This window comes from Perissodus microlepis, chromosome 1 (genome assembly GCF_051167445.1).
Source record: "Perissodus microlepis isolate ML-2025 ecotype Zambia chromosome 1, ASM5116744v1, whole genome shotgun sequence".
Lineage (NCBI taxonomy): Eukaryota > Metazoa > Chordata > Actinopteri > Cichliformes > Cichlidae > Perissodus > Perissodus microlepis.
The window spans coordinates 20,113,903-20,355,877 of NC_140461.1; the positions used below are offsets into that span (position 1 = coordinate 20,113,903).

The window sequence follows — 241,975 nt, forward strand, 5'->3', positions numbered from 1 at the left end:
TCTACATAAGAAGACAAGTTTACCTGGAGGTTAATATGAGACAATGGTGACAATGTAAGAGAGAAAGCTGCACTGCTAAGGGAAAAAATTAAATAACAGCGTCCGAGCTTTCTAAAGAAGGACCAGTTAAAAACTAAAATTAAAAAGCAACAAGATGCTGAGACTGAAATTTTGCTCTATGTTGAAATTTGACCTTCAAAGAGACCTTTTATTTAACTCTGACTAAAACACACACATAGAACATTTAAAAGGTACAGAGCTACGGCAGTGATCTTGTCAGTTTGTACTGATAAATGCTGGGGCAGAAGCGGAGAAATGGGGCAGCTATCTAGTCTAACTGTAGGCACCTGGGGACGAGGCGAGTGGCACAGACTGCTTCCAACATGCCAGTCCTCGTTACTATTCACATTCAAGCAGAGCTCAGCAAACCATGGCATTAAATATACATGGAAACCCACTTTCATCAAAAGGACTTCCCCACTAACACGTCCTAATATATGCAATAAGAGAGCCTCGGCACGCTTGAATTTTTGAATGAAAGAACTCCAAAACAGTGCTCCCATGCACATTGCTTTTATCTTCTTTTAGCAGAGCTCTTGTCTTGATTGCCCGCTGATGCACTCTGTAAACCTTCCTTTCACCTTTACGCTGGGCATGTCTGTCAATAAGGGTTCTTTGTTTGGATATTTTCTTAAAATTCATTGTATTTAATGCATATTTCACCCTTGTTGATTTAGCACATAATCGTGTGCCTCAAAATAACTCAATAAAGGGTTTACAAAGTACACAGCAGAGAATTAAATTCCTGTAAATGTGGAGATGTAGCTACATCTAAATGTAACCCACAGAGATGGAGCTGTGGAGCTGCTCTTGTCTGAGAATCAATGAGTCACATTCAGTTTCTCAGAAAAGCGCTGGCCTGGTTTTGATGAAGCCACAGTGATAATATGCCTGTCTTCCCTTTGAGATATAGCATTTGCAAAATTACACTTCTCGTGCTATGGGAATTAAAAACTGACTTTTAACACAAGCAAAAATTGACTTTTAACATGTTTTTTTTTTTCTGGTGTTCCGCATAGGGAGAAAAGTTTTCTTCAATTTAAACTTAGCAGCTCTGATTTTATCTTGTACAAGTATATATCAGAAATTTTTAATAACTAACATGAACCACAGGGCACTGAAGGAAATGTGTTTACAGTTGAGTAAATGAAGTGGATCTCTAGGTGAAAATGTGTCCAGCAAAAACATTTGAGTTCCTGACTCCCCACCGTTTTTCTCCCTGCTTTACTGATTAAATTGATTTTTCTTTCTTTTTTCCCCACACAGTTCAAACTTAAAGTCCGACATAATGCTGCTGAAACCTTTGTTTATGTCGTGGGACATTTCTTGTAGAGATTAATGAATAATGATTTCACTTTTTGTTTAAGAAGAAAATAACAATTTTGTGTATTTTTAAGTAATTTTCTATGTGTTATAAAAGGGAGGACAGAAAAAATAACTGCAAATATGAAGCTGAGCATCATTAACAAAAATTACTAAATTCAACAAATGTTATAATAAAGTCTAGAAAAAAACACTAAGTGAGGCACAAAAGAAGGGGGGTAGCATAAAATAGCATGAGGGACAAAGGCAAGAAGCACAGACGTGGAACACGGGTAATGGCTACAGACGAGCTGACAAAGACCTAAGAAAGCACATGAGCTAATTAAGGCAGGAGGGCAAGGTAACAAGGAACAGGTGAAACTAATCGGGACCGATCAGGCAATCACAAAGGCAGCTCAGGGAAGGAAACCAATTTAAAAACAAACAAAAATTAAAAAAGCTGTAGAGAAAGGGAAAGAAATGTTTCCACATTAGCAGAAAAAAGCGCTGTAACTATAACCCTGTAAACCTTACCCAATCTCAGCATGGTGACAGCTGCTAATGGTTAACCACAAAACCCTAGTAAAACCCTATGTTATAACTTAACGCTGTAACCTGACATTTACCTCACTGGAAATGACCTGCACGTCACATCAACGCAGTTCACAGCAACTGTTCCGGCAGTTCCTTATATGCTGCCATTAATCGACTGTAAGTGAATGGACCACCACCAACTAGTGTTTTCACAGCAAAATTGCAGATCAGTGGTCATGCAGAGACTTGTTTAATACTTCATGTTCATTGTTCTTCTGTAAATTATGGACCCCATTAGTGTTCAGAATGAAGATAAACAAAAGCTTGCTTTGGGATTTGCAAACCTTGTCATTGACAAGTCAATACTATATGAACATGCAATGCACTATACAAAACAGGACTTTGGATTATGGATTATGCAACAGTTGTTAGTAATCTTTCATATACAATCTTTCAGTAAAACAGAACAATTATGTGTACTTCAAACAAATTAAGCTCTGATTATATTTTTCATTTTGACATGTAATGAGCAAAAACTGCTGCTGAATATAAGCTGCATCAGATCCTCTGCAAGTATGTGATAAGTTCCAGGTAATTTACACGTATTTGAAGTGTAATTTATCTTATTTCTTGCATGTCTTTCCTCAATTTAGTTCAGTCTATGATTTTTTTTAACACAACAGTTGATCTTTTGAGGAAAAGAAAAATATCTATTTGCACACTTGTTACTCAGAGTCAGAAGTTGGTTACTGCTTTCATGTCATAGAACTTATTGTAGCATGAAGATTGGACGCAGAGGGGAACGGAGAACTCCAGATCATTTCAAAGGTAACAAAATCCATCCATCCCATTTTACAGGGGTTTGTGGGTCAAATCATTTCTGAGCTTTCTGAGCTGAGAGTTTGAGCCAGAGTGTCACTGGTCAATGACACGAAACACTGAAAATCACAGTGTCAAAATTAATTTGGGTCACTATTGCAGTTAAGTGCTCAGAAAGCTTCAGTGCTTAGAAAACCATGTCAGGCACAGGTTTTTTGCCCCAGTGTTAATTTTATTTCATTTTTTGTGTGTTTATTATTGTTATGCTTTTGTTATTACCCATATCTAAAATATTGTAATACGGAAAAATCATTATCTCTTCCATAGCTTCTTTAAAGTAAACTATCAATAATTATGACTCAGTGCAGATAAACTATGACTCCTGTCTAGTTTTGCTTTTTGTTATTATGCCCTTTACTTATCCAGATTTTAGTCTCTGTAAGGCCTAAAATTCCTTTTTTCCAGAGTGACATAGTCAATATGACAGCATATTTCCAATAGATAAAAGGAAAGACACAAATGTAAACATCACAAACTAAGGTAATATTTACATTTGTGTGTTTAAGGTCAAATCTGAACTTTAACCTCAGACCCAACCACCATATTTTAAGTGGGGTAAGAAACAGATTTAAAAAAAAGTAAAAATGTGTAGAAACAACCAATTCAGTAACAACTGGTACAGTATGAGTGCTGTACTGACTGTGAGTGGTTTTAGCCAATGATTTCTAGGATGCACAGCACTAAACTGTAGAGATATGCAGATTGTATGAACTTGTTCTAACTCAACAAAAAAGCAAATAGGCGCATTTCCCAAAATGCCAAACCATTTCTTAAAATAAAATCTGAGCGCGCCTCCTCTTTTCTCTTTTCCCTCGATATCTCAGTCTCTTTCTACGTCTAACATTCATGTTTTTGCTTCTTATGGGAGCACGCTCTGAGAGACAACCTATCACATCTTGTCATTATTTTCTGCCCTCGACACAGAAGCATGAAACATTGAGGAATATATTCCTGGCACAAGTCAAGATGTGATCAGGGGATTCAGCTGAGTTTAGAATACCATATGGCAAAAGGAAGCAGCTTGTCAGAAGTGAGACTGTCTGAGCACCCCCTAGGATTGAGACAGAAAGTTTTCTCTGTTGTCTCTCCTGTAGGTGAGCTACAGGTAGCTGAGGGGAAGCTGTCAGTACTGCAGGGTGTGTGGGACATCACACACAGAGAGAGAAGCAGAAACAGGGAAAAGCTAAAGCAGGCACTTTTGCGTTAAAAATAAACATAAACCCTGCCAAAGATGAAACGAATCTTCCCCTGCAATGTACAGCAAGCCAGAAATGTAATGGAGAATGTTTAAGCAGAAAAACAGATTCGCCAGAACAATGCACGTGGGCGTGAAATTTGTGTTCACCAAGCAGCCAAAATGTTTCACATGTGGATAAATGTCACTGTTAATTGTTTTCTGTGAGAATGAATCCGTGTTGTAACTGCGTTTCCATGGCTACAACTCCTAAGCTGCATATTCTCAGATATCCCCAGGAACCAGACCATAGGTGAGCGTATTAACTGAAGAGACCTGACAGGATGTAATTGCATTCAGATACAGATGCACCTTTAATCTTTGCCCTTTTAATCTTGCACTGGAATGACCTATGCAAATTAACGAATCTGTTTGTTTTTGTGCATATCTTTGTGCGCTGCATGGAAAGTAAAACAGCATAACGGTGGGTGAAAGATTTGCCGCAGCAGACTTGAAGTTCCCCGCTTGGATAAAACCAAGAGGAAGAATCAGCTGATATTTGACCAGCCAGGAGATTTTTAACTGATGCCAGCAGGGCTTTCACATAACTACACATACAGTAACATTAGCCAAAAGAATTAATGATATTCTCACAATGCGTGTAAAAAATTAAAATAACAATGATATCAATAGTGCTTACAGATATATATTTTTTTCTATTTATGGCAAAAACACTCAAAATATGAGTATAAAAAGGTGAAAAGTAAGTATGTAACCATAACTGTTTAAAAGCAAGCAAAAAAAAAGAGCACTAATGGATGGTGAAAAGGCACCCATTGCATCTAATAAACAACTGATCCTAACCTGTGCCATCAAACTAATGACAACTGAAACAAAAAGCTGAGAGCACAGGTAGGAGTTTGATTTTTAAAGTGGCACAACTTGTATAATTCCATGTATAATCACATAAAATTAGATAGCATTAGATACAATCAGTGAATAATGAACACACTACTCTTTAGTGTACTATAAATCCTTTTTTCAGATGCAGTAGAAAGTGTAGACATTAATAACCTTATTGTAAAAACTGACTCATGAGTGCTGACTGAAAATGAGTTGTGCAGCTTTATTATGTGTGCCTACTTTTTGATGTTTTTAGGATGATACCAGTCAAAAATTAACAGGTAATCCTGGTAGAGTGGCGAACAAACTATGGCTCAAAACTATGAACAGCTTTAGGATTCTTGGACTCGATATTATAAGGATCCACCCTGGTAAAGGAAACTCAGTAAGTACTGTGCTAATGAGGGAAACTAAAGAAAGCTGTGTTCTAGCACCAAGTTACTGCTAACTTGTACAGACAAACAACAGAAAGCATCCAAACTGAAAAGAGCCCCAAATAGTAGTGTGGACAGCTCAGTACCAGAAGGCTCTGCAGCAGGTGATTAAAACTGCCCAGAACATCATTAGCACCCATGCACTTATAATTGATATGTGTGTGCTGTCTGTGCACAGCCCAAAGGATACTAAGAGACAATACTTACTCAACCCAAAGTATCTCCCGCCATACCACCAGACTTCGGAGGAGTTTCTTTCCTCAGGCTCTGAGACTAATGAACTCATTGTCTTCACTTCACCAAGAAGAATTGGTTAAGGTTTTAGGACCTAATGCTTTATTCAGTCATTTACAGTTTTCTTCTTTCTGTATGTTGGCAGCAAAAACGGACTGCAACAAATAAAGCTGAAGTTCTCAGCAACAACTTTCACCTTCCACATAATTTAAACTTGTGAAAACACTGATTAGTGCAGTTCTGAAATCTGTGTGCTCTTTTTCCCCAGTTTAGAACTGTGGGTCATTAATTTCCACATTGTTTTCATGAGTTGAAACTATTTCTTTCTGTGTCTGCCAGTCAGTTGAGCCATTAACGCATATGTTTAAATGGCTCATTGTACTGCTCTTGTTCCACTCAGTATGTGTTAACAAGTGAAAGGATGTAGATATGGTGACATTTTATTCATTACAGTTTAACTGGATGTTGACAGTGATGGATGAGGTTCCATTCAGAAGCCCATGAATCAGATTAAACTGTGAAAATGAGTATTGACTGTGACGTCTGCATTCTGTTTGCTGTTACATTTTAGTAACTTCATACTGGAGCCAAATGTGCCTTCATGGAAAGATTGTGTACATTTTTTGTTTTTCTTTTTTGTCTTCTTTAACATCCATCAGCTGCCCCTCAACAAATTACTGATCATAATCTTATGTTACTGAGTTTAAGGAATTTAAGGAGTCAGATGTCCTAAACAAAACTAAACTGGAAGAACCCACCTCAGCTCCGGATACCACCTGTGTAGCTGAAATGTTAGACTGTGCCTCCAATTCACGGCAGTTCCCCAATAAATACTTCAAAAACTACAAGAATGTTGAAAAAAGATTATTGAACTGATTACTAAGTAATTACTTTAATAATTTAATAATTAACAAATATTTAACTAAATATTAATTAATATGTAATGATAACAGCTGTGTTAAGCAATCAAATATTGCCCGTAGAGAAAGGTAGCAGGTTAGATGAGATGAGCTATAAATGATAATATACATATATATATATATATATATATATATATATATATATATATATATATTGTGGTGGACCACTGGAGGGCTCCACTCACACCCAGTTCTCAGGAAGTGTTGTTGCTGTGTTTTGGAGGGAAAGTGTTCAGTTGTGTGGTGATGAGCAATAAACGAGCAGTGTTAATCGAGAGCTCTCGTGTCGTCTGTGTTTACCTCCACATTGGTGACCCCTGACTCGAACATGCTGCAGTCCGATGGTGGCACCGACTCCGCTCTGGATGCATCAGCAGCCGCCAGCCCTCTGCCTCAGAGCTGCCGGACTTTTGGCTTCACGATCCCCCGTCGTGGTTCGTGCACGTGGAGGCTCAGTTCGCCCTTCATGGCATCTCGGCTGACGACACGAAATATCACCATGTGGTGGCTTCTCTCGACCCGCTAGCCACCCGTCGTGCGTTGACTCTCCTCCGGGACCCACCCACCCAAGGGAAGTACGCCGCCCTTAAGGAGCTGCTTCTTCGGCGCTATGCCCTCTCCGACGCAGAGCGAGCCGAGAAGCTCCTCTCCCTCTCAGGCCTGGGTGGCGGTACGGCTCTCGCACTGATGGAGCACATGCTATCCTTTCTCGGACCGGACGACGGGGGATTCCTCTTCGCCCACATCTTCCTCTGACAGCTGCCGGCGGCCGTGAGAGCCGGCCTCGCCAACTCTCCGCTTCTGGGCACGAAGGATTATCGCTCCCTAGCTGAGGACGCGGATCGTATTCTCCTGGCTACCCGCACTTTCCACGATCACGACCTAGTTCCAGCCTCGCCGGCGGCGCCTTCCACTTCCCCGCTGACCTGCCACGACGTACCCGATCCTTCGCTGATGGCAAAGATCGCGGCACAGCGACACCACGGACGGGACCTCTGTTTCTACCATCAGCGTTTTGGCGCCGGAGCGCACCGCTGCCTGCCGCCTTGCGCTTTTCCGACCCTGGGACATGGACCCTGCCAGCGCGCTGTAGCGGCCGCGACCGCTGGCGACAAAGAAAAACTGCTCTTCATAGAAGACTCGCGCTCTGGGAGACGTTTCCTGGTCGACTCCGGCTCCCAGAAGAGCCTCCTTCCCCCGTCCGGAGCCGACAGTTTGGCAGCGGGCTGCGGACCGCAGCTTATTGCGGCTAATGGCTCTCCCATCGCAACGTTCGGGGAAAGGTCCGTGACTGTTTGTTTTCATGGTCGGGATTTCCAATGGACCTTTGTTGTTGCCGCTAGCTCTGTACCTATTTTGGGCACCGATTTTCTTTGTGCCCACGGACTGCTGGTTGACGTCACTAACAGACGCTTAATCGATGCACTGTCTTTTCTTCAATACCCTGTTTCACTCGCGCCATCGCACCCCTGAATCGGGCTAATTTAGTGACTTCAGGGAATATTTTTCAGCGTTTGCTCATGGAGTTCCCTTCACTGACTGTTCCTAATTTCTCGAAAACTGCAACGAAGCACGGGGTTGAACATTATATTCCGACGGTTGGTCCCCCGGTGTTCGCACGCGCGCGCCGCCTCGACCCCGCGAAACTCTCTGTTGCTCAGGAAGAGTTTGCTGCAATGGAGCGCCTCGGCATAGTGCAGCGCACGAATAGTGCCTGGGCTTCTCCACTACACATGGTGCCCAAGTCTGACGGTCGGTGGCGGCCGTGTGGGGATTTTCGCCGTTTGAATAATGTCACGGAGAACGACCGTTACCCCATTCCCCACATCCAGGATTTTTCCGCCCACCTCGCCGGCACCTCGATTTTTTCTAAAATTGACTTGGTGCGGGGGTATCACCAGGTTCCCGTGCGCACCGAAGACGTCCCCAAAACTGCCGTTATTACCCCTTTCGGCCTGTTTGAATTTTTGCGCATGCCGTTCGGCCTGAAAGGCACCGCCCAGACTTTTCAGCGGTTGATGGACTCTGTTTTGTGCGGGCTGCCTTTCGTCTTTGTGTACCTTGATGATATATTGGTGGCCAGCTGCTCTGAGAGTCAGCACGCATCCCATCTGCATCAGGTTTTCCAGCGCTTGGCGGCACACGGCCTGATCGTCAACCCCTCCAAGTGCCAGTTCGGCTTGCCGGTTCTGGATTTCTTGGGCCACCGCATTTCCGCTGACGGTGTGGTTCCGTTGCCAGACAAGGTCCGGGCCGTTTCGGCTTTTCCGCGTCCTGCGTCCATTAAAGCGCTGCAGGAGTTCTTGGGGATGGTCAATTTCTACAACCGCTTTCTCCCCAGGGCTGCGCACCTGCTGCAGCCTCTCTATGCTGCCTTGAAGGGTAAAACAGCTAAGGACCCGATTGATTGGCTCCCTGAACGCATCCAGGCATTTTCTGGGGCCAAGACCGCGCTGGCAAACGCCGCCCTGCTGGCCCACCCGTTTCCGTCGGCGGAGATTGCGTTGACCTCCGACGCGTCGGACGTGGCAGTGGGCGCAGTGTTAGAACAGCGGGTCTCCGGTGTCTGGCAACCGCTCGCTTTTTTTAGTCGCACACTTAGGGACAGTGAGCACAAATATAGCGTTTTTGACAGGGAGTTGCTGGCCCTACACCTCGCGACACGGCATTTTCGTTTTTTCCTCGAGGGTCGGCGCTTCACCGCGTACGTCGATCATAAACCTTTGACATTGGCGATGTCCAAGGTCTCTGATCCGTGGAGCGGGCGCCAGCAGCGCCAGTTGGCAGCCATTTCCGAGTTCACAACTGACATTCAGCACGTGGCTGGTAAGTCTAACTGCGTGGCTGACTGTCTATCCTGCGTGCTGGTTTCTCCCGTTTATGTTGGCATAGACTTTGAGGCTATGGCCGCTGACCAACAGGCCGACCCGGACGTCCTTGCCCTTCGGTCTGCGCAAACGGGCCTTGTACTGGAGGACAGACCCGTGTGGAACGGCGGGCCTAGCCTGCTTTGCGATGTTTCCACCAGCCGTCCACGCCCTGTAGTTCCCCTTTCGTGGCGTCGTCGCGTTTTCGACTCCGTACACGCCCTCTCTCATCCAGGCATCCGGGCCTCGGTCAAGCTGGTCAGCTCTAGGTTCGTTTGGCCGGGCCTTCGTAAATCGGTGAAAGACTGGGCAGCCGCGTGCATCCCATGCCAACGTGCTAAGATCCATAGGCACACACAGGCGCCCCTCGAATCCTTCCGCGTTCCAGGGAGGCGTTTTGATCATGTGCATGTGGATCTGGTTGGTCCTCTGCCGCAGTTACAAGGTTTCACGCACCTTTTGACTGTAGTGGACCGCACAACCCGCTGGCCTGAGGCAGTGCCTCTGGCGTCCACTACAGCAGCAGCAGTGGCCAGGGCATTTTTGTCAACGTGGGTTTCGCGTTTCGGTCCCCCCGCCGACATCACCTCAGACAGGGGCCCCCAGTTCGTTTCCGAGCTTTGGTCTGCCATGGCTGACGGCCTGGGGGTCAAGGTCCACCGAACCACTGCGTACCACCCGCAGGCCAACGGGATGTGCGAACGTTTCCACCGGTCGCTTAAGGCCGCGTTCCGTGCTTCTCTCACAGATGGCAACTGGGTTGACCGCCTTCCATGGGTTTTACTGGGGTTGCGCTGCGCGGTTAAAGAAGACCTTGGGGTTTCCCCAGCTGAACTTATCCTTGGTCAGCCCCTCCGGGTCCCGGGGAATTCTTGCCTGAGAGCCCACCCCCGTGCTTCGCTCCCTCTGTGCTGTCTCTCCGTCCCCCAAGAGACTCGTTTTCTCTTCCTGGCCCAGTGCACCATTGTGTGCCCGACACCTTTGTTCCGAGGTCGTTGGACTCTTCGCAGTTTGTTTTTGTCAGGCATGACGCTCATAGGCCTCCGCTGCGTCCACTGTATGACGGCCCCTTTAGGGTTATTCAACCAGGCCGGAAGCATTTCCTTTTGGATTTTGGGGGTCGGCAGGAGGCTGTTTCTATTGACAGACTTAAACCAGCACATGTGCTTCTGGATGACCAGGTGGTGCCGGCTCAGGCCCCCCGCCGTGGCCGCCCGCCTTCCACTGGACTGGACAACCCTGCTTCTTCCTCTGGGAGCGCCCCCCACCTGGCGGGGCCCGAGCTATCTTCAGTTTTTCCTGACCGCCCATGCCAGCCTGGCCCTCAGGCTCGTTTCCCCTCCGCCAGCTCTCCACCTCCCCGGTTCAGCCGTTCTGGGCGTTTAATTAAAGCAAGGGTTCTGGACTAGGGGATGACCCTACTGGGTGTTCGGGGGGGGGCATGTGTGGTGGACCACTGGAGGGCTCCACTCACACCCAGTTCTCAGGAAGTGTTGTTGCTGTGTTTTGGAGGGAAAGTGTTCAGTTGTGTGGTGATAAGCAATAAACGAGCAGTGTTAATCAAGAGCTCTCGTGTCGTCTGTGTTTACCTCCACAATATATATATATATATATATATATATATATATATATATATATATGCACGCACACACACACACACACACTTCAGTTAAAATGTTCATATATGTAAAACAGAGTTTTCAAGATGTGTTTATGGAACTAGTGTGAAATTTTGGGAAATGGATTATTTACAATGCAACTGAAAGTTAGACGTGGTGACTTTCCTCCCTCACATTTGGCAACAAATGTAAAGTTGCTGCAAGAAACTGCTCCAGTTACCTTGTTACAGACTGAAAATAGAAAGAGCAAAGTGTGTCCAAAGCAAAGACTCACGCCAGTTCTTAAATCTTGAGTGACCAAACCAAAAAAGTGTTTTTAATACTGTCTAAACTGTAAGTTTGTGCTTTGACACTTATGAATAAATCCAGGCTGTTTCAGGTCTTTATGCTAAGCTAAGATAACTAGATGATGGTTATAGTAGATAATAATAATCTTCTCATCTATCCCTTTCCACATCTGATTTTTGCAACCACTTTTTTAAAGAAGGCCCTTCAAATATTAATCAGAGCAGGAAATCCTCTTCTGAAGACAGAAGTTATGGCGTTTTGCCTCAGTGAAGCCCTGCCTGTCAAATCACACAGGAACAAGGAACATCTGAGACAGCTTGGGTTAATCAAAATTTAATCACAACTCAATAGCTGATTCAGTCTGAGGCTGTCATACATAGAGTGCATTAGGTTAGATCAGACACATATCTATAGTTCATCTTTCTTATACAACAATCTGACTTCAGACTGATTACTGAAAATACCCCTTGACACCCCTGACCTGAAAAATTCTCAGACAGCGCATTCATCTGAAGAAGGGGAAAAGGCTTATACTCATGAAGTCACGTCCTAGACGCTCTAATCACTTCAATCTGATTTTAGACTCTCCCCTCCACTCCCACATCAATGTTGAAAAAGACATCTTGTGAGTACTGGAGCAAAACTCCATTTCTATTCTTGTTCCCTAGCGCACAGATCCCCCGTCCCTCCAAACAGGAAAACACATCATAATGGATATCCAGGTTCTGCTCTTCCACTGGATGAGCTTGTTGAAAGACTTCACTTTGTCTATGTGAACACAAAAAGCCGTGTGGTTTCATGTTATTGACAGCTGAGTTAATGTGTCATCTTTGGAGTCACGTAACTCCTAAACACTATGCTGTTCTGAGATGGTACCGAATGCTGAAAGCTGGTAACACAGAGGAGACACAAGCTTCTCTGCAGCTGCCTCACACAGTGTATCTCTGGTTACTTTGTCCATGGTCTTATCTGTCAGGGATAGAAAACAATTACACAGAGCAAGCGAAGTAGTGCTCTTCAATAGAAACTGGGGTACTTGAGTACTGCCATTCATCTTCTTCAGAGCATTTCAGCTGGAAAAAGTACACTCATTACTCGTTATTTTTCAGGATATTTTATATTTTTTAAAAAAACATTTTGCAAGCCACAATTTTAGTAATAGCTAATTAAAATATGCATATTATACACTGACCTGATACATAAATACTAAACTACAGGTTACAACTCTGAGCTGGCATTTCAAATGCAGTGCACCATGTTGTTCCTAATAACACGCTGAAAACTGCGGCAAATTAAATGGAAAAATCTGTATGATGTGTGTCTGAATATCCAGCAGCACAGCTACAGATAAAGCTAAAGAGCAATACTAATTTGATCTGTAACAGTGGCTCAATTAAGTTAGAAGACATCCTTCTCATCTTTCATTTGCATCCTTTTTGGATTTCATTTTTATGTTTTCATTTGTTTGATGTTCAAAGCTCCAAACAAATGTTCTGACCTAGATGCAAAATTAATCATTTCTAGCAAACAGCATCTGTCAAGCAGATGGAGAGCACTGATCTAATGGTATGTGCTGCAAAAAGAGAGAAGCACATTTCTATGACCACCTGACTCTGAACTTATCCAGGGTACACACACCACACAACAAGCTATAATCCCCTGTATATTGCAGGAGAAAATCCATCAATAGCCTTTTTCTGAATGTCCTTACAGAACTCAATTAAATGAGGTCCGGGAAAACAGATTGCTTGCCATATTGAAACTCTGAAATAGGCTTCTATCTGACAACTTTGCGGTATTTACTTTTTGAACCACTTCTCGGTTCAGTCCATGTAATCATAAAACAGTACCGCATTACCAGTTGTTACAATCTTGTCAAAGCCAATCTCCATTCACAAACTAACAGAGAAACAAATGTTGCATGTTTTTATTAAGAGTAAAAAGAGAAAATATTTTCACTCTTAGATAGATATAGACAGAGGCATGTATAACTCATTTTTAAGAATACACAGCTGGTTCTGAGCTGGGATGCTTCCTAGATGATGCTTAATTGCATTGACTAGAATGAATATTTATTAAAAGCTAGACATTTTAAATTAAATAACAAAGAAAAGTATTTCTTTGTGCCCCCCTCTCCCTGTTAATGCCCTACCTGGCCCCCTGGCAAAGCTTTGCTAGACCCGCCCCTGCACAGTTACCAGCTGTCAGCTACTTAGAAAAGGATCCTGGTGTTATTTGTCTCTCAGAAACAGTTCATAACTTCCCTTCAACTCATTCATGTCACCTAAAAGGTAAACCTGTTTCTCCATCACCTGTTCAGCTCTGATGATTCAGTAAGGACATCTCCTGGTTTCATCTTCATGTTTCCCTCTCACCACATATCCAAACCGATATCATGACCAGCAGCTTTTACAGCTGTGGCTCCAGCAAACATCAGCTGATACTAGAAATTAATATTAAATTAATTCTAACAACAGCTGATCAAGCTTAAACGTGCTGCTGCTGTTGTTTAGCTTGACATTTGCTGCTTTCCTCTTTCTGGCGCAAAGTGGGCGATAAACAAGCAAGACAGACGGGACTTGCGTCAGAAAAGGTGATCATTGATCAGTTTCATGATTGAAGTAGCAACAGGAGAGGGAGGGGGAGAGAATGAGAGAAGAAGAGGCAGCTGTGCAGCTCAAAGATGCAGAATAACTCCAGCTTTGTGTCTTTTTCATCTGTTCCTTTTCAGCTCAATACGAAGCGTGTAATATTTTCTCTGAATACGAGACAATTCCATTTTTTACAGGACGGTTGGCAACTCTACTAACAAACCTTATAAATAAAATAAAGTTCACTATCAGTAACATCATAGCACCCACCCAGCAGTATATAAACTCCGTCATGCTAGCTAGTACACAGTACGAGTTATTGTAACTAACTGTAAAAAGTTAGCACAAATAATAAACTCCACCTAAACTTGGTTTATATCTGACCCAGATAGACTGCAGGTCATAACTTCTCACCTGAAGTTCAGTTCACCTGACACTCGGACCTGCGGCCACCTCGGGTCTCTCCTCCTGCCTCCCCTTTCCCTCATCCACTTGCTGGCCTCTGCGGAAGCTCCGACATAGCCACCACCACCAAACAACTGAGTTATTTTTACACATCGGCCAGCGTCTGGCCAATCCGCCACTTTTCATTGTTTATACTGTTACAAAAAAAACCAAACATACAAAAAAACATTGGCCCATAAAAACGAAAAATCACCATCAGCCCACTGGGCAAATGCCCAATGTCCAGTACAGCTATGGGTTTCCTCCATGGCAATATGCATTAGAAGTGGGGAAAATGGGCAAGCAAGGATTTGCACAAATTTGAAAAAGACCAAATTGTGATGCAAGATAGTTGAGTCAGAGAATCTCCAAAACTGCAGCTCTTGTGGGGTGGTCCATGCTAACTCTGGTCCAAAAAGCACTAACAATTCTGATGAATCTCATCACATGGATGGCAGGTGTGTACACTGCTTACCCGGGGAACACGTGGCACCAGGATGCACTATGGTAAAAGGAAGAAAATGGTGCCAGTAGTGTGTTCCATGTGAATGTTAGCTTGACATGTACCCCCTATCTAAGCTTTGTTATGGACTGTGTACACTCTGTAACCAAAAAAACATTCCCTGATGTCTGTGGCCTCTTTCAGCAGGATAATGAATCTAAGGAAAAATGGTTCAGGAATAGTTTGAAGGGCACAACAAACAGTTCGAGATGTTGGCCTGGCCTCCAAATTCCCCAGAACCCGATCCAATTAGTCATCTGTTTGGATGTGCCAGACAAAAAACGTCCAATCCGCTTCGCAACTTACAGGACTTAATGGATCTGTTACTAACATCTTATTGCCAGATGCCACAGCACACTTTCAAGAGATAACGGGACAACAACCCTTTTCTCTTTCACATTTATTTCCATAATTTTCCTCCAAAGTACCTTGATCCTTTGCTCATACAGAAGATGACGTGTTATCCCTGGCTCTGATAGCTTTAGCTCTAGCCACTTCTTGTTAGCGTCTGTAAAATGTTCATGCTTAAGTGTCTCATTAGATTTATTGCTACAAATGTTTTTGCATCTTTCCCTGCAACATTTGTCTCTTCACTCACTTCCATGCTAACATCGCAGCATGTGGCTGTGAGCATGCGCTACTGTGCACGAATATTGTGTACATGAAATGGACTAGCTTGGCCAGTCATTCGTCTGAGATCAATGGAGTCTAGCTCAATTTGTAAATGTGTAAAAGTAAGATTTTGTCATGCAAAATGTAGATAAAAGTGTATACAAAAATAGAACTGAAACACTCTGTTGTTTAAACAAACCCTCAGACTATTTTCTGAATCTTTCCAACTATTCCTTTCAAGTGGATACAGAGACCTGTTAAATGCTTTCAATTAGAGGTGCAAAATTACAATTCCAAATTTTTTTAACCTACAAGAGCAAAGCAGTGTGACCCTTAAACACTGCTGTGATATTTGTAGTTTCGTGACAAACAACTGGAGCTAGTCTTAGCAGAACGGAGAGTTCCTTTGCCCGATCCAATTTAGCACCAACTATAAATCTTGGATGGGCCAGTCTGATGGTTGCCAGGCAACTGTACATAATTCACAGAAACACCACAATGTTTTGTTGTTGCTCATTGATTTTTGTAAACATTAAACAAACATGATGTAACGTGTTAATTTGTGGGACCTACAGGTGCTCATAGGCAGACGGGTTTAGCTCTAGACAGACAGGTTGTGGCTTTGTACAAAGATATTAGAACTGTATCAGTTTAAGTATATATAAAAACAAAAATGTCAAATTATCCCCATATTTGGTTAAACCATGTTGTATTTCACTGGAATCAGTACACTGCCAGCTTACTCAGCAGGCGACTCGTATGTGACAGCTGATGGGAAAGTAAAAAGTGACAATCCATTAGCCTAAATTTGTAAAACACAGAGGAGAATAAAACAGCACTTTCTTCCTAATCTAAGTTTCTTATAGTTGGTGTTCTAACTCTCTGATCAATACGAGTCCACTCAGTTCTAATACCTCGATTTAATTTGGCCTGATTCAGTCCACCCACTGCTTTCACTCACTGTACGCGCAAAGTGGCTAGTTGTAAATAATCAATAACAACTCAATGAATTGCCAATACAACTCCAACAGAATGAATTTGAATGCTGTCTTGATGCATGTTAATTGATCCAGGTAAGTAAATACAAAAAGGTTGATTCTGTTCATCTAGACGTCGCGTTTTCAGTGGGAGAAACGTTTCGTCACTCATCCAAGCGATTTCTTCAGTACTCATGGTACTCATGGCTATTGATCAATGGGCTTTGATCAGTTGTTGTTGATCAATGGTCGTAACAATGTGCATATTAATGATCAAGGAACTGACCTCACAACCCATTGTTCATTAGATGGGCTAGATTCAGTCATTGTGCAGATGTACTGTTTATAAGATTGGAGAAACCTGCAGTCAGCTGAGACTGAAGGAGTCACTTGGATGAATGACGAAACATTTCTCCCACTGAAAACACTACGTCTAGATGAACAGAATCAACCTTTTGGAATGTGAATGCTGAACATGAAACTGACTGTTCACAGATTTAATTTAACCCATGACTATGCCACACCATTTTGGCTCTTTCATCTCTTTTTATGTGACATCCCCTGGTGAGTAATAGGCGAACAGGACTTCCTTTCCTGTGTTGCTGTTTAGACTCAAATCAGTCTGATGTTTAATGGCCCGCAGTGACGAAATAATAACTTCCCTCTGGTACACCAGAGAGATAGAAGCCAGCAGAATAAACCTGCTGTTCTCCACAGAACCAGCCAAGGTGCACTCTCAGTGGCAGGGGAACAATATGACAATATGAGAACAGCACCACCAAGGCTGGAGACAGAGCAATACCGGAAGAGCGTATGTGTCAGGATCCTGGGTCATTCGACCCAGCGTTCTTAGTTTTTCCTGTGTTCCTATTTCATGTCAAGTTCATTTGTTATTCTTGGAGTTATTTTATCGGTCCTAAGTTGCTTAGTTTATTGAGCTTCCCCTCCTTGTGTTACATTCCATGTTTTCCCAGCCCGTCATGTCTGTGCTCTCCCTCGTGCTCCTCTGTGCTTTTCTCTCTCCCTCTGGTCTGTGTCTCTGTGTATTTCCTGTTTTACTTTGAAGGTCCATGTCTTATGTGAATGTGTCCTGCTTTGCTTCCTTGTCTCGTCAGTTCTGATTTCTCCCAGCTGTGCCCTCCTTCTGTGTCTCATTCCCCTTGTTACTTCCCAGTGTATTTAAACCCTGTGTTTCTCTGAGTCAGTGTCGCATCGTCCGTCTTGCTGTGTGGATCTCCCTGTGTCTCCCTGTGAGTTTTAGTTTGTGATTCTCCAGTTTAGTTTAGTTTGCGTTGTATGCTTTTTCCCTGCCAGCCAATAAAGCTGTGATTTTGAGTTAATCCCTTGAGTCTGAGCGCCTGCATTTTGGGTCCTACTCCTTCCTGCCGCACAGCGCTTCCTGACAGTATGGGAGAAGGATGCAACCCATAACGGCAATGCTCAGTGGCTAGTGGATCTGAGGGCAGACCACAGCAACCTGTAACCATTACAGTGGCAGACATCCAAGGAAGGGTCTCCAGTATGAAGAGTTGGACAGCACCGACAGCACCAGGCCCCAACATGGTTCATGCCTACTGGCTGAAGAAGCTGACTGCACTCCACAAGTTCCTGGCAGCACAAATGAATCAGCTACTAGTTGACGAGAGACACACGGAATGGCTAACCAAAGGCCGGACAGTCCTGATCCTCCAGGACCCCCAGAAGGCACCGGTCCCATCTAACTACAGACCAATAACCTGCCTCAATACCACGTGGAACCTCCTGTCAGGCATCATAGCGGCTAAGATGAACAGGCACCCTCCTGACCATGCATGGAGGGTTTCACCCCAAGTCCAGTACCCTGAGGCTGTACACTATGCAGAAAAAAGGCCGGGGACTGGTGAGTGTCAGCACCACAGTCAAGGATGAATACTGGTATCAATCTCATGAACAGTGAATAGATTTTGTTCCTGATGGAAGAAAATTAAAGAAAGGGCACTGAATTAAAAAAAAAAAAAATTCACACCAGCTTTAAGAAATGGAAGGTATTATTGAGGAGACACAATGGGATCTCCAAGACATGGACAAAAAGCTCCAGGAGCTCCAAGGAAAGCTTGATGAAGCTCTTGAAAAAAAATAAAGAAATCCTCCAAGAGAAGCAAAAACAGGCCATAAAACAAAAAGAGATAGTCAAAAAGAATCAGGAGCTCCAAGGAACGCTTGATGAAGCTCTGGAAAAAATAAATAAATCCTTCAAGAGAAGAAACAACAGGACCTAAAACAGAGAGGGCTGCAGTGCGAACTCCAAGACATGGAGAGAAAATACAGGGGGCTGCAGGTAGGCCTTGATAAAACACTTCACAAAAATCAAGAGTTGCTTCAAAAGAAAAAGCAACAGGACATAAAACAGAAAGAAATGGATTGCAAGCTTGAAGACACGGAGGAAAAGTACAGAGTGCTCCAAATAAGGCTTGATGAAACACTGCAAAAAAAATAAAGAATTTCTTCAAGAGAAAGAGCAACAGGAGATAAAACAGAAAGAAGAAAAACTTCTTCTTCTCCAGGACTTTGAGAGGAAAAATTAAAAAAAAATGCAAGAATTTTATAATACAATGAAGTACAAAGTAGTGAAACTAGTAGCTATAATATAGGCGGCTTACCCCAAAACCGGTGGATGCACGGTGGATGTAATTCAAACGCTTCTCCCCACCACGGCTGAAGTAAAAAAGAGAAACGGCCGGCTACAACGAGCCGCAGAAATATTACTACTAGTTTCACTACTTCTGAGAGAAATCAGAGGTCAAAAGGAAGCCTACCTGTAGCAGTCACACGATCCGATCATCTCGGTAAATTAACCTATAACAATAGGCCAGCATTTACTGCTGTGTTGCGCCAGAAGCTTGGGAGGAATGAACCAACAAAAAAAACGGCTTTCCTTTATACAGACAGACACCACCCTGTAATCAATATGCAGGTGGGTTCCTAATTAGCCCAATCACATGATAGAGAGAGAGAGACACGCGCAACCCATCCGGCCACATCTACCCCCCCCCCCCCCCCCCTTTTGCATTGGTGCCCCGACAATGACTCAAGGAAGCACTAACACCATGGCCTGAATATGGTAAGCTGAGCATTAGCGACTGGTCCGGATTCGGCAGGACATGGCAAGCGATGAATGTTAGAGTGCCCACCAGCTGTGGAGCGTGCTGTTCTCTGCAGTTGTGGCCCACTCACCTCAGACTGTCCAACAGAGCCTGAGGAAGAATCTGGGGGAGCAGAGGTCGGGGGTGCTACAGGAACGTTGGAAATAGGCCTGGGCTCCACCAGTGGAACTGTTGAGGTGTCGGGAAGTGACGCCATGGGTGCCACAGGTTGTGAGGGTACCTCAGGGACGAGGAGCCACAACTCATCGTCACTCAGAGAGGTCCGCTCTAAATCAGCAGGCACAGGTGGGGGTGGAGCCTGTGGACAAGGTGCAGGAGGCCCCGGGCTGACCTGCGCCTTCAACATGTCGCGATGGACATGTCGAACCTTCACCAAGTCTCCCACGGGGGCAATGGTATAAACAGCCCCGTTCCCTTGAGGTGTCCTGAGCACCTGATAGACAACAGAGCTCCACAGGTCCTGGATCTTGTGCCAGCCCCGGGCGTTGTGATCTCGAAGATACACCAGCTGACCGACCTTTTAAGGTGCAGGCTGGACTCTCTGATCATGCCGCTCCTTGCGACGATCAGCGGCCAGCGACAACCGTGCCCAAGCTCTATCAAAAGCCACCATTAACCTGGCTTGATGCTCGGCCACCCAGTCCTGTACCTCTCCAGGCACTGGGTCCTGAACCCGGCCTAGAAGGAAGTCAATAGACAGCCTAGGATCCCTGCCAAACATCAGGAAAAACGGCGACTCTCCAGTGCCCTGATGGGGTGTGCTATTATAGCAAAAGAGCAAGTGTGGTAAGCACACAGCCCAGTCGCGCTTCCAAGATGATGGCAGGGTCCGTAGGAGGTTGTGGCGGGTTCGGTTAAACCGTTCGCACTGCCCATTACCCACTGGATGGTAAGGAGTTGTACGGGACTTGGCTACCCAATACAATTCACATAGCTGTTGCATCACCAAACTCTCAAAATTTCTACCCTGGTCGGAGTGGAGGTGGCTAGAAATGCCAAACTTAAAAAAACACTCTGTTAACAACGCCTGGGCCACAGTAGAGGCCCACTGGTCCCGGGTAGGGACTGCAACCGTGTATTTGCTGAAAACATCAGTCATGACCAAGACGTTTTCAACTCCACTACAGGAAGGTTCCAACACTGTAAAGTCTATGGCCAGGATTTCATTTGGCCTAGACGCGAACAGGTGGCCCATGTATCTATAAGACCCCAACTCTGAGTCTTTTGCGACCTGACAACGTTCACAACGCTGAACCCATTGCTTGATGTCAGAGGACATCCCGGGCCAATAGCAACGCTGTCTGACCAATTCAGTGGTACGCTCAATACCTTGGTGCCCATGGTCCTGGTGCAGCTGCCTCAAGGTCTCAGGTTTCAGAGCCTCTGGAAGAACAAGTTGGAGGGCTTCCTCACCTCCACCCGGACGCAGAATCCGGCGATAGAGGATGCCATCCTTCTCCACCAGACGATCCCACTGACGCAGCAGAACCATGACTGGTTTGGGGACCTGACTCTTTTCCCCTGGAGAGGGCGGGGACTGCCTCCTCCAGTATACCAAGAAACCCTTCAGGAGGGGGTCAGCCTCCTGCAAAGCACGAATATCACCTGAAGAATGAGACGGGAAGGCCCTGCTGGACACGGAGTCCCAGGCAACACGTCCTCGGCCAGGCTGGAGCTTGTCTCATAGTGTCGGGAGAGAGCATCAGCATTCCTATTACTCCGGCCTGACCAATACTTAATCTCAAAATCGAAGGCCACCAGCTGGGAAGCCCACCTCTGCTCTGTGGCACCCAGCTTAGCTGAAGAGAGGTAACTGAGTGGATTGTTATCAGTGTAAACCACACACTTCTGCCCCAGCAGGTACTCCCGGAACTTTTCAGCTATGGCCCACTTCAGTGCAAGAAATTCCAGCTTCATAGAGCTGTAGTTATCCATGTTGCGCTCATGGGGCCGGAGACCCCGACTAGCATAAGCCACTGGCCTAACACCACCTTCTGTGTCTTGGGAGAGAACTGCACCCAAACCACTGTGACTGGCGTCAATCTCCAAGATAAATGGGCGTGTGAAGTCGGCATACACCAGCACAGAGGCAGAGACAAGCTTCGCTTTCAGGGCCTCAAAACTCTCCTCGCACTGATTTGTCCAGATGGCACTCAAGGTCTGTCCCGAGCCCTTCTTTGACTTGGTGCCAGCCAATTTAGCCACCACTTGATGCAGGTGAGCCGCCAATGTGGCGAACCCCTCCACAAAGCGCCGGTAATAGCTGGCAAAACCCAAAAAGGATCGCAACTCTGACACGGAACGAGGACACTGCCACTTGGCTACTGCGTTGACCTTGGCTGGATCAGTGGAGACACCCTCACAACAGATTACATGGCCCAAGTAGTTAACCTTCTGCTGGAAAAAGGCACACTTTTCCAGCTTAGCCTTGAGCCCCTCTTGCTGCAGCCTTGCCAGCACCATCTCTAACCGCTGCAGATGCTGAAAGACCGACGAGGAGTACTCAATGATAACGTCCAGGTACAGCAGTAGCAACTGGCACTGCTGGCCCCTGCATCCTCTGCATTAGGCGTTGGAAGATACCAGGAGCGTTGCACAGCCCGAATGGCATACGATTCCACTCGAACAGGGTTAGGGTCTCATAATCGGAAGGAGGAATACACCTGTACCTCTGCTGGACAGGTACGTCATCAAGCAGAGGTATGTCGTGCGAAATGAGGTTTGTGCAGCCCAAGTCTCCCTCATGAGCAGAGAAAAAAGAGCGGTACTTCTGTAAAAGTAACCGCACCTCATGTTGTTCCGACTCAGCGAGAGCAGACAGGTCAATCACATCCACCATGTCTTGAGCAGAGCTGCTTGTAGTATGGGAGGAAACTGTGACGGGAAAGGAGTGTTCCTCGCTAACACCAGCAGGGAGGCTAACAACAGTAGCTTGGCTTATCACTCCTAAACGGGTCCGTGGGTGGAGAACAGCTTCTGCTGTCCCCACATTAGTGACTGGGATGTAGGCAACGCCCTTATCCACATTGGACCAAACATGGAGAGGCCAGCAAACCAACTGGCAACCCGGACTCAGGAGGCTCAAAAAGCATAGCCTGACCTGACAACTGCTGAGAACAGGTGGTGGCCACCAGCTGCATGACACCACCAGGTATCCGCACGGCCCGCGGGCCCTGTACCTTGACGGTATCGACAGGGTCCTCTGGGGCTTGGGCTGCAGACTGGTGACACTGATGTAAGGCCTCCAAAACTGGTCTCAGTGCCTGTGACACAGAAGGTGAATTAAACAAAGAGCCACTGAAAGCCCCAAACAGCTCTTGATAACAGCAGCGGATTACATTCATTCCTAAGATACCAGGGACGGAGGGCGTGGCACCAGGAGGGTCCTTCACTATAAGGATCCCACAAGAGGGCATTTCCTTGCCACACAGGACTACACTGAGCTCCAAATAGCCAATGTAAGGAATGGCAAGCCCACTGGCAGCCCGAAGCTGTAACCAATGGCATGACTGAAGGCGTTCTTGTCCCCAAGGGGCAAAATGTGCCAAAAAGATGCTCTCTATGATGGTGGAAACCATGGACCCAGTATCCACCAAGCACGGGACAGTCACCCCACTAATCAGAACATCAATCTTTGGATAAGATGATATTAGCCTGCCAATCATATCTTTCTGTGAGCCAGTGAACTCCCCATCTGAACTGTGGCTCTGCAGCTCAGAGGGCTCTAGTTTCCCGACTGAGTAGCAGGGACGTGAGGATCACCTGCCGCATGAGGAGGGCCTGAATCAGAGCTCACTCTCACATGGTGCAAAAGTGCACTCTCTAGCAAAGTGCCCTGGCTGCCGACAGCGGCGATAAATCACCGGGCTACCCCGCGAGGGCTGGAAACCTCTTTGATGGTTCTGTAACAAGACCACCTTCTCCGTGAGCCGGTCTAACTGCTCTTGCTGGTGCTTGAGGAGCTCCTTCAACTCACGCCATTCAGACTCGGGTGCACTGGCCGGAGCAGAACTAGAGCTGGTACGCACCCCACACTGAAAGCCATATGCTGGTGGGTGGGAATAACTACGATCACGGACACCCCCTGAGAACCCTTCTCGTTCCCACCTTTACCGCGCACCTCTAACAGGGTGGCGGTGGGCACACGACGGACATATTGTTTAAGCTCCCGACGGAGAGCACTACTAACAACATGCTCCACAAATTGTCCCTGAGTAGCACTTCTGCAATATGTATGCCATCAGGTGCATTTTGTTTAACCTGCTCCATCAGAGCCAATAAAGCTAGTGAAAACTCCTGCAACGTCTCTCCCTCCCGCTGTCTCCGTGAGAAAAAAGGCCCTCTGCAGGGTGACATAGGACTGCGCATTACCAAACAGTTCCTTCAAAATAGTCAACACCCGAGCAGGGTCCCCTCGCTCTGAATTAGGACGAAACCTAATCTCCTCCCTTGCTTCTCCCTCTAGATGGTCAAAAATGAAGAAAGCTTGATCAGCAACTGACAGATGCTGGGCACGCATGCACGCTTGAACCTCTTCAACCCATTCGGCTATATTAATGCCTGTCATTAGTCAGGCCATTGAATATGGGACATTTACGGTCCCTAGGCACCACCACCAACCATTCTAAAACGGTGGCCTGACTACTCGTACCTGACAAACATCCAGCCGGTATGGAGGAGGTTGAAGCCGCTCCACCAGTACTCAGACCAGCGCTCCCATCCCGGAACAGCCGCTCATTATCTGCTCTCAACTGTACCACCAAGTCCCTAAGTTGCTGCAGCTCCTCTTCCAAATCCTAGACCAGGGGTCGGCAACCTGCAGCTCCGGAGCCACATGCGGCTCTTTAGTCCTTATAGTGCGGCTCCGCGTGGTTTGGGAAAATAAATTAGAAGTATTTAGCTGAAGTGTATTTTATTTATGTTAGTTCTTTTTTTACTTGTAGTTCTAAATTGGAAGATTATTGTGATATTGAAATATAAAACTAAAATTATATTCTATTATTTTTTCATCGCTCAAAATAAGCGTCACACTTGCGGAAGCCGGTATACCCGCCGAAACGCCGTGCATTTATCGAGACTTTCAACCCCAGGTAGGCCAATTATGGATCTTCGGATCCACATTATATCAGCAGCTCCACCGTGAACTATGTTAAAAACAAACACCGCTCACGTCTCACAGATGACAGCTTACAGTCCTGTGTAAAGATGAAAGTGACTTCGTACACCCCCGATTTGCAGATGCTGTGCACAGAGGTTCAGGAGCAGAAGTCCCATTGTAAACATACCACGGCAGCCCCGACGATGTTTCCATGAATATGCTTTTCAGCATCTCTTTATTGACCACTTTTCACACACGGTTGCTGTACGTATACAGCCAGCTGTAGCTTTTCAGCTCACAGCCCGACACATACCATACCAACACAACAGCATAGATGGCACAGACGTTAAGGTGGTGAGGCGTGATTGCGGGTGCCGCTCAGGTGCGTCCTCCTCCCCTGCAGCGGCGCAGCAGACCACGCCCCGCCACACACATTAACCAGGTAAAATACATATTTAGGCAGAATTTCTATTATTCTGTTTTTAGCAACATAGTGCTTTTTTTCCAATTATTTTTTAAAAGCCAGGCCAAGACTCCAAAAGCCCAAAGGTGATATAAGGGTGGCGGCTCACAACAGTTTTTGTTTGCTACATGGATCATTTTAGTTCAGCTGGGTGTCTTCCCTTTGGTTATGTTTTTGTTAAGACTTCAAAATGTGTTAATTACATAAATAAAATGTAATTTTCTCTGTAGCACTTCATGGATTTCATAAGCAACACAACTTAGTTGTTCACACAAAGCATAAAAGTAAAAAACAATATATACAGTGTTATCTTCATTTTAGATGTCAAAAAGTATTTGCGGCTCCCAGTGTTTTCTTTTGCGTGGAAACCGGGTCCAAATGGCTCTTTGGGTGTTAAAGGTTGCTGACCCCTGTCCTAGACCAACCAAAATCAGGTAGCGAAATGCTAAAATCCTGATGCTCTTCCTCCTGAACCTGGATGCTGCTGTCTTGTCTACAATCACACACAAACAAAATCTTCAAACAGGTGGGTTATTTCTCAGCAAATATAGAACAAATCATTAAACCAAACGTCTACCTCAAATGTGCATCCTGTCGACCAACGTAGCTACTAGTATTTGTAAATTTAAGGAGATTAAGGTTATATTTGCCCTTTTGTTTATAGGGTTCGATTGCTGCCGCATCCTCTCAGTGACAAACCGCCTGATTTTAAGTGAAGAGTCGAGACGCCTGCCTAGCTGCTGTCTTGTCTTGTTTTGTCTTGTGTTCCGTTCTGTTGGCTGTCCAGTTTTGTTTCTGCTGCTTTGCCTCGCCTCTGGGGGCTTTGGGTCTTACTTTAAGCCCCTTCTGGACTATTGTTTGCACTCTCGCTTCCGCGGCTGGCTAGGGCGATCCTCAGCTGCATATCGGGCTGGTGCTACAAAACTGGTACTGCCTCCCCTGGTTGCTCCCAGTTTGTGGAGAGCTGCACGAGACTGAGTGAGGCTACGGACAATCATAACCAGCACCAGCTGTGGGCTGGCTCGCAGAGTGCAAAGATTTCCAATCTGTGCTCTGTGGTGTGTGTGTGGGTGTGTTTTATTAAAGATTTTAGTTTTTCTTTTAATTTCTTTTTTTTTAATTATATAGAGAGCATGTTTTATTCTTTTAATGTGTATGTCTTGTGCTTTTATTTCAGCGAACTGAGGATCTACCAGCGGCCGTGGGACCTCAGGTGGCGGGTCATTTTCCACACTTCCTTTGTTGTACAGCACCGGGTGAATAGACTGTAGTGGGGGGGTTGTGTGGTTTTCTTTTTGGTCCACCGCTGCTGGTAAGTCCCAGTTGTCTGTTTTATTTTTATTGTAATTTGAGACACAGTTTTAGACGACACTACATTCAGTGCTCTGTCATAGTTGATGTTTTTATCTTATTTTATATTAATAAATAAAATTGTGTTAATATTTGAGCCGGCCTGAGTGTGAATCCCTGAACCTGTGCAAACGTTGTTGGGTTTTTTTATTACATTTTATTCCCAAACAATTTTATTTCCCGGGGGTGAAATTCCCCTAGGTGGCGTTGTCATTTTATTACTTTTTTTTATAGCCCCGCCAACCACTTGGTCACACAAAGTAAGATCAATGAAATGCTGAGAAAAAACAAAACTTGAGGAACTTTCTAACAACTTGAAGTCCAAAAACACTCTAATGGAGGCGGAAAAGCAACAACAAGAGAAAACACATGAAGACCTGTAGTGTACGCTTCAAGAAATCCAGAGGAGAAGTCAGCAGTTAGAAGAAATGCACAACAACACACAACAGAGAAATAAAGAAATGCACAAGGCAAAGCTAATACAAGAGGCAACATCTAAAGAACTAAAAGAAAAGCTTGAAGAAAAACGAGGAAAAATGGAAGCCATGGAGAAAAGATGCAAGAAAGTTGAGACTCAAAATGCAGAAACAATCGATGAGTTGAAAACCCTCATCCTAGAGAAAAAAAGGGCTCATGGAACAGTGCCTGAAAAAGAAGCAAAAACGCTTACGCTTGTTCCAAAAGAGGGAGACTGCTGCTCCTCGCCTGATGTAATCTCATCTTCCTCCACTTCTGTTCCATCTTAATTCCCCCCCCCCCCCCCCCCCTCCCTCTTTACCTTTTTCTCCTAACACCTCTCCCCTCCCTTCTTCATCCTTTTTCTATTTCACCCTCACCCCCCAACCAGTCTTGACTGCCCCCTCTATTTCTTTTGTTTGGTTTGGTTTGTTTTTTTTAACCTATTTTTCCTTCTACCTTTTCCTTTACTTGTTGGATCCAAATCCCAGAAGGAATTAAATAAAACAAAAAGACAAACAGAAAAACAAAACAAAAATATGTTTCTCTCCCTTCCCAGGTTAGGTTTGGTTTTAAATCCTGATTCGTATCAGCTACCAGTTAACCTATATTAGTTCCTTTCAAAATAATCTAAGCTTCTTTTAGTTGGTGTTCTAATTCTCTGATCAATACGAGTCCACTCAGTTCTAATAGCGCAATTTAATTTGGCCTAATTCAGTCCACCCAATGCTTTCACTCACTATATGTGCAAAGTGGCTGGTTATGAATACCCAATAACACTTCAATGAGTTACCAATACAACTCCAACAGAATGAGTGTGATTGCTAAACATGAAATCGACAATTCACAATCGACTGTTACAAGAAAATCAGTTGAATTCCCAATCCAGTGTGTAATCACTTCATGGCTTAAGTCATCTGCACGCTGCAGTAACAGAAAATACTGTCAAGGCATACTGGGTGGTAGGTGGAGAGCAGACCCAAAATGCAGGAACACTCAGACAAAAGTAAACTCAAAGTACAGCTTTATTAGCTAGAACCAGCAAGCTTAACAAAAACGGAGAGATCCTCCGCCTGTGCGTTGTGCTGGTTGGTTGTAATATCTGAACCTATCCAGCTGGCTTGCTCCAGTGTTGGTGGGGAGCTGTACAGGATTCCTCTTCTTTTGAGGGACCACGATCAATATTTTAACAACCATAACCAGCACAGGCCACTCTTCACTCGCGTGGTGCAAGTTCAGTCTGTGTTTTGTATTTTGTTCTAAGTGTGTGTCCGTGTGTGGTTCTTTATTTTATTAAAATGTATATTGTCTCCTGATTGTGCTCAGCAAGCTCTGTGCTCGTGTCCTTTTAGAGTTTTTCTTTGACTTTTAATGTGTCGTTTAGTTTTTTATTACAGCGAACTGAGGACGCCACCAGTAGCCATGGGACCTTTGGTGGTGGGTCGTTTTCCACACTTCCTTTGTTGTACAGCACCTGGGGTGTAGACATGATTTTTCGTGTGGTTTTCTTTTGGGCCTCAGCTAATGGTAAGTTCAGTTCAATGTACGGTTTTATGTAATCCAGGACACTGTTATAGAATAAGCTGTGCCACAGTCAGCTTTTATTGCTTTATTCTTTGTTTTATTTTTATAAATACAAATAAAGACATATTTGAGCCAATCTGCCTCAGAAGTGCATCCTTGAACCTGTGCGACCTTTTCTGGTTTGTACGAAGACTTTATATTTCCTCGAGGTGAAATTACCCTAGGTGGCATTGTCATTTTATTATTTTTATGTAACTCCTTTTGACCACTTTGAAACCAAAACCAATGTTTTCTCTACAGTTTAATGAAATTTAGTAATTTTTTTGAATTTTGCTGGCAGACAGATGAACCGTGCTGAAGATGTACTGCCTTGGCAAAGTGGCAAAATACCATTACAAATCAAGAATGCAGAATTCAAACTTCAGAAAAATTCATTTTAAATCTTTTTTTTTTGTGCAAAAATAATGGGTGAGTTGACTATTACCCAGAAAGTACAATTGGGTGACTCTCTGGGACCATTTAAAACGGTGCCAAAGATTTAAACAATCCCTTGTTTAATATGCTTCTCATTCTGCCATCCTCAATGAAAACAAATGACCTGAGCAGCATGAGACATGGGGTTAGCAACTCTGATCTTGTTATCCCAAAAGAAGTGATGTGACAGATTTTTAGATGCTTCAGCTGTTTGAAATGCAAATAGAATAAATTAAAAAACACAAGGGGAACACCCATGAATGCCCATAAGCATATGTAAAGTATTCAGGTCTCACAGGCACACACAAACACATGCAAAGACAAAGTACTGCGGCAGCAAGTAGAGTATTTGTTACTGCAGCGATTCCACTGAGAAAGTCCACATTTTAATGTTCTGCGCAATCAACACTGCACCTGAGCACTGCTCTTCTCATTTTGGTTGTACAGTATTTGACAGAGCAAGCAGAGTCATCAAGGTGACGCAGATGAGTATGAGAAGAACTGTGGGATTGACAGCCATGGTATAACAATTTTGCTACCCAAGCAATCTGCACTTTGGTCTCAGACCTTGCTAATAAGGAAGAACTAAGCCACAAATCAAAGCTTTGGATTTTACTGCCCAATCCTTGTCAAGACCAAGGCCTGTACATGCACTTCAAATGAGAAGCCACTCAAAGGGAACCCGCCACACTTTGAGTGACAGGATGAATAATTTGCATTTGCAGGGGAGAATGGCATGCAGCTGTTACACCACCTGAAAACAGGGGGGAAAGAATCACAAGAGTGATTTTCAGTTGCTTCTCTCACGCAGTAGTTTAATGCAATCAAAGATGAACATTAAGTATTTTACATTCCGTACTGCTCAATGTCACACAGTGGAAGAAAGAGCTAATTAATAAACCAAAATAATAATGAAGTTCTTACTATTTGTATTTGAACGTTTCCTTACAAAATGGATGACAATAGACACATTACCGTTAGCTTAACCGCCATTATATATTACGCAACTGAGGCGCATAGCTGCTATGTCTAACTACTCAAAACTATAATAAAATGCTTCTAAAGCTCACAAAACAATGAAGGATTACCTGTAGCAGGGGTGTCCAACTCCAGTCCTTGAGGGCCAGTGTCCTGCAGGTTTTAGATGTCACCCTGGGTCAACACAACTAAATCAAATGATTAGTTCATTACCAGGTCTCTGGAGAACTTCAAGACATCTTGAGGAGGCAATTTAACTATTTAAATCAGCTGTATTGGATCAAGGACACATCTAAAACCTGCAGGACACCGGCCCTTGAGGACTGGAGTTGGACATCCCTGACCTATAGCATCTCTTAACAATGTAAGTAAGTAGTATTCAAAGCTCCTCTTTGGATGTTGTCTGCTTTCAGTTCTCTGATCCCACGCTGCTTCGATAATGTTGAAGTGTGGGCTCTGGGGAGGTCAGTCCATGACCAGTCATGTCCCGTTGTATGTTTTTCTGTCCAGGTATGCTTTTATTGCAGTGGCACTGAGGTTATTGTCATACTGAAAAATAAACTCAGTGCTAATTTGACACTTTTCAGAAAGTACTGCATGGTGGGTAAAAATCTAGTGATACTTTCTATGCTCATGGTTACATCAGTTCTGAGAAGACTGCCACCTATATATATTTGTGGTTTGTGAAAAAAACATAACTTTTTATTTTTTCTTCACTCATTGCAGATAAACATCTTTTTTATATTCTTATTTCTAATTAACTGTATACAATTTAATAGCACACAAAATACATTTTGTCACATGAGTGGTTGATGCTGAACCAGTATTGAGATTGAAGTTTTTGACTTAACGTCATTCTAGTATTATGGAGAAGTAAAATGAAAATTGCCTTAGTGGAAAAAAAAACTGCCAACTCACCATGCACCCTAAAATCTTGAACTCATATAAACTCAAAAGCTTTCTTAGAGACCAAAGCAGTGTTTATGTTGGTTGGCTCTTTGTTTATTTGGTGTTTTATTTATTACAAAATGGGATCCAACACATTGCAATAAATATTTATAAGTAAAGTTTTGCAAGCAGTTAGGACTTTGTTTGGACCAGGTTGTAATAAATATGGAATTCAAGTAAAAGGTTCAGGAGAGATAGATGGACGGCATAAGTCATCACTTTATTTACTTCTTGAGCACATTTTCGATTTGAATTCTTTACTTTTGGTTTCAACAAACTGTAGTTTTGTTGCTGCACGCTTTATTCTTGGCAGTTTGTTGCGAAATAAAAAGACATAATAGAAGACAACACTTTAACACCTAATATTTTTTATTTATTGCATTGCTACCTTACACATCATGGAAATTCCTGTGGAAAGTCCAGTAAAGCCAATGAAAAAGAATGAAACAGCCATGTGACAAGCTCATTAATGAAGTAACTGACATGGCTTATTTAAACTTCAATGAAAATAACAAATAAAAATAAAACTTTAAAAAAAATGTCAAAACATCAGTTTTTGTAAAAAAAAAAAAAAAATGACCAAAATGTTTGTCGGAACAATTTCACTGGAAGCACATCTCTGTGTTTTAAAGAACCTATAATCTCACAGAAAATCACAGCACTATATAAAAGCACATTCACAGTGCAACAAGAGAGCGCTGAGAAGAAATAAAGTCGACAGGAGTGGCTCACAGTTATGTTTAGCAAAGCAAGGATGACAATGAAAAAGAACAAAGGAGGCATTTCTTCACACCATTTTCACCAGGAGAGGTGGGTTTGTGTGTGCTGTCCAAATGTAAAGCGTTGGTCACACACTTTGCACCTCCAACAAAATGTTTGCATTCCATAGCTTCTGTTACATTACTTTCCCTGTGCTGTAAGAAGGGTTTGAATATCCATGAGCCAAAATGTCCCAGTAGATTTACGCCCCTCCTCATGAACAAGCTTCAACACCAACAGAGGGGGGTGAGTCTATTTTAAAACCATGCATATGAATTTCCAAAAAGAAGAACTTAGTTTCTCAGCAGTAAAAGCACATTTTATTGTGCTGTTTATTGTAATTGTAATCTATCCTAATAAGGTTTTTGTATAGATTTGTATACAGCATTAATCAAAGGATAGGTGTGACAATGATACATATTTTTTCTATCAAAAAATGTTACAAATGCACCAAAATCATAAGTCTCTCCATACTTTCTGGCTCGTCTCTGAGTTCCTTTCCTTATACGGAAGACAAAAGCTTGCACATATAGTCTCATTTCTAAATGAGGCTAACAACTTTCAAACAGGAACTAACAGCTGGGCAGTCCACTTTTTAACAAGCAATTTTAAAGCGGGAATAAAAATGTTGCTGATTATTTTCTGGGATACATTTTATGTGCTGGTGAGATTTTCAGGCAGCAAGACGCCGTGTGTGGGTTTGAATCAAAATAAACTACAGCGCCGACATTCATGGTAATGAAGGAACATGTCACCCTGTGCAGAAGTGTGGCTTCGTGGTGTATTTTAATGGCTTGTGTACTGACAAGGAGGTCTGTTGGCACAGAGGGACAAGCTACATCAGGCTTTACCTACCCAGATAACACTTGTTAGTTTGATCGACTTCATTTTTATCTTTTTGTGAGATGTGCTGATTATTTTTTTTCTTTAGTGCTCAAAGTGCAAATTTTCCTAACAGGCATTTGAGATTCACTGCAGTCAGAAAGCTATATGCACATTTTGTCCATTTTTCTTCAGCGTAGGCAGGAAGGTCCATTAGGCCCAAAGAGTTCTGGTTACAGCATTTAAATATTTAGAGTATGTATCGAGTGCCATAAGCAGTGGTCTGTACTGATCACACAACTGTGCAACATTTAGTTTTTATAGCTCAGTATTTGCTGTTGCATTCCTAAATGTTCCTTCCAACTGTTTTGTAACTATTACACCCTCATCCCCTCACCAGCAGAAGTGTTTGCTGCAAAATATAATACAGACAGCAGTCTTTTTCTTTCTCCTTCACTGTGTCAGTGTCTACAGGCACAGAACTCAGACTGCTAGTGCTATGACAAGTCAGCGCAATACCACACCAACGGCATTACACAGAGCCCGGGAACAACTTCACATCCTGTCAAACAGTGTTAGCTCAACTCAAAAGCAAGATTAAGGCAGAGACTTGTTTGCTTGATGGCCATAAAATCTTCCTTTCTCTGTGAGGTTACTGCAAGGCCATTGCATGTTATGTATCACCATCGTTCTTTGTGGATTCATGAACACTTATTATTCTGCCAGAGCTCTTTCATCAAACAAAATCGTCTCATTCTCATGTATAATAATCAAATAGCAGCAGTGTCTTCAGATGCTTGTTAAGAAAGAAGATGTAAATGTTTGTCTGCCATGTGATGGAGTGGGTGGAGGAGGACTCGACACTGAACAAGTCTAATCTTTTATTTAGGCAAGAACAAAGCCCCAAAATGCCAAACAGACCAAATTCGCACAAACACAACAAAATGTAGACGGTAACATGTGGGGAAGATACATTCAACAGGGAGGGCAGACAAGCAATCTGACAAGACCAATGAGAGAGAAGGGGGATGAAAGGGTTTAGACAAGTGAAAACAATCAGGACAGTCACAAGGTGGCAAGTAAGACTGACACAGTGCATGAAGGAAAACCAGACTTCAAAGTAAAACAGGAAGTTATCAAAAGGGTAATGCAATCAAAAGACACACTTAACAAGAAGACAAGGCACACTGACAACAAATGCTTAACCACAGGACAATGAGAGGGGGGAACACTGAAGGAACTAAACACAAATAACAAACTCAGGTAGGAAGTGATAATAATACATGAAGCAATGTAAAAAAAAAAAGTACCCCAAACTACATACAAACTAAGTAAGAACCAGAACAGAGATACTATGATTAAACTACGTGTCATCATGCAGCTGTAAGGCTGGAGCCCATCCCAGTTACCACTAAATGTTAAACAGTACAACAAGAAGTGATGCTAAAGATTATTGGGTGTAATTAAAACGTAAAAGTATATATACTCATACAGCAACAACCCACTGCAGTACACTACCAAACACAGTCATGTGCTTATCCAAGTAAATGAGACTCTAAAAACGGCACTACGGAAACTAAATGTATATTTATGCTAATTATTTTTGCATTGAGTATTTTTTACAAGTTAACCCTGTAATACCAAGTGTATCATATTTGATACACAGGTTTTTGAGACCTGTACATGATCAGTGTATTCCTTTTTTTCTGGAAAAACCTGATGTTTAGAGTTAGACACATGCAGTGCTACTCTGGGCAGTGAATTACACAAAAATGCCAGATATAGTGAAAACGATACAAATTTAAACTGATTTATGAAAATTAATTTCTGTTTTTTTTAATTGTCAGAAGGTCCAATAAAAAGTCAAATTTCAGCTTCAAAAATATATAAAACGTTTTGGCTTTTATTTCATGGTTCAGGCTTTACAGAGGTAACAGTATGACTTATTCTGATGGTCATGATACTCTATATAATTATTTTTATTGTTTTATGCACATCTATTTTCTTTTAATTCAGTTTACTTCCATCATTTCAATAACTCCATGTGACAGAAAGTTTGCTGAAAAATATCTAAAAAAATTTGTGATGCGGCTGTTGAAAGAAATGGTTTTTTTAGAAGTACAACAGCTGACACAGAAAGTTGTTAAAACTCTAACTATCCAAGTCTACCTTAAAAGAGATTCCTGTTGATCGCGTCTTGATAATAAAAAAAAAAACTCTGATATTTCAGGCCCTTCCCATGACACTGAATAAGAGTACCTAAGGGGTCATAATCTTCTGAAGCTGCAGCACAGTTGTTGACAGAATCATCCTCGGTTTTTAATATTAATCATATTCAACAGTCAACATAACAAACCTGGCCTTGATTTTGCTGCCAGGTGGTTAGGTTGCAGTTTTTCCACATATGAAGCTTCTCCATACGCTCGATAGGATCTGATTTAGAAACTTACTATAGAAACAGTTACTTTCAGGTAATTTGTTTCAATAAGAAGAATAACAACAAATACAGAAACAAAGAAAATGTAACTATAAGAGAAACATTTAACAGAATGAGTTGTATGTGTTGTACTAGTATTGTTATATTTAAGGACTAATTTTATAACTACCAGTTTTCGATCCATTCATAGAAATCTGTAGCTCCTCTGATTCAGGCTGCAGGGTTATGGTAGATAAAACAGACTGAGAACCATTGCATCACTATTCGATTTTTAGCAGTTGAAGCTGTAAGGCAGGTTGGGTATTTTTCGGATAGTGTGGCGCGTACCCCACATAGCATTTCCCTTTGTGTTGTTAATATGCTCCGGATGAGCTCTGAGAAATCACTGCAGATGCAGGTAAATTTTAGCCCAAAGTACAATAGCTGTGATCCCTGATGACAGACTGAAACTGCAGACAAGACTTTAGTATTTCCCAGAGCAGATTTGAGTAGCAGGACACAGAGATAAAGAGACAAACAGGCAGCAGCTCAGCTCAGCCGCACGAGTGCCGAGCAGACGATCTCGGGCCTGGTCACGTTACCTCAGCCTGTCTCTCAGTCGCTCAGCCGAGTCCTCACCCTGTCACTCCGCTCTGCTGAGATCTATCTCTGTCTGATTCTATGCGGGAAGACATCTGTCAACATGTGTAATGCACTCCAAGAACAAAACTAAAGCCTGTTCCACGTGGGAGTTAGCTATCAGTGCCAATACATGTCAACCTGCGAGAAGAAAGCGGGCGGGTAGTGGGAATAATCTAGTCATTCAGAGTTAATTCAGAAAAAAAAATCATAAACATAAGTGATCTGAAAAGGAAAAGTAAACCACCATCAGCAGTGTTGATAATCACAACATGCACTGTGTGGATCATGAATATTCAGCAATTTGATGAAAGGGTCATCCAACAAAAGAAGGTAAGTGATTGAGGGATGGTCTGATCTCCTCAGCTGCCTGATATCTCAGCGCTTTTTTAGCAGTTCTATATTTAGTCCCAGGAAAGCAAAATAAATGCCAATACAGCTAATCAATATTTATATGACAAAACATGCAACGCATTCATCTGTTGTGCACTGCCTTCCTACTCTGCAAACAAAGTGGGAAAGAGAAAACCTTGGCTGATAAACAGAAAAGCTGTCTTCTTTCAGGCAGGAGGAGCAGAAAAATTCAAAAGATTTTGAATCACTAAGAGTACAAAAAAAGTCTCATGTTCTTATTTACTTGTTAGGTGAGGTTCAACTCATGAGTCCCCTCCGGGCAGTTCCTTGCTGTCTAAGCAAAACCTTCAGTTTTTTTTATTTATGAATTTATTTAGTGGAGTCAATGGAGGGGTTCAAGGATGCAAGTGTGAAAATGGCACCGCTAACAAGGCAGTTTTTTCCCTTTCTTTTCATTAAGCACTCTGAATTTTCTTTCTTCAAGAGTACGTAACCTTTGCTGCACGACATTGCTTGATGTATTTTTAAATCTATTCATCCTTATTACTATGTCCTTTTTCATGTTCTGAATACCTGACATATTATTTTCCCCAGCTAGTAACAACAGCGGCTCTTCTATAGTTTGGCTTTCTATGGCTTTCTCTGCCCCCACCCCCCTCCCACAAAAAAATGATTTTTTTTTTAAAGCTATGCATGCCACAGTTAGTCGTCTCTTAAGTACATTTTTCAAAAACACTGAACGATAGCTTTGCTTTATATGAGATTTTGTCCTGCACACTAACTCAAAAATAGTAGTCCACATTAAATTTGCGAGAAACAGGTCATGTCACTAAAATATATAGCAGACTCTTAACTAGAACTCCATATGTCTCCATATGCCCTGAACCTCTCAATGAAAGGAGCAGAAAGCTTTCACTGATAGCTAATAAACATCTATTGCTCGCCCTTTTTCGGCCTCAGACTCAGGCATTGAGTTTTAGTGCTCGCTGCCACACTGTGATTTTGATAAATGACTTTATTACTTGTTTGGCTGTTGAAGGAAGACATTTCTCTGCTGCCCAGTACATTAGTTCTTTGCCCTTACAGAACGGCTTCACCCAAGGCAGACAGTATATTATACTGAGTGGTTTCACGCTGGAGAAGAAACACCTCCTCTATTTTTCTAAGCCCAACCACAGTGATGCCTCACTTCTTTATATAGTGCATTGTCACCTACTATTTTGGGAATGAGTACCCAGCCACCTTCTGGCTGCAAGATGGCTTGATGGGTAAGGACACTGTCCAGACAAGGTCACAGGTAGTGTGTTTATGACAGCTGGTATCCATCCTACTCAATATATGCAAGCTCTCTCACACGGACAATCTGGGGAATTAGTTATTCTGTGCATGAAGCTTCTCTGTATCAAAGGTTAGCGATTTGATGGACACGGGGTTTGATGGGCTGTCTATGTACTCTCATTGAGTCTGGCTAGGAATCATTTCTCATCTCTCCCCTTCCTGTCTGCTCTAAACTGCATATTAGAAAGCCAAAATTACCTCCCAGATTAACACAACAAAACTCATGTTCTGTTTACGCCCTCAATATAAAGTCCCTGAAGGATGATTTTTTTTTTCCAAAATTGTTTTGTGTTGCCTTACATTAATTTTGTGTCCCTTTGCAATACTTTGTTCAGTCACTGATCCATAGAAACAATTCTTTTGTTAATCCAGTCCATCCTTCCTACAGAAAGGACACATTATGAGACACATTACACATTTACCGCTCATTCCTCCTCTCAAAAGGCACATTTTCCAACACAGCTGCAGCTGCTCTGCCTGGCTGTGCTGACTGACGTTGTGGCTGTGGACAGGGTTATTGCTTGGAGTTGAACTGATGGTTGAACTGATGCCGCTATGGATGTCTGTGGCACATGTACCGCGACAGCCCTTACTGCTCCTACTATCACTTAGCAAGAGAGCTTTGTTAAGCTACACTGGATTTAAACCCTGTGGTGCTTCTGTTATCTCAGACATGACAGATGTGTTATACCACTACACCACAGGAGTCCACATAGCTTCACTTATATGCTGAGCCAGCTCAATTATCACTGCACGGCCACAGCCTCCACATGTAGTTGATGTTACAACCATTTAAAAGTAACGTGACACAGCCACACTTATGACAACCAGTGTAAGTTATAATTGCAGACTGTCTCAATCAAGCTAGATAAACTAACTCAGTTAACTTTGCTAGTTGACATAAGATAATGCGATAAGAAATACTTATGGTGTGACCAACTAAAGTAGTACTGCAACATGTGTTAAGAAGAAAAGGCTTTTAGCCATATCTCAGGAAAATTAAATCTTTTTTTTTTAATCGAACAACTGTGTCCACATCTTTCAAAATGTTTTCACTTTTAAATTTAATTTCTCCAAGAGGCAGCGTGTTCCTGTAGCTCCTAATGCACCAGTTTAAGAATAGTTACAGTTTTTATGATATTTTAACAATTTTTATCATGCTCGTGAGCTACATGATGCCCAATTTTCCCTGAGGGAATGAATGAAGTATGTATCTATTCATCTATTTATATCCTTTTTTTTTTTGATCCCACAGTTTGGTGAGATTATGGCTAAATTAAGTACTGTGTTTAGATTAAACTGACATGCTAAAAGGTAACATGGCCCACCCTCCTAAGACGAGAACTCTTCCATGGCATGCATTTTTAATTTCTCTTTGATATTCGGGCATATTTGGACCCGATGAATGTAAAAACAAAGTATTACCAGATTTTTTTTTTTACCTAATTTTTGTTTCTAAGAAAAATGAGAGCCACATATGGATATTTGTTTAAAATTTCAATTGAACAGTAGCAGTATAATGTCCTCGTAAGTGGATATCAGGTGCTTGTAGAGTAAAATTGAGTATTTTGGTCTAAATAACCCAAAATGTCATGTCCACATATGTGGACGCAGGGTCCTAGGAGGTTAAAGACGAACTATGGTCCTTACAGTCTCCATGGACCTCTTATTAGAGCGCTTTGGTTTTGTACATAACTATGTATTTGAGTCTTTTCACTAGGCTGTTGTTTTACTTGAAGGGACTATGTCTTTTTAAAAAAGGCAAAAACTGACAGCATAAAAAAACAAATATAATGCAAGGGTACATTGATTTCTCTGATCCTGTACTTCTATAATAGGCTGGTGTTTTGAGATAAATGCTAATTTCATCAAGGCAAAATCGAGACAATGGCAATACTAACATGCTGAACGCAGGCTAATGAGGAGCTGATCAGTGGCAGGGAAGAAAAAAACACTATGGCTATGTTTTTCTGGATTTCTAAGAACTGTTTGTGATGTATGGGGAAAAGCTCTGTCGAAAATTGTGACAAAGAGAGAAGGGTGACAACTGGATTAAACACTATAGAATTAAAAAGACCACCCAACATGTAGAGCAGATAGCTGCCCCTCCCCTAGCCTATGTCTGCCAGAGGTTTCTTCCTGTTAAAAGGATAAAAGGAAGTTTTTCCTTCCCACTTTCACAAAGTGCTTCCTCATGGGGCGATGTTGGATTGTTGTGGTTTTCTCCAGAATACTGTAGGGTATTTACCTTACACTATAATATACCTTGAGGGGACTGTTGTTATTTGGGGAATATAAATAAACCTCAATTTCATTTCATTTATTTTAATTGTCACCTTTATGGTTAAGACATCCTCCAACAGAGGTTCTTCATTTCAGCGAGTTCAGTAGACTCCATGCTTCAGGGAGAAAGGCTGGTTTGTTGTGACTCTTCTGTGTATTTTCATAAATATGTACAAAAAATTAATCAAAACAGGCACATGAAAAATTCAAAGTGTATGAAACAAAATTCATCTCACACAGTAGTAGCACTTCATGTTCTCAGAACAATTAAATGTGGCTTTGAAGAAATTGGTCACTCTACAGTTAATTTGAATGTCATTACTTTTGCAGTTATTTGGACATAAACTAAATTAGTAGACAAATAATTCCTTCAGTAATAAGAATATTGAAGCAGAAATGCTCCGGTAGCCTACTGAAATAGGTCTGTTTCTATTTCGACCCCTGGAGGACCAACCTGGCAATCATGCCTTCCTCCACAATCATGCTACTACTCATAGATGTTTTCACTATATAAAACTGCTCTTGCGTCTCAAAAATGAGATATTGAATATTTTTTCCCTCTCCACTTTTGGCTCATTACAGAGAAAACACTTTAACTTGTCTCTTGGGAACATATTCTTCTCCTGATAATACCTTCAGAGCCCCAGGTAGAGCCCTGCCTGCACATAAGCAGAGCTGGAATCAGAGACTGGGCCTGTCAGTGATGACTCAGACAGTCCCTCAAGCCCAACACAATTTGGCGCACAGGACAGCCACCACTGCTCTACCTCAGCATATTCATGCAGTGTGTGCCCAGAATGTTAAAGTCCTGTATGTTCAACTGCAGTTTTATCTCAGGCCACACACCATATCTGTCATGTACCCCACAAGGAAAATGAAAGAGACATTTAGATAATAAGAAAGCAAGGGAAATCTCTCGTAATATAAGAGACAAGTCCTGGAAAAATCAAAGCAGCAAGAGGCGGCGGTGCAAGCTGGGGAAGTGCTACAAGTTTATGACACCACCTATGTGCTGCTGTACGGGTGCAGGGTTTAAAAGGTCGGTGTGTATGAATAATTCAGCCAAACTATGGTTGTTCCTAATGTGAGTCATGTTCTGTATGCTGAGACTTCAGTCAATTTAATTTGCATTCCAAAGAGGATTATTTTCCCCCTGCTGTCTCGATTCCTTAATGGACGGTTTCTAAACTTGTTGACCCATCTGCCACTGCAGGTATAAAGCTCGCACTCCTGAAGTGTTTGTGTGTCCCTGGAATGGCTTATGACCAAAAGTGCACTTTATCCAAGATTCAGAGGGAAGAACGTGTTAAACATAAAAGGCAAGGAAATGTGAATAAATGCAAATTTACATCTTAAAGCAGCTGGACACATTCACAGACATGTCAGCATATATAGGGGTGTTTTTTTTCTGTCTCCCAGTCAATTTCCAAGCATTATAAACCTATCATATTCTCCATGGCACTACTAGCTACTAGCTACTAAAACCTTTGCAACTACTGCAGTTCCAGCTTAAAATAATCATAACATATATTTTCTTCAAAAAGAAATAGGCTACATGACATCTTTTTTAAGATTATGTGTAAATCATGTTTAATAGTGACAGTAAAAGTAGACAATGCAAGGAGACAAAAAGGGTTATGGCATGTATTTAAGGTCCAGATCTTTGTAGTACATACATGCAGCTCCATATCAGTAGACTTCTCGACATCCGATTATTGCTCATCTGAGGGTTCCTGTGAGTAATACTTAAATATTTATAATGTTTTTGTTCATTCAAAATGTGTGTAGTACTTTACTATAGGAAACTTTTTGGGATATTTCTGATTACATTGAATCTAAGTATGAACATGCATTTACATTAAAAAATACACGAGGAATCAGTCTTCATTTCAACTTGTCAGTGTTTCTTCTAAAGAACAACACATATTCAGGTGTTTGACCTTCAGGAACCTTCTACTGCGAGTCCTAAACAACAGGCTATGATGATGTTAAGATCAAAACCTGAGCTGTTTGGTACATCACAGGCCGATATCAGCATGTTTGTAAGACTTTATGTTCTTTTACGTTTACTGTTAGTCATTTAGTAAAAGGTTTAGAAACTAAGGTAGGTCCTCAACAAGTACCATAAGATGATTTTGATTTGGGGGTTTTCAATCATTTCTCTGTTTGCATTCTGCAGCATTATTGAAACTGAATCATAGAAATAATAAATAAACCTTTTTACATTTTCTATAAAAAAATTAATTCCATTTAAATTCTCACGAGAAATTTTAAGTCGGTCAGTTTGGACTCAGTGCAACTGATGCTTTCTGTTTGAACAATAGAAAGATTTCTAGAAACCTCTGTTGCGCCATCTACTGGCTTCATAATGTATCGAGCATTAAGTGTAAATCAGCTGCAAGTTTTCATGAGTCATATGTTCAGATCTTGCAGTCCTTCATAAATTATTTTCTCATCTTAGGTGGGAAAAATGGAGACACACTGTCATGCATGTTTTTCTGAGGGACAGCTTCAATTATCTTTAATAAGTCTCTCCCTGTGGTTTCAAGTCCCCTGTGATGGTTAAAATGAAATTCATAATGTCCTTCTTGTAATAATGTTCGAGCTTTGAATGAAAACAGTTTCTCTCATTATAAACCATGAGAGAGATTTCTTGTAATTCGCTGTTGAATGTCAGGCCATGTCATCTTATCTGGCAATAGTCACAGTTTAACATGGGCAGCTGCTGCTCGGTATAACCTAACGTCGTAACGTAATATTCTGCACAAGATAAGCAAATGTTGTTTGTTTCCTGAGCGCAAAGCTGCTGTTTTATTCAGAGTGACTGATCTGGATAAAATTTATCATACAGGATTTAAAAGGAGAGCGATGGACACAGTTTGGCTCAGATTAAAGTTAAGTTTCATAACTGCAGTTTTACTGAAGTTTAATGTCTCACTGGAGCACGTTAGAGTGAACCATTCGTTTGTATGTGTTGGATTATTTTTTTAACCGTGAATTTTGAATTAAAACTAACATCAAAAATATTTTTACAAGGAGGAAAGAGAAAGAGCATTTCCACCGAGAGGAGAAGCATGTGAATCAGCATGTTAATCATGAAGATTTAACTGTCAACAGCTTGTTAGGAAAAACTATGAAACACATCCGCAGACTTCTGGATATTATGCTCACGAATAAGTCTAAATGCGGGTGTCCTTTATAACTAAACATGTTAATAGCGCAACAGGTTGTAGAACCACCTTTAGCAGCAAGAGCTTGAATGATTTTCTGTAAGTCTTTATCCGTCTCTCACATCATTGTAGAGGAATTTTGGCCTACTCTACTTCACATTCCTTCAGTTCACTGAGGTTTGCAGGCATTTGTTTCCCTTTAAAGATCCTCTTAAGCTCCCATCACAGCATTTCAATCGAGTCGAAATCGAGGTGAGGTCCAGACGTTGACTGGGTCATTGCAGCACTTTGATCCTTCTCTTTTTTAGCCATTAGATTTTAGATTTGCTTGTGTTTGGGATCATTGTCTTGCTGCATGATCCAGTTTCAGCCAAGCTTTATTTTTTTCACATTTAATTACTTAATTACTTTAGTTCATGGTCAACTAAGTGGCAGGTGCCTATGTCCAGAGGCTGCAAAACAACCCAAAATCATCCCCCCCTCCAACACCGTGCTTGTGCAGATATGTTGTGTTTGGTTTTCAGCAAAGAACATTTTTTTGTATTATAATCAAAAGTCTTCACATTTGTGTCATCTGTTCAAAGGACATCGTTCCAGCAGTCTTGCAGTTTGTTTAGATGCAGCTTTGCAAATTTCAGCTGTGCTGCCAGGTTTAGAGAGCAGAGACTTTCTCCAGGCAACCATTACAAACAAACCATTCTTGTTCAGTCTTTTTCTAATAGTGATAATGATAGTTTCTAATAGACTCTGAGATGTAGCTCTTGGGTTTTCTGCAGTTTCTCTGAACATTGCACCATGACCCTGGGCTGAATTTGTTGCAATGTTCCCTTCTGGGAAGACAGTGGTATTGTGTTAACACACATCTGAACACTCTAGAAAAGCAAACTGCTAAAACTTCTGCTTTAATAGAGGTGGTAACACTTGCTAATCAGTTAATCAAGGTTATTTAATTATCAGCACCCAGCTGCTATTTACCCCGTTGATTCCTATGGAAGCAGCAAGAGTCTACTTAGTTTTCCACAGAACTAGATTCCTGTTCTGGCTCAAGTTATTTTTGACCTGACAGTAGATCTATGAGCATGAGTCAGTTCAATGTACTTTGGGGCAGAGTTTGGGATGTGTTGACACAATGAGGACACATCTGTTTTTGTTCATGTCCATAATTAAAACTGCCGCTCGGTCGAGTTAAAAAGAGGTTTCACTCAAAGGAACTTCGAAGCATGTACAGTCACTGTGAGGTGTCACTCCAGAGGAGCTGATTGATGTTCAAGGTTGAATTTTTTTCATTAATGTGTAAAAAGAAAATATGAATTTGAAATTATTTGATCAAATTAGATTTTAAATTATAAATTAAAAATATATTATAAAAAATATCATATATATTATCAATATTATTTTAAATTAGATTTAGTAAAAAAAAATTGGAGTTTACTGAAATTTGGAGTAATACGCAATATCATCTCCCTACATGATCCACTCAGCAGCTGTTCTGGAGTTCTAACAGAAAAGCAGACCCATCTACTATGTAATTCAAATTTATATTTTTGTTTGTCAACACCAACATTTTCAATAATAAGTAATAATATCTCACCTTATAATTTGAAATAACTGGCTCTGTTAACAGTGAGTTTCCTGCCATCCTAAAGGCATGACACAGTTTAGGAATAAGTAATCCTGCAATTACCCCTCAGTCTCAGAAATGCACACTGCCCCTATGTAGTTATAAATCGGTTAAATGTAGGGGGTGAGCTTCATCAACTTTTATGTCTGTTTTTTTGTTAGTAACTTATTTATATATTTTCTCGTTCTTAATTAGGAATAGTCATACTGCATACTTACAACATAAATGAAGGTGCCCGATAAAATTGGTATTCTACATATTTTTGGTGCAGTGATAACTAACTTCAAGCCAGCTCAGACTGGAACTGGACCAGCCTTTTCTCACTTTATTGGCACACTGGGCTTAATTAACTTTGGAGTGGAGTGTTTACTGTGAGACAACTTGTTTCATTTTGCTTTTGATGAATGATTGATGCCCCTCGGAGGTGAAGAAGCACATGATTACAGGCACAGAAAGAACTTTAAAGGTTCCTTGACTATTATGACAAATGATAAAATAAACATGGTGAAACACACATCTTCACAAGCGATGGGATTAATCAGTGTGTCACTACAAATGCCTGCAACAACAGATCTGATAAATGTCACTCGGTGATTACATTTACATACGGTACAGTTGAATAAACAACCCATTTGCAAACTGGCTGCTAAATAATCCCAAGTTAAGATCAACTTTTTTTCAGCTGCATCTATATCGGGAAATAGTTCAACATTATCATTTCCTACTTTTTATTTTGCCATTTGTAATGTGAGAAACTATGTATCTCCTCGTGTTTTTAATTAGTCAAAGAAAGGAAACATCACTCATTACACAAACTGCTCATAAACACGTTAAACCTTTTGCACTATAATCACCAGGGTTTCTTCCTCACTGTGACCATTTTTTTAAATTCAATAGCCAAACATGTATTTAAAAAAACACAATAGCATTTCAAAATTTTCCTGACAGTCTGGATGTGCAAGTCTAATTGCAAGTCAGCAAAAAAGCACTGGTTCACACTTTCAGCTGGTTAAACATAGATCTAAACTGTCTTTACAGTAAAGCTCCTTAAAGGAAAAACCGGTGAGTTCTAGGAAAACACTTACTTTTCATTATATTTTTTTCTTATCAGAACTGATTCCGTCATCATACCAGGAAAGATTAGAGCTGCCCTTATCGTGTACAATGGGAAGCACAGATTAATCTGAGCACAAAGGGGCGTTACCTGTACAGTCTTGCTCTGTAGTCATTTACTGGTACGTGGAGGAAGTGACTCATCAAGCTAAGCCAGTGAGGCAATATCATACACACAATCCACATAACTTCTTATTAACGTCACACTCCAGACCTTCGCGTCCATTAGCTAACAAAGTTGTCAAGAAATACTGAGCAGACAAAGTGAGAGATCTTTGTTAATACACTGCCAGAAAAAAAAGAGTTTGTATGTAAAAATGCTGTTCTGAAGAGATGAACAGAGAGAGAAGAGGATGTTATTTTGTGCCAGTATGCTTCAGGGGAAGTCTAGTGACTGCTGAAACAATATGATTCTTCTTTTAGAATAGCCACGTTAAATTTAGGGATACATTTGATGATTTTAACTTTGGCATGCTCAGCAAACTGAAAATCACTGGAATTCACTGGAAATCCTCTCAAAAGTATTCATATCTGTGGCAACTTCATACAAATACGTTATATCCAGTACCTGTGGAGATATTGGGCTACTTGCAGCTGCTCTCTTGCCACAGCAGGTAGCTTTGTTATGTTTGATTTGGCAGAGTTTTAAGCTGGATGTCCTTTGTGACACAAACACAAGAATTCTGGCTGGAATTGAACCAGTAATCTTTCACTTGCCAAGTAAATATGTCAACCACAACATCACTGCAGTCACAAACTGTTGAAATATTACTTGTTAGAAATCCCACAACAGAACACCACGAGGAGCATGGGTCAAACCACTAAATATAAATGTTTTAATCGTAACAGAATTAAACATCTCTGGCTAGTTGCACTTGGGTATCAATATGGCTGATTGGAAAGTATCAGAACACGCATTAATGAATGTCTTTGCTCTGTCTTTTTCCCCTCACCCCCGACCAGTCGCAGCAGATGACTGCCCCTCCCTGAGCCTGGTTCTGCCAGAGGTTTCTTGCTGTTAAAAGGGAGTTTTTCCTTCCCACTGTCACCAAAGCACTTGCTCATAGGGGGTCATCTGATTGTTGGGGTTTTCTCTCTTTTCTCTGTATTATTGAGTCTTTATCTTACAACATAAAATGCCTTGAGGCAACTGTTGTTTTGATTTGGTGCTATATATAAAATTGAATTAATCTTTTTCCTGCAACATTTTGAGTAAAAAGACTGAAAACCCAGCAACTTCTGAATCAATTCCCTGTGGCTGACTGTGTGTTTGGAAAAGAGAGCCCTAGATTTAAGTTTCACTAATGGAGTTAGTGTAGTTCCATGAGTAAAGTTACAATACATCTAGCCTTCATTGACATCTCTTTCCTTATACATGCCAATCTCCACCTATTCAGAATAACAAAAAAATATATAGAGTGGATACAAGCAAAACATCATCTTATAAATATGGCTGGGAAATGTGAGATGTTCAATGAAAACATATGTAATTAAGCAGTCAAAAGAGTGAAGTGGAAAATCTAACATGTCAAATGTATGAACCAGTACAATATAAAAAAGGTTAGTTTTGATAATATAATATTAATATTTGTATCCACTTTAAACCACTGAATGAATTAAAATATAAAATCAAAAGGCAAAATAGAAATACAAATCAATGTCATATTAAGGTCAGTTAACTCAATTTTATTACAGTCTGAAATGTCACCACATTATTTCATAATTTTAAACGAAGATTGAAAAGATTGGAAAAGGGCAGATGAAATTATATGTAAATAAAAACCTAGCAGATAAACCAGAGCCAAATGTATTTGATAGCAAAGGTTTATTTACTTACTGTACCTCATGATGGTTACTTAATGAGACAAAAAGTTCGACCGCTTGCGTAATTCTTTTAGTTTGTGCTCGGTTTGAAGCTTTTCTACTCTGTGACAGAAAGTAGTCCCTAACACGAGAAAAAGTGAGTGATGTGGCCTGACGTGATTCTTAAATACTGGTCAGATTTTGTCCTTGTATGTCTCCCCACGTTGAAAAGAGAAACAAACCTGCCTAGCGGGTGGGGTGAAACTGAATTGCGAAACGCAACATGTGACCGTCGGCAGGGCGTGGGTGATGACGTCAGAGCCATCCCATTCAAATAGCAGAGTTCATATGACGTACCTATACAGCCGTCGCTCTTTCCTTCGTCGTAGCAAGTAGCTAACAGAGCCAAGCCGTCGTGTTCTTGAGGGCGACATTGCATAACCCGTATAGGTTAAAAACGAATTTTGAGCTCTCGTTTCTTTCTTGACTTTATTTTTTTTATCTCTTGGTTGACAAGAAAACAATTAAGCTGACGTTCCTTTTGTAAAGGTAAGATCTTGCGGTTGTTTTTTTTGTTTGGCCTGGCTAAGGTTAGCCGGTCTACTAGAAAGTTCGCTTTAGTTGGTGATGGTGGATAAGAATTTGGGGCAGCGGCAAAATATCAAGTTAGATATGTCTTCTTTGGCGTTGATTCGCCTGGTTAACATCGAATAAGTTGTGAGGCATGGGGTTTATGGCCAGACTAAAGGCTTTGAGTTGTTTACAGCCTGTTAGCTCATAGCTTACCGGCGGCCTACAGAACAAAACCAAAATGTCGGTGCGTGGACATCCGGTTTCTAAACAAAGGCCCCATCAATCCCACTGTTAGGATTTTCCATCTTGACTAGGGTGAAGAATTTTCTAATTATTAAAAAATGTATAAGTTCGTGACAGTTTGGTTGACATATTAAACATGAATTTTGGTTAAACAAAAGACTTTTTACCAGCGTGCTGGGGGTTTTTGGTAGCGGTGGAATCTCAAATATTCGTGGGAAATGCTAGAAAACGGATAACTAAACGTGTACTTAGAAATATTTATATTTTTTTTTTATCCGCTGTCGGTGGAGTTAAAATGATAGATTTGTCCTTTCACACAGCGTTTCCTGTGACGATGCCAATTGTTATTAGGATTAAGTTTATTCTAGCTGATTTATACATGTCTATGCAATATTCTAGTTTCAAAAGGTAATTTGAATAAATATAGATAATGGAAAACCGGGCGTCGACTTCTCAGTAGCTTGTTGTGCTAGGAAATGTTCCAATTACGCAACGCAACGCTAGCATGCGCTGCTTCCACATTACTGGTAAGGGGACACGTGTTAGCGTTGATGTACCTTCGCAAGTTCCCTGAAACTTACTAAACGGAAACCAAAAGCGAAAGAGTACGTTGGGTATTATTGTCTTGTGTTTGCAATGTGTCTTCATAACGGTCAGATGTGCTACTGTGGCCTTGTTTGTGTATGACACACGTTAGGTCTTGGCTAATATGCTGCTGTGTCTTGACTTCCAGGTAGCTCTTTGCCCCCCTCACTCCCAGGACTCAATTCTTTTCAGATATTCTTTGTCAAGCCGCCAAAGTGGAGAGTGTCGTTGCACCAGGAGGTCCTTCTCGTTTCAGGTATTCAACATTACTCCACCATGTCTGGCTCAATTTACACCCAAGCACCTCTCACATAGTTCCCAAAATGTTAAGTTAAAAAACATTTTTCCTCTTTTTGTATCACAGTGTAGGGGGAGGAGGTGGGGGTGCACCTCAGCACTATCCCAAAACTGTCGGCAACAGGTGATTGTTGTTGTTTTTTTTAACTTTATTATATATGTAACACATTAGTCATCACATCATCCACATACAGATGTTTACAAGAATCACAATTAGTGTTTCACCTGTTATACTCAAAACTGAAGTTTCATAAATGGACGTGTCAGTCATCAGTCTGACATCTTACCCTTGACAAATACTCCCCAATTGTTATATTGTCTTTTTTCAAAAGTGACCCGAAACTAATATTTTAAAAAAAGGGGGGGGGAAGAACACACAGAGTTGACAACTTCTAAACAAATGCTAAATTGGAATGTGCACTGATAGTGAAAATGAATTGAGAACACAAATTATCAAACTGCCAACTGCTGTAACCTACTAGTGATCAACTTCAAAAACGCATAAACCTGAGTAAAGTATGACTGTCTGGTTAGACTTCATGCTTTAGGTCTTTTCATGTGTAACGACATGAGTAAAATGTATTATATGTAGCAGAATCGAGCCCTTGTAATCTAACTACAAAACTGGGTGTTCCAGGATGGTTGTTCAGCGGTGGTTTATCAGTACTATGCTGAACTTTGCAGTCTTTTGTCTGCACTTTGTAGCTGTGTACTATCACATGGTGAAATTGTCAAAAATATGAGATAACTGGATGTGTGGGCGCTTCTTTTGCTTTTTTTGTAGATAAGACAATCTGAATAAACATGATTTGTTTGCAGTTACTTAAGCAAGAAACAATCATAGCAGGTGGTGGTGGTGGTGGTGACTGTGGCTCAGTTGAACCCAGCCTGATTCAGTGTGTTGTTTGCCTCCTGAAGTGTGGGGGGTGGGGAGCAGAACTGGCAGGGAGAAGACCAGTTGAGGCTGGTTTAAACTACTTGTAGAAATGGATCATTGTTTACAAGAAACTCCAGTAGCTTCCCTCTAATGTTACTAAAACAGTTGAACAGAATGTAACTTTCACTGCCGTATTCATGTTGAAACAAATTGCAGTTGGTTTAGTGAAGCTGAAAAGAAAATGGCTAAAAATGTAAGGATATGACTCAGTACCCTGGTAGGACAGTAGCTTCCTTTTGTTTAGGTTAAAGAATCTAAATAAAGTCTTAATCTTGGAATTTCAAAGCCTTCTGTCACAGCAGTTTTACAAGTTGGTTCAGTGTTGCCAGTGTGAACGTTATGACACTGGCAACACTGAACCAGCAGCATGTGAATTGAAGCGGTCTGACTTGTACCATAACTTGTTCTATAATAAGTCACGCAAACTTCAAGTAGGAGCACAATATTTGTCATTCCTGGCTAAAAGTGAGACTCTTAACTATGTTGTCTGTGTAACCAAATCCGGGCTAAATATCAGCAAGACAAGACCATTTCCCTGATAACCTTTGCTGTCTTTGTTGATTATAGCGAGTTCCTGGGGAAAACCCCAGGTTCTAGCGTTCAGAGATGGGTACCTTCTCGAAGCACTAGACGAGATGCCAGCTCCTCCAACGAGAAAGGGCAAAATGATGCAATCTTCAGAAAAGTGAGAGGGTATGTTTCCCTTTAAACGGATTTGTACTTATTTTACATAAACTGTAATTTGTATTGTTTAAATGTCATTTTAATATGGATGTTGAAGGCTGCTGTTTGTGCTGTATTATCATTTAAGATTTTTAATACAAACGTTTCTTTCGCCTTCAGCATACTTAATAAGCTGACTCCTGAGAAGTTTGACAAACTATGCCTGGAGCTCCTCAATGTGGGTGTAGATTCAAAAGTTGTCTTAAAAGGAATCATCTTGTTGGTGAGTATTTTCCTAACTGCTGTTCTCCTATTCATAGAATATTTAAAAATGGGATCTTAATGCGTTCTTGTGTTTCTCAAGATTGTTGACAAAGCCCTCGAAGAGCCCAAGTATAGCCAGTTGTACGCTCAACTATGTCTACGCTTGGCAGAGGATGCACCAAACTTTGAAGCCCCAACAACAGAAAGTCAGGCAACACAAAAGCAGAATAGTGTAAGTTTTAAGCATTCAAATGTACCCTGTACTCCTGTTGAGTATCTTCTGTCTGGATTTTGAATGACTTCTGTCTTGCAGACCTTCCGGAGGCTTCTGATTTCTAAGCTTCAAGATGAGTTTGAGAATCGTGCCAGGAATGTTGACCGTGAGTAACTTGCATTTGTAACTGTGGACTGTTACAAAATGGGAATTTGGTCAAGGGTTTTTTTGAGAGCTGTTATTTAAACTTTTTCTTTTTTTTCTTCTTCAATCCACTGTAGACTTCGACAAACATGACAGCCCACTCACCTCTGAGGAGGAGGAACAGCGTGCAATTGCAAAGATCAAGATGCTGGGCAACATCAAATTCATCGGTGAACTGGGCAAACTCAACCTCATCCATGAATCTATTCTCCACAAGTGCATTAAAACAGTAAGTTCTAATAAAGCGCAAGTACATGGGATGGTTTTATCAAAAATCCAGTTTTCATTCCGTGGTGTAAGAAATTAACAGTTGTTTAATTATTTTGTTCTTTAAGCTGTTGGAGAAGAAGAAGAGAGTCCCACTTAAGGATATGGGTGAAGATTTGGAATGCCTCTGTCAGATAATGAAAACAGTTGGTCCTAAACTTGATCATGAAAAGGCAAAGGTGAGTGTGTGGAAATTAAACTGAAAAAGATGAGTCTTGTCTTGAAGTCCTTGGTGGTTCAATAACTTTTTCTCTTTTTATTATTTTTACTTTTTCTCGCTTACAGTCTTTGATGGACCAGTACTTTGCTCGCATGCACTCCTTAACCAACAGCAAGGATCTGCCTGCACGGATTCGCTTCCTGCTGCAGAACACGGTGGAGCTGCGACACAACAGCTGGGTGCCTCGGAAAGCTTATGTTGACAATGGACCAAAGACTATTACCCAAGTTCGTCAGGATGCAGTAAAGGTTAGTTTACCATATCCTTTCAGTTTATCACAGGCTGATGAGGATTGATCTGATTTGCTGGATGACTAACGTAGCCCAGAATCTGTGTTTCCTTGGATCCTGACTTTTTCTGTGCTTTGTAGGATTTGGGCGTTTTCATTCCACCTTCAACTGATTCAATAAGGAATGACTTCTTCATGGACAGTTCCTCCTTCCTTCCAGGAAAGATCAAGTATGATAGGGAGACTCTTGGTGGGCTGGCCGACATGTTTGGACAAATGCCTGGTATGTAGAGTCATGCTGCTTTCTTTGAAGTGTAACTCATGCAGAGATTTCAGTCTCTAAAGGCTCTGTCTTATGTTGTGTAGGAAGTGGCATCGGCACAGGCCCAGGGGTAATTCAGGACCACTATTCCCCAACCATGGGTCGCCACCGCGGCAGTGCTCCAGGGGTAATTCAGGACCACTACTCACCAACCATGGGTCGTCACCGTAGCAGCCCACTCTTTAATGGCCACAGTGGAAACAGCAATGGTTCACACCAGCCATATGAAAATGAAAGCAAGCCGTTCATAAAACCGAACCAGGTACATTATAGTTCAGCTCTGTTTGTTTTAATCTGAGATGGTCATTGCAATACTCATTCTGTTTTTAAACTTTTCAAAGGGGAGAAATTCACCAGTTTTCAACCATAAACAGAATCACTCAGTCCAGATGCAGTCAAAGGATATGGCTCCAAGGTTCAGCAAGAAGGGGAAAGTCAATGCAGATGAGGTACAGCTGCTTACATTGATGGTTTGTTAGTGTCATTGTTGCACAGGATTATGTGATAATAAATTGTGGTTAATCTGATGCATTAATACTCCGTCATTCCAGATCAGTCTGAGGCCAGCACAGTCCTTCATTATGAATAAAAACCAAGTGCCAAAGCTGCCGCCACAGACAATGATGCCTTCTCCAGTTGGACAGGTAACAGACAATAGACTTAAAACATGTGAGCAGAGCTGATGGGGCAGTTTCAGGAAATGCATGCTAAGTTTTCTTTTTGTGGCCCTACAGCTTGGCCTTAAAGCCAATCCTCCTCCAATTCAGGAAAAACCTGCAAAGTCTAACAAAAAGGCTCCTCCCACAAAGGAAGAGTTGTGCAAAATGACGGTAAGTTTATACAGAGGTTTACCCATGACTTCCTAAGTAATGTGCTATATATGGGGCCTTCAGAGCCTGATATTTTTTATTTATTTTCCCCCCCCCCTCATCTTTAAAGGAGACACTACTCACAGACTACCTAAACAACAAAAATGTTAACGATGCAGTGAGTGCTGTGAAAGAGATGAAGGCCCCCAAACACTTCTTGTCAGAGATGCTGAACAAGATCATAGTCTGCTCACTCGATCGTTCAGATGAAGATAAGGAACATGCAAGCACTCTGATTCACACCCTCTGCACAGAGGGCCTCGTCGCTGGTGACAACATATTGCAGGCAAGTTTCATTAAAAAAATTTATTTTTTTATTTTTTTTTTAATTGACAGTGTAATCAAATACACCATATTAACCTTGTGCCTGCCACACATTTTCAAACAGGCCTTCCTGGGTGTTCTGGACCAGTGTCCCAAGATTGAGGAAGAAATCCCACTGGTGAAGTCATACCTGGCTCAGTTTGCAGCACGAGCGATCATTGCTGATCTGGTCAGCATTGCAGACTTGGCCCATCAGCTGGAGAATGGCACACATTTCCCACTCTTCCTGCTCTGTCTGCAGCAGCTGGTGAAACTGAAAGACCGTGAGTGGCTGACTGACCTGTTCCAGCAGAGCAAGGTCAACATGCAGAAGATGCTGCCAGGTAGGTGGAAGGAAACACTTGCCACACTGGTTTTAAATTCAGTGTCATTTGGTTTTCTTTTCTCTTTAGGAGGAATAATTGGTGTAAGGTGTGTGGGGGGGTTTGTTTTGTTTTTCTCTTCTTCCCGATTACTGACTAATAATTATGCTCCCATAGAAATTGACCAGAACAAGGACCGGATGCTGGAGATTCTGGAGGGTAAAAGCCTCAGCTTTTTGTTCCCACTGATGAAGCTGGAAAAGGAGCTGCTCAAGCAGATCAAAGTGGATCCTTCTCCGCAGTCAATCTACAAGTGGATCAAAGACAACATCTCTCCAAAACTTCACACCGACAGAGGCTTTGTCAACATCCTCATGACCAGGTACAGCAGTGGACAGTATTTATAGTGACTCAGTCTGCATTGATGAAGCAAGCACATGCCATCAGCCACTGGTTTTTGTGGTTTTCGGTCAAGTGCTTTAACGTGTGTTGGTCTTCTGGTCCTCCAGTTTCTTGCAGTACATTGCTTACGAGATCAACCCTGACGATGATGAAGAGCAGCATGCAGCACCCAGTAAGGACCAGCTGGAGGAAGAGAAGCAGCTCCTGCTCTCTTTCAAGCCGGTGTTGCAAAAGTTTCTTCACGATCACATGGAGCTGCAAGTCAGTGCACTATATGCCCTGCAGGTGCACTGCAATGCCAAGAGGTTCCCTAAAGGTGTGTGCATGCATGTGCAGTTACAATAAAACATAACCTTAAATAAAGCTGGTTGCTAACTTATTTTCCTTTTTCCAATTAGGCATGCTGCTGCGCTACTTTGTGAACTTTTATGACATGGAAATAATTGAAGAGGAAGCCTTCCTTTCATGGAAAGAAGATCTCACCCAAGAGTATCCAGGGAAAGGAAAAGCATTATTTCAGGTAATGTGCAGCCATTGAATTATGGCTTTGTGTGGACTGCCTCCATTGACACCATTGTGCCTATTTGTAAACGAAACACTTCAGTGGATATTGTTGTTCTGGTGCAGGTGAATCAGTGGCTGACCTGGCTGGAGACTGCAGAGGAGGAGGAGTCGGAGGATGAAGAGTACTGAGGAATAGGCCAAAGCCATGTGTTATCAGATGCAGACTTGTTTTGGGTTTTTTTTTTGGTTTTTTTTTCCCTCCTTATTTTTCCATCTTTTTTGTTTTGTTTTTTTCCTCCTGTCTTTCACGCTCTTCTTGTAACCACTGTTACAGTTCATTTCACAATGAGATTGTTCTGCCAGCATCACAAATCTTATTTATGCTCTAAGTTTCTATACTGTTCTCCTTGATGTCCTACAGCAGATGTTTTATACACTTCAATCAACTTGGGTTTAAGAGTAGACAGTATTTAGCAGGAAAATGCACCAGCACCCAGACCTTGACCCATTTTTGTCACCTTTTTACATCTGGTAGGAGTCACCAAGTGCTGTCGCAATTATTTAAAAACTGTTTACAAAAGAGGGAGCTCACACTGCAAAGAGGCTTTCTCCTTTTTTAATCTACATTTGCTAATCAGTTTTTAAATGCACTTTGCTTAAACATCATGAGTCGTTGCAATAGTAAAAATTTAACTTCCCTTGATTTGTTAAACGTGATCATGACGTTGTCTGCCATGATTATAATGAGACTAGTGCTTAGAAATCGACCATTTCTTAATCTGGGTGAGGCCTGTTTTACTTGCACGGTGTGATTTCAGTTACCGCCTTGTAGTTTAATGAATCGAGAGGGGTTTTTTTTATGTACGAAACAAGTTGTGCTGTCAGGAATGAATCTGTGTGGCCTTTTGTTTTCTTTTTTAATTTATAAGGATATACCTCTGTTTCTCGGACTATACTTGAATGTCTCGGGTTTTGACATTGAGACAGCCAAAGCTTGGTTTCCTTTGCTACGGTTGTTTGTCACTTGTGGAAATTTTGTCCATCTGCCATATTTGTCAAGTTCTTAAACGGTCTTTTTATCTTCATGAAATTACCAAGAATGTACTGTTTGTGTACTCTTCTTCTGGAGTGTTGTAACATTGTGTGCTAGAAGTCGAGTGTACAACTACAGATCAACCTTGAATAAAGTTTAACAGTTGATGGCTTTGTCCTGCTGTGTCCTTTTTCCACCTCCCCCACCCAAAGTCATAAGACTTGAAAGATGGTATGTCCTCCTAAAAAGCTATGACTTCTCAGGTTTAGTCCACAAAGCACGCGGATCACAAGAACATAGTTATGGACCTATGACACTATGAAGTGATACACTATTGTAGTGTATATTACACTACATAAAATTGCAATATAAAGTTGAAATTGAGGTGCCCCTCTTATGCTGCCGTTTTTCTCTGTAGAAGATGTGTAGGGTGTTAAGGTGTACATCTACTGCAGTGTGTATACTTGTACTAATAGATGGAGGAATTGTACAGAGAGCCACAGCAGGTAATGGTTCCCTGTGTTATTCAGTGGTGCATTTGGGTAATCTGTCTTACTGAACATGTGCCTTTGACTGACCAGCACATCGTGGGAGGCAGTGTCCTTGATTTAGAAACACACCTTCAGTTTATTAAAATTATAGCATAGATTGAACAAGGTGCTGAAAACATTCTTCAGATTCTGATCCATGTTGACACGATAGCATCACACAGATGTTGCATATGTGACATGAATTTCCTACCACATCTCAAATGTGCCCCATTGGTCTGAGATCTGGTGATTGAGGCCGTTTGAATAAAGTGGATTCATTGTCATGTTTAAAATGATTTGAGGTTTGTGATATGACACATTATCCTGCTAGAAGCAGGTATGTGGGTACAATGTGGTCCTACAGGAATGGACATGGTCAGTCCCCATACAAAGGCTGTGGCGTTTAAACAGTGTTTAGTTGGTACTAAGGGGCCCAAAGTGTGCCAAGAAACTATCACACACCCTCAGAAGCCTTAACCATTGATACAAGACAGGACGTATCCATGCTTTTATGTTTACACCAAATTCTGACCCCATCATGTAGCAATGTAGCTGAAGTGGAGACTAATCACAGCAGGCAATATTTTTCCAGCCTTTTATTGTGTAATTTTGGTGAGCTTGTGGGAATTTTAGCCTCAGTTTCCTGTTCAAGAGTGGCATCCACTGTTGTCTTGTACTGCTGTGGCATTAAGACATGACATGTTGTGTTTTCAGTGATGACTTTATGTTTACTTTGCTTGTAACAGGTACTTTGAATCACAGCTGCCTCAAAAAAAATCCTGACCTCAGATATCAACATAGCAGAGAACCATCAATCATTGCATGTGTCCTTTTTGGGGGGGGGGGGCATTCTCTTTAAACCCTCGAGATGGTTGAGTGAGAAAATCCCGTCAGTTTCTGAAATACTGACACCAACAACCATGTTACATTCAAAGTCACTTAAATCACTTTTGTTCTCCATTTTCATGCTCAATTTGAACTTCAGTGGGTTGTCTTGACTACATCTACAAGCCTAAATGCACTGAGCTTCCTGCCACGTGATTGGCTGATTGGATAGTTGTGTGAGTTGAACAGCTGTACCTAACAAAGCAGATGGTGCTTATTGCAGGTTGAATTGTTATGACTTTCACGTACTTGCTACATGTTTGTCTATATTTTTGGTGATTTGTCTTCATACACAAGTAAAAACAATGTTAAATCGAGTGTTTCTCTCAGTATTTTATCAACACCACCTTACCAAAAATGTAAAACATAAATAAAATATACCTGTACTTGCATGACAAATGACTGTGGAGGAAATAGAGATGAAAAGATGTGGTATGAACCCATTGTTAGTATGAATGAATAGTAGTCTTATTGAACATCAGCGTAACCAGGCATAGCAGTCAACAATTACAGTGATGTGTCGACCTGATTTAACTCAGCAGGTGTTTGATCACATCACGATGCCCCTGCTGTCGAGCACAAGTATAGGACACCTTTTTTAATGCTCTACTGTGGTTTACAGCCCCTGCACACCTTACCAGTACTTTTCAAAGGCAAATAAACATCTGTACAAAATAAGCAATAAGTTTTTAGTTTTTTTTTTATTTAACTTTTTTTTCTTTACACATTTTAGCAAATTTTAACAAAACATCGAGAAAAGAAATTCCCAGTAAGACGTGACCAAAACGCTATGCGCAAAAACAGAAAAAAAAAGATCATACGGACAGAAATTCTGCTTTTATTTCAAACAAAAATGCAGATGTTTAAGAGTTTTCTCAGAGTTACATGAGTCTGGGTGATGTGAAGAGTTAATCACTGTCATCTTCGTTGTTGGAGGCCTCCTGCTCTGAGCCATTGTCAGAGCGGCGTGGGGAGCCCTCGTTGTCCGATCCCGCTTCAGATCCTCGGTCCGATGCCGGAGCGGGTGATCCGGCCCTCGATTCGTCGTCTGATCCCGACCGACTCCTCTTGCTCTCATTGTCCGACTGTTCAGAGTCAGACTGCCTCTGCACCCTTCTCTTCTTCACTGGACGGTCGCTGCCAGATTCGTCGTCGTCAGAGCCGGCGGAGCGCCGAGGGCTGCCTGCCTCACTACCGGAGCGGTTACGGCCGCCGTCGGAGTCGCTGTCAGATGCAATGCGCTTCCTGTGGCCGACTTCATCGTCAGATCCCGAACCACTGTCTCTTTGATGTCTGGATGGGAGAAAGAGCGCCATGAGGTTTGTGTCAAATAATGTTTTCAAGTCTTCTTAATACTGTAAAAATCTCACATTAAGCTTTTACCTGTCTTCTGCTATTTTCAGTCCATCCTCATCTGAGGAGGACTCAGAAGACGAAATGATAGCCTTAGATTTGATCTTTCCTTTAAGAGACGGTGGCAGACGCTCAGGCTGAGGCTGAAATGAGAAAGATATTACAATTATAAGAGAAACTGGAGCTGAAAACTGATTTTGTAAATTCTGAAAACGAATTGAGACAGAGAAAAACAGCAAATAATGACTAAAGCGGACCTTCTCAATCTTCTTGCGTCCTTCTTTGGGTTTACGCTGCTTCTTGGGTCGTGATGTTCCTTCCTCATCGCTGTCATCTTCTCCTCCTTTAGCAGGTCTGCAACACAAAATTGAATCCCAGAATCTAAATGTTGTGCTCTGCAGTCAGACTAAACAACATTTTGCATTCACTGCAGAACACTTACCTTCTCTTCTTCTTCCTCTCTCCCTTCTCATCCTCCTCCTGTTCGCTGCTACTGGCCTTTCTCTTCTTCTTCTTCTTCAACGGCAGGTCCTCGTCAGACTCGTCATTAACAAAATCGTCCATGTCGCCTCCTTTCTTACGCTTGGAGAGAAAAACAAAAGAAAAAGTGTTAACCACAATGCATTAAGTGCAGTTTAGAGCTCGCTGCTGGGTTTAGCAGTATTAACACTCACACGTCCTCCTCCACCACTGCTGCCCTTCTTCTTTTCTTTGGGCATTTCCTTTGATCCCTCTGCAAAGGTCAGCAGGTTCTTGGTCTTTTCCACATACAAAGCTCTCTGCTCCAAAAGCTTCTTCTGCTCCTCCACTTCTCTGTTCCTCTTTTCCTCCTAAAGAAAGTTAGTTATTGAGACAACCCAACAGATGACTGATTAGTTTATTTAAAAAATGAATCACAGTCAGACATTATGGGCAAAATGAAACGCATCATGGTGATTACTTAAAAAAAAAGGTACCTGTTCCTTTAACAGCTGTTGGCGCAGCAGGTCTCTCTCCTGCTCTTGTTTGGCTCGAAGCTCTTTCTCCTCCTCGTCCTGCTTTCTGGCTCTAGCTACATGGTACTGAGCTTGACTCAGCAAGTCAGAGCACTGCCTGCATTCCCAAAACACACCAATATTCCAAATTAGGTTACAAAAGACACCAAACACAGCACCCCCCCAAAAAAAGCTCTTTAAATTAAATTAAAGACTGATAGAAGTACTGCCAAATTATCACACTCCATTTCAAACTGGTCTTTCTACTCTTGGGTCTGTATGATGTCAGTGGGAACCAGATCCACACCACAACCCCACAAACCTGCTGTTTTATGAGGGGCAGCCAATCAGAAGACTGGGGGTCAGAAAGAAGCTAAAACAATCTGTGGATGAACTAAAAGGCTGCACTGACCCAGGATCAGTATAAACTAAATAAGGAATATTTTGAACAGTGAAACAACTCAGACTGACCTGGCCTCAGAAGCAGCGAGAGCAAGGTCAAACCTCATCTTGTCTCCAGCCTTGCTGAGGTAGCTGAAGTACCTGTGAGGGAGATGACACTGCAGGATTAGTAAAGGACGGCCAGAGGAAGAGACAGGGAGGTGGGAACATAAATAAAATCATTACCTGTGAGCCAGTTCCAGCTCTTTGACAGCACTGAGCACAGCCTTCAAGTTGCTCTTCTCATCTTTAAGCACAAGGGTGGCCAGTCTCTGAAGCACCAGGGCCACATTAAACATCAGCACTGTGTCATTGGGCGCCACGTGACGGGCCTTGATGTAGGAACATCAGAAAGACAGAGTTACACTTCCCCCCACACTGCAGAATGAAGCATAAGCCTCTGATTTCATTTTACCTTCAGAAGCATCTGTTTGCACTCTTGCAGTTTGCCACATTTGAAGAGCGCACGTGCGAGGTAAAGCAGCACCTCTGTGTTCTGATATTTGTAAAACTTCTTCAGGCAGTTCTCGTACTGTCAGACAGAGAGAAAAAAACTTAAATGGAAAAAGCAAAGGAGAAAAATAACATAGGAAAGACAAAAACTGTAACAGTTTAACACAAGTGAGGCGTTTACCATCTGCACGGCGCTGATGTACTGCTTCTGCTCCACGTAGATGTGAGCCAGATTTAGCCACACATCACTGATTTCGGCTGTGGCCTCCCTCACCTGCGCGAAAACATCTCGCGCCTCTCTGAAGTAGCCCTTGTGGGCAAGGACAGCACCTAGACATAAAAATATATGCATATACTTAATGCAAAATACACACAGCAGAACAGATAAAAAAGATAAGAGAGACTGAAGAGTGGCTGACCGATGCCATTGGCGGCATAGAGGTTCTTGGCATCATTTCGCAGGACTTGCTTGTAGATTGCCAGGGCTCGATCTTGGTGTCTCTTTTCCTGCCGAGACATTTATCACCAGCGAGCACATGTTTTACTCAAGTGCCTGCACATAGCTGAACTTTGTAACAACTATGCTAACCAGCTTTGTTTATTTAGCAATAGCATTCAGTGAATTGCTCTGCTGTTTTGCAAGTGTTCTTTAAGCTCTCTCACACAGTTAAATATTCAATCGGTGTCCCGACAGCAGGTTTCCACGTACCTTTTCACGGTCTCTGGTGGGCTGGTGCAGCGTCTGTAACCACACGTTACCCAGAGCCAGCATGGAGTAGGTGTCGTTCTGCGTGGACGGCTGCTTGAGAATACGTTCAAACTTCTTTTGACCTGGACCCCACTCCTGTTTGGCCAGGTGAAGATTTCCTATCAGGGACCAGGCATCCGGGTGATCCTGCAGAACAAATATCACTTAATGGAAAAAGAAAAAAAAAAAAGAGTTTTTGCAGCAGACTTTGTCTATCGATGACATTTAACACCAGGCTGTACCTGATTAATCTGAAGAGCTTCTTTGAACCAGTCGGAGGCTTCGTAGAAGTTTCCTTTGTCCCGAGCCATCGCTCCAAGACGCAAATAACCTGCAGGCCAAAATAAACAATCACAGAGTGGAAACTTGTTTTTTTTTTTTGTTTTTTTTCATAGGCTCATGTTTTATCGATGCATGCTTACAATCCACATAGTTGGGATGTTCTCTGAGGATGTTTTTGTAGAGTTTCTCGGCTTCGTGGAATTCACACATAGCCTCGTACAGACGGGCCAGATTGTAGGAGGTGGTGACAGAAATGGCATTGTAGTAATGCTCGTCATGCTCTCCTTCGGCTTTGGCTCGCTCCAGAGAAGCTAGAAAATATTTCTGGTGGGAACAAGACATGACCCCGTCTTGAATTAGCTCTACTATTTATACAGAGTTATGTACACTCGATGATCAGTAAATACCACAGGCATCCAGTAATATTCTGCAGTTCCATATTAACTGAATAAATTCCCAACTAAATGAAGCTATACTTAGTTCGGGAGCTCTCAGGTTAAACTGCATTTATGGTATATTATTAGCTACCTTGGCTTCCCCTAGGTTGCCCAGTCTGAAGTGCAGAGCCCCCAGGTTGTTGAGAATCTCGGGGGGAACGTCGGCCTGCACCTTCTCCTGCAGGATGCGCGTAGCTGTGCCGTAAGCGGACAGCGCTCCTTGGATGTCTGTCTGCTCCAGAATTTGTGCCAGCTCAATCCACGCCTCCACATCATCTGGGTACTGCTCTGTTACTTTCTTCAAGTGCCCCTATGAAACAAAAACAGTGGAATATATCCAGTAACCATTAAACATATTTATCAAAATATGTCTGGCACAATTTTCCAAGCTATGAGATAAGTGACATGAGAATACACACTTTTGCAATGTCTCTTTTTTCCTGATCGTCAGACGTTGCATAGAGAGACCCAAGGATTTTCATAGTCTCATAGTTGTTGGGGTAAGCCTTTAAAACCTTTTCAAAGCACTGCGCTGCATTTTCTTTGTCTCTTCGATATACATACATCTGCCCCAGGCCGAAAAACGGCAGCACAAAGGTGGACGAGGCAAACTGAGTGGCTTGGTAATAATACTGAAACGCTTGGTCGTAGTCCTCCTGTGGAAGAAGAAAGCACAGATATGAATGGCGACCTCAGTAAACAATAACAAGCTTGCACGCGGCTGGTTGGGATCGTACCTGCACGTGAAATGAGCGAGCTAACTGATAGCAGCTCTCAGCCTGCATGGCTTCAACTTCGGTGTTGTGGAAAGCGTGCAGAGCGAGATGCTGCACTTTACTGTAGTCCTGAGAGGAAGCAGAAAGCACATAGGCACGAAGAACAGTTAATAACAGCGAAAGGCTAAAACTTATATTTTCACCGCATTTCAACAACACAGCCGTGATTACCTTTTTGAAGAAGAAGTGGTTGGCGAGGTGGTTGAGCACCATGGGGTTGCTGGGGTCGATGGTGTAGGCCCGCGAAAGGAGCTGCACTCCGTTCTTGATGGAGTCTGCCTCTTTGTTGTTGAGCTCTAAAACAGCCAAACCAACGAGCGCTCCCACACACTTTGAATTAAGCTCCAGGGCTCGACCGAAAGCCAAACGAGCCTTCTCCAGTTTGTTGAGCTTGACGAAACAGTGGCCCATCCCCAGCCTCACCTCAGCTACACAAAAACAAGACAAAGAACAAGTTGGGAACATTCATTTTATAACCAATATGAGTGAAGGGCAAATATATTATCTGCGGTCCTGTGTTTTTAAAATCAAGGATCTTCTGTTCATAAATTGTATTTATGTTTAAGTTAACAATGAAGTGGCTCATTACCTACATATCTTTGCCACATAAAACATGAACATACTGTCTCTTGTTGCTGCTGCAACAATAATATTTTCATCATAATATTGATGATGATGATGATAACAACAATAATAAATGAAATACAGGCATGCGGAGACTGTTTAAAGACATTACATGTTATTGATTTACCTGGGCAGCCGGGGTTTGTACGCAGAGCCTTTTTGTAGTATGCCAGTGCTCCTCTGTAATCCTTTTTATTGAAGGAGATGCAAGCCTTACCTGTTTAACAACAACACTGTTATTACTTCAGTCAATCAGTGTAGTGCATTTCAGTCCTACACTGTTTCATATTCAAGTTACCAAGCAAAGCAGGGATGTTATTAGTGGACTGGTTGAGGACAAAGTGGAACTGAGCATCGGCCTGGTCCATCTTGTCTCCTTCCAGCAGGCAGAAACAGGCTCTTCCCAACAAATGGTTCTGATTGAGACAACAGCATGTTCAATTTACTTGAAATGCAAGAAACATAACCTCATTTATCACCTGCTATGCTACTTTTTTTCCTACCTGATCATACATGATGATCTTGTCTGCCATAGTATACAGGAGCGTAGCCTGTGTGATGAGCTCTTTCTTGGCATCTTTGTTTTTCTCTTTACGTGCTTGCTGGACATAGTAAGCTGCCAGTGTGTCCAGACAGGTCATCTGGTCTTTTTCGTGGTCTCTGTAGTCGAGGTTTCCATCAATACGTGCTGCCTCTAAAAGCTTTACAAAGTCTTCTGTTTTGCCCTGTTTGTAGTACTCCAACTTAAGAAGAAATAGAAGGAAAACTGTCACACTTGATTGAATTTCACATTGTTTGTACACGTTTCATCAAATTAACATTTATACACACATCAGTTGATGCAGTAATTAATCTGAATCTAACAACTACCTGATCGACAAGAAATTTACTGTTTAAATTTCACTTATTGAAATTTTCTGGTTCTCAAATGTGCGATTTTGCTTCTCTGTCGCATCTTTCTATTTTGGGTTGAGAAAACAAAATACTTCGAGCTGTCACACTGACGTTTGGGATAAACTGAAAAAAGAGCTTAATCATTATTTGCAGAACAAAAACCATGAAGTCTAAGGCCGATGTATCGACTCACCGCCAGAGCAATCCAAATGTGCAGCTGCGTGTGCTCCTGCTTCAAGATACTGATGACCTCATCTCCTTCAGGAAGTTGGTCGAAGTCGAGCTCGATGACCTGGAAAACACAGATATGTATGTATGTTATTACAGTAAGTATCTCAGCATGCATGGTGTTGCCAGTGGAAAAACATATCTAAGCAGATTATATGTGCATTATATTATTTTATTGTAACAGTAGTGTACATTCTGACACATGTATCACTTCAGAGTGTTATAAATTATAAACTGGAAACTTTGTTACGTGCTGCAAGAAAACCATCTGCATCTTAATGTGGCAAAGACTAAGGAACGGGTTGTGGGCATGAATAGGCCAACAACTCCAGCGACCCCCATTTCCATCCATGGGGTCTGTGTGGAGACGATGGGGAAATACAAATACCTCGGTGTTTACACTGATTAAAAACACAGAAGTCCTCTACAAGGAGAATCAAACTTGTCTTTACTGTCTAATGAGGAAAGTCTGAGGAACTTTAATACTTACAGGATGATGCTCCCAATCTTTTATGAGTCTGTGGTGGCCAGTGCCATCCTCTATGCACAGAACCCAGAGACTGATAACCATGCCTACCTGTGGCCATCAGATTTTATAACTCTGTACTGTACATAGTGTTGCTTTAACTTTGGAATATTTGATTTTAATTTTACATTAAAAATGGTTTCCATCTTCTCTCTTGCATATTTTCTATTTTAACAAAATATGTTTAACAAAACAAACATTTTGCACTTAATTCTTCAGCGTCAGTTTGTTAGGTAGATTTCACTTGACCTACACAGTTTAATAGAAAAACTTTGCTGCTGCAAATGCTTACAAGGTTCAATAAATGTGTTGGTTATACTGATCAATGCTTGTTTCACCAATTTTAAAAATATTTATTCAATGTAAAAGTCTTCATAAGGGACTATTACTGGCATATGTTTCTAATATTTTGTCCACTCCTAACGCAGCCTAAACACTAATGCAACCGACTGCCTGCAACTACAACACATCTGTCACAAATTCGGTGATGTGTTGAAATACCACAACGCTTATCAGGCTCTTAAATTAAGTAGAAAACACCTCAGTAGAATTTAATGTTTACTGCATCACTGAGAACGGCGACGACAAAACATCGCGATAAGTAAGCTTTGCACAGGCGCCGAACGCATATTTAAGGAGTTGAACAGCTGACAAGCATTAAAATGTCACTATGGTTAAACTCCAGATTGCAAACAAATACACCAGGCTTTCGTTACAATGCCACTCTGTAAGCAGGTACACAACATCAGCTCAGGCTATCCGCAGTTAGCTTAAGCGGCTAACAGCACAGCTAGATCCTCTTAGTGAAAACAGGTTCACGGAAGGATTTACCTCATCTGTGTCCCGTAAAGGGATCTCGATAGAGCCTCGAGACATCTTGAAAGAATAACCAAAACGACCCGAAGCTAGATTTATCTAAAAAAAAATTGTAAAAATAAAAATACAATTTCTTCCACCCGTTGTCTGCTAGTAGCTACTTCATGCTTCCGAAACACACGGATGGCGCAACTGAAATTATGTCCGGGCAGAAACCATAAACACTATGACTCAATGACTGTAGAAAAAAATACAGTCATTACTATAACTCAAAGAGAAACTGCCACAAAAAAGACGAATTTAGTTAACAATGGGAGAGCCATCACTCACAATACAATAAAACAATAGTGTTTTACTGGGAATAATCTGCCACACACACGCTCACACTGGAAGGTAGTGGGATTTTACTTTCTACATTTGCTGAATTCAAAGGGGAGACTGTGCATTTGATGTGTTAAACGTGTGAATTTAAATTTAAATTTACTGTGTGCATCATTGTCACAAACCTCTCCAGAGCTGCATTTTGGCAAGGAGTGGGAGGAGGGTGTGGAGGGAGGGAGGCTGAGGGGATGTCAGCTGGTTTTGATGTGAGTACTGAAAACCAAAGAAGCACCTTGAAGACTTCACAGTATTTCAGAATTAAAGAGTTGAAGACAAACGATAAGGTGATGCTTCTTACTGAATAATTTTCTTTGCAGAAAACCTTTCCGGACTGAAAAGTAAGATTTTTTTCTGACTTGTTTCTGTTTAAAAATAAATGTTTAAAGGCTATATGAGATAAGACCAAAAACACATGTGTCTTCCAATCTAACTGTAAACCATATGAATTGTCTTCCCTGCAGGAATCTTCAGAGGTGGAAATTTGGTTCACGTGAAAGTTCTTTAACACAACTGTACTGTCTGAAAACCTGCATTTATTAACTCATTTTTTATGAAGACTGGCTAGATTTAGTTTCTAAAACTTATCTATGTTCCAATTTGCATCAAAGGTAATACGTAATTCCAATTTATTTTCAATTTTATGATATTAGTCTGTTAGTTTTAGCCTCCAGACACAATGCACAAAGTTAAAAATGCATTTGTTTATTTAAATTTCAGGTCATGCAGGGACATGACTGTCCAGCATAGTTGCTCTCCGTGGCTTCAGGAGAAACAAACACAATGTCTGACGACAATAATGGTGAGTGTTTCAGTTTATCCAGTATTAGTATCAAACAAGTATACAGCATATTCATTTCTTTTTCTAACATTTTCTAACACATGTAAAGTGTGGGAGACATCTGGCTGTGGTATGAACGATGTGTTTGAGGACAGCAAAGACACAAGCGGATTATCTGAACATGAACTCCTTGACATCGTGTATGATACGTGTAATAGCAGCAAATCAGGTACACAGATGGACTGAATTTCATTTAGACAAAAAAACGGTGCAGTAATGCTGTGACGTCTTTTTCATTTCCTCCTTTTCCCCTCTTGCCTTCAGGAGAAGTGTTAGCCTCTACCATTTTCGAGTATTTGCACACCATGACTGCTCAGAGCCCAGGGCAGGACCGATTGGCTGCCCTGCAACAGCTGCTTGACCCCGACTGTCAGGACCCACATGTGAGCAGAGAGACGTTTCACTCCACCATGAGGACGTGGATCACCCAGTGCAGCGAGGACAGGTGAGACTTAAACTCTACACAAGGGATCTTATTAGAGATGTTATGCAACCTTGGCATTACATCTAAAGCTTCATATCTAATTAAATATATTGTTACTACAGATTAAAGTTCCTAACAGTATATTTTTATTTGGACTTTTTTTAAAGTTAGCTCCACTTTAAATAATTACTTTTGCATGTAATCATCTAAAACAAAGGGAAGAATAATTTAAAGATGAAGGGATGAAGATGGTCTACCACAATGTCCATCACATTTTATCTTTTTTACAAACACAGCAGGGCATATCCAGTTAAATGTATTTTTTTCTTACTTTTCTATCAATTAAATATTTTATTAATCAGCTGTGATATCACTCAGTTTTCCTGTGTTACAGTACTGATGAGGACAGCAGCCATGTACCTCGGCCAAACACATCTGAAGAGCCTGTAAATGCAAATGGTGTGTTTCCAGGTTTTATTCGGAGTTTTGAGACTCAGTTTATTAAATATGAAACAATTCATTACTCCTCATTTCCTTTCAGGGATGGGTTTGTCATTTTGTCAAAGTGAAGAGACGTCATCAGAAGGCCAGCTGTGTTTCTGGTTGGATTTTTTTTTCTAGTTTAACCATTGCTTGTGTTTGCCTCCCTAATCAGTTTGATTTCACACATTAGTAACCATTTCTTTGGCTTCAGCGATGGAAAAGACCTGTCATGTACAGTGGCTGAACTGAAGCATGCCAACCGCAAACTTAGTGAGCAGAACAGTAGTCTGCTGAGGACTGTTGCTCAATGTGAAGACACAAACCTGCAGCTCACTCTGGATATCACTGAGCTGCGAGCAAAGCTGGTCAGGTGAAGAATAAACTAATTTCTTCCACAGTTTACTGCATTCCTAGCATGTAAGATTACACTACTGTAATAATTTCCAGCAAAAGCAGATTGTTTTATTATCCAAGTTTTATTATTCAACTATATCATATCATGTATTTGCACTTCTAAAGTGACAAACTGTGATCGGTAACAATGTAATAAACATCTAATGACTAAAAAATGAGCAGAAATACCAATACCAATCATTATAGACTGCACATATTTGATGTAGGTAAACTCTGGTTTGGACAACACGTATATTTTAACACATATATCTTAACTCTGAACATGATCAGTGTTCAGATTGCTCAGATTAACTTGTATCAAACTATTGTGAAACTAGTTTATGTGAACTTATTCATATGAATAAGGCCTAACAGACACACCTTTGTGAAGTGACTACATATTCAAAAGCATATTTAAACAAATAAGATAAACTCTGAAAACCAGCTATGGGTAGAAGTTCACATGAACTCATTGTGGGCACAAATGTTATTAATTTTGGGCTTTTAATGATTTCTCTGTACTGTTTTTTTCCAGGGTGGAATGATTGTACAGCATGCATCTTTAATGACCAAAGAAGCAAGACCTTCATTTAGACTTTCTCAAATCCACACAGGGGCAAAATAATATATAAAGGCTCTAAATACATGTACATTTACCACCATTAATATTTGTTTAAGCATCCCTTAGCAAGTTTCACCTCAATTGAATCTTTCAGTAAGCATCAACAAGGGCAGGATATTTGACTATGCTTCTTAGCAGAATTGGTAGAGTTAATTTAAATTGGTGGAAGGGATGAAGTGAAGATGACTTGCCAGTCTCTTTTGGTACCGTCAACAAGCTTCTGATAAAATTCTGGATGGAGATTTGACTTCTTCTTGGCAGAACTGTTGGAGTTAATTTAAAATGACTGATTTCAAGGCCCCATTTTGGGGTGCAGTCATACATTTTCAATAGGTTTACGGTCATTGCTTTGGGAAGACCAGAAGCTTAATGTTTTATCCATTCCAAATGAAGTATTGATGTCTGTTTGGGATCACTGTCCTGTTTGAACACCGAACTCTGTCCAAGTTTCAACCTTGTAGCTGTTGATTTGAGGTGAAGTTGAAGAATAGGTAGCCAGCCTTCTTCATCATTTCAAGAAGTTAACTGACCTTGGTGGTATATATATACATACATATATATATATATATATATATATATATTCTTTTGATCCTGTGTGGATTAGAGAAAACTCAACATAACGTTTAAAAAAATCCAAAACCCAATTCTTTTTTCTTAAAATTCTAAAGCCATAAAAAAATTATGCTCCACAATCATTCCACCCACCATACATATATAACAAGCCCATTTCTTAAAAAACATCAACAACAAAATAGACATCAGTTACTTACTTCAAATGGCACAAATAGGCCCTTCAGACTTTTCCTTAAGGAATCTTCTCATAGACACACATTTATTAATTTATTGTTTGGTTTGTTCTTGTCAGTATCTTTTTTCATGTAGTCAGTCATGTAATTACCTTGTAATTTGCTTGTCTTGGTTTGTCATGTGCAGTGCTCAGAGGTCAGCAGTGAGAGTTAGATCTCTGACAGAAGAACTGGAGGAGACATGTCAAGCATTTAAAGAGGCCCGGGAGAAAGCCAGTCGGACCCAGAATAGCTGCTCCAAACTGGTATGTCAAACTCAGCAGTCCCACAGTGAAACTCTCTGCTGCGTTTGGCTTATTTTATATGGCAACTATTTACATTTAAGTCTCTTTTTTTTTTTTTGGTCTTCAGAGCAATGAGGTTGAATGTCTTCAGAGTGATATTCGAAGGCTTGAAGACAAGGTAATGTACATCTTAAAAATATGCCCAATGTGTGCGCTTTCCGTTATAAAAAATAAAGCTGATGTTTACATAAACAAGCATTTTTCATTTCCACACAGAATGAAAAACTCATCTTTGAGAAAACATGCTCCGAAGAAAGCCTCAACAAATTGAGGAAGGTCAACACTGAATTGAGGGTAAGAAGAGATGAGTGTAATTGTTTCTACACTGTAATGAGTTTGTGTTGTTAGTAAAAGCCTGTATGTTCACAGGCTGGAGTTGAGGAAACTCTTATTATGTTGACACTGAGAGACAGAGAAATATCAAAGGTAAGTAAAAAAAATTTCCTAACAATGAAAGTTGAAATTGTCACATTTAAAAAAAAAAATTTAACCTTAACTGTCTAGAAAGACATTCTTATGGAAAAGATGAAGAACGCTCATGTGGAGAATCACAGAATGATAGAGGTATGTTTGATATTGTGGAGCTTAGAGTTGAAGGGAGAATATTCGATACTTTAAATGCCATGACATCATATTGAATGCTAATCAGATGTTACTAGAAAAATGTTCCTCTATTCCGGTGTTGTAGGGTCTGCAATCCGAGCTGATGAGGTTACACGAACATTCAAACCAAGTTCTTCTGAGGTATTTTTAATTAATTGCTTATAAATGTAACATGGTGCTGACTGTTGCTTTCTCTTCTCAAAAGGGCTCCTTTTGAGATTCCTATGATTCTGAGAATTATAGGAGAATCAAGTTGAGCACAATACTTCAACTGAGTGGCAAACTGTGTTATGATTTGCACTGTAGCAAAGGGAGGATGAAAATCAGAGCAACAGAGACTGAGAAATCTCGACTCTAACGCGAGTAACATCCATGTCTGGAAATAAAAGATGGATATAGCCAGCATAGCTTATCACTATGGTAGTTATCACTATGGTATCACTATCACTATGTTAGCTACCAGCATAGCTCTCACTTTGAACCATCAATTTTGGCGTTACTGCATCCACAGACACAAGTAGCTCCTAATTGGGCAAAAGTAAAAATAAAAATGCTAGAATTTTACTCCCCAAAACCGGGGAGAGAATGCAGACTTCCTGGACAGGCTGTTAGTAAAATTAGCTGTACATGAAACTTATTTGTCAGACAATTGCCTTAATAACGCACCTAAAGGCACAAAATCCCACATCAGTTAGCCCACTAGTAAACAGATGTGCTAGCATAAATAATGCATAATTTTAATCCTTAATGGAATTAACCAAGCGAGTGAGTAGCTTTATTTTGATGGGCACAAGATGCGACCAATCACATGCAAAGAGCGACTGGGGTCATACCATTATGTGAAAGAAGGAAGGGGGGCAGACGTTCTGATGACAGGAAGTGTGATGGTATAGGCCAGGTACACAGAGAGACAGGGAGAGCCAGTGTTGTACCAAAAACTGATCGTCTTCCAAAAAGTGATTTTCTATGTTTTTGTTTGTTTTTTAAATCTAATGTATTTACTTATATTAGTAAATAGACTGTAATAAAAAGGATTTATGAAGAGGTTATATATAAAATAAAGAAATTACTTGTTTTGGAAGTATCTTTATGGTGTAATTGTACCCATATAATCATCGGTTCTGTCCCTTTTCGTCACTTCAAGTAAGTTTATAAAACTGTGATGTTATTTTTACAATTTCTGCTGCCCTCTTGGTTAGATTTCCTTAGAAAAACACATTTTTAATGTCAACGACACTTTTTACCCCAATAAATAAAGGATATATAAAAGTCACTTTGCCAAAAACTGATTGCAGCAGCTGCTTCGCGATAGGAATGTTCTTTTTGGCTCTAAATTACTAGATGTTCTCCACAAGAGAAGCTTTGACAGATTTTTGACAGATTTTAGGTCAACAAGCCAAAACAGCTTAAATTCCATCAATAATTTTTTGGCAAATACCGGAAATCACTTTTTGGCACAACACCGTATTTTACTGCTAGCATGTCAGGAAAAAGTGAAGGAACGAAAACGAAAGAGGGAAAACGTAAAATGAGCAGCATCTGGCTGGATTTCAATTATATTGGAAAGTGCAGAATCTATAAAATTAGGAACTGGCCTTAAGTGATACCAGTTTTTTTCAGCCATTTTCCATCGTGGAGGACAAAAGGTTTCTAACTTGTCCGGGCCTTAAACCTCATGTGTGTTCTCCCTAGTAGTGGTAATTGCACAAAAATAAGGTTTTTGAAAATACTGAATAAAAAATTGCTACCACAAAACCATGCCTCAGAGTGTCTCAATGAGTCTCAGAGGCCTGAATGTGCGATTGAAGTCATTTCTAATTCTTAACTTGTTTGATCTGCTGCACACCAAAAACAAGAACAAGCATAAATTAAGGACTTTTATCTTTACTTTTATTACTTTTACACCTTTATTGATAACAACCTACCTAATGGTCATTCATACTACACAAAGTAATTAATCAATAAACAATTACAGTTTCATTGTTTTGTTTTGTTTTACTTTCTACTACAGAAATTTCTTTCTATAACAAAACAAAACCAAAGAAACTGGACAGTCTGGGCAATGAGCTACAGAAACGTTTGTGTAATTCTATAAAGTCCAGAGTTGTGCTGACAGATTCCTTTCTTTGTCACAGCAGTTTTTTCTTTATCATGTAGAAACAGTTAAATATGTGACTTCTTCACACTGACAGAAAAGGAGATTTGATGGGCCAAAGTGGGCTGCATGTAGCTCACCATGAAAAATAAGTTTGACACCCTTGCTCTAGGCACATGCCACTTTCTATGTGAGCCGTATGTCTATGGAAACTGATTCCCTTTTGCAGCCATCCTCAACTGGCCATTTTGTGCAACTGCAGTTTTTGGCACTTATACACTGGCTTACTTTTTCAGGCACTGTGAATGCGAATTGAAAAATTTATAAATTATCTTAACAAAACACATGGTTTATGAATGAGTGATTTTTTTTTTCTGCTGAATTCTGACAGGTATGAAAGACACTGTATCAGCCCTCAAGGACTTTACAGTCGTGAGCCTCCAAACCATCGCTCTCTGCAGAGTGAGATGAAGGATATGCAGCAGGTCAGTAATGCTTGCTGCCTGCAGATTATCTTTTAACAGCACCGCTCATTTCATGTAGTTCATGCTTCCTTCATTTGCAGGAACATCACAGAGCTTTAGATGATATAAGTCTCCCATCCCACACGCACAGCGACGATATTCAAAGCATCATCCAAAGGATCACGAGTGCAGAAATAGCTCACCTTCTTCACAATAAATATCTTGAGAGGGTGAGGATGATGTTCATTATAGCAGTAATGTACATATTAAGAAATCTCACTCGTCTTCTCTCACAAACAGGACTGTGCTCCTGTGGAAATGCAGGAGAGGCCTTTTCCTCAACAGCAACAGGCAAGAATCAAGCAGCAGCTTCTCAATGTGTATGTGATTTTTTTGTAACCTCCCTTTCTCCTCTTATGGTAACAGATTGGTTTTGGTTGATGTTAGTCTTTCTTCTGAGAAGCTAAGCTAATAAAAAGAGTGTCTGGTTTTTACAGTGTATTTATGGGCATCTCCATTACATAATCATACCAGTTACCATCTTCCGTGTGCAAGACCGTATCAGGGATAAGTGCACTTTTAGTACCCCTTAGTAACTATAGACATTACAGTGATGTTTATAAAGCTGTGGTGGTGGTTTCAGGCTGCAGGAGCTCGAATTGTACAAGTATGTGTGGGAGGATAAAGGGGAGAAGGTGGAGGATCAGCAGAGAGCCTGGGATAGGGAACAAAAGGAAAGTCAGAGTGGGAGCCAGATTCCCATTAAGGAGGCCAAGAAGGTGGCTGTGGCGAAGTGGTGGAAAGCCCTCAGCGTAGAGGGGGCTAAGGTCCGAAGTAAAGACATTAAGTCAATTCAGGAGCTCTCTGAGATGCAAGCAAAGCTCAGGGAAGCAGAGCAGACGATCACTGATATGAGGGAGCAGGTCTGCCACCTGCAAGCATCACTAAGATCGTCACAGGAGCACACCGAGCAAAAAAACACCAATAGAGTTCTTCATACTGACAAAGGAAGCAATACAGAGAGAAAAGAAGAAGACAGAACTGCGGAGAAAGAGGCGAGAGATCAGAAGGATGCTTCAGTGGTCACAGATCCTGTTAGTATCACAGACGGAGCAGCTTCAGAGCTGGACACCACAGACAGGCTTCTGGCAACCCTGAGGAGGATGGAGGCGATGGTCAACAACGCATTGGAGACTGCCCAGCTGGTGAGGAAGAGCGAGCAGAGGGTGAGCCAGGTGAGAGTAAAGATGGAAGGGATCATTCAAAGGGTGGAGGAGGCTCTGGGGAGAGCAGCAAACACTGATGAGGAGCTAAACATGCTGGAGGCCAGGATCACAGAAAATGCTCCAACTCAGGTTTGTCTGTGTTAGAAACCCATCTCTGCTTTACATAAAATCAGAGTTAATTGTATCTTTATTTAAACCTTTCATGCACGAATTATGACAACCTCAATCAGGATTTTTTTCTTAAGTATTTTTATTCATCTTTAGGCATGAAAAAAGATTTTTGAACTTCATTTTTTTTTAAACATGAACTTTTCAAAGAGTTTTTTACATGTTCACTTAATCAGTCCACTGACCAGTGGGTGACAGGATATGGAGTGACACATCAGTGTCCAATGTAGTGGTTTATGTGCAAGTATACCATCAACACTGACACAAACACAAGAAAACAGCCTTTGAATAGCTGTAGTGAGCACTATGCGTGAAAGGGTTAAATAAAATAAAACCACGTGGAAGAATTCCCACCAGCATGTTATAAAATATTTATTTCAATCTAATGTATTATTTCTATGGAAAAATGGACATTTTATTGGTCAGTAGAATTTTATTCTTGTTGCTATTTTTACCTGCGCTGTGATCCACTGTTGGAAGCGGGTGATTCCAAACAACTTCCAAAAAAGTGCAATGCTCATTTATTTGCATTTTCTGTGGTAATGCAGTAGCACAATCAGCAGGATCACATAAACATTCTCACAGGATTTAGCAAAGTGTTCCAAATTTTTCATGTGTACAGCCTTAAAGCCCATCACCTATTTGACTTGTAATCCAGTGGAAACAGTAGCAATCAGTTGTTTTTGTCTGTATTTTCCTGAAGTCTCCAGATCTAAATTTGCCAAATGATCATGAAGCAGATGCCACACGGTTAACGGCTGAACCCGAGGAAGCGTGTGGAACAGAGCGTTCTGCTCCTGCACCTCCATTAAACCCAGAAGTCAGTGAGCCTCCACAGAGGTCCATGAATGGTATGCATATCAGAGATCCATCTTCTGTGTTAATGTGGTTCTGTTAGATGCACATTAATTAAAGCTACTTCCTTTTATAATGGCAATCCCTGAGGATGTCTGGAACTAAACTGTGCACACAGCAGCTGGTACAGTGAGGGGGAAGCGGAGAGCTCTGGTGCGAGTGTATGATATCTATCAAAATGGGGCATGGGGAAAAGCAGAGGACGTAGACTAATGCTTTATGTAAACACACTGAAGTTCAAGTACTTTTTTTCTACAAACATATTTTTAGAGACTTAACGTCACTCTTAAACGTTTCAGATAATCAAAAAATAATATATGACAAATATAACCAAAGTTAATACAAAATGCAGTTTGTAAATGATGTTTTCATTTATTAAAGGAAAAGGAGCAATCCAAACTTACCTCGCCCGGTGTGAAAAACTAACTGTCCCCTGTTTAAATCATGAATTAACTGCAATAAACTGCATTTTTTTGGAAATCTGCATGTCACCAACCCCACCAAAGGCTGATTACTTCCAGACCTGCTGAATCAAGAAATCACAATAGAAACCAAAGTAAAGCAGCTTAAAGGATCTCAAAAAGCAACACAGCATTCAGTGATCTAAAGCAGCGGTCCCCAACCTTTTTTGCGCCACGGACCGGTTTATGCCTGACATTATTTTCACGGACCGGCCTTTAAGGTGTCGCGGATAAATACAACAAAATAAAACTAGTACCGGTACCGAAAAAAAGAAGATTTATTCATAACACACGTGAAAAGACCCAGGAAAACCGAGTTAACGACAAAAACGATAACAAAATAACGCTGAAAACCGATAAAAACCCTGAAAACCATACATTTCACACCTGAGCCTCAACTCTCGCGGCCCGGTACCAAACGACTCACGGACCGGTACCGGTCCGAGGCCCGGGGGTTGGGGACCGCTGGTCTAAAGGGTTTGTAGTAGTCTCATCTAGTCAAAGTCTGAACTTAAATCTGATTGAGATGATTTTGCACGACCTTAAAAAAACATTCATACTCAAAAACCCTCAAATGTGGCTGAATTAAAACTATTCTGAAAAGAAGAGTGGGCCAAAATTCACCCCCAGCATGTCTCATGATCAGTTATCGAAGGGTGGTACATACAATTATTAGGTTTAGGAGTAGGTTTGGATTGCTTTTTCCCTTATGAAATAAAATCACAATTTACCAACTGCATTTTACATCATCTTAGGTTATCTTTGACTAATATTAAAATTTGTTTGATGAGCTGAAACATTTAAGTGTGAGAAATATGCAAAAAAAGAAGAAGAAATCAGAAAGGACACTGTATGTTACATACATCTGTTCACTAATGTGTACACTAATAACTTTCTACATGTATTAATGCGGTAGATACTTTGGCCAAAGCAAAGGTCACTTGTGTCCCATCTTGTCAAGAAAGGTCAAATATTTCCACTTTCTGCTTTCTCAAAAACAAGCCAGTCTTACATGTAACTGTTTATTAGTGATACAGAGTTTGGAGCTCGTAGAAACTCTCCTGAACCAAGGGTTGAATTTGTATTTTCATGCGATGTTAAATGAACTTACAGTATTTGCCTCAGTGTGCAATTGTTTATTTTATCCTCCCCCCCCCCATCTAAAGTTTATATTCCAGTACACTTATGGTTGTTTTTTGCTTAGCATATGAAGCTGCATCCACACGGGCAAAGGCTGCGTCAGAATGAACAGTAAACACTTTATCTTACATGGTTATAAACGTTATTCTGTTCTGTTTGACGTCTGTTGATTTGAATAGTGTATAATAGTAAACTGTCACTATGAGGACGTCTCTTTTCTCTCCGCATTCATACATGCACACATATAAAACTTCAATACAACTACAGACTATATCCCATATAATCTCTTTCTCTATATAACCTATATAATCCCTTTTACACCTTTTTGCTAGTTAGAACTGTTCTGTAATGTTGTCCTGAGGGATTATGGATGGTAGTTTTGACAAGCAAAACCTAACACAAACGTAGCTAAGAGAACAACTGAACACTCAGCTTCTTGCAGTGTGTTTTAAGCGAGACGAATGCTGCACAACTGAGAAGTAGATCTAACTGAGAAGCTGACAGGACTGCAGTCTGCACTCACTCATGTATTTTAATGAGTTACAAAATGCAGGAGGCTAAAGCTTACACGAGAAACTGGGACTGTGGTGGAAGGTCGCGCCAATAAGCTGAACTCACTTCTGCTCAGTTTATGTTGGCTTATTGGTGTGTTACCCCCGCACAACATCAGTGTTTACTAATGTCATAAATCAAGTGAAAAATGGTTAATTTTCAGTAAGATCAGACTTTTGCTACCAAATTAGCCTGACTAGCCATTAGAAAGAATGCAAGTTTCAACTTTATACACAACAACTTCCCATTTAAGTCAACTGCTTCAATCGTTTTATACAGTCTGTGGAAAGCTATGCCATATTTATCGTCTCATTTCAGTCAACATGCAGGAATTATTTCAGTGTATAAAAACCATCTTGTGTTAAAGATCATATGTTAAACTAGACAATACACTTGCATGTGAATGACTAAAATCAGTGAAATTCATCCCACTGAGGAATAATCATAGCACTCCATCAGCTAGGGGTTTTATTGTGGACTGTATTGGTGAACCTGCTGAGCAACTCTCTATCATTCATGTCCAAAGTGCTGCTAGCGTGACTGCTGATTTTAAACTAGCAAACAGTATGATTAAGAATAATAAATATTCAGGTTTTAAATGTCTCTGAGTGCTGTAGTGCCTGTGTTGGTGGCTGTAAAACAATTTTATACACTTTTCAGTCTTCCTAGAACTAATAAAGCATTGATCTGGGATACTAAATGAACACTAGGCATAACAACCTGCTTTTAAGTTATATGTCTCTGTTTAAAACAAAGCACAGTCAGGTTACTTAAAGCTTAAAGATCCCCTGAAGCCTGAATGTAAATAATTTAGAAAAGCAGTGGGTCTCTGTGCTCTGTTTGGTATGTGGTGGCTGTAAACGGTGCGCTCTTTCGCGGGGCAATCTTTAAGTGAGAGAAAGGTGGCAATAACAGCTGGAAGCTGGAGTGTGAATTCATTTGTAGGCAGGTTGAACTCTTCTTCCACTAATAGAAAGAATTTGATCTGGCGAGGAAAAAAAAAGTCCAAGTTTTTTTTTCTCCCTCATGGACTTGTGAAAGGATTTATAAGGCAAATACTAGCTGTGAATGGCTGCATTGTATTATGCAGAATGTTTCAGAGTCTGATTTGCACTTTTTCATAAGCTACAATTCAACAGCTGGAACATAAACCCAGTTGAGAGTGTTTCTAGCACTGTATCCCCCTTTGTGTCTTCTTATGCAGGAATAATACTTGTTCTTGTGCAGCTCTTTCATTACCTCTAAAGTAAAACTTTTAAGCTCTGAGGGTGCTTCTGTCTGAAAGTTGCTGATATTAAACCCTTTGCTTGGTATCAGGAGCCCCTAAAGCAGCAGACGAGAGCTTTCAACCAGCGGCTCAAACACCTCGTGCACTTAAGACAGTTGCCAGGTTATTGTTGCCCCTAGTTATCGAGGTGGTTTGTGGGGAACATACTTCCTGAAACGGGAGTTACAGTAGTTCTGTCAAGCTGATGAATATCATGCTGCTGGCAGGAGCCTCACAGAGCAGAAAACTCAATTTATTTCTTCCCTATTTGTTTTCTGTTTCTGTCTCTTTCACTCTCTCTCTCTGCATGTTTCACGTAGTCTTTTCTTTTTTTAACTCTCCCCTGACATTTGCATTGCACATGCTTTCCTGTTAAATGCAAATCAATCTGTTTTCTCTGTCTGTGCTCTGGTTCTCACAGGTGGCACAGGAGGAAGCAGCTACAGCACGGTAAGTAAGCGTTCCCTCTGTTCCATTACTGTAAAATGCACTATTGTTTTATATTTGAGAGGCAGAACTGAAGGTTAGGTGTGATTATTATGTCTTTTATGGTTTTTGAAGTGACTTGTGAGGGTTAGGGTAAAGTGTGACTGCTTCGTTTGACTTTAGGCCATGATTAAAAATAACTAAATTTGATGTCTGCTAATGTTTTAGTAGCAGTTATAAGCTGTTTGTACTTCATATGATTGTTTCATTGTATATTACTTCTAGCCCCTGCTTTAAAATGGAAATAATAATATTTTTTTACTCTTTAACTAAACTCTAGTTGCCCTAAAAATAAGGGACAGCGTACTTTTATCTCCTAATGGAACATGTAGAAGCAGGACACAAACATTTAATGAACCTGAAAAACCCTGTACTATAAAGGTATAGTATCATGTTATGATGCACTGTGCATCTAATCTAATCCCATTTAGTTCACTGTTGAACCATCAAACATACAAATATATTTTTTATAAAATATTTGTGTCTACCATCTAGATGTTTGCAGTCAGAGTACCTAGAGCAGTGTTTCAGCAAAGATTTATCAAGTTTGGTCCACTCGTCTAGGAGGCGATAAGGAACATACAAACATGCAAAAATAGATACATATGCTAGAATCGTTATTTTACGATAGCTGATGAGATACTGTGGTAAAATATGTTTCGGAAGAAGTATGCTTTTTTGTGGAGCTAGTTTATATTATTATGACTGCCTTTATTTTCTATTAAAGTTAACACTTATCTACTTAAAGTTACATAATAGCGTCTTATAAACTTGGTGGTGTATCATAAACTTCTTATATACTGGTTGTTTACAGCACAACCAGTATATAAGAAAAAAAGCTTTAAATAAAAACATATTAAAACCAGATAAAGTAAAGTGAGTAATATTCATCACTTGGCAAGGGGTATGTAATGAGTAGGACGGCTCTGGCAGATGATAGGAAATTATACAAATGGTTGGCTTTAAATAGGGCCAAATGACTAGACTGTACATACAGCTGTTGGAAAAATGTATTTTTCACAGGACTCTATACAGACCTGCAAAAATGTAAGTATTGCTTCCAGAGGATTTAAGGAGGTAAGTCACAGCCAGGTGCTGATAATCAAATGACCTTGACTAATCAATCATCAGCATTTGTGAGCCTCTCTGGAAAAGTGGAGGCTTTGGCAGTTTACTGGTCTCGAGCATTCAGGTGTGTGTTTACAAAATGCTGCGTTCTTCAGTAAGTGGAGGTTCCAGCAAATTCACCCCAAGGTCAGACAGTACAATACTTCTCAGACTCTACAGGCCTCAGTTAGCATGTTAAATGTTAAAGTTCATGTCAGTACAATTAGATATAGACTGAAAGAACTGTGAGTTGTTTGGAAAGCCTCTTCACTCTAAAAAGAAGAGCATGGCTAAGGTTTGCAAAGCTGCATCTGGACAAACCACAAGGCTTCTGGAACAATGTCCTTTGGACAAATGAAAACATCATCATATTTGGGTCATGCAACGAGACAATGGTCCCGAGCCCTGAAGCAAATCTACAAGAGAGTGGCTGAAAAAGAAAAGGTGTTGAAACCTGATGGAAATGCTGTGGCAAGGTGTCAGCGGAGCTGTGCATAATGCAAAATGCCCATAAACCTCAATGAACTGAAGCAACACTTCAAGATAAGTGAGCCATATTTCCTCCCCAACGATATGGAACACTGTTAAAGTTGTACATACGTCAAGTCATTGCTGCCAGAGGTATTTCTACAAGCTACTGAATCCTGGGGTGTACTTATTTTTTCATACGACGCCATGGAGTCACATGACTACACTTCTTACACGTATGCATTAGTAGGTAAACTAATTACCACTCAGCAGAATTGATCAGGGTTGGTTTCAGCGGATAAAATTATAATCACAAGTTATTTTGTGACCCTTTGAAACACAGAATCTCCCCCCCACCCCAGGAGCAACCCTTATAGTAGTTAATTGTTTAGTCCCCAGATGGACTAAACAATTACCTGCTAAAAGGGTAAAATAGGAATTAGTTTGTCTGCAACAATAATCTGATAATTTATTTTAATTTATTTGTAGACTCTAGTATCATCATCATCATTGCCTGCTTAATAAAACAGCAGAAAATAGCATTAAGGCAAAATAGCATTAAGATAATCATCGCAATAGTCGTATCAAATAAGGAAAACAGCTGACTTTTTATCACAAGTTCCTCCTTTCAACAACAGTTTCCTTCACACATGATTACTTAAGACTTAAGCCCATGTTAAATAAAAATTTTATGCTGTAATTTGCTGTAAAAGTCAGCTGTACTCATACAAACAATGTGACTGCTGTCCTCCTTTTTTGTCCCATCAAAACTCAAGATGATTTCAGCACTTTTAAGACAAAGTAGCACAAATAACAGAAGCTTTGGAAGGGCAGTTTACCAAACATTAATGGACCTCAAGAGCCTGGAAGTGGATGCATGGATTCCTCCTAGCCAGCAGAGTAAACACAGCTCAGGCAGGCACAATCAATCCATCAGTTTCTCACAAACATGCAAACGTACCACAACATGCAAAAAAGTGTCCTACGCATCTGACAAAGTAAAAAGTGAAAAAATAACACACTTACACACACAAACTCTGAAGCAACAATAACATCATTTTGTATCTTTCTTCAGCTTTAAGTTAAGTTGAGGGATGATCAAGAGAGCAGCGGTCTGACACACACACAAACACACACATAGAGACACACACTGCACAGCAGCTCACAGAGCCCTTCTCCTTAAATGGTCAAAGCTCCCAGGAGTGAAAGAGAGGCTGCTGCTGAAAAAAGACAGGGAACAGAGGGGACGGGAGAAGGAAGGAGAAGCCCTGAGGGTAGAGGAGTTTTCTGAAGGAAAGGCTGAGGGTGACGCTTTGACTGTGGGAAGTCGGTCTGACTTGGAGAGATCAGCCGCGGTGTGTGTGTGTGTTTCTCTCTACAGCACTACAGCACCCAACTCAGGTAAGGTGCATGCTCTCTGTGGACAGGTTTAGATGATCGGCTGGTCACAGTGGACTATCCACAGTGGTGGATGCATGCAGTTTCAGTTTAGTTATGGTCTCTGCAGCTTTAACAAACGTGCATGAATATTTGTGGGTAAATGATATTCTAGATAACTGTTGGTGTGAGTTTACATAAAGTGTTTTTTGTCTGCATGTGAAACTCTGTCTCATGTTTCCTACGCCTTCATATGTGACCATACATTTTCTGAAGCCTGTGGATTTAGTCTGCTTCCCTCATTCAATCCATTTTTTCTTTCTGACACTTCCTCTGACTTGTTATCTGAGATTGCGACTGCGTGGTAACCACTTCCTCTGTTGGCCCTGTGCTCTATGCTTCACACAACCAAATTTTAAACAAATCTGGCTAGAGGGAATGAGCTTATGTAACAGGAGGAGGGGAGCAGGATGCCGGTCCTTATTTCTCCCTCCACAGAAAAAGTGACCACTAAAGTACGCTGCAATATGAAGCTTCCTCATCAAATCAACAAGTACTTTTGTTTTACTTCTCTTTGTGCAAGTAAAGGAAAGAAGTCTTTAACTATTGCCACTCAGGCCCGTATGTTCTGACCCCCCCTTTGCAGGAAATAATTAGAGTGATTCAGTTACTATGCAATATTTATCTCAGTCTCACGGTCTGCTGAAGAAACACCACAGTATTTAACCTCCTGCAGAGTACGTTGACTTTGTTTGGGCTTCTTCTTAGAATTTCTCTTGGTCCCTGGGTCTTGGACCCGGAGTTTTGAGTTTCTAGGGTGTTTGGGATTTTCTGGTTTTGTATTTCTGATAATCTTGTATTTGGGATTTATATATTTTATATTTTATATCACCTTTCGTAATCCCTTTCTGTTTCCGCAGTCAGATATGTCCCCATGTTTGTTTATATCCTGTTCCTGTTTCAAGTTCAAATGTCGTACTCCTGGTCTGAGTGGTTGATATTTCCTGTTTTATTTTGATAGTCCCTTGTCCCCTGTGTGGTGTGTTTAGTTTTGCTTCCCCTTGTCTCATTAGTTGGATTCTGTTCGCCTGAGTCTTCTTTTCCTCAGCTTTCTTGCTCCCTAATTACCTGGTGTGTATTTATGTCCTCAGTTTCCTTCTGCTCTTTGTCATGTTCTCCCTCAAGTGTTCTCAGTAAGATTCCTTGCCATGGCTTATTTGTTCCCGAACAACTTTAGTTTGTATTTTTATTTCCATTTAGATCCTACTTTACCTGCCTCACAGCGAGCCTTAACAAAAACATGATCATTGATTCCTTTATTGCTCAAATTCTTTGTCTAAATATTTCTGTCCATAATTAGAAACAAATCAGGTTATGGCTGAATAAAAAATCTTTGCACAAAATTAAATAGTTTCATGAGTTTAGTAAGTTCAAGAGCAGTTAGGTAGAAATAACCAGTAGCTCATTTGTGAGTAACTCAGAAGGACCTCAAACTTGTTTTTTTCTTCTAAATTTATAAATAGCACCTGAAGACTTAAGACAGTTAATTACAGAATTAGAAAAAAAGATAAAAACGTCCTGGCTCTCCTCAAGAACAAAGCAACCAGTATCTGTCTAACTCTTTTCTGCCAAAGTGAAATATCGTTTTAAAGTATAAAAACATCTGTTTTAAATGCTTCCGTCGCATATGACAGTGTCCCTGCATTCAGGAAACGTCCTTGCTGCTCACAGGGAGGAGTTAAACAACCCATTTCCTCCCCAGTGACTCACAGCCTTTCTGTCCCCATATGTTCCCAAGATCTTGTCATCTTTGTGATGACACTGAGCAGCACTCAGCATATTTTGTCCTTGAATTCTCAGAGGATTCGTCCATCACACGGCCACATGCCATACCTCTGAAATAACCATTCATTCATCACACCTTCCACTTTCCTGCGCATATTATTCAAAGCTGCTGCACGTGATTTGAAAGAGAAGGCAGTAAGAAGGCTCACATCTGTGCTGATTGGACCCATGTAAATGTCTCTTTTTCTGGTGAAATCAAATGAATGTGTGCGTCACGTTAGCACACACAGGAGTTGTGTAGATCATGAGTGTACCATGCTCCTCCGCAGAGTGGTTTAAAAATACAGTACATGTGATTTGCATAAATTTGTTACTGAAAAGGGAAGCGCTGTGTGTTCAAACAATGGTTCAAACAAGCTGCACGCATTAAGTCAGGTTGGCTTGTAGCTCAGGGAGCCAGGTAACTGCTGCAGTGTCCATGGTAAAGATCAGCTCAAACAGCTCAGACCTGAAACAAATAAATTGTTATTTTTCCAGTGTGAACATCAGATGTGGTGATAATGTGGTTTTGTTACATTTTTGTTTGACTCAATAAGACAGCACAAAATTAATACATGGTGGTTTTTAAAAATCATTTATTGAGAATTGATTAATAGTTTTGTTGTTTTCACATGTACCACTATGATATATACTGAATCACACAGCCTTGTTTTCTTCTCTTAATAAAATATTCTACATGTTACACATTTGCAGGAGCTGCATCATAAATTTTGATTGCACGGCCTTTACAGCTTCAGCTTTGATGATTACACTAATCTTTGCACTCATTTAAATTCATGTTCGCTGATCGTTCCCTGCTCTTTGGGTCTTATCTTGGGGCCAAGATTATTTAGATTTTTATATAATTGGCAAATTTGAGGCATTTTTCTCATTTTCATTCTCCTCAAAACTAAATCCTGCTTCACTTTGTTTGCAGTTAGCTTTTTCCTCTTAATGCTGCCCATATGTTGTTATATCTCTGTGTATTTTTCACACTTACATGTTTTAGATCATCAAACTAATTTTAATATTAGACAAAGATATCGGCACGGTGGTGAAATGGTTAGGTCTGCTGCCTGGGTTCTCTCTTGGTACTCTGGCTCTCTCCCATAGTCCAAAAACATGCATGAGCTTAGATTGATTGGTGATGACTGTAAATATGAAAGGTTGACTGTATCTATGAGTTGACCCTGCACCAGACTGGCTTCCTGTGGCAGCTGTGATAGGCTCCAGCTGTCTGATCTAGATAAGCAGAAAAGATGGATGGACAAAGATAATCCGAGTGAATATGAAATGCAGTTTTTAAATGGCGATTTAATTTAATAAGGAGAAAAAAATATTACCCTGGTAACTGGCCCTGTGTGAAAAAAGTAAATGCCCCTAGTCAAATCCAAGCTTGGCAGCAAGAATTGCAATCAAGTGTTTGCAATAGCTGCCAATGCCAATTTTACATCGCTGTGGAGGGGGTTTGGCCCAATCTTCTTTGCAGAATTGTTTTAATTCAGCCGCATCAGAGAGTTTTTGAGTTTTTAATGGCCTCGACTGTGACTAGGCCACTCCAAAACCAGAGGTGGACTACTAAAAAGTTTAACTTTTGTCTCAACAGTCTATGAATATTTTCCCAAAAGTCTTGGGAATCATCAAGATATTTTTTTCACAAATGTCAGTTGAGCTTTTCTGTTCTTTTTGCTCAGCAGTGATTTTCTCCTTTGATGCCGTTTTTTCCAAGTCTCTTTCTTATTGTTGAATCATTAACTCTGACATTAACTGAGGCAAATGAGCCCGGCAGATCTTTAGATGTTCTTCTGGATTTTTTGTGACCTTCTGGATGAGTTGTCAATGTGCTCTTTGGTTGGCCAGCCACTCTTTAAAGGGTTCACGACTATTCAGGTTTTCTCCATTTGTGAATAAGTGAATAATAAGCCCTCAATGTGGTTCACTGGAGTCCCAAAGCCTTAAAAATGGCTTTGTCATACTTTTCAAATAGATAGACTTTGTTTCTCAGCTGATTTTTAGATCATGGTATGATGTGGTGTTTCTTGAGATCTTTTACCCTATTTTACTTTGTCAGATAGGTTCTAGTTAAGTGATTTCTTGATCTGGCAGTAATTAGGCCTGGGTGTGACTAGTGAAACTGAACTTGGCTTAGTTTTTTTTAATAATTGCAACTGCAAGTAACATGGGTTACTTTTATCTAATATTAATTTTTTTGATGATCTGAAACATGTAAATGTGACAAATATGCAAAATTAAAAAAGGAAGAAGGCAAATACTTTTTTGCAGCACTGTATAATTTTAGTCAGGAAAGCTTTAATTCATTGACTTTGATTGCCTTCATGTGAATGAGACATGAGTCTCTTCCTCTCAGTAATCCTCCATCCACCATCCACTAAATCATTTTATCATAATTTATCTACAAGTCCTTCTGTTTGTTTTGCGCTGCCCCTCGGGAGCTCGTTGCCTCATTCAGCCTGTGAGAGCAAGTTAAACTGACTGTAGCAGCGTTTTATAACAACAAAGCGCATCCCAGTCACTGTTTGTGTTCAAAACAGTAACCGCCTGCTGAAAGTCACAGTGTGGGAAGAAAAGCACATGAAACATTGCAGGCTCACTCGTGAACAGTGCTTGTTTGTGATTTCAGTCACTTGTGCTGTAAAGCAGAGATGCTGCGTTTAACTGCTGCATGTTGTTTCTTTTGAATTTAGACAGCGTGTCATTAAGATCATGAACCAGACAAAGAAGGATTTCTTTTTTTTTTTTTAAGTGTTTCATGGTGTAGTGGTTTACGCATTTGCCGAACAAGCAAAAGCTCTCCTGTTCAATCCTGGAAGCAGACAGGAATGCCTTTGGTGTTGCTTTAGGAAAAGCATCTGATGTAAAAATCTACCAAATCGTAAATGCAGAGCTACCCACTGTGGTGACTCTGTGTGAATAAGGAAGCATTCCTTGAAGTCTTGTTGCTCCTGTTAAAACTCCCAATATGAACTCCTGGCATGATTCATGTTATTTTATTCTCTGACGCTTCCTGATGCTGTGACTGGAAATCATCATGCTCACATGAAAGTTTAAAACCCATACATCCGATGTGAGTCATGGTGATTTCATTTCTGATGCATATGTACAGTATGCTGGGAAATCTCACTAATGTGCAGAATGGAGCTATTTTGGGAGTTGTTTGTGCAGTGCAATGGTTTTCTTAGTTCTGGTTTATCCTTTTTTTAGCTGTGGTTAGGCAGAAAGAGCATTCTCCTGAAAAGTGGCTAAAGTACTAGTTTAATAACTGTTGCTGATCGGAAGGAGCTCTCATCAGCATGCCTCTAATCATGCTTAAAATGCATGTATTTGGTTTTCTGTGTGTTTATAGCTCCAGGAAGAAGAGCGAGACTTGCTGCAGACATCTCCTCTCGAACAAAGTGACTGTAACTTCAAGGAGTCCGGTGACGCCTCGCCTGCTGCTGAGACCCCTTTTGTTTTCCCGCACACGCGCTCTCGCCCTTCTCTGCACCCGGCCATGCCCACACTGCCTGAGGAAGAGGAGGACTCTCCAGAGGAGATGGACAGTTCCCCGAGCTCTCCCAGCACAGTAAGTGCAGCTGCTGTCCCTGTTTGATATTCTGTTTTTAGGTAAAACATCTGACTTCATACTTCATTTGGCCCTGAAAGGAATTTTTTATCAATGTTGAGTTTTCCCTCAGAAAAAAGTTCCTTCACTGAAGAAGTCACTGATTCATTCCTTTTCAAGTGAGAGCAAAGCAATATTTTCCTTAACTAAGCCTTCTTCTGTCACAAATGTTCCCTGCTGTTGTCAGACCAAGGCAGCGCTTCGCAAAGAATGACAGAAGTTAACAAACTGAAATTTTGGCAGCTGATTTGGTACATACTTTCCTTTTTTTGCACTCATGTTTTAGTTATTTCCCACTAAATGTTTCATTCCGGTGACTGATGAATGCTTTACGATTCTTTGAAAGTCACTTTGGCTGTCATAATAACTTTCCCTGAGCCAAGGTAAAGTGAGGTGTTTAAAAAAAGGGTAAAAGCTGCTTTTACGTTTGCACAGCAGGATTTTTTTTACTATCTGACAAATACCTTGGCTCTATAAAATATCTGCTTTATGTCCTTTGTGACAAATTTGAGCCCTTTGGTTAGATGGGAAAAAGCAATTTACCAACTTTTAAAAGAAAATGTTTGGCAAAGTTTATAAATGCAGGTCAAAGGAGCTTGCAAAGAAAAGCGTCTGGACTTCTTTAAGTTACTTGAAGACGTTTCACCTCTCATCCGAGAAGCTTCTTCAGTTCTAAGGTCAAATGGTGGAGAGTCCCAGATATAAACCTAGTGGGAGTATCCCCCCACAGAGGGACAAAAGGACCCCCTGATGATCCTCTAATCGCCTGAGCCAAGGTGTGAAACTGGGTGTGGGTCCCAATCAGCCAGAGTTTCGGGTGTGTTCATTGTGAAACCTGGCCCCACCTTATCATGCGAATTCCTGAGGTCAGATGGCCCAGGATGTGAGTGGGCGTTAAGGCGTCTGGGAAGGGAACTCAAAACTGGATTATAGATGGCAGAGAGTTGGTGTCGTAAACCCCCGCCTCTGTTCAAAGATGGTCGCTCACAGTGGACATAGATGGCTTCTTTCACTCCTCTTTCAAACCATCTGTCCTCTCTGTCCAAAATGTGCACACACAAACTTGGAGTAATTAGGACCCTACACCACCGGGCAGAACATGTTCCCTCTAAGCCTGAAGGAAAAAAGAAGGAACACACACATGTAAAGGAAGCACTCAAAACGTGCGGCTATCCTAAATGGGCGTTCTTAAAGTCAGCAAAGAGGCACAGAAAAGAAGACCAGACACCAGCGAGGGAGGATAAGAAGGACAGACGCAACAACATTGTCATCCCCTATGTAGCCGGTGTATCAGAAAAACTTAGGAGAGTTTTCTCCAAGCATGACATCCCGGTGCATTTCAGACCCAGCAACACGCTCAGACACAAACTGGTTCACCCGAAAGACAAAACGCCAAAACACAGACTTAACAATGTGGTGTATGCTGTACAGTGCAGCGAGGAATGCCCAGACCTCTACATTGGAGAGACCAAACAGCCACTTCACAAGCGCATGGCACAACACAGAAGAGCCACCTCCACAGGACAAGACTCAGCAGTCCATCTGCATCTTAAGGATAAAGGACACTCTTTCGAGGATGCCAATGTTCACATTTTGGACAGAGAGGACAGATGGTTTGAAAGAGGAGTGAAAGAAGCCATCTATGTCCACTGTGAGCGACCATCTTTGAACAGAGGCGGGGGTTTACGACACCAACTCTCTGCCATCTATAATCCAGTTTTGAGATCCCTTCCCAGACGCCTTAACGCCCACTCACATCCTGGGCCATCTGACCTCAGGAATTCGCATGATAAGGTGGGGCCAGGTTTCACAATGAACACACCCGAAACTCTGGCTGATTGGGACCCACACCCAGTTTCACACCTTGGCTCAGGCGATTAGAGGATCATCAGGGGGTCCTTTTGTCCCTCTGTGGGGGGATACTCCCACTAGGTTTATATCTGGGACTCTCCACCATTTGACCTTAGAACTGAAGAAGCTTCTCGGATGAGAGGTGAAACGTCTTCAAGTAACTTAAAGAAGTCCAGACGCTTTTCTTTGCAAGCTCCTTTGACTACGATGACCTGGATGACTGAGAACCTTCACAGACATATAAATGCAGGTCTTTTGCTCCTTATCGTTAAAAAAAAAAGTATTGTAAAAACTTGCATAGATGCATATGTCACTATTTTGTACAACTTAAATGATTGTAGTTTCCTTATAGTGGAAATGTAGCTGTCCAGAGATGCCTGTTGCCTGCTGTGAGGTCACATAGATCAAGGCCTCAGTCATTTTTATATCTAAAATTACTTATGAAGCTAAATACAACAGGATAAAAAAAAAAACCTGCTTAAGAGCTTCTTCAGTGAGACAAGTCCATGGTTAATTCAGGTTTACCAGAGTTGGACTGGGCTCTCAGGTTTGGAGCCATGGTTTGAGTTCCCGTTCAATGACCACATCCTCTATCTGTTTAATGTTAATGTCTGTTTAATGTCACATGACTCCCCTACCCCACCCCCACCAGCTAAATATCACTACTTTAAATGATATTGTATTTAAAACACCAGAGTTTACTGCATTTTTCTGTGACATCAGTAGCATTTCCTGTCCTGATCCCTGTGATTGGTTACGTTTTGGGGGGTTTTGTTCTTAATTGATCTGTCTGAGTTATTAGTTTTTTCAGTATTTATGGCATAGAGATTAGCAATGTTGGCTGACAGGAAGAATATCCTGGGTCTTTCTCTGTGGAGTTTGCATGTTCTCCCCATGTCTGCGTGGGTTCTCTCTAGCTACTCCGGCTTCCTCCCAAATTCAAAGACATGCAGTTAGTGGGGTTAGGTAAACTGGCCATAGCTGTGAACGTGAGTGTGAATCGTTGTCTGTCTCTCTGTGTTAGCCCTGTGATAGGCTGGTGGTGATGGTAATGGTAATAATCAGAAGTTTTATCTGTGTGCCATTTGAGCAATCTCACCCTTGAAATATATAAAGATTAGAAATGCTTTCAAAGACTTTAAGGACAGATCTTAATGGGGCAGACTCCGAGTTTGAGTCATTAATTATCCCAGAGATAATAAAGAGTTAAACAGGCTAAACCTCCGAGAACAGTGCCCTTTACCTCATAAACACACAAGCTAGATAAGAAATCTCTGAAGAAAGTAATGAAACTGTGTAATATAATCTTCCGTGCATAAGCCAACACTATAAAAGTATCCACCCTTATAGGAACAGAGCCACGGTGAATCAGCAGCCTGTCTGCAGCAGAAAGACTCCTTTTTCAAGAATCTATTGCAAAGATAAGCTTTAAGAGCACCTCTCAAAGAATAAGGGTTTCATGTCAGTCTGTATTTATTTGCGTACTTATCTTTAGCAGCCTTTTGAAGCTATTCCACAATAGTGTTCATCATAACCTACTAGAGGCGAAAGACCTCTTTGTGCTTAAGTGGGTCAAATCAATATTCTCCTGTTAGTGCCAGATTTAAATTGGTTTGTTGAAATTTGGCTCTTTTTTTGTTTTTTTGGAATATGTAGTTTAAGGTTTAAGTTAATGTTCAAAATCTACCTTTAACCCTTTTATTGTGTAAGTTCAAGCTTAATTTAAAAAGATCTGCTCCTTATTAAGGTTGTGTTTAATCTAATATCACAAACTGGCTGATGTGTTAAGTGATGCACACATAAGTTTTGTTGTGTTGCACAGTTAGTACCAGGTGAAAGTCGAGCTGTTGTCATGACTGCGCCCACCATCGTCTACCCAAAGCAGGCTAAGGTTGTCCATCAGGATGGACGTCCGCTGGAACAGGCCAGGTAATCGTCCAGTAGCTTTCTCAATTTTAATTTGAAACAGAGACAGCATTTCCAGATCATCACAGTTTTCTCTCTCAGACCACACAGTCCCAGAGCTCGCATGGTCAGAAGCTCCCCCGGGGTGCCCATCACCACAATTGGTGGGTAAATCACACAAACACACATACATCACTGTAGTTTTTACGGTGTTATGATGTAATAGTTATTATTTGATGTAGTGCAGCACCATATAAAAAATTTCCACTTTATTTTTAAGTGTTTTTCCATAACTAAACCGTTCTTAGGTAAACATTTTTAACACTGTGTCAAATCGCGACTTCTCACAGTGACTTTTTTTATATAAAAGATATTTCAATCAGTTTTGTTGAAAGACCTGTCCAGCGATGTATAAAGATAAATTAATGTTCTCACTGTGCGTGGATACACAAGAACTTTTACAACATTAAGACTAAGTTTGGTCATCTGCATCCTGAGACTCACACATGCTTGAAATGCTTTTGGCGCTTTGATTACGTCTGATGTTTAGCTTGTTGCCCGTTTCCGAGAAGAGGAGACGATAAAATCATCCCCAAGTTGGCGAGCACTCATCACCTGATTTCCTGGCTCATATCCATCCGTGAATTATTCCTTGCTTTGAGATTTTAGACCAATGAATCCCACATAAATACACTTGAGACACAGCAGCTCCGATACAACAGAGCATACGCTTTTGATCTGATATATTTTGAAGCCTAATTTTGTGATTTTTTTTTTACAGCATATTATCTGCTTATATTTTGGTACCAGAAACAAGCAGAAATTTTACGGGTCTGTGTGCATTTGTGTGTCACATGTGTCGTCCTTCATATTGTCTTTCTCAGACAGCACAGGTAATGTGATTGACCTGGTGAAAGATCCGCTCCCGGAGCTGCAGCTCTCTGAAGAGGATCGACAGAAGAACCTGGAGCTGCTTGAAGAGGCCAAGAAGGTCAGCGATCGCTTCCTGACACGCCGAGGCCGGCGATCCACCAGCAGCCTCACTGATTCGCCCACAGGTAGCGCGCACGCACAAACATACACAAACATAGAAACTAAAACATTGCACATAGATTTATGAGTGTGAAGCTGGTGTCTGAGCGTTTCATTTAAATTAAAGATGTTTATAGCTTCAATTTTTATTTCACAACCCCCCTACCTCAGGTCTTTCACCGACTCCAACGCCATCATCCTCACCGTGTTCATCGAGAAGCAGCTCACTTACTGTGGCCCCTCAGACCGGTGTGTGCTTTCTGTCTCATGTCTGGATTCTTTGGATTTATTAACAATAAACTATACTCCTCATTTTTAACCTTTTTCCTAATTTGGCGGCATTTTTTCACTCCTTGAGTTGGTGAAGATGATTTGTAAGTTGTTTTCTGCTCTTTCAGCAGCAGGACCCTCGGAGACGATCCAGGTAAAGAAACTGATCTCACTGTTAAACAGCTTTCACCCACAGTGGTGTGAAGTATGACATGTTTGCCACATTTGGCTCTTTTTGTGTGTGTTTTTAAAATATTCCTCTAATTAATTTGCTTTATATGAAGTGGAACATTGTCTCTGAAAAAAACCCAGAACAAAACAAAGAAAAAAATCACCATTGGGCAAATTTTAATCAGGTTAGTAAATTTTAACAGAAGAAAGTTGTTATTATCTCTTGTAGTATCAGGAGGTGTTTCCAGGGAGGGAGCAGCCTGATGCAACCAGCCAGAACCAGGAGGTACGATCAACAGGCTTACTGCATTTTTTTTATTTACACACCAAAACTCAAATGTCAAATGTGAGGAGGAAAAACACAATTGTGATCATTGAAAGATTCAAAACGTCTCCCTGTGACCTTTGTCAAGATTTATTATGTTATTCTCAGGTATATATTATAAGTTGTCTGTTACCTTTAACCAAAAACCAACATGAATTTCACATCAACCTCAGCTGTGCAGTCATGTGAAAAAGAAACACTTCACAGGACTCTATGCAGTCCTGATTCAGTGGCTTGTAGAGCCGCCTCTAGCAGCAATACCTTGAAATCATTGCATTCTGTGCAACTTTATCAGTCTCTCACAGCGTTGTGGAGGAATTTTGGCCTGCTCTGCATCACATTGCTTCAAGTTTGTTTGGTAATGATGAGTTCTTTGAACTCAAGGTCACGGTCAGAGGTCACATCTTTGAAAATCTCTTTGAATTCAAGATTCAAGAGCTTTATTGTCAATACAGTAGTATACACAGTATACAGTGTACCGAAATGCTGTTTCACTCTAAGCCCCCCCACGGTCCATTTATAAACATATAAAGGATATATCTCCAAGAGATATAAAACTAGGAATTACAAATAAATAACATGCTAAGTAAAAATTAAGGGATAAAAAGGTACTAATTACTAACTATACAATACAATACTAATGCATGCAATGAATGCAACAACTCAAAAAGGGAGTCAGCTAGAATTTTAACATTTGTGCCATATGTGTATTCACTAAGAGGCGGAGGGATTGCACCGACAGCCTCCAGGTTTTATTTAGGTTCTCGGAGTGTTGCACGGCCTAACCTCTGCACTGGGACGTCCACTCCTGGAAAAAATGTGGCATTGTGTTAATAATAAACTAATAACAAACTAATGAACTGACAAAGCTTCTGCTTTTATAGAGGTGCTCACACTTGCTGATGATCAGTTGATTAAGTGTATTTAATAATAGCACATGGCTGCTGCTTACCTTCTTAATTCCTGTGGAAGCAGTAAGGGTATACTCAGTTTTTCACAGGACTGTATACTCTGAATCTCAGCTTCTAACTATTAGTTTGTCCTCACAAGCATGCTGTAGTGCTACCCTAGCTTCTCTTATGAAGCACCAATATGTCCAAGTGGAGTGTTATCCAGCCGCTTTAATGCCTGATGAAATGCACATACAGTATTTCTCTCATATCCTGCCAACTTTAGGGAAAGCTGTTGGTGGACTGGAAGTTAGCTGACAAAAGGAAAGTGTCCTCGGGGACTCTCACACCTCGTTTTGCTGTTCAGAAGAACGGTGAACCCAAGAGTCCTACAGTTGTCAACAAATCAGACGAGTCAAATCGAAGTCCAAACCAGGCTCCAGCCACAGGGGTCGCCAAGCCTGTGCCCAGGCCTTCTACTCAACAGGCACCGTGTACAGCAGAGATTAAGACTATTGGGGCCTTTCCACCACTAATGAGAGCTGTTTCCTGGGATGCTGTAGGCAGCCTTAACTCTAGAAATGGAGCCCCGGTTTTCCCTTCCACGGCTGAGGACAGTTTCTCAGACAAGCCCAAGGATGCTGGCTTAAAGACTTCGGGGTACAAGGATTTCCCCACCCCACCGGTGGGTGCACAGAAGCTGTCTAAACTCAGAGAGGTAAAGCACCAATTCAGCAAGTCTTATTGTTATCATTTCCTCTTTTTATGTGCCAGCTGTCCATTTGGTAGAATGTTGTAACAGTTATATAAAAATGCCTTAATGTTTTATGTGTGTGTGTATGTGTGTGTGTGTGTATGTGTGCACAGGAGCACAAGCTAATGCGAAACCAAAGCATTGTGGGATCAAAGTTACCAGAGCTGAGCGAAGCTGCTGAACAGGAAAAAGGTGACGCTCCTTGTTTGCCCTCTTGCCCTGTGTAAGACAGAAAGTACTTTCAGAAGCACATTCAGCAATGACACTGAGGGTGTGCACTTCCTGAAATCTGATTCGCCTCAGAAAATGACAACTTTTTCTTTTCTTTTCTTTTCTTTTTTTTTTTTACCTCTATTCCACCCCTGACAGTACTGTAGCAGAAAGGAAACTTGTGTTCTCGTTTTTTATCAGCAGATGGCATTATTGTTAAAGCTTGTGAACCACAGAGCACCTGATGAAAAGAGGAAATTATCCTTATGTTCTGAGACTTTAAAAAGTCCAATCACTAAGATTTTGCTTGGAATTTACTCCGGTGGGAACTGGTTTGACCACCCAAAGATCGATGTATTTATATGGGACTAGTAGTAGTAACAACACTCTCCTCCTACCTCCTATTTGGTTTATGTCAGCTTGCACAAAAGATATCAAATTACCTTAAACTTAAATTATTCTCCAGAAATAATTTTGAGCTCTAATTTGTGTAGCATTGTGTCTGCAGATTCGCCGTCATCACCGAACACACCTACCAGTGACACAAAGGAAAGATCCGACGCCATGCCCAACATTTCAGACTTGATGCTGAGAAAACTCAAACTTCACCGGGGTCTGCCTGGCTGGTGTGTAACAACCTGCTGCTGTAGTTAACATTTCATTTATAACCCTCACCATCTATCTCACTGTTATGAGTAATGCTTCCATTCTCTGATTTCATTCCAGTGCTCCTCCACTCAGCGAAAAAGAAGTTGAGGTTGGTACCTGATCTCTGATGTTTTAGTGAAAAATGACCACATGCAGAAAAATGTTTTGTTTTATGAATTTATATTCTCACCAAGAACTAGATAAGAGGATGGATAATGGGGTTTAGTCTGTAAATTAAACGGGAGCAATACTGACACACTGGCCCTTATTCTGTTTATGCATGTGTACACTACATTAGGTACACCTAATTCAAACGTTCATTAATGAAAATATCCAATCATGCACTCAGTGCATTGATCAGGGCCGTAGACACGATCAAGACGACTCGCTGAAGTTCAAACTGCATCAGAATAAGGAGGAAACGTGATTTAAGAGACTTTGATTGTAACATGGTTGTCAGTGCCAGATGGGCTGGTCTGAGTAAGAAACTGCTGATCTGCTGGGTTTTTCCAAACAATCGTCTGTTCAAAGAAAATTTCCAGTGAGAGGCAGTTTTCTGGGTGAAAATGCTTTGTTGATATCAGAGGTCAGAGGAGAATGGCCAGACTGCTTTTGGGCTGATAGGAAGGCAAGAGTAACTCAAAAAAACACCCATTACAAATATCTCTGAATGCACAATGCATCAAACCTTGAAACAGATGGACTACAGTAGCAGAATACCACACTGGGTGCCGCTCCTATCGCTAAGAACAGGAAACTGAGCACCTTTGGGACTGATTTGAGGCCACACCAAGCATCACTTTGACTGAAAATAGACAATAAATACTTCCATACTGATGTATCTGTGAAAATCTAATTTTACCTAATAATGCCAGTCGATATGATGTAATATAAAGTAATATTTATTGCAAATTTGGGAAATCATTTTGTTACAGCAGTTAGTTTGATAACTAATCTTAGTAAAAGACTGGAAACAGCTAAATGATGGTAACAAAATCCACCTAACAGCACTTCTGAAGCTCATTCACATATTTTCTGTGCACAAAGTCAGTTTACACAAATAAATGAGCAAATATGTTTCTATAGAAGCTAAAGACACTTTATCTTATGTAACGTTTGGAAGCCTGAAGGGAGTGGAGACTCGACCAATTTAAAAATGTAATTTACTTCTTTAAACAAAGAAAAGAAAAACGAAACATACGTTTTAGCACATTCCAAATGTTCCTTTTCAAATAAGACATATTTGCTTTAACGTTCTGACTTGCGCCTTTTAAATTATCCACAGTGATTAGCTGCACATGAGTTAGAATATAGCAAATCATAAAAGTGACTGCCAGCAGTAAAGTGTTTGCTTTGAACAGTGACTTTTGTTCTAACACTGGAAGCAGATGGATTGTTCCACTCAGGTTTGAGCCTTTTCAAGTACATGTGCAAGTGTTTGTAATAACCTGTTGTGTTCCCAAAGCAGATGATTAGACTCATAAAAACTTTATAATTCCCTGCAGGGATATTCTTGGGTAAAAGTTGCTTGTGGAAGTTGTAAAATTATACAAGAGATGCAAAAACAATTACATGGTCGTCGGAGGTTGCCTGCCTGGCTTCGGTGGTGTTCTGTCAACAGGAAAGTGTTTTTCTGTTCCTGATCAGTCCAAAGAGACTCTGTGTGATTTCCTGTGGAGAAAATCCAGGCATCTGTGACGCTGTAAGCCCTGGACTATAGCCTCTCGCGCTGCTCCCTCTGGGATGTGTCTGGATCAGGACAGTCAGAGGTCATAGATTTCCTCTCAGGCGTGTATGTTGGAAAAACCTCTGCAGATTAGCTTTGATCAACATAACAAAACATCAAGAGGTCGAATGCCACACTCACAGTTTGTTCCCCATGCTCATCTCAGGGACGCTTGATTCTCACACATCAGTAACTGCACCGACTCCCGTCTATGACTATTTACAATGAGTTCATGTGTTGCGATCACAGGCAGCTCACCTTCATTTTAATATGTTTCTTAATCTGAGTGTTAAACTGCATTAGCTTTCTTTCTACAGAATGCATTTGTCCAGCTGTCACTGGCGTTTCGTAATGACAACTACACTCTGGAGACGCGACTCAAGCAGGCAGAGAGGGAGAGGAACCTGACTGAGGAGGACACGGAAAAAGAATTAGACGACTTCAAAGGAGCGCTAAAGGTTGGTCCTCGAAAGGCTGATGTAAGATAGATGATAACTTACAACAAAAGGAGATTTCCCCCTGGCTCTTTAGTGCTCATTTATTTATTGAATGTTTCCTGGACGTGTCCCACAGTAAATATTTTTCTTGCCTGAGTTAATTCAGGTGCAATAAAGGACGCACACTTTCTCTTCCTGAGATTTGCAACAACATGTTGTGTTTCTTGCAGATGACTGCGCCGATGTGGCAGAACCTGGAGCAGCGCGAAGCCTATCAGCGCCTAAAAGAGACAGTAGCAGTGCTGCACAGGCTTGCCACACGGCTCTCCAGCAGAGCAGAGATAGTTGGCGCAGTTCGCCAGGTGCAGTTACACACAGACGAATGAGAATTTTATACAATTTAGTGAAACATGCTGCGAAAATACACGAAACAGCTTATTGTTTAAACAACTGGTACTCCAGGAATGCCTGTTTGGCAGCGTTTTTTAAATTATGCTGAAGGATTTTTATCTGATGTCATGGCTGACCTCAGGCCAGCCAATGAAAACATCAGGAAAAGAGCTTCAGCTATTTAAAACCCCAAATCAATCAGATGAATCATTGCTTTTGTGTACAGCTACCAATCTATTAATAGCAATCTATTAATTCCTCTTTTTCATTCATGATGAGTGTGGATATTTTTAGAGAAATACTTGTTTGTGTTTTCCCATAATATCAGATAAATAATCTGTGTGTTTTCAGTTTATTTATAGTGTCATTAATTCACCTTTAAAAACATTTAACTTCACTTAAAATATCAGCAACATGATGGGAGAAGTCAAAGATATGTTGGACAAATCCATAAATACACAGGTTATTGTGTATTTGATTTGGACACCCGTTGAATGATTTCCTCTCTATGTACAGTTTTTTAGTGGAAGCTCTTGTTTTTGTGCTCATGCTGTAACTTAACCCGGCTTAGACTGGTTTTATTGTCTAACAGGAGAAGCGTATGAACAAGGCCACAGAGGTTATGATGCAGTATGTGGAAAATCTTAAGAGGACGTATGAGAAGGACCATGCAGAGCTCATGGAGTTTAAGAAGCTGGCCAACCAGAACTCGAATCGTTACGGAGTGTCTGTAGACCCTGGAGGTAAGATTACACTTGTGTTCCCTTTTCAGCACCGCTGCTGGCTTCATCTTCACTCGTATATTCCGCTAGGAAATTCCCACAGCGCCTGGAGTGTACTCAGTAATGCAGTACTACTGCATTACTGAGCAGCTTTACTGTAGATTTGGGAGAAATTCCCACAGCGCCTGGAGTGTACTCAGTAATGCAGTACTACTGCATTACTGAGCAGCTTTACTGTAGATTTGGGAGAAACATCAGCATTTAAATGGTTACTGTGTTTTATTAATGCTGGTTCTTTGTCTCTCTTTATAAAGACGATGGACTTCCACGTCCATCTAGATCAATGTCCCTCACCATTGGAAAGGTAAGCAATGAATTTTTTGTGTTTTTTTCTGCTTCACGTTGTTGCACAGGTTTTGGATGTGCAACTGCCAGTCAGACAAAACAAGCAATTTAAAGATTCAACCACTTGGCTGATTGTCATGGTTATTTTTGACAGTAGCTGTTTAAAAATATAAAAGTAAATCTGTACAGGTTGGTAGTTATCAACAGTGTCCACAGATCCAAAATTCTATTTAAGCAAGTTTCACAACTTGGGGGCCACAAATTCAAAAGCACAGTCACCTTTTGCCTTTTGTCATTAACTTCTTCTGACGCATCACCAACAGGATCAGCTGAGCTCAGAGAGCTAGTAGTTAGATATGGTTCCATACAGAAGTTCACTATTATACGGAGGCATCTGACCATGAAGAGCTCTAAAAGTGTTCTGAAGAATCTTAAATTGAACCCTAAACAACAATAAATAAATAAAATAAAGAGACTAGACGAGGATAATGGTCTTAACCTCCTCGCCCCTATAAATTATGTCCCCATCGGCGCCTCTAGGGACCATGATTCCTATTCACTGACCAGTCCAAAGGGTCAGAGATAAATCCGTCCGCCAAAGTGGGTGGCAAGTATGACCATACTGTCATGCTGCGAGCACACCTAAAAATGTCTCACCCTCCCCCGTTTTTACAGTTTTTTTCTGTTTCGTTTTTCTTTACAAAAAAGAAAAGTTATAGTGACTCTGTAGTTGTAAAACACAGTGCTGCATGTTTTGTCTTCTTTTCACCCGACCAGGTGCCTCGACGCAGGGTGAGCGTAGCGGTGGTACCAAAGTTTAATCTTCTTAACATCCCGGGTCAGACCCCGGCCACAGCTGCCCAAGGCTCCAACGCAGGACCCACAACTGGTGCTGCTCTTCCTGTCCTGGTAGGTCTTCCTGTCCTGATGAGAAATGATGGGAAATGATGTATTAAGCATTTAGTACAATGACACCCACGCTCACAGATAAACTGCTGAGCAGGTGGGCAACATATTCATCTCTTGTAAAATAAAATACTTCCACTCAAGTATTTCTGCAAATGTAGCTGGCATTTTTACAGACACAAACAGTTTTTAAAAGGAAAAAGTACTTTTTTAAAACTTTTTTTATGTGTCGTATGTGACAGATTGCTTTATACAAACAAATGTTTTTCTCTTTGATTCTTAGAGCGGTCCTCAGTAGCACATTGAAATAAAACTGTGGAGTTTCTGAATGAGTTCCTGCTAAAATAGTTCATCTTTATAAGAAACATATTAGCACCAAATATCAGGTATATAGAAGATTACTTCTATAGAAGTTTACTTTACTTTAGCAGGGTCACTCGAGGTGTTTGACCATCGACATGAGTCGAAACTGGTACACTAAAGTCCATAAAGTATCAGACTGTCTGTCTCATATTAAAGCAATGATTACTGATCAGAGGACCCTGGGTGCAAAGTGGAGTTTGCATCTTCCTGCATGGGTTCTCTCCAGGTACTCTGCTTATCCAATACAAGGTTCCAGGTGGTGCTGGACACTATGCAAGGTCTCATTGGGCATCTCAGGATAGCGAATTCAAAATTAGTTTCTGAACAAGTAGAGCTTGATCCTATAAATAACTCATCACTTCAATCTATGTAATCAATGAGTTCTCCGGGTTTACCAGAAGTGAACGTAGCTAGAAAAACCTTCATTTCCTTTGGGAAATTCAAGGAAAGGCTAGATCTGTCCTGGCTTAGCAGTCAGTCAAATCTGGTTCTCATAAAGTAAATCTTGATTCCATAAACAAGTTGTGACATTCTTCTGGCACAGTGAAGGGAACCTGGCTGGACACTTGAATCCCCTCGAGGGACAATCACTAAAAACAATGTCAGCTCAAGAAATTCGAGGCAGTCCTCACAACACAGTTTTAGTCAGATTTGTTTTACTTTCCTTGGTTAAAACTGTTGTATCACTCTGTCATTTTTCTTTCTTTTTTTTTTGAGAAAAGTTATAATTCACATCTGTTGAGTGTGTACAAAATTCAAAATACACAGACCATGGCACAAAAACAAGGGTTATGTAACTGTGCCAAAAACCTTCTGAAATGTGAAATTAGTATTTCTCCAAGAGGAACTGAAAAATCAGAAATAGATAATAAAGTTTATAAAGGCCCGAAATGTTAAAGCATATGTTCATCCAGAGAAGTAAAGCCAATTGTAGCAAATACTGTTTTGTTATTAAGATTTAGATTAGGGTTACGATTTTTTGAACACTTTTCTCCTCAGTGTGAAGCAAATGACGTGAAAGGCACCACCTCCACAGAGGCTGCACAACCAGGAACAGAATGGTATGTTTCTTGTATTAATATTGTTACACGTGCACGCACACATACATGGCTGCATGTAAGTCACGTACCACTGCTTAATTTTCAAGGTCATTCCTCAGTCCTCTCACCCCTGAACTTCTAATCATTTTTATCAAAAGCGCTCAGATGGGACTTCAGCTTGTTTTTGTGACCTTCAGGATGTTTTTAAAGTGCAGAAACAATTCCAGTGAGGTAAAAATAAACCTGAAAGCATTAAAAAAAAAAGCTAGAGTTGAGGGATATGCTATTACGGGGTTTGCTATCCAGTAATCTAAACATTTATGAAAGAGTTTGACGAAGTCCAGGCACAAGGCTCCAATCATATTGTAGTTATAAAGTCAGCCTGAGTAGAGCTCTCTCAGTGTCTGGGCTAGATGTTCTTTAAGGACAATCGCAATAACAAATGTGCAAAGTGCAATCACAGTTTTTCGTTTGTACTCATCGTTCTTGTGATGGTGGTGTCGGGAATGCACAGCCCACTCGGCCTGCGCTGCGTCTCATCCGTTATACGACCGGGCCGCAGTATTGTGATGGAACCTGACTGTAACAGTGTTTTGTTACGTCTGCTGTGATCGTCACGGTGTCCAAGGCTAATTGTTCTTTCCTATCTGAAACAATGCAGTGGAAAGAGTGTGTCGGAGCAGGAAAATGAGCCAGCCAAGCCTTCAGTAAACCTGGAGGAGCTCCGAGCCGAGATCAAGGCAAATATCGAAGAGGAGGCCTATCAAAAAGGGTGAGGCCCTCTCTTCTGCTTTTTAGTGTAGATAAGCGGACTGTGTGATGACACAGTTGTTTATCAGAAATCATTTCAGTTGTGTGTCCCAATTTCACTTGTAAATGTGAATATTTCAAACGCAGCTACCAAGATGGACTGAAGCAAGGCAAGGCGCTTCAGGAAGAAAAATGTGAAGACGAAAGTGCTGCGGACAAATTGCTGGAAACAAAAAATAAGGACGAAGAGAGCGGAGAGAGGCTTAAGAACAGCAGGTAAACTCACTCTGTCATGTTAGAAAAGGAAATATAAATTGTGTATTTATGCTCATCTCTGATAGTATTGATATAAGCACAACAAATTATTTGTGCTCTTTTTGTAAATAATTCATGATCGGTGGAAGATGAATCTCTTTATTACACACAAAAAGTTACATTTTATTGAAAAATACATAAAAAAAAATTATAACAACACCACAAACCCATTTTTAAAATCACAAAGAGTGAGTTTATATCTACAGTACTCTGCAAAAGTCTTTAGCCACACCTCATTTCTCTCATGAGTTGCTGTGGGGATGGTAGACTTTATTACAGACCCACATGCAAGACGCTGAGACAGAATAACATAAGGTGAGCTTTTAATGCTGACAGCTACCAAGGTTTAAAAAGTCTGGAAAGTATCCAAGATGACGTATTAAGATGAGGAAAGCAAACATTCAGGGAACAATAGAAAGCACAAGGAAAGACCAGCACTAGGTAAGACACCTGCTAAGGACAACTCAACGAAAGTTAAGGGGAAATGGAGACAATAACTACAAGAAGTAATGAGGGAAGTGAAAACAGCTGGGAAATACAGCTGGAACTAATTAGAAATAATGCACCAAGGGAAGTAGAATTACACACAAAGCACAAGAGATGAAAGACCACCAAGATAAAACAGGAAAACACCTAACATAGAGACAGAGACTTAACAGTAAGATGCAGCAAACACAAGGGGCCAGGATAACTGAAACAATGAACTGAGTACAAACAATGTCCATGAACAGAACCTAGATTACTAAACTAAAACTAAAAAGGCATAAAAATAAGGAAACCAACCCAGAAAGTGCTGAAAGTATAAAACATAAAAAAACAGAAAAGATTAATAAGTCCAAGCACAAAATCAGTGATTTGTGCAGTGATTTATGGAAGCATTTGCAAACATATGTGAAAATAGAGCATAAAAGCAAACATAAACGGTACATGGATCAACTCAGGTCCTGTGTCAGGTCTTTGTTAATTTGCTATATGTTGGCTTTTTTATGCTTGAATGATTCATTTGTGAAAACAAGAAAAAGAAAGAAAATAGTCAGGTACAAGGACTGGACTGAAAATGAGTGAAAAGGCAGCCAATGTCTGGCAACTTTTGCTCAAGACTACTTTAAAAAATTACAGGAAAAAGCTCAAGACCTTTGCACAGTTTGCAAAGGTTGCACAGCTGCATATAACTTTTACATGCGTATCGCTAAATTAATCTTGTGGGATTAAAAGTGAGAGTAAAATTAGCCTCCACAGCCATTATTTCAACAAATATATACGGTCTTTTTCCCTGTCTTTTTATAGTTTAGATAATGTCTGTAATTTAAAGAAACTTCTGTAGTTCCTCCATAATGAGCACTTTCCCCTGCCCAATATTTTGTCACCTGCTATATGAGCTTATTATCTTTGCAGGCGGATGGAGGAAGTCCTGGCTGTTGTAGGCGGGTTCTGCCCCAAGGTATCCATGAGTCGGCGGCTTCTATGGCTCACTTTGACGCTGTTTGTGGCTGTGTGTGTGGTGTTCAGTTTTTATTCATTCTTCAGTGACTATTACAACCGACACGAGGACACATAAAGGAAGAGGAACTTTGTGTGAGACACTGATTGAGATCTTTGGACTGGGTGTAACGAAAGAACCCGCTAAACAGAATAACAGAGACCTCATACATCACGTCTCTGCCAGTTTACCATATCATCAGACACACTTGAATCAAATGACCCCGATACTCAAGGGTCAGAGACATTTTGGGAGGCTTTATGGCTCGTGAGGCCTTCTTCGCGGTCAGCAGAGATAAGTTATAATTTTGCTTGAAATGGAAAGTTTAAAGGATGATTGCTGCAGCAAAAGATAAGATGATTCTGTTTAGGGACCAATTATATTGTGTGCTGAAATAGATATTTAATTAAATTAGATCTTGTAATTATGCATTCTGGTTCTGGTACTTTGAATGCTGAATATGGCACTTTTTCATTAAATGCCACAGTAGAAACATTGTATATTTATCTACACAATAGAATCTCTCAGGTTTGATAGATAATGAAGTCCCTGAGAGACTTTTAATACATATTTAAAGAAAAATGTTTATATCTGTTGTTTTTTCTATTAAAAAATGTTTCAAATGTAAGCACATTCCACAGCAGTTCTTCAAGTGCAATACTCAGCTCATGGTTCTCATTTGTGCCATGTTTGATTGTTACTTCAGAGCACTGAGAGATTTTTTTTTCTTGTATACGAGCACTGTTTAGACTTCATGATTCCTTTTCTGTCTTTGCACATGTGTGCCGCCTGTGCTGTCTGTTCTCTGTTCATTTTATGGTCTGCCACCTCTCCTTTAAATAAAAAGTGCCTGAAATATTTTCTCTAGTCATTTCAGTAGCAACAAATATTCGTTGCTATGAAAACTAAGTACTGCCAATGATTCAGTAGCTTGTAAAACCACCTTTAGCAGCAATAACTTGAAGTGTCAGAATTTTGGCCCATTCTTCTTTGTTGATCCATTTCATCGAGTTTGGAGGGCATTTATTCCTGCACAGATGTTTTAAAGTCGCAACACAGCATTTCCATTGAGTTGAGGTCTGCTGTATTTGATTCTCACCAAACACCAAACATGGAGCTGTGCATTAAGACCAAATATCTCCACTCTGTTCCAGAATAATCTGATATCCCCATATTGGTGTTGTTCCTGATTCATCATAATCAATGCTGGTCCAGGGTCAACATTGCAAGTATCCAATCACATATATAGATATAGTTTTGCAATGCAGAAAAAAAAAACCTGCCAATGTCCACAACATTTTTTTTAAAAAGGGGGCAGTTAGGGTCAGAGTTATGGTTGGGGGTTAGAATGTAATTGTCGATAAGGTTAAGGGGCTGTAGTTATGGTTACGGGGTCTGCGTTAGGTGTGTGGTGTGATGGTGTGTATCCACACTGCAAAACTAGACCATGCTTTGTTCAGGTGCAACTGTGCAAACAGAGGCCATGCTGCACAGGAATACACAGGCAACACAGAGTCCTGTGGAAAATATCCCATCAAATACTGCAAAGACATATTTTACTTGCACATACACAAGATTAAAAAAATAATCACCTTCCTTTATGGGCTTCATATATATGGAGTTTAGAGAAAAGGAGTTTATTATTCACAATATATAAAATAGCCCTTTCAAGTCTGTGCGGCAACAATTCAGACTGAGCCGGCAGAGGCGAGAGGCAGCGGCAAGTAGCTGGACTGTAATTAATTTATGTCTTGACTGTTTATCTGGCATAAAAAATAACACTTAAAACAATTACAAGAATGAAACAAACACTGTCAGTTGAAATGTGCTATTATCTGAGTGAACATAAACAACTTCTGACTATAGTGTCCTAACTGGTAACTTAGGATACTTTTGCTGGAAAAATGTCTAAATTCTCTCACCAAGACCTGTTGGGAAATTCTATTGTGTTCCCATTTGAAAGTCTCATAGTCTAATTTAGTTTAATTCTATAACAACTTTAAGGATATGCAAACCCCACTCTTAGAGAGGTGATATGTACGATGAGCAATCTTGCTCTAATCCAGATTGCCACCTCACATCTGTCAAAAACCCTGCTGCATCTTCGTCAGCAGGCTCTGCGTCATTTCCTGCCATCGGGGCTTGCGGAGAAATGTTTTTGTGGAAATGGGAGGCCGCGTGCCAAAGGCTCATCTGAGGAGACCAAAGATAATAAGCGCACACATGACGGAGAATTTCCCAGAGAGAGGAAATCATCAGGACAGAAGAGAATCTCTTCTCGAATGTATTACATCATGGTTTTCAGAAACTTTCACAACTCTACTGCAAATCCCACCTTTTGTGCTTTCACTTTATACTTTTAATATATTGTTTGTACAGAATCATAGAATAGAATAGAATTACTATATACAGAATCTTTATTTTCATCATACAAAAAGTACAACAAAACTGTACGCAATCCTATTCAGCGCAAAGAGAGTAAGCAAACTATTTTATTAAACTTTCTTTTTCGATGTAATAAGATTCAAAAGAGAATTCTAATAAGTAAATGTGAGTGTTTATATAATATATATATATATATATATATATATATATATATATATATATATATATATATATATATATATATATATATATATATATATATATATATATATATGTATATGTATATATATTTGTGCCTGTAACAATACTGGTTGCAGTTGAACCTGAAAACATAACTTATTTATTGAAGTTCAACAACATTTCACATTAAAAATGCTGAATGGGAACACGTGTGCACTGCTTTTCCCCTTCTACTGAATTTCTGCAGATTAGTGTTTTTGATGTATTACTTATCGTCTCCTGAGCCCTGCTCCCAGAACATAGGATGGCTCTTGATCTGACCCATGTGCACTACTTCCTTCTTCCTTTTCCGTTATTCTCTGGCAGTGACAGAGTCCACACATCCCAGTGAGCATGATCACCTCTATTTAACCGTGCCTTTTGGCTCAGAGACACATAAACCTTGCAGCAGCAGTGATACCCGGCATTCATCTGTCTTTACTCTGACCAGTCATGAACATCATCTGGCTTTGCCTCCCAGCAGCGCTGCTCGTTACTTCAGCCTTGTCTGTTCAAATGACTGAAATAAGGAACCTCAGAGGTAAGTTATTCCACATATTTTCTAATATGTACAAATATATATATATATAAATTATTGTACTACCATATATAGTAAATATAAATATGCTTTTTCCAGTTTTCCCAGGATTCAATCAAAGTATTGCAGGAGTAATGCTGGTCACGTCTTTAAATGAGCTCAACCAGTCTGAGTATGCTTTCAATGCCAGTGAAGCTCGCAGGCTCTGCTGGTCCCTTGGACTGAACATTGCTTCAAAAGCACAAGTACAGAAAGCTCTTTCTAGAGGTTTAGAAACATGCAGGTGAGACCAAAGTGAGAAAAAAAAATCACCTCAGTATCACCTCTGAGTAATATAACGAGGAGCACCTAATGTAATATTTTGTTCAGGTTTGGATGGATTGATGAACACTTCGCAGTCATTCCCCGCATCCACCCAATTCCCAGTTGTGGCAGGAATAAGAGCGGCTTGGTGCCCTGGCGAGCCAGCGTAAAACAAAAGTTTGATGTGTTTTGCTTCAGCGAGACAGGTGAGTAACTTTGCACCTGCATTTTACTTATGAAGAGACAAAAGATATTTAAAAAGTGATTGTGCATGCTGTTCACTGCTTTCTGTTATTCAAAGTATAAAACAGGTCTGCTGTATAGTCGATGTAAATAAGAATACATTAGTATTAATGAATACTCTTAACACAAACTTTGATGCTTTATGGTATTTGCATACCATACAAATTTTAATTTGTATTCAGCAGCATTTTAGTATATTCCACATAACTAGGATGGGAAAAAAACCATTGGAGAGCATTTTAATCGAAGGTTTTTCAAATACATACAATACACTCCTAACACTTTCCAAAACATAATCATCATTTCAAACAGGAGGAAGTACAAAAGAAAAAAAAAGGCAAATAATCAGAATGTCTAATCTTTGCACAGATGCAGCGATACAACAGATGGATGAAGTGACTGACAGTCCTTTGAAGAGCACACATGGCGTGGGTCACACACACCACACCACAACACCACCATCCACATCTTCCTCCTCGACTCCTGAAACCCTCGACAGTGAGATAGAACCAGCCCGCTTTGCCAGCAGCTCACAAAGCTTTACTGCAGGTATGGGACTCGTAATCTGAACTCTGTCACAGTCAGTTAACACAGCACAAGACTAATACAAAGGTAAAGGCCTCGTTATCAACAGTGTGTATGTTTCATATTTTAGGAAAAGCTGTGCTCATCTTCTGCTCCTGTGCGCTTCTTCTGCTTATAACAATCATCCTGGCATACCTCAAATTGTAAGTGCTTTTTTTTTTTAATAATACATAAAACACAATGAAGTTTCTCTTGGTGCATATTATTACATCTTTTTCCTGTCCATCTGTTAATAAAAAACAGAAGACGTTGCTCTCAGAAGTCAGACGTGAAAGAGCAGAAAGAGTACATCCAGACAGAAGAGTGGACCTGTGTGAAGACCCCTACAGAAACCAAGACAGCTGCTGAGGAAGATGAGAGGATAGAAGTGGGCGACGATGCACAATAAATGTTATTCTGATGAGAAACTGTTTGTGATCCTCGATTTGTGTTAAATTAAGAGACAGAATGGCTGTAACATGCTTTCTTTTTGTATTCTGTTAAATGGTGCATTTTAGCCACTGGAGGGCAATGTTTGTAATAAAATGATTTTAAATACTCATATGGGTTTGGTGTTCTACACAACAAAAACTCATAATAACAGCTTTTCTGCAGGTTTACCCACTTCTTAAATCCACATTATTCCAGTTTTTACTCTTCAGTGTCTCTCAAGCTTTTTTAAAAGTCACTGAAGCCTGTTTTCAGCAAACTGTTTGTGTTTGTTCTCTCATTGGTAACTCTTCTAATGTCTGATATGGGTTGTGAAAAGTTTCTATGAGATCTTGTGGGCTTCCACAGCTTTGCCTTTGAATACTTGAGCATCGTCCCTTACAACTCAATTTTAGAAAACCCATCTGCTATTAATTAGCAATTAGTTAAGTATTGCTCTTTTAGTTTCAGTTTTATTGAAGTTTTTATTCCATCACAGCCAGCGGCACATTTTACAAAAAAAAAAAAAAAAAAAAAAAAGGTAAATGTAGATATCTTAGAGTGCAACATGCTTCGATTCTGTCAAATGTGAGGTCCTCTTTACTCGCTGTGGGAATTCATAGATTCAGCCTTCACTGCATCAACAATGAAGCTGAGTTCATTGCACAGCGTTTCGTGTCTGTAGGCCATCCGGACCTGGGCGACGTTGGTCTTACGGATATCATTTCCTTCGGGTCCATCTTTCAGATAGTTCTCTCCCAGGAAGTGCATCTTATCCTTGCAAAAGTAATCACAACAATAGGAGGAAGAAAGGATGATTAGATCTTGTGTGAGTTGACCAATGCCTGCTAAGACAGAATTTATGTTGTCTTTTTTCAAATGAAGGATGTGACCACACCTGGTGAGAAAACCCACTCTGCAGCACACTGTTCCTGGCTATTTCACACACATCACAGGTGCTGAACTTCCACAGCTGAGCTGCTATGGCGTACTCCTCCATCAGTGGTTCCTCAGAGGATACACAAATAGCAGATAAGCTTTATTCAGACTACAGAAATGAATCAAAATAACAAATACTGTATTAGTTAGGCAAACAATGATTTTGAATCACTGAATGATGACCTGAAAACACTACCTTGGTGTAGTGGAACAGCATGGGATCATCTGTGGACAGGGACACACACAGACCTTTGTGCAGGAAGTCTTTCAGTGGGCTTTTGGAGTATTCCAGGAACAGGCCATTGTTGCTGAGTGGAGACATTGCAATTGGTACCTGGGCTAGGTAGTACAGGTACTGCAGCACTGGGCTCTGTAGGAAGTTTGACAGAGGTGCTGCTCGTGAACGTGAAAGATGGGAAAACACACAAATGTACACACTGTCATTGTGTGTTTTATCTAAATGCTGAGTGAGTTGGTGTCCGTACTATAGCGGTGACCTTTGGGATATTGTGCAGTTCATAAGCAATGCTTTGTGAAATTCAAAATTTGAAATCTTCTTTCTGGTTTACTGGTTTATAACTCGGGACAGTCGAGAGTACCTTCCTCAGGTTGAGTCCATGTGAGATGTTGTCAGCAGTGAGAAAGGCAGAGACCAGATGAGTGAGTGATCCAGCTTCTCCACAGTGGGGACGGAACTGGAAGGTGTTTAGTCCACACTCTCTATACAGGACGCAGAAGAGTATAATAAGCAACATCACATAACAGCATTTAATCATCTTCATCACACCGAGTGCCGATCAGCTGTAACTATATATTGATATGTTCTCCCAGCAGCTTTAAGCATCAAGTAGTTCAGAACTGGCTTTGCTGTAATTTATTAGTCACTCTTCCACTGACAGTTATACAAAGTGACAGAGTAAACTGTCACTGCTAGGTCAGGGTCTAACATGTCCTACATCCATGTCAAGTCTTCCTTCATCTATGTGTTTACGAAAGAAAAAAGGATGTATTCTTATTGTCACACAAAGGAGTTGTCAGTTATTCGGCAGGGCAGATACCTCTTACGCCTTCTGTGCGTTTCCAAAATTAGAATATTAAAAAATGAATCAGCTTTTATTTTTTATGGTCTTCACTGCTGGTACAACCTTTCTGAACATCTGAGATAAAACATTTAAATTGGGGCTTAAAGCATGTCTGCAACTTCATCTTAACCTTAATTTCTTGTCTGTGTTTCCCCATCTAAAGATTAATCATTACAGGGTAGAGTAATACAGCTTTATATCATGATATACACATATAGTTGACATGTTTTAACTGTCTTTGCATTTTTCTCTCTTTCTGTGCAGAACTCTGAATTACCTTGGGTTTCATATACTTATATTGAGTCACCCATTTAGCAGACATCAAGTAAATTCAATCAGCCTGCTTCTGATGCTTCACCGTACCTGGGGAATGATACTTACTTTCTGAGGTTGTTGAGGACTATGATGTTTGCGTACATGTGGAAGATGTAGTAGCTGTATGGAGGATTTTCAACTGAAGTCCACTGTTCTGGTTTTGGGCTCCTGAAGGAGAACATGTGATCGCTGTGTTTGGACTCATCATCCACGCTGTCAAAGCCAGACACCTGCATCCACAAAAACAGTCATTTTCTGCTGGGATTTTTTAATGAAGCCCGGCAGGTATTAATATTAAATGGTTATTAGTCATTTGTTTCCACAAACGTTCCCAATCAACAGTCAGTTATTTTTATATTGTGCAATATATGGACAGACGTACTGGGCCACCTGCAGGTTACACCCACAGGAGCTTATACACCTGTGGCAATGGGACTAAAAACACCTGTACTTCAATATTAAGTAGTGGAACACAATACCTTTGCTCATACAGTGTATTTCTGAACAATTTTACATTTTATGAAGCCAGTTTATATTATAAAGACATGTTTTCATATTGATGCGTCATTATATTTTCATTGCCCTAATGGGTGCATCTGCTTACCACTACAGTATAGTCTGCTATATCACCCAACTATTTTTATACTGCACATAAATGCATCATTTGAAGACATGAAGTACATCTTTTTGTGCAAAACTGATCCTCATAATATTTGCTGAGATCTGTTTTGGTACAACAAATCTTACATATTTGAGGAAAATGTGAAGTTCTTTGTGCTTCTGTGGGTTGACTGTGGCCTCAAACAAAGGAAGGAATATGTTCTCCAGCATCTTGGCAAAATTGGGTATCAGCTTCTTTAGCTTGAAAATATCACTGTAACATAAAAGTATATTTTAGATTTCACAAAATGCATTTACATTAAAAGCCTGCATTTTAAGCATGAAGCACTTACTATATTCTGGGCACTTGAATCATCCACCTCATGTTTGGAGAGTATAATTTGTGGTCAATAAACCACTTGGACAGACTGTACCACTCGTCAGGAGACCTTCCGTAGATGGACAGGCGTGGCTCTACATGCTGATACTTGCTCTCCTCCAGGCCACGGGCCACTTCCTATAAAAAATAAAAAATAAAAAAAATAAAAAATGGTGAGAGGAAGAGTGCATCAAGTTTTCTTTGCATCACTCCGTCTTGAAATTGATGACATGCTACACATGATGATAGTACCTTTATGATGCAAGCAAAATACTCTCCATTAACAACATTGTCAGTTTTCAGGAAGATTTCGCGAAGCTCACTGGCTCCCACTGGGTTATACTTCGCATTGAACTTATCAAAGCGGTGGAAGGTTTGTCTCCCCTGTAAATGTAATAATCCCAGAACGATGCAAGCAGCAGAAAGACAAAATCTGAAATTCTTAAATATATTGTGTTAATGGAATATTTGAATTCAAAAGAATAGACAATATTTCTTACAGCATGTACGTCGAGAGAGTCCACAGTAAGGTCATAGGGGTCCTTGTTGAGGTGCTGGAAAACCTCTTTGAGTGTCATTCTTTGTCCACCCTTTTCTAAAACTACACATTCTGCATCAGTCTGATACGTCTTCTGGATGAAGGTGAGCAGATGTTTCTGAGACATGCATGCAGCTGCATGAATGTGCGTGTCCACCTGCAAGAAAGAAACAGTATTATTCAGTCTGCATGCACTAATATCCTATATTTAACCCCTCCCAGTTGTGCATGCTCAGAAGGCATTCAGGTCCAGCCATCCAAGAGGCAACTAAAACAGATGTCTGAACCACCTCAACTAGCTTTTCCTTTCCAGATGGATCTCAGAGTGGAGGTGATGCTCTGTTGTGACAAAAGGAGCAGCAGCACTGAAAATGTGCTTCACTTTGTGCCAAAGATGCAGAACCAGCTCTTACTTTGGATAAACAAGGATTGGATGGCCCTGGAACACCATACCTTCACTACCCTTAAAGATATGCCCAATTGACCCGGTGGTAAGTCTCTCCAAGTCCATAAAAGACTGGCTGGTCAAGTTCCCACAATCTCCCTGATTTCAAAGTCAGCATTGCTCCTTCTGAATCCAGTGTTCAACAATCCTCCCCTCTAGCACCCTGGAATACACTTTCCTGGGGATAACTGGAGCACAGTTAGTGTAATTGGTGAAGCTTCCCCTGAGGCTTCAGGCTCTGCCTCCTCTACAAACGACATTGCGGTCGCATTCAGAAGTTCTTCAAAGTGCTTTTTGCCAACCAATTAAATGATAACAGCTTTTGTGTTATTAAACGCTGGACACTTTAAACAAGTGCAGGTTAATCTGGGTAGTTTGCAGAGCATGCTTTGGTATCTACACTCACTTTAAAGTTCAGTCAGATTTAATGGTTGCCTCACTTCCCAGAGATGGAATACTAACCTTTCTAACATTGTAGAAATCTCTGTGAGGCACACGTTTTAATTCCTTGAGCTCAGCCATCTCATTGAGCATCTCATGGAGGTTGAATTTTGAACTCAAGAAATTTAGTCTCCTATGACAGTAGGTTTTCCTGAAAATTAAAAGTGACACTCAGTTCATTCTCTAAAAAGTGCAGAATGGATGATAACCGGTTTTTCAACCAGCATGTCTGCATAATTGTTTTGGAAACTTACGTGGGTCCATCTGCAGTCATGGCAAGCACATGACTCAGCTCTACAGCAAAGGTCTCCAAGTCTGGGTAAGGAAGGTCATGAGGCTGGTTTTGTTTGAAAGCCTCTTCATTATCATACACATAAACTATCCCATCCTTCATCTTCAGTTTATAATTTAGATTCTTGGGGATGTTGTCCATGCAGTAGGGATCCTCCCCAGCTTCTGGACATGGGCACATGTCTGGTGGTCGCAAAGGTTTTTCCATTACTTTCATATACATTAGAACAAAGCATGTTTTTAAATGTTGTTATACATACAGCCCAGCTTCGTACATCATACCTGGAAGGACCTCATCTTCTTCGTTCCAGGTCGTGTTCTGAGCACTTCGTAGGAACTTGCTCGTCGTTCTGCAGAATCTGTGATAGGCTAGCTTTGAGTATTTCTCTCGAAGAAGCAGAGCTTTAAACAGATTTTTGGCGGCCTGATCATAGTCGTCCAGTGTGATCTGAGAGGAGGATGAGCATTAAACATAAATTCAAGTCTAATCCAATAGTAGTAATAGTGAAGGCTACACTGGATCATGGAGGGACACTGTGCAGTGACTGGCTGCTAGACTTTGAAGCAACAATGCTTTGACTGGCATCTAAATTCATCTTTTATACTTCGAAATGTAGACAGTTTTGCACTTTTAAGATTTTGAATTAATTCCTTCAGAGGGTGGCAGGAAGACATGCAGTTGTCTCTACTTCCAATAATTCGATTTTTTGGATACTGCACACTTAAATCATGCTACATTCAATTTGAAGATATTGTCATTTCACATTTTTTTTTACCATTTAATATTCAAATTCAAAATATTACGTATGGGATGTATATGTATGTAACTACACCAGTTGGGACTTTCAACGAGAGTACTTACACCAGCACAGTAATCTCCACTAATAGTAACCCTCTGATAATCAGGGCAGTTTTCTTGCACAGATGAGCTGGTGGAACTGGGGGACATGAATGGTGTCACTAGGCGTGCCCAATCTGCATTGGCTGGGACTTGTAGGCAAAGTGACTTGGAACGAATCATCCTCAGGCTGTTCCTCCTGAAAAGTCAGCAACTTGATTAGCATTTGGTGCAAAGCTCACTTAAATGAACGAGTCTTCACCTAAAATCATGGTAATATGACTATTAAAAGGGGCCTATTATGCTCAGTTTTAACTTCACATTTATATCATTAGACTCCACAGAGCCGCTTTGCATTATTTACAGTTTGAACTTTGCACAATCTGTTTTAGTTCATCCCCCTTTACCCCCACCTTCCAACTTTATTAAAAACAAAAGATTTAAATAACAGGTGGGTGTGGCTTCAGTGCTCACAGTCAGAGCTGTGTGCCTAAGGAGACTATATTACATCATACAGAATCAAGACCACAAAAGAAAAATCAAAAGGAGCAGACTGAAAACTTTAAGTCTTGGCTCACGTATATTTAACACCACATAAATAATAAGCAAAACTGAAAATATACGTCTTATAAAAGGGATTTTTGTTTTGTTTTTTATACTAGGATAATTTTGCTTGCATGAACAGACTGATCTACGGTTCAGAGTCCAAGCAGGACTTACCTCTTAAGAGTCTCCTCTGACTGCTGCTCTGCCAGCTCCTTAAGCAGTTCGTGGTCTTTGGCTTGCTGGAGGCCAATTGGGCAGTCCTCAGGCATCGTGAACATCGACAAGGCATTTTTGGTTTCTTCTTCTTTTAATGCCGATGCATATACTTTCTCTGCAAGCAGCTGCGTCTCCTCCTCCACCTCACTCAGATTCACCTTTAGAAATTGACGAGGCATGTCTGCAAGAGACCAGAAGCCACAGTAAAATGGCCGGCGTCTGAAGTCTCTGACTGTAGAGTGCAAAGGAGGTCTGCAGTACTTGTCAGGACGTTAAATGCTCTGACTACTGTGTGGTGTTTTGTAAACAGGGAAATCTACCTGTGCACGTGTTTGGGGACAGGGCATTCATTATCGCAGGTCCTCTCTCGCCGCAGCTGGTAGACTTTATAACTATCACTGCGCCCAACAAACGCAATAAGTTGTTTATATTATAGTTACATTATAGCCGTTAATATCCCTGCTCTTATTTGCACAGTTTTTCCTTTTTCTGTTTTTAATAATTTTTTAAATTTTTAATAACTTACTAACTGTACTGTATTTTTTTCATTATGTTGCAAATTGTTTTTTGAATCTGCGTGCTCCATCTGCCTGTCACTTTGCTGCTGGAACACCCAAATTTCCCCAATAAGGGACAATGAAGGATGTTTCTATTCTATTCTGTTTCATTATCCAACTATTGGACAGCATCACCACCTAGAGAGTTCTGAGTGAACTGTTTGTTAAAATGTTAAAAGCTAAAGTTCATGTCATGCACGATGTTTTAAACACTTCTTATATAAAGGAATGCAGTCAGTGTAATGCAGTACTGTTTAATATCATTGTTAATTGCAGTAACATTAATATTAAATCATCAAATTTTCACATTTTCTGCTCAACCACCTGTAATTTGCCTAAAAATATTGAAATTGAAAAATATGCATATATGTAAAAACACTTTCTCAGTTATATTTAGAATAACATCTGGAAACTCGTGAACTTTGTTCAATTCAGATTAGATAACGTACTGAGGCTTTTTACGGTACAACTGCCTCTCAAAGTTGAATGAAAATGACATTTTCTTCACTTTTGTAACCAAGAATTTCAAATTAAAGAGCATTCTTTGTTCTTTTTTGAGAAATACAATTGTTTATATTAAGAACTCACATAAGCTATTTACAGAAATTAACACCAGTTATTTTTTGCAATGTGAAGTTTTTCTTTTTTAATTAGTGTGCACTCAAAAATGGGACACGCACAGACACACGCACACACGCACCTCTAGGCAAATCAGAGTGGGTCGACCTGAAGACTTGTAAAGTTACAAGTTACATAAAAATAAACTACACTATTGTGTGTACTATACTTTGATATAAATAATGAACAGACCTGCATAATATTCATTAAATCCCCACCAGACATATGTTGAAAGAATTTCGAATAACTTCCATTAGTTAAGTTAGTTCAACAACATTAACCAGATATGAAAGGAATGCAAGTCTTCTGTTAAAGTAAACTCCTCTTTTTTGTCTCCTCTTTTGAGTAGCAGTGATTCTCTTTTAGCTCTCATCAAACTACAACTGAAAAAAAATCCCTTATTTTAACTACAGTATATACACGCAATCTGTTTACAGTATATACATGCAATCTGTTTACAGTATATCAAACCAAAAACCTGACCTAACGGACAGTGTCTTGATTATCATTGGAGTGGTGAAACAACAGAGAAAGACTGCGTGGTACATTGTAATCTGAGACTGCTTCTGTTCTGCCAGGGTGTTTCCAGGAAGCTCATCAATCAGGACACACAGTATCCTGAATGCATCACCATCACCGTGGGCCTTTATGGCTCTACAACAACACTTTGGAAAGAAAGACTCAAAGCCACTTGGCTGATGGGTTCATGAATCATTAAACTTCCTGTCTTGCCACACACACCTAAATAATTTAGATGAAACCCATGCTTTTGTTTCATAAAAAAAAACCTGTAGTTCAGTGCTTCACAACCAAGGGCAGTGAGGGTTAAACTGGGATTCCTCATTTCTGAGTGATTTCTTTTTTCAGGGCTACCTGTAAGCAAAAACTACTAAAGGCAACATATTTGTGTATAAAAAGGAATAAACAAAAAACTCATAAGTGTGAAAGACAAGACTAAGTATATGCATTATTTGGCAGACTTTGCACAAATAATAGCAGGACCTGGCCTGTGCTTGCAATACAGCCTAATGTTCAGTGTGCTAAACTGCCCTCGCCCATATATCAGAGTTAAATAGAGGAATGACCTACGGTGTAGTCTTTGTAATAATTATATTAAAATGAATCAAGTTAAATGAACATGAAATAAAATATACATAAAGATGAAGTCAAAGGAGCTTGCAAAGAAAAGCGTCTGGACTTCTTTAAGTTACTTGAAGACGTTTCACCTCTCATCCGAGAAGCTTCTTCAGTTCTAAGGTCAAATGGTGGAGAGTCCCAGATATAAACCTAGTGGGAGTATCCCCCCACAGAGGGACAAAAGGACCCCCTGATGATCCTCTAATCGCCTGAGCCAAGGTGTGAAACTGGGTGTGGGTCCCAATCAGCCAGAGTTTCGGGTGTGTTCATTGTGAAACCTGGCCCCACCTTATCATGCGAATTCCTGAGGTCAGATGGCCCAGGATGTGAGTGGGCGTTAAGGCGTCTGGGAAGGGATCTCAAAACTGGATTATAGATGGCAGAGAGTTGGTGTCGTAAACCCCCGCCTCTGTTCAAAGATGGTCGCTCACAGTGGACATAGATGGCTTCTTTCACTCCTCTTTCAAACCATCTGTCCTCTCTGTCCAAAATGTGAACATTGGCATCCTCGAAAGAGTGTCCTTTATCCTTAAGATGCAGATGGACTGCTGAGTCTTGTCCTGTGGAGGTGGCTCTTCTGTGTTGTGCCATGCGCTTGTGAAGTGGCTGTTTGGTCTCTCCAATGTAGAGGTCTGGGCATTCCTCGCTGCACTGTACAGCATACACCACATTGTTAAGTCTGTGTTTTGGCGTTTTGTCTTTCGGGTGAACCAGTTTTTGTCTGAGCGTGCTGCTGGGTCTGAAATGCACCGGGATGTCATGCTTGGAGAAAACTCTCCTAAGTTTTTCTGATACACCGGCTACATAGGGGATGACAATGTTGTTGCGTCTGTCCTTCTTATCCTCCCTCGCTGGTGTCTGGTCTTCTTTTCTGTGCCTCTTTGCTGACTTTAAGAACGCCCATTTAGGATAGCTGCACGTTTTGAGTGCTTCCTTTACATGTGTGTGTTCCTTCTTTTTTCCTTCAGGCTTAGAGGGAACATGTTCTGCCCGGTGGTGTAGGGTCCTAATTACTCCAAGTTTGTGTTCCAGAGGGTGATGGGAGTCAAAGAGGAGGTACTGGTCCGTGTGTGTGGGCTTCCGGTAAACTTCGATGTTGAGTTTGCCGTTCTCTTCAATGTGCACAGCGCAGTCCAGGAAAGGCAAACAGTTGTCCTTTGTGTCTTCCCTGGTGAACTTGATGTTTTTATCCACAGCGTTAATGTGCGCAGTGAAGGATTCCACTTCTTGTGTCTTGATTTTGACCCAGGTGTCGTCCACATATCTGTACCAGTGGCTGGGTACTCTTCCTTTGAAAGAGCCAAGAGCCTTCCTTTCCACTTCCTCCATGTAAAGGTTGGCTACAATCGGTGACACGGGGGAGCCCATGGCACAGCCATGTTTTTGTCTGTAAAAGCCTTCGTTGTATTTGAAATATGTAGTGGTGAGGCAGAGGTCTAACAGTGTGCAAATCTGATCGGGTGTGAAATTGGTCCTGTCCTCCAAGGAGCTGTCTTCTTGTAGTCATTTTCTGACAGTCTCCACGGCCTCCGTGGTGGGTATGCAAGTGAAGAGAGAGACTACATCAAAGGCATCAAAGGAATGCTTTTATAGACAGCAGCTGCTGAAACAGCCATGAATGCTGCCTTCAAACCACACCAACAACAACGTTAGCACCAAAGTTCAACCTAAACCTGACCTCAGGCCGGCCTCAAGCTGGCCTACATCCTTTTTAATAGCGTCTGCATGTCCATCGCCTTACACGACATTACATTCTGATAGGAGATCAAATTAAATCTGACCAATTCTGCACTCTTACTCTCCTTACCTGACCGTTCACCTATGCACGCCATCTGCACCGCATGACTGACAAAAGAGGGGGCGGGTCTGCGAGGTGGCTTTTGAGGAAAGTCTGTGCCAGGGTTTACCGGTGTTCTGACAAACCATCCTACTTAGGCAAAACGTCCTACCGTAAGTAGTTTATGCACATTTCTGCTGTCACAGAGTAATTCCAGCACAAATTTAAGTAGGTATGACGGTTTGCCACTTAACTTTGCCCATTAGAGTATGCTTGTAGCTCATATGCATACAGCCAGGATGGTTTGCCACTTCATTTTACCCGTTAAAGTATGCTTGTAGGTAACATTCACAAAGGTAGCATGGTTTGGCACTTAATTTTACCCGTCAGAGTATGTGTGTAGCTGTTATTAACAAAGGTAGGATTATTTGCCACTGAATTTTAGCTGTTAAAGTAAGCTTCTAGCTCAGATTAACAAAAGTAGGATGATTTGCCACAAAATTTTAGCAGTTTAAGTATGCTTGTAGGTGACATTCACAAAGGTAGGTTGGTTTGGCAGTTAATTTTACCGGTCAAAGTATTTTTCTAGCTAATATTACAAAGGTAGGACAATTTGCCACTGAATTTTGTGTTGTGCGCATGCGCATAAAACAACGGGTAGGATGGATTCCCAGAACACCTGAAAGGTCGATGGGTTAACGAGGTAAGTCGAGCTTGAACTCGGAGTAAAGGGGGCTCTCTAGGTCACCGCGGGAGCTCATGCTGAACACACAGACTGGTCCATAGTTTCGGTTTAAAATCGTCTGTCTGTATGATCTATCTGCGACAGATTATTTACTGGATAAATGTCTTCTATAGATTAAATCTGTTGAGCCGCATTTTACTAACAGCACTGCTTAAGTTTTTTGTTTGTTTCTTGTGTTGTTTTGGGCTCAGTAGCTTTCACTTCAGTGGGATTTACACACTCAGATGCAAAAATGCGTGAATGTCCTTCATATTTGTTCCTAGTCTGCTCTCATGTCTGTTTGTCATTTGACGCGTTTGACGCTGCTGTCATTTCAGATAAAAGAACACGGATTAGAAAAGCATCCGTGCAGGCCAATTCTGTAATTCTATCATTTGCATTATAACATGTCTGCCAAAAAATGACTGGCGATGTTTGAATGCGTTTTGCCCCCATAGACTTTTTTATGTTGATGAATAGAATTCAGTCGCCATGATTTAGAACGTTATTCTACCAACTCTGCGTCTTACATTATATTCAGATTTATTTATTTATTTATTTATTGCGACTTCTGGTGTCATCTTCTGTAGATCTCTCTTGAAAAAGATATTTTTATTCCCAATGAGACTTAATCTGGATAAATAAATAAAAATATATTGCTTTGTTAAACATTGATTGCAGCTTCTACCCTGTGACAAAAATGTTCTCAGAATGACTTGTTATCATTCACGAGAGATATGTTTGCCAGATTATAGGTCAATAAGTCAAGAATCACTTTTCTTTTTTTTGACTCACAGCCATTTCTTATTTTTCTCAAAGTGAAAACTGAATATTTATAGCAGAAATAACTTAAACAGTAAATACCGTAAGATGAGTCTTTTATACTAAAGTGTACTTAATAAAGACAAAATGAATGGTCTAATATGTAGTAATGATATTTAGAATGTGGTGACTGATGAATGGGGCATCCAATCAGAAATAAATCTACTGCTGAAACCTGGACATGTTAACCTGCACAAAACCCTGAAAATAATTTTTAGAACCACCTGTTCTAAAGCACAAGGCTGGCCTGCTTACTATTTGGCTATTATGTTTAGTCTAGCACACCAAATATCCATTATAATAAGTACATTTAATCCTAACCTTTGGGTAATAATACCAACATCTACTCATTGTTTAACAAAATTTGAACTGTTTACTTTTATTTAACAAGAGATGTAGGCTTTTTTTTTCTTTTTTAAAAAATATTTCAACCACTTTCAACTGGATTTTTGGATTCTTCCCCTTTTAAACTTTTACTTGCTATTTTAATCAATTTGGATTCCTTTCAGGTTCCTGTTTCTCTTTCTTATGATTTCCTTAAGTTAACTTTCTTATTCAAAGCTGCTGTGGTCCTATACACTGACACCCATTTGGAGCTGCTGAAGCCTACAGCACTCTGTTCTGGTAAAAGCTGTATGATCCAATCATGATCATGCAATCACGGCTGTGGGGAGAATAAAAAAATGGCGTGTGGTTTTGGAGAATTGTTACACCTATGCCTTCTATAGATAGTGAGAGCTGCTATGATGTGGTTTGGACACAGTGGCATTAACAAAAGGACAGCAGGTGGAAGCTGGAAGTGGAAGACTTAGAAGATGCTAAGATGGTAAGATGTTTTTCAGTGGGAGGGACAGCTCAGGTCGAGCAGTCTGGAGACAAAGTTAGAGACAAGATTGAGGATGTAGTGAAGAAGGACATGCAGAGGGTTGGTGTGACACATGATCTGCTGTAGTGACCCATAAACAGAGCAGCCAGAAGAAGAAGCTTACACCATAGCAACCTCACAACCATTTAACCTGTTGCGCTTACCTTCAGTGTCACTCATAGCCTTATCTGAACGTGTCGTCATCTCAAGTTGGATTCTAAAGAAGGTATGCGCAGATTCAGTGATACCTTAAGAGATGCTGTCTGCAGTTTAGGAGTCTACCATCTCTTTCTATTTAAGGGAGCCTGTGGCATCATGTTGGCAGTGCTACTAGTACTGAGAATGTGTTAAAACTGGCCGTCAACAAAGGGAGGGTTTCAGCCAAAGTTAGACATAGCCTGCTGCTCTTTTTCTCTATTCTGCTTTCTGTCCATTGGGAACACATGCTCTCTGATACAAACACACAGCTGTGTGTCACCTACTGTACGGTGTGCACACACGGAAATGGCGAGAGGAAAAGAGACTCCTGCTTGTATAACCATCAGAGTCCTTTTTAGTCATTAATTCACAGTCTTATGAATGTGCTGGAAAAAACTGGACCCCTCCTGATATTTCATATTTTCATGAGTCAATATCCTCCGTCACTACTCAGTAGATATTAAAACAATAGACAGACTGATCTTTTTGGCAGTACATTAAAATAATTTTCATATTATACAATTCTGATGCTGTTGCACACGTGTTTATTAAATAACAGCAATTGAAAACAGGTGTGGCACAATTTCTGAGCACCAGAAAAGCCTTGTCCTCAGGTAGACAATGTTTATAGGCTAGTGACTTTAACTTCTAATGTTATGAAAGTATTTGAAAAGATCATAACTCAAAGGTTATGTAAAGAGGTTGAGACATTTTTGGTTAAGTATCAGTTTGTTTATATCTACAATAGCATCAATATTCTATTAATTAATTTGTTTTTCTGTCAATTAAACCCATAAATGAACAGCTCGTGACAGAATGACAGATATGTTTGTTGAGACGATTTTTGAGGTTAAATGGGTCTTTTCTTTATTATTTATTTATTCTAACATCAGCGTGCCCTTGTCTCGATTTGTGTTGATGTCATTTGATAAAACAGTTACCTGATCCAGGGTTATTTTCTCTTATGGGAGGCTTATGTAGTCAGCCTGATCCCCTGTATGAACTGTGAGTTCAAAGCAAAGATGATGATCATATCAGTTTGCTAGGTTTTTAAAATAAAAAAGCAACAGATACATATGCATGTAATATATTCATATTATGATTAGGAGTCTATATTATATACTACACCACTGCATATTTAAATTTTTAATGGAGGCTTTACTGATTCATTGTTTTATCTTTTAAAGTAGATTGATGTTTGTTTCCTTACATTAATAAAAACTAATTGTATTTATAATTTTAAGATATTTAGCAAATTACTATGAATATGCCTGCAGCTAACTTCCACTGTACCGCTGCACTGTGATCAATCTGTCGCTTAAATTACAAATGTTTGCAATCTATCTGTGACTCCTCAGCGCAGGAAAACATTTTGTTCTAGATCATAAGAACCTTTCAGATCGTGTGTCTGGAAACACTGGATCAAATGTCCGAGAGTGGTGTTGGTCTGCAGACAGCATTATTAGACGCTAATGTGAAGAGTATTGTAATGGTTCTCGCACTGGACTGTGCTAATGTGGGTTTGTGCACCCTCGTATTTGTGAGTCTGATTTAAAAGCACTATAATGTGGAAACATGTATCATCTCCTACTACTTGTGTAAGACCCCTAGGAGGTTTCATGAGGCCGTTAACTGAGCACTCGCACACCTATCTCAGATTCAGCTCGCTATGTTCTGCTGTCTTTATCGGTCCTTTTTTTTTTTTTTTTTTTTAAATGTTTCTCAGACACCTCACTGCTGTGGCTGGCTGAGCCCCCAAATTGGTTCTTTGTCAACGCCACATCTGACAGAGAGGTCAATGACACAAGAGAAAGCCATTAACCACATTGCAGAAAGATAGACATGAGCGAGGGGTGGGGGGGAAAGAAAAGGACTCACTCTTCCCTAAGCCGCGATTTGAGTGCTGTTTTAAAAGAGGTGTGTCTTCTCTTCTCATCTCTCTCAGTGGCCAGGGTCTGGAAAACAGTACAGATAAAAAACAAAGCACTCAACTACTAATATCAAGCCGCTCTTCTTTCAGCAATTCTATAACACTTGTCAGATAGACTTTCCCGTAAGTCTGTGTTCTTTTTATGCAGCAGTGGTTTAGATATGGATACACATAAACTTGTTACGAGTGACAAATGATCACATACAGTGTAACAAATCTGTATAGAACTAATCTGTATCTATATGACGGGAAGAAAAATGGATACAAACGTGAAGACCTAGCAGGAAAAATTAAAGTGATTTTTGCCTTTCAGTCTTTATGATGGTGGCCATCTCAGCTACTAGACTAGTATGTCAAATAAGTCCACTCACCTCTTCAGGCTCTGCTGTGTCTGAAGTGAGTTGAAACTGTGCTCAAGGTCTCTCAGAAACATCTAAGTCATGCTGTGCTCTTGTTGCTGAGAAAGTATTTGATTTCTCACCCACCAGCCAGCAGCACACATCACTCCATCCTTAACTCTTTCACGGCCAAATCTTAGTGCGAGGATATGAGCTAAAACCGAATCCTGAAGTCTGCCATTAATGGACCTTCCACAACTTTATGAGGCAGGTTAATTTTAGTAGTAAATGCATTCAAAGCAGATCAGTATACGAATTGTTAGGTTTTCCCCCAAATGTCTCGCTCCTTTTTTTAGAGGCAGAGATGTCCTCTTGTGGTTGATTTGTTGCACTGCAGGATATTTTGCCGAGAAGTGGCATGGCACACACATCACATCAGCAGTGCTCAAACTTTTCATAGCATGTCTAACTTCAAGAAGCTAGGAAAAAGGTGTTTACAATCCCAAACTCACTCTTTTCTCCATTCACTGATGAAAAGTGTGTACTACACCACAATTGAGAACCACTGCATTAGATAAACACGTGGACCTACAAAGAAAGTAATGGTTTTCACTAAAGGGGGTATTTTTTAAAGCCTGTAATTGTGCATTGACTTAATTTGCTATAATTTCATTTTCTTAATAAATTTACATAGCATCCATCCAAAGATCATCCAAAGAGAGAGTCTTCTGGTTGTTATCATGTACGAATTTTGGCCTCAGGTTCTTGTGTTTACCTGACAGTAGTGGCAAACGTTGTCCTTTTCTGCTGCTATATCCCGTCTGCTCCACGGTTTGATATGTTATCTGTTCAGAGCTGCCCTTTTGCTTACCTTCTTTGTATTGAGTGGTTGTTTGAGTTATTGCTCCCATTCTATCACCTTAACCTCCTAAAACCTGAACTCTTTCATGGCTTTCTTTGCTATTGTGACTTTATAGTGTTTGACAAAACCATCCTAGGAGGTTAAACTCTCGCCGTGCATCTCTGGTACCAACAAGGTATTTTCACCCAGAGAACTGTCGCTCACTGGATATTTTCTCTTTTTCAGAACGTTCTCTGTAAATGGTTGTGTGGGAAGATCCCAGAAGATCACCAACAATCATGTTAGGTTTAAAGTCACTTTAATCACGTTTCTTCCTCATTCTGATGTTCAGTTTGAACTTCAGCAAGTTTTCGTGACCATGTCTACAAAAATGCATTGAGTTGCTGCTATTTGACAGGCTGTTTAGATATTTGCATTAAGAAGCAGTTGAATTGGTGTATTTAATAAAGTGGACAGTGGCTGTAAGTGAATACTGCACAAGTCCTCACATCGCCTCACAAGAGGACTCAGATTTACTGGTGTAACCACAAACGGGTCCAGTCCCAGATTTAGACTGATAGTGGTGGAGATTATGAGGATAATCCTCTCAGCTCAGGTTGTCAAGGTACTTGTAGAGTCGGCTTCAGAGGCCTAGCTCTTAGTCTTGGGCCTGTATCATTTTGATTGACATTATTATTATCAGATAGAGTGTTCGCCTGTCCCCTCTCCTCTCAGCAATGCCTCAAACAATGAAAGTATGTGGATCTCATTGTTACCATAATTCTTTTCTGCATTTTCCAGATGAAAGTCATTTGGATTTTGGTATTAAATTTCAAATGGTGAGTGGATCTTAGCTGACAACATGCAGGACCTAAAATAATTCTCATGATAGCTCTTTGAGTTTAATAGCAACACCTGGAGTTTAGTCTGCAGTAAGCTGTGAAATGTGTGTAAGGTTTTTTACTAGCTGGTCTAGACTCATCAGTTTGCTGATGCCATCACCATGCCACAGTCAGACTGGTGACGCCAGTGACAAAACGTCTCTGGCGTCACCAGCTGATTGGCTTACTGAAGGAGTGACACCATTACATGGTTAGAATTCTATTCTTAGAGTGATTTTGCAGTGATGAGAAACACTTTACAGTTTTACTTCCTGCAGGTTTTTCCTTTTGTCTTGGAATTTAATTCCCAGATGAAGTGTAAGTAAATTAATATTTAAGAAATCCATCATTTGATTTACCACTAGATGGCACATTTGCTTTGCTTCAGTTTTATTGCACTATGTGTGGCTCTTTTGCTATTCTGTAATTTGTGGTTCACGTTTTGTCTTTAGTTACTGTTCTATATTAATTATTAAATATATCAATTGTCTATACTTCAAAAATAGAAAACAAATCTAAATCGTTCAAATGAAAACTTTTTACAACAAAAACTATATTTAAAAAAACTGTGAATGCTCACAATCGGGATAGGTAGAACTTAAATTTGTAATCTAATAATATAAAAAAGGAAGGTTCTCACCCAACACTGTTAATTAATAATTTCATTCAGCTGACTAACCTAAGTGAATAAATAATACCAATTTAAATTGTGCCATAATATTGCAGTTATGGCCATCAAATATCTCTAGATGGCAATAGAGGACACATAACGCCGCGGTGATCCTCACTTTGTTTCTACCTGCACTTTGAACAGCTGTAATATGGATTTCCACTAAATTAAACGCAGGAACCTTATCATTCAAATTACAAAGAAAGAGTAGCAATAATCTTTGAGCTGATATGAAAGACCCATCTTTTATTCCCTCTGTGATTTAAATGAGTGTTAAAAAGTGCACATTTCATTGTTGTCAATACTTCTGAATATATTAAATGGTTTATGAGGGGTGAAAATGGGACATCTGAATGATTTAAATCGGGTTCGGTCTTTGTTGTGCTGGAACGGGAACGTTTTGATCGGTGCTGTGTTTGAGTAGCTTTTGGGATGATATGGAAAGAATGTTAAACCGGAACCCCCCGCATCAGCCGACTTGTGTCCCAAACATCTTCCATTGAACACAGATGTAGCCAAAGCCTCAGCCTCCTCCAGTGGCTTCGGGGCTGCTCTGTGGTGTCGAGAGAGCCAGCAAATGTGAGCTGAACCTAGCAGGAATGTGCCTGGCAACCTGTCTGCCCTTTTTTTTTTGAGTGGGATCATAAATAGGGGGATGCAGCAAGAGAAGGGAGGGGGGCTCTAATGAGAACCTTTAAACACTTAACAGAGTCCAGGTGCTCTTTGTTTTGCTGTAACAGTGTGCCCTCAGACAATAGAGTGCCACTTTGAATTCACACGAGCCAGGAGCACAAAGAAAGGAGAGCCAAACAAGGTTTAGATTTTGTATGCAAAATGTTTATTGAATGACATTATTGCTGCGACACAAATAAAATAGAACACATTTACAAATATATAATATACCTCTAAAACAGATATCCTATTACCACAGTTTGCAAGAGTAATGACAAATAGCTACAATGCCCATATATATTTCTTCCTGTACAAAAATAGCTCTATCTGTATAAGTACTTTACTGTAACTTCTATGTAATATTTAAATAAAGTAATTCATATATACACATACCTGCAATAAAAACAAATATAGATTGCACTTGTGTTTTTTTTACAAACAATAACATTTCAAGTATATTTCAGTCCATTAAGAACTGGCACATATATCACATAATCTAAGGCATTTTTCCCTTATACAGTGTCCAAAACTTGATATAAACTGATAGCTTTAGAGCTGTGGAGCCTATCTTCGTGTTTGGCATTGTGATGAAGATGTCTTTTCCTGATGATTCATTTGACTTTAAGTCCAAATGGAAAAGTGCAGACAAGTACTGACAGTTTCATGGAACACAATGGCACAAATCCTTAAAGGATAGCACTTATCAAAGTCTTGGCCTTGAGGAATAAATGTGTTAAGTCCCAGAATATTAGAAGAGTCCTCCCCCTTGATCGAGAGGATGAGTCCACTTTGCCAGGTATTAGCACTCTTCCTTTTCCTCTGCCATGCAGAGAGCAGCACCTGTAGTTTGCTCCATGCTGTGCCATCCAGTGTCTATAAGCAGCTGCAGTTTTTCTTTTTTCTTTGAAAGTTGTACATTGCTGAGCTCATTGCAAGGCTCGGGCTTTGGACAAACTCAGCTGCAGCCAGTTTTGCTCTGATTCACTGACTCAGTCCTCCAGCCTGGAACAAATGTGCTGGAGCATACTTGGCTGTAGTCTGAGGCACTTCAAGAATTTTAAAACAGAGCGCACAGGACACTACTCCGTTGCTTTTGTTCTCAACTCCCTTTGCAAAGTGGTGCTCATGTCCGTCTGAGGAGGGCCTCAAGCTTGTGAACTTGTGAGTCAGCCGTGCTCCACACGGGCCTCAGCCTGCCCTTCTCTAGCCTTAGTGAGACTCTGTATGATGGAAGGGAGCGACGCCTCCGGCCATATCCGTGTGCGCTAATCTTGTGGGCAGGTGCATTCCCGCCCCTTAACTTGCCCATCTGGTGCAGACGATCTGCCAGGTCGTGCACTGTGCAGGTACCCAGGGAACAGCCTGAAGACCTCTTGGTCCGGACGTGGATGTCAGTGCTGGAGGACAAAGGGAGAGGACATGAGTCTATACTGTTCAATCCTGAACTGTTAATAGCTGACTTTGGATTTCTTGAATTTATATTTACTTTATAATAAGACTGTCAGAATTGCACGATCTTACCTGGAATGTGGCAACAACGTATCCCTGATGTCTTCTGGTCTGACAAGGTGCTCAGCCTCTGCTCTCTTCTCTACTGATATGGTGTCAACATCTCGCCTCAGTCTGCTTCCTAGCCATATGCTTAGCCTGTAAGAGGAAGGGAAAATGCCATTACTCCAAGTTAGATAATTCAAATGCTGAGTGTCACACCCTGACTCGGGTTCAAATGAAAATCATGCCTCAGTTAACTCACCTCTTTTTCAATTCAGGATTCACTTCAAGTTCCACACAGTGTGCTACTGTTGCCAGCAAACAGCAGCAGATGAAGGACTGGAAGATCAATTTCATTTTGGCTCCTGTTTGGAGAAGGAAAAAAAAAAATCAATAGTTAGTTACTCGCACATTTTTATTAATATTTAACTATACAATTTTCCTGCTGTCCTTCTATCCATAGATAGACTCCTTCATACTGTAATAAGTGTGCTTGCTTACACAAGAGTCCAAAAGCCAAGTTATTTGCACATATCATTCATTTATTTAGAAAGTTAAGCTAAGGTCAGATCTTGCTGGGCTAAGTAAACCTACAACCATGCTTTGGGCCCCTGGCCAGTACTGTGAAGGACACAGTCTCCCATTAAGCAGGCAAAAATAGTTCACAAACAAATGTAATTCAACTCAGTCACCTGATTAAATAGAACAAAACAGCAAAATTATGTGCAATAATATGATAAACAGCACATGGAATGCTGCCCCTGTTGGATGCTTTGCACCTTAAAGGCAACTCCTTAACAGACGCACACATTAAGAGCTGAACTGCTTATATAACCAGACAGATAACCTGTTCTTGTCTCTACACTTGTGCCCTGACCTCAAAAAAGCAAGGATAAAGCCATCAGCTAGTGGCATAACAAATCTAAGCAATGTCTATTTTAAAGGCAAGTGCACATACCTTAGTCTCTGTTCTTTAGTTGGATGAGAAAGCTCTTCTTCTTCTTCTAGAATCAGCTGGGAAAGAGTACTCCACAGGTTTCTTGAGATTGCTTCTGGTTCTGTAAGGCAGCTGTGTCACTCTGCTAATAGCTCCTACACACCAGACGGACAGCCCTTTATACAAAAATTGTAGGAGGGGCTAATGAGTGACACACTCAGTCTCTCATCCTTTCCCCCCCACCCCATCCAGTACACTACTGCTGCGCTGTTGTTCATGTACTACAGCAGTTAAAACTTCAGGAATGCATTTGAAAAAGCATTAAACATGAAGCATTAAAGGAAATTTAAGAGTTGCGTTCTTCTTTCATGCTTTCAGTGAGTCACAGCACTAGATTTTTTTCCTTTCTTTTTCTTTTTGCACCTTAGCATGACTCTTAAAAATAAAATAATGTTTGTTTTTTTTAATTTAAGTGTGTGTATAACCAAATGAGTAGTCATTATTTATGTAAGTCAAACAGTGCACTCACTGTGCCAGTAAGCGTACAACATGTTCGCGTCAGACAGCTGCTTTCTATAGTGGGTGTTAATCACAGAAAGAAAAGACCTTTTCCTTTGTGGCTGTAATATTTGAACTTAAGTTGTAATATTTGGACTTTAAGGTCACACGGCTATAGTTTTTGTTAATGCTCTTTTCAGTCCATCTGGCTAATTGTTTGAAGTGAAATTTAAGGAATGCTTCATCGGACTCCTTTTCAGGGCACTCCCTGATGTGCTGAACTTCCACGTTAGCTTGAAAATGTACTGGATGATGAATTTGAGACGTTGAAAGAGACACTGAACTGAATAAGTGATTAAATAATACACGTATTCCCAACTATAAACAGAGTATGCTCTATGTTTTTGTTTGTACGAGGCAAATATTTGACTATGGGCTTACCACAAATTTATTTGGATAAATGTGAAATGGAATTTTACAATTAACTAGAAATAAAGTTACAAAAGAACTGTCACGTGTGAACAATATTAACTCAGTGTGCCAGTGTGAGTGAGTGAGTAATCTCACCTCACTTTTCACCTTAGGAATGCAAGTTCACACAGGTGATACCAACATGTCTCATCAGTTTGAACTTTATTATATTTATATCTTTTTCATTATAACTCAAAATATGCATGTTGCTTTTACACGAAAACACGGGAAGATGTTTTAGATTTCCACAGCGTGGAAAATCAAAACTGTCTGTGGGATTCGTGAGACAGATGCTTATTACGTGCCCCTTAGGGAGGACGAAAATAAATAAATAAATCACATAAAATTGCATAAAAAATAACCAGCTGGGGAGGCTAAAACTTTGTTTATCTCATCTCACTGAGCCACGGCTAGTGAAGATCTAGTGTGTGTCTGTATTTGAGATGAGCACAAAGAGGTAATATGCACCCAAGAATGACCCTGTGTGTGAAATGCTGTAAATGCCAACTTTTCTCTTTTTTTCAGAATAGAAATTCCAGTACAGAAATTTCCACAAGGCACTGGATATGGTGTAAATTAACATTGCAGAGAAGGTCCAAGTATTTCTTTCAGTTTTGATACTTGTTTCACTTTCAATTATGGGGAAGAAAAGCTCAAACTGAATTAAAGGCGATGTAACGCTTGAAATTCCCCTGTAGCGCACTAGCATCCTGTAATTCGTATATCATTATAATTAAAAACTTTCTTGAGTTTATTTATAACTCAGACAACCTCATTCTTTGGTGTCATATTTGAAACTAAAAAAAAAAAAATACATAAATGCCAAACACATGTGTTGTAAACCAGCGAATGTTTTGCAAGCACTTTGTAATGATAATTGCCTCCAGCGGACAAATAATTCCCCTACCAGAGTTTACAACAAGAGATGGTGCAATCATGACAACAAAACTCCTCTAGTGCTTTTTGGCTCCTTATATAGCAATCTTTTGAAAGTCCTTTGTGATGTTGTCCTGGTAAGATGACCCGACAGTTTTTGTACAACCTTACAGTTTAATGCATGAGTAGGTCTGTGTGTCAGAAAAGCCGAGCAACAGTTGTCATGTTTGGGAGGAGAGGGAAAAAAAAGAGGCTGTCAGCCCCCAAAGCACAAATTGCAAAGATAAGTCATAATTATTACCTTGAAATATCCATTGTGCTGTGTGGGGTCTTTTTACTTAATGATCATTCTTGTGCTGTGATAAACACTTTATAAAAAAGGAGTTTTAATATATTCTGCCACAGGTTCAACTCTTTGACTACCTGTGTCCTTTTTCTAGCAGATGAACAGCACGAGGGGAAAAAAAAAGAAGAAGAGAGAGGAAATTGCTTGCTGTGTTCCTGCTATTGTTGACAGCAAAGGTGGTGGTGGTGGATGCCTGTCTCTCTCACTCACATATTACTCATCGACACGTGCTACTGAGCTTGTCCTTTTCTCTTTTTTTTTTTTTCATCGATACTAAATATGTTGCACAAACACGATATTTGACCCCTTTTTTACACAAAAACAAATAAAAAAATTTATGTTACATTAAATTTGTAAGTCTATGGAATAGTCCCTGCATGGGGATTTTTAATTTTTGCAGTTGGCGCTGGAGTTCGAGGCATAAAAAGTAAAAATAAATCAGAAAATCCAGTTTTAGCTTCAGACAGAGCTGACTAGTGGCCAATGTGCACTTAAGGTTAAGGGTTTGTACACACTCCACTGGTTAAGAGATGTTACATCACAATCACCATGCTAAAAAAAGAGCATAGCATGGATAATAAAACAGCATGTGGTGATATAGTAACATGGAAACTGACTTAAAATCTGATGCAAATATTTTACATTACTAAGTGAAAGTGAGTGTGCGTGTTTCTTTTTTTTTTTTTTTTAATTGTTTGTATTTTAGAGCAGTTCTACTGTATATATCTTGTCTCTTCTGTTTGCCATTTATTTTATTCCTGATGTCTTTACTATTTTTTTCCTGCACGGTTGGCTGGAGCACCCATAATTTTGTTGTACACATGCAATGACACTAAAGGGCTATTCTATTCTATTCTATTCTATTTACAGAGTCTCTAGCAAATCCAAGAGTGGCCTAGATAAAATTCCCTATTAGAATTGCTTGGTTTCTTTTCTGTTATACTGTATATTACTTACAATTGTGTCATGAGCTGACTAATGCTGTGGTTTGAGGCCGTTCAAATAAAAATAATTTTCCTAAACTTCACACAGTTATAGCAAAATATAGTATTCTTTTGGTTTTGGTGGCTGTAGGTTTGGCTGCCCTCGATTTATAAAAAGAAACAGTGCTTGAGGGCCAAAACGAGCCTCTACTGGAGCACAGAGCTGTATTTGTAAACTCGAGAGGGCCCACGCCCATGGATGTATCCCGCTCCTGCACGCAAGCGCAGTGACACTCCTTCTGTCAAACATGGCTGTGCTTTGGAAGAAGGAAAAATGCTGAATTGTGTTGGTAAATCTCGGGAAAAGCGGCAGACATGGCTAGATTGGCTGACTATTTTATTGTCGTGGGATACGATCAGGAGAAAGCCGGTAAGTTTGGCTCTCAGATTGAGCTGGCGGAGCTGAGGTTTATGTCCAGGCCGTCAGTCAGTGTGTGTGTGATGATGTTGATGCTAGATAGCATTGCGCTAGCTTAGCCACACGGCTACAAGGCGAGACTGGGAGATACTTTTTCTTCCTTTTTGGTTTTTACCCCCTCCTCCTCAACCAGCCACACGCTCAATCCAGCGGGCGTGTGTTTACACAGAAAGCACACGCCTGATGTTAAGTCACCAGTGGATGTTTACACACGAGGAGTTGGGATATTTGACTTGGATCAGCTGAAACTTCTCGTGGATCCAGAAAAAAAAAATCTGTCACATCGTGCCCTGTTGATCGTGAACCTGTTATCAGGTCTAAGGGGCCATTCAGCCATATAAAACCAAAATCTAGCTCCTCCTTTATCATATTTGTGTGCTTACTCAAGCCAGGTCAGGATTGCTATTGGTAGCCGGTTTTGCTTCTATGTTGTGTATTCTTTTTTTCTTTTTTTTTGGGGGGGGGGGGGGCTCCAAATTTGGGTAGGGAGGGGAAGGGGCTTGCTGTTGCACCTCAGCTGTCCTGCATGCTCTGTTTCCGGTCTGTATTTACCCGCTGTAGCCACATTTGTCAGCGAGTTGTTGTGTTGTGTTGTATTTATTTATTTATTTGCTGGAAGAATGCTGAAGTGGTTCATGATGGGCGTAACATTATACAGCTGCAACAAAAGGGCAGTGCCTGCTCTGGGCCAGTGTCCTTTTCCCTCCTCTTCCCTCTCCACTGTTGTGGGACAGGAAGCTCCTCATGCTTCCACTTACAAGCTGTGCCTCAGCTTCAGCCTCGCATTCTTTTCATCCAAGACAGGAAACAGCTTTGCACACATTTCCAAGCATTCATAGATAAATCCATGAAAACATCTTGGCATTGCACGCATTGTTCGTGCTGTGCACAGGGCATGAATGGTACTTTGCAGTTTATCACTTCTCCATGATGCACTGTTATCCTGTGAAAGTGATGCATAATAAGCTGCCTGGAGAAAGTTTAAAAAACTGATCTAATCTGCATTGAGGATATAAAAGAAAGTTTCTCGGCCACTTTTTCAATGGCATCCGTTCAGTGCCATGTGCTTTCAGAAGGGGGCTGGAGCAGCTGAATCCCCTCAGTCACCATCGCTTGCTATGCATAATAGGTAAACAGTGCTTTTCATCAGCTCTGTGCACCCCGGCACCAACTGACAAATGAATATTTTGTGCTCCGGGGACAAAATGTTCCTGGCGTCACCCGAAGAGTCTGAATGGATTCACATTCAGATGGTCTCGCCACAAGAATACGCAGGGGCCACGAGTTAAGTCTTTTCTTTGCCTGCCTCCTGATGATGAAGAAGTCAGCTGCAGGGAGAAAGAGAGAGCTGTAAAAATCCACTAGCATGAGTTGTAGCTGATTTTGTCTTATCTCTGTGGAAGCCTCTCTGGGGGACAAAAGTATTCCTGAAGTCCTGACTGAATTGTATTCCTATCGGGTGATGGTTTGGACACCAGTCCTGCAGGAATGCCCGTGTCTGTAAGCAGCAGAACTTGAAAATCGCACTGCCTTCTATATTTGTTAGGGAAATAAACTGATGAATTCTCCACAGCGATGACTTGAGTGAGAAGAGTGTTTTCATTGAAGGCATGCTATTCACGGTAATGTGCAGCAGCTTGTCTAGACGGCAGATTTTTCCTGGCCACCTCGCTCATTAATTCAAACCAGGGATCCCTACATGGGTCCTCATTAACCCTCCTGTGCTGTGCTGGCATTTGCTCCACTGCCCTGACCCACTTCTCATTGTTAGATTACTACGAATGGATCTGCTGGAAATAACACAGAGCCCACAATCTGTTGAGTTTTAGGCTGGCTCACAGTTTGCAGTAAAATTAGACTCCAGCTTTTAAAATAATGAATTGCTATTGGTTATTATTGTAATAGTATGACATTAATGCTTTTAAAGTCAGGTAAGTATTTAAATTTGTGGCAGTGGAGCTTTTCTAATGCAAGCTCATGCATGCAAGTCGGTAAGGCTGAAGTTGCAATACTGTACACTGTATTTTTTGTTTACCGTAATTCCACATGTATGCTGTTGTTTGTTACTAAGGTCTGCTTTTTGTTTTTCTTTGGAATCGCATGACCCAGTTTCAGTAACTTGCTTAAATTGCTGTTTTATTTCTTTTCTGTGTCCCCTGAGTGTCAACATAAATCCAGCTAGACTATTTGTGATATTTTCATTACCAGGCAAATGACCCAATTCATGAAATATATTTCAGATCACGCTTATTGTGCGATTGGTCCACCAGACTGAAGTGATTTAAAACAAGCAATAAAACACTGAAGTTTGGCCCCTCTAAATCCAGAGTTTGTTGCTGTTGGTTGAACCTATAGCTGGCACACACTTTTGTCATTTACGTACCTCTGAAATATAAAAAATTATGTGCAGTCGTCAGTCTGATAGCAAGGAATATAACCGGCAGATTCCTCTTTTAGAAATTGGACCTGAGTCTGTGTCCCTGGGGGCCAGTGTCATGAGCCATAAACCCTGGAATTATTTTCACGAATGAGTTGGAATGTGAAAGCGCCGCGTTTGAAGGATGCAGCCTGTATCGAACCCGCAGTGTATCCTGGCTTTTTCCTTTTGCATTAAGGCGCTGTTTTCCTTTACTGGCAAAGGTTTATATACGGTTTGGCGTGCGGTTCCCCATAAATTGCAATTTGCCAAGTGAAAAAGAGGCATCTGCCCAGCTGCTTTTCTGAAACAATTTATTGGTGGTGTATCATCACTTTTTATTGAATCAAACTGCTTTTGGAATGTGTTTCACAGACACAGAGCCCAAACTCTACGGTCTGGATTTTCGAGTTTGAACATTGGGCAACGGCTTATGTAACAAGCACAGTCCTGGAAAAAAACAAAACAAAGAAAGAAGACCTTCCATAAGAGCAAAATACTTCCATCTACTGCTATCTTTTAAAGATAGGATAATGCTATTGGTACCCTGATAGATGCAAGTCTGCAGCTTTAGATGTGTGATTATCAGGCATACTAGTAATATGAATCCACGCAGCCATCTGTTTTTGGACTCTTCCTTGTCTGATTCGTGGGGACAGCAGTCCAAGCAGAGCAGAGCTTTTCCAGCTAATCTGTGGAGATACAGAGGCATTCCCAAGCTAGTCGAATTGTGACTTGGGTCCGTTCTTGGGCCTCCTTCCGCTAAGGTATCCAAGAAGCATCCTAGATGCCCAGACCTCCTAAACTGGCTCTTTTTGAGGAGTAGTGGCTCTCCAAAACATCCAAAAAACATCTTCACCTGATCACTGGTAATACCCAGACACCCTTCACAGGAAGCTTATTTCTGCTTTTTGTATTCATACTCTTCAGGTCACTTGCAGCTCATTTCCATCGATGAGTTTAGAAATGTTCATAAACAATTCTCATTCTCTAATTCTCATCCCTGCTGCTTGGCACTCGGCTGCAAACCTCCTCTCCTCAAGCTGAAGGTCACTGCTCAGTGTAGTCGCAAGTACCACATCATCTGCAAAATGCAAAATTTTATTTCTGAGGCCACACACTGGAAACCTTCTGCTACTGCCTGGAAAGCTCTGTGCCAGAGTCCATCCACTTGTTAGTTCAGCCTAAGATTTAAGAGTAACAACTCTGAGCATAGTTAAGGAGTAGTTTATAAGTTGGAAAAGCTTTGGGTTCCAGAGTATTTCCCCTCTTGGATTTTCTCTTTTAATGATGTCCACAACATTACTGCACACAGAAGCTGTTTCTCTGATTACGGTGGGATCACGGTCAGCAGAAACACATTAAGGCTGGTTTCAAGATACAGACTAGATAAGAGCATTCCTGGCAAAACAGAAGCAAAGGTTTTCTCTTTTAATTTCAAGTGGTTTTACAAGAATTATAATAATAATGGATTGCGTTTATATAGCGCTTTTCGGGGCCCTCAAAGCACTGAACAATTCCACTATTCATTCACTCTCACATTCACACACTGGTGGAGAGAAGCGAGGTTGCCATATCTTGTAACCTTCCGGTTACAAGACAAACTGCCAACTCTTTGAGCCACGTTGTGTTTGTATTGTAATGTCATGAGTGGGTGTGTTGCAAAAGTTTCGTATGTTCTGTTCTATTAGGTTTACCTACATGTCTGATTAGGCAATCAGTGATGGCATGGATTCAGCCGGTTGCTGGGTTGATGAGATTCCCGTAATATCCCAAATGGGAATGATGCTCAGCTAGTTGTAAGAGTAAAATGTTGTTAGATGTAGACGTCAAATGTGTATCTCGGAGATCTCTATCAAGGATAAATGGCTGCTCCCAGCTTTAATAATAGTGCAATATAGAAGCTGTAACCTGGCAAATGTGAGAGTATTGGGGTTTGGTTTAGTTCTAACAAACATAACTTCCAGTTATGCAAGAAATGCGAAGCTGCCAACTAGAAGATTTGATCTAAATTGTAACTATAAACTTAAGTATATTTGGAAAAACACAGTAAGTTGTCTTCATATCAGTAGGATGGAAATTTTGGAAAAATAGTTGGATGGAAAAAACTTTTTAATAGGTCAACCAGCTATAATTCCATGCCAGTTTTTTTTTTTTCCATGAATTGACTTTTTGTTGCAACCTTTAACAAGTGTGTTTGTGCTGCCTTTTGAACCCACTTTCAAGGGAAGCACATTGGCCTTTCTTTAAAAAGGATGTCACTTTTACTGTTAAGAGTTTCAATCTTTTGTCCCCTTATTTGCTCAGTTATTCGATCAGGTTGGAAATGCTTTATAAACGCCATATATTGCTGCTTCTCAGGTTTATCTTAATGGCCGTCTTCCTAAACTTTCGCTTAACTTTGCCATTAGACCATTTCTTGTTTTGCTTGTGTTGATCGGCACCACGTAGGGTTGTAGTTTCATCTACAGAATCACATCCTTTTTCAAGTTCGAGCACTATTTGACATGCAGTCATACATCCGTAGCTTTGTGGTTCCTTCTTGTCTTCTGTTTATGCCTGCGTAGTTAAGGAGCTTGTTAGAGACTGCATGAAATATAGAACTTTTCCTGGAGCTTTTTCTATTTGGAACAAAAACTTTCTTACCAGGAATTTGATAATAAAACAAGTTAGGTTTGGAAAAAATGACGCAGGCAGTTTGTTCAGTGGGGCTGATTGACATGAGCCGTTCATTTTATCATTAAGTGCATATTATCACAAAAAAACAATGCTTTTACATTTATATTAATGTGCTATGTCTTGAGCTATCCTTTGTTTCTTTTTGCATGATCGTACATGGAAATGGGTTGAGGTCTGGGCTCTGGGGAGACTGATGCTATTCCACTGTCCGTTATTCATGTATGCTTTTAATGCAGTGGCGCTGTTGTTTGGGATTATTTTCATGCTAAAAAATGAAGCCACTGCCAATCAGATGCTTCCAGATGGAATAGTATGCTGGTTCGAGATCTTCATGGCATTTTTCTGTATTCATAATTCAATCAATTTTGACAGGACCCCCCCCAGATCAATGGCTGAAATTCAGATGACAGAGCCTCCACTGTGGTTTACAGAAGGCTGTAGAGGCTCATTGTTGTACTGTGCAATTTGATGATCTTATAGCGTGACAAATGCAAATTTGGACTAAGAATTTCAAATGTGTCTGCTCTAATCTGATTTTCAGCCCAGTTCTTGTGTAATTACATACCCCAGCCTTTTTCCCTTTTTCCCTTTGTTATGAATGGCTTCCACTGTGATGATTTGTGTGTGAGGAACATTAGATGGGTCAACTAAAGGGCCAGATCTGGAGTATAAAGGTGGTCATACTAAATATGAACTGTTATGATTACTGCGCCTTTTTCTTATTTTCCTTGCAGAATATAAAGAAATGAGGGATGCCTTAAAGCTTTTGCACAGGACTGAGAATTCATTTATGACAGTAAATGTGCACAGGAAGGATATTGACATGACTTTATCTGGAAGGCATTTATTCCTGTGTAGATGATGTTAGATTAGTAAGTACTAGCTGTGACTATATAATTGTAATGTCAGTGCTCCACTGGCGTTCAGGGATGTTAATTTCATGATGTACGTGGATTATAAAGTGCTGCCATGTGTCGTTTTTCTTTGTAAATCAATAATTATCTAAGTTATGTGGTCTGTTTTGTTGTTAGTGGTAACAAACACATTGAAAATGGTGGCTGGCTCTGTGTTTCTGGAATACTCTTTTTGCCTTTGTTTTTGTTTTTGTTTGTTTTGTTTTTTTTAACAAAATTTGCTGAAAGTTTGAGGTTTGTGAATAATAAATTTCAAAATGGGCTTGCAGTGACTTTCTCCATTTTTCTTCTAGTTTAGTGACAATCGTCTTAACATCAATCCGCACTTCACAGTTCTTTATTTTTGTCATCTATCTTAATGAGGGGAACACAAAACATCCAGTTGTTGAGAAGATTTATAGCGATTCAAGTGTTTATTTTTATTTATTTATTTTTAGAAAAGTTAATTACAGGTTACACCTTTAATATCCATCTTTTTTTAATATCTGCTGTTCCAGTGTATAATTGGTTACTTGATAAAATAAATATTTGTTTCAACTTTAACATTTGTGACACTGCTCCTGTAATCCTGAAATCCTTTTAGGTCCCTATGTAAATCCCGTTAGCAGAAAAATTAGGCTCTCCTGCACCCTGATTACCAGTCCTTGCATTTTTCATCACCAAGAGAGACTGTCTGTTAACAAAGTTTTGAGTTTATGGCTCTTGCACTGAGTAAGATGGCAGATGTGGAATTGACTCACTTCTGCTTTTACTCTTGGATTCGCTGCCTCCATTGATTGTTTTCTTTTGGGCTCCACATTTGGCAGCGCCTCGTTTGGAATTAAACTTTGTGGTGGAAAGAACCCTGACCACAATGGGGGAGTTCCTTCCTCTCCGTTGAAGTTTAAAACTGATATGTAGGGAAACTCCACTGGCTCCTGTTGCCCCAGTCACAGTGTGTTGAAAGATGTTAAACAATTAGAGCACTGTGATTTTTGTGGTTATGCAAATTACAGTAAAGTTCATGGCAGGAACCATTTTCGCTGTGACATTTTAAGGATAAATATATTGAGACAGAAGAAATGGGTTGGTAGGATACAGCTCGATCCACACAAAATACTGTAAAACATTGGAATGGATACAGTATTGATCCTAAATAAACTCAGTGTGTATGTATTGCCATTGTTATAAACAAACTAGTCTCAAGAATTATATCAACACATGTAACCGAAGGCTGTAAAAGAAATTGCACCTAATTGTTTGATGAAAGCTAGAAAAGGGAGTAATTCTTTGGATGGGACTGCTTGCCACCACATGCACCGCCTGAATCATGAGTAAGACATTAATATAAGAGAGCAGCACAGCTTTTAGTTTTCATGAGCTGAGTGAAAGTGGAACTGGTGAGAATTTGACTGATTAGTATATTTAAATGTTTATGTAGTTTGTAGAAACCCACTGGGGACCACTTGTCTGTGGAATATCGAAACTGGTTTAAATTATTCTCTGAGATGGAAAACAAAGCTTTCAAGCTGTGAGCAGAGAGGAGGCGGACAAAACTGCAATCCACATTTGAGGAAGTTGCTGTCATGTGAAAAGCTTTCAAAGGTCTCTATGCAGTCCTGTAAGAAACTCAAGTGCTCCACGTGATTCACCATCTTGTAGAATCACCTTTAGAAGATTTTCGGTATTACTTTATCAAGCTCTCTCTCACTGAAGTGGCCTATGCCTAACTCTCTTAAGGTGCTAACACAGCATTTCAGCAAGGTTGAGGTCTGGTTTTTGACTGGATCATTGAAACACCTTGATCCTTTTATTTTCAGCCATTCTTTGATGCTGTGTTTGGGATCATTGTCCTGCTACATGACCTAGTTTGGGCCATGCTTTAACTGTCACACAGATGCTCTCACGTGACTCTAGAGTACTTTGGTATACAGAGGTGTTTGTGGTTGGAAACGAGCCCAAATCATCATGCCTCCACCACTGTGCTTGACAGTTGGTACGAACTGTGTGTGCTGACATGTTTGGTTTAAACCAGACATGGTGCCGTGCATTATGGCCAGGCATATCTACTTTGGTCTCGTCAGTCCAGGACATTGCTCCAAAAGTCTTGCGGTTTGTTCAGGTGCAACTTTGCAAACTTAAGCTGTGTTGTTCTTTTTTAGAGAGAAGGTCTCTCTAATCTCCGTAATTATTCGGTCTGTTTCTAATTGTACTGTCATGAACTTAACATTTAACATGCTAACTGAGGTCTGTGGAGGCTGTAGCTCTTGGGTTAGCACTGTACGGTCTGACTTTGGGATGAATTTACTGGGACTCCTGGGAAGATTGTGGTATTGTGTTAACACACAACTGAATGCTCCACACTTGCTAATGACCAGTCAATTAAGTGCATTTGATTAGCAGCACTTGGCCGCTAGGTTAGTTTTTCACAGGAATTCACAGATTCTTGTGAAAACTTTCTTTTGCACTGACTGTAATTGTCTAAAGCTCCTCTCCTGGCTTTTGACCTGGGCATGACCTAAAGGGAATTTATCTTTTTGCATGTTTGTACTAAGCTTCCTGAGTTAGCTGTTGACCTCAGCTAATTATGACATCAACAGTTGTCTAATCTGTGGTACCCTTTCACCATGCAAATAAAACCAAAGCTCACTTCTTTGCCTATCTTGAACACAGGACATCCAGAACAAGTTCGTTTCCTGATCATGGTCAACTTTGAGGTCAAACTGGGCCTCCGTGTACTACGATGATGATGTTACAGGAAAGATTTGGCCTTTTACAGAATTTGCATGCAAATGTTTTCATACAGGAGACCTCTATAGTAGCTGAGGATTTGAAAACATGTTTATCTTCAGGTTAACTGTGACTGAGCATCGTCGACTGTGTTGCTATTCAGACAATGGGAGCTGCTCCCCACACTGTGACTGTTTGAATAAAGAAGACTGCTACCATAGCCATATTTCCTCACATCTGGAGACTATATTGTCAACCTAAACTCTTATGGATGGAGCAGATCCAGCAGAATGTTTGTGCTTAAACGATGATTATATATTTACTGTAATAGCTTAAAGTAAATCATGTTTTTAGGTTTATGCATGGAATTTCTCCTTATATTCGGGTAGTGATAGTAAAGTGACAGAAAGTGAATTAGCCATACCTGTGAACCCGTTCCAGAATGGTCCACCTGTGTAAGTGCCTGGACCAAAATGAGGTTAGACGGTGACGTGCATGTTACGTAAACTGGCAGAGTCCACTGGTGGCCTTTCCATACATGGTAAAATGAGCATCTGGCTGTATTTTATCAACAGTAACAGCAGGAAGATAAATCAGAAAGATAAATTTAGTTTTTTTTTTTCTTTTTAAGAGGAGAAACATCTGCTCTAATCAAGAAAGACTAACAACTTTTTTTTTTTCACTTGTTGTTGGGACTGTGCTAAATCACGCAACTGAGTAATAAATTATTAGGTTCATTCGATCTAAGTCACATATTTGTGTGTGTGTGTGTGTGTGTGTGTGGGGAGAAAGACTGCATGAAACTCTGCAGAATGGCTATCGAATTTAATAATCCCTATAAAAACGATTTAGTGAACTGTGAGAAATGTATTAAAGTTAATAATAGAACAGTTAAAGAATTTTTTCATTCGTCCTGTCACAGTTTTCTGTTCAGTAAAATCGCCCATAGATTTAATCAATACCCAATGTAGAGTCAGATTCGGGCCAATATCAAATCCAAAATATTGTATTTCTTGAGCTGCCCACAAAGCGATGGGGATTGCCATGGTGTTACAGCACTTCCGTGCCACCTCTTACATCTCCTCTGAGATAGCGACTCGAATCTTTTGCCCTTTGTGATTTGCATTGCAACTATTTACTGTATAGTCCATTTTATGCAACATTTTAAACAATGATCATATTTTATATCAAATATTATCGTGCATGAGCTTCAGGCTGCTTATATAACAGCTTCAAACTAGGCAGTCGAAAAGTGATCATTTCGCCATCTGAGTGTGATGACTGTTTCCTAAATATTTCCACAGATTTCTCAAGTTTCTGCATTTACAAACAAAATACCTGTTGCAATTGTGTCAGTGACCACTGACAGCACTGACTCTAGCAAATCTAGAGTTTAGTTTAAAGGCGAGATTATACTTTCCGTGTCTGCTAGTATCCACTTTGGTCCTCGGGGCAAAAAAATTGCCTGTTTCAGATGTGCTGGCCTGTTGTGGGACTGCGTGGACTCGTCCGGAGAGAATATATATTCCAATGCACCAACTGAGCATGCGCCCCCAGGCGGTGGACTTGAAGGAGACTTCAAGGAAGTGTAAAAGGAATGACTACTCAGCCATTGAGTCTCCAGCCATTTGTGTCCAAAGTGGACTATAATCAAGGCGTAAGGATTTCTTAAGTGGCCGATTAGATTTGACCAAATGATGATCCTTTTTTTACGCGTGTCAAACAAATCACTGGGCTTTTTCAAATTAGCTACAAACTACAAAGAAAGGAGTCAGTTTAAAGCTAAACATAAAGGATTTTAGGAAGACAACAAACAGGAACAGCCACGTTTTTTTTCCCCCCTTTCTCCTGGACACTTGGAATATTTTAGTTTTTTTATAAGCTGTTACCGTTTGCCACAAACCCTTGATAAGAGTTTGCTGGGGTCGAAGTGTCAGTTTACGAGATCTATGCTTTTAATGTTTTTTCTGGAATGTACATATCTCCTTATTAAACACTTACTAAAGGCTGTTTCACCAATATTTAGTGTTCCTAGTAAGTTAGTCCCTGAAGACATTTAAAAATTATTTGTATGTATCGTTTATTTCACGTTTTGTTTTTTGTTTTTTTGTTTTTTCAGCCCTCTTGTTGGGCCATACCACACGGAGGTTGTGCTTTATTGAGCTGGAAATGCACCGTGCTTTTAAACATAGACACGCGTGCCGTGGGCTTGGGCAATTTTAATACATGCCAAAAAACTGTTAAATAAATAAATAAACATGCGTTGATTCTGGACTGTATCCCCCCTCGTGTCGTGCCAGCGGATGTTCAAATTAGCATGTTCGCATTCAGGCCTGGGTTCTATTATCCTCTCCAATGGGGTTCTTTATAGTTATCAGGGGGGCCATATTTGAAAGCACGGCTTGTTTTATTACGAGAGTGCAGCCTCGTGGAATGCGAGGAATTCTGTCATTTATTTTCATCTGCGGTTGAAAATTAGAACCTGGAGGACTCGAAGCATGTGATTTCAATTAGAGGAGCTGTAAAAACCTGAAGACGTAACGGTCAGGCAGACTGGTGTTCTACCAGCACAAGCCATGCTATATCTGCACATGCTTTTCCGTGGCAATAGTGTAAACAACATCAGGCTTCTCTTTGTTTTTAGCCTGTAAATGGAAAACATCAATGCTTTCTAAGTTAATGACGCAAATTATTTTTGTCACTTAACTCTCTGACTTGGTATCAGTGGTACACAGCTTTCCTTGCTACGCATGCACAGTGTTTTTAAAGAACTTCGTAGGTGGGTCCTAGGGTTTTTGCCAATGAACTTCAGGGCCAATGATGACCAGAGTGATAGCCTGTACAACTTGCCAGTCAAGGCAATAGTTTGTATTTCACACCTTTGCAGTCTTTTTGAATGAATGCATGTCGGAATTTGATACATTCAGCATTTCAAAATGAGAAAAAGCAGACCGAGGGAGTTTCTGTCTGTTTGATTTTTAAAAAATGAATGCTTAATGTAAATGAGTTCATGCAGAGGCTAGCTATTTCCTGCCCTGCTCTGTCGTATTCTGGTTAGGGCTGCCACGATTAGTCGACTAGTCACGATTACGTCGACTATTAAAATCGTCGACGACTAATTTAATAGTCGACTCGTCGTTTGAAGCTTTGTAAGATCCCAAAAGACGCAGGAATAAGTAGTAGGATTTAAGAGTGTAATAACGGACTGAAACAGAAGATGGCAGCACTGCATGTACAAGGATGCCAGCTGCCGTTAAACCCCGAAGAAGAAGCAGTGTCCCACAATTCATAGCGCGGCCCAGAACAGTTTCCACCAATGGCGGCAGCTAGTTAGTTTTAATATTACTCTTATTATTCTTTCTGGGTCACAAAATAAACGTTTAACATATTTTCAGGCGAGAATGTAGCTGTGTAAACCTCAAATATCTGCTTAGTTTATCAGGACACCACATATTTTCAAAAGCGCTCCCACGTTTTCGGAGACGTCTGTTACCCACTAGCTCGATACCTAGCAGGGGGCAAGGCTCACTAGAGCCCGTGAGAGCACCGGACTCCCGGCAAATCGTTTTCAAACCCACCGCCGTCTTTCGCTACTCAGGTTAAATATATATAAGTCACTTAGATAACTTAAAAATGTTATTGTTTGTCTTTTTTCAGTATTTTATTTGTTCCTGAGTAAATCGGTTTGGCTGAGATTAAAGTTATAGTTTTTACACAGCTGAATAAACGTCAAGCAGACAGCTGATTATCAGAAGTGTGAGATGCTCGAGAATTTACTCCGGTGTCCCGTTATATTTTAGATAGCAAGGAGCAGACGGCTAACTCAAACGTTTAATAAACTCAGCAGACAGCTGAGTTTATTAAACTCAGCTGTCTGCAAATGTCATTAACATTTAATAAACTATCATCTTGTCTTTATTTTTAGTTAGCACCTTAAACACTTAAAGTTGTAAGCTAATGATAGTTATATAAGAGCAGATGGATGCTGGTGCAATAAGCTGTACGTTTTACGTCCAATGGATGATGATCTGATTAGTCGACTAATCGCAAAAATAATCGGTGACTAGTCGACTATCAAAATAATCGTTTGTGGCAGCCCTAATTCTGGTATTAATCTGAGAGCGTGTGAGGGGAGAGCGTGTTGCAGAGCACATGAGACGCAGACTAAATTGTTGATCGCTGTATGTGAATGAGGCTCTTCAGCTCGCAGAGCACGTTTTACTTTCTCTTTATGCATTAAGTAGGAAATAAACATGTCTGTGGCTGTCTCTCTCTCGCTCTCATGCAACAGCAGCTGGTAGATAGACAGCAGGAAGTTACCTGAGTGTGAGGTTAAATCCATTCCCTAAGTGGTTCCAGTCAACTCAAACAGTACCATTGACTTAGGCAGTCTCACTGTCTTCTGCCTCCTTTTGTACATAGCTTGTGTGATGTTAGATTAAGGCTTACACCCCCCCCCGCAGCCCCCACCCCATACCGTCTGTGTTGCAGGTCTCCTTCAACTTGTTGTGGCTGAAGATAATTTTCAACTCTCCCTGCATGTTTCTGAATTAATCTAAACATCTCAAGTGCCTAAAACCTTTGCGCAATACTCTGCATACAATTCCGAATCCAGGCCATCAGTCCCATTAAGGCCAAAGTGCTTCAGCATGATTAATTAGTTGCTGTCCTTTGCAGCGGTCTACATTTCATGGCGTTGCTGACAGCAGGCTTGAGGCGCTTGGTGCATGAATGCTGCAGCTGTAGGATCTCATGTCATTCTGATAATGTATTGCAGTTGGTTTTTTTTTTCCTGTTTGTTCAAGCAATTCTGCTTCCCTTGGCATATGACCTATTGCCAAACTGTGACACAGGGGCTTCATAAGCAGTCTGTTGAATAGCTTGCTGAGTCACAGCATTTGACTGTGTTGCTTTAGGACTGCTGAAGTGCACCGAGTCGGTCTTGTTTTTTTTGTTTTTGTTTTTTTTTGGGGGGGGGGGGGGGGGACTGGAAAACCTTGATAAGAAATGGAAATTGTTGCACATCAAAATGTATTTGTATAGTGATGCAAACGGACTCTGATGGGACCAACATTATTTAAAAAAAATAAATAAATAAAACAATTTTAAAAAACGAACATCACATTGTATTCAGAAAGACTTAAAATAAGTGATAAAGACCCTAAACTCATCAGTGGGCTCACAGACATAATTTCTCATCTCCAGAAGCTTTGCCCATCTTTCACTTACAGTCTCTGATATCTGACTTTTGAACTCCAAATGGTGGCCGATTGGTTAATCTGTGCCGAGTATGCAGGAAAGTTACAGATTCTGGTCGTGCAACAAGGTCAGTTGACACTCGGCACGCCATAAAACTGTCAGGATTCAAGGCTAGTATGCTATAGCTGACGGACAGCAGCTGGTGCGTCGAAACGTTCCAAGTGGAGCTTGTCCCAGGAGAGCAAGTATGGAGACATAAATAGATCTCTGACAGTAATTGTCTCTGAAAGGGCGTGAGTGCATTTCACGAGGCGTATGCATAGTGTTACACCCATATTTGATAGGCTGTCGTAAGCTGCTAGCCTAGCTGCAGCACAGGTACACATACAAACGCAGACTTTTGAAGAACCTCCCTGTTTATTCCTATGCTGAGCTTGACAGGTGCCGCTTATGGTTTGGCGCTCTTCCTAACAGCACTGAAAGAATGTACTTACCATACGATGCTGTGCAGTGTCCTCACACATCCTAAGATGGAATATTGTCAAATCCATCCAGAAATGTCCTTGTGTGGCTTCTTGAGGGTTTTTTTTTCTTTTTTACTGTCTGAAATTAAAGTTGCAGGTTATAAATTATGTTTAAAAGGCACATTGCTTGGTTTTGATTTCCCTAACCATTGTAACTGTTTCATATGATTCTAGTGCTAGCCAATACTTACATCATGCTTTTGATTGTGGCATGTGGAATTTTTTTTTGTTTTTAAATTTTTCCATGTAGTAAATTCAAAAATATTTTCGAAGTGTGTTTTAATTATCGAGATTCTACAAAAAATGTTCAGTGCCATATGTGACAGCAAAAACAACATTTTTTATTGATTGCATAAACAAAAAAAAACCTCTGTAGGGCTATTTATACAGTTTAGTTAAAAGGATTCCAAAAAACGAGACACATGTATTCAATTTCTGTCTGTTTCTTTCGTACTCTCCTGATAAAAGGCAATTTTTTCTTGGCCGATGAATAGAAAGGGTGTCCTAACTGTCAGAGAGTGACTAAGAGTTTAAAATAACGTGAAGATGAAGTCATGGGGTCAGGCAATACATTGTGACAAAGTGCATGTTGTGAAACAGTTTTTGGCATGTTAAAAAGGGGGAATTTTTCCCTAATTAGATAAAAGCTGCTTTTTTTTTATTAGCCTTCAACATTGCTAAACAAGAATGCTGCAGTCATATATCAAGTCCTAAATACATATTGTTTTTGCATAAGTGAATTATTGCATCTAATTTTGGTTTTGGGGTTTTGCAAGACCCGGCCATATGGGGTCCTGGGGGAAATCGGTGAGGGAGTTATTTCAGCGGTAAAGCTTTAGATGGTCAACCTCACTAATGGGAGGTTCACTACAACTGCTATAGATCGGTATCCAGCTCTCTGTCACCACTATGTACTCTAAGTGTGGATGACATTGAATTGTACATTACATTGTACTGCATATGTATATATGCTTTCCTGCCAACATCAACAATTTCTTTAGGGAAATAACAAAAGTGAATGGCAGGGTTTATTTCAGAGGCAACATGTTTCAGATCATTCAGTAATTTCATGTATTCACTTCACAGTAATATGCATTTAAGATTAATTATGGCCTTTAGCGTGGAGCAGTGGGTTTTTATAATATGAATTTAAGTGGAGACTGTCCTCACTGTACATCTTCAGTGGCAAAATTACCACCTAGGGTTTGGATGCTTTTAGTCTCCATAAAAGCGTGTAGAAGTTTACTGATAAATACCTTAAAATATTCTCACACACACCATAAGCTTAGTGTTGTCTTAGTATTTGCTTGTCCATACGCTATCACCGAAACAGGCCTTCTGAGTCCTGTGATTTGCTTTGTGTTAATGTTTTAATTTTCATGTCTCTCTCACACACGCATTCCTCCTTAAACATCTTGCCTTACTCAGTCTCACCAGGACTTTTTTCATTATTCTATCCACAACGAGTTTTTCACCAACTTTGCAAGAATGCATTTCAGAGTTATTGAATTGGTTTTGGTTATAATACTGCAGCGATGCTGGAAGATCATTCACAAAAAGATAGGTGGTATTCATCAACCATGATTCGATTCTTTTAGCACACCGTCTCACACCGACTCAATTTATTTGAAGCGTATCTTCAGTTAAAGCAGATAAATTGAAGGAACCGAGGAGATGATTTTTTTTCCATGTGGTTAAATATGTTTATTTAATAAGGCAGGTTTTTTTTTTTTTTTTTTTTTTTTTTTTTTTTTTCTTAACTGGTATCCAGAAATAAACTAAAAGAATTTACTGGTACTGTTATGATTTTACAGAAAACATAGCCACATTTGCTGACTTGTCTCAAAAAGAAAAAAAGAAAAAAGGAAATACTGAAAAACAGACAACAGTTCCAGTTCCTGAAGGGGTTGATTTGATCAAACTCAGTAGTTCATGTTTTGTTTGGCATGAATTGCTCCCCAGTTCTCTGATACATTTATCCTCATCCTTTCAACCTATTTGACTTTCACGCATAATATGTTAAATTTCTTTTTTTTTCAGTTCCCTTTTACAGGTAAAAATGGGAGAAAAAAAATTCTTGTTATTAATTCTCAGCACTTTCTCACTTCCTGATTGTTGTGAAAACACTCTTAAATGACTTTTCTTAGAAATCATCAGATGATTTGTTTTTTTTTTTCCAGATAAAGGAGAAACTAAGTAATGACCCGTTTACACGTTACATCCTTTCATGCTGACTTTCATTTGTTATATGTTGATAAAGAGAAATCTTTAAATTGAGGTATTGTTATATTACATATCAACATGTTGCTGAATTGGTTGACTTATATACATAAATACATATACATTAATGACTTTTTTCTGTTCAAGTAAACTATTCCAGCCATGCTACATTAGTAGGTTATTTATCTGTCACTGATTGTATATCAGTAACACAGATTACAGCACTGTCTGACACTGAAACGGGTAACACTTCTCCAGATGAAATAAAAGGTTTGTCGTAATTTTCTATTGCATTTTAGTTGTATGTGAGCATGTGTGTGTGCAGGTATGTGTGTGTATTGTTTCTGGATTTCTTTCATAAATATGTGTTACTTTTGTTGTAAGAAAGTTCTCTTTGGAAAAAAATGTTGGCGTTGTTGATCCACTTTTGTGTTGACATTAAAGCACGGGTGTGCCTTCTTGATGCCGTACAGTGCTTTACACATCCAGTCATCCACCCATTCACACACTGGTGATGGCAAGCTACATTGTAGCCACAGCCACCCTGGGGCGCACTGACAGAGGCGAGGCTGCCGGACACTGGCGCCACCGGGTCCTCTGACCACCATCAGTAGGCAGTGGGTGAAGTGTCTTGCCCAAGGACACAACGACCGAGACTGGGCTCGAACCGGCAACCTTCCAATTACAAGGCAAACTCCCAACTCTTGAGCCACGATCGCCCAACAGCCACGACCGCCCAACCTATATTAAACTAAACCTTGCCCTGTTTAATCTATATTAATGCACTAAAAGTGTTATGTAATGACTGACCAGTCTTTGTCTTTGCTTTTACCTGCAGGTTCAGGAGAGGGATGTGGAAAGATAATTCAGCGATTTCCCAAAAAGGACTGGGAGGGAACAGCTTTTCCTCAGGGGGTGGAAATGGCAAGTCATGATACCTGCTTCTGCACTCACAACAACTCAAAATGGGCTCAAGGGTTCTAAAAGTGTTGATCACTTAGTGCCAGTTTACACTCACCTGCTTTTTAGCCTTAATTCTTTGTAGCATAGATGCAACAAGGGGGTGGAAACATGGCTCAGAAATTCTATCATCATTGATACAAGGCAGGATGGATTCATGTTTTCATGTTGTTTACACCAAATGCTAACCCTACCGTCTTAATGTCACAGCAGAAATATCGACTCACCAAACCAGACAAGATTTTCCCATTTTTTAAAAAAATTGTCGTATTGTGCTGAGCCCTTTGAAATCGTAGCCTCAGTTCCCTGTTCTTCCGCTACTACAAGCCGTCTGGTTCATTGTGGTTTGATGTGTTGTACATTCAGAGATTCTCTTCTGCATACTTTGGTTGTAGCAAGTGTTTGAGTTACTGTTGCCATGCTGTCAGCATAAAAGTAGTCTGGCGATTCTCCTTTGACCTCTCGCAACAAAAAGGCATTTTCACCGCAGTATTTTAGATAAACTGAGCTTTTATGAGTAATGAGGGGGAAAAAAATCTAGAAATTTGACCCTTCCTTTGGCCTCTTTTACCACTACCTCCACAGCACGTCTCATTAAGAGAACTGTGATATTTCACCTTTAGTGTACACTTGTTTTTCTTTGTTTTGTTTGATAGAGTTAATTCTGATTGACTGGTATCTAAATATTTCCATCGTCATTGTGACTAACGATTGTGCCGTGCAGTGCTGACCCCACTTCGTGTTTAACGGTGGACCTTGTTGAATAACACTACATGCTTCCTGATTCAATGTTAGGAAATGTCTTTTGTGGAAAGCGCTGCATCATAAGAATCATTTGTCACAGGGAAAAAAAGAAATCTGAAGTATTTTCAGCGTCAGATGACAGATGACATCCCAGGGAATTTTCTCTTGCCCTTTGGAGCTTGTGTATCAGATATTGGCATTTCCTGTTTCAGCTAAATTGTTTACTCCAGTTTGTTTAAACCCTTTTCACAGTCACTAATTGGGTAACCCCTTTCGTCTCCTTTTCACATTTTGCCCACCCTGCTATCTGGTCTCCATTTCTGATTCTCTCTCCAGCTTCCTGTTAAGTCATGTTAAGGGAATAGATACTAGCTTGTTCCCTCCTTTTTTCTTTTGCAGGGTGACTAAGGGGTCTGTGACTGGGGGTCTGTTTTCCTTATATGGACAATAAAATGGATGAACAAATATTTGCTTCTCAGCACTGGGAAAACTGTCAATCTCTGGGGTAACATTAGCAGTTAACAGTATCTTACTGCACAGGACATGAGCGCCTGCGTTATATCTGTTTTGTTCATTTATATTAGTTACTGCAGATAAGCTTTTAATGACTAAGCTAAATGGTTCAGGCAGCCAGCAGAGAGGGAAAACAGCAAAAGGACTTTGCATCCAAACGCAGTACTTGCACATGATGCTGTCCTGCTCATCTGTACATTGTTTCATTTTTTTTTTCTCACTTCACCGAGGCACCGCCTGCTCTCCTCAATGCTTGACTTGAATGTAACAACCAAACGGTTGCACAGCTTTGTTGCCAGATTTCTTCTTTTTTTGCAAAACAATATTACGTTTTAGCTCATGTATAATATTGTTGATCCATGTGTTTTAAAACAATAACAATAATAAAAAGAAGTAGGTTTTATAGAAAGTATAGAACTGAAAATACTAAAACTGTTAATCCTAACTACCAGCCTGTTTGGGGTACTTTGAGAATAAAGCTATGCCACCCACTTTGAGACTTCTTTGTTTTTGGGCATCAGTCAAATGAAAAGTAGCCTCCTTTGATAATCAATAAAATATATAGCCTCAAAACTTTAAATAATAGTGAAACTTTCAAAAATTGACCAGTTTCAGTTTAATTTTGACTAAAGGTCAGCTGCAGGTCAAGCGGTTTTTGTTTTTTTGTTTTTTTTTAGTCAAAGTCACACTGAGCCACAGGTTCGAGACCCCTGCCTTATAAGGGAAAGATCACTGTAAATCAGTACTTTATGTTATCTTGTCATGAAAGTGATCATTGCCAGGATGAACACATCAATGGGGCCAGAGAGGTCGCTGCATGGTTTTACAATATTTGACTCATTCTGTGATCACATGCAAAACTCAGGTTTTATCATTTTATTGCATTTTGGTAGGGTGTAAAGTTTGGAGCACACATGCTCTTCATCAGACCAACTTCTTCCTGATTGTCCTCTGATGGAGAGCAGGTGGATGCCAAACGTTACACCTTACCAAATGCAATAAATATATAAAACTGCTCTGCTCTTGTCAGTGTGTTTCATACATATTTCAGCCCGTCACCTGCCTCGCTTTTTGGCGTGGATCCACATGTATTTTTCCTATCTTGTGACTCATGCTGCGGCCTTTTGCTGCCACCAGATCTCAGCCCTCTTGAACACTTATGGAAGATTTTAGACCACATCTGTTAGGCAGCTTTCTCCACCCCATCGCCATCATCAAAACAACAAATAAAGTGAATATTTCGTGGAAGAATGGTATTCAGCCATCCAGAAGTGTTTCAGGGAGATACTCTGTGCCAAGATGCATTAAAACTGCTGTCAGGGTTGGTCACTCGACACCTTGCTAAGACACTCTGTTGTTTTTTGTTTTGTTTTTTCCTTTAAATTGTGACCCTTCTGTAACTTCACCGCATACAAGTTGCATAATGTGGTTCAGATATCTACGCCAAGATAAACTTAGTTTATGCAAACATTTGGCATTCCACAAAAAGTCATGTTTAGATGAGGTAAGTTTTTCACTATGATAGAGTCGTTTGTGGAGTGGAGTTTATAATTTATTCTTTTCATATAATATTTGAAGATTTAAAAGTTTAACATTATAGTTCTGTTTCCGTCTTTTAGATGATTTACGAAAAAAGGTTTGTTTATCTTTTAATCATTGATTAAACGATGGCTGTAAGGTATTATGGCTGCAGCTGAAATCTTTAGGATCTCTGTCACGGTCAAAGAGACGCTATTATTCCGACTTTTGTTTACGCAGCGGTATTTATAAGGCAGATGAGGACAAGTGAGGCTGTTATTCCGCCACAAACGGACATATTGTGAGTGGGCGGTTTGAATGGCATGCAGGCGTCTTCCTGTGTAACTAACTGTCTGCTGGTGGCCGACAGGAATGTCTCATTGGGAGTCATTATTTAGATACGAGCAACCGTGTGTCATGCAGCAAAGCACAATGCTCCTCAAAGCCGACAAACTGCATCGGTGACTGGCGTAGTTCAAGAAATGAAATGAAGAGAATGTGTCTAGACTGGCGAGTTGTTTTTTTTTTCCTGAGTTCAAACCCTAGTTTACTCTAAGTGTGTCTGAGAAAAAGAAACCAAGGTGGCTCTGTTTTCTCTGCATCATCCCTTAAGTATCCTGTCAAAGATTCATCGAGTTTAAATATAGCAACACTGAAACACGTTTAGCTGAATCTATTAGTTTAGCGGTTCCAGATGTCATTGAGGACCCTCATAGCATTCTTTTTGGCCTTGTGTGGGTGTGTGAATTTTTATCTTTCCGGAGTGATCCCCACCAATGCTTCTTCATTATGTGTCAGCCTGGACTCAAATTAAGACATACTGCAATCCCCAGTTTGCAAAGAAAGCATAGGGATGATGTTTCTCACTAAAGGCACTGAAAAAAGGAAGGGTTTTTTATTTTTTGCAAAAATCACATTTTGTACTTCGAAGATATGACAGTATTTGCGAGTGTAGTTTGGACTGTTGAATAACATGTTGAATAGGATTCATATGTTCAAGTCTTTCAAATCTTCTTGATTAGAAACAAACAAAAAAAGCACCCAGAGGGGTAAGCAAGGACAGGAAAGAGGGGGTTGTTCCAGAAATTAACTTTCCTACTATGTTGTGTGTGACAAACTTTGGTCAGGGGCCAAATGACTGAAATTCCAACTTTGAAGCTTTAATGAAGATACACCATAGTGTTTAACAGACCCACTCAGCAATTTGCATTTTGGCCCTGTTTTGAGCTGGTATGTAAACCATTATTATTTGCAGATTTTCTCCACTCCATGAAAAAGAAAATTGCTTTTTACAAACACTAAGGAGCACATCAGTGGATGAAGCTGAGCACGAAAAGCATTCTGCGGTCACAACAGGCCCCCAGCAGACTAAATAACCACAGATGAGGAATGCACCAAGAAAAAGCGTTTACAACTTGCGCTCGGAAAAATGTGTTTCTAATCTTTGCAGGCAAGTGATGATGATAGGAACCAGCCCAAGAACTCATCTGGTATGGATGAGCCAGCTCTGTAGATGGAGGTCAGTGCACCTAGTACATTTCCATCACCTCGCTTTTCAGAATTGGGGCACATCCTCATGCTATACTGTAAATTAGCTAACTTTGAAGGTAGTGCAACTTTAGGACCCCCTAGGAGTTTTCGCAATCAAAAAAAATGTTTTAATTATGTATTTTACCAAATTTCAGCAATGATAATTGCTATCTGGGTCATTAGCAAATAAACAGAAGTAAGTAACAATTTTTCCTTATAGGGTGATTAAAATTTTTTTTTCCCCCAATACTGTTGGTAGAAACAAATTTATGTTTGGTTTTCGTTAACTTTTTCTGTGAAGGTCCTCACTGAGTCGTCATGTGACAGAAGCTAGCTAAGCAGAATTTTGTAAATATGACTGACACAGCGATGCAAAGGTTAACCTGAATCCAATGATTATGCAGAAGGCTAAATGTGGCTCCCCATGTGATTATTGATTTTTCACTTATTCTGTTCAAAATGAATGTGGTGAGCTGTAAGAAGTCTGAGGCTGCTTATTTTCATATTTCTAGAGTAATTTACTTGCACGCAGCTAGCCCATCAACATATTCAGTTATCCAATTGGTCTTCTTGTGGCTTTAGACATGCATTTACAGACGCTGGCTTATTTAAGCCAAATAGGGAAAAGACCTATTCATTGGCAATTAAAAAAAAAAAAAAAAAAAAAAAAAAGCCTGGTCCTACAGTAATAGGTAGGGAAATGTGTTACCAATTAACTTTATGTTTAATAGTTGCAGCCCTTGCTGGTCAGTGCCAGAAATACTTAGTTTAACTAAATATTTATTCGTTCATAAACTAAAGTAGTTACCGGTCATATTCAAGATGTTAAAGCATTACCCAGCACTAGTCCTGGTGGGCAGCAGCACTGTCAGAGTATTACTTTGCCGAAAATTAAGACCGTCTGGTATTATTTTTGAACTACTGAGTTTGCTTGTCTAATTGCAAGAACCCTTTAAATCTCAGTGCATGTTAAGGGCCATAAGCTGCTCACAGTTGTTGACACCATATTGGTATCAAATTAAGTTTTTTTTATTCTTCCTCTGTTGTTCCCTCTCAAAAAACCTTCTGCTTCCGACACACTCTCTCCTTTCTTGTTTTATGGGCTCTATTAATAGTACTTGTAAAGTCTACAGTGTCAGACAACCACATGGACTTAAAGCTGTTTGATCTGATCTATCTATTTGTGAACAAGACACACAAAAGCTTGTCCAAGCTTGCTTTTGCTGGTTAAAGTGCAAAGTGCTGGTTAAAGTTGTAATTTATGCCTACAAATTTCACCTTAAAAACCTTCATGTCTTCTACCTGCGCCAGTTTATGAGGAAAAGGTTTCTCTCTGTTGTTGTTTGTTGTACAAATGGCACATAAAAGAAATCAAGTCTGTTAAAACTGATTATAATGAACCCACTCAGACAGCCTTTATTTCTCTTTTCAACAGGTACGAATACAGGCTGCTCACTGTGATTGAAATATCAATCATGAGTTATTAATTATGCACATGTTTAAAAAAAATTATTATGTCATTACTGGCTGCAAAAAAAAAAAATCTGTTGCTAAGTAAGATGATGTTCATGGCAAGAAAAAAAATCAAGATTCAAATGATTAAAAAGATCTTGATATAAGGTGACAGACATAAAAAGAGCGAGGGCATGTTATTATTTTGCTTCTAACGACACAGACGTTCTGCTAATTTGTTTCAAAGTTTTCTTGAGCAACAGGTTTCCAGGCTTATGAAGGTCAGTCAAGCATAAAAAAGGCACCTAACTCAATGCATAAACCAGTGTTGTGCCTACACATAACAGGCAGCTTAGCAAAGGACCAGTTCTATCCCTGTTAGTAATAAAGTGTAACAACACATCGTTTATTCCCATGTATTTTGCTCTAGTTAGCGGTGAAAGCAGCACATGCGGACATTGACCAGTCAGCTGAAAGGAAGAAAAATCTGGTCAAAATGTGTACTTGCAAGTTGAAACTCGCACACAAGTGAGGGATCTTGAGCACAAAGTTTTACACGTAGTTTTTTCCTTTGTATCTGTAAACAGACCTAACAAAAAAATTGTAACTTGTGTAACAAGTCCGGCTCGGACAGTCTCAGTCGTTGTGTCCTTGGGCAAGACACTTCACCTACCGCCTACTGGTGATGGCCAGAGGGGCCGATGGCGCGATATGGCAGCCTCGCCTCTGTCAGTCTGCCCCAGGGCAGCTGTGGCTACAACTGTAGCTTGCCTTCACCAGTGTGTGAATGTGAGAGTGAATGAATAGTGGGATTGTAAAGCGCTTTGAGGGGTCCCAAAAAGCGCTATATAAATGCAATCCATTATTATTATTATTATTATTATTATTATTATTATTATTATTATTATTATTATTAAATATTTTTCATGAACACAAATCTTTTTTACACAGATAGAAACTCTCATCTGTGGACGCACAAACATAAAATTTTGAGATATTTTGGTTTACAAGGTTATAAAACTCAGTTCACAGCTACGCAGTCTGATTTACAAGTACAAAATATTTATGATCACAATTTGAGCCCTAATCTTGTCACAACTGATGGATTTGCAGAGTTGCAGCGTAGGTAGAACTGCAGTAAAGTAATGTAAGATTTGGATCCACCATGTGATACCATGAGGAAAGGGTCTGATTAGTAACTGCTTTATTTTTTTTTAGCATAGCAATTATCCCAAACACACGGCAGCTAACATCCAAAGAAGAGCTTTGGATGTCCTTCAAGACACCCAGAGAACTATTCCTGAAGACTACTTTGAAAAATGCCAAAAAAAAAAAGCTTACTTAAAAGAATTCAAGCTGCATCATAGATTAAAAGAAGTCACGGCAAATATTGATTTTCAGGCTCCTTAGAATTGTACAAATGATGTTTTTGTTTTTTTTCTTTCCATTTATGCTCTCGGATGTTTGAATAGATCACTTGCATTTTCCTAGCAGTATATAAAGAAATCAGGGGTGGCTCAAGACCTTTGCACAATCCTGCATGTGCAAATCATTATGTTTTGTGTACACGGCAAAATCCAATCAAACAGAATACAAAATCAAGACCAGTCAAGTAGGAAGGGTCGCTGCCATTAAAAAAACGGACTGAGTGATTACCTCATTTCAATTACGCATTTTTTTAGGCTGATGGGTCTGGTCTTTTACAAAAGGGCAGTTCCACCATCCACAGTGTATGAAAGGTCACGTAGTTTGAGGAGTTCGTATTCTAGCACATGCTATGGCCTCCAAAGTGACCAGATTAGCACCTAATTTAGAATTTTGGAGTACTGCAGCATCAAAACACCAATAACTTTCAGAAGAATCCCTTCAACCGAGTTTCACAGGGGTCACTAAACCTGTTCTTGCAATGAGTGGTGACCCATCACTTTACAGACTTTGTCTTTTTTCTTTTTTCTTTTTTTTTTTTTTTTTTAAATCCTCTCATTTTTGGCTGATCTCTGACTTGAGCACCTGGTATTAGTTTGGTTGAATAAAATTATTTAGAGGCCCATAAATAATCTCTTATATAATACTTTAACTCAAGTGACATTATCATCCCCTGAGAGTTACATACACAACACACTGTGCAATAGAAATGGATAGGTCTTTGTGTTTATGCTCGACTTGGCTTTCCATCTGTTTATGTGTGTTGGGTGAGGTGAAGTATCTTAACAACTATGCCTGAGAGGTCAAACACATTCCTAAGCACCACAAAGTTCAGTGTTGAACATGAGGGTGAGTCTATTACATGTAGCCTGCGGACAATGTTCTGTCAACAGACTCATTCCTGCTGTCTCCTCTGTAATTCCCGGTAGGAAAACAAAGCATCTCCTCAGAAGATGTAGCCTCAAATCAGTGTCCTTTGATCATGTGCTAGGCACAGGGCTCACCACATTGTGCTCAGGTTGGGGCTCTGCATTTTATGCAAAAGGTCAAAGTGAAGTTTTAGTGCTATATAATTCAGTGCTGAAATAATTAGTCAGTTAATGAGAAATGATTGTCGGCAGATGTAACAATTGCTTATTCCTTAAAATAATTTATTAAATAATAAAAATATTTGCGTGTCCCAGCCCTGGTATGTGCTTCAATGTGCATCTTTATTGTTTTTAGGTTTCTGACTGATTGAAATAATTATCGTGACCTCAGGGGGCATTTTTTCTTCCCATTTTCCACAATTAATTTAATCTTGGCTTTAATTGCATTGTACTAATACTTTCCACACCAATAATTTTCTTAAATTGGTAAATGAAAGACACGTACACAAATGGCGCCTACAGTGTCCCAATCAGTCAACCCAGCATGAAAGTGCCTGAAGATGTAGCATTACAATAAATATTCAGACGACATTATGGTCTCACACTAGCCTGAGTCATCTCTGGTATGCATTTTCGTGGTCCTTAAAACTAAAATTAGATGTTTTCTTGATTGACACGAGGGTCGGTCTGTCACGCTGAGGTGAAGTGTTAGTCTTCCTCATCTCTCCACAACTCTACGTCTCTGCTGTTTGCCCAAAGTTGAATTTTCTTATCCCACTGACCCAATATATTGGTCAGTGGTAAACCTAAATTCATTCTTCAGAACAGTCCTTGAAAATTCTGTTGACAGGATATGCAGCATATGCAGCACATCTAGGCTAAAAAGTAGGAATGAATAAATCAAGTAACTATGATATAAATGACTTTGTCAGGCGGTTTCAAATGTTGAGATGTGGAGTTATTGCAGCAAATACAGTTTTAACCTCTTAACCTTTTTTCCCCTTTACAAACCTGTGGTTTGGTTAACATTTGTCCCAACGACACATTACTTTGTTACTTAGTAGTTTTTTGCAGGTTAGTGATACTAATACCATACCTCTGAAAATACTTAATTCCATAGGCATTTTAAGCAGTATATGTACCAAGGATGGTTGTCAAAAAAAGATACTATGTTACTAATTGATACTAAAAAGTCACGGATCGGATTAGATACTCCTTTACTCATTTGTAACAGTATTGAATCCAAAAGCCTGTAGCTAACACTCAGCCCCTCTCCTCACTAGCAGCTGAACACATAAACAGTAGCACAGCAAACTTGGCAAAGCATCTTACAGACCAACACCCCAGTCTTTATGAGGAATTTTATGAAGTCAAGCCCAGTTATCATAAACTTCCCTGTCCAGTACATACTTTAACATTAGCTGTTTAGCTATTTGTAATTAGCTGATAGCCACATAAGGCGTCCGTTAAGTAAGGTAGCATGCACTGTAGCAGCTAATGATGTGGGGGCTGAGGAGCAAAGATTATCAGTTGGTCAGTTCTGATCGTCTGCTGTGTTAAACGCAAGACATAGTGTTATATTAACTGGATACCTCAATTATTTTTGTTGAAGGGTGTTATACTTCTGAAAGTCTAAGATTGAAATCAAGAAAGGTTTACTAGCAACAAAACTAAATCGGTGACAGCCTACCTTAAAAACTCCAACTGACTTTTCCCTTTTTTTTCTCTCTAGCTACACCTGTGATTTCTAAGCATCTTAGAGATCAGTTTGTCTATCCAAGCTGTGGTTTTGCATTGGCTATGCTTCGATACTGAGACAAGGTCTAACCTCCGACACGGAGTTCTAAAAAGTATTACTGCTATTTTATGAACTTTTTTTCTTGTGTTTTTGGAAATTCCTTGTTTCAGTTGTAGGAATTGTAGTGCATATGGTGCTCTCGGAGGCATTGCAATTAGTGTCCTGCATCCAAACAACACTAAATCACATGTGCTCCTACAGTAGGCTAATCCAAGGCTAGCTGATAACAGAGAGACACTAGGATAAATTGGAGAAAGGTTACTGTACTCTGTGTTCTGTTGTTGAAAAGGCTGCATTTTTTCCTGTGGCATATTCAGTAAATGCAAACACACAGAGTACCTGCATCAAATGCAGAGAAGTACATGTATTGTAACAGCATATGATCTTACAACAGAGATTTTGGGATTTTTTTTGTTTCTCTGCTTGTTGTTGTTCAAACATTAAACTTCAGGGCCCATCTTCCTTTAAAGGAATGTGACCTGACTCGACCAGACTCACATGTGTCATGTCTCTTGTCTAGAACTTTAACTTGTTGAACTCCTGCTTTTCCTCCAAATCCCCGCTGTAATGAGGAACAAGGCTTCACTTCCAGAAAAGATGCTCAAGTTATTAGAAAAATGTGAACTGCAAGTGTCATGTGTGGATAGTTTGTCCACTGGGCCAGAGTACAAATGGTGAAATTCTAACTGAAATTTAAAATATGGTTTTAATTAGAGATATTCTCAGGAAGACGAAGTCTTGGACCTGACTGCAGCAAGACCTGGGCTGCGCCCCCCCCCCTTAAGTAAAAATGTTCCTTGAAATCATAGTGAAACTCAAATTTAGTCCACTGCACAAAAAAACAGAAAGTAGTAACTTAAACTGTGTTTAAGTTATTTGTTGTTATAGCAAAAAGACAAAAAACCTGAAAAAAATTTTTTTCTCTGCTGATCCAGTAGAGTTGTTAAGATATCTGCCACCGTTTCTTTTTAGTTGCTGGTAGACTTTTCTCCACTTCAATTTGGGACTTTAAAACGTTTTAGGCTTCTTTTAAACACCCTCCTGGTGAAAGTACTGCTACAACATCACCCAACACACAAACAAACAGAGTCTTTAAGTCTTATGTTTAAGGTTAAAATGTTCACTGTAAGTATTTGTTTTCTTGTCATCTTGCTCTTGTCCTGCAAAGGACTTAAGCAATGAAAATTTAAAAAAGAAAAAACCCTCAATGGAAGTGTTTTTCAACTGGCAGAATCATATAGATGTGCTTTACAATGACTAAACAATAGCAACCACCTTCGTAGATTAAATCTGGAATTTATTTTTGAAGCAAACTCCTCCCGTACTCGTTGTTTTCTTTTGACTGTTATGTGTGGCTGAAATATATAAGAGCAATATTAACCGTATTGCTAGTTCTACTCACCTCATAGAGCTTGGCAATATGGCTAAGAAAAATCTGACCTTGATATAATATGATATGATAAAGAGACTGAATATTTATTTGTAAGACAATAAACCCAATTTTTGTGCATGAATAACAAGAATTTAACAAAAGGAGTACAGCATGATAACAGTGGTATGCTGGGTGAACTTTACTCCCTCTAAGAAGCAGCAGTTTCGACCCTTATGGGATGTAAGTGACTCGTTTACCTGCACTAAGCTGCAGTTGTAGTGCAGCGCATTGAGGTTCAGAGATCTGCCACAAAGTGTTTCAATAGAAACTGTTATTGAGAAGAGTTGCATGCCATTTTTTTCTGCCTCAGAGAGGCGATAAAGGCCCTGATTGTCCAGTGTTATGTTGCATATCCCCTCCACCCATCTAGGAGCCAAGATAAAAGTAAAGACACTTCACAGGAAGGGTAACGTGAGTGCACACACAGCGATTAGAACGAGAGCCCTAGAATGTTTTGTACTGATAAAATATAGTCGATTAAAAACACAAAAACATGATTACTTGTTTAGCATTGTTCAAGAATATTCAATATTCCAACTATGGTAATATAGTATATAAAATAAAAATGATCTATTAAATAGCACCCAATATAGTGATATCTATGTCATATATGTACGTCCAGCTCTACAGGTTAGGCAATATAATAAGCACAAATGAAAGAAGCGTACTCTGCTTTAATGCCTTAAAAATCTCTTTTAATGCATCGAGTGTCTTAAAGTTTAAGATTTTAGCCAAGCATAACTGAAGCTTTTTGTCTCATATCTAACCAGAACACCAAAGCTGTTTTGTTAAACCTCCTAGCATCTGGGCTTAGGTCAAGTTCAGTTCACTTGAGAGAAGACTCACCCTTTCAGCTATGAGGGGTCATTTATCTAACCTCTCTGTTGGTTGGATAAGCAAAACATGACAAAGCTTTACTGCATTGTTCATAATCAGCAGGCCTTGTTAGTCCGATTTAGGCTTATTGCCAAATAACTGACTTATGAAAGAATGAAACCTAATTACATCACCTTATGGATTGGCTCATGTGTGACATGTCGCGCTGCACGTCAGTCTTCTGATGTTTGTAAAACTATGAGAGAGAAACTAAACAGTGCATTCCAAATAGCAGGAAGCCCTTCCAGCTAGCGGGAAAATGGGACCATGTGTACATCAGGAAGATCCACAGATGAGTAATCAATGCTTTATGTGCCAGTGAAGCTAAACACATCAGGAAACAAAGCTGGAGTTGTCAAGCAGGCAGGACTTTCCATGATATGAGCTAACCAGGAAATGGGAATACACAGGATGAAATCGAGCCACAGTACACAGGAGAGCACACATACTTTTAGATAAAATACAGGCAGAGCTTTTTGACTTGTCCACTTAACAGAAATGTTATTTCCTAATCGACTTCAAGTTTGAGAATAACATGGAAAGCCTCCTTCCGAGCAAACAATACATGAAAGTGATGATGGTTAATAACAATCTCACGTGCCACTGGGACCTAAGCAAAAACAATAGCAGTGAAATGGTGCCAGTTTTGGGATACCACGGCTATTCTGAACCACCCACATGCTCGCTCCAAACATTCCCCTACGTGGTTACATGTGAATGAAAGTTGCTAGTAAATATGTGAATGACTACACCAGTGGCTGGTGACATAGCTTATAACTGCAGAGTCCCTTACTTCCCCTCACTTGTGAATTCTACTTACGTGCCTTAAATATTTATCTTTGAAATATCTCTCTAGCACTCTCAGGAGTGCAGGTGTACAGACCCAGCTTCTGAAATCAGTCTCAGCGTTGTGCTTTTCAAACATGATTTTCCAGCAAAATATTCCTATAATAATCTGAACTCCCTGTGCTGAACTTGAACATATTTGAAATTTCAGGTGAAAAAATACTGAAACTAAGGGGAAACGATTAATTCCAGTCACAGAATAATATGTTGCACTAATGAATTCTTTTTTTTCTTGTAGGCTAGGAAGACTTTAGGGCTCTTTGCATAGCTCTGCTGGGTGGTTGATAAACTCTGGTAGTGTCTGTGGGTTTAAGAGCTGCATGTCCTGTAGGGAGCATGGTTGAATGGTCACACCCACAGTTTATACAGCATCTTCACTATAAAACCAAACTTGCGGATGTATTCGCCACATTCAAACGAACGGTTAGCAGCTGATTTTGTTCTGGTATAAAGGAGGATAAATATTACCATTAACCCACAGCCCACCATCTCATATTGTGCCTGCACTTGACTGAATAGTATCATCACTATCCATAAAACCTCATACAGGATATGGACGCTGCATGTTTTGGCAACGCTACAACCCTGCTTTCACGATTCAGCCCCAGAGGTTGCCGGTTGCTTGGGTAGAAAAGATGTTGGTCACCACATCTGAAGTACGTCACAGATATCATCTCTTATTGTTTTTTGAGAACAACACCAGACCTTCTGTAGCAAGTTTATTTCTTTTTTTTAAGGTTTTGTATGAGTTAGACAGTTTGTTTTTTTTCTAGCATAATCTTCTCAATAGGACACCTTGCAGTAACATATTATTTTCTAAAACAATAACCCTTATGTTTTTGTCACAGTTTTTGTTGGCATGTGTGCTCTTGTGTTACTCACAGGGAAGTTAATTAGATACCTCTGTGTTACACATGCACACTTAAACACACTGACATGTACTTCGCAGTTTTGCATTTACTCCACGCACTGCATTAGTGTATAGTTAGGAGAGGAACAAAACATGTTGTGGTTGGAGGACAGCAGAAGTGAGAGCAGAACCTATGGTGAGTACTGATATTTAGCCAGGGCCCCTACAAGGCAGTGGAGGAAGCACCTGTTACAAAGCTATTATCTTTCTGAGCTGGACGGCCATTGTACTGATCGACAACATCAGGATAAAGCTGTTTACCCTGCTCTTTCATGCATCGCTCCATGTGCTCAGAAATGTGTTTTGATGTTTCGTGTTTACTTTTTACAGATAACCGTAACAACCATGTTTACCTACTCTTGGGTTAAAAAAAGGGGCCTGTAGTAATTTGGTGCTTTGAAACCTTAAAAATAAGGCCCATTACAATTATTCAGTCCATCTGTTTTTATATGCATATACAGGCTCACGTGTCTCTACACGGCACCAGCAAAATAAAAAATTCAGGAGAGGAAATCACAACGGCGAACAGAAATATCCTCCTCCTGATTAATGTAGCCCTCCCCCACATGCTCATTATGCACATAGAGACAATGATTACAATTAATATTTTTGTGATATTAGTGGTGATTTATTTAATGCCTTAATGGGACATCAAACTAAATTTTTACCTTGATTTGCATAGTGTTTGCAGTCACACTGACAGCAAAATCCTTGAAATCATCCACCCCCTAATTTTTAGCTTTTGTTTCCCACTTCCTAATTTTAGTCTCCTTGGTGTTCCTGTCATAAAGGATGCTGTGGTAGACAAAGCTAACCCACCGCACATCTGACCTGTGGACACGGGAGGTGTTCAGGATGATTTTTATATGCAGTACTGCAAAATTAGGATAGATCCTGGACTGTCTCAGTTGTGAAGATGAAGTGCTCCAAGGTCAGATGCACATCTGCAGGCAGTCTAGATTTGAATGCCAGATGTGAGTGTGAACCAGATCCCGGGGAGGTATCGGGGTTCTTGGTAGAGTAAATATAATCAGAGTCCCGCTATCTGTTATGAGAGGCGCCAGCAGATTTCAAAACGTACAATAAAGCCGTATTTATAAGTGTGTCACTGTCTTTAAAGAGGATGATTTAGGTAGAAGATGATCTTATGTAATAAGTATGACAGTTATTTGGAGCAAATTGTGGCTCGCTGAATCCTAATGAAGCCTAATCCTTTGTTCCACAAATATTTACTATATGTCAAGCATATCTTTGTAAATATTGAAAGGAACAACCAGTTCTGCTAAAAGCTTGGCCTTTTCATTGCCACGTTCTTTAATACAAGCATGAGTACCCAAGCCGGGTACCCATGCTTGTATTTTTCCCCACGGCTGTCACAAATGTAGGAACCTGACAGGTTGTTTCGGTCTGCTGGTTTTCACCCGGCTGTCATTACGTTACGTTAAAGTCGGGCAATATCAAGAACTGTCTGTAACTTTCGTACATTTCTCTGGAAGCCAGCTTGAGTTTTTGCGTTTTACGTGTTGAAAGTCATAGTCAGCTTTCTCAAGTGCAGCATAATATGTGCTGTACTCATCTACCAATACGTCACTTCTCATTTATTTACTTTGTGAAATCCCAAGCTGTAATTTTTGTTTAGTACAAGACACCTCGTTTGAATTGTGAAATCCTGTAGTGTTTAGAAGACTTTGACATCAGTTTAATCTTGTTTAAGAAGTTCAGTATGCTGACAAGTGATTAACATGTTCATACATGACTTATCGAGTCTGGTTGTTTCTTTTTCGTTTTGTATACAAAGTGCCAGGACTTTACACGGTTGATTTTTACTGCTCTTTTTGTCCATTTTGACATAGTCCATCATCACAATGGGAGAATTTATTAGATTATGATTGTTTTCATACTACTCAGGTGGTTTTAATATCATTTTTCCCGCTTGATACTACTATTAAACAGTATGGGGAAAGTCCATGGACTTTCCTTGGATTCCGACAGGGAATTTTTCTACTCTTGAGTACATTTTTATGGCAGATTCCTGACTGAACTATGATTCAACCTATTTATTTTTGGAAGATATAGAGTCTATTAACCTACTTTTGACTGAATTGGCACCGGATAGTCAATCTAAACTTTGGGATCCCACATTCCAAACCGTGAACATCCCATATTAACTCAAGGTGAAGCTGAAGTAGTAAGGTATGGGTACAGGATGAGCTGACAGTGGGTTGATTTATAAATAGGAACGTTTAATTCTCCAATGGGATGTTTAGTTTTTTTCCCGTCTCTGCATTTCTATTTTCAAGCCGCTTGTGGTGAGCTGCCTGGTTTTCATTTATGCAGTGTTTTTGAAGTAAAGTATTTGCCCTCAAGCAAACCTGTCCTTTGCAAGCTTGTGGTGGGACTGTGCGTGGCAATTTAAAAACAAACAAAAACAAAGACAACTCTTTACATTTTTGCTTGAAATACATGTTGTAGCGGGGTCCTTTTCCAATGTTACATTTCCTACACGTGGCATTTATGAAGCACGGAATTCTGTGTACATTACTGCATTAGTGTTTGCCATATTTGCTAGATGACTCTTACTTCACTGCCTGACTTGACATTTTTTTCTTTTTTTTTTTTTTACATGCTGTGCTCTATCATGGTTGTCTAAAAATAATCTATCTTTAAAATGAACCATATGTCTCCTGTATTACATAACAGATCTGTAAAGTAAACCAGACTTTCAAACTAGCAGAGCTGAGGAGATCAGATGTCACCTCAGAGGCTTTTGTGATGCATCTGTGCTGCAGTAAAGTGAATTAAGTCACTGTAACCATGGAGAAGTGTTTGGGATTTATGGTGTGGGAGTTTTTTTTTTCCTTTTGTTTGTTTTTTTGTTGACCGTTTCATTTCCTGTCATCATCTTGATGTCCTTGAGTGAAGGAGATGAGGTGTGTGTGGGGTGGACGTAAGCATGTTTGTTCGCTCCCGGCCATCTCTGGTTGTTTTGTCCGTTGCTCATCCTGCAGACCTGATAAAGATGGAATCCTGGCTAGGCTGCACGCCGCTGACCTTCTCACCCCCCGGCCAGCCCCTGACACCTTGCACTTCACTTTCCGTCATTGTGTTGTCTTCCTGGCATGCTTCCATAAGAATGGGGAAAGAGCAAGGTAGAGGGAAGAGGATGATGGAAGCACGTGGTGTAGGGCCCATCTGCTGTTAGGTTTTCCTGGTAGCATTGTCTTGGAATTCTTTAAAAGTTGAAGTTGTTGTTTTTTTGTGTGTTTCCTTTCAGTAACACCTGCTTTAGGATGTGAGAACAGTTATTTTTGGGAATGCAAATGTTAGTGTGTGTGAACTCAGCTTCTGTGTTTTGTGTATGTGTTGTCATTTTAAAAACCGCCCATATTCCTGCATTTTCTGGGTCTCTCCCTCTGTCTCATACACAAAAAGTCGCCTATGTAATTAGAGGATTGTAGAGGAAAATATTTTCCTTTTTCTCTCATCCACTTTGGGTCATTCTTGTTGACGATCAGATTAGAGGAGACAGCTCGGTCTATACACATTTTATTGCTGCGGAGAGAAAACATGCAAGAACTTTTGGATGTAGTAACCTAACCAGAGTATGAAATAATTCTCTCGTGGAGGATTTGCGGGACAGAGTTCATTTGTGGTGACGGGAACTCTTTCAAGGTTTTATGACCCTTCAGAGTCTGTTTGTATTTCTCCTAGTACAGGACTCTGAAATGTTGTGGTCATAATGAAAACACTTAAACCCCACTTTCCAGTCATGTTTCAATTGTGTCATATTGGTGGAAAACAAAGCTGATATCGTTGTCTCTGACTCTTTTTCCTTAGTCATCGTTAGTAATGGCGGCTGCCCCTGTTTAAGCTGGCCGCACCAGCCTAAGCAAGCTTTAATCACTTGTCATAATATAAGAATGTTGCCGTGTCTTGTTCAGGCAATGCAGCTGTGTTCCTTCTTTTTTTCTCTCTCTCTTTCTTTTGATTGGTGCTGTGACGATGCTTAGCAGGTCAGACTGCATATCTAATATCACTGACTGAGGTGGTGAATTGTGGGGTTGGGAGTCAGTCATGCTGGGCTGTAGCACATGATGCGACGCGGTAGGTTTAGCTGGAGGGCTGCAGTCAGCTCGCCTCTGACATCAGCAGAGCAAGTGTGTCCCAGAGATCCTTTGTCATTTGACTGAGATCTAATTTTGGACCAGGAGATGTCCTTTCTCTTAGCTGTATAAAGGCTAAACTGTTAGCACGTGTTGCTCTGTAATTGATTCCCGTGTCATGCTATAGGTCAGTGTGTAGCCTATGTCTGATCCTGTCAGTCAGTGCTTTCACCTTTTGTTACCTTCTGCTTGGTCTCTGGAATCTATCTGTCCTATATAGCAGTTACTGTTTCTGTTTGAAGAATGTAGCATAGAAGGAAACAAATGCACTTTTGCAGGCAGACCTAAACTTCTACAAAAAGTTCAGTTTGTGGTTAGCTTCTGGATCTGAAAAGTGAATCCAGCAAGGATGTTCCCCAATTCTGAATTCCTGCTAATAGCCTGCAGGGGGTAACTCCATTCATGGCAAAGAACCCCCCCCCCCCCCCCCCCCCCCCCCCCATCCTACCTGATCTGTGACCTCAGTAAACATTTATCTTACAAGATTATTGTCTTGGTTGTTAGTTTCACATCTCACTGACACAAACTTTGTAAGTCATGGTCCCCATCAGAGTCAAAGCATGACAAAGCATGGTCTGGTTTAAGGCTGCCATGCCTTGTGATTGAAGAGCTGCTGCCATATGAAGCTTGAGTGTACCACAGTTTCTCAGTCGACCCCTCGCTCATCACATCAGGTTCCAAACCAGAATGCAGCGGTGAACATGCTTAGCGCCAGGCCTCTAAACCAGTGTGTAATACCACATCCATTCTACAGATATTAGACTTCTTGAGTCTGACCTGAAACGATTGCTCTACATTGAAGTTTACACTGCTACTTTTGTCAGTCTGTCAGTTAGCAGTCAGTTCAGTAATAAACTCTACTGACCTGGTCCCATTGGTGGCAGGTATACCCTAACCACAACGCTGTGTCTACAAAGTTTAATTCTGGTACCATTTAGTCTTAAAAATGCAATATTTTTGTTAGGCCACTAAATTAAAATGTAAAGTCTGCGCTTAAGCCACATTTTATTCACTTCCTTTTTAAAGAGGAATAACTTAAGAAAAGTGTTACTATCGGTATATCCACACTTAATTACAAATCGCATAGGATTTCTTCGGATTGATGTTTACATGCAGTTGATTTAAAATGACAACATTTGTAAAAAGCATTGCAGACCTTCAGAGATGCCCTTCCTTTCTAGTAGGTTGCAGAGAGAGACCATCAGTATACTCATCTTACTTGAAATAGTTTTAATCAAGCAAACAGTCACCATATGTGAACACCTTAGTGTAGGATCCAGACTCAGTTGTTGCACAGGCCTGAAACTTGTAGCGTCATAAGCATTGAGTGTTTAAAACCTCGGAAATGAGACACGTTTTTATAAAAATGCAGCTGCGTAGGATACGTGGAATCACTTTCTTTGTAGAGTCTGAATTGGATCCAGCTACATCAAAGATACACAGTCATGTTTTATGTAGACAGTGATAAGTTGCACGTAAATGGATGTCTGTCTCGAAGCATTGGTCCCTGAAAACCATGAAGTTTACTAAACACCAAACTCAGTCAAGCGTCTTTGAACCTGTGCCAGCCCTGAAGTGTCTCTGCAGACCTACAGGAGAAAAACCCCTGACTTAATAAACACTTATTTAACATTATGGAAGGCAATTCATCATTTCACCATCATCTTTTCATCTGCTGCCTGCATGTCACCGTGTCATAGTCCCCATCTCACACATATGCTCACCACTACGGAAACGCGCATGGAGAAATACAACACACACACAGACACACACAGGATGTTATTATCTCCTGTGATCTTCTGAGCTATGTGGTCCCAAATGTGTTTGTCTCTTTTTTGACAACAATGAATGGCATAGTTGGAATACTTTAGGACAGGAGCACAGTTATCCGCACTTGTCCTTGGATCCTGTCTGGCCCGAGCATTCATGGACAAACACACACACACACACACACACACACACACACACACACACACACACACACACACACACACACACACACACACCTCCCCACAATGCAGGTTTAACAGATTTCCTGTGGGCTATTGTATCTGCTAGAAGATGGCATCCTGGTCTGAACCTCCAGGTTGAACAGGCCCCTTGTCCCCCTCCCATCTCTCTCTTTCCTCCCTTCCTCTCTTAATCTCTGTTTTCCAGCCCTCCCCTTTAATTCCCTTTTCTCCTTTTTTTTTTTTTTTTTTTTTTTTTTAAAGCTGACCTCTTATCATTTGCTGCCCAAGAGACACTACCTCGTGTACAGAGCCAGCTATCTACCCATCTGTTCATCTGTTTTTGCCCTCAGCTGCCCCTCCTTAACCCGGTCTCCTCTCTTCCTCCATGTGTCCGGTGATCCCCTGCGTAACCCCTGAGGAGCAGTCTAAACACCATTTTCAAAACCAGAGCCAGTTGGGCCTCCTGCAAAAACAAGAGAAGGATCAGACACAAACACTCAACTCTCTGACCAAATGCCTGCCTGCCCCTCATACTTTGGCCCTCTGTTCTCTCATGTGCCACGTGGCTTATTTATTCCTTTTTCTTTTTTGGGGGGGAAGATAAACTATTCAAAGTTTATCTATAAGAACAAATAATTCATCTGTTTCTCCAAACAGTGGGCGTGTTTATTTTCAGCTTGAAGAATTGCAAGTGTTTATGTGAAGGCAACATCAACAGCAATTTATGTCTCTAACTATAAAGTCAATAGATTGATAAACCGGTTTTGTCTAACCAAACAACGTATCGGGAGAAGCTTGGTTTTTTTCCACACTTTGCAGATGTTTTGTGTCAGGATTGGAGATGACTCACGCCGTTGTTGCTCTGGGACCTAAAACCTGTTTAAGATGCTTCTTATTATTGTGATGGTCTCGCTCTGAGTTTCTGTGCCCACAGTTTTCTAAAAATGGCTCAGTTTTGTCACGCATAGAAAATTATTGATTTGTGTGATACTTAAATCGTCAGTAAACAGGAATGTTTGGAAGTCTAAATAATAAGTCATTCCAGGAAGATTTTGGGAGAACAGGACTCTCTCATGGAATATCTAAACCTCTGTCCAAACTTATACCCTGGACAGTCTGAATCAATAAAACGGTGTAACAGAGAGGTCCGCCTTTCAGATGTGTTGTTTTCTTAAATGATGATTCATACAAAAATCTGAATACGAAATTGGGACAGTAGGATAAATAAATATTTGTTATTCTCAGTTTTAGCTTTGACTTAATGTATAAAGTTAATTCCTGTTTTTTGTTTTGGAGTTTTTTTGTCCCTGTAAGTCTTGCGTGCGACATTTCCTCTCATGCTCAGACCCTCAATTATAACGGGCACCATCGCTGACGATTTTCAAAGAAAATAAATTCTGAACATGCCACTTCCTGCTCTGTGGCATGCATAGGAGATGAAATTGCAACCCCAGAGCAGGACATCCTGTCTTTGCTCTTTATGGGGGCGTTGGGATTCTGCTGCAGTATTTCACAGTAATTTGAAGGTTTGATTGGTTTACCAGCAAAAAGTCTCAGTCTCTCATAACCACTGAATTTATTAAAAAAAATCAAAAGTAACCAAATGTTACTGTAAGTGAGATGTGATTCTGTGGATTCCTATGTGACGTCATTTTACTGTTTTTTGTCTTTTCAGTTCTGCCAGCCTGGAGGCTGGAGGCTGTCCAGAGATCGGAAAGCACCCACCTTCTTCACCGTTGTGCTGACAGATATCGATTCAGACCGACACTACTGCTCCTGCCTCACTTTCTACGAGGCCGAGGTCAACCTGCAGGTACTCCACAGTCTCTACCTTTGACCAAAACGTGGACTACATGAACTCATCTGCACTCTCATTTCAGCTTAGAGAGTTTCTCCTTTAATCCCTGCTCAGTCTGAACCCACCACCGTTTACAGGTCCACACAAGCATGTCATGTGTAAAGTGGAGTGGACAAGAACCTGTTGGCGACAGTATTCAATTTTACTAGAATTGCAGCAGAAGCCTTCAAACAAGCATTATGTGCCACTGAGTAAAAGAGAAAAAACATAATGTACTGTTGGAGTTTTTCAGCCTTGTCAACTCACTCGATCATTTTATGTTTTATCTTAAAAACTTTTGCGAACAGCTGGAAGTGAAATACCTTCCAGCTGCTCTATCTTTGCTTTTTCCTAGTTTTTAGCTTCTTAAATGCTACATTAGCTCCCCTGTTAGCAATCAGCGCAGTGTTAGTGATGTGTTGGCTGTAACCAACATCATCTCATCATCAGTGATCGCATTGATATTTGATCAAAATGTCAGATCGGTGCATCACCTGTAACCCCTTGAGTTGCCATGTGAGCCACAGTAATAATACAAATCTACAGTCACCTGTCCTCTTTAGTAGAAAGCAGTGCATGAGATCATCACATTGTAAGCCCCTGATATCAAAATGTTAAAGTCGGTTTCTTCCTCCTCCGAGGTCGCTGCCATTCTTGTGTGCTTTTCATAACCATTAGACACCCTTAGGGATATGAAGCTTGGGCAATGTGACTTTCTGTTTTCATTTTAGGCTTATTGATTTGCTTTTTGTTTTTGTTTTTTTGCCGTCTTTGGCGCTCTCCTTTAGTCCTCAGGAATGCTTGTCGCGTGGTTGATGTCTTCCAGAATGTCGGGCGTTATTATAAAACAGCCTGTTTGCATCCAGCCTAATAAATTGTGACTTGGCCGAGGAAAGGCAGGATAGCCTCTGCTCCCCTTCGGCATGTGATTTACTCATGCATACAAGACTGCGTTTGATTGCAGATTAGTGGTCACGGCACCAATGTCCAAAACCCCCATAAATTATTGATTACTACAGATTAGTTTCATTGGGATCATTTTCATACTTACCAGTGATCTTGTTAACTTCTCTCCCTGCCAGAGGCCCACACAATACCAAGATAATTGTTTCACTGTGTTGGCCTTTGTTGGAGGCCTTAAATGACTCTTTGTCACTCTGCCCACTGTGACCTCACATCTTTTCGCATGTGGAAGGCAGTCATCAATCACATTCCACTTATATCAGTTTAACATCTTTGAGGGAAATTTGAAATCGAGCCCCGTAAGAGAAATGTGTCAACTTCAAAATAGCAACGAGTCACTTTGGTGGAATGCCTGAATTGAGCTCTGTTGTAGTGCATCCTTTTCTCATTAGCATTTGAACTTGTTGTGTGAATCACATTATAATTACATTTGTATTAAAGCATGCCTCAGTTTGCATAACTGAGTGCATTTTTCCACTTTGACACATCAAAGTAAAGAAAATAACCTGACAATGGGCAGAAATCTCAACGCTCGCCTCTTGTTGGTGAAGTCTGTGAAAAGCATGTTAGGGTTTACAGATAAGTGGATCACCCTCATTATCCTCATAGTGAAGCTAGCTGTCACTTTCATCCTTTCAGTTCTTACACAATGGCTTTGTGAAGAGTAGGAGGACTTTAGCGACAGGATTTCACTTTAACACGAGGATGACCTCTGGAAATTCTATTTCATGCAGACATAGTTGAATTTTGATAATGCTCCACATATTTACCAGACATGATCGGGCCTACAGGGAGAACTCGTACTATGCTCAAAAAACACATTTTTGAACACTTTTTTTTGTGGCACTAGAGGAGTGTAAACGTATGTATAATCACAGAGCAGGTGTGTTTCAACATGTAAACTTTGTTGCCAGGTTGGAAAAGTGGAACTCTTAATGTTTTCACTCAGTCAAAAATCCCACACCTGAAGCAGGTGGTTGTGTGTAAAATAAAGTCAATACAAACTGTTGAGAAACCTCATTTCTGTTTGTTTTTTTGTTGTTTTTATATGTATTTTAATCAGTAATACATGTGCAAGAGTCCCTGATGCCACGTGGAAAGCTTCAATCCATTTAGTTATGGACATTGGACCTCTGGGGGTGTCTGGCACTGGGACATTGGCAGCAGATCATTTTGGGGGCCTTGAGAATCGGGTTGTTTTAGCTTTTTTTTTCCAGTTAAAATGGATCAAGGCCTTGAACTGATTTAGTGATTCTGAAGCAGATTTTGTAATGTTGTCAGCCACATTGTCCTGAAGGGGAGTCACAGAGTGCCTTTTTCCCCATGGTGGGGGGCATGCTTGTTTTACAATAATATTTAGATGTCTCACGTATGCCCAAGTGCCGTCCTTCTTGCAAAGAATCAGGGCTTCCAAGCAGAGCGTTGCACTGATTTTGATGTTGACACATAATGTATTAGTTTACAAAGTGAGAAGTTAATGTAATTAATTTTGAAGCTATCTTTAGGCTTTTAAAAAAAAGCATGAAAACAATACAGTTTGTCTTACAGTTTAACTGATACGCTTCACTCAAACAGATTAAACTAACTGAGATGTTTGTGTCTGATAGAGAGACACTTGACCGAGATGCGTGTCTGCTTGGTGTAGATTACATGCTGTAGCATAAAGACTGACCCTATAAACGTTTATTATCCACAACACTGCCTTATCTTTTATCTGTCTGGCTCATATTAATCATTAGGTCAGGCTATATTTGGTCTCATCGAGACCATCGGGGTACCTCAAACATTCCAGCGTTCACTTCAGAGCGCTGAAGATCTTCTTGAAACGTGAGGGTGTTTTAACAGTCTTAACTCTCTGAGTTGACGTCCTTATCTGCTCAGCTAGATTTCAGAGAGCATCCAGACAGGCGGCGCAGGAATGTATTTTGTTAAATAATTGAACCAAATCCTCCCCCCCCCCCAAATTCTCAGATGGATAGAACAGATATTTTGATCCTGCACTCCTTGGTGCTGGAGATACCTAAGCTCTTGCGGCATGTTTTGACTGCCTGGAGAAATATACTAGACTGTGATAAAGGCTTTAGTTTGGAATGAGCGCCGAGAGATTGGCGTATCAGTGTCGTAATGCAGCTCGTGGATCTCAATAGAGACCAGATCGAAACTGTAAATTTTCTATCTTACACAACAGATACTGTTTGGTATTTTTGTCACTGATGTTTTGCATTTGCTGTATTATGATGTGATCCTAGGAGAGAAGGAGTATGAACTTCCTAAAGTCATTTTTGACTCTTCTGTAAGCAAATCTCATTTAATCTTGGTCCCTTTGGAGAAATCTTTTATTAGAATCATGGTAATTGAAGAAATTAACAGAGTGGCTCTGCTGGCTGTACTAAAATGCAACATTGTGAAAGGGGATAATTAATTGTCCAGCCTTTCATGAATGTTTTTTTTTCTGCTCACTGTAGACAAAGGAGGATTTTTAACATTTCTTTGGGCTGCATTCAATTCAGTTAAAGGCCATTTTATTTATACAGTGCCAAATCACAACAGTCACCTCAAGGGGCTTCTTATTATAAAGTAACGACTGCTCTTTTTATGTTTCAGGGATCAAAGAACATTGAAGCTGATGGCGATGAAGATGAGGAGGCAGAAGAGGATGGCCTGATCCAGCCAGCTCAAGTGTTTGCACCAAAAAGTCTCATTCTCGTGTCCAGGCTGGATTATCCCGAAATATTCCGGGTAATAAGACACCGCACGATTAAATCTTGATTTAAAAAATGTTTTTTCTGACCGTTCGGAAGAATTCTCAGAATTTTTGTCAAATCTGATTTTCATCTTGCAGATACTAATCTGCTTTGTTCTGTCTGTAAAATGGGTGTAGTGTAGGCATGCACTTCAGAAAGTACAGGAGTCTCAGGTGCATAAGAAACGTTGAGCCTTTCATTAAGGTCAGTTTGTGCTGGCGTAAGGCCAGTCATACCATCCATGGTAATAACCTTACTAGCAGACCTTACCTACTGAGGATCCTTTGCTCTTGGCCCAAAAAGAGAAAATGCAGACACTTATTAAGCACATTGATGGTTGCTTCTTTCCTTTTTCTCCATGTCTTAGTTGTCTTCCACATGTTGTTCTTACAGGGATGCTTAGGGCTGATCTACACGGTCTACATCGATAGCCTGAGTTTCCCTTTGGAGGGATTGGTGGCCAACCTTTTTACGTTCTTGGTTCCTGTTGCTGGTGGATCTCAGGTAAGTCTGACCTAAGAGAGAACATGTCCACATATCACTGTCTAGCTCTGCTGCTGGGTGGTTTTTCAAGGAGGGGGGCACAGGTCCAGGACTTTGTGCTAGTTGGTTGTTGATGTCAACCCTGCTCTGCTTTGAGCCAGATTGTAAGTGGATGACTGAGGTTCAGTGATGCAGACTGATGTTTGCTTTGCAGCCAGTCACCACCATCATGTTCAGGGTTCAGGCGAAGTTCTAGTCTACTCATTCTGCCATGAAATAAACTCTTAGAGTGGAGCAAGAAAGAAAATCTCTTGAACTTTATCTGTAGCATTTTTGAGGACTGTACTGCACTGTCACTGCATTAGGATCCCTCTTGATGTCATAATGTATTTTGGTGGCCAAATGTCAGAAGATAATGCTCCGTTAAGCTAGGCATAAGATAATTTATTTAACACCCGGAACAAAAACGCAGCCCACTCATTCTGCCACAGCGGGTTTCTCGCTTTCTCATCTGATTTTGTTTTAAATGATGGATAATGTGCTGTTAGAAGGAAGAATTTGGCCCCTTCTGTTCTCTAGCAAGACGCCACAAAAAAATCTCATGTCCTCAAGTCTGCCAGACCCAAGCAGACTCATTTGTCAAAACAAAACACAGTTGAACATGCAGGTATGCCAGGAATTGTGTGAATGAGGACCCCATGAGACCTTTATATGATAATCCGTTGAATCAGGATGTATTTGTGAGAATAATTAAAGCACAGCTTTTAGGTGACTGATTAGAGTCTGTGTTGATCTGAACAACACGTACACACTTTGGAAATATGTTTTTTAATCTTTGCAGTGCATGAATCATTTTTTATATTGATGCAGCTGTGCACCATATCAGTTATGTTTTTGATTAGTGAGAAAAAGACTTATTCAGATGGTCTGCACAGTGTTTGCATTGAATAGAATGCATCTTCTTCATGCCCCATGGGCTCAGAACAGTCCTGTGACTGTCAGTCGTTGGACTTCTCGACCCTGTAGACGTGATGGTCGTTAAAATGTTCTATTGCTGTTGTCTGACTGTCACGCCCTTTTTTCTGTTTACAGAAGCTATTTAGCCTGGGAGCAGGAGACCGTCAGCTCATCCAGACACCCCTGAACGACACGCTGCCCGTTACATCCAAGAGTATTGCTCTACTCTTCCAGCAGTTGGGTGGGTCAAGGAACTGTGATAACTACTAACCAGCAATCATGAGTCACAACATGACTTATTTATGACTTCATTGTTGTATCTGAAATGAAATGACTAAATGTCTTGTCATGTATTTATTAACATTACTCTGCTGCAGTTTATCATGTACTGTAGACTCAATCACCATGTAGGTATTTCTAGTAGTTATTATAATCTGACAGCAGTCACATTTAAAAACATAAGTTTTAAAGCATTCAATGTCTCAGCTTATTTAGTAAAATGCCTTTATGCTTGACATATTTCACATTTATTCTTATCAGATTTTTAAATGCTCTGTGTAACTTTGCTAATCACCTAGTGGCAAAATCCACTACTGTAGGACTTTTGCGGTGAGCCATTAAGAGCTTGGATTAGTTCTACATGAAATGCGTCTCAAGCACGGCTGTGCGTTTTTCTCTGTGTCCCAACAATGTTTCTGTAATTTTGTCTGGGTAGAAGGAGCCAATAATGAAGATTTGATTAGGTTTTGTGGTTTCGGATTGCAGTGTTTGCACAATATGTTAATGGTCCAGACTTAAATGATTTGAACAGGCGATACGTGCTCTGGTAAAGAACCGACGTGCCTGATACGCAATGACTCAATCATGAAGGAGTCCAGCCGTATTTAGGGAGTGTGTCTATTGTTTTTCTTAGCACTCCCAAAAAAACCCGCAAATTGGCAAAAGCCACGCTGTGAACTTTCTGCATTATGTTTGCAGATTTTGGGGTTATTCCTAAACAGCGGGGCTTATTTCACTTTTTGCATATGTAAGCCGAGAGTGTGATTAAATCTAATTCACCTGAAATCTGATTTGTAATGGAAAGTTGGCCCTCATTTGGTCTCTCTTGATTAGGAGAATGTGCTTCACATCAGAGTAGATTCTGTATCCTGACTGTATTAACACCATCCTCGTTTTGTTTGGAAGCAGCAAGGGGATTGGGGGGGGGTAGGTGTTCTTACATGATATATGCAATTAGGGTCATGTCAGAGCATGCATTTGTTGCCAATTTGGATACACAAAACAAAATAATGTTGACATAATAACGAATCACGACCAGTCAGTTTTCCTAAACCTGCTTCCTTTAATCAGGAGGGTACATTTGCAGTTCAGAGCAGCAAGTAGGATACAGTACATGTGTGCTGGAAAGATGAACTGCACATGTTAGTTTCTTTCTAATGTTAAGAGTCACGTACGAATAGCACAATGATTACAGTTCGGTCGCTCGGTTAATAATTTTGAAAATGAATAGACAGGTACTCTTCTGCATGCAAACCAATATCTGAACACTGCTAAATGTACCCAGGCGTAGAGCAGGGCGATATGACCAAAAATATTTATCACGATATACATTTGAAAATTTGTGATAACAATATAACTGACGATATAATTGACACTAGACAAAATAATTTACAACTTCTCAACTTTATTAGTGCCAAAAAAAAAACATCAATGTATTTTCACTTAAACAAGCAGCTTTTTTAAGTGCATTAAAGTTATATAAAAAATTAACAGTGCAAATGCAAATTCCTTGCTGACAGTTTAACCAAAAGGCATTTCCAGTGGAAATTGGCTTGATATATCCTCAGCATAACCATGTATAATATCCACAAAACTTAAAAAGAGGTTATACACACACAATACGGTAATATTATGTTGAAGCACAGTACGTATCACTCCGCGAGGCGCCTGCCTACGATAGCCGTAATGCTCTTACAATCCATCAAGCGTTGCGGGTTCGTAGCTTAGCAAAGTCGTACTGAAACATTTGACAGATTTTCGAGCGCCGTGTACCACATAAAATCGTTTCGAGGTCAGTAAACACAACCAGAATTCATACATAAGGCACACGGGATTATAAGGGGCACTGTCGATTTTCAGAAAAATCAAAGGATTGATTTTAAGTGTGCCGTATTTTCCAAAACACACGGTAATAACGACGGCCCGCTAACATGCTCTACCACAAATAGTGCTTTGTTGTGTACCTGACGGATGAAAGCCAAACCAGTTCCACACCACTGAAGTTGCAGCATTTTTACAAACCAATTCTGGTTCATTCGTTTCATTTAACGATCCACTTTCGCTCTTCTCATTCTGCGTCGCCGCCATGTGCGTATGTAAACAAAGGCACTGCGCATGCGCGTTTTACCCATATTCTATCGCGATATTTCATTTTCCTATCGTTGCCCAACATTACACCGGTATTACTGTGAACGGTATGATATAGCCCAGCCCTACCCAGGCGTTTACAGAAAATGTCATATTTATGATATTTGTATCATCATGACTTTCAGGAAGAAAAGTACCTCTGACACGGCGCAGGGAATCTACACTAAACTAGGCTAAAGGCTAAAGCAATGAGATTGTTAGCATAGCTTTATATAGCGGCTAGCAGAAGGGAAAAATAGCTAGCCAGAAAAACCTCAAAGCCACAATTTGTCACTTTTTATAGTTACTTACTGTAATACAAAAACTGTCTGTTGGTTTGGCTGGGAACTCCTACATGATTATAAGTTGCCTGGCAACCACCTACCAATGGCTAAAATGACTCATGCACCTATAACGCCCAATAAAAGCATCATATCGTTTTACTTTCATCACAGTGACGCTGAATTTATCAAATACTGAATGTACTCATTCTTGATATTTTCATCTTGTGATGCTTACAGTATACCATGACTGTAATTTAACTTATAAAGTCAGGTTTACTCTATCAGAAGTTTAATGTTGGATAAATGAACAAATGTACTTCAGGCAATGGGGTTTTGAAACCACCTCAATTATTTCAGTCTGCATGTTTTGTTTTTTTTTGTCTGCAGGTTTTTTCAGGCTAAACTGTCCTGACCATCTCGTGTCTGTAAGCTATATATGTAGACACGGCATCGGTATTATCTATTCTTTATTCCACTCTTGGCAAGAATATGAAATCATAATCTTTTTTTTTTTTTAATCTGTCCTGCTTCTGTCACAGGTTGTTATATAATAATCATTTTTTTTATTAAGGTGCAGGAAACTGAAAGTTAAAGACATAGTTAGACAGTAGAGTTAATGATTCCTCTGACCTTAAAGCCTGACTTTCCTGCACGTTGATTGGAAAGTCGGTTGATGAGTTACACGTAAGCGTTTTGTTTCCACTTATTAGCTCGTCCTTACATCCATATAAGGATCAGCTACTGGCATGGGGACAAGCAGGTCGGGACATCGCTCTGTGCGCACAGGTCATCGAGTCACCACAGAGGAATGTGTGTTAAACATGTTACACTGCACAGGAAGTACAGCCCCCCCAACACCACCCCCCGGCCGGGAGCGAGATAAATCCAACCATCAACAGCCCGACTGTTGTTGTTTGTTGCCTTTGTCTGTTCTGTTTTTGCTGCCACTTCTTTTATTTAGGGCTCGGAAACGTGTCGCTGTTTCCATGAGATAAGCAAACACCTGAACACGAGGTGTGACTGTGAATTGGAAGCCTTGGTATTTCAGTAAAAATTACGGACAAAAATACATCATTTGGTGCCTGTTATGACTTTTTAAGTCACGCTTTTTCATTTTAAAAAGGAAGATTTTTTTCCTTTTTTGTTTCTTTTTGAGGTGCACGTTTCCTGTTTATTACTGAAGCGCTCCATTCAGGCAGCCAGACTCCAGACCCAGCGCCCCCAGCGGCGCGGATATGTCTGCCGGTGTTCCTCTTTCCTTATCACTCCGATGTGTGATGAATTGGTCTGTCAGTTGCTTGATAGGAAACAATAACAGGAACTATAAACTTAGAATTCTTCCTGATTGTTGCATCAGTTTTTGAAATATTATTTATACTGTATGAGAGTGTGTAATTTCCTTTGTTTTTCAGAGATGACTTTTCACCTACCTTTATATTCAGTGTTTCAGTAGAAACTGTCCTATTTGAATGCAGATTTATTTTCACAGCTAGTGGACACAGTGCAGATTACACAGTGTCACTGTAATTTTATTTCCAATTAATGCAGCTGCACTAAATAACAACAGTAGTAAAAATAATAATACAAGCTAAGAAATATAAACAAAAGTGAATTTGCCCTTTCAGTTTAGTTCAAAGTATTCATATTTTTAAAAACATTGTATTTTCAATTATGCATTTATTTGAATATATAAATTTAGCTCAGTGTTCCCATCTGCATACATTTGCTCTGTGTGTATAGTAAACAGAGAGCGCAGTGCCCACATACAAAGACAGACTGTGGTAGCTTCATTTAGACAGGAGGTGATAAAACAAAGAAGTAATACTAATCGAAGAACTGGCACAAGTCAGCCTGCATTACTGTAACACTCTTCTTTTTTTAATTGCACTTCCCAAAAAGTTTTTTTGGTAGCGTGCAATAAAATTTTTACAACTTCAGCAAGAGCAGAACCACATTGTGTTGTAGTCTTCTACAGAACTGATGCTAAAGTAATTGTTCTTGCATACAAAGCCTTAAGTGGTCTTGGCTACACTGCTGTCAGTGTTTTGCGTTCTCCTTTCATGCCCTCTGAAGTCATTCTGTACTTTTCCATCACAGCCGGAGCAAATTTCAATGAGATGAAGTCCTGAACTTTCTATATTAACATTCTTCACGTTGTTCCGCCTGACAGGAACGAGCGTACAGAATATTGTTTCCTTAGAATTTCAGTGATCCGTCTTGAAGCTTTTATGGTTATCAGAGAACTTCCAAGTGCACATTGTTTGCTGTAATCTGTTGTTGAAGTCTGAAAGGCCTTCACAAATCAATTTTAGATGAATGATCTGGAAAATGTGGACGTCACATTCCAGCAGATACCTCATTTATTTCATTCTCTGTTGGGGTTTGTTTTGTTTTTTGTCATTTCAGGAATCCAAAATGTTCTTAGCCTGTTCTGTGCAGTTCTGACAGAACATAAGGTCTTATTCCACTCCACCAGCTACCAGCGGCTTGGAGAGGCATGCCGCGCCCTGGAAGCCCTCATGTTTCCTCTTAAATACAGGTGAGTATGTGTTTGATATGGCTGGATGAGACAGAATCTCATGTGACTTTCCATTGACTGCAGTTGTGACTTTCTTGGCTTGTGATCTGACTGATCATTAACTTTGTTAATTTTTCATTCATTTCTGTATAAACAGTTTTCTGCACCACATTAGATCACCTTTTAAAGTCACACAATTTAACCTTCTTTAACCTCTTTTTTTTGTTCGTTTGCTTGAAATGACTCAGATGTATGCGGTTAATAACCTCCTTCCCTTTCTCCCATACATTTGTTCATCACTCTCCCTTGTGAAACATATCTTGTAAGAAAGGGTATTTTAAGCTAATCCGGCCAAATGGATTCAGGGGTTCTCAAACATAACACTAAACAACAAAACATGCGAAAGGAAGGAAGACGTCAGGAGGAAGGAGACAGTAAGCCTTTTTCACAGAAGACGTCTTGAGCCATCATTGTAGTAATATTAGTAACAGTTTAACGACTACATACACGTGATTTCCAGCCATGGCGTGCCACCGTGTCTTTATGTGAAAGCAAAGTACCAACATCAAGTCGATCTAATGTGGTGTAGTAGGATGCTAATACATATAAATATTTATAAGTATGAGATATTTGCTCATCTTTATTAAGTATACCTATTTAACTCACTGTTAGCGTAAATATCTAATCAGCCAATCAGCTGTCATACAACTAGGTGTATTTAGGTGTGTAGACTTGTTGAAATTCAAACTAAGCATCAGAATGGGGATGAAAGGTGATTTAAGTGACATGGCATCGTTGTTGGTGCTCTGTGGGATGGTCCGAGTATTTCAGAAACTACTGATCTGAGATTCTCCCACACAACCATCTCTAGGGTTTATAGAAAAAGAGGAAGTCTCCTGTGAGCGGTGGTTATAAAAGAACAGCACATTGAACACTGAAGCAACATTCAGATGACTAATTTGGCATGAACAGCATTCATGATCACACTGTGCCCATCTTCTGATGACCGTTTCCAGCAGGATAACTGTCACTAGATCTCAGTCCAATAGAGCAACCTTGAGATGTGGTCATGCATGAGCAGCCGGCAAATCTGCAGCAACTGCGTGATGCTGTCGTGTCAACGTGGAGCGAAATCTCGGAGAAATGTTTTCAGCAACTTGCAGAATCTATGCGATGAAGAATTGAGTGGATCCCTTTCTTTGCTTACAAGGTGTACCTAATAAAGTGTCTGCGAGTGTATTTAGTTCCTATTAACAAATAAGCAATAAAAGCACTAAAACCATGATGCTACAGTTTGCCAACAGCAACAAGAACAACAAAAATCAGCAGCGGTTTATTTGTCTGTCTAAGCTGCTGGAAGTTTGCACAAACACAGTCACACGTCTCAAAAAACCCTTTTGTTACTGGAAAATGTAAAACGGGACTCGCACAGAAGTAACGGGCGTTTCAGATGACTGGTACACAATCGTGGTCTCGAGTAATTCTGTTGTTCAGGTAGAATTAGAAGCCACTATGTATTAACACGATATGAAACACTGTGTCCACACACAGTGTTCTACATTTAAATTATCTGGGGTTTATTGCAATTTTGACACAGCCCAAGTTTCCTGTAGATGATGATGATCGTTTAAAATTTCCGTATAAATGTCCTCCATGCTTTACTGCTCTCTTATCACTTGAAATAAGTTTAGTCATCCGAGCTCCATTTTCATCATTGCGTGCAATCAAACACATCCTCTTCCCTGCGGGGAAGTATATTTTAAGCTCATAGTTGACCAATCGTTGCATAATTCTTCTTAATCTTTCTTCCGAGTAAATTTGTGCGTTTTCCTTGTGTCCGTGCATACAGCTACCCCTACATCCCCATTCTACCTTCGCGACTGCTGGAAGTGTTGAGTTCACCCACGCCCTTCATCATCGGCGTGCACTCCATGTTTCAGAACGAAATCCAGGATCTGGTGAGTGTAGATGTGTCACAGACATCCAGGAATTTGTCCTACATTCACGCACAAGTTAAAGATTAGAAATTGTTAAAAGGTAACAATGAATCATTAACAGACACTTAACTTAAAGTCTTTAAAGGCTTATTTTGATATCCTCAAAGCAGGTCTTGCTTTAAGGACTTTTTCTGTCTACTGACCAGCGAAATTTACATTTTTATTTTTTCAGATTGTTTTTGCACACTGGGTTTTAAAAGATTTCTCTATATTTAGCTGGTTGCATTTGACTCTCATCAGACATGTCTACCACACAGCGCTTCCTCCAGCAACAGTAAAACCACCTGACCTGTCAGTGTTTTGTGTGTTTTGATCAGTTGGATGTTATCATTGCTGACCTGGATGGAGGAACAATAAAGATTCCTGAGTGTATCCACCTGTCCTTGCTACCTGAACCTTTGTTACACCAAACACAGTCTACCCTGTCCCTGGTGAGCCCAAACGCAAACTCACACATGCACACAAAAACACCTAAAACCACATTATTTAAAGATGATGGCATCTAAAGTGAGCACCCCAAAATTTTAAATATTCCCGAAGTTCCTTGTCTTTGAACATTATATAATAGAGTAATAGAGTGGGTTATGTTCTGTATACAAAGTGTGCTCAGAAAGTTCCGTAATGCCGGCCAAAAAAAGCAAAAAACATACCTGACCTTTTCAAGGTCGTCTCCTTGCAACATTTAAATCTCTCCTTAGAAACCCTGCTTTGCAATTTAATTGTGGAACATACACGTGCACAAAGAACACATGCTGACAACCTGAGCTAGCTTACATTGCTATTATTGAGCAGAGGATTGAGCTACAACTTATGTCAGCCAGCTCGAAGACAGCTCATCAAGTCAGACGGGTATCCAGGTACATGCTTGACAGCCTGATTCATCCCTTACGGTCACAGAGTTGTTCTGCTGTAATACTTGCCTTAAGTAAGGCAGGCAAATTGTACATTACAGCAGTGCCCTCAGTTTCCAAGGATAGCAAGAGAGACGTGACCTCCCTAAGTGGGCCCCACCTGTCTCCACTGTGATGTGACAAGGTCAGAGCCAGGAGTCAGACCTGGAACACCAGCAGGTGACTTGTTAGCATAGCTAGTAGGCTAAAAGAACATAGAAACTAGTAGTTACAGTGTTAGCATTTCAGTTCAGTTGTCTTCTGCCATTTCTTGAGTAACACTTTACCTGTTGCTTTATAGACTGTTGTTGGTGATGTCACATTATTTAGAACAGAATGGGGATGACCTGTGGCTGGACGGGCCCCCTGTGTATTTTTGTTTAGGGCCCCAACAGGCTGGAGAATCAGTACTGGCTGTAATATCCTGAGACAGCTGAGGAAGAACACTTGATCTGATGTGATGATCTGATCTGTGCCACGTCTTTTTTGTTTTTTGATTTTTTTTTTTTTTCCGGCCACACTCTGAAACTCTCCTCTTCCTGAAAATCAAAAATGGTTGAAGGCGTGTATTTTGACACAGACAACATGATCCAGTTGCCATCAGAGACTGTCACATGCAGGTAGTCACAGCAGGACTTTTATGGAGTGAACTGAACTTTGCCCGAGTGCAACGTATGTTTCCCAGAAGTCACAGGGAGACTAACTTGAAGGGATGATCAGGTAATGTTTTTGTTTTTTGCAGGAGGTGCTGCAGAGCTCTTTGATTGCACAAGAATTCGTTTGTCATTTCATCCTTTTACAAAGACAAGCCCATCACTACACATATATAGAGAAATAATGCTAATTCTTATATTTTGTTTAATAAAATGTTTGCTTTCCTAATGAAATAATAAGGCACTTCTTGATTACCACATTACCTGGTCACTCGCTGTGCACCCGCAGCGTTCCCTAAGTTGATGTTGGAATCATTCCAAGTTATTTTCCATGAATGCTTGGGATAAACGAAAACAAATGTATCGTCTGAATCTAAATTCATTTTCTTAGGTTTTACACCCGGATTTGGAGATAGCGGACAACGCGTTCCCCCCACCTCGCACCGCACCCTCCAACCTCAAGCTGTTGGTAAGTCAGCGGCGTTAACATTTGGCCTCATTTAAGTTCCTCAGTGTCTCAAGGAGTGATGTCCTCCTCCTTCCCACACGAGGAGGACAGGCTGCCCAGAAAAGGTTTCTTATCACAGGGAGGTTAGCGTTGGAGTGGGGGTACTAACTGACGGTAACCCATAACCCAAGTGAAGAAAAAAAAAAAAGCATGTCTGTTGTATAATTGTCTTATCAGACTGCATTTGTGGCATAGCTGCTTGATGAGTAATGTGTGTGTGTGTGTGTGTGTGTTCCAGGACAAGGAGGTGAGGGCCGTCTTTCTCAGGTTGTTTGCACAACTCTTTCAGGGCTACAGGTCCTGCCTGCAGCTCATCCGCATCCATTCTGAACCCGTGATCCACTTTCACAAGGTAATAAAACGAGGTCATGAAATTCCCGGGGCTAAAATTAGCATTTTTGCCAATATATGACCTTTTGATTAAGCTCGTTAAGCAATTCCTCCCTAGAAAACACGATGTTCCATCAATCTGCCCGCGCTCCTTTTAGCCAGCAGTGTGGGCGGACTCGCACATAAAGACCTGACAGATAAACTTGTCAGAGATGTCTAATGCATGCGTTTGTGTGCGCATGTGTGAGTATGCGTGTTGTTTTAAACGTGTCACAGAATCTTCGTGACTCTTCCTTGATGGTATCCGTTTGTTTATCCAAGCTTCGGACACAGTCCCGTAACCTTGGGCAAATCCGGCAGTGAGCCATATGAAACGTATTAGGTTTACATTTTTGTTTTCCGCCGGGGTTTTTGTTTGTTCGTGTCTGTGGTGTCTCCGTGGTAACCCATCAGCAAATCACCCTCAAAGTACCCCACATGGATCGCATTATAAACTAAAGCTCTGCTTATTCGCCTGGAATTCTGGAGCAGGAGGTGGGGGGCTCGAGTGAACTGTGTTTTATCTCCTCTAGCCACAGGCACATATAATTATGTGTAAAATAAATTAAATTCATTTGCATGTAGTCATTTCTAACTGGATTTATTTCCCTTTCTGCACACACTGAAGAACTTGCCCACGTTGCAACAATATAAAAGTCCCCCTTGCAGAGATATTTTGTGATCATGTTCTAAAAATGGCTACTTGTTGTGCAGTCTGTAGTAAATCCATATGAACAAGGTTTGTGATTGTGAATGCTCTAATCTGACATTATCCAGACTGCCTTCCTGGGCCAGCGAGGCCTCATTGAGAATGACTTCCTGACCAAGGTTTTGGATGGCATGGCCTTTGCCGGCTTTGTCTCAGAGAGGGGTCCACCTTACCGAGCCTGCGATCTGTTTGATGAGGTACTGTACAGTGATGCACCACCGAAACCTTAGCCTTTAACTTTAAATAGAGAGGCTCGTACATAAACACCTTTTCAATCAACTGACCCTGTTTCTAGTTTACATTTTGTTTTCTTTGTTGTTGGTGTGCTTTGCAGTTGGTGGCCTTGGACTTTGACAGCTTTAAGGAAGAGGAGGTCAACCCCGCCAAGCTTCAGAAGCACATCAGGGAGCTCTCCGAGCAGCTTTATAGAAATGTAAGTCCTCGTGCAACAAACGACTGCTAAGTTTCCTCTGTTGTGCTGGTGTGCCGTGTACGTCTGATTTCCTCATTTTAGCCCGCTCTGCACGTGTGCTGCTCCAAATCTGTCCCATTAATCCATGTTGTTTCCTGGTTGTTGTACGTTAGGAGAACCCAAACCCCCACATGGCATTCCAGAAAGTGCCTCGGCCGTCTGAGGGATCCCACCTGCGCGTGCACCAGATACCTTTCCCCGTGCTGCATGAAGAAAAGGTGGAGAAGCTTATGGAGGAGGGTACAGCAAAACACAGCAGCGCTCCTCTTCCTACACGAACTGAGAAAAAGTGTGTAGTACCCGCTGGACCACCTGTTGGTATGACTCACTTTAAAACCTTATTATGCACAAAAAATACATTTCACAAAAGTTTTTGCATGTAAATTTTTAATTAAAATGACTCATCAATGATCTGTTTGCTTTTTCCAGCATCCATCATGGGAAAGAGTTACTCTGTGTTTAACAGCGCTCGCAGGCTGGAGGTCGTGAGGAACTGCATCTCATTCATCTTTTACAACAAGACTCTGGAGACTGAAAAGGTGATGCACACTGTTTATTTTTCTACCTTTAAACAAGTTCATAACGCACCCGTGCTTTGGGTAACACCAGAGCTTCAGGCCGTTTAGGAGCGGGTCTCTCCTTAGCTTTATAGTCCTATTATGTCCCAGCTGGCACACAGACACCTAGAAGCAGGAGTAAATAAGGCCTGTGATCAATCTTTCTGCATCCCTGTGCCAGGCTAAGCTGCCAAGCAATAATTACAACTGGGATTGATCAATTCCTGTCTGATCTGTTTGTTCCTGCAAGTATTTACGCTGAACAGGAATCTTTCCTCAAAGTTATATTCCACACTACAGCCTCATCTGTAGGAGTTCATAGGTGAGCAATCAGTCCAATATGACTCCAGTGTGTTTAAAATGGGATGAGTGCCAGTTGTTTTATGTATCCTTATAGCTTCATACAGGAGTTATATAACCTGAACCTGAACCTGCATCTGCATGCACAGGGTAAAAATGCATAGCAGGAATTCTCTGAACACCCCGTGAACTTGTAAGTCTTTGACATACATACAGTGCTGTGCAAAAGTGTTTATCCTCTTCCTGTTTTTTTTGTTTGTTTTTGGAAATCTGTTACATTTAAATGTTTCAGCTCATCAAACAAAAGTAAAAGTAATGGAAAAGTAATTACCCTCTAAACCCCCTAAACCTAATAATTGGTTGCGGCACCCTTGGCAGCAAAAACTGTAATCAAGCATTTGCAATAACTCTTTCACATCACTGTGGAGGAATTTTGATCCGCTCTTCTTTGCAGGTTTGTTTAAATTCAGCCACATTGGACAGTTTTCCAACATGAAGGGCCTGTTTAAACTAAGGCCAGGCTTTAACTAGGCCACTTCGAAGGTGGACTTGCTGCTGTGTTTCGGATCATTGTCCTGCTGCATAACCCAAGTGTGCTTGAATTTTATTTTTTCACATAGGGCCAGATAGGTTTGCAAGAAACAGCATTTTATATTTATTTATCTTTGCAAAACCATAATAAATCAGGAAAGAGCAAATAATTTTCATAGCACTGTAGGTGCTCCTGTAGTTGTAGTGAATGGCACTTTTGACAAATACTTTATAAAATGAAGGTTTCCTGTCTTCAGTTTTTTTAACAGTTTTAAATTACTAATAGTTTCCTGTGTCTTGTGCTAATTGACTTCTCTTCACAGGTCTGTTACTTCTTTCTAAAACCCTCTTTCCCTCTTTCTTCACTTTAACAGACGCTGCCGGCTGCACTGCGTGCGCTGAAAGGCAAGGCAGCCCGCCAATGTCTGACTGAGGAGCTCAGTCTCCATGTTCAGCAGAACCGCGCCATACTGGACCACCAACAGTTTGACTACATCATTCGTATGATGAACTGTGCCCTTCAGGTCAGTGACGTGACAGATAAACCTGCCAACATAAGTCACTGACTGTTACATCTGTACTGTAAACATGCACAGTAATATTCCATGCAGATAGGAAGAAGCAGTCAGCCTTAGAAAAGCCTGGATTTTTTCCCCCCCTGCAATGCGGGGGTCACGTTCTACAATCAGTCAACTAATCGAGAAATTTAAATACCTGAATTTTTGATAATCAATCAACTGTTTAAAGTTCAGAAATGTTGTAAAGTCTTTATTTGTTCCAGATTTGGGTTTTGGTCTGTTGCTTTTAACAAAAAAGTCAATTTAAACATCATCTTGGATTACGAGCTTTTCTGTTATTCTAAGAAAATCAATGGTGAATAAGTAAATAATGAATGAACTACACAAACCTGATGGCTTAGAGACTATGTAGCCGTGCTTCAGAATTTATAAAGCAATGCATTTTATCAAAACTTTATATGAATTAAAGGATTTTTTTCCTCCTTACAATGCAAGTCTGAAATTGTACTGAGACCCTCAGTGCTGTCGTCCAGAGTGCTTCCCCAAACTGTGAATGTCAAATTTACCGTGTTATTCCCACAAAAAATTGAGATTTATTTTAACAAAGCACTTTTTCTAAAGCTGATATACAGGAAAATGTTTTTCAGATCCATGTAAATATTTTAGTTCAGTATCACAAAGTAGACTTTATGAGTTTAAAAGATTAGCTGTAGAGAGTCAGATAGTAATGCTTGAGGTCTCACACAGGCTTAGGGACATGTTGGCGACCACTTAGTAAACCCTGGTCACGAGGGAAGAATGCATATTCCCCAATAGACTGCGATTGTTCAATGGATGTTGCTTGCAGTCGCTGTGAAATTGAATCGGTAAGACCCAGTCATGCAAGTTTGAAGACCGATAAGTGACCTTGCCTGCTGGTAACCTCCAGTCGCGTGTGCATCCCATCACTGTTTGGTGAGTGGTTGTTGGTAGTTTTAGCGTGAAATTGGTCGTAAAGACGTACACAGTGGTGCATCCAAAATGGCCTTGTGATTGTTTTGTTTCTAGCAGGTTGCAGTTGCTGGTTTTCATGGAAGATGCCATCCCGTCTGCAAACACTTGCAAAACACTCCAAGCCATGGTGAAACTATAAAAAAATGCTATGCAAACCGGAAAGTAGAACCTTCAAAGTAAAAGCTGTGATCAGGCACATCTACTTTGAAGCCATATAAAGTTTGCCTTTATTTGCAACAGTCTGGCCTTGTGTCATGAGACTTATGACCTATAAGACCTAACAATGCTTCTCATTGTTAATCGGATACTGTGTTTGTGTCTTCTTCGTGCCCTCCTGGTGGTTCAGCTCTTTGTCAAAGCAAGTACGTAGTGTGGGGTTCTTTTGCAGCTTATAAAAAGTCTGTAAAGCTTTACTCAAACGGAGCAGTTGGTCTTAATTGGTAGTTCCCCTTGTTTTATTAGTGTGAATAAACCCATCTGAGGGATTTTAAAAATGTTAGCAATAGTCAAAAAGTACAGCATTTATAGAGTGACTTGAGATTCCAGTCATTCCCCCCCAAATAACAGAAAACCAATTAATCCCACCATCTGCTGCTCTAGGGACGTGCAAAATGTGCACGTTGCTTCAGAGTTGTTCAAATGGAGTTTTGATGAATTTGGCCTTTCGAGAACGAAAAAAAGGGAAGAGAAAAGTAGTTTGTTGGCATTCAATTGGTGTTTGATTGTCTTCATTTTCAGGATCAGAGACTTTATCGCTGGTCTGCATTTACCAAGGCTTTATAAAACCAAAATCTCGTTTGCACAGCCTCTTTAGTTCAATTCTATCTCAAGTATAAATCAAACGCGTGCTTTCATGTTGTTACATGAAAGCTGGTGCGTCATTTGGTCTTCACCATCAGAACAAAATCTGCAAAACTGGGCTTAAAATTTTCTTTCACCCAAACTAATGAACCTGTTGAACAGGTATGTTCTAGGAAAATTAATAGGTCATCTGTATCTTTAGTGCTGTCTGCAATACAAGCAAGTAAACCTACATCCGTGTCGTGCTAATATTCACTATTTTCATTTGTTCTGCTCTTGTAAACTACATGTTAGACGTGAACATGTTTAAAAAGAATATAAACAAAACATGTTTGCTGAAATACTAGTAACCCAAAGGAGAAAGTAATAATTTCACAAATATAGACGTGGAGTACACTTTGATGAATTGCAACAAAGTATGTAATCAGCCTTTCCCTAAAAATTTTAGAATCATTTATTGTTTTTAAAGATTTTATTGTTTGTTTTTGGTCTTAAAGCCAGGTTGGCTTACAGCTCTCGGTCTTGTGTTCGTCTGGCATTTGTCTCACGTGATCTAAATATACATTTTAAGATGTGGGGCCAGTTATTACTTTTAAATTCTGCTCCGTCGCCTTTGTTTCAATACCCAACAAAACAAGGACCCCATAAAGATGTTACAGAGCGCGCCGCGGCCGGCCGGATTGTGTCTGTGTGTGCGTGTTCAAAGGTCCTTCAGAGCTTCACAAAGCCAAAGTGACCTATTCTGCAAAAAATGTTCATGCTTCTTGCGTGATGACAGCCACATGCCGCCTCAGTATTTCTGGCGCGTGTGTTGATCTGACACGTTGATTTGCAGTGACATCATCATTAAGAAACCACTTACAACATTTATCGTTAAACTGTCAACGGCTGTGTGACTTTTCTGTTTTCTGGTTACAATCAGAGTTTTCCTTTGAAAGAGTTAGCAGGAAGTGCTGAGTAGTGCGTGCGCCACAGAGTAGGCTAAAGGTTGAGGCGCTGGAATCAGATGAAACTGTACCTTGGAAGTATGTATTAACTAGCTTTTCTTTCTTTGGCTATCTCGTTAGGCGAGCTAACAATCTGTGAGTGTCTGTAAGAAATTTACAGTTGTGCATTTTTTCCTGTTTAAACATCTGTTGTTGGCCTTATCTCTGCTGTGTTTCTCTGCCATGAGTAATACCCCCCTTATTGAGGCATTTACGTTAATTGCTCATTTATATGAGTGTGCGTGCGCATGTGCATGCATGCGCTGGTCAATGCTCTAGCATTTAGAAGTAAAAGTTGCGCAAACCATGTGGGGGAACAAGCCCTGCTGTGGATGTGTCCTGGCATTCCAACCATTTCCTGTCTGATAGGATTATTAGCCTTCTGTGCTCTGCTCTCTCATGGCCTGCAGCGTCATGATGGTGCTCACGGACACGCTCCGAATGGAGGTTTACTGTGAGAGGGTGTCAGAGTCCGAGGTCTATGGGAAGAGATCGCCTCGGCGCAGAGTCCATGCGTCATTTATGATCCCGACCTCAAACGTGTGACATGGAAAAGTGTACAGTAATACATATTAAGCATAGATGTTGTTGTCGGGTGGAGGGTGAGCTCCATCTAACTGTCCTATATGGACTGCATGTTGCCACATCTGAGCTGATGAACCCTGATGTACCCTTTACCCTCACCCGTCCACCCACTCTAGCTTAATTTCTGCCCGCTGCACTTTAATCACTTTGAACATTTCCTTTAATAGTTATTAGTGATTACATTTGTACATTATTTAGCTCATAAATTAGTCTCTTGCTGTGAGAAAATGCCCTCTTGTCTGCCTTAGTGGTCTTAATGGACTGCCTTATGTAACTCACTGGTCACTGGGAATCTGTACTTAGTATCATTCCCATGTTCGGATAAATGTTTCTCAAGGATGTGCACCAGTGTGGCCAGGTAAACATCAGTGCTAATCGGATATCTTGCTTTCACTATGGAATTTCTGTTTATTGCTCATCCGGGTGACACAAATGTCAGCTAGGTTGCTTATTTTTGCCTAATTCCTTTTCCTATTCATAATTCCAGACGCAATTAACAGTAATAGGCTATGAGGCAGGCGCTGCTCTGTTTGCCCTCTGCTGTGAAAGTCTTATAAATGCATGCCGCAAGTGTCATCCCACAGCTTTCCTGGAAGGTGCTAACACAGGAAGTTAGTGTTTGCTCACATCCTACAGCGTTTTGTGTCACATGCTGACAGCCTCCTTGTGTTTGTCCAGTGCATACGTGTCTGAAACAGAATAGCGGTGTTAGTCATCCTCGCTGTTATAGCTCCAGCAGGCTAAAGAATGAGGGAAAAAGGTTAGACACATAGTAAATAATGGAAGGAAATGGAGGCTGCAGGGTGTCCGTGCAAACAGCAACGTCTTCTTCTCCCTCTATTCTTGAAAACCCAAATAACATATGTTAAGGACGAGTTCCCCACCATGAACCATATGGACGCTGTGAGAATGACTGAGTGCTTAATGCAGTACCTTTTTGTCAAGTGTTTGATGGACTACAAGCACTCATTCAGTCTAATCTGCTGGAGATTTCACTGCTATCTCTTCACTTTGTTACTCGACCTCAAAAGCTTTTGAGCTGTCACTTATCTTCTCTGTCTGCTCACAGGAGATTAAGGTGGAGGTTAAGTGTGGCTTAAGTGAAGCCGATTAAGTCTTCTTTATATGAAAGGTGATATGGTGAAGTATCTAAACCCCTCCCCTTTCCCACCTCCAGCCATTCTTGGACCATTTTGGTTAAAAAGGCTCCGGTCAACGCTAAATTTCTGTTTTTTTTTCCTTGGAAGAGTACTCATTTGTAAAATAGTCACACTCTTCTGCCTGTGCATTTCCACTTGTTGTTCTATTTTGTCTGGGGTCCATGAACTCCAGTGACCTGCAGCTTTGTCAAGGATGCTGGGTAAACAATGCTTTGGTGCCGCTCCAGTAAGCTGGAACATTTTACCACAGCCCCAATGACTGCAAAGAAGAAGAAAAAAACTAGCAACAAGAAAATTAAAGCAGAAACTGTGTTGCTTTGTCGACGGGGGGGCACTGGCTTTCATGTGTTTTGCATTTTCTCCCCTTTGTACATTCTTGCCTGTGCGCATTTTCAGGAGTGGCGGTAAGAGGGCCCCCCATTACAGACCGCTATCAGAAAGTGGAGCATTCCTCCGCCTATCTCCCTCTCCAAAATGAAGCACTCTGATAGTATGTTGTTTTTGAAGAACACAGTCATGGTTTTAAGAGTCTCATTTTCACGTGACGTTGGTCCAAAACCAATACATTAAATATGAAAACATTTGTCATACAGGTTTTTTTTTGGGTTTTTTTTTTTAATGACTCGGGGTTATCCAGTGCGGCACAAGGTCAGAATCAGTGCTGTTGTTTGTACATGGTCATAAATCAAGTTTCCTCTGACTGTTTTCATTTGCAGAGTTCAACGAATATATCCCAACAAAGCTTACTGCACATAAGTACCAATTTCCTGTGGGTGAAGCACTTTTGAGTCCAACTCGACTCTTTTTCTTTTGTTCCCCATTGTTTTCTATGGTCTGTGTAAGAAAAGTTTAGTTTGGGCCCCTAAGCGCCTCCCACCTTCAGCCTCCCGTGTAGTGATTTTTGTCTTGATGCCATCCTTTTAAAAGCGCTGTTAAGCACCGCCTCTCTGACCTGAAACATTCTCAGATACAGAGACTCATTGGAATGGTGTGTAAATGTCAAAGAGGGAATATTTTCAACCAATCCCTTTTGAAATTTAAAAAAACACCTATAAAAAAAAGAAAATTGAATTTGTTTTCTGGCTGGTCGTGGATTCTTGATTAATGGTTGCAGCGTTTTGTGGCCAAAATAACTGCACTTTACGCAACATTTTGTGATTATTATTTTTTTAATTAGCCTTGTATGGCAGTCTAGCTGAATCAATATCAATAAATTGAAGACTGGGACACACTGAAAGTCGTGTCAAGGCAGGAATTATATAAGAAGATTGAAAGCATATGTCATAACGATGCAAAAGAGCAGAGTGAGGGGATTTGGCAGGCCTAGTTTTGAGCTTTGCCCTGACATTTAACAGAACAGTGTCTTTATGTAACAGGACGTTAGAAATGCTGAAGATGGATTCTTTGCCACCCAAAGTTCTCCCAAAGTCACATTTCTGCATTGCTAATTTGTAGCTGTTGATCAGCAGAGCCCTCAAAGACCATGTTTCTGCTGTTGTCGTGCAATTTAAAATTGTGTTGACATCATAAAATATTTTCCCACAAAGTTATCAAACCTGATGATAGTAGGGTTGAAAAGATGTTCTCTCTGAGTTTCACACCATGCTTTGTTTCCTGCTCTGTTCTCACTTCTCTCTTACTTTTCACCCCGCAGGACTGCTCCACCTCTGAGGAGTTCACGGTGGCTGCTGCACTGCTGCCCCTGTCAACAGCATTTTACAGGGTAAGGAAATAATAATTCTATCAAAGCATAGAAGTGTGTGCCTTGAATGTAAATCTTTTGCTCCACCTGTTTTCTCAATGTCATCTATATCATCTAAGGCAGGGGTGGGCAACTCCAGGCCTCGAGGGCCGGTGTCCCTGCAGGTTTTAGATGTGTCCTTGAACCAACACAGCTGATTTAAATGGCTAAATTAGCTCCTGCAGTTCTCCAGAGGCCTGGTAACGAACTAATCATGTGATTCAGGTGTGTTGACCCAAGGTGAGATCTAAAACCTGCAGGACACCGGCCCTCGGGGCCTGGAATTGCCCACCCCTGGTCTAAGGGATCAGTTTAACTTTTTTATGTGAAAAAGAAAGTTTCCCCAGGCTTTCTGCGGTCCTGTGAAGAACTAGGCAAACCTTTGATGCTTCGATAAGAATTAATATAGTAAGTAAGCTGCATTCAAGCCTCATATCACCAAGCACGATGCAAAGTGTTGGATGCAGTGGTGTAAAGCACCCCACCGCTGGAATCTAGGGCAGTGAGATGTGATCTCTGGAGTGACGAATGAACAGTTTGGGGATGGCCCCTTCCTGTTTCAACATGACTTGGCACTAATACACAAAGCAAGATTCATAAATGGATGAGTGAGTTTGGTGTCGAAGAACTTGAATGGCCTGCACAGAACCCTGACCTCAACCCGATAGAACAATTTTGGGATGAATTAATGGAGACCAGGCCTTCTCGTTGAACATCGGCATCTTACCTCACAAGTGCACTTCTGGAAGAATCGTCAAAAATGACCATAAGCGCAGTCCTAAACCTTGTAGAAAGCCTTCTCAGAAGAGTTGAAGCTAGTATAGCTGCAAAGCGAGGGCCAATATCATATTAAAGATCATAAGATTATATTAAGAATGGCATGTCACTTGAATTCATAAGCTTGTGAAGGCAGAAGAAAAAATACTGTTGACAATATTGTGTAGCAGCGCGACTTAGGTTTACAAAAGTGCATCTGAAGAAACCACAAGATCTCTGGAACAATGTCCTTTGGACAGTTAGACCAAAATGGAGAAATCCATCATATCAGCAGAAACACCTGACCACCTACCCACTGCTAACCACGGTGGTGGAGGGGTGATTTGATTTGATTATTTGGGCTTGTTTTGCAACCACGTTGAAAGCTATTGTTGCTAAAGGTGGTTTTACAATATAATCTATCAAGGAGTGTGCTTAGGTTTTCACATGACTGCATTGATACCTGTGAACTTTATTTTTCCACACAGCTGTATGCAAATATTCACTTACCCCCTGTGGTTTCTAGCCATGCATATACTCTAGTTTAATAAGTGAAACTACTGTCTCTAAATATTTAAAACAATCTTAGATAAATTATTGATTTGAGCTTATCAGCGCATTGACAGATGGTACTGGACTGGACTCTTTTAAACCTGTCAGCCTAAACATGTTAAATATGTTGCTCCTAAATCTCATCAAACTGAACCTGCAAGCATTGACTCCTGTTGAACAGATCAGCTCTGGGGATTACATTAAACTGGGCAGTTTCTGTCAGTATTTTGGACCATCACTGTCTGTAATTCCACTTTGGAGGTCTTGTGAATTTCTCTGTGTTTTGGTTTCTTGCTGGCTGTTGTGAATTGTAGATGGGCTTGTGTGCACAGCTGGTTTAAGGAACTGAACTGTTAACCATTTCCCTTGTCTTCGCCCTGCCCTAACTGCCACCGCAAGTGTGATAATGCATAAACAGTGAAGTGCAGTAACAGCGGATTTCGACTAATAAAATGCAGATATATCAGCTTTGTCTTAGTTTTATTGAAGATATTTGGGTAGCGAGATGCATGTCAGTCAAAATGTAACCACAAGCTGGATACAGCGTCTGTTACATGCTTGTCCATGTCAGTAAACTTTCTTTTTTCCCATGACCCACACCACACACCTCTCAATCATCAATTATACTGGCAGCCCAAGAGTTTCAAGTGGTAGTTGACCTTAACTTAACATTGCCTTCACAATAGAGAAGTTTCTACACAGGGAATAACCAGAGAAAGAACTGCTTACTTGACTTTTCGACCCCTGCTAGAAGCACACAGTATTTTAAAGCCAGCCGTGGCCTTTGGTTTCCAAATCATCTAATCAGCCACAACTATGTCCTTGCAGCTTACTTGTTGCTATAGGAACAGACACAACTGTCCACACTGGCTTTTTGTTGGATACCAGTGCCGTACCCTGATGGGCTGGACTGGGAACTGGCCTGCTCTGTGCCACCACATGACTTATTCAGTTCACATGCCACAGGCTGATGTAACTTTGTTTGATATTTGTTGTTTTTCTCGTTTCTCTTCAAACCCACCAGGACTGAAACTTCATCATTTTCTCTCAGAGTCTCTCATGTAAAATTACTTCTCGTTACCAAGTGGTTTCTGTCTCAACTATGTTAGCTGATCATAAGTCACAGTTACCACACACTGCAGCGATTTCCTCCCTTTTTAGGTTAAAAATAATGCCTTTTGTGGCACAGACAGCTTGTTAGAAGTAAAGACATTTAGAGAAAGCCATTTTTCTTTGTTGTTTACAGATGATTGGAATTAATGACAGCACTGAGCTGTGTTTCGTCCAAAGGGGGAAAAGTAAAGTGAGGTCACGAAGGAATCTGCCAAAAATGTCTGTAATCTCTGGTTTAATAAAACAAGGATCATGCAGTGGAAATGTGAGAAAAACAAAGCGTGGTAATGGAGCATGGCAGCAGCTGTCATTTTGGGTGGGGACTGTGAGGCATGCATGATCTGATATCTCACAATTGATTTCCATACCCTGTTTCACATGTTTCTGTACATGTTTAATATTTTTTTATTCATTATTTCCACATTTGTGTATGCAGCTAAGAAAAATCTTGTATCAAAAAGTATTTTTGATACCGATACCTAATATCGGATCGGTCCATCTCTAATATAGTGTAGGGTTGGGTGATATGTAAAAAATTTCCAACTGACAATCGTCAGTCCAATAATCGACGATGGGCGATATATTTGCGCATGCACAGACCTTTTGATGGGCGGAGCAATGTAATCATGCACGGACTGATTTGCACGTTTACAACACAGAAGAAGTCCAAACATGGACAAACTAATTTCCATAAAAAACATTAGGGCTGTCAGCGTTAATGCGGTCATCACAATTAATGCGATTAAAATTTTTAACACAATCAACCCATCTGAGGCGCAGAATGAACGAACTTTGGACAAACTGCCCGAAATACGTTGATAGAGACATTTCAGGGATTTTGACTCAGTCTGCGCTCCAGATGGGTTAATTGTTAATCGGTGATGACGGCGCGTTAACGCTGACAGCACTAAAAAAAATATAAAGTCGCCAATTTGGGATGAAAGAGGCAAACTTAAGGATGTAACCAAAGTGGTGTGCCGCTTGTGCAGACGTATAGTTCGAGTAAAGTACTCAAACAAGACTAACTTGCATGAGCACGTACGTGTCCACCATCCGGCTGAGTATGCTAGGCTATCACCAGAGTCTGCAGGTCCATCAACAAGCATTTGGGCGCATTCTGAGGATGGTGCATTTGCTCGCAGATGAAAGAGAGTGCTGTTAAAACAGCGCTATTATTTTTTTCTGTTGACTGCTTCTATTAGCTCCATCATTATTAGCAAGCTTACTCATGGGCAAATAAATAAATAAATTGTCCTTGTAAAAACGATAGTCGATATATATTCGTCACCCAACCCTCATATAGTGCCAATCTAAACTCAACCCTACACAATCTTAGAAAGACATGATGTAGGAGTTTTGATAGATGCTCTTACTTTGCTTTCACATAAAGACACTGTGGCATGCCAAAGCTGTAAATCATGTGGATGTAGTAATTAAACTGTTACTAATATTACTACAGTGACTGCTCAAAATGTCTTGTGTGAAAAAGGCTACTGTCTCCTTCCTCCTGATGTTTTCCTTCCTTTAGTCACGTTTTTTTTGTTTAGTGTTGTGTTTGCCTGAAGAGCCCCTGGACATATTTGGCCGGATTAGCTTAAAATACCTTTTCTTATGATAGCATCACACAGTTGCTGCAGGTTTCTCGGCTCCACATTCATGACGTGAATCTCCCGTTCCACCACATCCCAGGGGTGCTCTTTTGGATAGAGATCTGGTGACGGTGGAGGTTATTTGACTACAGTGAACTCATTGTTATGTTCAAGGAACCAGTTTGAAATAATTTGATCTTCGTGACATGGTCCATTTTCCTACTGGAAGCAGCCATCAGGAGGTGGACATGGTCAGCAACAATACTCAGGTAGCTTGTGGTAAACAATGCTCAGTTGGTACTAAAGCAGGCGTCGGCAGCCTTCAACATCAAAGGAGCCTTTATAGAAACACAAACGGAGGACCGATGTAATGGGAGAGAATAAATTAATATATATAGTATATGTACTAATGCGGTTATGGTTAACCCTAATTATAACCCATGGCTCACCAGCCACAGGTTGCCAACCTCTGAATTAAGGAGACCAAAGTATGCCAAGAAAATATCCCCCACACCATTACACCATGACAAAGGCCTGCAGTGTTGATACAAAGCAGGATGGATGTTGTGTGTCATATTGTTTACACCAAATTCTGACCCTATCATTCAGATGATGCAGCGAAAATCAAGACCAGACCTGGCTCTCTTGTCCAATTTTGGTGAGCCAGTGGAGCCTCCGTTTATTGTTCAGGCTCGCTGCGGACGTCTGCTGCTGTAGTCCATCTGCTTCGAGGTTCAACACGTTGTGCATTGATGATTGATGATGCTCCTTTGCATACCTTAGTTATAACCAGTGATCATTTGAGTTGCTGTTGCTTTTCTGTCAGGTCGAAGCAGTCTGACCTCTAGCATCAACAAGACATTTTCACAAAAAGACTGACCGTGCCGCCCACTGAAGCTCTTTTTCAGACCATCCGCTGTAAATGCTAGTGATGGTTGCATTGAATGTTTAAAAATCCAGGAGTCTGTGAAATACTCAGACTAACCTGTCTGGGCAGGCTGTTGCTTCCAGCTGTTTCTAGAAGGCTTTTGTCTTAGTTCATTACATAAGTGCACCATCAGAAAGCAGCAAAGTCTATCCATAAGCATCTCCAACACAAAAATAAATCAAATGACATTGTAGTCCTCACTTCAGATAGGTGAGGTCTCACAGTTTAATCATTCCTTGATCCGTTGACTGAATATTTTCAAAATTGTGTAAAGATGTGTTCCTGTTTTTCAGAACCCATAGAACAACAAGAGCATGTCATTTATCTTGTCCTGAGTAATACTGCTTTAGTAAGCCTTCTGCAGGACTTTCCATAATTGTGTAATAAAGCTGTGATGAATCTAAACAGCTCACCTAAAAGGCACCTATTGTATAAATGAGAGGCTTTAGTCCCAATAAACCACACATTTAAATGGTAAATGGCCTGTATTTGTATAGCGCTTTTCTAGTCCCTAAGGACCCCAAAGCGCTTTACACATCCAGTCATCCACCCATTCACACACTGGTGATGGCAAGCTACATTGTAGCCACAGCCACCCTGGGGCGCACTGACAGAGGCGAGGCTGCCGGACACTGGCGCCACCAGGCCCTCTGACCACCACCAGTAGGCAACGGGTGAAGTGTCTTGCCCAAGGACACAACGACCGAGACTGTCCAAGCCGGGGCTCGAACCGGCAACCTTCCGATTACAAGGCGAACTCCCAACTCTTGAGCCACGATCGCCCATTTAGATGAAGGACCTTCACTTGGACTGCCGTAATCTCATAATCCCGCATGAGAACCACACTGGAGACGAAGTTTGATTTGTTGCAATAAAGTGTAACAGTCCAGTACCATTGTTGCATGAGAATAGGTTTTCCAAGTTTTCAAATAATTTCCACTGTAACAGTCTTGAAAGAGTCTCCTAAGCAGGAATTTTTGCAATTTTGATATAAAATGATTCAAAGATAAATGAGTTTCTATTTTTTGTTTTCATTTAAGTCAGAGTCTAAGCACACTTTAATCAATGATGCAGATTTCTCACTGTGGGGAAAAAACTTTTCCTTTTGCACTACAAGCCAAACTTTGGGTAAAAATTATCCTTCCTCTGTTCAGACAGTGCACTTTAAAGACTGTTAGTTCAAGGTTAGGAGTCAGACATTGGTCAAGTTCCTGTTTGATATTCTTGGCCAGACTTTGGCAGGCTCACAGTGTGTTCATGCTTACAGTGGCACTGTCCCCACGGCCCTCGAGTCTCCAGGTCGGGTAATGTGGGAAGCTTTCTCTCTCTCGCGCGCTCTCTCTCTCTCCCCCCCCCCCCCCCCCCCCTCCCCTCTCTCACTCTCTCAGCTCATGTCCTTGAAGCTGCTGGATAGAGACCGTGTTTATTCTTATGGCTGGCCATATAATTCACACTAAAACCCTATGCTATTGACCCAAATTCTCTATTAAGTTGTTTTGCTTTCCCCTCAGCTTATCCCTCCCCTGAATGTTTTGCTCACACTAAAACAGTGTAAATATTACAGAATGTCTAGTCTAAATCATGCATGTCATTTGGCCTGTGCAGGTAAATTTTATTTAAATGCCTCACAGCCTTTGGACAGCGGCCCATTTGTTAAAGGCGAGGTCTTCTCTTATGCATTGTCTAGTGAGACGTGGGTTTATCAGGAGATGAACGGGTGTCATTGATGCATGGAAGTGTTATTCTGCCCTTTTACTGCCCCACCTGATCCCTTTCTCCTGACATTTGAATGTGTCGCCAGATTAAATGCCTCCGCGTGGGGGAAAATGCAGATTGAATGCAGCAGCCGTTTGAAAACCCAAACACAAGACTGGATGACTTGCACAACAAGAGCACTTGACTGTTAACTTTCATCCAGAGTTTATGCCTGGAGGCATTTGGCAGCTCGTTCTGTCAAACTGCTCTCCACTTTGTCCCCACAAGGAAGATGACGTACTCGGTGACCCCTGACTATCTCCAAAATGCCTCACCGTATCTGTGTTTTCATTTTTCTTTTGGAACATTTATGTTACTTGTACTTTGTGTTTTTGCACAGTTGTGGATGCCACGATAGGCATGTTTATTAGTATGACTGTCGGCATGTGTTTCTTTGTTTGTTTGACTTGAATACGCTATTTGAAGGCAGGCTTTTAGACGCTTCACGACTTTAGTAGCTCTCCTCGCAATGCGTGCACTCGTGCAAGAATTGCAAAAGTCGGAGATGGATTGTGTTCAGGTCAAGCGTGCATTCTCACTCAAGGCTGCTCCAGAAATGATGATTGTTTTTATATCAACAGTTCAGGAATGCTATGAATTCTTCCAAAGCGCGTAAATAATGTTGCTGCCCCGAAGCTGACGACGTATCAGATATCGCGGTCTGCGTGCAAGTGCGTCCTCCCTTCAGCGACAACATTCACCATCTCAGAGACAGCGGACATGCATAACGCTGCATGGCTGAGGCGGTTATCAATCATATTATGAACCTCTGGATAAAATCAGAGTTTAAAGTGGGATTCTAAATCCTGATAGCCTAATTACTCTGACTTGTGCACGGCTTTTTCTCCTTTCTGTCTCCCCTTGTGTTTTTTTGTTTTGTTTTTTTCAGCTTGTTTTTACCAAGCCCTGCATTCCTCCTCTTCACTGATCACACAGCCAGATGGGGCTAATAGTGGTATACTCCCTCCTTCCCTTCATCTTTGCTTCCTTCTATTCTTTCCTCCTCCCTTTCCTTTCTTTTCTCCTTCCCTTTTCCCTTCCTCCTTGCACATCTGTCTGGTGCTTTACAAATGAGTAAGAGCCAACCTGGGTCGAAATGACCTAAAAAACTCCTGATAAGTCAAGAAAGTACAGCCACTAACAAATCGCACACACTCGGACCCTCCTACACAAACTACACACTCCCTCGCAGCATCTCTTGCAAGACACTGACAAAGGCTAGCACAGTACCATCTAGGGGGCTGCTATTCTGTTCTTATTTGTCAATATTTATTTATAGCTGTGATCAATTTAGCTCCATCCCTCCACTCCTACTGAGTTTGAGCAGGTCTGTTAGCTTCAGTTTATCTTTATCATTTTATCCAGTGCGCCTAAGGATTATTTCCATATTTATATTAAGGGAGTGCGCTTGGTGCTTCTGCCGGTACGAGTCTTTAATCATTTCCTGCACTGCGGAAACAGTTTATCTACACATGTTCTCATAATGACATCCTAATGTTGTCTACAAGTATGTCTTCCGGCAGCTTGCATTTAAGCGTCAGGTGAAATCTGTGTCTAGTACGAGTGGTTTAAATGGAAGGAGAGGTAAACTGTGTGTCATAGTGCTGAGGCATCATTTAGGAACAGTTGATGGCAAGGCCCTGCAGGAGGAGCTGTTACAAATGGAAAATACTTTGTTTTTCTCATGAAAAACTCAACATTATTTCTATAGTAGTATTCTGACCAACATATTGGGCTTGCCACCACGTATACATTCACCATCCATTCATTATACTTGCTTCAAGGATTGGACCCCCTTTTGCCTTCAGAACAGAGAGTTTGGTCCATATTAAACTGTTTGACAGCATCAAACATTTGCTGAAGATTTGTCAACTGCACATCCATGATGTGAATCTCCTGTTCCACCCCAGTCCAAAGTCACTCTATTGGAGTACAGTGTCATGTTCAGGAAATTAGTTTGAGATCATTTGAACTTTGTGGCATCACAAGATGGTACGCTGTGGTCATAAAGGGATGGATAAGTGTGGCAAGAAAATATACCTGACAACATGACACCAGCAGAAGCCTTAAACCATTGTTTACGTCCATAAACAAGCCTGGTTCTGCCGGAAGTTTCTTCCTGTTAAAAGAGAGGTTTTTTTTCCCACTGTCGCCAAGGTGATTGCTCATAGGGGGGGTCATATGATTGTTGAGGTTTTCTCCGTATGTATTATTGTAGGGTCTACCTTACAATATAAAGCGCCTTGAGGTGACTGTTGTTGTGATTTGGCACTGTATAAATAAAATTGAATTGAACTGAATAACATGCCATGTACCAGCAGAAATTGAGTCTCATCAGACATTAATCTTCTGTTTTGGTAGCCTCAGTTTCCCGTTCTTAGGTGATGGTGCATTGGTTTTATACTTCTGTTGCCCGTCTGCTTGTTGTTCATTCAGAGATGCTCTTACCTTAGTTTTAACAGGTGAATTACTTGAAGTTACTCTTGTGTTTCTGTCAGCTCGAGGCAGTCTGACCTCAAGCTGGCAGACTGACTCCAGACATTTACTAGTAAACACTAGTGATAGTTGTGTGGGAAATTCTCAGTTCATCAGCAGTTCAGCAAAGTCATTTAATTCACCTTTGTGCCCATTTCTGATCCTCCATCTGAACCTCAGCATGTCGTCTTGACCATGCCTACAGGCCTCAGTGTTTATTTTTATGCCATGTGATTGACTCATTTAGATATTTGAGTTAACAGCAGTTGAACAGGTGGAATGACGTGGTCAGTGAGTGTATATCTTAATATCATATCAGTTCTTCATTGCATGGTATATCCTGCCTCTTTAATCTCTGGGGCTGAAGGTACCTGTGGAGACACAAAGAAATGCCCCAACCAGTGCAGGATCTGCACTACCACTGCAGAGCTGCACTATATAACTGCAGTATTCGTGGTTTGAGTCAATGTAAAATGATGCACCTAAAACATTAAATAAAGGGTAAAAAGCTACAACAAAAACAGCTGACCTTTAGTAACCTACACTGTTATTTCACATTCTTTTTCTAAATTGTGATCATTTGAATCTGTCTTGGCCTCTGTCATCAGCCAGCAGGATGTTATTGCTTCTTATTTTAAACACCTTGAAAACTCATGAAAATCTGCTGCGCTCAGCAGAGTCATGTTTCCCGAAAAAGCGGTTTCATTTGGGTAATCTAATATTAGGAGACAAGCGGAGGAGGGCTCGGCTTCGGTTGTGTGTCAACATGTCAGAATGATTCTTTCTTTCAAGAGGTTTAACCTACACATTTTTTTTTAAACAGTAAGACATACCTGCCAGCTCTTCTTCAATTACATGTGTTATTAAGGCGGAAAACCACATTTGTCTGAATTATGAAGAAAAACCGCTGACCTGTTAACACCCATAAACCGCTAACAAGACACAGCTCCAGAAAGACTTGCGTTATCAGTGCTATGTGCTTGCAGCTGCGGGCATTAGCTCCCAGCTCTCCTGGCTTCTGGCTTCTGGCCCATTTCACTGGGAATAAAACTGTTTTGGTTCTGTCTGTTATAATTACCATAACCCCCACCTCCAAAGTTCTCATCCTTCAAAGGCAAACTATAAAGTGATAATAGAAACCACCGTGTTGTGTCCGGCTCAGGGGGAGGGTTCAGAAGCTAATCTAATAAAAGCCTTCAGCCTTACATATGGCTGTCAGACTTTGAAGGGAGGTGGACGGTTGTGGGCGATTGGTTTGTGATGATAATTTAATGGCACGCCGTGCTTGTATTTGGATCGTGTTGTTCGTGGCGTGATTGATTTATTTTTTTGTTTCCCCACCACTTCCAGCGTGGTTAAACATGCGTTATTACAGTACAGTGTGCAGCAACGTTCATGTCTTGTGCTGAGGACGGTACAGTATGTTCAGAATCTGTTTTTGTAAGCAGCAGGTGATTCACTGCTTGGGCTACACTAGTGAAAAACAACAGCACTGCTGTTTTTCACTAGTGTAGGCACAAGAACGTGTGCTGCTTCATCAGTAGGAGTTGTTATCTGTTTAAGAAGTTATATCTCCAATAATGCATGCAGGATATTTTAGCTCAGGCTGGGGGACTGTTTGTATTCATCTTCAGGAGAACAAAAAGAGAAACGTTTAGCTCTAGACCTGAGTCCAATGTGTATTTTCATGGCTTGATAATTGTGTTTATGCACTAAGAAGTCTTGAACCACACAAAATGAGAATGATTTATTGAAACCTGTTTAACCATACTTTGAAAAAACAGTATGTCAGGCAAAAACAGAGTCTGTTCAGTTCTAACACGCATGAAAGAATCACCAGCCTTATGCTTGAACACAGCCTGAACTCTTAGGTAAACTTTTTTGTAATTTCTTTAGTAGTAGCTTTCAGGAATACATCGCCAGATTTATTGAAAGACATTTAAAGCTCTTCTTTGGATGTTTGCTGCCTTTTTTTAATTCCATTCTCTCTCAAAATGATCCCTCACTGCTGCAATAATGATGAGATCTCCATTCTGGGGAGACCACACCATGACTGATGGTGTTCACTTGAGTGTTTATTTCTATCTAGGTTTGCTTTTACCCCATTGTCTGTGTGTTTGGAATCATTGTTAGATTGAAAATTGAAGGTGTTCTTCAATTCTTCTGAAAAATACTGAAAAAGCAGCCAGTGCCCAAAGAAATGTTTTGATAGCTATTCAGAAAGCTGGAGAACTATTGCTCAAGAGCACTTTACAAATTCCAAGAAAGTCTGCCTCCTTTAGGGTTGATTCAAGACTTTTGCCGAGTACCGCAGATGATTTGTGTCCCCGCTTTGATTTCCATCAGAATTTAAAATGAAGCTGTGTGCCTTTGTTTGGCTGTGGAGCCACATGCTCCAGTGTGTTTGTCCTCACGGGGGGTGAAAAAGGATTTGATTGACTTTGTCAGGTTTTTAGTTGATACATGAATTCGATTTTATGAAAACAGGAAATGAAGTTGCTGTCCTAACATATATTTAATTGTAAACAATGAGACTGTCATTTGTTGTTTTTAAGCCCGACAGTCAAACATCTGGTGAGTGTCTTTTACTATCGGAGCTGACATAAACTTTTTTTTTTCTATCCTTTTTTTGTTTGTTTTAGGTTGTTTTTTATGTTTTTACTCCATCAGTCAGTCATTTAATAACCCCCAAGATTTAAATTCACGAGGGCTCTTTTCTCTTTCTACACAAGATCGCGTGTCTACACAAACATGCAGCGTCGGTCACAAATCCAGTGAAAAATCAGCCCCACATAGAAAACTAACCACCAAACAGCCTGCTGTGTAATCTTGCTTCTTTTCTCTTTTTTTGTCCACATTGTCCTCACTGTGTGATCTCTGTTTTGTCTTGTAGAAGTTGGCTCCGGGGGTGAACCAGTTTGCCTACACCTGCATACAGGACCATCCCATCTGGACCAACCAGCAGTTCTGGGAAGCCACTTTCTACAGCGAAGTACAGAGCCAGATCCGAGCCCTTTATCTCAACGCCCCGGAGGAAAAGGGGGGCATCACCGCCACATTAAAGGTAAAACAGGGATAGGAGGGACTGTTGCACATTTTGTAACAATTTTAAGTGTATTAAACTAAAAATCAGAGTGAGAAAATAATTTTATTATAATTTATTACTAATATGTAGTTTTCAAGCAAATATCCGAATATAAATGCAAAATAACGTTTTTCAAAGCAATCTTGGTTTTAAGTAGCTCAACAAACCATGACATTTGGCTTCTTTAGCAAAGTTACATTCAAAGACAGTATGAATGTCAAAACAAGTTTTTGAGCAGGCTGTCAACCTCTTAAGCCCCAAGCCTAACTGATCTCCTGCCTTTTGCCCCCATATCAGGGGGCGTTGGGGCTTAAGAGGTTAAGATGTTTATTTTCTGCTCCTTTAGGATGCTGGTGCCGTGCCTGCAGCGGACCGAGATGAAGAGCAGACAGCCATGGACCTAGCAGCAGAGCAGCTGCGTTTATGGCCCAGTCTGAGCAAAGACAAGCAGCAGGAGCTCGTGAAGAACGAGGAGAGCACCGTGTTCAGCCAGGCCATCCACTACGCAAGCCTCATGGTTTACCTGCTGGTGCCTTTGGACAGCAGCAAGAACAAGCTTCTGCGCAACACCCCTGCAACTGACTGGGAGAGCGGCAGTAACAGCATTGTGACAAACAGGTCAGGAGAGCAGTTTAACATCTTAAACCTGACTGCAACCTTTTTAATGTTTTTTGGCTTGTTCTGCATTTGCAAGGTAGAGCGATTAGTCTTATTTGGAAGGAAACTTCCATGTTGGGTTTCATGATTTGGGAGTATGTGTGCTTCTCTTAATAAGGTGATGATAAGCATGTGGGTGGATGTGGCAGAGCTTGCGGTCTACATGATACCTTCCTATTTAGCCAAATGGATCGCAGCTCCCCTTCTGTTTCCGGACCGCATCCATCCTGTGGGCTCACATCGCTACTGCACGAAACAAGTGTGCGGCTCATTTACTTCTGCTGGAAACTTTAAAACCATCAGGTTGTCTTATAATGGAGCTACGCTGTACTCACCCAAACCAAACAAAATAAGAGTGGGAGTGATTTCCTATGTTCTGTACCAACTGTGGAGTCAATTAAACAGGGGAAGATCCCCTCCTTGAACGTCTTCCCCTGAAAACCGAAGGGTATTCATGTAGATTTTCTTGTTGTCATTTCTTGTTTCCTTGAAGGTCAGGAGGATGTAGCTTTTTGCAGTTTTTTACATTTTGTTCCTAATTGCACAAGAACACAATGTTGCTATTTTATAATGTGTTTTGTTTCTATTTATAATAAGATGAGAGAAAAGCTGCAGCCAAGAATGTATTTATGTGGAAAATTTCTTTCAATTTCTTTTGCTTTCACCCCAGACTTGTTTGTTTCCCACAGAGGACATTTGGATTTCATCACTTAGTATTTGTGCATCCAAAAGGAAGGTTGCATCAGTTTCTCATGTGAAACATTCTCTTTGGATAATAGAGTCTGAGCCAGCGATCCAGGCATCAGCACTCAGCTCATGCCAGGCTGCAAATCACTCTCACCTTCATTGCTCTTTAGCACAGTGCATGTTTAAATCCATGTCTGTCAGCACACAACTCTCACATCTAGGATCAGATCTCCTCCTGGGCATGGTGGCTTGACCTTTCTCATTTTCATTGTATCATCGTGTGTGTTTGCAGCATTGCTGGCAGTGTGGCAGAGAGCTTTGATACTGAAAGTGGGTTTGAGGACTCGGAAAACAGCGACGTCGCCAACTCTGTGGTTCGGTTTGTGGCCCGCTTCATCGATAAAGTGTGCACAGAGAGCGGCGTGACACAGGAGCACATTAAGAGCCTGCACAGCATGATCCCAGGTACAGCACTAACTGTATTTATTCACTCTCTGTCACCACCCTGATTCCCTCAGCTGCATTCAGAGTAAAACCTCCGATTTGTGTTTTCTCAGCTCAGGCCAACAGCAACAGAGGCCTGTGAGCTCATTAAACTCCTGGCATGTCAAAACCTGTAAATACACATCCTGATAGAAAGCACACACATGCATGTGCGTGTGTGTGTGTGTGTGTGTGTGTGTGTGTGTGTACACATGGTAACTGACCCCAGCTTCTGACCTACAGGCATTGTAGCTATGCAGATTGAGGCGCTGGAGGCGGTTCACCGCGAGAGCAGGAGGTTACCTCCTATTCAGAAGGTGAGTGCTGTTTCTCACTGAGCTGCTGGGACTCTATGCTACATAGACCCAGCAGCTGTATATACAGTATTTATGCAGCTACATTCACATAAAAAAAGTCTTCAAATGATTAAAACTAAATACACTCTTACTGCCTCCATAGGAATTAGGAGGGTAAACAGCAGCCAGATGCTGCTAATCAAATGCACTTGATTAATTGATCATCAGCAGTTGATTCAGACAAAGCAATGCTCAGAGAAAGTGCAAAAGACCCAAGAGCTACAGCTCACACTGTGCAGGCCTTAGTTAGCACATTCGAAGTTAATGACAGTACAGTTAGGGGGAAAAACTGATCAAGTAGTTTCCAGGAGAAAGCCTAGAGTCATCTGTCTGATAGCCAAACCTTAGATCAATTGGGGCAGACCTTTTTTTTTAGATCCATTTCATTCCATTTATAATAATAACCTATAGAGAACTTGACCCATATTATTGCAAGTTACTACAAATGGGTGAGGAGTCCACTGGTAACACACTTAAAAATTCGCTTTCATAGTTTGTTAATTTAAGTTTTCATCACACACTTATCATCTAACAACAGGCACAAGCTAAAAGTTATATGCCAAAAGAGCTCATTGAACAGGCAAATAGGAAAAAGCAGATCACATCTGAGGCATCTGGTTCTATGTCATAGACTGTATTTAAAAGATGGGTATAGCCTTCCTTAAATCCTGCATTTTCACCACTGGCCAGCAGGGGGTGAATCTTTTGATTGCAAAATAAATTCAAATTGTACAAAAGTCTATAGACTGCTACTTGTTTAAGACCTCAGTAAACACTTTCCTGATGGCGTGTTTGGTTTCTTAGTGAGCTCCGCCCCGCCATGGTTAATAGCTGACGTCACTATGGCTGTAGCTCAGGAGGTAGACGAGGTCATCTACTGATCGGAAGGTTGGTGGTTTGATCCCTGGCTCCCCCGCTCTGCATGCCAAATATCCTTGAGCAAGATACTAACCCCATGTTGCTTTCCGATGCATCCATCAGGGTATGAATGTGTGTGAATGTTAGCTAGAAAGCTCTTAAAAGCATAGAAGAAAGTGCTTGTGTGAATGGGTGAGAGAATCAGTCCATTTACCATTTACTGTGGCGATGTTTATATTTTATATATATACTCTATGCTTTATTGATAACTGAGAAAAAGAAATCTGGATTACTTGACATAATGCTTCCGTCCATCCAGTCCATTGTCCTCCTCCGCTTATCTAAATCAGGGTTACAGAGGGGAGCATGCTATAGCTGAAACAGGATGAAAGGTCTTCAGTCTGTGCAGAGCTAACACAGACAACCACAGACTAATTTTAAACACTGTATTCTTCTGCACTGTTGACTTAATGAAGACTTTTACTCATGTCTCTTAGTTTAGTCCACGTGCTCAGTTTGGTCTGGTTTGCTGCAACTCTGCATCCAGCTAATGTCATCCAGTGTTTTCCAGATATCATCACGCTTTCATATTTTACCACTTAGTCTTTTGGACCTCACTCTACCACACTCCTGCCAGCTTTTGATAAATCACACAATTATACATGCATTAAAACATTATGCCAATGCTGCTTAGGGAGCAACCTGGACACAGCGGTGAGCTGTCTGTCTGCTGCAGCTTTTGGTTTGCTACTCACATGTTTATGTGTCGGATAAGGCTTCCATCTTGGACTGCTAGCTGCAAGCATCATGCCAAAAAATGCTGAAAGTGTGTAAACAACACCGACTCTGGCTTTGTGACAAGTCTGAATAGTAGTAATGGCATCAATAACCCTAAAGAAGGAAAGCAGTGCATGCTTTTAAGGTGCAGCAACAATAAGCAGCCGAGCTCACAGCAGTAATGAGGTGCAGAGGGACTTTCTTCTTGGTCTCGCTGTTCATTCGAGGACAAGAAGCTATTATTATCTCCTGGCCGGAGCTTCGCTCCCACAGGTCAGCTGTGGCCTTAATGGGAAATGTTTTGAATGATCTAACGTCCCTCCTCGTGCACATTTGTGACAATGGAACAACTGAGTGTTTCTGCTGACTGTGGAGGCCAGAAGGAGCCGAAGCAGCGCAGGGTGCAGACCTGACTGTTGACTTATAGTAGATACTGCTTTAGTAGATACTCGGCAGCCAGTTAATTATCAAGCAAATTGCGAAACAAAGACATGAGTCAGTCACACGCGTCTCTGGGAAAGCGAGTTTAAACCGAAACTAATTTCAGCCATTGCAGCTGAATCAGCATTCGCACAAATATGAAAGGTATTTACTGTTAAAAGACGCCGCTTATACAAGTATGTGTCCAACGTAAAGACCTACGAATTTAATTCGACTGCCATTACTGCACCTTTTTTGTTGTTGTTGTTTTTCATTGCAAAATGATTAAAGAAGGGAACAGAATGTACTGTGTATCAGCTGCTTTTTGAATTATATGATTACAAAGGTCTGTTGTGATGCACTTTTTTCACCTATAGAACATCAGTCAGTTTCCAGATGTTGACATGTTGAGGACATAAAGTGAAAACCAGTCCTTACTCAGCTCAGTGAGCTGCATAAAACAGAAACATTTTCACTTAAAAAGTAGATCATGAGTTTTTCAGGAGAGTAGAAATGGTAAATTGGCCTTTGCGGAGAGTAGGAATTTGTTTTTGTTGGATGTTTAATTTCTGAACACCGTTTGATGACTAGTGTGCTTGCAAGATGTGTGGGGTGTTTTTTCTTTTTAATTCAATGATGACGTTTGTGCGTAGCTTAAGTTTGTCCAAGAAATTCATGCGGTGCTGTGATTTGACATTATGAAGACAAATTGATTTCCTGAGGCTTTTAAATCTGATTCAGTGACGCACATGCGCTTCATTTTGAGCACCTTATTGTCAATGAAAAATGTCTAAATTGGATCTCGCATGTGTTTGTAGACAGGTACAGTGCGTCTGGCACTGCAGGTGATGGGTTATCATGCTTTTACCTTTCAGCCTAAGATTCTGCGTCCAGCGCTGCTTCCTGGAGAAGAGTTGGTTGCGGAGGGGCTGCGGGTGCTTCTGGACCCCAATGGCAGGGAGGAGGCCACAGGGGGCCTCCTTGGGGGCCCGCACATCTTGCCAGCAGAGGGAGCTCTGTTTCTCACCACATACCGTGTCATCTTTAAAGGCATCCCACACGATCCACTGGGTGAGTACTAAACCACAAAAACAGTCTCAATAAAATGGAAAAATACTCATATGTTTTGTTTTTATTGGCTAATTTTCAGTGTTAAACTAAAAAAAGCAAAAGTCTGTTTTGTCAGTAAGGGGCATCGGATACTAACCCAAATCCTGATGAGTTGAGACGCTGTTTAAAATGTAAGCAGAATGCAGTGATTTACAAATTTCTTAATCTCGTATTTTAATCACAACAGAACATAAAAAACATCAAATGTTTAAAAAGACAGAACATTTTTAAGGAAAATCTGAATTTGATGGCAGCAACATGTCTCAAGAAATCACTGTGTAGCATCCACTCTTCTTTTAACCACAGAGCATTGAGGCAACTGTTGTGGTGATTCATCGATATATAAATAAAACTGAACTGAATCTAATTGAATCCATAAATGTCTGGGAACTGAGGAGAGCAGCTCCTGAACTTTTAGAAGAGGAATGTTGTCCCATTGTTGTCTGATATAACCTTCTAGCTGCTCAGCAGTCCTGGGTCTTCTTTGTCTTCTTTCATTTGATGATGCACCAAATGTTTTCACTTGGTGAAAGGTCTGGACTGCAGGCAAGCCAGTTCAGCACATACGTCTTTTACCATGAAGCCATGTTTTTGTAATAGAAGCAGTATGCAGTTCAGTGTTCCCTGAAAAATACGTAATCTGGATCGGAGCATATGTTGCTCTAAAACCTGTATATACCTTTCAGCACGGATGGCACCTGTCCAGATATGTTAGCTGCCATCGGCATTAATGCACCCGAGGGACTGAACATCATGGGCATGCAGTATTGGGGTTGTATGTATAATAATGAGATGCTGGTGTGTTTGTATGCAGTGGGGGAGCAGGCAGTGATCAGAGCTTTCCCAGTGTCCACTCTGACCAAAGAGAAGAAGATCAGCATTCAGAACCAGCTGCAGCAGAACATGCAGGAAGGCCTGCAGCTCCGCTCTGCAACGTTTCAGGTAGACACTAAAGCACGCTTCTCTCAAATTAGCATGAATATACGATGTTCAATTGCTTGGTTGGGAGAGGATGAAGCCTGAAGCTAAATATGTGGTACTCAAATATTATTTCACATTATTTTATGAACTGGATCTCATTCGTTACTCGGTGAGCTGCAAAAGATTCTAAAAAAAAAAAAGCACATCAAAAACTAAAAGATTGGACAACTAATAACTAACATTCAAACATTCGGTGTGGCACATCATTATAATTTTCAGCCAAGCATGTGTTTTTACTCTTTGGATGTACCGTTGTAAAACATTTTATGGCTCATTCCTGTCTTTTTACTGCCAGGGATGATGGAAGTGAGTGCGGGTCACTTGAGTTGTGTGGCCATCTCTACAGTTTTTATTGTGCTGTTCTGTGCGTGTACGTGTCTGTGCAGAAACCATATGTGGGCAGATTGGTACAGATGAGCAAATCTCTTAAATCAACTTGGCGAAGTGCGTCATGATGCCCCACCGTATAAAAAACACTGTGACATCATCCATTGATTGGTTTGTGGTGTCATGCATTTTTGGTCTTTTGGCATTTTGTTGTGTGTTGGAGCCAGAAGTCACCAGATATGTATGAGAAGTTAAATAATTCTCCGTAGCTTGGTTATCAAAGTGCAATTACAGTTAATTAGTGCTAAATAATATACAATAATAAAATTTTATTCACCAAAACTAAAGCACAACTTCAGGGGTGGATTCTTAGTTCAAGTAAACACAGAGCAGTCCGTATTATGTGTAAGATTATGTATTTAAAATGTCCCCAAAGGCACAAACAGCACAAACATGGTCTAGAGGTTAAGTGCACTGACTGAACTTAGGTCAGATTAGTGTCATTGTCACTCTTTCCTCGTGAGTTTATGGTCTCAGTTGCTCGTTTTACCTCTTTTTTTTTTTTTTAATACAACCTGAAGTTCTTCTTGTAAATTGAGGTCCTTGTTGGAGTAAACATAAATGATAAAGCAGCATTTTTTGCTTCATTTTTCACCGTTGCAGTTTGCACTTGAAATGCTGTATTTGAATCATTGCTTGTGTGATTAAGCAGTCGGTTTAACCAACTGTCTTTTGCAGCTGATTAAAGTGGCTTTTGATGAGGAGGTGAGCTCAGAGATGGTGGAGATCTTCAGGAAGCACCTGCAGAGAATCCGCTACCCACAGTCCATCTTCAGCTCCTTTGCATTTGCTGCAGGACAAACAGCACCTCAGCTAATCCTTCCAAAGCAAAAAGAGAGAAACACTGGGTTCAGGTTTGTAGTGGGTGCCAGCTCACCGAGCGTTGTTTCCGTGCATGAATCACACAGTCTCACACATGGTTATCTGAGATATTGTTATGAGTGGGTTTTGATGCCACAGTAAATCATTTCTGCTCTGTACTCCTCGCAGAACACTATCAAAGACGATTGTCAAGGGAGCAAAGAGGGCTGGAAAGATCACCATGGGCCGAGGTAGCCAGCCCTCGCTGAAGAAGAATGACAGAGGCAGCAGAATGACCTGGCATGAAGATGACGATATTTCAAGTGAGAAGCGACATATTTTAATGTGGTGACTTTTGGACGTGGAAGAATGGGAAAGGGGGGAAAAACAAACTGAAGAAAATGCTGTTTGTGTTGTAGTATCGGACGATGGTGAGCCGCCACCCAGCAGCACTTTGAGAGCTTCGGAGAAGTCCACCATGGAGCAGCTTGTGGAGCAGTCGTGCTTCCGTGACTACCAGCGTCTGGGAATGGGCACCATCACCGCCAACTCGTCCCGCTCCAAGTCCGGCGAGCAGTTCAGGATCACGGCCGTAAACAGACTCTACTCGCTGTGCCGCAGGTACACCGCCTCTCGACTAGAGGTTGTCTTATTTACCCTACATGTGCTGATGTCACCGATTTCATAAGTAGGCAACCCTGAGAATCTCAAAAGGCCTGTGGAGGGGATGTTTGACTGAATTATTGTTCTTATCTGTATGCAAAAACACAAACCTCTGCAGGAGGCTTTTTAATTGCAGTCATATTTGTGTGGCTTTGCAGCAGCTCACCGATGTTAGACAGATGTTAACACTTTCTCTCTCTGTGACAGCTACCCGGGACTGCTGGTTGTTCCTCAGGCTGTACAGGACAGCGGTTTACACAAAGTAGCCCGTTGCTTCAGACACAACCGTCTGCCTGTTGTGTGCTGGAAACACCCGCGCACCAAAGCCGTTCTGCTCCGCTCAGGAGGCTTTCATGGCAAGAGTGTAGTGGGGCTGTTCAAGTCGCAGAACCCATCCTCAACAGGTGTGCTTACGTGCTGACAGGCACAGATGTTCTGTTTGCAAATGATTACAGGTTTTCTGATGAAACAACTAGTGGAAAAAAAAAACTTTAATGTTCATATAAATCTTCCATATAAAACTCTTATCACGAAGTCTGTTATTCAAACAGCTTTTATTATAGAAGTCATTCACTTTTTTCTCTTTTTAGCCCCTGCCTCATCCTCGGATTCATCCAGTAGTCTTGAACAGGAGAAGTACCTGCAGGCTATTCTGGACTCCATCCCGATCTACTTTAAAATGAATGGAAACAACACCCTGACCAACCGCTCCCTGATAGGCCTCTCGCCAGGTACACTTCAAGAAGATTGTAATGTTCACTGTATATTTTATGTCTCACAAACACCATAAAGGTTCATAATGATTCGTGTTGGCATCTGTTAAAATGCATCTCCTACTTTCTGTCCACTGTGCTGATGGTAGACCCAGTCCCAGTTATGCCATGGTTTGCATGTTTTATTCTTAATGTATTTTTTTTTTTGAGAAACAGCCCACATTTTCATCAATTTTAGAACCAAAGAATAGTATATTGACCATTTCCATGGGAAGAAATTAGTGGTAGATATAATCTGTGAACTCTATCTGAGAACTATCTTTACATTTTTTTGAGGTAGCTCCTTTCATCACCACGGACTCACTGGTTCTAACTTTTAGGCTGAACATTCCTGCGGTTTCACAATTTTAAGATTGGCAACAGCGAGGCTTTTTCAAACTTCTCTCAGTATTCTCAGTGATGTGAGAATCCGACTCCTTTTCCTGTTTCAGTCTCTGACTTAACGGAGATAAAATGCTTCTGTTCTTTTGATTTCTGAGCCTTAAATCTTCGGCGTAAGTCAAACACCGACGGCGTCTCTCTCATTCCATTTTCCCACAAAGACACACCCATGGTCTGTGCCGAGTGCCTGAAATGAGGACATGTACAATAAATGGACGGCTGCCATCAGTGTTATCAGTGAACGTTAAAGGCTGTTGGTCAAACTGTAGGGCATGAGAAAGAGCACAACCTTTTACTCGGGTTGTGGCTGACCTCCACCATCAAGTCGTGTAAATCTCCAGTAAATCCAGCTTGCAAAAATTGGTTGCTACCTTATATCAGACAAGTTTACAGCATGCCGCTTTACAGCGTTTATTGCTCCGTTACACTGACCATAATTGTACTACAATTTTTTTTTTCTTTGGGGGGGGGGGGACAAGTTCGTTTCAAAAGGGACAAGAGGCCACGCAGAGTTCACGTCTTCAGAAAAACTGCAGACTTGCACTCCACAAAGTTATTTTAGTTTTCTGCGGCTCTGTGTTTTTTTCCTCAGGTAGTCATTCTCTTCCTTTCTGTGTTTGCTCTGGTCAGCAGTTATTTTTTTTACCACCTTATCTTTGTGTGTGTATGAGGGCAATAGGGGAGAGTGACTGTATGGGAGAGTTACAGAGTGTGATATTTATTGAAATTAAGAAGGAAATTTTGTACAATGAAAGGTTGTGTAAGAATCAAAGGACAGCCTGAGGTCACTGACCACCCAATCCATCTCCTCTGACTTCACCTCCTTCTGCCTGTATCCTGAATAAACTCTATACCCACACACACACACAAGCACAAATCCTGTGCATGGTTACGATTTAACTGAATTTTCATGTGTTTAAATAACCCGGGTCACATTGACGGTTCTTAATGGGAAAACTGGGATTTAAGTCTGATCAAAAGTTGCTACAATGAGTGATCCTAAAATCAAATTTGATTTAGTTTCTTAGATCTCACTCGTGTCTCACTGTTTACTCCCTGTGTTTGTAATGGACACCTGTGTGCTGTGTGAATGTTTTCCAGGCAGTGAAAGGAGGATATCCAGGATGCCAAAGATGGCTCCTGTCCATTTAGACATCCCATTCTCAAACAGCTTTACTAGAGGAGGTGAGTGGTTTTCTCTGTTTCCTGCTTGGCACTTCATGTGCGTCCTTGCTGCCTGATGAAATATGAAACACCAGAACTGTTACAATTACATAGTTATTTGAAAGAACGTCAGCAAACAGGGATTTGTGCTTTCTGCATCTCTTCAGACACACCATACTTTAAGGAGTTGTGATTACAGCGTACATTATGAGTGTTGGGTAACCTCTGAAGCATTACTCCCCAGACTGAAAGTATCAAGCAGCTATTTGCTGGTTATCTTTGGGGCCATCTGTACCTTATAGCTATAAACATGCATCCAATTTCAACTTCAAGAAATATAATTATGTGAAATTTAAGGATTTATATCTCATAAGAGAAACTTGGGGCTACATTAACTGCATTAACTGTGACCCATATTTCTTGCCACGTTAGCATTATTGTAACTTATCAAATAAAAGCTTAATGTACCGTCAAAGCTGACACATCGCAATGAGTGCTCGAACTGGAATGTGATTTCTCGAAAACAAAGTGTCCGACGTGTTAGTCAGATGAAGGTCAAATGTTTTAAGGCGTCGCTGAAACTGTGAGTCATCTTTTTTTTCTCTTTTTTTTTTAAATGCCCTAAAAGGATGACACAGGGTTTTACTTAACCCATCGCTATGTAACGCTATGTAACGCTATGTAACGTCTTCTCTTAAGATCCAGAGGATTTGCCATCCAAAACTGTGCCTTGAACTTAATGTGAATTTAATTACTGTTTTATTTGCATGTGTTATCTGCAAAAGCCCCAAAAAACAAGCTTAAATACGAGCCTTTTGTCTTCACGCCATCATTTATAACCAAACCACAAACAATCTTATTCATGCATGCAACCATCATTCACTCGATCATTCGGAATAAATAATAGCCGATCCTCATTTGCATGTTTTAGTCTGTAATCTGAAATCTTTGGTAGGGTAGGTGGTCGTGTTGGTTCATTTGATGTTGACGTGATTTGTGTTTTCCATACCCCCTCGCCCTGTCTCCTCGACAAAACATCCACCCAGTGCTTGAGTACAGAGATAAACTGTTCACTCACTCAAACCAAAAGCCTGCCAGTAAGGAGAAAATCCCCAATCAAGGTATAGTGATATTGTTCCTTCTCTCCTCTGCCAGCACTCATAACAGCACCTCTCGTCTTCTTTAACACTCCTAACCTACGCAAATGCTCACTAACCGTGCCGAGCGTCACAGTGCACTGTGCTGCAAACCCCTCACAAAGACCTTCTGGGACGCAGTGCTAATCTTCACTGACTTTGTGGGCGCTCCTCTGGGAGCTGTGGTTTTTCACAAACCGAAGTGGTGGCTCTAATGTGGTCTTTTCCATTGTTAATGTGTTGGCTCAGCAGGACTAACTATGGTCAGTCAGCGGCAAGTTAAGGCTTGGGGGGGGGGGGGTGAGCTGTTTGTTAGGGCACAACAAATCGTGAATCACACAAAATGAGGCCCCCCGCGATCCTGCAATGTAATAAAGACAGCTTGAATATTCTGTAAGCCTGACTCAAAGGAGTAGGATTTAGTTGACGAGTAAAGATCTGAGATGACAATTCTTAGATATTTTGCATGTTTAGACAAGTGGTGTGTGAGCAACTAGTTATGTGATGGTTTTTATACTTTTCTCTCCAAATTTGAGCACAACATCATACAGCAGGGGTGTCAAACATAAGGTCCGGATTAAAAATCCAGTCCAGCCAATTCAATGGTTTTGAAAAATTACATTAAAATTAAATGACAGAAAAGACCCTGTTGCTATCTGATACAGAAATATCATTTAGTTTTTGTCACAATAGGCCCACATTTTTTTTAAAAAGAGGGCATTTTCTGTGAATTAACAAAAAATTTCTGTTTTATAATTAAGAGGGCTTTCTGGGACCTACCAGAAGTTTTTCTGTAATTTCGCGCAATTACTTCTTAGTAAATAAATAAGCGCTCGTTTTCTACAGCAGCATTTCTTCATAACTCTTAGACGTAGTGTTTAACTTGCAGTTCTTTTATCTCACATTAAGATACCTCAGGGATTAAATGTGTAGTTAAACTTCTTTACACTGAAAGGAAGGAGAATTTCACAGGTCTGACCCACTTTAGATCGAAGTATGTGGCCCACAATCTAAAGTGAGTTTGACATCCCTGCTTACAAACATCTGGAAATCCACCGCCAACGGCAGCAGTGGCCAATATTTTGGGGCTTCCTATTCTGTGCTCCTATTGTTTTTTTCGAACATATAAAATAAACTAAATCGAATTAAAGCAAAATCATTTTGTCAGTGAAGCTCAGACTTTTCATGGCCCTTGCTTCTGTTTACAGGGTTTACATCTGAACATCTGGGCTGTATTCATTCATTTTGTAATGTTTAGTAGTATTTACTAAGATTTAAGATTTCCATCACCTTCTGTCTGCTGGTCAAATCTGTGCTCGTTGTTCTGGGCAACCAGAGTCAAAACGAGCTAGCCGCGTCAAGGACAAGACCAGTACTTTTTATTACGTTTCATCTTAAGCCTGGAAAAATAATCATTTAGAATTACTGTTCTAACTTTGGGCAAAGCTTATTTAACTGCAGCTTAATGAGGAGACATTTTTAAGATAATCAAATAGAAATTAACTTTTATTTTTCACTAATTTGATTTAAAAAGTTGCCAAGCAGACTATCTGGAAACTATTACATTTCAGAAGTGACCACCCCAGCAGTGGTGATGACGTGGTTTGAGTTCCTGTTTATCTCTCAATCATAAAAGGTCTAACCAACAGTCAGCAGGTATGTCAGTCAGGTGGGAACAGTTACATTGTTGGTCTTATCTGAAGGAAAAGAAAACGGACAGCTTGTGTTGGGTTTTCATTGTAAACTTTAATTACGAAGCCCGTCGGTTTAAACGTGCTGGATCGAGGCGTCGCTGAAACTTCACCAATTTATGCTCTTGTATAATTGACCCGGCTACAGCAGCTGACAGTTGTGGTTTGATAACTCCGCAAGTGCAACCGAAAAAGGCCTGAAACTGATTATTGTGAAAAATCACGTCCTTCTGGCAGTGGTTCATGCTGCTTGGAAGGCGTTGCATGCTGTGTTTTCAGAGAAACACCATCTAGACTTGTTGACTTGCTAAAAATTCCAGCAACTTCTGCTTCTAATATCCCAGCACATCCGACTCTCAGAGCAGTCGCTTTGTTCATGGACTGAAGGAATGAAGGTGTTTACATAATACCCGTTGTTCTGCTGTGCATGTAAACGTAGCTCGCATGTCATGTGCTGTTCATCATTCGGTCTTAGTTTGTTTGACAGCATGTGTACCTCTCTGGCATTCGAACTAGCCGGCTCATGCATGTGTGTGTGTGTGACTTCTGTTCGCGTGTGTGTGTTTGCAGGCATGTGGGCCAGCCTGCGCTCCAGCAGCAGACTCGGTCAGCATCCGCTGGCGGCCGACGTGGGTGCCAGACTAGCAGGGAAGGATCTGGCACCCCCTGCAGGGAGCCACAGTCTGCAGGCTCAACTCCTCAAACATCAAGCAGCCCTTTACATCTTCGGGGAAAAGTCACATCTAAGGGTGAGAATGCAAACAAAGCGGCCGGAGACTGAGAGGACATGTTTGCTATGAGTTGTTGTAGTATATCGTTTTATATTTGCACTCAGTGGCCTCTTTATGGGGTACACCTGCACAACCTTCTGCACAGCCTTGTGCAATCCCCATCCATCTGTTCTTCCATTAGTTTTATGAAACCTATAATGTTTCTTACACTGTCATATGTGTTAAATTATGTTTTATTGGTGGTGGTGTAGTAGATGTGTAAATGGGTATAATGAAGTCCAGTAGAACACCACTTTTAACAAAGACCCAGCAGTCAAAATATAGTTAAATTAAACATTTCTGAGTCAACATAAATGTTGTAAAGTCTGTAGAGGTGGAGTTAATGGATGGTTCAGTGACGTAGACCATCACTGAACCATTTTTCATCTGTGATGCCACAAGTCTCTGTCAATAGTATTCGTGGCCGTTGATCAGAGATTTTGACAATGAGGCTGTGCTGTTTATAAGATTAAGGGGGATCTGCAGTCACACCGAAGTCACCTGGATGAGTCGATGAACAGTTTCTCTCACTGAAAACGCTGCATTCACATGAACAGATTAACTTTCCTTACCTGGATTATTGAGCGTGCATCAAGACACGGGTTTTCTACCTCATGCTACCTGCTGTAAACTGGATCAAATTCAAATTCAAATTCAAATTTTATTTGTCACGTACACAGTCATACACAGTACAATATGCAGTGAAATGCTTAGACAACTGCTCGTGACCTAAAGAAAAAAAGAAAAGGCTATGAATAAGATAGGAAATAAATATGAAAATTAAAAAGGGTAAATTTAACTAGGAAGGAATAAAATAAAATATAAAAATTAAAGTTAAAAATGAAATAACTGTACAACACAAATTAGAATGAAGGGTAAATTTAACTGGGAAAGAATAAGATAAAATATATAAATTAAAGTTGAAAAATAAAATAACTGTACAACAAATACACAATACACAGTATAGAACTATATAAGAATGTATGAAGATATATATATATATATATATATATATATATATACAATAACAGCAGCTGTACAAGTATTAACTGGAAATGAAGAATATAATGACCAGTGTTGTGCAATCCACATTATTTAGTGTCTTGTGCAGTGCAAATATGCTTAAAGTGATTAAGTGATGAAGTGAAAAACAATGTCCAGAATGTCCAGTGTGTGTGTGTAAGAACTATGTGTGGGTCAGTACTGTGTGGTGGTGTGATTGAGAGACCGTATCGCCTGCGGGAAGAAGCTCCTCCTCAGTCTCTCTGTGTTGGTCTTCAGGGAGCGGAATCGCTTTCCTGACCTCAACAGAGAGAACAGTCTGTTGTTGGGATGGCTGAGGTCCTTCACGATCTTCCTGGCCTTGGTCCAGCACCGCCTGTTGTAGATTGAGTGCAGGTCAGGGAGCTCGGAGCGGATGGTGCGCTCAGCTGACCGCACAACCCTCTGTAGAGCTCGTCTGTCCTGCACGGTGCTGTTCCCGAACCAGGTTAAGATGTTTCCCGTCAGGATGCTCTCTATGGTGCACGAGTAAAAGTTCCTGAGCACCTTGGAGGGCAGTTGGAAGTCTCTCAAGCGTCTGAGGTGGTAGAGACGCTGACGGGCCTTTTTCACCACGGTGTTGATGTGACAGGACCATGACAGGTCCTGCGTGATGCGAACTCCAAGGTATTTGAAGCTGTCCACTCTCTCCACTGGGCACTCGTTGATGACGGGGGTCTGGTAGTTCCTCTCCTGCTTAGTGCTGAAGTCCACTATCAGCTCCTTTGTCTTACTGACGTTTAGAAGGAGGTTGTTCCTCTGGCACCAGTTCTCCAGATTCCTAATCTCCTTCAGGTAGGCCGTCTCGTTGTTATCAGAGATCAGGCCCACCACGACGGTGTCGTCAGCAAACTTGATGATGGTGGTGGAGCTGGTAGTGGCCACACAGTCATATGTGTACAGAGAGTACAGCAGGGGGCTCAGAACACACCCCTGGGGGGCTCCAGTGCTGAGAGTGGTGGAGGCTGAGATATGTCCGCCCATCCTTACTGCCTGTGGTCTGCCAGTTAGGAAGTTGGAGATCCACTGACACATAGATGAGCTGAGTCCCAGATGCTCCAGCTTGGTGGTAAGTGTGGAGGGGATTTGTAAAACATTGCCGTTTGTCTGGAGTTTTCAGGCCAGGTTGTCTTGCACAGGAATAGTTTGATGTATCAAAGGATAAATGTTGGTTTAATTCATGTGGAATTATAAGGAGAAAGTCAAAAACTAGCACATCTGATGAAACGGTTTGTGTTTAAACTCGCAGAAACACTTAATCTTATACATTTATGCAGTTTTCACTTTTTTTAATCCAAGTGTGCTGATTCAGTGATATAGTACCTCTGCTGGGATGACTCAATCAGTTTACCAAAAGCCTACAATTACAAAGACTCACCTGTGCCAGTACAACTTGTAATATGAAGCCTCTGAGAGGTGTGTTATAGTTTTGGCGTCTGAAAGTCTGCTGGTGTTGTTTTTGGGTCCAAATGACGTAAATTTTGTCATCAGACGGTGAGCGCGAGGCTCCGTGCAGACTTCACAGATCTGTAACAGGAATGACTTCTCGCCCGTGGAGTGTGCAGCTAGCCGTGTCCTTGTCTGCAATCTCTGCTTGGCTAGCTGTTCTTTCATCCATAAGACACAAGTAGAGTGACTTCTGATCTGCAGGAGAAGCCACTGACGTCAGCACTGCTCCCCTCCTTTAACAGTTACAGCATGCAAGAGGTTAAAGGCAAGTCTATAAATGCGAGGCGAAGTCCACCACAGTGCAGGACAGTGCACGAGTGCGTCACACAGTTCAGTTTGTTTCTCTATTTTTCATTCACGCATCAAGAAACATATTTCACACACCGTTGAAGCATGCCGAGGAGCCGTGTCGACTAAAAACATGTTGCGCTTCTGCAGTTTGCACGATTCGCAGTTTTATAATTCTTATCTATTACACACTGGGCTGCGCTCAACACCTCAGTTCACCCACGGTCTGAAATGAGCCGTTTTATTTCCTTTGACTTTGATATAAAGGCAGCGTTTTTAGTGGCATGCTGTATCTGTTTTTTGTACTTTGCGCACACTGTTGTATTTTTCTCTTAGTTGAAATTTACATTCCTCTGTCTGCAGGGCCTCCGAGTGGACTCCTCTCTGAACTGTGAGCTGGTGCCAGTGGACTTTGCAGACACACGGCAGGTGAAAGCTGCTTTTAAAAAACTGCTGAGGGCCTGTGCTCCAAGCGCCACCTCGTCTGACTCGGAGGACTCCTTCCTCAAAGCCTTGGAAGACTCCGAATGGATCCAGCAGGTAATGAAACACACAAAGCATACCATTTTTATGATCTGCAAACAGACAGCATTCAGGTCTAGAAACCATGTGATCTAACGCAGGAGTCTGAGTCTGAAAAGCGTGTGAGAATGACCCATCGGTCCACTCTTTCTCTTCATCCTGTGTATCAGATTCACATAATGGATAAATTATGTGAATCCTCTCTGAAGCCATTTTCCCAAGAGAAACAGATTTACAGCGATGCAGTGAGAGGAGACCCCTTATCTTGTTGTTTATCTGATTGACCCCCAGCGGCCTTAAATTGAACATATTCTGCACGGTTGACAAATGCTATCTGTGAGAAACAAGAAGGCAGTCTACTGGCAGACCAAACATGGCAGTATATGCACAGAGAGGATAAATGTTGGGTCTGTGTTTAGTATATTTGTTCACATGCACATATGTTGGCCTCCCGCAGCTTCAGAAGATCCTGCAGCTGGCGCTGTTTCTGGTGGAGCTTATGGACAGTGGCTCATCTGTTCTGCTCAGCCTGGAGGACGGCTGGGACATTACCACACAAGTGAGAAAAATGCACCAACGCCATTCATAAAAAATACATAAAGAAAACGGGACAGATGTGAAGAAGTGCAAAATATCCAGAGGGAGGTTTAAAACGGTGCAAGATTTGTCCTTTAGGTATTTTTCCACAGATATCGATTTTCTAGATACAAGTTGGAGTTTAAAAAGTTGTTATTAAAGTTTAATTACTAACAGAAAATAGGTGACAGTTTACTTTATTATGAGTAACTTTTAACATGTTTTTTCAAGTGTAGTGGTTTACATATTTGCCCAACCAGTGAAAGATCCCCATCAGGAAGGGCGTCTGGGGTAAAAACTCTCATTATCAGCCCTCATCTGCACTAAAGTGGAGACAAAGTGTTCAGCGAGGATGAAAAGAAACGCAAGAAACGCAGAAATGCAAACTCATGGGTGTAAAAAGGATCCAGATGCAGCCGCACAGTCATTCAACCGCTAAACACAGGGCGAGTATTTTGAATGCCATCAACCCTTCTGCAATCACGGCAAACTAGAGATCATTCAAAAGTACTACTTATAATCTCAATTCATATTCTGAATGGACTCATTCTAATTTAGCATTTTTCTACTCCACCTGAGTGCTCTACTCAAAGCACTTTATACAGCTGAGCTATTAATCAGTGTGTTTTGCAACATTACGGCAATATTGTCTCTTTGACTCCGATTAACAAAGTGCTTCAGAGCTTTGGAGTATCCTTTTTAAAAAGAGGCTAAATATGAGGGGGAGAGGGTACCTCTGAACTTCTTATGTATCTCCTGCTGTCATTCTAGACTCACAAATTAAGTCTGAAAGCAAAAAACACGTTTTGTAACACTTAAATGTGATTTTTGGATATTGATCACATTTTTAAGGATTCCCCACGGACACCCACGGCATCCGTTCAGACTGCACCTGCTTCTTCTGGCCGTTTCACTCAGTTTACTGACTGGTGATCCGACTGTGTTGATAAAGTGAAAATGTTTGAAGTCTCGAGGCCTTATGTCGTTGATTTGTGCTGATTTAATTCATGAAAACTCATAGTTTGTTTAGATCCAGATCAATTCTCGGTGTCCGTTCGCTTCTAAACTCTGCTTTTCTTCACATGTTTGCTCTCTGAGCTCATATTTTCCATGCTGACCTGCTAAAGTGCACATGTATGGTGTTGCAAGTGTGTGTCCCTCAGATGTGTTTATGGGGTTTGTGCAGCCCTGAGCTGCTGTTTAAAAGTATAATTTGTGGATCCCTTATACGGGGCACGTGTTCAGCCCAGACCATCTTTCTCCACGGGCCACCAGCTCCAACTCGCCAGGTCCAGATCGACCCACACAGGCAAATGGGCTCCATATGCTCTGGCTCTCCTGCCATGGACCATAGACACCCAGCAGGCAGGATGCAGAACCGTCCTCGCTGCCTTTCTGAATGCTTCTTTCTTTTTTTCGGTTTCTTCTTCCTGTCTTCTGCCATTCTGCCTTTATACGCCCTCCCCTCTTATTCCACGCTCGCTTTTTAAATCCACTCTTCAGTCTGCAGCAGGGGGGCTCATTTCATTGCTGGGTTGCGGGGGGCTTTTTCTACCACTCAGGGCTGGATGTTCTTGTAAACCCACGGGGAAACCATACACTGTTCTTCCCGCTCATTCCACACGCGTCAGGGCTCATTAGCCGTCTTGGAGAAGACGCGGGCAGGGAAGTGGGCCAACCAGATTGCATGTGTAGACAAGCGATTCTCAACTGGTGTTTCGTGGAGTGAGCTCAAGTGTGCCTGAAGCTCTAGCGTTATATAAATGTTATTGATAACAGATGATCATTTTAACATTGCACTGTCAGATGAAGGGTCATTTTTAGATTGCATTTAGCTTTTTTAGGGGGGGATAGAAATAAAAATCATGCCATCCAGATTTTTTTTTTTTTTTAACTAAAGTGTGTTAAATTGCAACCATCCATGACAAGTGGAAAAAACTAAAGATATGCACAGATGTGGTGAAACAGCTGCCACTTTCCTTTAGTGATAAGATGTTTCAACATCTGATTTATCACAATGTAAGGGTTTTAAACTTATATATGATAAAAATATTAAATAAAAGTAGGTCGTGTTGTAGGTTGGTTGGTACTGGCAAATCAGGCACAGCATTAAAGCCATCAGGCGCCCTTCATGCCACCAGAACAACCCAAGATTAAAGGTGGGATCACCACTCAGACCTCCTTTATTAGTGTCTGTGGTGAGGTGCAGTGTCCTGCTAGAAGAGGCTGCAGTCATCGGGGAGGATGTTGTAGTGGGAGGTACCTGTTAAAGCAGCATACAAGTGAATGAGGGTTCCTCTCCTTTGTGGCTGATCAGTCTGTATGCTAGCAGATACAATAAACACAATAGAAATCTGAATTTTCATAGCTATACCTGTTTCTTTTACCTTCAGATTGTTCATGTCATAAATTCAACAAGGTACTGGTGATTTTGGTCCATATTGACATGATAGCATCACACACTTCTTGCAGATTTATCAGCTGCAGAGCCATCCCGCTGGCATGAAGGGGCCAAAGTGCACTAAGAAAATTTCCTCCACACCATTAAATCACCAGCCTGAAGGCAAGGCAGGATGGATCCGTGCTTTCATGTTTTTACTGCAAAATTCAGACCCAATCGAGACATCGCACCAGGTCATGTTTTTCCAGTCTGAACTGTAGCTTTAGTTTCCTGTTCTTATCTGAGAGGAGCAGCACCCGGTGTGGTCTTCTGCTGCTGTAGCCACTCCACTTCGAAGTGTGAGGTGTTATATAAGGATGACCTTTTGCATGCCTTTGTTTTAACAGGCAGTTATTCGGGTTACTGTACATTATCACACACTTCCACTTGCTGAAGATTTTTCTCCTTTTGGAAAAATTCTCTGTAAACTCTTGAGATGGTCGTTTGGAAAACTCGCAGTACATCAGCAGTTTCTGAAATACTCAGATCAACGTGTCTAACGGTAACAACTACGCTGCTCTGAGTCATTTAAAATACCCTTTCACCCACTTCCGATGCTCTGTTTGAACTTCAGCAGGGCATCTTTACTACATGCCTAAATGCACTGAGTTGCTGCCATGTGATTGGCTGATGACATATTTGCATTTGTGTGTGAGATAAATGACATCGAGAGCACGATTCAATCAATCAATTTTTCTTACTTACTAAGAAAGGCTAAATGCATCTCACAAAACGTTCATAAAATGTGTTTATTTCTCAATATTTCCAGAGGAGCAGCTCTGGCTCAGATGATAGAGCAGGTTGTCCACTAATCCCAGAGTTATCTGTGATGTGAACAACATGCTCTTACACTGCAGGGTGTTTGTTTGTTTCATTTAAGTTGAACTTGTGTATTGAGGGTTTTTCCTTAGCCACCTTCTCTCTTCCTCTCGGCAGGTCGTGTCCTTGGTGCAGCTGCTGAGCGATCCTTTCTACCGGACTCTTGAGGGTTTTCAGGTCCTTTTGGAGAAAGAATGGTTGTCTTTCGGCCACAAGTTCAGCCAGAGGAGCAACCTGAGCCCCAGCAGCCAGGGTAGCGGCTTTACGCCCATCTTCCTCCAATTCCTGGACTGTGTGCACCAGGTGAGTCTCACTTCTGCCATAGGTACCACAGGTACGCTGAACCCTGAAGCATCTCTGCCCCAGCTACGTGACTCTTCTCCACTTTTCCCCTCATGACTGGATGTCATTCATTGCTTGTTCGTGAGCTCATCACATTCCTCGAAAAGTGAAAAGGTGAGCGAGGGGTCAAAGCGAACGATTCCGCTGTCAGTAACGGTTTTAGTTTAGCACTTTCCAACACGGGACGTGTAATCACAACAACATATTGGACCCGGGGAGTGAGCAGCGAGGCTGCTGCACAGATGGTCCATGAGTACAGTGATCAGCATTGAGCTGTATGTACATGTTCACGTGTTTCGGCATTTCTTCACATTTTAGTGCTTGTTTACAGCCGCATGTGGAAGATTACAGTTTTGGGGATTGAGAGTCTCTAGGAAGGCTTGGGTGTGCTTTAGGATTTTGGGGAAGTGGGCTGGGGGGGAGAGGGGGCTCAAGTTAAGAATGAAACACACACACAGATGATTTCCGGAGAACCGGGTCTGTTCTGAAATACTAACTTTAGAGAGTGCAGTGGGGTTTTTTTTGTGTCTCCTCGGGTCACACAGGCCCACTCCCATACACTTACATCAACACATAGTTTCTGCATTTGTCTTTTGAAACCGAAGGCTTGGCAGCTAAGACGGTTTGGCAGGAACCCGGGGGTCTGGAGAGCTATAAACGAGGGGTGAAGCAGGGGATTCGGACAAGAGCTCAAAATAGAAGTGCCTCATCTCCAAAACAGCTGTTGTTTTTGCCAGCAGACCCAGGTGGCCTCAAATTTTCAACACCGTGATTGGCCACCTCGCACCGCTGGATGGGAACCGTGGAGCAGCAGTCATGCTGGCTCAGTCTGGATTGTGTCTGACGGCGATGATATCACTGACCTTTGCCCTCACAGAGGCGGGAGAGGTTCTTTCCTGTTTCCGATTGGTCATTTATACACTGGATAGATGCGAAGTCGCTACACGGGGACACGATGCAGCTGTCGCCCACACGCTGACCTCCTTCTGTCTTTATCCATCTTTTCATATCCTTGCAGATTTTGGAGCAGCATCCTCTGGAGTTTGAGTTTAATCAGTATTATCTGAAGTTCCTGGCTTATCATCACATCTCTAACCGCTTCAAGAACTTCCTGTTGGACTCTGACTACGAGCGCTTGGAACACGGTCAGTGTCCTTTAACCAGAGGGGATCTTTTATTTTCTTCTTCTCTAAAAATGCTTTGTTACACAGAATTATGAACCTATGGTGGTTTCCTTAACAGTCACAACAATTTTATTGATTTGAAAAGATTCTTGGCCCCTCTTCATCAACACCACTTCCCTGGGTAGCAAGATTCTGGCTTTTCTGTCACTGTAAATAAAGGAAACTAGATCTCTGATATGAATGCACACAGCTACCCAGGAAGCTGTTACATCAGTCAAAACAGTAATGGCTTCATATCCTCGTCAGCTTAGCCTGTGTGTTTTTTGCAGGTTTGTTGTTTGAGGATAAGGGTGATAAGCAGGCCCGGAGAGGCATCTGTATCTGGGATTGCATCAACAGGATGCACCGGAGGAGTCCCATCTTCTTCAACTATCTGTACAGCCCATCTGAGAATGAAGTGAGTGTTTCCTTCAAGTTTCTGTCCTTCGCCTTAACCTATACATCAGGCAGCTACAGCTCATTCGTGCAGCTGTGGATCCAGAGAAGGATGTTTAGTAGCCTTCAGCATGAACATAACATGACTATGAGGACAGCAGTGTCACACACCTGCTCTCCTAAACTTCTGTTTGTGAAGGCCAACCAATCAGAAAAAGTCCAACTGGTCTTAAAAGAAGACGATCACCGAGTGTAGGCTCATTTTGAACTATGAATCGTTTAAAGTATTCGAGGAGGGTCCAGATATAAAAGCTGGAAAGCTATAAAATATTTGATTAGGCTACTTAAAAATGTTCTCACCTTACTTTACCATGTAAATCTGGGGTGTCAAACAAACATTAGATAAACAATTAAATGACAGACCGTTCCTGCTTTTTTTACTGTCTGCTATAGAAATGTATGCTTGTTGCAATTGGTTTACATCAGAAACATACATAATTACAGGACAGTGTATGCATGAGCTAACAGAACTTTTTGTGTCAATTTGCACATTTATTTCTTACAATTTAAGCCCAAAGAGTCGTATTGACACGCTTTTCTTTAACATGTAAAAAAAATCTATTTGTTTGTTTGTATATAAAGATCAATGGGTTAAATGCGTAGTTAAAGTGCTTTACACCAAGAGAAAGGTGAGTTTCACTGGTCTGACCAATTTAAGATCAAAGTGGGCTGAATGTGAAGTAAAATGAGTTTGACACCCCTGATGTAAATGATCAGGATACTTCACCCACTGCAGGATAAAATACGGGTCAGTAATTCCTCTACCTCCACGTGGCATCACACAAACATTGCTCGAGGCTTATTTGCCGTATTGGATTGGATCGCAGCCACCAGTTGCTAGGGAACTGTGTATTCTCCAACTGGTTGGCAGCGGTTCCTGGAGCAGGTCATCCAAGGTTAGTGGTTCAATCCCTGGCTGCTCCAGTTTGCATGCCAAAGTATTCTTGGGCAATGTACTGAACCCCGAGTTGCTCCCTATGCATTTGTTGGAGTGTGTGTAAATATTAGATAGAAGGTACTTGGATGTAGAAAAAAGTGCTTGTATGAATGTGTGTGTAAATAAGATAAAGCATTGTTAGTGCTCATGTGCTGATAAAAAGCTCTGTAGAAGAACCAGTCCATTTAACACTTTACCATTTACTTTGACAGCAAACGTAAGCAAAGCACCCTCAAATCTCAACTGCTTAGGTTGCTAACAGATTGCCACAATTGCCTGTAGTTTTTCATGTTTGTCTGCCAATAAACGTTAACTACTAGCCGAGCAAGCGCGATGCAAACAAGAAATGTTACATGGAACAGGTTTTATATAGCACTTTATACAATTTGCCTCCTTTATTCAAGCACTTTTTAAGCCTAAGTGCTTTCTATCTAACAGTCACACTCCATTGGATGCATGTGAGATCAATTTGGGGTTCAGTATGGCCCCAGGAAACTTATTAATGCAGACTGGAGCAGAAACCAGGGATCAAACCACCAACAACCTTCCAATTAGTAGATGACCTGCTCTACCTCCTGAGCAACAGGTTTGCCTTCAAAGTAAAAGTTGCTCCTCAGTGCTGCAGCCAACATGTTTTTACTTTGAAGTCAAATGGTCTCCATTCCTGGTTTGTGTCACAGTTTTCATAGTTTCAGGCCGGAGAGCAGCTGGGGACGGTGTTTGTAGACAAGTCCGTCACGTCGTGCAAACTAAGATGGCAGCAGGGTGCAAGAAGCCAAACCAATCACAAGGAGGTTTTTGCCAGCTGTTTGTGGAATACATGTTTTTCCCTGGTGACATTGGGCTGCTTAGGGGCTGCAGGGCTGCATGTCTGGTGCTTTAGAATCGTTTTCCCAGCATTTTCTCAGCAACCAGATGCTTGTAGACAAGTCTGTAGTCCTGTGACTGGGGCCTTGTTCCCTTAATGGAATGATGGAAAATGTTGGAAAGCTACTGTCACATGTAAGCAAAACTTTAATCGGTAACTATGGTATTGTTGACCTTTAGTTTATATTTTCTTCAGAGACTGATAGAAAAACAAAGTTCCTGTAAATGATGTGACACACTGAGAACTCGATCAGATCTCCTCACCAAAGAAATCCTCCTCATCTGTAGTTCTGTGGTTACACCACATGCAAACATAAATATACAAAAATAAGATGAGGATTAGTGTTTCAAGGTTGAATGGCATTAACAATAAAATTCTGCCGTGTAGCTGACTGAAAACAAATGTTCCAGCCAAATCCTGAGTAGGCAAATCGTTCGCCTGTCCTATCTTGTAGCCTGTGCACTGATCAAACATGTTTACAATGATATTTTATTTTTAAAGTACGCAACGCTCAAACGTGCTACACTTGGATGTTTTGGCTCCTCCGAGCTGAATGATTTATTGTCAGAGTTTGAGGCTAAAACACTGAGTTCATTTCATCTGCGGAAAGTGGAACATTTGTTTGCCATCACCATCGCTAGTTCAAGGCACCAACGTGAAAGGATCATTTTAATATCACAACTGCCTGAAGCCTGGACTGCAGTCAGTAGACACCAAGAAAGCTTCATAGTCCAGTCCAACATTTTCGCTGATGAAGGTTGATTTTCGCACCAAAAATATTTTTAGTTTAGTTGTGTTCGCTTAAGGCTCACGGGGTATTGTCGTCAACCTGCCGGGTATACGGGCAGATGAAATTAGCGACCCCATCACTTCCGGTTTCGAGCAGGACATGGAGGACATGCGATAGTTCGCGCTGATGAATGTAGGAAGTGTTACAAACAGCTGATCGGATCGGCAAAGCGTGTTTCTGGAATATTATGTTTTTGTTGCTGCAAGCGCTTTTTATGCAGTTTTTGCAAAGCCATATGTGGAAGGAAACTGTGACCTAGGACAAGCTGATGGCATAAGATGTAAGTACAACTCCTCCGGTTTCATATGCAAAAAAAATTATTGCGCTAGCTTACGTGGTTGCAGTGCTACCGGGATTTAAAAATAGTTACGCAAAACAGAGCGTGCCCGCTCCCACCGGCTTTAAAGGGTTAACACCCAAGTTTGTGAATGCACTAAGTCGAGAACGACCCGACATAAGAGTTTGAAATTCATACCATCTGTGTATCTACCAGGAGGCTGAGGGACACCACAGGTGGTTACACTATGTACCTCCATCCTGCTCTCATTGACAGTGACAGGTTAGAGTCTGGGTGTGGATGTCATGGTGATTTGTCATCTTCTCAATGAATAAAACATTTTAAAGATACTCTGTTTATAGAGAAACATTCATAGCATCTACACCTGGAATGGGGTGTCGTGAAAAGACGTTCCTCCTCCCAGAGGATTGGTCAAAATTTAATTAAATTTGTACACATTTTGTACACAATGGGTCTTCATTCTGTGCTGCTTCCTTTTCCAGACAGTTTTCCAAGAAGCTACTCCTCCTGTTCGAGTATCGGTCAGATTTTAGTAAAACTTGCACACACCTAATAGGTCTTCACCCACATTGTTGCCGAAGTGAATGTCATGTGTCGTTTTAATGCGGATAACCAGTCTGATGACCTGGTTTTCAGCTTTTGGTCCGCTTCCCGTGCTTGGTCTGAAAGTCTGTCCGAAACAAAGTGAATCAGGGTGAAAACATTTCTTTGTTTTTCTCGTCGGACCAAAGGTTGGCTGTTTGGCTGTTCACAGCCGGACCAGATGAGATGAAGTTCAGCAAAGAATTTGTTTCAGACATTTTTTTAATATAAATCTTGGAAACTGACTTTTCACTAATCTTTAAAGAATAACCTAATATATGACCAAGAATTTGGTTACAGTGGCCAACGTGAGTTTGGAGTTGACACTTATTAACTACAGAGACTGAACAGTCAGATTATTTTGTTTATCATTTGCTGATTTTGATCTCAAGTTGAGCATCATCATAGGAAAGCACCAAGGAGACAGTCATTACACATTATGTTGCCACAGTAGATTGTTGGACTTTCCAGGGTCAGCATACTGCTGCGTATCCAGACTTCATACAAACTAAACTGAATAACAAAGCACACAAGTCGAGTTTTAGCAGCGCTATGTTGGCTTCAAGTATCCTACAGAGTTGATTTAAAAATCCTCCCATGTGTATATTAAATCCTAAATGGTCTTGAATCTTCTTTAATCTCTGCACCGCTAACCTGTCAGTGATGCAGCTTTCCTAGGCTACGTCCACACTAATGCGTTTTCATTTGGACCGTCTCAGTGTGGACGAAGCAAACTCTACTGATAATTTCTAGAACCTCTTAAAAAAACATGAAAGGCTGATGGGGAATTGTTGTCGCAACAACAGGCGAGCTGCTGGTGCAGACACCCAAGTTTATGAAGACAATAACTTGATCTCAGATAAGTTGAAATCTCAGTGACCTTTAGCTTGAGGTTTTCTGAAATTACCTCGAATTTTTGAATTCATACCATAGTTACATCAGCTGGGAGGCTGAAGGGTAGCACTGGTGGCTTTTCTAACCTAACATTCACACGCTCACAGTCCAATCAATGCACCTTGGTGTGCTTTGGCATGCTGGACTGGGATAAAACAACCAATTCATTCGATTAGTAGCCAACCCTATAGACGAACTGTACAAATAAAACTGAATTAGATTAAAGAATTAGATTGAATTCTCCTTAAAACCATGTGATGTCTGTGTTTCAGGTGATCCTGAAGCCTTCTATCAGCATCCTCAGCCTGAATAAATGGGACTTCTTCACAGAGGAGACCCTGTCGACTGGGCCGTGTTACGACTGGAGGACGATGGCTGTGAGGGTGGAGAGCTCGGAGGAGCTGCACACCATCTCCAACAGCAAGAGGAGGATTGTCTGGCCGTGTTACAGCAGCGTGAGCCGCGCCCAGCCGGACGCCATCACCAAGCTTCTCACCGTAAGAGACCCCAGCTTTTGTTTAAAATGTTTGTTCTGTTTGTCATTTTGTGGGTAACTTTACTCGGCTCTTCTTTGTGCTGCAGGACATCGAGAGGTTAGAGAGCGAGCTTAACCAGGCCCCGGAAAAATGGCAGACAACTCTGGAAAGAGTCAGAATGAGCATTCAGGAGGACCTCAAGCAAGAGGGAAATGTGCGTGCTGGAGGAGTCTTTATGACATGTTATGATTGAACATAGAAGGGCAGTCATATGCTTTGCATTTGCTTAATTGTCTAAATATTTCTTTTCTTTTTTGTTCGTGTGTAGCTCTGTAAGGATTCGCTGTCCATCTCAGGCCTCATTTCCACACCTAACCTGCAGGCCTTCCAGCGGCGCTCCATGCTGCACCTGCCAGACAGCGCTCTGGTAGAGGACCACAGCACCGCCACAGCCAATGGGATCAACCGCCGCGCCGCAACACTTTACAACCAGTTCACCCCCAAGAGCGAGGAAAACAGGTGGGTCGTGAACTTCCTGATTTCCGGAACAAATTAGAAGTCCACATTTGTTTCGCTGACAAGCTGTTGCCGAGGGGCCAGTCCAGTTTTGGAAAATGAGTCAGCGCTCTGGTACGCTGTGTGTCATGTTTTGTGAGAATTGTCTGTACTCTATTAAACTCTGGGTGTGTAATTTTACAATTACTGTGAGGTTAAAGTACAGTCTTTTGGCTCCAATATCTGGATGGTTTCCTGAGGTGGACACACGATCATTAAAATCTACTTTATGTTTAAAAAAATGAGTATATTTTCAGTGTAATTCGTGCTCCTCCTGATTCAAATAATGTTCGGACAGGCTAAAGTTTTAACAGATGAAGCAAGTAAATCAGAAACCAGATATTACTTATCAGTGAGCATTTTCCATGTTTCATCACCTTCTCATTGCATCCAAATCACAAAACATGGCCTACATTATTCTGATGTCTTGTGGTCCCACAAATTTGTCCACTTTTTAGCAGGACAGAGGGTGGAGAGGGGTTTTCGCCCGCTCGAGATCCTGACTGCGCGTCGCTGGAAGCTAGTGCCGAACACAGCAGGATAGCAGAGTTCACCGGGAACGGGAGAACCGCAAAAACAAAACAACTATCAAAAAATAAAACACGAAAAGCACGGACAGTGGCTGCAGTGACACCATTCATTGTTTTTAACACAGCCCTCCTACATGGTTGGCTGTTAGACCGACAACAACACGAGCAACAGTGGGCCACAGACCGTTTATAGCACATATTTGAACATTGCCTCCATCTGACATCAGAGCTCACTGCAGGCGGTCCCCGGAGTGGACCCGAAAGAGGTCGCTCTCCCACTGCTCGAGCATAAAGTCCTCTTTACTCTGCTTTGCTAAAAATATGCACAACGACTATTTTTGATGGAAGCTGCGTCAGGCGGACAGGAAGTCAGACACAAAAACAGTGAAAATCATAAATAAAACACTGAATTTTCACTGCAAGGCTTCAGGTATCATGTTCCCTGGTGCCCTGGCGACTCCCCTGAATGAACCATATCCACTAACTACACATCACATAAACGTGGAGGACACTGAAGTCAGCATATGGTTTCATTTATAGGTTCATGTGTAGTGGAAGATAGCAAATTCATGAACAGATGACAACGAGGATGAGGAGAAAGGGTGCCAACTGTTTAGTTGCGGCTTTTTGTGAAGCAGCGTGTGCTACTTCTGTCGGAGATATGTGCGGAGTTGGAGCCAGGAGTTTTGGCTAATGCAGACTTCATCCAAAATTTCATGACTACCTCTGTCAGCTGCTCTCCTTGGGACTCTGACTCTGATGGAATCGGTTAAAATCACAATTAACAAAATACCAGAGTTCTTGTGATTTCTGCTTTTAAGACTAATGTGAGGTTAAAAGTGTCGACACATAACATCCAAACTTACAACTGTTATTTTTGTAGGTCTTATGAGGGCGTCCTGTATAAACGTGGAGCACTGCTGAAAGGTTGGAAGCCTCGCTGGTTCGTGTTGGACATTACAAAACACCAGGTGAGCAGGTTGCACTACCCTGCTGTAGTTTGAGTGACCAGTTGCAGGTTTAACAGTCTCGTCTTTACAGATGAGGTACTACGACACCGGGGAGGACACGAACTGCAGAGGCCACATCGATCTAGCAGAGGTGGAGTCCGTGATGACGGCCGCGCCCACTATAGGAGCTCCAAAGCACATCAGTGAAAAGGCTTTCTTTGATGTGAGTACACATTTATTCACTGGTCTACATATTATATTTTATCTGGAAGTTGTTATTATATTATACAATTGGATTAATATGGTCTTGCATAGAGTGTTGCATTATGGGTGTCGGTATTTTCCCAAAATGTTTTTATACTTTTATACTTGACGTGAGTTCGCTGCCTGCACTGCAGCATGTCCTAGAGCAGGGGTGTCGAACTCCAGGCCTCGAGGGCCGGTGTCCTGCAAGTTTTAGATCTCACCCTGGATCAGCGCTCCTGAAACAAATGATGAGCTCATTATCAGGCCTCTGGAGAACTTCAAGACATGTTGAGGAGGTAATTTAGCCATTTAAATCAGCTGTGATGGATCAAGGACGCATCTAAAACCTGCAGGACACCGGCCCTCGAGGCCTGGAGTTTGACACCTGTGTCCTAGAAGCTTTAGTCTGATTCCCTCCTGAATGACTGAGCTCCTACCGCTGTCACCAAGGGAGAGCTACGCCATCTACAATATTATTCTTTCGGTCGCTACTCAGAGATTGAGACCAGGTGAGGGTAGGAATGTACAGTGAGGGAAATAGCTTTTTGATCCCATCGTGAATTTCAGGGAAGTTTGCTCACTTGTGAAGAAAGCTGGTCCATCCATCCATTTTCTAGCCAGAAACATCCAGAAAAAAACCACCTTACATAAAAGTAATGCATCGATTTGCACGTCATCGAGCGAAATAAGTATTTGATCTCCAACAATCCAGCAGGAATTCTGTAAACGTGTTTAAAATGTGTGCTAAATTGGGATGAAAATTTGTGACATTGTTGCCCTTTTTGCTGCCATTTAACCTTTTGTCCTTCCACCCATTTGCCCTCTAGCTGAAGACCAGCAAGAGAGTCTACAACTTCTGTGCCTCAGATGCTCCCAGCGCTCAACTGTGGATAGACAAGATCCAGAACTGCATCTCTGATGCGTGAAGTAAACACGACATCAGAGGCAGCGTCGGGCGGTCGAGAGCAGACACGACAGCCGCTTTATCCAACTTTTAGATGTCTTTAATTTTGGGGACCAAACAGTGAATTAAGTGCCTGGTAGTGGAGGATGGATACTCTCCATCCACCTATCTGCCTGTTACTTAGCAACCTGTCATCACTCCACAGGTGAGCTTCAGTTGGAATCGGGTGACCAAATTTGCCTCTGCTGTCAGCGTGCCCCACTCCCACCCCCCCTGACAGGGATAAAGTAAACATAAGCTGAGGTTTTAGGGGACTGCACTACCAAGGACATGTTATCCTGTTCTAGATGTACATAGATCAAAGCAATATCACTGGCCAATCAAACTGTGGGTTCAGTTTTTGACTTAAAAACATAAAAAAAAAAACATTTAAAAAAAAAAAAAGCTTGTAAAAGAATTTCTATCTTATTTTACTACAAGGAAAAAGTTATTGCTGCTTACATAAACGTATGAACCGCCAAAAACTCAGAGATTTTTAATGCACAACATTAAAAAGCAATTTGTTTGCACTTAGCGCTAACGTATGCACTCGTCATCAAATATAGACTTTCTGACAGATGCGGACAGCGAGGCTAAAGGCATTACTTGGCAATGTGCATGTGTCGTTTCCTCGTGACAGATTAAATAGAAAGAATTTGCACAGTGAGCTCAAATGAGTTACCTGAGATTTTTTGTTTTGTTTTAATTTAAAAATGTGACGTTTCCTCTGTTTTGTCGAATGTTCATTGACTTCTAGTTTAACACTTTTGTCTTGTGTAATGTAAATTATTATTTTTATTAAAAGTGTAACTGTGTAAGTGTGGTGGCGTTACGTTTTCCTGTAAATACCTACATGACATGTTGTTTTATATACTGTATGTACTGAACATAAGTATACTTTTTCTAACTTTAATTCTAATGTGACTGAGTTTTTTTCTTTTTTTTTTTTTTTCTTCAATGTGTTGTTACTGGTGCACAAAACCCCCCAAGTGGCCTGTTCTTTGTTTGTGGTGACATGTTTTTCTGAAAATGAAATGGACGTTGTTGTTGTTGTTGTTGTTCGGACAGGCTCTGTGTCTTTTAAGGGCTTTTTAAAGAATATATATCATGTAGGACGTGATGGTTTTCAGAGTTTATCGTCCCATCTGTCCTCTGTTTATGCAGCCTTCACAGTTTCATTACAAAAGAAGAAAAACACAAACTATTCAGCCATATCAGCGGCGTTACTGTATCTTTGTACCATGTTTTGTGGTTACGCTATTTTTTTTGGAAATAAATCAAACATACTTGAAACTACCTGTTCCTTTTGTGCTCATATATTTTTCTACCTAGTGATGAAGTAAAGGCAGGATTAAATGATGACCATTTCTAATTTTGAACTTCCTAATCTGAACATGTGCGCGAGATTAGTGGGGCCTTAAAATGGCGATTCTAGAGTCTATTGGGGCCCTAGGGAAAATTCACAGATGGCCCCCGCAGCCAGTGTTTTATCACCAATATCTC

General features: G+C 40.9%; 7 protein-coding genes across 9 annotated transcripts; 4 read left to right on the top strand and 3 right to left on the bottom strand.

Annotated features, from left to right (window-relative positions):
• The first annotated feature begins 47,903 nt into the window (after window positions 1-47,903).
• On the top strand, window positions 47,904-55,711 carry eif4g2a (eukaryotic translation initiation factor 4, gamma 2a). The gene is made up of 21 exons (XM_084925357.1): window positions 47,904-47,909; window positions 48,646-48,749; window positions 48,858-48,914; window positions 50,295-50,420; window positions 50,571-50,673; window positions 50,755-50,886; window positions 50,968-51,034; window positions 51,150-51,301; window positions 51,408-51,518; window positions 51,625-51,807; window positions 51,930-52,071; window positions 52,155-52,372; window positions 52,452-52,559; window positions 52,662-52,754; window positions 52,845-52,940; window positions 53,050-53,265; window positions 53,368-53,626; window positions 53,783-53,987; window positions 54,115-54,323; window positions 54,406-54,527; window positions 54,635-55,711. The coding sequence occupies exons 1-21, from the start codon at window positions 47,904-47,906 to the stop codon at window positions 54,698-54,700; spliced, it is 2,775 nt and encodes a 924-aa protein (XP_084781483.1). The 3' UTR covers window positions 54,701-55,711.
• A 2,066-nt stretch (window positions 55,712-57,777) lies between these two features.
• On the bottom strand, window positions 57,778-65,704 carry ctr9 (CTR9 component of Paf1/RNA polymerase II complex). Its single transcript, XM_084934376.1, has 23 exons — window positions 65,527-65,704; window positions 64,135-64,233; window positions 63,551-63,790; window positions 63,346-63,463; window positions 63,175-63,264; window positions 62,595-62,851; window positions 62,385-62,492; window positions 62,067-62,303; window positions 61,739-61,957; window positions 61,351-61,534; window positions 61,171-61,259; window positions 60,890-61,075; window positions 60,600-60,687; window positions 60,362-60,510; window positions 60,143-60,259; window positions 59,914-60,059; window positions 59,758-59,829; window positions 59,269-59,404; window positions 58,987-59,142; window positions 58,755-58,894; window positions 58,570-58,666; window positions 58,343-58,455; window positions 57,778-58,252 (listed from the first exon to the last, which is right to left on the bottom strand). Exons 1-23 carry the CDS (start codon window positions 65,569-65,571, stop codon window positions 57,868-57,870), a joined length of 3,471 nt encoding a protein of 1,156 aa, XP_084790502.1. The 5' UTR covers window positions 65,572-65,704; the 3' UTR covers window positions 57,778-57,867.
• A 903-nt stretch (window positions 65,705-66,607) lies between these two features.
• Window positions 66,608-105,543, top strand: irag1 (inositol 1,4,5-triphosphate receptor associated 1). 2 transcript variants are annotated; one of them, XM_084934396.1, is made up of 38 exons: window positions 66,608-66,691; window positions 66,780-66,899; window positions 66,995-67,175; window positions 67,549-67,613; window positions 67,696-67,756; window positions 67,849-68,007; window positions 69,586-69,703; window positions 69,810-69,860; window positions 69,959-70,036; window positions 70,112-70,168; window positions 70,247-70,306; window positions 70,431-70,486; window positions 72,832-72,925; window positions 73,006-73,134; window positions 73,205-73,284; window positions 73,548-74,259; window positions 75,002-75,149; window positions 78,995-79,023; window positions 87,200-87,418; window positions 91,131-91,237; window positions 91,316-91,377; window positions 92,098-92,271; window positions 92,417-92,494; window positions 92,644-92,669; window positions 92,916-92,972; window positions 94,188-94,619; window positions 94,769-94,847; window positions 95,374-95,491; window positions 95,592-95,622; window positions 97,557-97,697; window positions 97,907-98,038; window positions 98,659-98,809; window positions 99,103-99,152; window positions 99,911-100,042; window positions 101,402-101,463; window positions 102,104-102,214; window positions 102,340-102,468; window positions 103,903-105,543. In XM_084934396.1, the coding sequence occupies exons 1-38, from the start codon at window positions 66,673-66,675 to the stop codon at window positions 104,063-104,065; spliced, it is 4,671 nt and encodes a 1,556-aa protein (XP_084790522.1). In that variant the 5' UTR covers window positions 66,608-66,672; the 3' UTR covers window positions 104,066-105,543. The 2 variants fall into 2 exon arrangements, with proteins under 2 accessions (XP_084790522.1, XP_084790514.1); XM_084934388.1 differs by lacking the exons at window positions 66,608-66,691; window positions 66,780-66,899; window positions 66,995-67,175; ... (10 more) ...; window positions 73,006-73,134; window positions 73,205-73,284 and having other exon boundaries at window positions 73,683-74,259; window positions 92,647-92,669.
• Window positions 105,544-106,972: 1,429 nt separating this feature from the next.
• On the top strand, window positions 106,973-108,794 carry lyve1a (lymphatic vessel endothelial hyaluronic receptor 1a). The gene is made up of 6 exons (XM_084934421.1): window positions 106,973-107,132; window positions 107,229-107,412; window positions 107,499-107,638; window positions 108,045-108,224; window positions 108,331-108,403; window positions 108,504-108,794. Exons 1-6 carry the CDS (start codon window positions 107,045-107,047, stop codon window positions 108,646-108,648), a joined length of 810 nt encoding a protein of 269 aa, XP_084790547.1. The 5' UTR covers window positions 106,973-107,044; the 3' UTR covers window positions 108,649-108,794.
• Window positions 108,795-109,168: 374 nt separating this feature from the next.
• Window positions 109,169-115,531, bottom strand: ampd3a (adenosine monophosphate deaminase 3a). Its single transcript, XM_084934409.1, has 14 exons — window positions 115,257-115,531; window positions 114,561-114,735; window positions 113,981-114,146; window positions 113,662-113,881; window positions 113,429-113,558; window positions 112,484-112,678; window positions 112,236-112,367; window positions 111,958-112,121; window positions 111,752-111,878; window positions 111,071-111,234; window positions 110,207-110,327; window positions 109,804-109,977; window positions 109,567-109,677; window positions 109,169-109,445 (listed from the first exon to the last, which is right to left on the bottom strand). Exons 1-14 carry the CDS (start codon window positions 115,475-115,477, stop codon window positions 109,269-109,271), a joined length of 2,277 nt encoding a protein of 758 aa, XP_084790535.1. The 5' UTR covers window positions 115,478-115,531; the 3' UTR covers window positions 109,169-109,268.
• Window positions 115,532-127,471: 11,940 nt separating this feature from the next.
• Window positions 127,472-129,894, bottom strand: adma (adrenomedullin a). Its single transcript, XM_084934435.1, has 4 exons — window positions 129,778-129,894; window positions 129,082-129,184; window positions 128,850-128,975; window positions 127,472-128,725 (listed from the first exon to the last, which is right to left on the bottom strand). The coding sequence occupies exons 2-4, from the start codon at window positions 129,174-129,176 to the stop codon at window positions 128,452-128,454; spliced, it is 495 nt and encodes a 164-aa protein (XP_084790561.1). The 5' UTR covers window positions 129,177-129,184; window positions 129,778-129,894; the 3' UTR covers window positions 127,472-128,451.
• Window positions 129,895-133,141: 3,247 nt separating this feature from the next.
• sbf2 (SET binding factor 2) lies at window positions 133,142-241,768 on the top strand. Of its 2 annotated transcripts, XM_084934449.1 has the most exons (42): window positions 133,142-133,300; window positions 150,848-150,933; window positions 172,673-172,810; window positions 176,402-176,536; window positions 176,935-177,045; window positions 178,117-178,222; window positions 183,078-183,210; window positions 185,039-185,147; window positions 185,504-185,617; window positions 187,121-187,198; window positions 187,476-187,589; window positions 188,384-188,512; window positions 188,650-188,748; window positions 188,901-189,105; window positions 189,217-189,326; window positions 190,550-190,699; window positions 196,873-196,941; window positions 209,021-209,191; window positions 209,559-209,830; window positions 210,849-211,021; window positions 211,283-211,356; window positions 214,326-214,521; window positions 215,375-215,502; window positions 216,607-216,782; window positions 216,919-217,052; window positions 217,149-217,350; window positions 217,600-217,796; window positions 217,983-218,123; window positions 219,648-219,731; window positions 220,757-220,831; window positions 223,108-223,286; window positions 226,449-226,625; window positions 227,065-227,166; window positions 230,560-230,745; window positions 231,803-231,929; window positions 232,238-232,365; window positions 237,045-237,269; window positions 237,355-237,462; window positions 237,577-237,767; window positions 239,217-239,304; window positions 239,375-239,506; window positions 240,357-241,768. In XM_084934449.1, exons 1-42 carry the CDS (start codon window positions 133,246-133,248, stop codon window positions 240,453-240,455), a joined length of 5,706 nt encoding a protein of 1,901 aa, XP_084790575.1. In that variant the 5' UTR covers window positions 133,142-133,245; the 3' UTR covers window positions 240,456-241,768. The 2 variants fall into 2 exon arrangements, with proteins under 2 accessions (XP_084790575.1, XP_084790584.1); XM_084934458.1 differs by lacking the exon at window positions 220,757-220,831.
• The last annotated feature ends 207 nt before the right edge of the window (window positions 241,769-241,975 follow it).

Coding starts and splice junctions, on each gene's coding strand:
- sbf2 (XM_084934449.1), top strand. CDS start 133,246: ATGGCTAGATTGGCTGACTATTTTATTGTCGTGGGATACGATCAGGAG. Junction 188,513..188,649: donor CCTGCGATCTGTTTGATGAG/GTACTGTACAGT, acceptor TGTGCTTTGCAG/TTGGTGGCCTTGGACTTTGA. Junction 226,626..227,064: donor ACTCCGAATGGATCCAGCAG/GTAATGAAACAC, acceptor GGCCTCCCGCAG/CTTCAGAAGATCCTGCAGCT.
- irag1 (XM_084934396.1), top strand. Junction 73,285..73,547: donor AAGCAGCAGCTTCTCAATGT/GTATGTGATTTT, acceptor TGGTGGTTTCAG/GCTGCAGGAGCTCGAATTGT. Junction 98,039..98,658: donor TAGTTGGCGCAGTTCGCCAG/GTGCAGTTACAC, acceptor ATTGTCTAACAG/GAGAAGCGTATGAACAAGGC.
- ampd3a (XM_084934409.1), bottom strand. CDS start 115,477: ATGCCTCGTCAATTTCTAAAGGTGAATCTGAGTGAGGTGGAGGAGGAG. Junction 109,978..110,206: donor ATGGACTCAACCTGAGGAAG/GTACTCTCGACT, acceptor AACTTCCTACAG/AGCCCAGTGCTGCAGTACCT. Junction 109,678..109,803: donor TGCTGTTCCACTACACCAAG/GTAGTGTTTTCA, acceptor GTATCCTCTGAG/GAACCACTGATGGAGGAGTA.
- lyve1a (XM_084934421.1), top strand. CDS start 107,045: ATGAACATCATCTGGCTTTGCCTCCCAGCAGCGCTGCTCGTTACTTCA. Junction 107,413..107,498: donor AGAGGTTTAGAAACATGCAG/GTGAGACCAAAG, acceptor TATTTTGTTCAG/GTTTGGATGGATTGATGAAC. Junction 107,639..108,044: donor GTTTTGCTTCAGCGAGACAG/GTGAGTAACTTT, acceptor ATCTTTGCACAG/ATGCAGCGATACAACAGATG.
- eif4g2a (XM_084925357.1), top strand. Junction 50,887..50,967: donor CAACACAAAAGCAGAATAGT/GTAAGTTTTAAG, acceptor TCTGTCTTGCAG/ACCTTCCGGAGGCTTCTGAT. Junction 51,302..51,407: donor TCCACAAGTGCATTAAAACA/GTAAGTTCTAAT, acceptor TTGTTCTTTAAG/CTGTTGGAGAAGAAGAAGAG.
- adma (XM_084934435.1), bottom strand. CDS start 129,176: ATGAAATTGATCTTCCAGTCCTTCATCTGCTGCTGTTTGCTGGCAACA. Junction 128,976..129,081: donor AATCCTGAATTGAAAAAGAG/GTGAGTTAACTG, acceptor TTCCTCTTACAG/GCTAAGCATATGGCTAGGAA. Junction 128,726..128,849: donor ACGTTGTTGCCACATTCCAG/GTAAGATCGTGC, acceptor TTTGTCCTCCAG/CACTGACATCCACGTCCGGA.
- ctr9 (XM_084934376.1), bottom strand. CDS start 65,571: ATGTCTCGAGGCTCTATCGAGATCCCTTTACGGGACACAGATGAG. Junction 62,852..63,174: donor TACAAACCCCGGCTGCCCAG/GTAAATCAATAA, acceptor GTTTTTGTGTAG/CTGAGGTGAGGCTGGGGATG. Junction 60,060..60,142: donor GCAAACAGATGCTTCTGAAG/GTAAAATGAAAT, acceptor TCCTACATCAAG/GCCCGTCACGTGGCGCCCAA.